The 288,358-nt window shown below is 42.5% G+C and overlaps 2 protein-coding genes across 2 annotated transcripts; both read right to left on the minus strand.

Moving 5' to 3' along the window:
- Positions 1-40,430: 40,430 nt before the first annotated feature.
- Positions 40,431-90,434, minus strand: LOC126484739 (monocarboxylate transporter 2-like). The gene is made up of 6 exons (XM_050108334.1): positions 90,308-90,434; positions 86,743-86,886; positions 77,442-77,918; positions 61,359-61,670; positions 49,460-49,651; positions 40,431-40,555 (listed from the first exon to the last, which is right to left on the minus strand). Exons 1-6 carry the CDS (start codon positions 90,432-90,434, stop codon positions 40,431-40,433), a joined length of 1,377 nt encoding a protein of 458 aa, XP_049964291.1.
- Positions 90,435-100,969: 10,535 nt separating this feature from the next.
- On the minus strand, positions 100,970-203,607 carry LOC126484740 (monocarboxylate transporter 1-like). Its single transcript, XM_050108335.1, has 6 exons — positions 203,481-203,607; positions 189,662-189,805; positions 179,310-179,768; positions 164,649-164,960; positions 160,562-160,753; positions 100,970-101,076 (listed from the first exon to the last, which is right to left on the minus strand). Exons 1-6 carry the CDS (start codon positions 203,605-203,607, stop codon positions 100,970-100,972), a joined length of 1,341 nt encoding a protein of 446 aa, XP_049964292.1.
- Positions 203,608-288,358: the final 84,751 nt, after the last annotated feature.

Consider the following 288,358-nt stretch of genomic DNA (forward strand, 5'->3'; position numbering starts at 1 on the left):
ACAGCGCGATAGTCGCACAGTTTCCACGATTGAACTGCACGGCTTACACGGCACGACAGAGTTACCGGTGTGAAAGCACTGTACATTGGTAGGTAATTTAGTTATAGTCACGCAGTCTTTCCTGTAGATCCATTTTGCAGTCCTTCCTTTTGAAGGTATCACGTAACTCGTGAATCTTAGTTCACAGTTGGATTATGACGAGGAAAAAGACAAGCTGCTGCTGTTACACAATACTTCAAAACAGAACAAATCAGAATAGAAAAGCTTATACGTGAACCACAGAAATACTCGCTTTGATGTCTAGCTTTCTGAGGCCAATTCATGAACTAGTTCTGTTTAGACCGCAGTCATTTCCGTGAGGTTCATCAGCTAGTGGGGAAATCTTTATTTTATGAATGGTGTAATGCCCAAAAACCAAATAGAAGTGAACAAAAACTCCCTGTGTTCTTGAGATAAGTTTTAGTCGAATTGCTTATAAAGTAAAGATGTAAACAAGAGCCACATGTTCCTTTTCAAAGTAAATTAGAGAAATTGTTGTTACCATTCGTAGCTTGAGCATATGACCCAGCAGCTGAACTTGAAGGCACGTCCATTGAGTCTGAAAAACTGTCAAAGACGCGTCGCTGGCCTCCGACGAGTACAATGGATATGAAGCGCTTGCTTTGTAATACCGATGACCTTCGAGTTTTCGAGCTGGAGGAATGTGAATTCCTAGGAAAGATGCCTCAGTTTGCGAACCCGCTTCAAATATTTTACCTCAGAGATAATTTGGACTTGGTGAGATATTTTTAGTTGCTTGGTACATCGACGTGAGGAAATAGTAGAGTGATTCACTTGCAGGTGTTTATGTTCAATCACTCTTTCCTTTGCCCATCGGTCAATCTGCACAATGCAATGTTGTACGGCCGGCCGAAGTGGCCGTGCGGTTAAAGGCGCTGCAGTCTGGAACCGCAAGACCGCTACGGTCGCAGGTTCGAATCCTGCCTCGGGCATGGATGTTTGTGATGTCCTTAGGTTAGTTAGGTTTAACTAGTTCTAAGTTCTAGGGGACTAATGACCTCAGCAGTTGAGTCCCATAGTGCTCAGAGCCATTTGAACCAATGTTGTACAAGCTTGGAAACATCAAGTTTCTTCATTTTGTGTGGTTGTCTTTTTACAACATCAGTGCTTGATTAAAGAGGACATGTCCAGTTCTTTAGGATGCGGCAACTAAAAGAGAGAGGTAGCAGGAGGGATTTATGTGTATATGGTAAATCCCTTTCTCTGTAAATATGTTTTGAATAAATTATGAGTAATGTTCACCGACCTGCAGTCTTCTAGATGGTGTTTCCATAAAAGTGTGCAAAAGTTTAACAGGACATAGAGGATGCTCCACTGAACAATTTGAAGTAGTGAACCTGTGGTTGGAGAAACCAGCTGAAGGAGATAATAGGAATAAAATCACATTAATGTGTACTTTTCAGTTTAGACTAGCTACAGTTAAATTCAAATATCATCAGTGACATGATGAACGTAACATTTGTACTGTGTCTTACAAAATGTACTGAAACTAATGGACATCAACCTCAATGAAAGCATGACATTGGTGAACAAGTTTCTGATTCACCCTGACAAACATTCCTGGTGTTTCAAATCACATCACAGGTGCCTACAACGCTTGCAACTTTTTCCAGCTATGCATCCACTCAGGACTCATACACAAGTGACTTTAGATATGCCCATAGGTATATCCTCGTAAGCCATGGAATAGGAGCTCCCCTTTCAATCCAGCAATTAGGAAGTGTGTTGCACCATCATGTTGTATCTACAACTTCTAATGAACAGCCAAGGATATGTTCTCCAACAACTCAGTAGAACTCTTTGCATGAACCTCAAGTGCAGATGGCCATCAGGTGGCCAGTTAGCAGATATGAGTAGTGGGACAACAAGGACACACCTCACTCTGCATCACTGCCAGATTTATCCAAGAAGGCGGATCCAAGATGGCGGCGATAGATGTGGCAACATCGCAATTGGTATCTCCACTAACCTAATCCCCTCCCCTCCTCAACCCCTCTCCAAGAAAATGGCGGGAAGTTCAAATTTTGGCGGGAAAAAGGTCACTTGCACTATCTCCACTAACCTACTAAGAAAGTGTCAGGAAAATATTGGTGGGAAAATAGTCACTTGGGATACCTCCACTAACCTAAGAAAAAAGCGGAAATATTTTGGCTGGAAAAAAGGTCAGTTGAGCTACCTACTCTAACCTAAGTCATCCGACCACCGCCTCTTCCTTGGAATTGGCAGGAAAATGACTATGTCTGTGCCCAGCTGCTGAAAAAAGGAAGTAGTGGACTTTTATTTATTTTTTTCAGTGAGAAGTTAGAACAATCGATTTTGGGATGGATTTCACATAGTATATTTATTACACTCATACAGGACACTCGCCCTAGCGTGCTTGGGGTCACAGTAAATAGCCTACAGACCTGAAAACTACTTGTAAATCGCCGAAATAATGCAGTACACTGACGAGCAGACACAAAAACAACTCGTAAATTGTCAAAATAATGCATTTATAGCGCTCTGCAAACATGCTCACTAATTGTAAACTATCAAAATAAAGCATTACACAGTCCACAGACATGCAAACTACTCGTAAATTACCGAAATAATGCAATACACTGATGCACAGACTCGTTCACTACACATAAAATTGGCAAAATAATGCATGTATGAAGCAATGCAAACACCGTCACAACGCTTAAACAGCTGAAAATAATGCAGTGCAGAAACACTCACCGCATGGAAATTCGTGTCCTAACAGGACCTGTTCACAAAAATAGCCGAAAATAACACCACCTGCATTCTCCCTGATGTTCCTAATGATGCACTCCACCCATCACGTATTACCCTTCCCAGAAATCTTAATGTCCTGCTATGAACATACATCTCAAGAATGGTAAACGTCGCGCGGTTAAAAGTCTTCTTCACATCTGTGCATGCTTGTGAAAACGTCGATAGTTATAAAAGCATTCTCATTATTTGGAAAGCGGGATGATGGTCGCTTCAAGCCCTTCCAGAAATAGTGACATTCCATAAAAGCTTCTCATTGGCTGTCCATTCAAATGAAGCTCTCTTATTGGTCGCCTGTATATATAAACCCACAACCAACCTCCATTGTCCTCAGTCTGCTACTGTCTGCCTTGTTGTGCGTACCTTCATCTCTGTGTGTGCGTGTTTTTTCCTCTCCAAGATGAAGAGATGTAGCAGCAGCAACGATTCAGAGTGTAGCAACAAGAGGTATAGAGTTCTGGAGACAGAATTACCAAGTAAGTAAATAATTTTCGTGTTTATGTTAAATTCGCTTTGTTAACTCGATCACTTCGTTATAGTACAACTCCATGATTTTATCTTGAGGGTGTGAGGAGAACCAAGAGGGGGCTGGACCGTGGTAGGCTCTCGAAGTCCAGCCTCCTCTGGTAAGTTCACGGTCAGGATTGCCATGAGAGTAAGAATTTTCACTGTAATTCGAGATTTAGGTACCATGTTTTAAATTGTAAGACATTTTCAGAGGCAGATGTGGACTCTGATCACAATCTACTGGTTATGAACTGTAGATTAAAACTTAAGAAACCGCAAAAAGCTGGGGAATTGAAGGAGAGGGGACCTGGATAAACTGAAAGAACCTGAGGTTGTAGACAGTTTCAGAGAGAGCATTAGGGAACGAATGACGAGAACTGGGGTAAGAAATGCGGTAGAAGAAGAATGGATCGATTTTAGAGATGAAATAGTGAAGGCAGCAGAAGACTAAATAGGTAAAAGGACGAGGGCTAGTAGAAATCCTTGGGTAACAGAAGAGATATTGAATTTAATTGATGAAGGGAGAAAATATAAAAATGTAGTAAAAAAAGCAGGCAAAAAGGAATACAAACGTCTCAAAAATGAGATCCACAGGAAGTGCACAACGGCTAAGCAGTATGACTAGAGGACAAAATTATGTAAGGATGTAGAGGTATATATCACTAGGGGTAAGATAGATACTGCCAACAGGAAAATTAGAGAGACCTTTGGAGAAAAGAGAGCCACTTGTGTGAATATCAAGAGCTCAGCTCTAAGCAAAAGAGGGAAGGCATAAAGGTGGAAGGGGTATATAGAGGGTCTGTTCAAGGGCGATGTACTTGAGAGCATTAATATAGAAATGGAAGAAGATGTAGAAGAAGATGAAATGGGAGATATGATGCTGCGTCAAGAGTCTGACAGAGCACTGAAAGACCTAAGTCAAAACAAGGCCTCAAGAGTAGAGATCATTCCATTAGTACTAGTGGTAGCCTTGGGAGAACCAGCAATGGCAGAACTCTACCATCTGGAGAGCAAGATGTATGAGACAGGAGAAATATCATCAAACTTCAAGCAGAATATAATGATTCCAACCCCAAAGAAAGCAAGTGTTGACAGGTGTGAAAATTACCAGTCTGTTAATTTAATAAGTCATGGCTACAAAATACTAACACGAATACTTTACAGAAGAGTGGAAAAACTGGTAGAAACCTACCTTGGGGAAGATAAGTTTGGATTCCGTAGATATGTTTGAACACGTGAATCAATTCTGACCCTACGACTTATCTTAAAAGATAGATTAAGGAAACGTAAACCTACTTTTCTACCATTTTTAGAGTTAGGGAAAGCTTTGACGATGTCGACTGGAATACTCCCATTCAAATTCTGAAGATGGCAGGGGTCAAATACTTGGAGCGAAACGCTATTTACAATTTTTACAGAAACCAGATGGCAGTTATAAGAGTTGAGGGGCTTGAAAGGGAAGCAATGGTTGGGAAGGGAGTGAGACAGGTTTGTAGCCTATCCCTGATGTTATTCGATCTATATATAGAGCAAGCAGTAAATGAAACAAAAGGAAAATTTCGTGTAGGAATTAAAATCCAGGGAGAAGAAATAAAAACTTTGAGGTTTGCCAATGATACTGTAATTCTGTCAGAGACAGCAAGGGACCTGGAAAAGCAGTTGAGTGGAAACGACAGCGTCTTCAAAGGAGGATATAAGATGAACGTCAACAAAAGCAAAACTAGGATAATGGAATGTAGTCTAAGTAAATCAAGTGATACAGAATTAATTAGGAAATGAGTCACTTAAAGTAGTAGATGAGCTGTGGTATTTGGGGAGCAAAATAACTGATGATGGTCGAAGTAGATGTGATATAAAACGTAGACTAGCAATAGCAAGGAAAGCGTTTCTGAAGAAAGAAGTTTGTTAACATCGAGTATAGATTTAAGTGTCAGGAATTCTTCTTTGAAAGTATTTGTATGTGGTGTAGCCATTTTGGTTTTATTGTGGCTTTTCCTGTCTTGTTTAAGAATATCATAGAATAAAAAAATAATAATGAGTAATGATAAAGGTATGTGATTAGTTTATACAAACTTTCAAACTTTGGGCGCTTGACAATGGCTTTTGGCGTAAGGTCTGTTCCTTGTGAGTGATTTTTCTGAGAATATCGGACTTCGTAGTTTGATGATTGCAATGTTTTGGTTCGTACTAGACCTTTGATATAATTTGTAACGTGGAACCTTTAGCCATGCCAAACGCCGTTTTATTGGAACAGTAGCTTGCAACACCAACTAAACACAAGATTAAATAATATGACTGTATTCACAAAATATTGTACTAAACTAAACCATATAGACACTTACTTTAATTCTGTCACTGTGTGGAACTATGAGTAACTCTAGTGAGATTGCGTCATAATGGCAGTGTGCCAAATAATTATCTGCAAAACAGAAAAGGTGCTGTCTTCTCAGCAAAAAAACAGAACTGCTTGATTATTCTAATGTTTCAACGGTTGCACTCCACAATCGATAAAACTGCATGTACTAGTTAATATCGTCTGTAATTCATTATTTATATTCTGAACTTATAACTATGTTTTTGCTATATTTCGACACCCATTCTGCAAATGTGCCTTTAAATTGCCCACTGAATTGGGAGGCGAAACGACGCATCTGCTGGGGAGCAATTCACCCTAAAGTACATTCAATGTAATATTTACATACATATTGAAATACATACATATTGAAATTAAAGATCACCAAACTCACGTTGAGTGAACAGTAGGGCTGAACAAAAATGACTGACAAAGCACAATGCATCTTGTAGAGGGTATAGTGAGGACGTATTGGAATAATTAATGTTAGATGATGGTTTTGAAGTAATTCACGCGACATGAAAACTTTGTGGAAACGCGTCGATTTACTGGAGGCTAGTTTATCCCAAGGAAGTATTCAGAGTTGACCATGCCGGGTTGGGGAGCGGCGAAGGGAAGCGACAATAGGCAGCTTAAGACGGCCCAAACTCTAAGAAAGTGGTAACGAGGCACGGCCTCCAGCTGCCTTAAGATGAGTGACAGTGAGAGGGGGTGGTTGACCCCATGCTGGTGTATCGGGAAGCATACAGAGAATTTGTACACCTGTTGATAAATGTCCGTCATCCCGTTTTCAGAGAAACATGGGAGAAAGCCGTGCAAAGCTATGGTGGAGCGTTCAACAGAGCCCAAAATATGCATGTTCGTGACTATAGCAACTTTACGCTGAATTCAAGGTCCACAGAGTCTGAAGTAAATCAGGCGAAGAGCGACAGAATGAAATACGCCGGCCTCCGATGGGAACATAGGACCAAGGAATTTAAAGTACTCCTGGGAGTCAGAATTCCGCAAAAATTGGTGTTTTGTGCAGGTGCTAACCTTGATGTTTGGTCTGGGAGGAGCTAAATAGCAGAAGTTGAGAGGAAGGGAAATTTTGTGGGAATTTGTTCACTTCCCAGAGCAGGCATTGGCCAGTGTTGAGAAGCAACGCATAATTAACACGACTTGCACTGCAATTGGTGTAAGTGATTTTGCTGGAGGGGAAACCGAGTAGAAGAGCGGACCTCTGTAGAGGTCTTCCGGTTCCCAGCTTGCCTAGAGTACGGATATGACGTTCTTTACTCTGCTTGCCTGAGTGAGCGTCTCTGAAGTTTAGGATTTAGCAAACGGAACGATTGAGCTTGAAGATAGAAAAGTTTTCGTTCAGCTATGTACTGAGCAAGATAGCTAGAAGAGAACAGACGAGCGCAGCCTTTCAGTACCACGAGGTCGGCCAACGTCCACACAACGACACCACTCCGCCACGCAGAATTCGGTGATATTGCGCCCGCTGCAGCTTGAGTTAGGCGCCACTGATGAATTTGTTGGATCACGTCGGTAGAGTTTCCACGAGGGTTTCATAGGCCGTGTATTGTAGAATTCTTCTCGCACTTCGTATTACGCCTGGGTCAGTCGATAGTTACTTTTGAGTTATCACTCTTTACTCCACGCAAACGCAATTTATTACCACTGAATGTTAGGAGAGTCGTGTAATGTGATGATTGAAGGTCGTGAGTTAAAATAAATTTGTGCTAATCGACTGAATCTGTTTTCAATCAAGTAGTGGAAATCCCAAGTCACTTTATTAATTAATTTTGTATTCAACATCGGCATCTGGTGTTCAATAGCTGAATATAACATCAATGTGCACCCCTTTTTAATTAAAAGGGATCAATTCTGAATCAATTAATGTCAACACTGCCACCGGAGTTCAATCAGGAGTCGCAGGGTCTTATTACTTTCTTTGCGTTATCCAACATTGCAGCATTTTTTGCACTCTGTGTTGATCTGTTAGTGAATTACCTGGGGTGAACACACGTCAAAACCAGATAAGTGACGAGTGGAGTGTTAGATATGGCTGACCCATGCCAGGATATGACACTTTGGGATTTGCTAGGAAGTAGTCTTGAAAAAGGAAATTATCCCACGTGATCCATTGCTTAGCCATTTTTAATTGAAAAACGGGTAGCATTAGTTACAATAAGTTACATTGTCTTCTTCATGTGCTGTCCTTTCAAATTGACATTCATAGGTGCCTGTGCATTGTATTTTTGATTTGTTGGAGTACTTATGATGTGCAGTGTCGTAATCAGCCCATGCTGAGCACACAGAACACAATCATTGGTACTAGCCTTTTTGGGGGAATTCTTCATGAACTGTTTGTCGAGTTACTGCTCACAACCAGTGTATCAATTTGTGTCCTGATATGTGTTTTGCGTTATCCAATTATTGAGTGTAAGGGGTACCTGGGTTTTGAGTAACATAAAAGTGCAAATAATAACGAGGGGAGAAGCGAAGACAATGGCAGAATATAATCAGACTGTTACTCAGGAGAACATGGGTGACAGTAGGGAAAGCTCTACCGATGAGCGTGACGAACGCGAGCTGCAACTTCGTGAAACTGGGTCTCACGACTGGTTTAGTCCGCTGAATAGCAAGGACGTTGATTCAGGCAGTGATAAATCCATAAGTATGGAAGATCCAGCCTAAGAAGCCAGAGTGTGTTGGAACAAAACGGTGTCCGACCATTATCAAACGATTCATTCACAAGTGATCCGACGGGGGCGCAGAGACGGTACTTGTCTAGATATCGATGGGTTCCTCAGAACAGAGGAGAAGAGTCGCATTTTCAATCACAAAAGAACGAGGATCAAAATGCGGCTACTCTCAAATATATTACGGACCTGTTGCAGCAGATGCAGACGGTGAACTTAGAGCAGAGCGCCAACCTTAATGCCGAAATGAAAAAGGCGAATTCGGAGCTGAAAGAGCAAGTAAAAGAGGAGGTAAAGAATCTCGGCATCAAAATAGAGAAAGAGATTGCCATCATCAAACGAACGGCAATTGAAGCCAAATTAATTGTGAAAGCTGCAAAGGAAAATAGCGAGAGAAACTCGGGACTCCACCCAAAGCACGGCTAAAGTAGGAAGGGTCATGTTATCAAGGCTACAAAGAAGGATAAAACGTTTCGAAGAAAAGCAACAAGAAGAACGGACATAGGGCCTAACGAGATGTTGAAAAAGGAGGTGGCGATATTAAAAAGAAATTTAAAGGACGAAGTAAAACGTCTCATTACAGAGACATCAGGAAAGGAAAAGGGTGTAATTACTCCATCGACTGAACCGTCAATTGCCGGAACACAGATAACCGCTTCACGGTGTGATAAAGTTGACACTATAAGCAACGGGAGCCACACCTTCATTTACAGCTCTGAGGCAACGACCGAGGTAAACACGGACAGCGCGCAGCAGTCCAGTGAGCACAACAGCTGTCGGCTGATTAGATGTACCGAACAACTGTCGAACATACAGAGGGGGAGAGATGACGATAGCGTGTCGAACGAATTTGTCCACGTCCCGAAACGTAAGAACGGGCGAAAAGATAACTGGAATGATGACCGGTTTGACTACAAGCATTTTGTATCAGTCCGAAAGTTCCATCACTACAAGGACGAAGGTAATAGCTTGCATCCAAAAACTTTTATGGGACAATTCGAGTCATCTTTGTCCCCACACTGGCCATTGATGTACCAGCTGGATTTTGTGTGCTCCCGTATGGAGGGCGCGACCGCTGAGTACATGAGAAATGTAGCGAAGACGAGCGTCTCGTTCGAAAAATTCAAAAATGCCTTCATGGGCAAGTATTGGTCTAAAGAAACCCAAGAAAGGATCAAACAAGAAATTATGATGTCCAAAGGGGGCAGGGTACCGGAGTCCGGTCTAATTTTTTGAAAATATGACAAAAAGGAACCAGTACCCAGACAACCCATGTAGCAGTGCGGAAATCATCAGATTATTCTACATGAAACTTCCCATCTCGTATCAACAATCACTTGCCGGTCGTTATGGTAGCGATACTGAGGTATTTAAGGGCATTTTGAGAAAATTGGAATTCGCATTTCAAGAGGAACAGGCGCGGGAGAAACCCCGACAGCGTGAACAAAAATACAACCGCCGCAATAATGGACCCCGGTGGGGTAGTAGGCCAGCACCGAACTACAACGGCCACAATCAAAATAAGAGTAATGGCAACTCGAAAAGAAGGTACGCGGAAGAAGAGCGGCACTCTCCGGTGCAACATAGTAAATCACAAAGAACCTGGGGCGGTAATCAGCATTCGGGAAGGAACAGGAGTAATGGTTACCAAAATAACAACCAGGAAGAGGTCGAAGTCCGCCCTCCGAAGCCTGGTCTATCCTACCTCAACGGGCAGGATTACGAATGACTAGACCAGAGCGCGGACAGGAGTTGGAAAACGTCCGTAACCTCGGAACTAGTCAGTAACATAAACGTTATCGAATACGAGGATGTCACCGAGTTACTCCTCGAAGGAAAGGAAGGGCAACAAAATAAAGAAATATACCCAGTAGTCAAAATCAAAATAGGTGACTTAACGGTGGCCGTTATAATTGATAGTGGAAGCTAGCTTTCAGTGATCTCAGAAGAGGAATTTAAGACATGTAAGAATGTACTGAACCCACCGACTCTTGCCACACAAAAGACAAAGGCCAGGGGTGCATTACTTGGAAAGAGTATAGAAATATCTCAACAGACACGTTTATAATTCAAATGTCAGGGACATCAGTTGACTGCTAATCTTTTTGTTATTCCGAAACTGTCCACTGATATTATCATTGGTATGGATTTCCTATCAACGAACGAAGCCATAATCGATTTGGGTCGAGGAGAAGTCACATTAGGAGAGGGTGACAGAATCCATCTTCGTTTCGATGAACAGGCAATCCCGGGGCAGGTACAAAAGAGCTGTCTCAGACTACAGGAGTCAACAGGTGAAACCGACGGCGGACAGGACAACCGAGATAGTACTTCGAAAGAAGCACAGTTAGTAGAAATACATAAGGAAATAAGCGAGAAATTGCAGGGCATAATGGTCAAAAGAGACGCAGACAAAGAAAGGTTAGACAATGTGCTAAAAAAGAATATTGAAGTTTTTCTCCCCAAGACGGGCTCCATAAAGGGCTATCAATATAAATTTGACGTAAAGAGCCACAAACCGATTAGAGTACCTCCGTACCCGATTCTGTGGTCGTACCGAGATCGTGTTTCTATCGAACTCCAGCGGGTGCAGAGGGAGGATGTGATAGAGCCAGCAAAGTCACAATATAACAGCCCGCTCAGGATCGTAGACAAAAGGAACGGGGAAATGCGACTTGTGTTAGATTCCCGGCAGATCAATCCGATCATAGTTCCGGAAACCGACAGACCGGAGAGGCTCGATGAGTTGCTGCAGAAATTCCATGGAGTTTCGGTGCTTTCCTCTCTGGATTTGAAATCCAGCTTCTGGCAAATCGAGTTGGAGCCAGAATGTAGAAGGTCAAGGCCTTCATCGCATTTGGTAGATGCTATCAATTTAAAAGACTCCCCTTTGGCCTGAATATTTCGTCTGCAGCATTTATAAGAGGATTAGGAACAATTTTGCATGAGGGGTTAAGGGATAGAATAACATGTTATGCTGATGATATTTTGTCATGTCATCTCAAAGGAAAGCATTATGCCAGACCCAGAGCAGATGAGGGCAATCGCAGAATTTTCAACGCCTACCACAAGGAAACAGCTGAGAGGCTTTCTCGGTGTCGTGAATTTTTATATAGAGGCATTGGCGACACCACGACTGTGTCAATTAACCGGAAAGAATGTGGCGTGGTCATGGGACAATGATGCAGAAAGCGAATTCAGTATGCTAAAGTCAGCCCTGGTAAAGGCTCCGATTCTGTCACATTCTGATCTGGCGCATGACTTATGTATGGGCACGAATAGCGCGAAAACCGGGCTAGGCGTAATGGTCTTCCAAGAATATGAAGAAGATTGAACAAAGATACACAAAACGATCGCTTTCGGGGGTCGGGTGCTGAGTAAAAGCGAAAGGAACTACTCAGTAACCGAACTGGAGGCCCTCGCGATAGTGTGGGGGTTCCAGAAGTTCAAGTACTTTTTATTCGGACGTAAGACACGTGTCTATACCGACCATCGACCTCTGGGGTTCTTACTTACGGCCAAATTAACGCATGGGAGGCTTGCGAGATGGGTTGCTGTCCTCCAGGAACTCAGTTTCACAATAGTCTACGTATCGCGACCCACAAATGTAATAGCAGATGCACTATACCGTTCCCCTCTGGGGACAAGCGATTATCAGGCTGAAGAACAGGAACAAGAACATTTTTCCTTGTTCTATCTACGAAAAGTGGCATTTGAAAGTTATATCACGGTGACAATGCGTGATATTGGGCGAGAGCAAGACAAAGATCCTGTGCTGAGAGGAATAATAAAAAAGTGGAAAGATAGAACGCAAGCCAGACTTAGGCAGCATTATCTGTTAAGAAAGGGGGTCCTGTTTTACAGAAGAAATCCGGGTGAGACGCTATGGGTCGTGTGTGTACCAGAGGAAGTAATAAACAAGCTCATCTGGTATACACATCTCAGTTATTCTCACTTCGGACCCAAGAAGTGCTTCTTGAAACTAATACGCGTCTGTCACTCCAAAAACATGGAGAGACGAATACGCAAGGTACTCGTGGTATGTAAGAAGTGTCAGAAGGCGAAAACAAGTACTGTAGCCATGCAGCCGCCTCTGTACCCCATTATTCCGGAGAAATTAACACTAACAGCGGCGACGGACTTAATGAGTCCTTTACCAACCACACAGAGGGATTATATATACATCATGGTGGTCTTAGAATTAACGTCTAAGTACGTCACCCTAATACCATAGAAAAGACCAACTGGGACAACGGTGAGCAGGGCGCTACGTAGAGATTTCCTGGCACAGGTAGGGCCAGTAGAGTATGTTTTGTCAGACAATGGGCCGCAGTACAGGTCGGAGGTATGGAAGAGAACACTTGAAAGTCATGGAATTAAACCAGTTTTCATATCCCGCTCCCACCCCAGTTCTAATCCCTCTGAAAGAACAATGAAGGATTTACGAAACCCTTGCAGATTGTACTGCAGTAAGAAGCACGCCACATGGGACATCTTCATCAAAGATTTCCAGGAAGTAATTAATGAGATACCCCACAGCAACACACTGTTAGCTCCAATTACTGTACTAAAGAACCGGGACCCGCCGGACAGGCTCCGTCAGTTAGTGGAGTTTCCTCCAAGAACGCGTCAGCGACATGCGACCGTCGTGGAGGAAGCCCTACAAAATATCCGACGTGCAGGCGAGAAGCGCAAAGCACGAGCGTATAAAGGGGCGCGAGTACAATTTGTGGTTGGGGAAAAGGTACTCATTAAGACACACCGGCTGTCGTACAAGCAAAGGAAGTTGTGCCACAAATTCTTCGCCGCGTATAGTGGGCCTGCGAAGTGCGAAGAATAGCGCATGAGAACGCATTGGAAGTAGAATCCGCCGGCCGCTGTGGCCGAGGGTTCTAGGCACTTCAGTCTGGAACCGCGCGACCGCTACGGTCGCAGGTTCGAATCCTGCCTCGGGCATGGATGTGTGTAATGTCCTTAGGTTAGTTAGGTTTAAGTAGTTCTAAGTTCTAGGGGACTGATGACCTAAGATGTTAAGTCCCATAGTGCTCAGAGCCATTTGAACCATTTGAAATAGAATCCATAAAAAAAAGCAAAATCACTGGGAGTGCATCCGATAGCACATGTAAAAGCATTTGTGGAGTGATGAACTGCACACTTTGTACATGGAATTGTAGTAAATATAGGCTTAGAATAAGGATTTTTGTTAAAGTGTCTTGTTTGTTTGTGTATGTACTGATCTTAGTGGTAGAATGTCTCGTTTATATGTGCCGATATTTTGTGTTTTTATTATTAATAATGGTATCTCGCCTCTCGATGTTGTGAAAGTGAAGTGCACTAGATTATTTTGTAAAAACACATGATTGTAAAAACACATGATTAAAGAATAGAAAACAAGTATTTCTGGGCGTACCCCTAGAAAAAGATAGATTAGGAACTCTGTAAATTACAGAAAGGTTCCCCGTAATTGTAACTCCGTCATTGGAGAACATATTTAAGGTGGCGAGTCCCGTAGATCGCTACGAGAACGCACCGACGTATCTCGTATGCCCCTGAATACGTAGGAGGTGGACAGCTATGCGCAGTTGCATGAATTAGCGCACCCAGAGCATGTTAAAATTAACCGGATGTAATCATCGACAGAGCGAACAACAGCATTTTTTTTTTTTTTTTTTTTTTTTTTTTTTTTTTTTTTTGATGGTCTTGTAGTCCGGGGTGATATGTTACAACACAGCGTCACCGGTCTATTGCGGTCTAACTGTGTTGGTGAGGCAGTAAATTTCCACAGGGCAGTGACTCCGTCACTGCAATTCGCTTTGGAGGTGTGGTGGTGGGACTTGTAGTCCCGTACCACCCTCTGACGGTGATAGTACTACATGAGTCAGGCAGAAAAATTTTGCCTAACATGGACAGGTGAAGGTGTGGCGATGGGACTTGTAGTGGGACTTGTAGTCCCGTACGCCGACAACAACAGCATTAATACGCCAGAAATACTTGCTGATACCAAGATAGTGTAACGACTGCGAGTGTGAGCAGTGAGCTATATTTGTGTTGTGCCACTGTGACATTGCTAATCCGAAACATGTTCACAGGCCTTATAAAACCATTCCTGACAAAAGGAGAAAACGGGAAGAAAATAGAGAAGAGGTGTCACAATAGAAGACGATAAAGGACGCTATCCAAACTTCCAACAAAAGCCTTGTTAGAGTGACACATGTCTAAGTTTGTTGTGTTTTATACATGTTCGCAGGCACAATAAGAGGGACGTCTGCCACATAGGGAATTCAGAAGGAAAAAATCAAGATTAGAGATAAAAAGTAATAAACAGTAGATATGTTGTCGGGTTGGCCAACACCGTGTTAGTCCTACGAATTGGTAGTTAGAAATGGTGATGGGATCCTGTCCAGATGATCTTGATTCCCTATCCTTTGATTGTGTGTGTGCGAATGTCTGTGAAGCAAGTTGTCTTGTACATTTTTTATGTTTATGTATAAAAAAGTTCGGTTACATTTCTATTTTAATTGATCCTGAAGTTGATTTACAAACAAGAAAATCATTCCTTTTGTAATGAGACAATTTAATTGTCTTGTATCAAATGTAAAAAAAAAAAAATGTATGGTACTGATGGTTAAACATGAGCACCTTCCATGTACTAAAATTAGTTTTCTTTGTGTTTTCAGGTGGAGTAACAGAGCAAGAGGGAGTTGAAGCTTCGACACCTGCCACACCACACACGAGCTGACAAGGAATGAGGGCGGCACCCATGAGGGGAGCACACAGCTGACGATGGTGATGGCATGCAGACCACGCCCTGAATCGAATGGGGCGGTGGTCAACTCAGCAACCAAGGAGAGGTGAGATCCAGCACCTCTGTGTACGACAAAGAGGTCGGTCCTGGTCTCTGAACACTCTGTACACGGTGTGGATCGGGGCAGCAATGAAAAGGACCAGGAAAGTTTCTATATTTGTTGCTCGCCATGTCAGATGGAGTGACAGCCCAGCTGACCTTTTGTGCCTAATGACACCAACTTTCAGGATCTGAGCTAAAAATAGGCTCTCGTCTGATCACGGTCCCTCCCTTGCCCTAAAGCGTCTATAGAAGGAGCAATGACCTGTGGCTGAGCTGTGAGAGGTCACCGATCATAGATGAACCGATGGGGTCTTGTGCCTGTCGGACAGGATGTCAACAACGAGCTCTTAGGTGAGAGCCATCCTGCCCCAAGAAGATGCAGGTGCATGTGGCGCCATCTCCGTAATCGACGTTGCTCTCTTCTCAGCCGTTAGCCATCCCTCAACTTGCTAGTCAGAACTAATGGCACTTCCGTTCCTGCAAGAAACATGTGCCATGTGTGTGATTGTGTCAGTGTGGATTCAAATGAATAACATGCGCCTCAACGAATGTAAAGTACTCATTTGTTCTGTTTATGAATTATGTTATTAGAAGGTTATGATTTTGTAAATGTGCCATTTGTTAAAACGTTATATATTTGTCATGCCACGTTTCTTTGTGTTAGAATAAGATTCCATACTTATACCTTGTTACAAATACACAACAGTGGTTGCTCAATACGCAATTATTCTTGTCATTTTAGTTGTGTTTTATAGATATGTATATATAAAAAAGGTACATGTGTGTACACAATCCAGACACTGGACTGGGCCAGACCTTGTTGAATTCTGTAAAGATGACACTTACACCATGCACAATATAAACGTCCAGAAACAGTGAGACAAAAAAAACCTTTATTTATAAAAAGTCAAAGGGGCGTTCATATATGACTGAATAAGAGCAACCACTATCAACTTCACAAAATGTTACACGAATATTGTCCATGTCTGCTTTTAGTAATTTAAGTCGAGTAGGGATGAATAACTGAGAGTGAATGGACCTTAAGCTGTAATTGTGGGTCTTGCCATTCAAATGAGAAGCACAGAGGTGCTTAAACATGTGTATTTGCCCTTTTCACGTGTGTCCTTGTAACATAATTGCAGTCTTCTTTTGAGTACTCTGACCAATAATTGTCTCAAGAATCGGCAGAGATTAAAGTAAAATTAAGACTAAATAATGACCACGTCTTTAACAGTAAATCCAGTCACTGAAGGCAGATACCCTAGGAATGACTGATAGTGTGCATCAGAGAGCAGGCAGTGCTAATCAATCGCCTGTAACTAATCTTGCAAACAGATTAAGATACCAGTTATGGAGATATTAATTTTTTACCACAGGTGGTAACACCATAGGAGTCATCACCTGTACCACAAAATTGATTTGAAGAGAGGGGCTATGTAAGATGCAAGAACTATGCCCCTTACATGAAGTAATTAAAGATCACCAAACTCATGTTGAGTGAACAGTAGAGATGAACAAATATCACTGACAAGGCACAATGCATCTTGTAGAGGATATAGTATGGACGTATTGGAATAATTAATGTTGGGTGATGGTTTTAAAGTAATTCACACAGCATGAAAATTTTGTGGAAGCACATCAATTTACTGGAGGCTAGTTCATCCCGTTCAGAGTTGACTGCGGCTGGGTTGGGGAGCAGTGAAGGGAAGCAACAATACGCAGGAAGGCTCAAACTCTACGAACGTGGTAATGGGGCGTGGCCTCCAGCTGCCTTAAGATGAGTGACAGTGAGGGGGAGGTGGTTGACCCCATGCTGGTGCACAGGGAAGCAGACGGAGATTTGTATGCTTGTTGATAAATGTCCGTCGTCCCATTTTCAGTGAAGCATGCGAGAAAGCTGCGCAAAGCTGCGGTGGAGCGGTCAACAGAGGCCAAAATGACTATGGTAACTTCACGCTGAATTCAAGGTCCACAGAGTCTGAAGTAAATCGGGGGAAGAGCGACAGAATGAAATACGCCGGCTGCCGATGGGAACATAGGACCAAGGAATTTAAAGTACTCTCCTGGGAGTCAGAATTCCGCAAAAATTGGTGTTTTGTGCAGACGCTAACCTTGATGTGTGGTCTGGGAGGAGCTAAATAGCAGAAATTGAGAGGAAGGGAAGTTTTGTGGGAATTTGTTCACTTCCCAGAGCAGGCATTGGTCGGCGCTGGGAAGCGACGCATAATTAACACAACTTGCACTGCAATTGGCGTAAGTGATTATGCTGGAGGGGAAACCGAGGCAAAGAGCAGACCTCTGTAGAGGTCATCCGTTTCCAGCTTGCCTAGAGTGCGGACGTGGCGTTCTTTACTCAGCTTGCCTGAGTGAGCATCTCTGCAGTTTAGGACTTAGAACGATTGAGCAAGATAGCTAGGAGTGAATAGACGAGCGCAGCCTTGCAGGCCAACGTCCCATAGTACTCAACGCCTCTCATAGAAATTATTGTATTTCAAATATCTTTCTGTTTCAGATTAGCTTTCCTTGTACGATGTGTCGTCCTTTGCAGTTCATTTACATAATATATACAATATTATCGCAAGGGTGAGTATTGTCTTGGTAGTATGTGTAACATACATGTTATTGTGTATCGATGTCACTGTTCCCCGATTTGACAACCGATATGTGGGTATGTTCACTCATGTTTTGTTTATTTTCGCTGTTAACACTGATCTTCCTAGGTCATGCATCGCGTGATTGAAAACCTGTGGATTTACATTCCACAACATGAGTTTCGTGGAGGCATGCATGCAAGACTTTGGACGACAAACTGCTGGCATCGATCCTTGATTTGTCCAGGTAAGGGTGGCCATCGTATTCCGAGAACATTACATTCCCTGGAGTCCCATCCAAAATTCCTCCACCTGTGGAGTTGTCTTCAATGCATTTGTGCGACGCGACCGTAGATCCAGTGGTTTTCCAGTTCCTTATTTTGCACAGTTGCATAGCAGTAAATGTCATTAGGCGATGCGCTACAAATATTATTGCACTTTACATGCAAAAGTTCCATCGCACTCACAGTTCATCTGGCGACGTACAAATAATGTTTGTTATCTAGTTTTTACATAAATATTTCATCGCGATCATTCTCATAGCGATATATGAAGAACAGTTTTAACTATTTTGCACACATACTTCATCGCCTTTACAGGCATTGCGATGTATGTAGAGCGTCTTTAAAGCAGTCTCTTTCACATAAATGTCATGGTTTTAAACATTTTGATACTTATTAATAATTCTGATCACATTTACATACCAATGCATTACATTTTGCTTTACATCAATATAGATAATTACACATAAAAAATTACATTTTGGCTTTATATGGAATAGAAGTACTTACATAATCTTACAGACATTACAGATTTTTGAACCAAATTTTGCAGTCGCACATTGATGTCTCCTGAAACTCGAAACATTAGACACATCTGGGCACATCAGCAAACAAGCCCAAGCGCACTTATACTAATGGACAAACGTCTAAAGCAACATACTAAAACAAAACCTACAGAATTCTCGCGTTACGAGTGTGTGTAGAGTGTGTGTATGGCCTTGGCTTCACATAAATATGTGTTACGCAGTATGAAGTGCATCTAATCAGTTCCTAGGTGATAAACTTTGGTTATCGTGTGATTTTGTGTATATGTCAATGAGTCATGACCGATGATACAGTTAGTCAATTATGTTGTCTCAAAAATAGTTTCATCGCACTAGTGTAAATGTCATAATTACATGTGCGTTACAATTTAGGCTGATGTTGTTCATGTACGTTCCACGAAGTCGAAATATTTTCTTTCTTCTTCTGCTGCTGGCTGGATCAGATGAAATAAAATTTCTTATGCTACCTAATTTCCTTGCAGTAGTACTGAGAGGTACGTGTGTTTTATAAATATACAGTTTACTCACTCATTACTAATAGATATAGGCTTACTGCTCTATGAGCAGAAAGCCCAATGATTCCATTTGTTTTTTTGTTCTGCAACAGGTATGCACCAGGATGAGGTATGTTGACAATTGGCCATGGACTATCGTACAGTGGACGCCACTTCGCGTTGCACCGTTTTAATGCACAAGATTTGTGATGAGTACACAATAACACTTGCTTGCCTACCTCGAATTCCTACTTTCGCTTAATAGTGCTAGAGTAGCGCTTGTTTTGTATTTCTTCCCTTCTTCTAACTACAGTTTCGATTATTCTTAGACTAGGCTCATCCAAGAATAGCGCCCGGAGGGCGTGCCCGCGCCCCGCGGGCGCTAGGCAGTGTAGTTTAGCGCCCCGTCCGCGACCGTGTGTCGCTGGTGTCGGCATAGGAGAGAGAGAGAGAGTGAGGGGGGGGGGGGAGAGAGCTGCGGAGCGATTGAGACCGCTCAGCACTGCTCTGGACTGTCCCGCGGTCAGATCAAACGTAAACAAAATAAGAGGAAGCGCACCTCTGTAAAAGAGGTCGATGAGCGGTAAAACAAGCAAACCATTTACTGTCTAGGCAGCAACTAATGTTCGCGTGGCAGAATTACTGCGCAAAGCTTTAGAAACAATATCCAAAACTAGAATCGAAGAATAACTTAGTAGTTTTCTGACCCACAGGTTGATTCAATTAGTACTGCACAAGCACACTCGTCATATGTACAATAGGCGTCTTCTGAAAAATATATCAGTTTCTTAAATGAACTATAGTCATAAATATTTTATTTTAGAAATAATTTTATGCAAGGGGTATAGAGTCTCATTCTTACTGTTAGTAGTTACAAGTAAATATTTGTTGTTGTACTTCGTGCTACAGCTTTTCAGAGTTTAGAAATCGGATGCTAAGTTTGCTGTTTTGTACGTAATAATTTTAACTGGCCAAGTTTGAAAACGTATTAAAAATAGAATTAAGGATATAAAGCTCTTTAATTCTTACAGTCATTTTGTTAAAGAAGACAGTTAACAATTACACGTTTTTCTTTTTCGAGGAAACGATTTTGTCTACTCTTGGTACGATATTCCGTGAGACTGCTGACCTCAAAGAATTAGTCAAATTTTTATCGCCAAGTAATGAACGGTTCGTAGTTTTAGCAAGGTTTAAAAGAGAGAAAAAGCGCTCTGAAATATACGTGGAGCCAAACATTGAGAGAACTTTAGCCGCGTGTTTGTGCAAAAGAGGATATTTCTCTCGGGGAAGATAGCTGTAGAAGTCATCCAAAGTTTTACACATAAGAAAGCGGTCGTTCAGGCGGATATCGCACTGCAGGTCAATCAGCTCTAGTTGAAGCGCTTGTGAGACGTCCTCTGCCCGAAGGGAAAACGAGCGAAAAAATATATCTAACGCCGGTTGAAGCTCATTTATCTCCAAAATTCTGTTTTAAAACTGTTCTTGTAATTCGCAAATGATTTGAACATAATCTGAAAAATCTACATCATCTTCAACGCTGTCTAGTGCAGGAGAGCGTCCACAATTCTTCACCCGTAACTGTTTTCCCCACGAAATTAGATTTTTTTGCCCGCCGGAGTGGCCGTGCGGTTGTAGGCGCTACAGTCTGGAGCCGAGCGTCCGCTCCGGTCGCAGGTTCGAATCCTGCCTCGGGCATGGATGTGTGTGATGTCCTTAGGTTAGTTAGGTTTAATTAGTTCTAAGTTCTAGGCGACTGATGACCTCAGAAGTTAAGTCGCATAGTGCTCAGAGCCATTTGAACCATTTATTTTTTTATTTTTTTTTCAAATGCTTGAATCGACTGCACTAAATCAACAACAGTGTGATTCTCGCCTTGGAGTGAAATGTTCAAAGTAATTAAATGGCCAGTAAGGTCACTCTAAAAAGCCAAATTTGCCACCCACTCAGGATCACAAAGTAGTTCTTCTGGGCGTCCTTTCATTTCCAAAAAGGTATTTATTTCGCCCCTCAAGGAGAAACACCGATGAAGCACCTTTCCTCTGCTCAGCCATCTTACTTCGGCGTGGTACGGGATGTCCGGGTATTACGCTTCGATATCAGCCAGAAATTCTTTAAATAGGCGATGTGTGAGTCCATGCGAGCGAAAATAATTAACCGTTCGAAGAACTGTGCCCATAACATTTTTTATGTTGACAATCTTCGCACAAATTGCCTGGTGGTGTATCAGACAATGGATTGCCGCGAATTAGGAACAGCCAACTTCAGGCATTTGTGACCTGACGAAACTCAGAAATCCAGTGCGTATCCCTTGTAGCGCAAGGATTCCATCCCTTGTTACACTGATCAGGCGTTCTCAGTTAAACCCATTGACTATAACACGTTTTCTACGGCTAGAAAAATATCCAAACCCGTGGTTGTGTCTTTTAATGGTATAAGGTCCAGAAATTCTTCTGTGACACGCAGATTGTCGTCGACACCTCGAATGAATATGACGAGATGATATGTGTCCGCAACTTCCGCGGACTCGTCAAGGGTGATAGAAAATTAAATGAAGTTTGCCGTTCTCTCCATTAATTGCTGCTCCAAATGGCTCAAATGGTTCAGAGCACTATGCAACTTAACTTCTGAGGTCATCAGTCACCTAGAACTTAGAACTAATTAAACCTAACTAACTTAAGGACATCACACACATCCATGCCCGAGGCCGGATTCGAACCTGCGACCGTAGCGCTCGCTCGGTTCCAGACTGTAGCGCCTAGTTGCTGCTCCGTATCTGAGGTCATATCTTTAACTCGGCGACCAACAGTTTGAGGCGAAAGAGCTATTTTTTTCAGATTTTTGCTGTTGGGTCTGCTGAACAAATACAAGCCGCCGAGTCGACCAGAGAATCTTTGATAACATTCCCAGCCGCAAAGGGTTTACCTGCTTTCGCAATTCTCAGCGAGCATTTGTAGCTTGCGCACAAACTTTGCCCACCTGTTTCCTGCTCCTACCACGGCAAAAAAGAACATGCAATTAATTCTGTACAATCTTCTTTTTTAAAACACTTTTATCATTTTAACAATTAATTGTTTCATTCATTGAAACTCAAAACAAAGAAAGATTGGTTTTAGGTGCGTTTTCCACCAGTTCCTCTGAAAAGCGGCCTTAGACGCTGGCGAGGACAGCGAAATGTGGTCGCAAAATAAATTTTTATCTATTGGAATATTTGCGTTTTAATTAATTGGAAACATAGATCAAACTACAACATATGTTTTCCCATCCATAAAAACACAAATATACAAAAACAAAGAATGACTCTTATTGACACTTTGCTGCCCGAGAGAGCGTTTGTGAAGGGTTTTCAGAAAGTGGCAAAAAATAACGCACCTGAAACTTCTTCTTATGTCTGTGCGACACGATTTAATGCAACCCAAATATAAAAATTAACCGAAAAGAAATGTTCCTTGTTGCTGACAATCTGATATTCGGTAACTGGCACATTGCTAAGTGACATATCGGATTATAAAATATAGTTTTATTTGTCATCTTCATAAATAATAAAGAGTCATACAATAGGAAACACTTAGTTCACAGTGATGCTGCTTGAAATTTTATTTCAGTTCTTCAAGCTTTCACTGGCGTTTCTCTTGCGACAAATTTGCGACCATACTTGTGACAGGTATTCAAGAATGGTTCAAATGGCTCTGAGCACTATGGGATTTAACATCTGTGGTCATCAGTCCCCTAGAACTTAGAACTACTTAAACCTAACCAACCTAAGGACATCACACACATCCATGCCCGAGGCAGGATTCGAACCTGCGACCGTAGCAGTCGCGCGGTTCCGGACTGAGCGCCTAGAACCGCGAGACCACCGCGGCCGGCGTGACAGGTATTAAAGTGGCGTTCAATCGAGTACTTTTTTAAATACATGAGGTTCCAATGACATACTAAACATTTGACACGATTTTCGTCAGCAGTACAAAGGAAATTAATTTCCCACTCAGTTTAAAATAGTGCGGACGCGCCGCTCCTCATTCTTTTTGTCTGCTGCTGTTGACCATCCATCTCGTTCCACTGTGGCCTTACGTCTGTTGACTAACGGCATTGTTTCGTACCAATGCTTTTAACCGCTGCTGGTGTGGCGTCTGTCATCCGTAAGAAGCGCGCGTACAGAGGCATAGTGAGGCGCGGCGGGCGTTCCGCACGGCCAGCTAAGCGACACGGCTCGGCCACTGCGACAACATACGAATTCGCCCGGGGCGCTGGCCGCGGGCGATCGCGGGCGCTAGCGCCCCATGGGCACAGTTTGGACGAGCCTGTCTTAGATACTTTAAGTTTATGACTGAACGCAGTTACTAATAACTGATTGCGTAGTCAAACGTCATACAGATTTTTTTCCTTTCCTTATTTGTAGGCATTACGTTATTCTGTATCGGCATGTTTTGTTTACTAGACAACGGTGCCTAACTGTACCGAAAGCTTTCTGGAAGTCAAGAAATGTATAGATCCAAAATTGACAATAACTGTGAGGAAATAGGAGTCTTGAATGAAAGAGATTAGAAGTAACACATGCATGTGAAAAGTTTTGCTGGTAAACTTTAAAAACCATGTATCCATAGATGTGTCACACATCATAATGAAGTGGGTGACGTCCGGCTGACCGTCAACAGAAAATGCTGGAAGGGAGAGTGGAAATCATAAGAAATGCACAATAAAAAGCAAACAGAATCGGACCTGTGACGACTTTACCAGACAACCAGTAGTTACAAGAAAGGATACTGCCCGAAGAAATTTGGGAACTTAGCAGCATTGGAGCTTAAGTTAAACCTTTAATGAAAACAAGGAGCAATAACAGGGGAGCAAACATAAAAGGCATGTATAGGACGGTCCCAGGCGGGAAATGTGGAGGGAACATCAATCACATATGAGTACCCAGATGCATGGGAAATGCCAGGGGCCCGTTGTCGTAGAGTAACTGTGATCGGAACTTTTTATGGAAGTGCACTATCCTGACAACTGCTGAATACATACACCAAAAAATTACTCGAATATCTTGTCAGAGCTCATATTAAATAAGTTTGTTCTTTGAATTTACTGTCTAGAAAAATGTGAAGCAGTAAATACTAACTTAATATATATATTAATAGCAGTATTCATGTTATAACTGTAATTATTATTAATTTGCATAAGACATTTTGAGTTTTACGAAATAATCATCAGAAAAATCCCAAAGAAATATTTATGTTTGTGTTTTTAACAACTTGGTAAGCAAACATGGCAAAAATCTCTAATCATACTACTTTAAAATTTCATGGTAGCAATTTATGAACTATGAAGTTACTGTTGATGTTAATTACATATGACAGAATACATTGTGAGGCATAAAAATATGCAACAACAGTGTGTACGTAGATTGCAAAGTGGTAGCTAATTTCAGTTTTTGTTACTCTTACGTTACTGTAAAGTAATAGATTAATTAAGTTTGAATTTCGTGCGGATGCACTGATGCAGCCAGAATTGGAAACTTTCTGCAGCTTCTCAATTAGGTTTACTAGATAATACTAGGAAGGCAATAGCCACTTTGATCATGAGTGGAGGGCAATAGCGACTTTGATCTCATTTGTCTATGACGTCTCCTCCTCCGTTCTACTCCCCCCAACCATGCCCTCCAGTCATCATTTCTCCCTTTGTCTCACGTCTCCCCTTCTCCTGCATCACTTCTCCAGTCCCTATTTTATTTCGTAGAAACAGGATTGCAGAATTTGCTATGGCATGGAAAGCTAATTATGTAAGTGTAGATCAGATACGGCTCAAATTCAAAGATACAGTATCGACAGCAATTGATAGATTCATACTGCATAAGTAAATAGGAGACGGGACTGATCCATCATGGTACACTACACACGTCAGAACACTGTTGCAGAAGCAACGAAAAAAGCATGCCAAATTCAGAAGAACGTAAAATCCCCAAGACTGGCTAAGTTTCACGGCAGCTTGAAATTTGGTGCGGAAGTCAATGCGAGATGCTTTTAATGGTTTCCACAATGAAATATTGTCTCAAAATATGGTAGAAAACCCAATGAGATTCTGGTCCTATGTGAAGTACACCAGTGGCAAAAAACAGTCAATACCGTCAGTGCGCGATAGCGATGGAAATGTTACCGATGATGGTGCCACTAAAGCGGAGTTACTAAATACAGTTTTCTGCAATTCGTTTACGAAAGAAGACGAAGAAAATATTCCAGAATTCGAAATCAGAACAGCTGTAGCATCAGTGCCATAAATGTAGATATCTTAGGTGTTGCGAAAAAACTCAAATCACTTACGAAAGACAAGTCTTCCGGTCCAGATGGTATACCAATCAGGTTCCTTTCAGAGCATGCAGACACTATAGCGCATTACTTAGCAATCATATACAATCGCTCACTTGACGAAAGGTCTGTTCCTAAGGACTGGAAAGTAGCACAGGTCACACCAATAATAAAGAAAGGAAATAGGAGTAACCCATCGAATTACAGACCCATATCACTGACCTCAATTTGCAGTAGGATTTTTGAGCATATACAATACTCAAACATTATGAATCACCTTATTGATACATAAGAAACACGGATTCAGAAAGTATCGTTCTTGTGCAACGCAGCTAGCTCTTTATTCCCATGAAGTAATGAGCGCTGTCGACAAGGGATCTCAGATCGATTCCATGTTCCTAGATTTCCAGAAGACTTTTGATACCGTTGCTCACAAGCGACTATTAATCAAATTGCATGCACATGGAGTGTTGTCTCAGTTGTGTGATGGGATTCGTGATTTCCTCTCAGAGAGGTTACAGTTCGTAGTGATAGACGGTAAACCATCAAGTAGAACAAAAGTGATATCTGGCATTCCGCAAGGTAGTGTCATAGGCCCTCTGGTGTTCCTGATTTACATAAATACTATAGGTGATAATTTGAGCAGCCCCCTTAGAGTGTTTACAGATGACGCTATAATTTACCGTCTAGCAAAATCATCTGACGATCAATTTCAATTACAAAATGATCTAGAGAGAATTTCTGTATGATGCGAAAAGTGGCAGTTGACACTAAACAAAGAAAAGTGCGAGATCATCCACATGGATACTAAAAGAATTCCGATACGTTTTGGGTATACGATAAATCGCACAAATCTAAGGGCTGTCAATTCGACTAAATACCTAGGAATTACAATTACGTGCAACTTAAATTGAAAAGACCTAATAGATAGTATTGTGGGGAAGGCAAAACAAAGACTTAAAAAATGGCTGTGAGCTCTATGGGACTTAACAACCTAGGTCATCAGTCCCCTAGAACTTAGAACTACTTAAAAGCGGTCGCGCGGTTCCAGACTGAAGCGCCTAGAACCGCTCGGCCAATTCGGCCGGCAAACAAAGACTGCGTATTGTTAGCAGAACACTTAGAAGATGCGACAAACCCACTAAAGAGACAGCCTACATTACACTTGTCCGTCCCCTGCTGGAATAATGCTACCCGGTGTGGAATCCTTACCAGGAGGACATCGAAAAAGTGCAAAGAAGGACAGCTCGTTTCGTGTTATCGCGCAATAAGGGTGAGAGTGTCACTGATATGATACGCGAGTTGGGGTGGCAGTCACTGAAACAAAGGCCGTCGAGATCTATTTACGAAATTTGAATCACCAACTTTCTCTTCCGAATGAGTAAATATTTTGTTGACACCCACCTACGTAGGGGGAAATGATCATCATAATAAAATAAGAGAAATCAGAGCTCGAACGGAAAGATTTAGGTGTTACTTTTTCCCAAGCGCCATTCGAGAGTGGAATGGTAGAGAAGTAGTATGAAAATGGTTCGATGAACCCTCTGCCAGGCACTTCAGTGTGAATTGCAGAGTAACCATGTAGATGTAGATGGTAAGTAACATCATTCTCGTCCAACGAGTCATCATCAAAGTTAGTTCGTTCTCAGTACTTGGGGGAGGGGAGATACAAATGTAAAACATACTACGAGCAATTCTGATTGAATATAATTGGCTGCTCTGCTAGATTTTCTGCATTCGATAAAGCTGTTGCGAACAGTGTGTACCTAAGCATATGTACACTCCTGGAAATTGAAATAAGAACATCGTGAATTCATTGTCCCAGGAAGGGGAAACTTTATTGACACATTCCTGGGGTCAGATACATCACATGATCACACTGACAGAACCACAGGCACATAGACACAGGCAACAGAGCATGCACAATGTCGGCACTAGTACAGTGTATATCCACCTTTCGCAGCAATGCAGGCTGCTATTCTCCCATGGAGACGATCGTAGAGATGCTGGATGTAGTCCTGTGGAACGGCTTGCCATGCCATTTCCACCTGGCGCCTCAGTTGGACCAGCGTTCGTGCTGGACGTGCAGACCGCGTGAGACGACGCTTCATCCAGTCCCAAACATGCTCAATGGGGGACAGATCCGGAGATCTTGCTGGCCAGGGTAGTTGACTTACACCTTCTAGAGCACGTTGGGTGGCACGGGATACATGCGGACGTGCATTGTCCTGTTGGAACAGCAAGTTCCCTTGCCGGTCTAGGAATGGTAGAACGATGGGTTCGATGACGGTTTGGATGTACCGTGCACTATTCAGTGTCACCTCGATGATCACCAGTGGTGTACGGCCAGTGTAGGAGATCGCTCCCCACACCATGATGCCGGGTGTTGGCCCTGTGTGCCTCGGTCGTATGCAGTCCTGATTGTGGCGCTCACCTGCACGGCGCCAAACACGCATACGACCATCATTGGCACCAAAGCAGAAGCGACTCTCATCGCTGAAGACGACACGTCTCCATTCGTCCCTCCATTCACGCCTGTCGCGACACCACTGGAGGTTTGCTGCACGATGTTGGGGCGTGAGCGGAAGACGGCCTAACGGTGTGCGGGACCGTAGCCCAGCTTCATGGAGACGGTTGCGAATGGTCCTTGCCGATTACCCAGGAGCAACAGTGTCCCTAATTTGCTGGGAAGTGGCGGTGCGGTCCCCTACGGTACTGCGTAGGATCCTACGGTCTTGGCGTGCATCCGTGCGTCGCTGCGGTCCGGTCCCAGGTCGACGGGCACGTGCACCTTCCGCCGACCACTGGCGACAACATAGATGTACTGTGGAGACCTCACGCCCCACGTGTTGAGCAATTCGGCGGTACGTCCACCCGGCCTCCCGCATGCCCACTATACGCCCTCGCTCAAAGTCCGTCAACTGCACATACGGTTCACGTCCACGCTGTCGCGGCATGCTACCAGTGTTAAAGACTGCGATGGAGCTCCGTATGCCACGGCAAACTGGCTGACACTGACGGCGGCGGTGCACAAATGCTGCGCAGCTAGCGCCATTCGACGGCCAACACCGCGGTTCCTGGTGTGGCCGCTGTGCCGTGCGTGTGATCATTGCTTGTACAGCCCTCTCGCAGTGTCCGGAGCAAGTATGGTGGGTCTGACACACCGGTGTCAATGTCTTCTTTTTTCCATTTCCAGGAGTGTATGTTGACAATTTAGGCGTCCCAAACACGTAGTAGGATTATTTCGTATTTTGACGTTCCGTGGAAAGAATGTTTAGTATTTAGTCGTGTCGACAGTTAAAATGATATTCTATTTTATTGCTTGAAACTGGTGCTATATCTGGGAGTGAATTCATATATTTGTGAGAACAAATGTAAAACTGTTTGTGTACTTGATATTTACTACAATTTCGTGATATTAACCCAATATATAACAAGTAGAACACGCTGACTTATGTTCATTGTGTTTTCTACGATGTGAGCAGCATATGTTGTTGCAAATACTGTAGGGATTTTCTCTGCCTCGTAATGACTGGGTGTTGTGTGATGTCCTTAGGTTAGTTAGGTTTAAGTAGTTCTAAGTAGTAGATGTTAAGTCCCATAGTGCTCAGAGCCATTTGACCCATTTTTTGCAAATACTGTTCAACACACTGTGAGTACAGAAATTGATGTAACATAGTATGACATTTTTAGAAACATGATAATTACTTGAAACCCTCACTGCCGACAGGTGTTGTTGATATAACTCGATGGGGACAGCTGAAAATGTGTGCCCCGCCCGGGACTCGAACCCGGGATCTCCTACTTACATGGCAGACGCTCTACCCATCTGAGCCACCGAGGACACTGATCAATAGCGCGACTGCAGGAACTTCTCCCTTGCACGCTTCCCGTGAGACCCATAGAATTATATCAACAACACCTGTCGGCAGCTGAGGGTTTCATGTAATTATGATTTATTCTAGAGAAAGCTGCACGGTCATCAGTAGTATCTGTTCTTTCGAGAACAGTTACTGTGTTCATATATATATATAGTTAAAAGGCTACCCAGCCATTGACCTTCGTCTGTACGAATGCGCACAGGTTGCCCGAGCTCTTACGAGAATCGCCAAAGTGTGCGCGAGTAATGAGTGAATAGGCAAATGTCTATTAGGTAAATTACGTATGTAGAATTGTGAACAGTTCGTACTGTGGATCTCACGGGAAGCGTGCAGGGGATATGTCCTTGCAGTCGCGCTATTCACCTGTGTCATCGGTGGCTCAACTAGATAGAGCGTTTGCCATGTAAGCGGAAGATCCCGGGTCCGAGTCCCGGTCGGGGCACACATTTTCAGCTCTCCCCATCGAGTTATATCAACAATACTGTCGGCAGCTCAGGATTTCAAGTAATTATCATTTATTCTAGAGAAAGCTGCACGCTCATCAATAGCATCTGTTCTTTCGAGAACAGTTACTGTCTTCATATACATTTTTGGAAACGTTTCAGGATTAATGCCACTACATCAACCAACGTTTCAGGGAGGAGATGGCAATGCATAATGTTCTACGTTAGTAACTGTATAGGTATTGTCGAGTGGCTAGAATAGCTTTTTATTTAGCAGGAGAACTTTTGTGAAGTTTAGAAGGTAGGAGATGAGCTACTGGTGGAATTAAAGCTGTGGGCACAGATCGTGAGTCGTACTTCTCCAGTTCCGGCACGCACTTTTAATCTGCTAGGAAGATACGTGTTAGCGCACACTCCACTGAAGAGCGAAAATTTCATTCTGGAAGTTTTTTGTTTGTTTCGACCGTAGGTCTAGTTGAGGTTTACATTTGTTCTTATATACCTGGTAAACATAATTAAAGTAGCGACAGAGGAGGGATAGTTGCTTATACTACCAATATTATTGCTCTCTGTGAACGGTCGCGCTTTTCTCATTCGTGATGTAAACAAATGCAAGAAAAAAATCATCCAGTTCCTTAACACAAGAAACATTTTAAAATTAAATAAACGATGTACTCAAGATCATGGCACTCGAATACACTTTTTCTAGTATAACTTTTGTAACATTTCTCCAGGAGCACATAAAAGTAGTTCAGAAGCACAGAGATCTTGGTTAAATAATAAAATTACGAAGAAATATGCAAAAAATTTGAACTACACAGAAAACCATAGAATTTGCACTTGCAGATAGCAAAAAGGTTACAATCCAATGGCACATGTTAAATAAAACACAACAGACAGCTAAGAAAACAATAGACAAAAAAACAAAACAAAAAACAAAAAAAAAACTAAATTCATTGTCCTCATAAGAAGAGTGCTGAAGGAGAACTATTTTATACACACATCCATATAGTCAAGACATATGACACACACATTTTATCCGAGAACAAACAATCTCACTCGCGCACTAATGTATGAAGTTAAAAAAATAGGGAAAGATAATAAATATTACATTAAGAAGAATAAATTAACAAATGCAGAGGAAGAGGAAAAGTACATAATGTAGCACAAGAATGAAAATATAATTGAGATTTAATCAGGAAACTGATAGAAAACAAGTAAAGGGCATCATCAAAAACAAGGAAACTCATAAAAACAAAGAGAGATAGTACGAAAGCATTAGCGCTTATGTCAACTAAGAAAGAAAACTAAATAATTGAGGAATGGCTACAAAAGAAAGTAATACGCTAATACTCATTAATATACAGGGGTATATGGATGAACCAAGAGAGCTATTAAAAAAATGTTGAAGTACATATTCTCAGAATCGCTCAGAGTATAATGTTTCACCTTTCTATCCAGCTCCCCCAGGGTACGGATAAGGAACTATCAGGAGTTAGGTTTGAGTAGTTCTAAGTTCTAGGTGACTGATGACCTGAGATGTTAAGTCCCATAGTGCTCAGAGCCATTTGAACCATTTTGAACTAGTTACTAAAATACCATCCTTCACAGAGCAATGGCCGCCGGTAGCTGAGTGGAAGCGTGACAGAATTTCAATCCTAAGGGCCTGGATTCGTTTCCCAGATGGGTCGGAGATTTTCTCCACTCAGGGACTGGGTGTTGTGCTGTCCTCATCATCATCATTTCATCCTCATCGACGCGCAAGCTACCGAAGCGGCTTCAAATCGAAAGACTTGCAGAGGAATAGGGTAGCAAAAACACCATCTCAGGCGCAGATAATTTCCTGCGGGAACTGAAACACCTCAGAACTGTGGGTACCGAGAATGGCAGATTAGGTGAGCTCTCCACTTCACCACAACAATACAATCTGTGGAGACGGAAGCAGTCACTGCCTTTAAACCGTGCACTGGCGCACTATCGGGAAAAAATTTGACGCGTACTGAAAAATCGCGGAGTAAAAACAGTCTTTTGTGCGCCCAACAACTCTGCTGTACAAAAAGTAACGTTCACCATTCCAGCAGCAGGGGATATGCGATTCTTCAGTTTCTTCTAGCACATTTGTTGATCGAACAGTCCACAGTTGTACTACCGGTTCATAATATACAATGAGCGTAGTACTTAGGCGATCAGACATGGCGCTTTCGTCAAATGCCCAGACGAACTGAGCTCCTGAGTCGTCCAGCAAAGTTTGGTAGAGTTCCAACAGTGAAGCTAGTCTGACTGAATTAGTGAGTTTGATGGTAATTTGATTGTGTATTTATATTATCACTTTTGGTTCAAGGTACGTTCGTGGGACTTACAATCCCTTACCGCCGTTCGACGGTGTTATTCCAGTCCTATGGGAGGCGCTGTTGGCTTCCTGTTACTGTTTCGTTTATTGTTGTTCATCTGGAGAGTCTGGGTACACGTGTCTGTATCCAGTAGAGGTATTCGTTCAGGTCTGATGGTAGATAACTTTCGTTTTTCTTAACCATGGTCACTGTCCGAGTTCTCTAATATTGTGAGGGGGCGGGATAGCGAAACCAGTCTCTTGGTTGAGTTGTTCGAACTGATTGTAGGCCTGCGACAGCATTGCGAAGTGTGACCAATCCCGTATAGAGCTGACGGGCTAGGTCTTTTTTAGTAATGACGTGTCAGTTTCCTTATTGAAAGTGGTGGTTCTAGTAAGAGGGGGAGCGTATAGGCGTCAGCGGACGACTTCGCTCTGTATACGTTGTAGGCTAGTCGTTCTGGTTTACTAATTGTTGCCAACGCCATGCAACCGTACATTACGCTGGCGTGGACTGCCGAGGGAACGGCCAGGGGGGAAAGGGATACAAGTCGGGTGTGCCCCCACAGGAGCTCATTTCGTCAATGCACATGACGATGGAGACATGTCTAACCGCCGAAATATTGTGCCCATTGGACACTATGAACCGGCTGTACACTGGTGGACTGTTCGATCAGAGAGGGATATGTTTATTTTTCTCTCATTCCTACTCTTCTTCCTTCCCCCTCGGTTATTCGTTGTTCTGATTCAAAGAAGTTTCCTTTAATTTCTGGAAGTGTGAACTGTGTTCTGGACGTAGTGTCTTTGACTAGTAATCAAAAAGTAGTGGGTCTTGGGTTCGAATCCTGCCACTGCTTAAATGTTGAATAAAAATCATCAGCAAGAGTAGCCGAAAACTTTACGGATAGTAAGTCATCCTCGTTCTGCCAACGGCCTTAACAAAGAGGCCGGAGGAGCGGATAGATTTTCAGTGCACTCTGTTACCCTTTGGGTGGCTCAAATGGCTCTGAGCACTATGGGACTCAACTGCTGTGGTCATAAGTCCCCTAGAACTTAGAACTACTTAAACCTAACTAACCTAAGGACAGCACACAACACCCAGCCATCACGAGGTAGAGAAAATCCCTGACCCCGCCGGGAATGGAACCCGGGAACCCGGGCGTGGGAAGCGAGAACGCTACCGCACGACCACGAGATGCGGGCTACCCTTTGGGTGGAAAAAGACTCTGACAGACGGAATACTCACCAATGATCCTCGGCATGAGCATGCACGAGGCAGTGGGAACCATTGCATTGAACAAACATAAAGTGTACCAGTATGACATATGGACTGTAACTGAGAAAGTATCGTAACGATCTCTCCGTTGACAAAAGATTCCGAACTCTGAGATGGGACTGCCAATGGGGAGGTGATTATGAGAAAAAGACAGAATGACCAACAAAAGGATATCGTCCTGCGAGTCGTCGCGTGGAATGTCGGAAGTTCTAACGTGGAAGGCAAGCTAGAAAATCTGAAAAGGGAAGTGTTGTGGCTCACTATACTCGTAGATATAGTGAGCATCGGTCAAGCCAAACGGAAAGAAGGCAACCATTTGTGGTCAGACGAATATAGAATACGAGGGTCGTTCGATAAGTAATTTATTTATTTTTATTTCATTGACAGTACAGAGTAACCCACCGCCTTGAAATGTAAGGCGGGCCGGATGCTTCTGAATCCAACCGCAAAACACTTCTCAATACTACAATGTTATTGGTATACAGCTGTTAATGCATTTTTTAAATAATATAAAGAACATAATATAAGAATAGTAATGCCCCACATTTTTTAAAGAAAAGGCCATTAATATAGGTCGACAAACGTCCATGTTAGTGCGTCATATTTGATGTTTGATCTGTGCGCCGGCAAAGTTTCGAACCATTCTGGCAGATGGCAGAGCTGTAGTACAGCGTGAGAATGGCGTATACATACGGCTCACATTATAAGCAGCGTGCGGTTATTGAATTTTTGTGGTGAACATCCATAAACGTTTGTGTGCAGTGTATGGCGATGCTGCAGTTGACAGGAGTACAGTTGGGCGACGGGTAAAGAAAGTTACAGCTTGAGGAAATGCAGAAACAGAGCTCTATGATCAGCCACTCTCGGGACGTCCTGTCACAGCCACTGCTCCAAACATGCTGAATCGTGAGGACGCCGACCGGCGCGTCACAACTCGACAATTGGCTCCACAGTCGTCGGTCGGTCAGCATTGGAAGAGCGTCTGCAACGATTGAGACTCTCGGATATTGAAAGAGGTGCTCATGATGGGTTCCACGAATGCTCACAGCGGACCACAAGATTCAAAGAAGTGCCATTTCATCTGAATTTTTGCAGCGTTTTGAGACCGATGGAGAGGCGTTCCTGTGACGGATGGTTGCTGGGACTGGGGAGGGGGGGGGGGGGGGGGAGCTGGGTGCACACCTTTGCGCTGGAAACAAAAAGGCAGTCCATGGGGTGGCACCATCCTTACTCACCACAAAAGAAGAAATTCAATACAGCCCCCTCTGCCGGAGAAGTCATGGTGGACACTCTTCTGGGATTGTGATTAATAATCATGGGATACTGGAATGCGGTAGTAGAGTAAGGAATATAAGAAAAGATTCGAGAGAATAAGTTCTTGGTAGAAGGAATGAGAGCGAAGAAACATTATTCAGTACTGCAGTACTCTGTTCAAGAATCACAAGAAGAGGAGGTATATTTGGAAAACGCCGGGAGATACAGGAAGATTTCAGTTAGATTACATCACGCTAAGGCAGAGAAACCGACAACAGATATTGAATTGTAAGGCGTATCCAGAAGCGGATGTAGACTCATATGACAATTTAGTAATGACGAACAGTAGGCTGAAGTTTAAAAGAGTAGCCAGGAAGAATGAATGCGCAGGGAAGTGGGATACGGAAGTATTAACGAGTGAAGAGATAAGCTTGAAGCCCTTTAACAATATATTTCCGTAAGCATTTCAGTTGAAGAGGAATGGATATCTTTAGAAAGGGCAATCATGAATGCTAGAAAGAAAAACGTAGGTACAAAAAAATGTAACTGCAAAGAAACGACGAGTAATAAAAGAAATATTTCAGATGATCGTCAAGAGAAGGAGGCAGAAATACATTTAGGCAAGTTCAGGAAATTGTAAATACGAGTCACGAATAGCCTAAATAGCAACTGCTGGGAAGCTAAGGTGAAATGACTAATTGGAAAATGTGAAGAAATCGAAAAAGAAATGATTGTCGAAAGGGCTGACTCAGCGTACAGAAAAATCAAAACAACCTTCGGTAAAATTAAAAGTAAGGGCAGGATCATTAAGAGTACAATGGGAATTCGACTGTTACACTCAGAGGAGAGAGCGGATGGGTGGAAAGAGTACGAGAGGCAGGGGGGGGGGGGCTCGTTTCTGATAACGTGGGACAGGAAGAGATAGGGAAATGAAGGGAAGAGATATGAGATCCATTATTAGAATCGGAATTAAAAAGACCTTCGGACGGCTTAACGCCAAATGAGACAGGAGAGATAGATAATTGTCCATGAGAATTTCTAAAATCGTTGGTGGAAGGTCAAAAGACACGACTCCTCACATTGGCATATAGAATGTACGAGACTAGAAATTTACCATCGCACTTTCGGAAAAATATCATCCACAAAATTCCGAAGATAGCAAGAGCCGACAAGTGCAAAAATTATCGTACATTCTGTGGTGTCACCGCCAGACACCACACTTGCTAGGTGGTAGCCTTTAAATCGGCCGCGGTCCGTTAGTATACGTCGGACCCCGTGTCGACACTATCAGTGATTGCTGACCGAGCGCCGCCATACGGCAGGTCTAGAGAGACTTCCTAGCATTCGCCCCAGTTGTACAACCGACTTTGCTAGCGATGGTTCACTGACAAAATACGCTCTCATTTGCCGAGACGATAGTTAGAATAGCCTTCAGCTGCGTCATTTGGTACGACCTAGCAAGGAGCCATTATCAGTTGCTATTGATCTTGTGATACGTGTACCGTCAGACCGACGTTCACCATTTATGGATTAAAGTTAAGTATTCCACCAGCTACGTCCGTTTTTTCTAAATTCTAATTTCCTTGTCCTGTTCCAGACCTCACGCCAGCCTGCGTGAGCTAAAACGCGTGCCTTTCGGCTTCCTCTATTATTAAGGTGTTGGCTCTCCTGCCAACCCACAACATAATCAATTTAACAGCTCATGCAATATAGCTGCTGCGCAAAATGATATACAGAAGAATGGAAAACAAAATTGAGGGGGTGCCATACGATGATTAGTTCCGCTGTAGGAAAGTTAAGGGACCAGAGAGGCAGTTATCATGTTGGGGTTGGTAATGGGAGCAAGACTGAAGAAAACTTAAGCACATTCATAGGACTAATGGACCTGTAAAAAGGGTTGGATAATGTTAAATGGTGCAAGATCTTCGAAATTCGGAGAAAAATATAGGTAACGGATAATATACAATGTGTACAACAGCAAAAAGGAAACACTAAGACTGAAAGGCCAAGAACGATGTTCTGTCATTAAATGGGTGTAAGACGGGTGTAGTCTTTCGCACTGTACATCGAAGTTTCAATGAAGGAAATGAAAGAAAATTTGAAGAAGCGGATTAAAATTAAAAGTTGGAAGAATATCCGTGATAAGATTCCCTGATGACATAGTGAAAGAGAATTACAGGTTCTGCTGAGTTGAATGAGCAGTCTAATGAGTACAGACTGTGGATTGAGGGAAATCAAAGAAAGATGGAAAGTAATGATAAGTGGCTGAAATGAGAACAGCGTGACACTTAACATTAGAATTGATGTTCACGATGTAGACGATGTTAAGTAATTCTGCTGTCTAGGGAGCAAATTAACCCGTCATGGAAAGAGTAAGGAGGACATAAAAAGCAAACTAGCACTGGCCAAAAGAGCAGTCCTGACCAAGTGAAGTCTACTAGTATCAAACATAGGCCTTAATCTGATGAAGGAATTTCTGCGAATCCACTACCACGCGCCAGAGTATCCGAACGACCTGAATTGTGTTCCGCCTGATTTGTCTGCAACCAACATAACGTAGCTGTCTAGCGGGTCCTCTAATCGCTTTGCAGTACAGTCGTTCGACTATACAAAATGCACTAGAGACCACTAGACAACACTGTTCTTTAAGGCAATCAGTGCGATGTAACATCACACTAGAAAACACGTAATTAGAGGTGAGTTAGTCCCTAACGCTTGTACGGATTACAATGATTTTCAAAAGCGTTACCATCACATTACAATCTGAAACAACTAACTGTGGCACATAAACTATGTAGCAACCCTTAAACAAAGTGAACGTTTGCATGAACAAGATATTCCGAGACAATGTCTGGACTAATAAACATCTATGACAGTTCGAAGTATTTTTCCTCTGTATAAGGATTTCCCGCACCTGCTAAATGTCCCAGTGACGACTGGTTTTTACTTAAACTGGTCGTTAAAGGAACTGGTTAAAGAAAACGCGATAAACAGTGGTAAACGCTCTATAGAAATCGCAGCATTAATGGAGTATAATCAGTAACGTCACTGTACTAATTATTCATGAAGAATTATTTGCCCACATGTTTCAACTATAAATGATATGACGAAATTTTATATTCTGGATCTGAACAGAAACCCAGCAGACGTAGTCACTACTAATTAAAATACACTTTCGCACCTGCCCGGGATTTGATCAAGCCAACGGTCATCAGTGCTCACTAGCCGTTCATCATGTTTCTCCATCTTTTTTCATGGTGGACTATTGTTCTTTTGTCACTCGATTTCGTCGCATACTGTTTTCACAACGTAAATTTTGCGACACCATTACGTGTTCATGAAACAGCTTCCAGATATGACTTCCAAAGGACGCTTAATTTATACATGAAACGCAGGCAGCTGTGGCTGAGCGGTTCTAGGCGCTTCAGTCCGGAACCACGCGGCTGCTACGGTCGCAGGTACGAATCCTGCCTCGGGCAAGGATGTGTGTGGTGTCCTTACGTAGCTCTAAGTCTAGGGTACTGATGACATCAGATGTTAAGTCCCATAGTGCTTAGAGTCATTTGAACCATTTTATACATGGAACGGTTAGAGACTCTTAATCAATCTCTCCAGATTTTTCCAGCTTCCAGATCTGACTTCCAAAGGACAAATAATATATATACTACACAAATTAGTCTTGTGATTATATTCAATAAGTTTTCTCATTATTTACAATGTATTTTAACTTAGCATCATATTTCGTGTTAGCAGAATGATACCAGGTTAGTGATAAAGGGGGACTTTAGGGAACTAATCTTACCTCTTCAGATACATGTGCACATAATTAAACAACGAAACATTGTGACAGTATGGAACTAGACATTCATCAAATTTAATATTCAAAGCAGAGGGTGTAATTCCTGATTCTTAGAAAAGCGTTCCAACACTACAATAAAAATACACCAAACCAAATGCAAATCCAACTGGCATCTTTCGTTTTCAAACTGCTGTCAAAAATAGCATGGAGAAGTACTGCGAGAAATAATTACCAAGATTGGGTATTTCTATCACATCCTGAAAGAAATAAAATACAAGCAAGCTTGAACATAGGATCAATAATCGAAGGAAGAGAAGGAACGAAGCAATATGCCATCAGAATATTGTGGAACGCAGAGAATTTTTTTTTTACTCAAGTCGTTTTGGATTATGTGCTCGGCGTCAAAATGGGTTCAAATGGCTCTGAGCACTATGGGACTTAACTGCTGAGGTCATCAGTCCCCTAGAACTTAGAACTACTTAAACCTAACTAACCTGAGGACATCACACACATCCATGCCCGAGGCAGTATTCGAACCTGCGACCTTAGCGGTCGTGCGGTTCCAGACTGTAGCGCCTAGAACCGCTCGGCCACTACGGCTGGCGTCAAAATGGGAATAATGATCAAGTACAGGGATTAGGAGCAGAATCTATTTAAATATCAGGTGATGGAATGAAAGTGGAAATAAAGAGTCTCACTCATGCTAAAATAATGTCCGTGATTATATTCAGAAGTTGCGAATGGAATAAAGGAACTAACATAAAGGTTTCGAACAGTGATAAATGTGTGGAAGTTATAAATCAATTGTCTAACATCACGCTGCTTTAAGGTATCAGTAATGGGGATTAGCAGGCAGAAAAAAATTTGTAACATTAGTGAAGAGAGAGGAAAGCAACATAAATGTTCTTCAAGGGAAAAGAAGTAAAAAAGGAAAGAATCTGCTAAAAATAAAATTTGGGCGCATGCATAAAACATAACTGAAGAAGTGAAATCACGCATGTAACTAGTAAGTCACCTAGTTCCAGTTAAGATATCATAAAAAATGAACTGCCTTTATTGAAAGGCTCTTCACTGACAACACGAATGTGCGTATTCCAATCATTTTATTAGAACTGTTGTAAAACACTGACATACGTACGTTTCGAGCGTAAACTTGAAGGGAAAACGTGAGAAAGATAATATGTAGAAAAGGATGGATGGGTGCTGCTAAATAGAAAGATAAATACGTCAGTCATGAGTAAGTAGGTAAATAAATGTTGAAAAAAACTGCGAACATAAAATTATAAAAAGATATTGAAATGAATGAGCAGCTTTTAACAATGAATCTGTGCCAAAAATGGAGGTAATTCACTGTTTCTAATGGTAGGAACTCTATTATAGACATCCCATAATATGTCGTCGTCTATTTCGTCCCCTTCAAAGAGAAATTCCTGTTGCACTTTCGTATTCTTATTGTACACACAGGACAGCAATGTAATTCTATTAGTCAATAGGTACTTCCACTTATGCAGCCCAAAAATCCAGATACATGACTTGGAAAGTCGTAGAAGTATTTGTTGATAAGGAATTTTTTTTTTTTTACTCCTTGAATTTCAATTTAAGATCCTATGAGCTCACTGATGAAAGAGACTGATCTGGATATGAGCTCCACTTACACGTTTTACGGGGTCACAAGACTTCGAAAACTAAACAAGGATTCGTTATGTACGTGTTCACTTTACCAGATAGTCTCATACTTTATGTTCCATCGTACATACTGCGAAACCGGTATTTTCAGTCTCGGTCAGTAGCTATACAGACATGGCGTTGGATAATACGATTAAATTTAGCACAAGTCAAATTAACATACGCCAAATTAACACACAATTTGTAAATTTGCTTCACTCCAAGATATCACAGAGATGCTGACAAATGTGCGATAATAGTTCATATATAACATTCCTCTTCAGATGTAAAGAGAGACACTATCGTTCTCCGTCTGGTTTTTCTTCATCGCTAACTGAAGTCTGGGATCATCTCTTTCGGCGGCACCATTGCACGATGCCCTCTACGAGCCAGAACGCCATGGCAACGAGCAACAACAACGTCAGGAGGTGAATACAGAGTGGGTAGTCCCCCGTCTCGTCACGGACGTAACCTGAAAAAGAAAGACAGGTGATGGTTATGATCACTATTCTAAGGTGCTTAAACTACTCACATCAACGAGATAAAAAGCTAGCCACACAGCCCAGGTAAATACGTTCTGTAATACTCACAGAGCGCATCGTGAGTCCCTGTAGTAATAGAGTGCTGCTTCTACCTTCATTTGAATGAGAATCCACGCGCTCTTCACAGAAAACCACCAGAAAATTAAAAAAACTTAATTAGTTACGTATCATTAAGTACGTCCAATAGGTGCAAAGGCGAGTCGGACGTAACAGGTATCACTAAAGGGTAATCCAGATATTGTTTACTGCCAATTCGATGTCGTCGTGAAGTTTATTTGCGAGCACCGGTTAGATCCCGACGCATACGTGGATAAAATTTCCTTTGGGTGGCTCTGTTTATGTAGTTTTCAGTTCCACCTTTCTACAGACAGTGTCCCAGACGACTTACACATGACTGACGTATTTATCTTTGAACTCTCCCCATATAAAAGCAAATTTCTTGGGTGTACATAACTGGAATTAGATTCGTGAAATCTTCTCGGGTGATCAGCCGAGTAAAGGCGTCGTCTTCTCGCAACGTTTCGAAGGGTTTCGTACCCATCATCTTCAAGCGAAGATGATGGGTACGAAACCCTTCGAAACGTTGCGAGAAGACGACGCCTTTACTCGGCTGATCACCCGAGAAGATTTCACGAATGGAATACGCCGAGAAAGTCTCAAATCACATGGAATTAGATTTCCATTACTCATTTACGCATTTATATTTCCTCAAAAATTTTCTCGACTTACGCCTTTCCCTCACACTAATGTCCAAAGACTAGATACGAGTACAGATTAGCTGCTTAGACTTGCACAGTTGCTGCTAATTTCTTACCGCGAAAACGAGGCCAAATTGTGCACGCCTTACTTCATTAGTCAGTATGTGGTTCTACACGGTAATTTTAGTGCCATATGTGTATCATTCATCAAGTGCACAGTGAGTTAGCATTCAGAAGTTACTTTGGATTAGATCTTCTGCTGGCTGCAAGGATCTTATTTCACAAACAGCTTACTGCTAAAGCTGGTCTGCTTCCTTGGAACATCACGCTTGTTTGTTTTACACTCAGCTTCACTTCACAGAACCTAGCAATTTCGAGCCTTACAGGAACGCGTTTCTAGAACTGCTGGAAGTTTTACGGTTTCATCTCACAATACATGTACTGCTTTTCATAGTTTGCTTCAACTATTTAGAAATCGGGCTTGGTTGTAGAATAGTGTAGGTTTCTGCATACGGTTCTGATTCAAGGTTAAATGTCACAAGTTATTTTAATAACTCTCTCGAACTCATAATTAATAAATATAGGTACACCACTTTGAGATGACGAAAGGCATGGGATGGGAATATAAACAGACACAAATGGCAGTTGCACCTCGTACACAAGGTATACAAGGGCAATGCATCCCGTTCCGGAAATTGATAGGGAATTCAATATTTCGCAATCCACAGTGTTAGGACAACGCCGAGAATACCAAATGTCAGGCATTACCACTCATCACGGACAACGTAGTGACCGACGGCCTTCACTAAACGACCGAGAGCAGCGGCGTTCACATAGAGTTGTCGGTGCTAGCAGACAAGGAACAATGCTCGAAATAAGCGCAGAAATTAGTGTGGGGCGTACGACAAATGTATCCGTTAGGACAGTGCGACGAAATTTGGCGTAAATAGGCTGCGGCAGCAGACTGCTGACACGAATGCCATTGTTAACAACACGACATCACATATAACGACTCTCCAGGACTCGTGACTACATCGGTGGGACCCCAGACGACTGGGAAACGGTGTCCTGGTCAGATGAGTTCCGGTTTCAGTTGGTAAGAGCTGATTTTAGGGTTGGTGTGTGGCGCAGATCCCACGAAACCATCGACTGAAGTTGCCAACAGGACACTGCAAGCTGTCTGTGGCTCCATAATGATGTAAGCTGTGGTTGTATGGAATGGTCTAGGTTTTCTAATCAAACGAAACCAATCATTGATTGGAAATAGTTGTGTTCAGCTGCTTGGAGACCATTTGCAGCCATTCATGAACATCATGTTCCGAAATAACGACTGAACTTTTGTTGATGATAATGCACCATGACACCGGGTCGAAAGTATTCGCGACTGGTTTGAATAACATTCTGGTCAGTTCGAGCGAATGTTTTGGTCACTCGGATAACCCGACATTAACCCCTTCGAAAGTTTGTGGAACATAGACGACAGGTCAGTTCGTACACAAAATCCTGCACCGGCAACGCTTTCACGGACGGCTATGCGGGCAGTCTTCTTCTTCTGTAGTGGTCAATCCAAGGATTGGTTGGCAACAGCTACAATGGCAGCTTGTCTCCATTCTGTGCGTCTTTCAGCTTTTCTCTTCATTTCTTTATAGGTGTTACATCCCACATCTTTCACAATTTGATCCATGTACCTCAGTCGTGGTCTTCCTCTTGGTCTTTTTCCCTCGACATATCCCTCTATGATTGTGTTCAGGAGTCCTTTATGTCTTAATAGATGGCCTGTAAATTGCACTCTTCTTTTAACAATGAAACTCCAGAAGCTTCTCTTCTCACCAGCTCTTTCCAGAACCACTTCGTTTGTGACCTTGTCGATCCATTTTATTTTGAGTATGCGTCTATAGCACCACATTTCACACCAAAACAAGCCACCTCTAACCTGTTTTCATTCTGTTACGTAACAAGTTACTTCATTTCTCGAAGACAGTACGGTTTCCGGCACATGCGGGCAGTATGGCTCTATATTTCTGCAGAGGACTTTCAATGACTTGTTGAGCACATGCTAGGTCGTATTGCTGCACTACGGCGGGCAGGAGGTCCGACGTAATATTAAGAGGTATCCCATGACTTCTCTCACCTCAGTGTATAACACATTCATCCATAATGATTGCTTCGTAGTATGAAAAATTATGTTGCAGCACCAGATTTACAGCTAACGAAAGAAGAAACACGTACGCCGGTCTAACACGGAAAGAATTAAGGTACCGTTACCCATGCTCAACAGCGGCAAAAACAGATGTCACAAAAAACCAACATTCGTGTCGCAGGTATCGACTGATTTGTTTTTCCAAAGATGTAGTGCTCTTTAGCCTCAGCTCCTGTCCCATATTAACAGGCTTACAATTTCAAATAATTAATATTTACAATTAAGAGTTTTACAATTCTAAATAACATTTACTAAAAATTAAAAGTAAAGCAGATACTGTCACCAAACGTTTCCCACAAGTCCTATAAAGTAATGCCGGAAACCGTACTGTCTTCGAGAAATGAAGTAACTTGTTACATAACAGAATGAAAACAGGTTAGAGGTGGCTTGTTTTGGTGTGAAATGACGTCTGATGAGAGCCTAGCAGGGGTGTTGTAGGTTTGAAAGACGTTAATAGTGAACCCCTCGGCCAGTGGCTAGACATGACGTCACGAGCTTCGTTAGCAGTTAGCATGATGACAGTTATGGTGATACATATTTTCGATTTGGAAAGTTTAATCACTAAGAACACAGCCGAGTACAATACACCAGAATAAAGAGCTCAACGAAGCGATTAGTTTCATATGTAGCATCACTGTGGAAGTGAAAGCCAAGGGAAATTACAACCGTTATTTTTCCCAAGGGCATACAGCTCTACCATATGGTTAAATGTTGATGCATTCCTTTGGGTAAAATATTCCAGAGGTAAAATAGTCCCCCATTCGGATCTCCGTGCGGGGACTACTGTGGAACATTTAAAAAGAGAAATCGATAGGTAGAAATTAAATGTAGTGGGGATTAGTGAAGTTCGGTGACAGGACGGACAGCAATTTTGGTCAGGTAAGAACAAAGTTATAAGTACGGAATCAAATAGGGATAATGCAGGAGTAGGTCTAATCACGAATAAGATAACAGGAATGTGGGTTAATGTGTTATGATCTGCATAGAAAATGCATTACCACTGCCAAGACATACACGAAGCCAACACCCATCACGGTAGTGTAAGTTTATATGCCAAAAGCTATGCAGATTATGAAGAGATTAAAGAATGTATGATGAGATACAAGATATTGTTCAGATAGTTGAGGGAGACGAGTATCTCCTTGTGACTGGGGACCGGAATTTGGTAATAGAAAGTGGAAGAGACTGGACAAGAAATCGACACCAGGAAAGGAAGGAAAGGAAAAATACTATGTGAGTATCGACTAAGAGAAAAGGAGAAAGAGAGAAAACAGCCTGGAAGAATTTTGCGTAGAGCATAATTTAATAATTGTTAACATTTGGTTTAAGAGTCATGAAAGAAGGTTGTTCACGTGAAACAGACCTACAGACGTCGCAAGGCTTCAGATTGCTTATGTAGAGGTACGAGGGAGATTCTAGAAACAGATTTTAAACCGCAAGACATTTCCAGAGGCAGAGGTGGAAACTGACAACAATTTTTTGGTTATGAATTGTAGATTAAAACCGAAGAAATTGTAAACTGATATGAAATTAAGGAAATGGGTCCAGGATAAGTTGAAGGAACCAGAGGCCTTTGAGAGTTTCAGAGTGAGCGTTAGGAAATATTGACTACAACGGATCAACGTTATAACCTAGAAGACGAAGGGGTAGCTTTGAGAGATAAAATAGTGAAGACAGTAGAGGATGAAGTAGGCAAAAAGAAACGACCTAGTAGGAATCCATGAACATCAAATGAGATATTGAATTTAACTGGTTAAACGAGAAAATATAAAAATACAGCAAGGGAAGCAGGGTAGAGAGAATACAAATGTCTAAAAATGAGATGAAGAGGAAGTTCAAAATGGCTGAGTAGAAATGACTAGAGGCCCAGTGGAAGGATACTCACCTATGGGAAATTAAAGAGACGTTTGGAGTAAGTCATCTGTATGAATATCAAACGCTCAGATGGAGAAGCAGCATTAAGCAAAGAAGGGAAAGCTGAAAGGTGGAAGGAATATTTAGAGGAGCTATGCAAGGGAAAATGAAGGCAATATTATGGACAGGGAAGCGGATGTAGATGAAGATGAGAAGGGATATATGATACTGCAAGAAGAATTTGATAGAGCACTCGAAGACCTAACTTGAAACAAGCCCTCTGGAGTAGACGATATTCCGTCTGAACCACTGATATCCTTGGGCGAACCAGCTGTTACAGAACTATTCCACCTGGTGTGCAAGGTGTATGAGATAAAATACTGTCAGACATCAGTAAGAATATAACAATTCCTATTCCAAAGAAAGCAGATGGTGGCATGTTCGCGTATTACCGAACTATCACATTAATAAGACTTGACTGCGAAATGTTAGCACTAACTGTTTAGAGAAGAATGGAAAAAATTTTAGAAGCGGTATGCTAGGGATACGTCGTAACACTCGAGGAAATATTGAATCTACAACTTAGAACGCTGTTACTGAAAGGCAGACTTTCGTTTATGGCTTTTGTAGTTTTAGAGAAAGCGTTTGATAATGACGACTAGATCACTCTCTTAGAAATTCTGAAGATAGCAGGGATAAAATACAGAGAGCGAAATGCTATATACGAGGGTTGGAACATAATAGTGGCAGCTATCTATTCACAACCGATAAAAAAGAGTAACGTGCTTGCATCTGTTACTGTGCTTCAAAGAAGTCACCAGCGTTGCGTAGAACACGTTGCCAGCGATGTGGAACGCATAGTATACCGTTAGCCGAGCCTGTTCTGTTGATGGTGCGAATGGAGCGGTCTACTGCCTGTAGAATCTCTGGAACAGTTCTGAAGCGAATGCCACGAAGTCGTTCCTTAATCTTCGGAATCAAATCAAAGTCACAAGCACTTAAGTCTGGGAAGTATGGTGGATGGTACAGTACTTCCTAGTCCCATCGACAGAACTGAACATCCACAGCTTGCGCTGTATGCGCCCGCGCATTGTCGTTCAAAATGATGGGTGGGTTGCGCAGAAAGTGTCGCCGCTTCTTTCGCAAAGCTGGTCGCAGGTGATGCTCCAAAAACGAACAATATTACTGGGCAGTGACGGTCTGCCGTGGGGGAACGTAATGCGTTAGGATTGTAAGTAGGCTGTTTAGGTTTTTACGTTGGTAACGCCATGTAGCGCTCTATATGAAAATCACTGACTGCACTGTGTGCAGTCTGTGGTTGGTTTACATTGTTGGAATTTGCTATTGTAGTGTTGAGCAGTTGGCTGTTAACAACGCGTAGCGTTGGGCAGTTGGAGGTGAGCCGCCAGCAGTGGTGGATGTGGGGAGATAGATAGAAGAATTTTAAGAGCGGACGATCTGGACATGTGTCCGCCAGAAAGAGTAAGTTTGTAGGACTGGATGTCATGAACTGTTATATATATATATTATGACTTTTGAACACTATTAAGGTAAATACATTGTTTGTTTTCTACCAGAATCTTTCATTTGCTAACTATGCCTACCAGTAGGTAGTGCCTTCAGCAGTCAGAATCCTTTACTTAGCTGGCAGTATTGGCGCTCGCTGTGTTGCAGTAGTTCGAGTAACGAAGATTTTTGTGAGGTAAGTGATTCATGAAAGGTATAGGTTATTGTTAGTCAGGACCATTCTTTTGTAGGGATTATTGAAAGTCAGATTGCGTTGCGCTAAAGATATTGTGTGTGAGTTTACGCACAGTCATTTATAATATTTCTAAGGCGACGTTTCAGGATAACACTATCACCTTCGTACACGAGAATCACCATAACTTTAGACCGCTCCATTGGCACCATCAACAGAACAGGCTCTGCTAACAGTGTACTACCCCTTCCACATGGCTGGCAGCGGATTCTATACAACGCTTGTGACTACTCTGAAGGAAAGTAACAGGCGCAAACATGTAACTCTCTTGTAAAGGTTGTGAATAAATAGTTGCCATAATTTAAGTTCCAACCCTCGTATAAATTGAAGAATGAGAAGTTGGTATACCTTTTAGAGGTTTCAGATCTACTCAAGATTTATTGTTGCAACAATACGAATCGAGAACAAGAAATGTTTGCATTTATAGATAAATAGCACAAGCTGATCTGAGGTACCAGGTATCGACCAATGCTAAAACACCCATATAAGTACATGGTATAACCTCCAGAGGCAGCAATACAGACGCAGGCTCTGGCATCCACTCGATAGTACAGATTGCGAATAATGTCCTGGAACATGTTATGCCACGCCATCTCGACCTGTTCACATAGTTCCGCAAGAGCTTTTGGTTGACGAGTCGTACTATTCATTTCTCATCCCATCATATACACACGTGTTCGTTTGGAGATAAGTCCAGAGATCGTGATGACCAGAGAAACTGCTGCACGTCTCGGAGAGCACATTGAGTGTGGGCAAGCATTATCTTGTCGGAAAAAAACGGCAAGTTTTTGTGGCAAGAACAACAGAAGAACGGATCTAACAATATTATGAACATACCTAGCGCTGGTTAACGTCCCCTCCAGAAATGCCAAAGATAAACTAGAGTTGTAGCTTTTCGCACCCCAGATCATTAGATCTGGAGCTGTGTGAGTGTGTCTTGGATCGAATGCTCTCTATGAGACAGCGTTCATCAGATCTACACTGTACGCGCAGGCGACCATCACTAGCGTGACAGCAGAATCTGCTTTCATCGCTAAAGACCACAGCACACCGTTCCATTTTCCAAGAGATCCTCCGACGGCATCAGCCTAGCCATGATACGTCTACGCTGTGGCGTGACTGGGAGATGGGATAGAGGTGTGTGTGCTCTTAGTCCCACTTTCAATTATCAGTTCACAACAGCTGGTGTTTACACTTCTGGGCTCAAGAGCCCTGTTATCTTTGCTATGGTTGCTGTTAGCTCTACCAATGGCCCCCTTACAATAAGACGATCTCGGCTGGTGTCTGTGCTGCATGGACATCTAGGACCTCGTGTACAGTTGTGAAAATATTCACATGAACACTGATATGTACAGGTACCATTTAGTCGGCTGTGCTGCTTGCTGTCATATCACAAGGAAAAGCCAGAATTTTGTCGATGATACCCCACGTATTCCATGATTCCTCATCTGTCGATTATCTTTTTGGTATCTTCTTAGGAACGTTGTGGATCTCTTTGTAATGGTTTGACTGAGCTTTCAGAAAGTTGAGAAATGATGGCCGTCTTAATGGTCACATATGTGGTCTACACTGCAAAGAAAGAAGAGCTTGTATGTTGCTTTGAATGACCGGAGAAAACATCAGTGAAACACTTCAATCAACGCTTTCTCGACAAAACCCATACCGATTTCAGTATTCCTCAGACACTGTTACATCAGCATTATGTAAAATGGCCATTGGTCAGAGATCCATAAACAACCCTGGTTCTAAAACATTCTCAAGAAATATTTATTGGAGAGACCTATTTCTGTGAATGTAAGTTTGGAGCACAGCATTGTATGGTAGTGAAACATGGGCTGTGAGAAAACCAAAAAAGAAGAGAATCGAAACATCTGAACTGGGATGCTGCAGAGGAAAATTTGGTGGAGTGATAAGATAAGGAATGGGGAGGTTTTCCGTAGTATTGGAGAGGAAAGGAATATATGGAAAACACTCACAAAAAGAACGGACAGGATGATAGGACATCTATTAAGATATCTGGGAATAACTTCCACGACACTAGAGGGAGCTGTAGAGGGTAAAAACTGTACAGGAAGACATAGATTGGAATGCATCCCGCAAATAATTGAGGATGTTGTTTACAAGTGCTACTCCGAGATAAAAAGTTAGCGCAGGAGAGGAACTCGTAGTGTATCGCATCAAACCAGTCATAAGACTGTTGGCTCAAAAAAAAAGGCCTGTATATGTTTGTGTGTACGTCTGCGTGTGTGTGTGTGTGTGTGTGTGTGTGTGTGTGTGTGTGTGTGTTCGTGAGTGCGTGTGTCCGTGATGACGGATTCCTTACCTATAGCAGGTCCGACAGTGAAGAGCAGGATACCGCAGGAGACCATGTTAAAGCCGACGGCGGCCGGCAGCTTGTGCTCTGGGCACACCTCGGCCACGCACAGGTTTATATTGGCGAAACCGATACCTCGACAGACTCCACACAGAGCGTTCCACACGCACAGAGCCACCATACTAGAGGACGTGGCGATCACTGCGCAGAGGAACAGTGGTCAATGCGAAAGCCAAGTCAGTGTCACTAGAGCATTTCAAACTAAGTTTCTATGACTAAATGAATATACTATGTGTAATAGGAATAGGAAACAAAGAACGACAGGAATGTGTTTCAGCGTAGTTTTGAAAATGTAAGTAAAAACAAACTTTAGATGGAAATTTAAGTAATTCAGTTCACTAATATTAGAAAACTACTTTTTCAGTACTGAAAACAAACCTCAAATACGCAATAATTAACGTAACCAAAGGAAAATGTAATACATCAAATATAATTATATCTTAGTGCGTAACAGAGAATGTAGTAACAAGGAAAATATTGCAGTCAGCAAACTCAAAGTGCACAAGCATGCATGAAGCGTCACTCTGTGCTGACGGAATATCATCATCTTAATCATAATCATTAACAGCATCATCAACATCACACAAAACACTTCACACACATCAAACATGTCTGTTTGAAACAGAAGCCTCTCTACCATCTTCTAACTTCTCATGTTTGCCTGTCCTCCAGCACACTGCAGTTTTTCCCTTTCCTTGGACCTTTTCCTGTGTTCTCTTCAGCAGTCTGACTCTGTCATCCTCCTACTGTTTTCAGAAATCTTACGTCTCTTATTTCCTTGGTATCGCTATCCATGTTCATGTGTGTATAACATTCTTTCGTCTGTCCATCTCAAAACATGTCATTTTGCTGCATTCTGCTATGTAACTTTCCTCCATTATCCATATTACGGAAGCATATTATAAAATAGGGACATTGTACTTTTCCACCTTCGGGGCTCTCCTGCGATCAAAATTTAGCTACTTATGCTGCTGAAAATTCAATTGTTCTTCTACCACTTTTATTGATCTTTTTTCTGCTGTCAGCTTCCTTAGTCATACCACATAAATCCTTGACAAAACTATCTACAGTCTTGCAAAGTTCCCGTATAAAACAAAATAACCGAGTCAGTCTGATGATTGATCTGCCCAGAACACCTAAGTGGGGCCGAGTTCAGCTTTCATAAGAAAACAAAACTGAACGCAACATACACAGAAAACTACTAACCAGTGGTTTCTTTCTGCTGTCATGTTTACCAGGAAATACACATCAAAACTGCCATGAAGAAAATCATAATCCAACACAGACACGCGAATCAAACATACATTTTCCAAATCAAGGAATGAAATTTCGAAAAACAAACACTCATCATTGCGCTAAGAATAGCCAAGGTGTTGTTTGCACCAGTGAATTAACACAAGCATCCCTTCCATGTACTGATCATAAAACACGCAACAAACATGGCTGCTAATGTAGTTCAATGCATACTGAGTAATAGTTCACATCACAGCCGCCCAAAGGACACCATGACTGCAGGCACAAGCTATATTTTTTGTGAACACTTGCCTGGCAAGCCCACAACTAAATCTATTCCAAGGAATGAGTAATAGCGGATATTGGCTTCCCTTGATCTCGCAGCCCCAAACAGTGCATCAGGTGGCGCCATCCCTTTGAAATATGATACCTGTGAAATTCATGTTTGTGTGTGGTCTCGGAACACATGCACTATCTCAAGCGGTTACTTCCTGTTGGCCAAAGCAGAGGATGGCGGCATCTCCTTAGATCAATATCTGGGACATTCCTGTCGAAACAAATGTACTCTCTCTCTCTTTCTCTCTCCCTGAGGTGGTTACTTCCTGTTGCAACATTTGGCTCAAACCCATAGACCAAGATGCTCTACTCTCTGCGGTTGAAAAAATTCGATAACCAATCTTAGAAGGGGATGCTGTTGTCCACACACCTCGAATTTCTCACGCAAAATGTGGATTTCTCCCTTTTATATAAGTAATTTTTGAAGACAGAAGAAATCGAAGCATAAACACGTTTTCACATCATAAAGTATCGTTACTTGTTGTGGAACTCGTGTGCAAGAGTATGTCATATGCTGTATTTCCTCTAAATATTCTCTCTTCACTTAAAAAAAAAAAAAAAAATCTGTTCACATCTGCTTACTGTCTGCTATGTCATGCACCACAAGACTAGAATATTGAACTTATTTCAGGCTCATGAGGGAATACCTGGAGCATGCTCTGCCTCCGTCACTTGATGTGACCTTACTTTCGAACGTTCTTAAGTTAGTAGCATAGAGGAGTCGTAGATATCAGGTTAATACTACATATCACTTTAAAAATCGGTTCTATTATGACGGCCATCTCTCCCTGTTTAGGTAGGATATGGAAATTTCGTTAAAATATATCGTCGCAATGAACAAATGCTTGATTACCACTTAAGACTTGTGAATTATACCTATGGTACTCTCACCCTCACCTCCACCTGCCCAGTGGTACGTCGTTGATAACAAATTGATTGACTAATTAAATTGATCATGAGAGTTCCTTTGCTTGGTGAGTAATTTCTTTCCTGCAGTCGTAATACATTCGCCAGGTAACCTTTACACACGCTTCTGCGATTTCTCTGGAGGGCTTCCCACATACTAAGTAGTCACTTTGTTCATTAACAAACAGGTTGGTAACCGTCGCCACATATCTGAAGATACCCATCACTAATTATGCTGGAAGTTAGTCACGTCAGTCCTGACAAAACTCTACCGTCTAGTGAGCAAGATGTATGAGACAGGAGAAATACCCTCAGACTTCAAGAAGAATATAATAATTCCAATCACAAAGAAAGCAGGTGTTGACTGATGTGAAAATTACCGAACTATCAGTTTAATAAGTCATAGATGCAAAATACTAACGCGAATTCTTTACAGACGAATGGAAAAACTGGCAGAAGATCAGTTTGGATTCCGCAGAAATGTTGGAACACGTGAGGCAATACTGACCCTACGACTTATCTCAGAAGAAGGATTAAGGAAAGGCAAACCTACGTTTCTAGCAGTAGAGAAAGCTTTTGAGAATGTTGATTGGAATACTCTCTTTCCAGTTCTGAAGGTGGCAGGGGTAAAATACAGGGAGCAAAAGGCTATTTACAATTTGTACAGAAACCAGATGGCAGTTATATGAGTCGAGGGACATGAAAGGAAAACAGTGGTTGGGAAGGGAGTGAGACAGGGTTGTAGCCTATCCCCGATGTTATTCAATCTGTATATTGAGCAAGCAGTAAAGGAAACAAAAGAAAAATTCGGAGTAGGTATTGAAATGTCGTGTGACGAGGGCCTCCCGTCGGGTAGACCGTTCGCCTGGTGTAAGTCTTTCGATTTGACGCCACTTCGGCGACTTGCACGTCAATGGGGATGAAATGATGATGATTAGGACAACACAACACCCAGTCCCTGAGCGGAGAAAAATCTTCGACCCAGGCGGGAATCGAACCCGCGCCCATTGGATTGACAGCCTGTCGCGCCGACCACTCAGCTACCGGGGGCGGACAGAGTAGGTATTAAAATCCATTGAGAAGAAATAAAAACTTTGAGGTTCGCCGATGACATTGTAATTCTGTCAGAGACAACAAAGGACTTGGAAGAGCAGTTGAACGGAATGGACAGTGTCTTGAAAGTAGGGTATAAGATGAATATCAACAAAAGCAAAACGAGGATAATGGAATGTAGTCGAATTAAATCGGGTGATGCTGAGGGAATTAGATTAGGAAATGAGACACTTAAAGTAGTAAAGGAGTTTTGCTATTTGGGGAGCAAACTAACTGACGATGGTCGAAGTAGAGAGGATATAAAATGTAGATTGGCAATGGCAAGGAAAGCGTTACTGAAGAAGAAAAATTTGCTAACATCGAATATAGAGTTAAATGTCAGGAAGTCGTTTCTGAAAGTATTTGTATGGAGTGTAGCCATGTAAGGAAGTGAAACGTGGACGATAAATAGCTTAGACCAGAAGAGAATAGAAGCTTTCGAAATGTGGTGCTACAGAAGAATGCTGAAGATTAGATGGGTAGATCACATAACTAATGAGGAGGTATTGAATGGAATTGGGGAGAAGAGGAGCTTGTGATACAACTGGACTAGAAGAAGGGATCGTTTGGTAGGACATGTTCTGAGGCATCGAGGGATCACCAATTTAGTATTGGAGGGCAGCGTGGAGGGTAAAAACCGAAGAGGGAGAACAAGAGATGAATACACAAAGCATATTCAGAAGGATGTAGGCTGCAGTAGGTACTGGGAGATGAAGAAGCTTGCATAGGATAGAGTAGCATGGAGAGCTGCATCAAACCAGTCTCAGGACTGAAGACCACAACAACAGTCACTTAGAATTCTGGTATTCTGCTCCCGAACTAATCCTGCTCGGACCCGTCGGTCTATGGAGGCAATAAAATGCCTCACTCCCGCCTCCACCCAGACGATGTCCCCGCCCCTACACCCACCACCGCCATCCGGCCGCATACGAACAGCAGCCACGACAGGGACAAGAGCCCCTGACGCATGTCAGGGCTCTACCGGTCCCAGCCAACAAGGTGTTGCTCGCTGTGCCAGACTGTTGTTAATGATTCCCGACTCACAAAGTTGACCTTCCCTTCTCAGAACAGGGCACTTAAATGCTGACAGGGTAAATACCTGAATGTTGAAAAACATGCTTCACCTCCTCTCACCTGCAAAATGAAACGTTCTGAGATGTGTTTTCGAAGTACGCCAGAAAGGCTGACCCAGTGAATGATAGCAAAATACCTGTGTGCTGGCCACCCTATCCCAAATGTGTATGAGGGTGCAGACTGGGTTTCCCTCAGAACATAGCCTTGTAAAAGCGATCTTATTGGCTTCCAAAAAGTAGTGGGTGAATGCTTCAAGAACTCAAATCCTGGAAGGAAGGCAATGTTCTTTTAGAGGAACTCTATCGAGAAGAGACATTTGAAGCGGACTGCAGAAGGATTCTACCGCTGCCAACATACATTATGCATACGGTCCATGAAGATAAGATACAAGAAATTAGCACCCATATGCAGGCATAAAGACAGTGTTTTTCTTTCACTCTATTTGCAAGTGGAACAGGAAAGGAGATGATTAATAGTGGTACAGGGTACCCTACGCCACACGCTGTATAATGACTTGTGAAGTATGTACACAGATGTACCCGAAAACTTAGTCTACCTATTAAGATGCCTGTCAGTCCACTAATAGACCCACAAAACTCACAGAAGAATGTTGTCTCGTATTTATCAAGAAAACTAAAGACGATACTTCTGCTGCTGATAGTCTCTCGGCAAAATCTTGCAATCACTATGTGAGACATATGTGAAAGGTAGCCGGCCGGGGTGGCCGAGCGGTTCTAGGCGCTACAGTTTGGAACCGCGCGACCGCTACGGTCGCAGGTTCGAATCCTGCCTCGGGCATGGATGTGTGATGTCCTTAGGTTAGTTAGGTTTAAGTAGTTCTAAGTTCTAGGGGACTGATGACCTTAGAAGTTAAGTCCCATAGTGCTCAGAGCCATCTGAACCATTTTTTTTTTTTTTTTGTGAAAGGTAACATGTTTGCCCCCAACACTCAGAAGAAGTGGTATAGAGCTCACCTCTCAACTCTCCTTTCGTCAGTGTATCGCTTACTCGCCATATTCTCACGAACTTCCAATCTTCGACACAATATTTTAATCTACCTGATTTCTACATCTACATCTACATCCATACTCCGCAAGCCACCTGACGGTGTGTGGCGGAGGGTACCCTGAGTACCTCTATCGGTTCTGGTTCAAATGGTTCAAATGGCTCTGAGCACTATGGGACTTAACATCTATGGTCATCAGTCCTCTAGAACTTAGAACTACTTAAACCTAACTAACCTAAGGACAGCACACAACACCCAGCCATCACGAGGCAGAGAAAATCCCTGACCCCGCCGGGAATCGAACCCGGGAACCCGGGCGTGGGAAGCGAGAACGCTACCGCACGACCACGAGATGCGGGCTCTATCGGTTCTCCCTTCTATTCCAGTCCCGTACTGTTCGTGAAAAGAAGGACTGTCTGTATGCTTCTGTGTGGACTCTAATCTCTCTGATTTTATCCTCATGGTCTCTTCGCGAAATATACGTAGAAGGGAGCAATATACTGCTGGACTCTTCGGTGAAGGTATGTTCTCGAAACTTTAACAAAAGCCCGTACCGAGCTACTGAGCGTCTCTCCTGTAGAGTCTTCCACTGGAGTTCATCTATCATCTCCGTAACGCTTTCGCGATTACTAAATTATCCTGTAACGAAGCGCGCCGCTCTCCGTTGGATCTTGTCTATCTCTTCTATCAACCCTATCTGGTACGGATCCCACACCGCTGAGCAGTATTCAAGCAGTGGGCGAACGAGTGTACTGTAACCTACTTCCTTTGTTTTCGGATTGCATTTCCTTAGGATTGTTCCAATGAATCTCAGTCTGGCATCTGCTTTACCGACGATCAACTTTATATGATCATTCCATTTTAAATCACTCCTAATGCGTACTCCCAGATAATTTATGGAATTAACTGCTTCCAGTTGCTGACCTGCTATTTTGTAGCTAAATGATAAGGGATCTATCTTTCTATGTATTCGCAGCACATTACACTTGTCTACATTGAGATTCAATTGCCATTCCCTGCACCATGCGTCAATTCGCTGCAGATCCTCCTGCATTTCAGTACAATTTTCCATTGTTACAACCTCTCGATACACCACAGCATCATCTGCAAAAAGCCTCAGTGAGCTTCCGATGTCATCCACCATGTCATTTATGTATATTGTGAACAGCAACGGCCCCATGACACTCCCCTGTGGCACACCTGAAATCACACTTACTTCGGAAGACTTCTCTCCATTGAGAATGACATGCTGCATTCTGTTATCTAGGAACTCCTCAATCCAATCACACAATTGGTCTGATAGTCCATTTGCTCTTACTTTGTTCAATAAACGACTGTAGGGAACTGTATCGAACGCCTTGCGGAAGTCAAGAAACACGGCATCTACCTGGGAACCCGTGTCTATGGCCCTCTGAGTCTCGTGGACGAATAGCGCGAGCTGGGTTTCACACGACCGTCTTTTTCGAAACCCATGCTGATTCCTACAGAGTAGATTTCTAGTCTCCAGAAAAGTCATTATACTCATTTCGATGAGTAGGAGGTGTCCCCACCAAGTGTCACACCCCAGTTACTTATCTCGGAATCCCATCATGTTCCTACAGCACTGTTACATTAATTATAAGGCTATCTGCTCCTCCACCTGTCACTGACTAGGTAAAGAGGTATTACAAGAAGAAATATAGCGCCCTAACAGACAGGAAGAAAGGCACTATCATGCAGAGTATACGAGAACGGTACAAAGAAATTCAGAAGCATAAAACCGACAATTCATCAACCTCGAATGACTGTCTAAAAATATCACCCTGTATGTGTTGTAATCTCCTTTATTGCATTCCTGTGATTGCTGTGTGAGAAATACAACAATGTAATGGTGTCAGAACCTTCGATGATAGCTTAGCATTTCGTGAGAAATAAAAGATAATGGCTCTGAGCACTATGGGACTTAACTTCTTAGGTTATCAGTCCCCTAGAACTACTTAAAGCTAACTAACCTAAGGGCATCACACACATCCATGCCCGAGACAGGATTCGAACCTGCGATTGTAGCGGTCGCGCGGCTCGAGACTGTAGCGCCTAGAACCGTGAGAAATACCTCACCTTTTTTTTTTTTTTCAAACGGAACATACATCTGTAATACGAACTGCATAGTATCACAGTGCTTCCAATACACCATCCAGTGATACACTTAAATTGCTGCTACAGCCTCACACCTCTACACATAAGCCAGAGCTACTGGAAGAGTAGGGAGAGATTTGGGACTTAATCACAGCATTGCTCATTTTTTTTACCCCCCTGTGCTGTTCGATAGTGGAGTAACCATGGTATTTATGATGCTGGGGTATATCCTCATGGGTAGTATACATATGTGTAGATTCAGTTTTTTATTTTGAAGCAAACCCAGTGGTTTCACGCTTATGCAAGAATTGTATGTCGAGAGCCAATTAACCAACAGGTACAGACCAAACCAAATCAATGTCAATGTTTCCTCTAGCAAAAGCAGTCATCTTAGTACCTCTCACATTTTAATCTGAATTCTAGTGCAACAGATTGTAGTGCAACAGTCTCTAGGTGGCTTTCTGACAGGATTTGTGATCACTCGCCTCCTACACCATCACAAGTGGGCAGATCACACTCCCCTTAGAAATGCATGCAGGTGAATTCGAGCCTTACGTATTCATCTTCTTTAACTCGACAAATTGTCAGTTCTTAGGGTATGGCTTGCTTCCCTTAAGATACCACCAAATGAATGTGTCTTGGAGTGCATTGTTAGCCTACAGGGTTCCATAGCAAACAGAGCTGTCTGTGCTCAGTGCTCCACCTGGAGCTGGCAGGGCCTGGCGTGGCCTGCAGACATGGTTGACAGTGTGTCCAGTGCTCTCTGGCTGACATATGTGCAGACAATCAAAACAGCAGCTAATGTATCACACTTCATTCCAATCCTCGATACTTACAGTTATCATAGAAACTGGGGGCAGGAAGAACAGACACGAGCTCCACCTAAGTGGGAGAGGGGAGGGGAGGAGCCCTGTCTCCTACAAACCGAGTAAATAAAGAATATGCAAATTGAATTTAACAGAATGTGTGCTGGAATGTAATTGACATCGATTTGAATTTCATGTTGTGAGATCTTTTACACAAACAGCTCTGCACAGAGTATTTTACAATCAATTTCTGGATGGGGGAGGTGAGGGGGAAGTGGGCAAGGTGAGGGGATAGCTGAGGGATGTCCCAATAGGGGGAAAAGTGGCTCAGAACTGAACTAGGGAGGGGGTGACAAAGAAGTGTCCCTTTTCCCAGAGGTAGGGAGGAGGAATAGAGAGGTGGGGGGTTTCTCAGAAGGAAGGATTATTCTCAGGGTCATAAAACAACTGCCATAGCGTCATAAATCAATTAGCACAGCAGTGCGTTAAGAGGACGAGGAGGGGCATAATTTACTACAGAATGTATGCTTTCCCTTAATGTATGCAACCCCTCACAAACCAAAGAGAACCAGAGCTGGATTTACTCCATTACTGTTGGGACAAAAAATGTTACACCTCAAGAGGAAAAGAAAACAAATTTTGTCCAAGGACAGAAAACGAGGTTAGCGAATGAACCATAAAATACAATGCTATAAGTTGTGTAATGTTAAAAGTATTATTGTCACTGAGTCCAATATCAGCTAAAGGGAAGTGAACCTGGGGACTATAAGGAAAGACAGTTTCAATCACTTTTATTTCTAGAACGAGATTTTCATTGTGCGGGGAAGTGTGTGCTGATACGAAACTTCCTGGCAGATTAGAACAATGTGCCAGGCTGAGACTCGAATGGGCTGGTGCTCTACCAATGGTGCTACCCAAACAAAGCTCATCACCTCCTCACAAAGTAGGTTCAAAAATGAATGGTTCAAATGGCTCTGAGCACTATGGGACTTAACATCTATGGTCATTAGTCCCCTAGAACTTAGAACTACTTAAACCTAACTAACCTAAGGACAGCACACAACACCCAGTCATCACGAGGCAGAGAAAACCCCTGACCCCGCCGGGAATCGAACCCGGGAACCCGGGCGTGGGAAGCGAGAGCGCTACCGCACGACCACGAGCTGCGGACCACAAAGTAGGAAATAAGATATTGGCGGTAGTAAAGTTGTGAGGCCAAGTTGTGAATCATGCTTGGAAGCAGAAGTGGTAGAGCACTTGCTCACAGAAGGAAATAGTCTGAGCTCGATTCTCGGTCTGGTACACAGTTTTGATTCACCAGGAAGTTTCACTTGTTTTATTCTTAGGATACTCTCATCAGTAGACACAGTGGGTGCCCAAAAGTAGGGAAACATCACGAGAAATGTATGGTTGATAATAAATGCTGTTGATAGCCAAGATTGCAGGTTTTACTGTTGTGTGTGACCACGAACGCCACTTGTACACTGTTCTCAATACGGTATAAGTATCAGTCGTGGTCAGAATAGTGTTCTGCGTAGTTGTGACTGCACTATTTTGGTGCTATTTGTATTTGAACATTGATAAACTGTTGGTGCTCATTCGGTAGCTGCTTCCATAACCATGGTAGCTGAAGGCGTGGTGTTTAAAGAGGAATTGTATTGACGATTTATATCGCATACAAGGATAGCAGGAAAACACTGTCCGCTAAGTCACAACGCAGACGAAAGTGTGTGTTGAGTGATTGTGACAAACGGTCGTTGAAAAGGATTGTGACGAAAGATAAGATGACGGCAGCTGCAAAAGTTACTGCAAAATTGAAGCTTGACTCGGAGATCCTGTCAGCACTGTAACAACGCGAAGGGAATTCCATAAAAGGGGTATTGCAGGGTGAGCTGAAATTCCAAAGCACTCATCAGTGATGCAAAGACCCATAACACGAAAATAAGGTAACGGAGCCCCAAAACGTGGACTGTGGAGCGACTGAAGAAAGTCATTTGGTCTGATGAGTATTGTTTCAAACCATTTGTGACTTCTGGCTAAGTTTGAAGGGTGTTCAGTGATGATTTGGACAGTCCTACAGTGGTATTTCATGAGTTCCTGGTTACCCTTCATGGTCACTTTACACCCAAGCATTATGTGACCATTTTGGCTAATCAGATGTATCCTGTGATGGAGTATTTGTTCCCTGATGGTGATGCTGTGTTCCATGACGCTACGGCTCCTGTTCACACAGCTCTCATTGTCCAGGACTAGTGTTGTGAGCACAAGGATGAATTTTATCATCTATATCTACATCTACATCTACATCCATACTCCGCAAGTCACCTGACGGCGTGTGGAGGAGGGTATTTGAGTACCTCTATCGGTTCTCCCTCCTATTCCAGTCTCCCCACACCGCCTCGAAAACCAGATCTCAAGACTTTTGCGCCTTGGTAATGTACTTTGGAGTTAAAGGCGCATGATTGCAATCCACCTCCATCATCATCATTACCTGAATTTGTCTCTATTATGTATAATTGTTTATGATTTCCTTGAAAACCTTACGGGACCTTTATTTATCCATTCAGAGACGACTGAAAGCTGTTTTGAGTTCTAACTGTTGCCATTCACTGTATTAGGCACGGTAATATGTTTCTGGTCAGTCCATATTTTTGTCCACTCACTGCTGCAACAAGCACCCTGTAGTGCAGTACCCTGCGGAGCCACCGAGGGCACAGAGGATAGTGCGACTGCAGGGATTTATCCCTTGCACGCTCCCCGTGAGACACGTTCGCAACTTAATGTCCACACACTACATTCGTATGCCCGTGCGCACTACACTCATTACTCGCGGCAGACAATCATGCCGAGTCCCGTAAGAGTTCGGGCAATGTGTGTGCATCCGCACAGAAGAAGGTCAATGACGGGTTACCCTTAACTATATGAAGATGGTATCTGTTCTTTCGGACATGTCCGAAAGAAAAGATACCATCTTCATACAAATTAAAATGGTTGAGAATGTATCCATATTTACGAATTAATTTGCAATGTGTACGTTAAGTGACTTATTCCACTTTAATAAAGTTTATCACTCAATATGATCCATGGAACATCAAACTAACTAACTAAGTAATTGCTATCAGCATCACCAGTGACAATTAGTTCTATGACAGGAGTCAGATCTCAGTAGATACAATGTTGGATTTAAAATCATTGAGCTGAAGAAACTTTCCTCATAGAAAGACAGACAAAATTAGCACTTTTCGTTAATGTTGTTTTAAACAGACTCTGGCTTGCTGACCTGAGCAAGTGATTCCACAGAGGACGGCAGCGACGAAGAAAGATAGGCGTGCGCTGACCTTGAGGCAGTCTGTGATGGAAGGCACCGTGAGCCTGGCCACGACGTCGCCGGCGGCCATCATGGTGAGGCAGAGCGCCGTATCGGACAGGGAGAGGTGTAAGCGGCGTTGCAAGTACATGGGCATCAGCAGCGAGAAGTTGACGCCCACCGTGAACATGCACCCCGTGCCGAACATCACGTTCAGGAACACCCAACTCCGGAGCAGGTCCAGGTCCATGAAGGTGATCACCCGACGCCACACAGGCTGCGGCTCTGTGAAGTCAAAGAAATAATTTAACACAACTGCAAATTTTTATGGCAAAAATATTATACTTTGTGGAGTGGATAAAAACTGTTTTCAGCCTTCACAACAGATAAATGTGGTATTTTGACTAAAGTTCAGTCTTGATCACACCATTTATGTTTCAATGACATAGGTAACCGGTTTCGGTTATTTTTACATAATCATCATCAGACCAATGGCTCCCTTAGGAGTCATTATTTAAAGCTGGTTTTTCAAACTTTCTAGGAAGGCTGTGCACGAGTAAGTACTTTTGGGTCCCACAGATTGCGCTAGTGCGGCTTATGTGCTCCTGCCACATCAGACGGCATGCATTTCTGGGAGTTTAGTTGAGCATAGCGACACCAGAGTCGAGAAATGGTGTGCAAGGTTAGTGAATAGGAGTCTGACGTATGGAACTGAAGCGGCAACTTCGACTCAGAGTCACTGACAATGCAAGGCTACAGGGGATGTGTTTTATTACATGTATGTTAAACACTTGTGATCTAACGGTAGCGTCTTTGACGAGTAATGAAAACGGTTTGGGTCCCGCGTTCGAACCCCACCACTCCTTAAATTTGGAATAAAAATAGTCATCAATGGTGGCCGAAGACTTCCGGTACATGAAGCCACCCTCATTCTGCCAGTGGCCTTGTTGAAGAGGCCGTAGAATTGGACAGAGGTTCTCGGCACTCACTTGCGAGTGGGGGGGACTGACCCTAAAGGCGGAATAATCGGCAATGATCAACGGCATGAGGATGCAGAAGGCAATGAATACGACTACTTTAAAGACACATAACACGTATCCACAGGACACGTGGCTTGTAAATGAAAAAGTGTCAAGATGATATCCCCATTGGCAAAACATTCTGGAATAGTCCCCCATTCGGATCTCCGGGAGGAGACTACCAAAATGGAGGTGACCATGAGAAAAAGACTGAATAACCAACAAAAGAATGAGGTTGTACCAGTCGGTGCATATAATGTCAGAAGTTTGAGCGTTGTAGGAAAGCTAGAAAATCTAAAAATGGAACTTCAAAGGCTCAATGTAGATATAATGGGGATCAGTGAAGTGAAATGGAAAGTAGACAAGCACTTCTGGTCAGATCTGTAATATTTACAGCAGTAGAAAATGGTATAAACGGAGAAGGATTAATTATAAAAAGTAAGGTAGATGAGAGAATAGTTACTGTGAACAGTTCAGTGATAGGGTTGTTCTCATCTGGATCGACAGCAAACCAGCACCGACAACGCTATTTCGGGTATGCGTGCCGAGTCGCAAGCGGAACATGAAAAGATAGAAAAAGTATATGAAGATATTGAACTGCTTCAACTAGTAATTCAATACGTAATGGAGTATGAAAATCTGATGGTCATGGGGCGCTGGAATGTGGTTATAGGAGAAGAAGTAGAAGAAAGCGTTGGTACTATATACGAAAAAGGAGAATGATTAATTGCGATCTGCAATAAACTTCAGTGATAGGAAATACTATGTCCAAGAATCACAAGAGGATGTGATATAGTTGGAAAAGGTAAGGAGATACGGGAAGATTTCATTTACGCAACTTCATGGTCAGGCTGAGATTCTGAAATCAGATATAGACTCATACCACAATTTAGTAATGATGAAGAGCAGGCTGATGTTTAAGAGACTAGTCAGGAAGAAATGAAATTGTATACGGACATAATAAGAAATGATAAGAAACGCTAGAAGCTCCGTGAGGCTCTAAATACTGGGACAATGAATAGCTGAGTAGGAAGTCCAGTTAAAAAGAAATGGAGGTCTCTAACAATGGCAGTCAAAGAAGCTTGAATGAAAAGTATAGGTACTAAAACTAAACTTCTCCCGCACAGGTCATGAAGGCCCAACGGTACTGACCGGCCGCCGTGTCATCCTCAGCCCACAGGCGTCACTGGATGCGGATATGGAGGTTCATGTGGTCAGCACAACACTCCCCGACCGTATGTCAGTTTCCGAGACCGGAGCCGCTGCTTCTCAATCAAATAGCTCCTCAGTTTGCCTCACCGGGCCTGAGTGCACCCCGCTTGCCAACAGGGCTCGGCAGACCGGATGGTCATCCATCCAAGTGTTAGCCCAGCACGACAGTGCTTAACTTCCGTGATCTAACGGCAACCGGTGTTACCAATGCAGCAAGGCCGTTGGCCAAAAGTATACCTATACAAGGATGAGAAATGCGAGGAAACCATGGATAACAGTAGAAATACTTCAGCAGACAGACGAAACAAGGAAGTTCAGAAACTTTCAGGGAACTTCAGGAATATGAAGATGCAAGTGGCTTAGGAACGAAATAAACAGGAAGTTCAGGGAAGCTAAGCTGAAATGGCTGCAAGGAAAAGTGAAGAAATCGAAAAAGAACTGATTGTCGGAATGCCTGACGCAGAATATAGGAAAGTCAAAACAGCCTTCGGTGAAACTAAAAGCAAGGGAGGTAACATTAAGAGTGCCGTAGCAAATCCCCTATTAATTTCAGAGGAGAGAGCAGATACGTGGAATGCCTCTATGAGGAGAGAACTTGTCTGATGACGTGATAGAAGAAGAAGGAATTGATAGGGGAGAGGTAGGAGATCCAGCATTAGAGTCAGATTTTAGAAAGGCTTTAAAGGACTTAATATCAGGTGAGGCAGGACGGATAGATAACATTTCATCGGAATCACCGGGTAAGTGTCAACAAGACGACAATTCACCTTGGTGTGCAGAATGTATGTGCCTGGTGATATGCCATTAGACTTTCGGAAAAACATCATTGACGCAATTCCGATGATAACACATCGTTGACGCAATGCCGAAGATAACAGTAGACAACAAAAGCGAGAATTATCGCACAGTCAGCTTAACATCGCATGCATCCAAAGACGAAAATAAGAGACAACAGAAATGAGGAAAGCGAAAAACTTAACATCAAATCAAAAAGTAGGTGTCGTCTTGGAACTTCGCTCTCTAGGCAGCAAAATAACCCATGACGGATGGAACAAGAAGGTCACAAAATGCTGACTAGCACTGGAAGAAAGAGCACTCTTGGTCAAGTGAAGTCAACTAGTATCAGACAGTGGCCTGAATTTGGGGAAGAAATTTCTGAAAATGTATGTGTGGAGCACAGCATTGTTTGGTACTGAAACACTGACTGCGGAAAAACCGGAACTCAATAGAGTGGAAGCATTTGTGATGTGGTGCTGCAGCAGAATGTTGAAAATTAGTTGGACTGATAATGTAAGGAATGTGGAGGTTATCGTTAGAATCGCTGAAGAAAGGAATATTTGGAAAACACTGTCAAGATGAAGAGACCGTATGATAGGACACCTGCTGAGACATCAGGGAATAACTTCCTTGTCAGTAAAGGGTGCTGTAGCGGGTGAAAAGTGTAGGTGAAGACAGATATTGTAACACATCCAGCAAATAATTGAGAGTGTTGGTTGCAAGTGCTAATCTCAGATGGAAAGGTTGGCAAAGGGGAATAAATCGTGGAGGGCTGCATCAAACTAGTCAAAAGGCTGATGACTCAAAAAAAAAGTAAGTCGTTAACTACGTGATTAAGTAAGAATACAATTAATTCAGTCTGTTACACTGAAGGTGGACGTTGAAACATCTGGGAGAGTTTGACAAATCGGAACTAATACGTTGGCAGGGCTTCTCAAAGGATCAGGAGTCTGAACAGTACAAAACATTTATAATGTCGAAGCAGTACACCAAAGTAGAGTATACGTTTGCATCAGTGGCTGAATTTGAATGCATATTCATCACTAACTCTGCAAGCAAGTCTTCAAAATGAGGCTCGAAGTTACTGAAACTCAGTGAAATGATTTGACTGTCCGTATGGCTAGATCTCATTGTGTTAATCTTCAGGTGGAAGCTGAAAAGGCAACGAAATCAGTCATTGGTCGTATCTGAGTGTGAATTCAACTCAGCAGCTCATCCGCTCAGAGGTGCCTGGATTCTCAGCTGTTGTGATGTGGAGAAAAAGTCTGGTGGTGGACCAATAATATGCTCCATAACACTTGGACTGAAAAACTGCATCATACTCTCTTTCCACCTCTATTGCCAGTGACGTGATAGCTCGACAGCAGAGTCGAGTTTATCTCTCTAACTTTTAAACTATCTATCTTAACCACTCCTGACTGTTCTTGTATGTATTAAACATTTCGTTTTTGAAGTGCCAGAGTTCGGTGGTATCCCACGCCATCAAAGGTAGCCTAGCTCCCAGGTTCTCCTTCCACCTGCTGATCTTCTTTGTTGGGGATGGTGTGTATCAAAGAATCTCTCCTTTCTATGTACTTTTAATAACAGCGTTCTTCTAGGACTCGATGAAAACGGTATTTGTCCTCTTACTACATTCAGGTAGTTAAAAACAAGACCCTGTAGTAGCCATACGCTTTGAGGGGATCGTATCTATATATTGACTTCCGATGAGTGGCACCCCATCGGTGGTTCTTGAAAGCAAAGCCAGATGACCAAATGACAGTGAGTTCGTTACTTCCGATGAGAGAGTTCGCAGCTCATGGTCTAGTGGTTAACGTTGCTGTCTATGGATCACAGGGTCCCGGGGTCGACTCCTGGCCGGGTTGGTGATTTTCTCTGCCCAGGGACCGGGTGTTTGTATTGTCCTCATCATTTCATCATCATCATCACTATTCTTGACGTTGGCTAGATTGGATTCTGTAACAAATTGGACTGTGTAAAAATTGGGACTTCGTACGGCCAGTGATGCCCGCGCAGTTGAGCGCCCCGAAAACCAAACATCATCATCACTGCCGATGAGCCCTTCTGTGAATTCTCCAAAGGGGCAGCATATTCTATTGGCCCACATGGTCAGCTGCATCTATGCACATGCAGTTCACTCTGCGTAACGTAACGTAAAAATTGGGGACCACCGAATAGATAAAGGTACGGAATTCTGCTCCCTAGGCAGCTAAATAACCTATGATGAACAGAGCAAGGAAGATATAAAATGCAGACCAGCACTGACAAAGAGGACACCCCTACCGAAGAGAGTTCTGCTAGTATCAAAGATAGCCTTAATTTAAGGACGAAATTTCTAAGAATTTACATCTGGTGCAACGCATTGTATGATAGCCAAACATGGACTGTGGTAAAACCAGATCAGAATTGAAGCATCTGGTGTCTGGTACTATAGAAGAATGCTAAAAACTGATAAGGTGAGAAATGAGAAGGATCTACACTGTATCGACAAGGAAAGGAATGTACGGAAAAAAAGAGAAGAAGAAGAGACAGGATGATAGGACATTTTTTAAGGCATTAGGGAATAGCCTCTATGGTACTACAGGGAGCTGTAGAGAGAAAAAAATTGCAGTGAAAGACAGAGATTGGACTACATCCCCCAAATAACTGAGGAGACAGTGCTCCGGCGTAACCACGAGCACCGGCACGAAGACGAAGAATGCAAGACCAGAGAGGGCGGTGAGACTACATCAACCAATAGCCCGCTGACTAGGACGTCACCACTATAGAAGCAGCCTCTACAAGGAGAGGATATAAGAGCCGCTCCTGCCAGCCTCGGCTGCACAGTACTAGAAGGCACAGTACTAGAACCGATCTAGAAGAGAGCGCTACGATAGGAGTTAATAGGGATCCATGTCTATTGCTTGTGTGGACACTGTCTATAGCGAAAGACACTGACTGTTTACATGTTGCCCACCGCTTGCGACGCCATTGTAAATTCAACGTTAAGTATTGTCAATATTACTTGATTGCAATAAAAACTATTAATGTGATTTGCTTGAACTACTGTATGGCTTTCCGAGAACGCAACGTCCTTTAGGCACCCTATAAGCGCCGGCCGCGGTGGTCTAGCGGTTCTAGGCGCTCAGTCCGGAACCGCGCGACTGCTACGGTCGCAGGTTCGAATCCTGCCTCGGGCATGGATGTGTGTGATGTCCTTAGGTTAGTTAGGTTTAAGTAGTTCTAAGTTCTAGGGGACTGATGACCATAGATGTTAAGTCCCATAGTGCTCAGAGCCAGAGCACCCTATAAGCGACAAGTGGGCTGGATCCCCCATTGGCGACGGATCCTGCACCTGACAGCCACGGAATTTTTTGTGTTTTCTTTTTGCTGGTGCATTAATTTCTCTTGTCTTTACTTTGCAGGGGCATTCACTTGTTTTAATAGTTTTTTGTCGTTTTTGCTAATCAGTGTTTTCAGGTGGGTATTTGCAGAATATTTCTTTGCTTTTATACTTACTTTGTTTGCTTGCTTGTCTTGTGTGATTGTTCCATTTGTCACTCCCAACATGTTCACCCCACCTATCCCGCGCCATGCTCAGGCGCCACAAGCGTTAAATGCCACTCATCTGATGCAGATGTTTCAGTTCCAGACGTAGCAGATATCTGCATTACTCAACACGGTGCAGCAGCTACTAGCCAACGCTGCGCACCCGACGGAACACTCACCACCTACAACGACACCTTTTCGTCAATTTTCTGAACAAGATCAGGAATGGTTCGTATGTTTTTCCAGTTTGAAGCACACTTACTTGCTCACAATGTACCAGCTACTGTGAAACTTCCACATCTATTATCTACAGTAGGAAGTGCAGTGTTTACGCTTCTACAAAAACTCTTTCCTAACGCCACTCCGAATGAACTTCCTTACGACACACTGGTAAAATCACTAACAAACTATTGTCACCAACAAGTGTTGGTGGTGGTTAGTGATTAACGTCCCGTCGACAACGAGGTCATTAGAGACGGAGCGCAAGCTCGGGTTAGGGAAGGATTGGGAAGGAAATCGGTCGTGCCCTTTAAAAGGAACCATCCCTGCATTTGCCTGAAACGATTTAGGGAAATCACGGAAAACCTAAATCAGGATGGCCGGAGAAGGGATTGAACCGTCGTCCTCCCGAGTGGGAGTCCAGTGTGCTAACCACTGCGCCACCTCGCTCGGTCACCAACAAGTAAATGTGGCATCAGTTGTGTATCAATTCTTCAATTGCAAAAAACGGTAAGAACAAACTTTTCGCGTGTGGGTGACAGATTTACAGGGTATGACAAGGAAATGCAAATTCATTTATATTTAGATGTTATGTTGCATGATGTGGTTGTGTATAATGTACCTGGTGTCAGACTCAGAGAACAGATTCTGAAACAGTCTGATGCATTATTTCAGCAGGTAGTGCTAATACTAGATCAGTACGATTCCGGTGCCTTGTCAGCTCATACAATGAGGCCGGCCGAAGTGGCCGAGCGGTTCTAGGCGCTTCAGTCTGGAACCGCGCGACCGCTACGGTCGCAGGTTCGAATCCTGCCTCGGGCATGGATGTGTGTCATGTCCTTAGGTTAGTTACGTTTAAGTAGTTCTAAGTTCTAGGGGACTGATGACCTTAGATGTTAAGTCCCATAGTGCTCAGAGCCATTTGAACCATTTTCCATACAATGACGAGCCAGCTATTTGTCGTGTTGAGTCCATTGTTTCCGATGGGCCCATTCGGTGGCGGCAGCAGCTCGCCATGCGGAATAAACACCTCTCCACTCCGCATAAGCAGTTCGCTAAACAGGCGGCTACACAGGCGAACAGAATTAAGTCTTGCCCTCAGTATTATTCAAGGCACAAACGCTAACACTGCCTATCCAGACAAGCTCAGCGTTACGCTTGTGGTATGAAAGGACATGCACAATCAGCATATTTGCAACGGAACAAACATAAGAATTCGGCCCACTGACAAAAATCTTGTCACTAGGCTGCTGTTATTAATGCAGTATATTGAAAGTCTGCAAGACATTTGCCAGTTCCTCCAATATCACAGAACTGCAGTCAGTTTTAGAAAAATGAACTATTATATTCGGTTCATACCGAATGCTGCACAAGTGGCAGCTCCATTGCATCCCTTGGATCGCAAGAATGTCCGCTTCGTTTGGACAGATGAGTGCCAAGTAGCTTTTCAAAAACTTAAAGATGTTTTTCTCAGTGATCGATGCTTATTAGTTCACTTTGATCCTGACAAACCAGTTGTACTGCAAGTTGATGCTTCCTCTTACGAAATCGGTAGAGTGCTTTAACACAAAATTGGTGATAAAGGCAGGCCTATTGCTTTCGCATCAAAAGTGTTGTCCAAAAGTCAGTGTAACTATTCACAAATTCAGAAAGATGCTTTGGTTATTGTGTACGGTGACACCAAATTTCACCGGTATTTGTATGGCAGATCACAAGACTTTGAAGTCCTTGTTTCATCCTGAGCCGTGGTAAAAATTTCTGTTTTGAAGAGCGCTATGGGACTCAACATGTGAGGTCATCAGTCCCCTAGACTTAGAACTACTTAAACCTAACTAAGGACATCACACACATCCATGCCCGAGGCAGGATTCGAACCTGCGACCGTAGCGGTCACGCGGTTCCAGACTGTAGCGCCCAGAATCGCTCGGCCACTCGGGCCGGCCGCTCCTACAGGGTGCATAATTTGTGTGCTTGTGTGAATTGTTAAAACTTTTACTTAAGTTAATCTGGTGTCTTTCAGAGGTTGTTGTGAGCGGTCGTAACTACGGTTGTGTCAAAAGGTAGCGGCAAGCTTCTCAGCCCGAAAGCTCATACACTCATAAATTTGTTTCGTTCTGCCTCTGAATAAATTGTAACTTGATATTTAGAGGGTGCTTTCTGCTTATAATTTTAAATCTGTTTTAAAAAATGTTTTTAGGAATAAAATTCCCATTTCTTAAAAGAAATTTCTTTTCGATTTCATCAGTTACTCCCTGGGAACTGCTTCCAGGCTCACATAGTGTGATTAAATTTGTTAATTTTCTTGATGAATCGCTAGTAAATAAAATAAATTTTTAAGAATATTGTTTGAAATTAAATCCACGGTTCACATCCGACGAAACCCGTTCCTGTACGAACTGGCCAAAAATTGCGTAGTTGGGTTTTGCTGTTGTCTCAATACTATTATGAGACTGTGTATCGTCCGACAGCTCAACATGGTAATGCGGACGCACTTTTCCGTCCTCCTATTGGTCCTGATACAGGCTTTGACGCTTCTGCTGCATCTTGTTGTCACATCGATGCTCAAGACTCTGAATTGCTTCAGTCTTTTACGCTGACCTATAGGAAAATTGCACAGGCCACGGAAGCTGATTCAGATTTGAACATTTTGCTAAAATATATTGGCACATGTTGGCCTCGTTCCTTGCACAGAATACAGAACTCCGTAGTGCGTCAATACCTTGAACGTCGACATAGCCTAGCTATACAGAAAGGAGTAATTCTTGTTCAAAATGACAGTGGACAGTCACGTGTGGTGATTCCTATGGCTTTGCAAAAGAAGTGTTGTAGTTACTTCACCAAGGACAATGGGGGATTGTTCGTACGAAGCAGTTAGCGCGTCGACACTGTACTTGGCAGGGTATGGACGCGCAAATACAGCAGATGACATCCCGGTGTTACACAAGTGCGGAAAATCAGTCTGCTCAGCCACAACAATTCTCTGCTTGGACTAAGTCGCAATCACCATGGCAATGTGCACACACAGACTTTGTGCTACTTTTTTTGGAACAATCGTTGGCTGATTGTGGCTGATTCGTATAGCAAGTTTCCTTTTGCTGTGCCAATTAAATCGACAACGTCATTTAGCACAGTTCAAGTGTTGTCATTTATTTCTTGCCTAGAAGGCTTACTTGAATTAATAGTATCACACAACTGCCCTCAGTTCACATCAAATGAATTTGAAACATTCTGTGAACGCAATGGCACACAGTATCTAACTCGGACACCGTTCCATCCACAAACAGCGTAGCAGAACGTTTTGTCAGAACCTTCAAGCAGCAGATGGCCAAACTTCGCACCGCACACACCACGGATCAAGCATTGCAACTGTTTCTCGTCTCGTATCGTTCGCACCCACGAAATGGACCATCGACGGCCGAATTGCTTCACGGCCTCCGCCATCGGACACTGCTCCACCTGCTCCACCCTCCTGAGCATCCGGCGTCGAAGGAAGGCCGCAAGTATCGCTTCGCGCCGCACGATATTGTCTTTTACAGGTGTTTAGTGACAGCAGACGGTGGACGCGAGGCGAGATCGTCCGTCGACCTGGCGCTTGCATGGCTCTTATTACAGGTCCAGATGGCTTGCAGCGCTGACATCAAAATCAACTTTGCCTCTGTCACGTGCACGATGATCTTTCAGTGTCTCTTCCCCCAGATTCACGGATCCAGAGGACAGCGCGGCCACAGCAGCCGCCAGAGGGTGTCACCACGACACCTCGGGACGACCCCATGGAGACGTAGGCTTCCCCTCCTCCGCCTGCTCTCGTCCTACGAATGGATCTGGACCCGCCCTCACCGCAGCATTCGCCGCCTTCTTCATCTGGTTCATGGCATCAGTAGGTGGACATGTACCCGTGTCGTCGTTTTCCAAGGGACGTTTCCACCAGAGTGAAGGCCGGATAGCGAAAGTTTGATGCGATGCGCCCACACTTCTGCCTCCCCGCCGTGGTCGCATGGTCGCACTCCCTACACGACGACGCTCCGCCGCTGGGGAGGAGGGGGGGGGGGAGGTTCTGCTGTAACCACAAGCACCGGCACGAAGACGAAGACGGCAAGAGCACAGAAGGCGGTGAGACTACGTCAGCCAATAGCACGCTGACTAGAACGTCACCACTATAGAAGCGGCCTCTACAAGGAGAGGATATAAGAGCCGCTCCTGCCAGCCTCGGCTGCACAGTACTAGAAGGCACAGTACTAGAACCGGCCTAGCAGAGAGCGCTGCGATAGCAGCTGTTAGTGATCCATACCCATTGCTTGTATGGACACTGTCTATAGCGAAAGACACTGACTGTTTGCATGTCGCCTATTGCTTACGACACCATTGTAAATTCAAAAGTTCAGATTGGTCAATCTCACTTTACGGTAATAAACTATTTATGTGATTTGTTTGAATTTTTTGCATAGTTTTCCGAGAACTCAGCGTCCTTTAAGGGATCCGTGATCCCACGAACATAGATATTAGTATCCGTCACCCAGGTCGATAGTGCACAGGAGTCGATTGTCGAGCGCTGCCAGAGGCAGTGAGGTGAGTGTAGAGTGAGCTGTAGTACTGGAGAGACGGGCAAGAATGGTGGTCGAGTGAGTAGTAAACGGCGAATTCACCAGAGTATGACAAATGAGCGCGTCCCCCTGATCGTTGTGGGGTGGACCCTCGCCGATACCGATTCGCGAGTGATATGAAACCAAAAGTGACAAGCGCCGAATTACGTGTTTAGCGTCAACCGCGTCGGCCAGCAACAACTATGGGTTGCAGTGAGGATTGTTGTGATTGTTGTGAATGTTAACCATCATCATTACGGATGACGAAGTACTTGAAATCAGCAACCAATAAAAAGATATAACCGTAACTAAACGTGTAAGGCGAAGGTAGCAACTGCCTCAGAATTTGTGTGTTAGTAGAAAATATATATCAGTTTGTAGATCGCAACCTTGATGATCTTTAATAATAGACAAACTTTCAATCATTAACTATTCCGTCTCAGAACAGCCACACTCGGTTGAAATACCCCCGAAACCACAGCAGAAAAACCGATAGTCTTTCATCCATTAAGCACACGGTTATATAACTATAATAATTAACTATTTGGCGGCTTCGGTAAATTACCCAAAACCCAATAAAGGACAAAACGGGGGTGTTTCAGTCATTTAGGCACTCTATAAACGATGAGTGTGCAGGACCCCACAGGCAGGTTGTCACTGCTGTTGTGAAATGGAAAGATTGGGGGGCCATATCAAACCAGTCATAAGTCTGGCGACTAAAAAAAGAAAAAAAAAATAGACAAGGAGCTGGTATGGGCAGCGACTGCAAACACTTCGAAGCGTCACCAAATCAGGATCATTAATGGTTTGATTGCCGGGATTGTTTGGACGCTGGTGAGGCTGGTCCAGGAACTGGAAATGGCTAATATCAGTATGGTTCTATATAGAAGGTGAATTGGAAGTTGCTGTCACCAACAGGACAGACAGATGATTTGTGAGTTGGAATTGGCCATCAAAAGTAGAAACAGTTGGAGCTGGAGAGCCTCCACTTGGAGACGGAGCTGGAAACGCGGAACAGCAGCAAGACGGTTCGGCTGACGGACAGTCTAGATAGAGTGTGCTTTCCAGCCGACCTGTGGCATCATTCTGGCAGAAGCAGGATATAGTGCTTGCCTTCGTATGTTCAAAGGACACAGTGTCGCTGGGAGTAGGGATGCGCTAGCTGAAGTATAGCTTGCATTACGGCATGTGGACAGCACTGTGTAGCGAAGGCTTCTGCTGCTTTTTGTCGTCCAAACCGTTTAGCCTATGCTGACATACTTAAGTAACCAGAGGTTTACGTTAATGAAATGCAGCGAGACTGCTGCTAGGCCTGGAATTTGTAAAGAAGTGCTGTATCTGATTGAGTTTTATCCTTATGGATATGTTTGCCTATTACCGTTGTTCCTTTCCTTTGTGTCATTGCTATGGGATTTACGTTTCGTTAATGTCATGCTGTGGATTGTACCTGTATCGGTCTATTGTCTGTCTGGTATGTGCTTAAGGAGTCTGTCATAGTTGGGTGCATTTTATGGTTAGATTCTGGAACAACATCTTTGATTAGATTCCTTTAGGTTCTTCTGTTGATATGCAAGTGGCTGTTGTTTCATGTGTTAACTGGTCCTGCCTTGATTGCAAGGTTTTGATCTCAGTTAGGTAATGCGTTGATCGTTGATTCTGTTTATTAGGTTAACGCTGTCACATTTTGTATTTTCGTTTTTCTCTTTTAAGAAAGCTGAGCGTTCCGTAGAGGCAAGAGGTTTATAGAGTATTATTTTACTAGGTATCAAGGTGATTTGATTTCTCATTTGTGCTTTCTCATGTATGCGCTCTGATTTATTGTATTGTTTAAAACTGATTCGCACTTTGTTAAGAGCTTTCTCGTTAGCAATGTCATTCATTGGTTGGCCAGAGTCATTTGTAAGCAATCTCCTTTGTAGACTGATAGGATTTACCTAGTAATTTTACTGAAAGACGTGGTGTTGGTGTTAGCACACAGTACTCTTATTCAGCAGGATGAGGGTTCGAAGCCGACCTCAGACATCCAGATTTGGGTTTTCGATTATTTCCCCCAACTAGTTAATGCAAATGCCACGATGGTTCCTTTGAAAAGGCCTGACCAGTCTCCTTTCCCGTCCTTCCCTAATCCAAGCTTATGTTCTGTCCTTAATGACCTCATTATCAGAGAGTATTAAACTCTAGAGTTCCTTCCTTTCTTTTTTCTTCTTCCTAATATCCTACAAGTGAACGAAAGTCCACCACCTGCTTTACTTGTGACTGAGCCTGTGTGATCGTCCCATTTCATTTTCCAAGAAATTGTTACACCCAGCTATTTAAACGAACTAACCAATTCCATGTGAGTCTGTGCATCACAGCAAGAGGATCTCCGTGAATCACCATCAGCAGCGACTACCCTTTACCTCCAGCCAGAGCAGAAAGCAGAAAAGGACTGTTAAATTTGAAAGTAAGTTCTTGATTATCAGTTATTTATAATAATGTTGTTATTATTCATTTATTAATATATTTGGCTACACTTTCATTTTGTTATCTATTTTTAGAACAGTACTAAAGATCTCTGACCCGCCCAGGGCACAAAGGTGTTCAACATACAGTTGTCTGCACCACCACAGCAGCAGCAGTCCACAGGCAGTCTTCCTGGTTCACCATTCCTGGTACTACCTTCACAGCAATCGCTGCCAGAACTTCATCAACTCCCAGAATACTGCTATTCACAAGTATATATAATCTGGTGTCTAGTGAGTCTAAGCATGTGACTGTTGGCTTAGCAACTGAGAGTGACTCGATTAGTAACTGAAGTAGAAAACGTTCAGTGTGTTGGGGCTAGAGTGCAGTGTCGGACTATCTGGGTAACGTGATGGGGTACACAGACAATAAGATGACGTCGAAATACAGGGTGATCAAAAAGTCAGCATAAATTTGAAAATTGAATAAATCACGGAATAATGTAGGTAGAGAGGCACAAATTGACACAGATGCTTGGAATGACATGGGGTTTTATTAGAACCAAAAAAATACAAAAGTTCAAAAAATGTCCAACACATGGCGCTTCATATGATCAGAATAGCAATAATTAGCATAACAAAGTAAGAGAAAGCAAAGATGATGTTCTATACAGGAAATGCTCAATATGTCCACCATCATTCCTCAACAATAGCTGTAGTCGAGGAATAATGTTGTGAACAGCAGTGTAAAGCATGTCCGGAGTTATGGTGAGGCACTGGCGTCGGATGTTGTCTTTCAGCATCCCTAGAGATGTCGGTCGATCACGATACACTTGCGACTTCAGGTAACCCCAAAGCCAATAATCGCACTGACTGAGGTCTGTGGACCTGGGAGGCCAAGCATGACGAAAGAGGCGGCTGAGCACACGATCATCACCAAACGACGCGCGCAAGAGGTATTTCACGCATCTAGCAATATGGGGTGGAGCGCTATCCTGCATAAACATAGTACGTTCCAGCAGGTGTTTATCAGCCAGGCTGGGGATGATGCGATTCTGTAACATATCGGCGTACCTCTCACCCGTCACGGTAGCAGTTAGCGCCGTCTGTCAGACATTTAGTGAACTTTTTTTTGGTTCTAACAAAACCCCATGTCATTCCAAGCATGTGTGTCAATTTCTACCTCTCTATCTACATTATTGAGTTTTCAAATTTATACTGACTTTTTGATCACCCGGTATGACCATACTACACACACATAAAAACTCATGTTTTGGCAGGAAGGATTCAGTAGTTGATATGTATTGGGAAGCTGTACTTGAATGAGCCGGCCGCGGTGGCCGTGCGGTTCTAGGCGCTTCAGTCCGGAACCGCGGGACTGCTACGGTCGCAGGTTCGAATCCTGCCTAGGGCATGGATGTGTGTGATGTCCTTAGGTTAGTTAGGTTTAAGTAGTTCTAAGTTCTAGGGGACTGATGACCTAAGATGTTAAGTCACATAGTGCTCAGAGCCATTTTGTACTTGAATGAACTTCATACGACGTGTGCATTTACATAAATGGTAGAAAGGCCGAGTAAAGTGGCCAAGTACCACTGATATCCCAACCCAACCAGATGTAGGATAGAGGGGAAACGAAGATGATGATGAATTGAGTAATGTGAATTTGAATGATTAATGCTGTTTGTTAACAATCGCTACAGGCAGATTGAGCATTGGTATCAACATGTCAGAAGTGTGTACCAAGACTTTGTGAACAGTTAGCATGACAGTGGTGTAAATATGAAGCAATTAAGAATATAAATGCTTGTATTCATCCAGTGCCCAAGTTTGCAAGTATAGAGTGGTCACTAGGATCTTAGGCAGACAGTACATAGTATAGACCAATACTGGATGGAACTTAAGAGGTTTTTCCACAGAGGTTATCCGAAGAAGTCAGTTGCGTCAGATCTTCCCTTCGAAAACGGTCAAAGAACTGCATTAAGTCGCATTTGCGTCATCACATTGGCACAACAAAAGCAGATACTGGAATCCTTTCTCAGTAATGACGACAAGTTTCAAATAAGCACAGCAGAGGCAGTGGAGGCATTGCTTAATTTGATGAAGGTCTGAGCACTACGATGAACAGCTGGTAGAATAGCTATATAACGGCGAGGTCACCTAAGGCAGCAGTTGACCAACTGTTCTCTGCAAAAGCTCATGGAACTGCAACAGCTGAGTGCAGCTTCCTAGTCAATAAGGTTTTAGTATTTCGTAGGTAGGAGTGTGTACGCCGATACTCACTGTGCTGGACTTGGCTTGAGTCCTCTTTGCTAGTTGGAGGCAGACGCTTGCTGTGGTCGACAGACATGGCTGTGCTCATGTCGCCCAGCTCTGAGGCAGCTAACGACGCCACGGACGTGTCACGCCACGGTCGCTCAACCTTGGCCGACTCTACATCTGCAGCAGCGCCACTCGTGGCCCCGCCTGGCTCCACTTTCAGCGGCTTCAGCTCGCTGGCAACTGGTCGGCGCTCGGCGTGCCACTCAAGCGGGTGGAAGAGGAGGCTGCCGGCAGGAAGGTGCATGGCTACGCCTCCCAGGACCAGCATGGCGCCGCTGAAGCCGTAGTTCTCCAGCAGGAAACGCACCAGGTGTGGCATCGCCATCTGGCCCAGGTTGATACCCGCTGTAGATATGCCGACGGCGCGCCCTCGTGCCTTCAGGAAGTACATTTTGACTGCTAAGAAGGCAGAGGGCGCGAACAGACCACTGCCAAGACCTGTGCAATGTGAAGCGAACGTAGGTAACTCTGAACCTGATGTGTTCCCAACATAAAATCTCTATCTACCAGCGGATTGAAACAACCAATAAACTGTTTTATTTTATTTATTACAAAACCTTTTAGAAAGCCTGTATCTGGAAAGACAGTAAAGCTGTTTGTAAAATTGAAAACAAATAATGAGAAAAATTAATCATCATACATTTTCAGTTGCTGCCAAGAAGCAAGGAGGGTATTAGAAACAGATTAGCATAGACAAAGATTTTGTTCCTAGATAAAATAATTCCACTATCAAATATAGGCCTTATTTTAATTTCTGAAAATTAACGCTTAGCGCGCAGCAGTGTATAGAAATGTATCGTTGACTGTTGGCAGTCCTGGAAGGAAGAGAAACAAGGTATTTGACATTTGGTGCTAAAGAAGGGCGTTGATAACTAAGTCGACTGATTAAATATTAAATTTCGAGGTCCTGACAAGAATCTGAGAAATTAAAAGCGTGTGGGGAACACTGCGAAGATGTCGACAGAATATGGATATCAGTATATCAGGGAAAATCTTTCATAGTAATAGTGGAAGCTGTAGAAGAGAAAAAGTGTACGGAAAGGCAGCCACTGGAATACAGCCAGCAACTAGCTCAGGACGTTGAATGCTACTCTGAGATGAAGAAGTGGACACATGAGAAGAAGTCGTGGTGGATAAGATGAAACTAGCGGGAAGACTGATAAAATACCCTGAGAATAAAAAAGGAACACCCAAATTACATACACCTGTCTAGAGGACATGTAACATCTCATTTCGTCCTGATAATAGCAGCTTTACATCGCTGTATCAACTCAAAGAAAGCGTTGGAAAAACCAACCTAATCCACGACTACTCAACCACCCTCAACAAGTCACACGGACCGTGCTAAATCTGGGTCCAAGAAAAGCACCTCTCCAACATGTCGAAAAAATGCGTGACACACTGAGATCACATGAGATGTCAAGTACTACAGTCACCGTCATGTCGATAGTGTGTCCTGCAATCCATTCTAAAATGTCTCAGGAACCATAGCGGATGCTAGAAAACGTTGGGCGCAACAACACAATGCATTGTCTTGTTGAAGCTGCAGGTGAACCAGCCGTAACACGTCGTTGGACAGTAGGTTCCTCTGTCGTTCGCTGTTGACACCAAACGTAAGAGTATCTCCAGTCGGTCCCATGTTAACAACCGTCAGACGAGATCTATCTGTGCACTGTTCGCAAGTCGGTTGCACTGTACTATGTGGTTCTCAGCCTAACTGCAGCTGTTGACCATGTACCAATGTTTACCTCGACGTATCAGTCCAAGGGAGCTTTCCCATTGAGCGAGCGTCTCATGACCGTTTTACTGAACCAATTACTGTATCCCTGCTATTTGACGTACAGTGGACAGAGATATATGTGTTGTGCAAGGACAACAAAAAATTACAGGGTGAGGAACCAAGGCCATCCAGATTATGTTCATAACTATAAAATATAACGAAGTGCTGTTTTCACGTGCTTATAACGCTCGGTTTGCTAATTTTTACTTTTTTTTCCTTGAAACTCTGAATTTTTTTCCATTTCCTTTTTCTTCCTCCATTAGTTATGTTTTCCCCAGGTCTGCTTTAACTTCCGTGATCCAAGTTATTGATTTTTTTGGGTCTCTGCCAAAAAGGTTGAAAATTCTGTTTGTTATTCTTTTCTCTTCAAGCTTTTTCAGGTGCCCATAACATAAAACACTTCTCTTTCACATTGTGCCTCATATTCTTTCTATTCTTTCATAAATTGTTTATTACCTCTTAATTTCCGTTTCCTACTGTCGGGGTTTGGTCCCAAGGCTTTCATGTTTTCCTTTCCTTCTCTTCTATTTTATCTAATTGTTACTCTGTATTTATCGAAAGGCATTCTGCAGCAAAACGGTATTCTAGTCTAATGACGGCGTTGCAGTAGCAGAGGTTTGCAATCAACGACAAAGATTTCATGTTTCACAAGACTTCTGTTAATGTAAAAGTCACTTCCACTTTCCTTGCCCTTACTAAGTCAGCTTCTTTGTTCAAAAACATTCTAGCATTATTTCAACTAGAAATTTAAATGCTGTAGCCTTTTCCATTCTTCCACTATCAACTTACATGTATTTCGGTGTCTCTCTTGTTTAGGAGATATAAATGTGCTGTTGCATCTTCTATACGTTCAGCTAAGAAGGCAAGATCTTCTGCAAAAGTCAAACAATCATTTCTCAGATTATCCCTTTTTCTGTTAATAATGATTTTTTTTTAAATTCCTTCTTCTTCTACTCTCTTCTTCAATTTTCTGAATACCATTTTTAGTACTCTCTTGAAGTGCAATGATTTTAATCCATATTCTTGTCTTACAACAGTTTTGATCTCAAAACTTCGTTAGTTTCACCTAAAAATTTAATTTTGCATTTCGCATTTGTGATTCTGTCTTTTGTGATTGCAATTGACTTATTTCCAGAATGAGATTTTCACTCTGCAGCGGAGTGTGCGTTGATAAACTTCCTGGCAGATTAAAACTGTGTGCTAGACTGAGACTCGAAATCGGGACTTTTGCATTTTGCGGGCAAGTGCTCTACCAACTGAGCTACCTAAGCACGACTCACGACCGGTTCTCACAGCTTCAATTCTGCCAGTACCTCATCTCCTACCTTCCATACTTAACAGAAGCGCTTCTGCTAACCTTGCAGAACTAGCACTGCAGAGTGAAAATCTCATTAGAAAAAAAAATAGCTAAGTTTGGGACAGTATATTCAGAAGACACTTGCTTCAGGAAGACAGATGAAGAGACTTGCCCCAGGTCGTTGCAGAGAGCCGCAGAGAGAAATAGGTTCTACAGAAGATCGTCCTATTCTGAACACTCCTTGGCTCTGTTCTAATCGCTGATCTAGTTGGCTTTCAAGCCTGTTTTGTAAATCTTTTGAAACAATTTTGTTAGTCACTGGTAGAAGAGGGATTCCTCTTTAGTTGTTGAGGGTCAGATTTATATCTTTTCTTGTGAATTGGATGAATTAATGCCGCTCTCCAAATTTCTGGTTTAGCTTCTGTTTCCAAGCATTTTGAAAGAATCCGTGTCCTTTCTTGACTCTGCTAGCATTTGAAGTGTTCTACATTGCACGAGTTACTGAATTCTCCCCATGGGCATTTTTTATTCTTCAGATCTTTAATGATATTTTTGGTTTCCAGTCATGCTAGGAGATTCTGAATTTCTGCAAGTGACTATGTCCCAGAAATTTTTCTTTAGGTTCTTCACGAGTTAACAAAGGCTTGAAATATCTTGCTAATATTTCACAGTTTCCTTGATTTTTTTACACTTAATGTACCATTTTCAATTTAGAAGCACAATTTGGTGCTTGGTAAGTTAGAAAACTTTATTTCAAAGGATTATAAAATTTATAGCGGTTCTTGGTACTATTCTTTTGTAGGTCTTTCTCAATTATTGATAGATGGCTCCTTTTAAACTACATTTTGAGTGGCCTTAAGCGTTTTGATTTTTGACACCTTTGTTATTTAGAGCTAGTAACACCGCTGTGCCCCTCCAGACATTGGATGCAGTTCCACATCGGGCAACTGTCACATCCAAATGCTCTTGTGTGTCTGAATATTGCACCATTCGACCAGCTGGAAAAATGGATACTCACAATACGGACCAGTTCAGATTTTGTCAGGTGCTAACAACACTGAATCACACGAGTGCACGGTATCCTCATGTGTTTCACAATGATTACTCGGCAGATGAGGCTGTTCACGTCCCTTGTACATGTTACCATGTCTGGTGACAATAGTATACGGGAACAACACTAATTTCTTGTGGTATCCATTCTACATGTCACAGAGGATTGCAACTCTTAATCATTAACGTACCATCAGTAGAGTGTACATGTGGGAAGTAACATTGACATGTAGTCAGGTATTGTGGTTGTTTTACTATTTTTGTTACACAGTATAATTACCTGATTTGAATACATTTCCAGTTGACTTACCTCCTTAGCTCTGTATTTTAACGATGTGGTTTTGGATGGTAGAGCTATTCAATATTTTTTTGTTGATTACCATAGGCTGGCGAGTAATTGCTGCATAGTCACTGACAGACATATAAGTGCTGATAACAAGTTTCCTTTCAGAGGCTGTGCAGTCCAGAATCGGTACCACAAACAGGCACAACCACGACGAGAACTGAGACAATCATCCCACCGACACACCAGCTTGAAGATACCTATTTGGTAAAATACTGTGTAGAGCTGTGCGAAGAAGTCTTCATCTGTTTGCTGCACACAATCGCTTGATAAGAATCTTTGACCTTTCAAGGTCTCTTTTAAAGGACTGAAGGCGTGATATTCGCATGTGGAGAGATCAGACCTGCAGGGTAGGTGCTCGAGTGTGTCACGTTTGAGTCACACTGAATTAAGACCAGCACAGAATTTGGCGTGCCATTCCACGATGGTTGTTTCGTACACACGTGCTGTCCCATGCACGTTTTTCATTTTATGATGGATGTCTGCCAGAGTATGTCCTTCAGCAGCCAAGAAAAGAATAGCAGCAAGTTAGTCCTGTTTGGACACATTTGGTGATAATGTTGCCATCGTTAATGTTTCCACATCTACCACACTGACATGAGAAAGACTTGAATGCCATATTAGCCTACATGTCAGCGCTTATGTAAGTGCATCAGAGTTGCGCTATGTTGCATATACGCTCCAGCAATCCAGTAAATGGAAACTTTTTGATCACCTCCTATGTATGTATGGGATGTTAGAGGTATAAGAGCAGGTATTTCTTTTGGGGACTAGTGAAGGACGTTGCATCATTATTTAGTTCATTTTCAGACAAATAATTATATTATGAGCGGTATGCTTTTAGGTTGCTTAGTACTTCTGAGTACGCGTTGCACAGGCAAGTCACTAATGTCTGTTTTCTGCGTGGCAGCAGGTCAGGTATTCTAGTGACAGGAATAGTGCTCTTTGTGGCACAGTTATGAACATTCAGAAAACATCAAGTAGTAAATTATGTTACGTGTTTGTAGGAAGACTGTTGATCACCAAGAAAAAGCAACTAAAACACAGAAGTGGGTACATATTAAGACATCAGTGATCAAAATATCTATACCTATACGCCCAACACCTTGTATGTAAAAGAGGACCTAGGAAAAAATTCCCTGATATAAGACAAACATGCTGGTACAAACTCTATATCGCAACCAGGCAATAACAGAGACATAAGGCAAAAATACAGTACTTGAGAAAACTCGAATTAAAGAATTAATTCCATAAAACTTATATTGAAATAATGTAAGCTTCCCTTAAATTTCAAGTAAGTATTGGTGGCAGTAAATGGCTTTATATTTTTCGTACATATTGGGGGAATTACCACAATTTTTTCAGTGACATAAACTAAAGATGCTGTTTTTCTACTTGTGTCACTTTTTTCCCAGGGTGCGATATGTTAAAGAAAGACACTCAAGAGAAGATCGATGAGTATCACTGAAACGTACAAAAGAACAGCATGCCACGAACAGTTTTAGGCATGTGAAATGAATGCATTGTCTTGCAGCAATAATTGGTTTCTTGGTTTTATGTTACTCTGTCGTGCTCAAGAGACCTGTAGGTAATCAAAGTAACATGAATAGAAAGTAAGAAGACGAGCACGCACGTTTGACATGGAGACCTAAAACTGACTTGCAGACCCAAAGTTACAACAACCTACGTGAATACCAAAAGCCAACATGTGACTAGAAATAACTTTATCGTGCAGATAAGGTTGATTTTAAGACGTCGACACATCACATAACGCTGGCGATAGATAACAAACAAAATAGCTAAATACTGCGAAACAACGTGAATGCTGCAAAATACAAATGAAGTGCTATTTTGTCGCGATCCGTCATTCTATTGTACGACTACATTGACGACCTCCTTTGGCATTAACTCAGCTTCTCCGACTGTTCAAATGGACTTCTGGCTCGGTACCAAATCATTAACACACTGAAACTTCCAGACAGATTAAAACTCTATTCCGGACGTGGATTCGAAGTTGGGATCTTTGCCTTTCGCGGGCAAGTGTTCACCGACTGAGCAATCCCAGCACAACTCACGACCAACTCTCACGGATTTACTTTTACCAGTATCTCTTACCTTCCAAACTCACTTTGACTGAACGCTATTTTTCAAACACTGTCTCTGAAAGTCATTCAGTGCGGGAAAAAAATTGTCGACATCGCTATCAATTTGGCAGCATGTAATTTCAACGATAGACTAACAGACATTACGGAATAATGGACATACTCAAATCTGAGATCCGACCAGTCTGTTACAACTTGTACGAGAAAGAGAACGAAAATGTATCGAGCGACCGGAGCAGCATATGACAGAAGCTGCCAAAGCGGCGCGTAGGACCACCATGGTCATGAAGAAGTTGGACGAGGACCTCCTTTGGGATCTGGAAGGATAACTCTATAGTCCAGGGATCGCTGACTGTTAACTCAGCTACCACAAATCTAGCCCAAAAGTTTAAATGCGTTTTTCTTGAGAACAGATTTTTCAAATTAGGGGGAAGCATTGATTCGGAACGGTGTATACAGTTTTGATCGGTATTTGATGCTGGAATTTTAAATTGAATTCTCTATCAGCGTACGTAGCCGTTTTGTGATGTCTTCGTAAGTCTGTTTTCGGTGCAAACTTTTGTCTCGATTTTGTGGATGAATAAACTGAGATTTGTTTCAACACGCCATAGTTTTGTTAGAATGTCATATTTTTCAATTATCCTATGTGTGCTCAAGCAAAATATATTGAAAATGGCCAACAAAAATTATTTTGTTACGGGTCCAAAGAGGGGAGGGGGGGGGGGGGAGGGCATCGGGAATTCCAGCCGAGGACCAATATCCCGGCTGCAAGGGGATCTTCCACCTTGTGGTGTCGTCACTGCGAGCATCGGATGTGGACACAAAAATGGTACAAGGAATAAAAATATATCCTCAGATTTGGCATTACCTTTTATTTTACTTGAAAAAGGTTAAGAAAGTCTGCTATTTTTGACGCGTTCAAAGAACGCTACGCTATTAGCCAACCAGGTTTCATCTGTGATGGAGGTAATCGATAAAAATAAAAAAGTGAATGTAACACTTACTGCTTGTTATTGTTATCATAATGCACATTGAGCTTCGAAAGTTGAAAATCGGAACACTGATGTCAGTCACAGAACCTCAAACCACTATCAGTAAGGCGTTAGCAAAAATTAAATAGTGCCGAAGACATGTAGCTTAGACCAGCAACGATAGGAAAACTGCAACTTGGCTTTGAGAGTTATCATTCACCTTGTGTATCAAAAGCAGGTCGGGTGTATGTATGCGGACGACCAAAATATGGGATGGCAATGTAATGATGAGGTCGAAATACAGCGAGAATTGTGTGGAGACATAGTTGCCCATGGATCTTATGGCACTCACGTAATGGCATCCACAGACACAATACGTCGGTATTTAACTTCAGTTTGATTGTACTGGCAGTCGGTAGCCCATTACTACATCCCATGTAGTCAGACGCCCAAGGAGCAAACGAAATCTAACCAAAATAATATTACTTCTGTTAAAGTCTACGTGTCTAATTGTATCATACGCTGCGTAAGGTGCTTCTCTGGATCAGTGTGGTCTTCCAAGCACATGGTATCAGGCCTCACACTACTAACATGCGGTCATAGTTAAACACCATCCATGGCCTGTCCGTCACAGAATGTATCATCACCGGTGACAAACAGTTTCTTTTTAGAGCATAGTGCCCACTGCACTTATTTACAGCCGTCTTTAAGCAAACAGAATACAAGATACAAAGGAATTGACGACATTAGCTACCAAGGGGCATTGGCTTATGTCAACGGGACAAGTTGAAAATTTGTACCAGACTGGGATTCAAGCCCGCTCTCAGTCGCCACAGTCACACGGGATACCCCAGCATGCCTCCCGTCACACCTAAATTCTCAACTTATCTACATACTAATGATGTAGTGCCACAATCCATCAGCTGTATTACTCAAAGCATCTCGGCAATTCCCATAAGTGTTCGAGCTTGTTTGCATCTACACTGAATGTATCATTTGCCATATTCGCCTGAATTATGTATGTGGCTTCTTTTCTTATGGCCATCTCTTAAATAACAGACACGATCATGGCCGACTGGCAGCTAATGTCGTTAATTGTTTGTGTCTTGATTCGTAGATGCTGAAGGATCAAAATGATGACCGTCATTTTGGAAATGACAGAAAGAATAGGCGCCACATGTATAATTAATGCGAAGATGGCCTATGATACCTTCAGTGCAGATGCACACCAAGCTCTAACTCTTATGGGAATTGATGGGATCCTATGAGTCTGAAAGAACAGACACCTCATGTAGAAACAGAATACTCCACTGACTCACGAATTACACAAAATTTCTCTTAATAATGTGTCCAGCGAATGAATTCGAAATGTAGTCGGTGGACTAAAATGAAAGACCAAAATACGTCCAACACGCTAAGTACTTTGTTCGTACTGGCTTTAGTCTGATACTCATGAAACTGCCTTAAGCAAAATGAAAACGATTTCAGCTCATTCCATTCCAAATGGAGCGCTAATAGTCACTTCAGGATGGACGACGGACACATTACGAAATTAGACGAGATTAACGAAAGAGTGACAGGACAAAAATACAATAAAGAAAAGAGGAAAATAATAAGGAAAGGTAAGATGGGCAAGGAAACATTAATGGACAGAGGTAACTGCGAGGAATGAAAATAATCGCACAAGTTTTGACAAAGTAAGTAAATTGGCTCACTAACCCAAGAGGATGCTGTAGGTGATAATGAACTGGATGAAAGAATTGGCGATGCTGGTGAGAACGAGCCCCGCCACTACAAGGCAGCCTCCGCTGAAAGCCACTTGGCGTATACTGAATGTCTTCAGCAGTGGCCCTGTGACAATGCCTGGAAAAGATGTACATAGTTGCATTTAGGAATTTATACGTAAGAAGCATACATTATTTGTCGTTAAGCGATCACAGGCATCAATTATGATGGAACCGTCAAGAATTGTAATTAATTTTCAAAGTAGTTTTGCTGACAATATTTGTTTCATTTATTTTCTGGGCTCAAACACAGAGATGGACAGGAGCGTCTTTATCATCATGGCATTAGACGGGATCAGCGGCCGGAGCGCGGACATAGGGTCGGGCCGCCTGTTTGCACTACAGGAAACTATGACGTCAAGCGCCTTTACTGTCAACCGAATACAACCTTGCTGTTACTTGGAGTTCGTGTGGCCTTGTATCCCGACTTTTGCAGTCGACATTCGTGATTTATGGTTTTGGTTTCGTTACGTCTCTCAAATTATTCCTTTTGTTTACTGGTCATCGACAAAAGCGGAATACTCGTGCGCGCTTGCCGTATAACTGCAATCTCCATTTGTTTTCTTTAATCATTGTTTTACTTTGCCTGATCGGCTTATGACCTTCAAATCCTCAGTCGCTTTTAGTCAAGAGCTATACAAGTCTAAAACTATTTAATTTTTTATTCCATCCATTATAAATCGTTGGTGAAAGTCGGCGCCTTTAAAAATAATTTTTTTTCTTATAAAATAATTTTTAATTCTGCTGTTACCGATTTTCTTTTACTTAATTCTACTACTTCGCGTTTCGGGAGGTTTTCCATTCTCTAATGCATGTTTTCATGTATTATAGTATTTATGAAGGAATTGTTGATTTGCATTGTTATTCCGTTACCTTTACTGTAACGTATAAACATGCTCAGTTTTGTAATTAATGGTGCAATAGTTAGTGGTAAAGTTGCGACTTTCATTTTTCCTCTAATCTTCTCATACAGAAAGTCACACATGTTAGAAATAACTCACACAATTTACAGAGCAGAGTGTGCGCTACGAAACATAAAAGCAGAATAAAAAATAGGCACAAAGACGTTGTCTTGTTCATTTTTAGGCCTCCATTTTTGTACAGGCGCAATTTTACAAGTAATATAGGTTATAAACTGATTTTTCGGTTGTAGTAAAATACTTATCATTTCGGTTGTAGTAAAATACTTATCATTTCGTTTTATTTCAAAGCATCTTCAGGGGTCATTGTAACAATCTGGTTTTCTTACAAACCTGTTTCTTAAGATCGTAAACAACTCTCATATTTAGTAATAGTGATGTAAAATCACAGAAAACTAAATAGTTGTAGAGACCGCTGAAGATTCTTCGAAATAAAACGAAATACCTGTGGTCAGAACAAGACTTCTATTACAGTCAAAAAAGAGAGTATATAAACTAATTACTTGCGATCACAAAAATATTTTATTTGTAGTCATCAGATGATGCCACAGATCAATCACAGAGTATGTATATTATTCTTTAGGTCAGACTTTATTTTTCGTATCTAAATTACTATTTTCATTTGTATTCGTTACAGATTACTTACCAAATACACCCTCTGTACTACAGAATGGTATACAAACTTGTGGACAATCTGTAGCATAATTTATGTTTGACTATGTGTGAAATATCTTTGTGGCATGTACGTTTCGGTTTTTCAACTTGTGCTGTACGCAGAAAACGCTCTCGTCTACTCATAAAGTAGTCACTCTGACTTTCTTTGGTGATGCTTGAGTTTCAAACTTCTTTCACCTTATAGGAAACATATCACGAGAACCCATAGAAAAGTCTTTGCTTCTGGACAACAAAGATACTCCTGCATGTTATCCCATGTCCACAAATCGGATAAAACAGGTCTTTATGTGCACAGAATGCCTTCGGCTGGTATCCACCTATCTCTATGTTCACTCGATCGCCCCATACAATCCTAATCCAAATTTGCCATCACCTCATACATGACAAAGCGAAAAATCTTGTGCATCGAGCTAATGGACTGTGACATCTGTAACATTATGTGATTGCCTTATCATTTTAAATCATTCACTAATCGAGCAGTCGCGCGGCAACAGCTATTGACAGCACATAATGTTGTGAGAATGTAAAAGGTGAACGACCTGTGACGTAGCTTGCTTATTGTCGCAGCGCCGTCAGAGATGCAGTGAGTTATTGACTTTGAAAACCGCGGCGCGAAAAACGGACAGAAGAAGAACACTTTTACACTTTTTTTTATGTACGAGATATTCTGGATGAACAGTTACTCATTTTTTCTCTTGTCTCTTGTAACTTGTGTCGGACGCGCATGTCTTGCCGCCGTATTATTGTTGTTAAAAATAATATTGTTTTAGTGTAAAGTAAAAGTGCAATGCTGAAAGTGCAATACTGCATAGCAGTAGGTTTATTGTGCGACGTGTTTGTGAAAACGTCAAAGGAACTATTTTCATTACGAGAAATGCCAGTCAAAACGGCATCCATGTTAAATCCTTCATTGCAGTGTAAGTACATCTATTAATTGCCATAAATTCAGAGTTAAATGGAACTGGCGTATGGACTATTTATTTATTATAGAATCTATGTCTCACTCCTTTATGAAGTTATTTAATTTTCTTTATGTTTCTGCCAAATAGAGAGTTCACAGTCACGAATTCTTTCGTCGAGATCGGACGGAAGTTGCATGCGGCGAAACATTTTCTCCGCGCCATATTCTACTGGTAAATGCATGATAAACTGCGGTCCCTTAGGAAATTCATGCTGAGCTATCATAAATAATTATATTTTGAGTAGGCATTTACTCTCCTCTGCAATGCAACTTCCGACTGATCAGACGATCCAACAAGAAACAGCCGCACACGGTCGGCGTTCGCAAAAATATTTCCACCGATGATTATAGCTATATGTTACAGCACAAAAGTAAACGTATTGTTATAATTAGCGACTACGAACGGGGACATTTATAACTGTATGTTTACGTATACACATTACGTAAATATATCGTTATACATCGCTGCCACCACAAATAAATTTACACACTTGCTGACTGTTTCTTGTTAGTGGGTCGCAGCTGACAGTCTTCCACTGCACTACACACCTTTAGTTCTAGAATACCCTATTAGAAACCATCTTCTGTGAACATTTCCTTTAAATTGCATCATTACAAATTTTATGATGTTCGACAGTCTCCAGACATTCTTCACCAACATCTCCGTGATAGCGCATTGATTCTATGTAATCCAAAAATTCACCAGCAAGGGTTAAAAATCGTTCTGAAAGACTTGTATGAAGAAATTCGCTTTAATTAAAGCTGAATTCTGAACAGCATAGATTTGTTAATATATATCTCATTGTAGCTTCTTGTATTTTGTAACCAAATATCGCTTGTTGTATGTATACTCTGCAGACTCAGTTTCCAAAGTGAAAGAGTTTTCCAAAATAATTTCAATTGGTAAGACTTGCAGCAGAGCTTGAAGCTTGTAAGACACTCACCAGAGAACTCCATGACAGCCATCATAGAGTTCAAGATGACGGCAGCACTGGTCGTGTTCAGGCCCAGGGACAGCAGCTTGTCTCCAAACAGCAGGCTGAATGTGGATACGTGGGACTGGCCCGTCATCTGGCGTGTGACACAGAAAACAAGGTGGTGCTCACAATGACGATGACCTCATGACAATGGTGAGACTGATAAGAGTAGCTAGGCAAGGAATAACAAAATGAAAACTGCACGTGTAACAACTTGACTGGGACACAATGACCACTTGTCGCGGTGTTTACAGTCGCTTGCCTAGTACTCATTTTTTGATTGTATCAGTGCTATGGCATTATGATAATCCAAACATAACTTACGACTTACTTTGCAGCAATATAAGTAAAATAAAAACTAATTACCACTTTCTAATAATTTTATTTATATCCCGTTCCTTCAAATTTTATACCTCACTACCTATTCTGTTTCATAATTGTTTAGTTGAAAGTATACAGATATACGGTTACAAACAGTGGTAACTACACGGTTCTCAAAATTACTGCCTTGAATAATCAAGAGTATTAACACACAAAAGAATTGCTGAACGCGTTACAGGCAATTTGCTTTTCGGTTATGGAATTATGGAAGATTAGGCGATGGACTCCACATCCGCCTTCAGCAAGCTACTGTACGGTGAGAGGCGAATGGCATGCACTGTGTAGCGTATCAGAGTGACCCTCCCAGCCCCCTCCTCTTTCCTGTTGTATTCGTGGATGATGCTTGGCAAAAAAGAAAAACGTTACGTATAAATCCGGATGGTATTGATTTAAACGGTAATGATCAAGAAGAAGTAACGTATTTCCTGTTTTCGAACATGGTTTGTCGGAATTTTGTAAACTTCTCTGCGATACATAAGACCATTCTTGTAGCACTTCTCGCTTACAGTATGCTAACTAGTATGAGAGAAACTCACAGCTCCTTTTCGAATATTTTCTGTCTCTTCCGTGCATACAATTTGGAAAGTGTTACAGAAAGTCGAACAACATTTAAGAATTGACTGAACGATGGTTATGAAAGCGATCTATTTCGTGTTTGAATTATTCTATATTATGATTCTTCCAATAAAAATGGATGCAGTACCGACAAACATTTAAGTGGACATTCCACCTTCAACTGTTACTAGATACTTGAAGATTATGAATGAGTCCAATAACTAATCAACGATCGCATAGTCAAACGACATACAGATTTTTTTTTTATCCTATGAAGATTATGACTGAGTCCAATAACTGATCAATGATCGCCTAGTCAAACGAGGTACAGATTTTTTTTTTTACCTATGTGCTTTGTGTAATTGCAGCGAAAACTTTCTGGAAGTCAAGAAGCTTACCAGCATTAGCTCTCCTATCTTCCAGTTCTCGTAAATGTATGTGGCTTCTGAGAACAGGGAATATATGACCACATGATTCTGAAGTATTTTAGATCCAAATTTAAGTATAGCAGTGAGAAAAAATGAGCACTGAATCAAAGAGATGAGAGCTAATGGATGTTGTTGTTGTTGTGGTCTTCAGTCTAGAGACTGGTTTGATGCAGCTTTCCATGCTACTCTATCTCGTGCAAGCTTCTTTATCTCCGAGTAACTACTGCAACCATTTCTTGGTCTCCCTCTACGATTTTTACCCTCCACGCCTGCCTCCAATACTAAATTGGTGATCCCTTGATGCCTCAGAACATGTCCTACCTACTGGTCACTTCTTCTAGTCAAATTGTCCGACAAATTCCGTTTCTTCCCAATTTATTCAGTACCTCTTCATTAGTTACGTGATCTACCCATCTAATCTTCAGTATGATACTGTAGCATCACATTTCGAAAGCTTCCACTCTCTTCTTCTCTAAACTACGAGGGTTGTAACTTTAGTAGTGGCAAGTATTTCTTTACAGCTCGTACAAAACAGATACTTGTTTCAAAGTTTTAGTGACCTCCAAAGTAGTCACCAGCATTGTGTATAACATGTTGCCAGCAATGTGGAAGTCGTAGGATACTCTTAGCAGTGTCAATTGTGCTGACAGTTCGATCGTCGATGTCTACTGCCCGATGAATTTGGGGCAGTTCTGAAGCGAATTCAGTGAAGTGTTTCCTTCAGTTTACAAATCAACTTGAACTCACAAGGGCTTAAGTCAGGGAAGTGCAGTAGGTGGTATAACACTTAGCAGCCACATCAGTCAAAGAAATCAGTAACAGCTTGCGCTGTACTTGTTTGAGGATTGTCCTGCAAAATGATGGTGAGGTCTTGCAGAAAGTATCATCACTTCTGTCTCTAAGCTGGGCGTAGGTTGTGGTCCAAAAAATAACCATCATAGAGACAGAAATGATAAAACTTTCTGCACTACCTGACCATCATTCTGCAGGACGATTGTCAAGCGCGTACAGTGCAAGCTATTACTGATTTGTTTGACTGATTGGGCTGCTAATTGCTATACCACCTACCGCACACCCCTGACTTAAGCCCTCGTGAGTTCAACTAAATTTCTAAACTGAAGGAACCACTTAACGGCATTCGCTTCAGAACTGCTACAAATTCGCCGGGCAATAGACCGCGCCGTTCGAACTGTAAACACAAGAGTATTCTACGACTTCCACATAGCTGGCAACGGGTTATACACAATGCTGGTGACTACTTTGAAGGTCAGTAAAACTTTGAAACACTTATCTGTTTTGTAAGAGCTGTAAACAAGTAGTTGCCGCTATTAAAGTTCCAACCCTCGTATTTATCGTCATTGTTTCACTTCCATACACGGCTACACTCCATATAAATACTTTCAGAAACTTCCTGACACTTAAATCCATACTCAGTGTTAACTGATTTCCCTTCTTCAGAAACGCTTTCCTCGACATTGTCAGTGTACATTTCATATCCTATCTACTTCGACCACCATCAGTTATTTTGCTTCTCAAATAACAAAACTCATCTAACACTTTAAGTGTCTCATTTTCTAACCTAAGTCCCTCAGCTTCACCTGATTTAATTCGACTACATTTCATTATCCTCGTTTTGCTTTTGTTGATGTTCATATTATATCCTCCTTTCAAGGCACTGTCCTTCCCATTAAACTGTTCTTCCAAGTCCTTTAGTGCCTATACCAGAATTACTATGATATCGGGAAATCTCAAAGTTTTTATTTCTTCTCCCTGGATTAGAATTCGTACTCCAAATTTTTCTTTTGTTTCCTTTACTGCTTGCTCAATATACAGATTGAATAACGCTGGGGATAGGCTACAATCCTGTTTCGCTCTCTTCCCAATCACTTTTTTCCTTTCATACCCCTCGGCTCTTATAACTGTCGTCTGTTATCTGTACAAATTGCCAAATGCCTTTCGCTCCCTGTATTGGATACCTGTCACCTTCAGAATTTGAAAGACAGTATTCCAGTCAACATTGTCAAAAGCTTTCTCTAAGTCTACAAATGCTAGAAACGTAGATTTGCCTTTCCTTAGTCTTTCTTCTAAGGTGAGTCGTAAGGTCAGTATTGCCTCACGTGTTACATTTCTACGAATTATAAACTGATAGTCCCCAAGGTCGGCTTCTACCAATTTTTCCATTAGTCTGTAAAGAATTCGTGTTAGTATTTTGCAGCCGTGACTTATTAAACTGATAATTCGGTAATTCTGACACCTTTTAACACCAGCTTAATTTGTTATCGGAATTACTACATTCTTCTTGAAGTCTGAGAGTATTTCGGTCTCACACATCTTGCTCACCAGATGGTAGAGTTTTGTCCTGGCTGGCTCTCCCCAGGCTAACGGTAGTTCTAATGGAACGTTGTCTGCTCCCGGGGTCTTGTTTCGACTCAGGTCTTTCAGAGCTCTATCAAATACTTCACGCAGTATCATATCTCGCATTTCATCTTCATCTACGTCCTCATTCATTTCCATAATATTGCCCTCAAGTACATCGCCCTTGTATCGCCCTCTACGTACTCCTTCCACCTTTCTGCTTTCCCTTCTTTGCTTGGAATTGGTTTTCCATGTGAGGTCTTGATATTCGTACAGGTGGTTCTCTTGTGTCCAAAGGTCTCTCTAATTTTTCGGTGGACAGTATCTATCTCACCCCTAGTGATATATGCTTCTACGTCCTGACATTTGTCCTCAAGCCATCCCTGCTTAGCCATTTTGCACTTCCTGTCGACCTCATTTTTGAAACGATTCTATTCCTTTTCGCCTGCTTCATTTACTGCATTTTTATATTTTCTCCTTCCATCAATTAAATTCAGTATCTCTTCTGTTACCCAAGCATTTCTTCTAGCCTTCGTATTTTTGCCTATTGATCCTCTGCTGCCTTCACTATTTCATCTCTCAAAGCTACCCATTCTTCCCCCGTTCTTGTCAATCGTTCCCTAATGCTCCCTCTGAACTCTCTGGTTCTTTCAGTTTATTCAGGTCCAATATCCTTAAATTCCCACCTTTTTGCACTTTATTCACTTTTAATCTACAGTTCATTACCAATAAATTGTGGTGACAGTCCACATCTGCCCCTGGAAATGTCTTACAACTTAAAAACTGGTTCCTAAATCTCTCTCTTACCATTATATAATCTATCTGAAACCTTCCAGTTTATCCAGGCCTCTTCCACGTATACAACCTTCTTTCATGATTCTGAAACCAAGCGTCAGCTACGATTAAGTTATGCTTTGGGCAAATTCTACCAGGCGGCTTATTCTTTCATTCCTTACCTCAATTCCTTATTCACCTACTACTTGTCCTTCTCTTCCTTTTCCTACTATCGAATTACTGTCCCGACGGCTTTTAAATTTTTGTCTCTTTTCATTATATGAATAATTTGTTTCATCGCATCATACATTTCTTCAATATCTTTATCATCTGCCGAGCTATTTGGCATATGCTGCTATCTGTATCGCTGAGGCACGCAAGCCCTCCCACCAACGGCAAAGTCCATGGTTCAAGGGGAGAAGATATGGATATATGTGAACAATTTTGCAGATCAACTTTCAAAGCGAAAGTGTGAGGTGTTTGGCTGACAGGCGACAGAAAATACTGGAAAGGAGAATGTAAAACATGAAGAACACACAGCAAGAAACAAACTTAACAGGGCCTAAGATCATTCATTGCACCAGACAACCCACAATTACAACGAATTGGTACTGCTAGAAGAAACACGGGGACATTGTGGCACTGCAGTGAAGTCGAACACTAAACGTGAACATGGGGCAGTAACAGTCGACGGAAGGTAGGCTTCTCTCATAGGGTGGTTACAGAAACGGATTACGAAGATGGTACCAACTCCAGATGAACACCTACTTCCGGGAACAGTAAGACTGAGGATCCATCATCCTATAGCTCTGGTCTACAATGTTAATAGAAGTTTATTACCTTGACAAATCCGCCCCCGGTAGCTGAATGGTCAGCGCGACAGAATGTCAGTTCTACGGGCCCGGGTTCGATTCCCGGCTGGGTCGGAGATTTTCTCCGCTCAGGGACTGGGTGTTGTGTTGTCCTGATCATCATCATTTCATCCCCATTGACGCGCAAGTCGCCGACGTGGCGTCAGCTCGAAAGACTTGCAAGCGGCAAACGGTCTACCCGACGGGAGGCACTAGTCACACGATAAAAAAATAAATAAATAAATTAAAAAAATCTGGACAAATGTTGAATATGTATATAAATAGTCTCGAACAGTTGTACAGCTGAGGATGCTCTGGCAACAGCGTGCATAGTTGCCAGATTGTCGTTCTTGTTGCATTCTTCTGATTTCGTCAGTGACATCATCGATGACTCAGAGAATAGTGCGAAATTCAAAATAGCTGAATTCTGCTACACGATTCCCTTCACTGCTACGGTGTCACTGTCGAAGTAGGTGGGTTGTCCTAAATATAGATTGATAAGAAATGAAAAAAATCAGAGATGGTTCATTATTCTGCTGCTGTGAATTTCAAGGATAGTTTGTATGACGTCATAATCCAAGACTGCGACCCGAGATGGCGGACCAGGGGATATTACCAGAGGCTCTGCGATGTCGTAATTCAAGAAAGCTATCCACGGTGATGACCTGAGAATATTAGCCCAGCCAGCATAGTTATCAGATTTCCCTGGTGGTATGTCATTAGTGTCCGATGGCGGGCAGGGTGGCTACTGGCCAGCCAGCATGGTTGTCAGATTTCATATGTTGAGGTAGAACCTTGTCGTGACAGGAAATCAAAAATGGAAAAATCGTTTTCTCCACTCCTATGACGTTAAATTGCATTGTCTTAAAGCACTGTTACCATTGCTGGTACAGCACAGGAAAGTTTATGTCTTTTGTTATAAATATTTTAGCATACAACAATTAATATTATGAAAATAATCTACAGCAACATGTTTTCGGAGTCAGGTTTCCATGATACGGCTTTCTAAGTTCATCCTACTTAAAATGCACTTCACAAAGCCCTCACGATCAAAATATAAAAACATTAAAAATTAGATTTTGTCCATACTGGATGAGAGGACGTGGTTGTCGATGTCAATGTTAAAAAATTTATCGGCTCAGCCACTTGTTTATAGTATAAAACACTAAGATTGACGCGTTTCGGAAGTCAAGCTTCTATCATCAGAACAATAAAAAGTAAAAGAACCTGTTAAAACTCGCTAAGATGGAACATGCACCAGGCACAATAAAATTGATAATAAAATTAAAACATCGTGGCTATTTCCCTTGTTGCAGCCGTGTCTTCCAAGGTGCATCTCCACATAGTCGTCAAAATATAAAAAACTCTAAAATGGTGTCGCCTATGGTGTTCAACAACTTGTTTATAGTGTAAAACACTAAGATTGACGCGTTTCGGAAGTCAAGCTTCCATCATCAGAATAATAAAAAGTAAAAGAACCTGTTAAAACTCAGTAAAATGGAACATGCACCAGGCACAATAAAACTGATATTAAAATTAAAACATCGTGGCTACTTCCTTTGTTGAACACCATAGGCGACACCATTTTACAGTTTTTTATATTTTGACGACTATGTGGAGATCCACCTTGGAAGACACGGATGCAACAAGGGAAGTAGCCACGGTGTTTTAATTTTATTATCAATTTTATTGTGCCTGGTGCATGTTCCATGTTAGCGAGTTTTAACAGGTCCTTTTATTTTTTATTATTCTGATGATGGAAGCTTGACTGCCAAAACGCATTAATTTTAGTGTTTTACACTATAAACAAGTGGTTGAGCCGATATATTTCTTAACATTAATAAAAATTAGGTTCCACTAGATTGTCTTAATCCTCTTTCGCATGTTGCCCCACGTCCTCCAAAGCGCTGCTTCCATAAGGCGGTACACACCGGTCTCATTAGCTAACTGTCCGTGTACCACTAGTTCATAAACATACGTACTTGTGAAAATTAGTGGAATTTGAGAAGCTGGTGCGAACATTTTTCTGCGTCCGGGAAATTAGGCTGAAGTAACTTTCAGATATGATACACTCCTGGAAATTGAAATAAGAACACCGTGAATTCATTGTCCCAGGAAGGGGAAACTTTATTGACACATTCCTGGGGTCAGATACATCACATGATCACACTGACAGAACCACAGGCACATAGACACAGGCAACAGAGCATGCACAATGTCGGCACTAGTACAGTGTATATCCACCTTTCGCAGCAATGCAGGCTGCTATTCTCCCATGGAGACGATCGTAGAGATGCTGGATGTAGTCCTGTGGAACGGCTTGCCATGCCATTTCCACCTGGCGCCTCAGTTGGACCAGCGTTCGTGCTGGACGTGCAGACCGCGTGAGACGACGCTTCATCCAGTCCCAAACATGCTCAATGGGGGACAGATCCGGAGATCTTGCTGGCCAGGGTAGTTGACTTACACCTTCTAGAGCACGTTGGGTAGCACGGGATACGTGCGGACGTGCATTGTCCTGTTGGAACAGCAAGTTCCCTTGCCGGTCTAGGAATGGTAGAACGATGGGTTCGATGACGGTTTGGATGTACCGTGCACTATTCAGTGTCCCCTCGACGATCACCAGTGGTGTACGGCCAGTGTAGGAGATCGCTCCCCACACCATGATGCCGGGTGTTGGCCCTGTGTGCCTCGGTCGTATGCAGTCCTGATTGTGGCGCTCACCTGCACGGCGCCAAACACGCATACGACCATCATTGGCACCAAGGCAGAAGCGACTCTCATCGCTGAAGACGACACGTCTCCATTCGTCCCTCCATTCACGCCTGTCGCGACACCACTGGAGGCGGGCTGCACGATGTTGGGGCGTGAGCGGAAGACGGCCTAACGGTGTGCGGGACCGTAGCCCAGCTTCATGGAGACGGTTGCGAATGGTCCTCGCCGATACCCCAGGAGCAACAGTGTCCCTAATTTGCTGGGAAGTGGCGGTGCGGTCCCCTACGGCACTGCGTAGGATCCTACGGTCTTGGCGTGCATCCGTGCGTCGCTGCGGTCCGGTCCCAGGTCGACGGGCACGTGCACCTTCCGCCGACCACTGGCGACAACATCGATGTACTGTGGAGACCTCACGCCCCACGTGTTGAGCAATTCGGCGGTACGTCCACCCGACCTCCCGCATGCCCACTATACGCCCTCGCTCAAAGTCCGTCAACTGCACATACGGTTCACGTCCACGCTGTCGCGGCATGCTACCAGTGTTAAAGACTGCGATGGAGCTCCGTATGCCACGGCAAACTGGCCGACACTGACGGCGGCGGTGCACAAATGCTGCGCAGCTAGCGCCATTCGACGGCCAACACCGCGATTCCTGGTGTGTCCGCTGTGCCGTGCGTGTGATCATTGCTTGTACAGCCCTCTCGCAGTGTCCGGAGCAAGTATGGTGGGTCTGACACACCGGTGTCAATGTGTTCTTTTTTCAATTTCCAGGAGTGTATATCAAGTGCAAATATCTTCCGTTCTAAGAAATTTCTGGACATTATTGACGAAAGTAAACTAAGGCCAGCTAACTGCATAAGTCCACAGCTTATGGGATGAGCTTAAGGCATAAGCAATGCTTTTTATTTCTTCCGATATGAAATCTGACCAGGTGACCACTGTTGTGTCGCATGTTAGTGCAACTGGTATATGGAATCAGCTTAAGGTATTGCACGAAAGGCGATGTGTAGTAAGTACAATTACATTGAAACAATAGTTGTTTATTTATAAAATGTTGCGCTATGACATTCTTGCCGAGTATACCAGCAAACCTGAAGGATTAGCACAGTGTTTTGCAGACGATGATGAGCTAATGGAGGTACATATAATGCACAATTTTTCAGTGGAATTCCGCCGGAATGTGGTTCGATTGTTACGGCTTGCGACTAGTACGTCGAAAGCAGATCAACGTGGAGAGTTTAACAGCATGGTGACTGGAAGAAGGGCATCGCTTGTCGTAGACTGAAGAAACGGCACGAGAATTCGCTGCCGAAAATGGTAAAAAGTCAGTATTCACAAAGTAATTTATTAAAATGTTCTGCGAACAAGGGAATACTGTTTGCTATTACTGTCAGAAAAAGGTCATTTTAAGACTAAGAGCGGCGATAGACTATTTAAATTCTCACGACAGAAATACGAAAATAAACATAAAGCTGCAAATGAAAAAATTTCAAACACTTTTGCTACTAACTTTAATCATGTTTACCCTGCTGATAGTGCTGCATCAAAATGAATGACCTCATACAAGGAACGTATTTTAGTCTTTAAATCATTATTGACTGTAACTACACTAACTTTAAACATTACTAACATACCTTGATGACAATTCTGTCACAGAGACCTGCAACTCTAATCATTTATATACCTGCCGATGGTATGTACGTGTACGAAGCTAATGGCATCCGACCATATCTTCTTCGTGAGTTTTTTTGTGAGATGTACTCGTTTCTTGGAAACGTATTCTCCTCGCCTCTTCTCAATACATGTGTGTATCTTGGTCTATATGGTTTTCAGCGTTTCTCTAAGTTGCTTGGGGATTCATCTTCTGACAGCGATATCTAATAGGTTGTTCCGTAGTGTTCTGTCAAACCATTTGACGTCTTTCGCTGATACAATGTATATGCTGATAAACTTAAAAGAAGCGCCGGTAATCGTACGAATACAATGGAAAATGAACGTAAGTGGCTCAAAATGACGCAATTAAGAATATTGGAACACATGAATGTTCCACTACACCACAACAGCACGGAATGAGGAAACAGATTTTGGCCCATATCCCAGTGGACTGCCTAACGGAATGATAAAGGCTGGGTCCCTATATCAGTGGACTGTCTAACGGAATGCTTGAGGCAGCATCGTAACAAGTTCTCCAAAAACAGTTACCTGATTATAATGGTTAACACATCCATGCTAATGTCTTCACCCATAGTAGGATACATCACCTAGCGATGTACACAGAACTTTCAGTGTGATATGTGTGGGATATTTGTATATATATATATATATATATATATATATATATATATATATATATATATATGTGTGTGTGTGTGTGTGTGTGTGTCTGAGTGTGTGTGTGTGTGTGTGTGTGTGTGTCTGTGTGTGTGTGTGTGTGTGCATAGCTTGGTATTATTTTGCTATCAGTGGACATAGAGATCTCTTACACAGTACTTTTTGCACTCCCCGTCATGCAGTCTTAAAGTAAATCTCGTTACCTTAAAAGATCTTCGACAGATGCGGCACACTGCCTTTCAACTTACGTTGCCGATCGCGGCCGCTAACACTATTATCCAGCCCCACCCTCCGTCGGGTGGGACTAGTTCGTAGTCCACAGTCCCTGCTCCCTTCATCACTGCATCTGAAAAATAGAACATAAATAATTACGTGAATTTAAAAGTTTCCCTGAGACATTTAAGTCTCTTTTTATTGTCTACGATAATGATCGAAACAGACTAAATGAATTAAAATTTGTGCTGCGACCGGGACTCGAACCCAGGTCTTCTTGCTTGCTAGGCAGAAATGCCAAACATAACACCACCATCCGTGCACCACTTGATCTTAAACACACGTAATAGTGAAAAATGAGTGAAATTTTAGGAGCTGACACGAACGAAGTCTTTTTTGCATTCTGAAATTCGGTTGAAGTAACTTTCAGTTATGATATATCAAGTGGAAATTTGAAGTTTGTGTTGGGGAGCGCTCTCAGCTTCAGTAGTTCGTGCGGTGGTGTAATGGTTAGCATTTATGCCAAACAAGCAAAAAGACCCAGGTTCGAGTCCATGCTGCAGCACAAATTTTAATTCGTTTCGTCTCCTTCGATCATTAATTACGTGAAAATTCCATCTGCTTATTACCAAGTTTGATGAACTTCCTAAAGAAGGCCACATGTACTTTAGCTCCAAGTCTGTGTTTTTGAAATATTTGTTGTATTTATCTTTATTTATAACCCGCTAATCATTACGAAATGTGCTCGGGTAGCCGAAGTGGTTAAGGCGTGCACTAGCGACAAGCTTGAAATTTGTTCTACAGCTGATGCGAAACCATAAACGTAGTTTTCGACTTTATCGTTGATATTACTTATACTCTGGAACCAACTGCAGGCAAGAACTATAAGAGCTGTCTAACTGTATGTTCTCTTGACGTCTCTTAGTTGTGTACGGAAGTGTTGCCGACCTCACGACGGAAATGATGGAAACCAACTGACTGTTCGCAATTGTACTGTCTCTCTCTCTCTCTCTCTCTCTCTCTCTCTCTCTCTCTCTCTCTCTCTCTATTTGGGATAGTAGCTAGTTAGGTAAGGGGCTGTAGAAGGATGAGGGTCTAATAGCTGCCAGAGAATTGGTAACACGCTCTAGGTGTTCCGATGATCAGATTTTTGATTTAAAGATTTTTTGGAAAGCGTCATGGAAGAGTATGGGGAAAGGCGTTGAGCGGTGTCATTACGATGTTCACTAGTTGGACTGTTCTTATTTCTTTTTCTGATAAAATCAGTTCTGTAGTGGTTTATTGTGTACGCTTAGTCATTCAAAAGGGTCTTCTTTTCTGCTTTGATTTTTCGTATACGATAATTTTCCTGCAAATTTAAATGTGTTTTTTCTTGTGTTTGTTGTGATGATTTCATGCCAACTTCTCTAGAAGTAGGCTTGTGACTATGTTCTCTGAGTTGCCGTGAAACTGTGGAGCGGTCAGTCATACACTAGTAGGCTCACTTGTGTTCTTTGTATCTGGTATAGAATGTATCAGTTTCTCCAACATAACTGCCATCACAACCGTTATATTTTAATTGATATATGCTATAACTACTTTCTGTTATAAGTTTAGCCGGCCAGAGTGGCCGTGCGGTTCTAGGCGCTACAGTCTGGAGCCGAGCGACCGCTCCGGTCGCAGGTTCGAATCCTGCCTCGGGCATGGATGTGTGTGATGTCGTTAGGTTTAATTAGTTCTAAGTTCTAGGCGACTGATGACCTCAGAAGTTAAGTCGCATAGGGCTCAGAGCCATTTTTTTTTTTTTTGTTATAAGTTTAGGTCCTTTGTTGGTTTTGATGTGTGGTTTTGGACAGAACTGTCTGTTGTGTATGCTGCATTTTTGCAGTGTCTTTTGAAAATGTTCACGACATTATTTGTGTTTGTGTGTCATTGCGTACCGCTTGTATCTACTTTTGTATTTCCTGAGTACTATGCAAATTCCAACCGGAAAAACGAATAACTGTAAATAATAATAAAGTTTTCTAATCTGCCAATATCGCTTGCAGAATCCGAACTATATTTCCCAGATTAAAAGATACCTTAATGTGAAAGAAGAAATTCACTTGGTGCAAATAAAATACATTGCAGCATTCATAAAATGAATGTTTATATGCTTGCTGCGGATGATGGCTACACAAAACAACTTATCAAATTTAAGTATTTATCTGGGCAATACAGGAAAGTGACCAGAAGAAATGATTTCAGAGTAGATTTAAAAGTGCTTAGCAGTTGAGGACAACCATTAGAGTGAGCTAAGAACGTAAACAAATAGTTTATTTGGTTCGAAAATTTTGTATAAACCAAAAAGAGCTTTTTAAACTGAATTTAGTATTGAATCTGAAACTAAATGTTTGTAATGAATATCTGTTGTCAGTTTTGAGTTATGGATGTGAGGCATGGAGTTTTCATACGTATTTCATAAAAAATTATTTATTGGGAGAGTTGCATGTTGATAAACACTAGGAGCGACAGGGAAACAAACAGTTGCTTCGGGGAACACACAGAGATGGACGATGTTATTTTGAACTCAGCAAAAATAATGTGGCTGTGCTTGGGATATGTAACCAAGAAAATTGATGGTACGTTGTGTACAAAACTTCTTTGCTGATTCCAAGACTGAGAAAAGGAGAAAAGAGTGTAGTGGAAGGTGGGTAACTGACATTCTAAAGTACGCAGGGAAAATATGAATGTGTAGAACACAGTAAATAATAGTGGTGATGTGTGTAGTGGACCCATTATCCAACGGCAAATGTGAAATGGCTGCTGATCGTAATCATAGAATTGAGAGTATACGGGAGGGAAAGCACAGGGCGGCTCCTTCATTTGCATGAAGCCAAGCGTTGCACTTGACGCCATATTAAAATGAAAGCTGCTTACAGCTATGCCTCGGAAAGGCCATTCTTACGAAACACAACTAATGTAACGGACTAAATGAAAACTTTTGCGAAAGAAAATGCTAGTGAAATGAACTGTGATAAATTTTTAGTCAATACTTATCGAATCAGATATCAGATTAATTACTGTTCACCTGTCCAAGTTGTGAACTGCCACTGCTTCAAGCTATAGATAACAATGAGACTACTTTGTTTTGTAAATAACTGTTCTTTCCTTGCACCAGTATTATTTTACTCCTTAATTTTTCTTTTCTGGGACAGTAAACTAATAAATCAGCTTCACTTCCAACGGAAACAGGTTTTATAGAACTAAGAGCTTCTGTGTTTGCATCAGTGGTGGAATTTTCACTCATATTTTCAACCCGAAAATAACGCGAGTGCATTGCTTTAAATGAAGCCAGTACACTGATTAAAATTTACAAAAAAATTCAATAGCCTAGATTGCATAAGATATTTCTTTATTTAATAAAACCGGTTTCGATAGACTTTGCTGTCGAAACCTGTTATAGGCAATAAAGAAATATTTTATGCGATGTAGGCTGTTGAATGTTTTTAGCAAGTGAAAGAGATCGCTCCTTCGTTACGCGCAAAATGAGAAAATTCAATGATTAAAATTTAATTTACAGAAATGTTTTCAATAAGGCTCACAAGGGAACCTCCCCATCGCACCCCCCTCAGATTTAGTTATAAGTTGGCACAGTGGATAGGCCTTGAAAAACTGAACACAGATCAATCGAGAAAACAGGAAGAAGTTGTGTGGAACTACGAAAAAATAAGCAAAATATACAAACTGAGTAGTCCATGTGCATGATAGGCAATATTAAGGACATCTGAACCCAGGAGCGCCGTGGTCCCGTTGTTAGCGTGAGCAGCTGCCAAACGAGAGGTCCTTGGTTCAAAACCACGTTCGAGTGAAATGTTTATTTTTTTTTTATTTTCAGACAATTATTATCTGTCCGTCCGATGTGAGGTAACTGCGCCGTAGTATGGGGACGTTACACCTAAACCGAAAAATTGGAAAACGATAAAAACATATGTTTTGACAGAGCACAGGGAAAACTGTGCGACTGTGAAACTGTTGAATTCAATTTTTGCTGTTTACGTGACAAACTCTTATGTTTTCATCACTTTTTTGGGAGTGATTATCACATCCACTAGAAAACCTAAATCGGGCAAGGTAGAAGAATCTTTTTACCCATTCGCCAAGTGTACAAGTTAGGTGGGTCGACAACATATTCCTGTCGTGTGACGCACGTGCCGTCACCAGTGTCGTATAGAATTTATAAGACCTGTTTTCCTATGGAGGAATCGGTTGACCTATGACCTTGCGATCAAATATTTTCGGTTCCCATTGGACAGGCAGGTCCTTTCGTCTACTAATCGCACGGTTTTGCGGTGCGGTCGCAAAACATAAACACTAAACTTTTACAGTGAACAGAGACGTCAATGAACGAACGGACAGATCATAACTTTGCGAAAATAAAAAAAATAAACTTTTCACTTGAGGGAAGACTTGAACCAAGGACCTCCCATACCACAGTTGCACACTCTAAGCACGGGACCACGGCGCTCTGGAGTTCGTATTATCCTTGTTGTTGCTTATCTTCACATGGGCTACTCAGTTTGTATATTTTGCTTATTTCTTCCATAGTTCCACACAACTTCTTCCTGTTTTCTCGATTGATCTGTGTTTAGTTTTTCAAGGCCTATCCATTGTACCAACTTATAACTAAATCTGAGGGGGGTGCGATGGGGAGGTTCCCTTGTCAGACCTGTAAGTTCATATTACATAATACGAATCATATTCGTTCAATAACTGACTTGCATTCGGAAGGACGACGGTTCAATCCCGCGTCCGGCCATCCTGATTTAGGTTCCGTGATTTCCCTAAATCGCTCCAGGCAAATGTCATGATGGTTCCTTTGAAAGGGCACTGCCGACTTCCTTCACAGTCCTTCCCTAAAATCCGATGAGACCGATGACCTAGCTGTCTGGTCTCCTCCCCCAAAGAAACCAACCCAACCCAATAACTGACGATTGATAAGTGTCGTATGGAAACTTTTGTCCAACTCTGTCCCGAAAATAAGATGTGTTCACCTTTTCCCTTATGTAACGGTTGGTGTAAAATGTCTTCTTCATTATCATTTTCTTCCAGCAATAAATCGCGATCACTAGTTTGAGAAACGTGTATTCTCTTCCACGACTTATTTACAACTGAGAAGGGGGCCGCGCCTACTCGTCCGTACTGTTTTCCGCCATATTTATGATATCCGCAGGTCTTGGCCAGAAATGAAAATTACAGAAACGGGAGCAGTAGATGACATAGCATTTAGAAACAATAGCATTTCTGTCGCTCACCGGGTGACGCATGACGCATTTATGCCAGAGTGTTTTCTGGGCAGCGGTTGGCTCAGCGGGAAGAGTGCGGAAAGGGAATCCTGGAGGCGTATGGTCGGGACGCTACGCAGAAACTGCTTACCTGTTTGGTCGGGACGCTACGCAGAAACAACTTACCTGTTTTATTTCCAGTTTTTATGTTACTTACATGGAAAATTAACAGAAATAATGCTCACTATATTATATTTATCAATATTTTCACGAAAGTCATGAAAAGGAAAGGCGAAGACACTTTGTCAAAATCTGAGAAACCTTATAATAGCTCTAAACAAAAAAATTTTGACTGATATGTTGAAGCCATACTTACAGGAGAACAAATCTCTTCTGCCGGGGTGGCCGAGCGGTTCTAGGCACTTTAGTCAGGAACCGCGTGACCGCTACGGTCGCAGGTTCGAATCCTGCCTCGGGCATGGATGTGTGTGATGTCCTTAGATTAGTTAGGTTTAAGTAGTTCTAAGTCTAGGGGACTGATGACCTCAGATGTTAAGTCCCATAGTGCTCAGAGCCATTTGAACCATTTGAATCTTCTGTTAGCTGACTCACAGGGCGGAAAAACAAATCCATAATTAGACGACAACATCTACAAAGATGAAGAAGGAATGCCATCGTGCAAAGTTCAAGTGATTCACCAAATGCACTACACTGGTGCAAACCTGCAATGTCTGGTTTTATCGCCAGACCAAGAATTTGATCAGAAATCTTCAAAACTACTCTTACCTCATCGAGAGGAAAAACGAAATCACATGCATCACGTGCAATGGACTGCATCAAATTTCTTTCTTCTGTACATAACTGGTTATCTTCGCCGTTTGGTAACATGATGCGTTACGTGTGGGGTTTGCTGCCAGATTGTGTGATGACACAGAACCTTTGAAGAATGTAAGCAATTTTTTTTCTGTAGAAACTTTAAGACAGCCATGTAACTGTAAAAATGTGATGTTTACAGTGTATTCAGCACCCTAAGAAAAATACTGCTCATTCTGTTTTTACGATAAATATCATCCCAGCAAGGTTCGCAGGAGAGCTTCAGTAAAGTTTGGAAGGTAGGAGACGAGATACTGCAAGAAGTAAAGCTGTGAGGACCGGCCGTGAGTCGTGCTTCGGTAGCTCAGACGGTAGAGCACTTGCCCGCGAAAGGCAAAGGTCCCGAGTTCGAGTCTCGGTCGGGTACACAGTTTTAATCTGCCGGGAAGTTTCATATCAGCGCACACTCCACTGCAGAGTGAAAATCTCATTCTGGAAGTAAGAAACTTGTTGAAACGTTACTGGAGAACAACACATTGACTCGGCTGTCAACCTAAAAAGATTTTATGAAGGGGAGAAACGCATTGAACTCAACAGTTTTCGTGCAAGATAGGGCCCCACTGCACATCGCTCGTGCAGTTCACCTGATTCTCCGAAACACATTTGGAAACGATCGAATTACCAGCCGAGCTTTTCCAAATGCCTGGCCAGCACGATCAGTTGATCTCACTCGTCTGTGACTTATGGTTGTGAGGCTACCTGAACGACAGGGTGTACCATGGGAACATTCACACATGCGCTGATCTGAAGCGCAGCGTAACAAGAGAGGTAGCCAGCATACCTATGGACGTACCTCGTTCTGCTGTGCGGAATGTAATCCCGCGCTTTGAGACTCTTCTGCACACTGACGGGCACCATATTGGGCTCCTTTTGTAGCAGCAATGGTACTGGAATGTAGTGGTATGGCGTACCGTAGCGGCACATTAAAAGTGTTTCAATAGCACTCATTCTGCATTATTTCTCTTCCCCATGTCCTTGACATTAATGCTACCAAGTTTGATACTGGTACGGTAGAAGCGTTAAATAGGGAATGTTTAATTATAACCCCCTGGAGTTAATAAATACAATTTCTTAAACATTATTTCTGTTTATTATACATTGTAAGTAACGTAAAAACAAAAAAATATAAAGATAAAGTAGTTTTCACGAACAGACTGGAACTCGGGATCGTCAGATTACCAGTCCGCATTCTTTCCACCATTCCAACCACTGAGTGAAAGTCGTACTACTATAAATGGCACATGCCCCGCCCGAGACGCGCCATAAATGTTATTTTATTATATAAGTCTGGGCACATGGAGTTCCCGTTTCCGTAACCTTAATTTCTGGCCATGCCCTTGATACATCATAAATTTGGACAAAGTAGGTGATGACCAATGGGCGCGGTCCCCTTGAGAACTGTAGGCGACTTAAACGTGAGGTGCTCAGGCAGCGCGTTGAAATAAAATAACTTCAATTTTCTTCATACTATGGTGAAATGTGGCTTTCCCTTCAACTTTAAAAGCAATTACGATATATTCAAATTCTGAAGGTGGCAGGTATAAAATACAGAGAGCGAAAGGCTATTTACAATTTGTACAGAAATCAGATGGCAGTTATAAGAGTCGAGGGGCATGAAAGGGAAGCACTGGTTGGGAAAGGAGTGAGACAGGGTTGTAGCCTCTCCCCGTTGTCACTCAATCTGTATATTGAGCAAGCAGTAAAGGAAACAAAAGAAAAATTCGGAGTAGGTATTAAAATTCATGGAGAAGAAGTAAAAACTTTGAGGTTCGCCGATGACATTGTAATTCTGTCAGAGACAGCAAAGGACTTGGAAGAGCAGTTGAACGGAATGGACAGTGTCTTGAAAGGAGGATATAAGATGAACATCAACAAAAGCAAAACGAGGATAATGGAATGTAGTCAAATTAAATCGGGTGATGCTGAGGGAATTAGATTAGGAAATGAGACACTTAAAGCAGTAAAGGAGTTTTGCTATTTGGGGAGTAAAATAACTGATGATGGTCGAAGTAGAGAGGATATAAAATGTAGACTGGCAATGGCAAGGAAATCGTTTCTGAAGAAGAGAAATTTTTTTAACATCGAGTATAGATTTAAGTGTCAGGAAGTCGTTTCTGAAAGTATTTGTATGGAGTGTAGCCATGTATGGAAGTGAAACATGGACGATAACTAGTTTGGACAAGAAAAGAATAGAAGCTTTCGAAATGTGGTGCTACAGAAGAATGCTGAAGATAAGGTGGGTAGATCACGTAACTAATGAGGAGGTATTGAATAGGATTGGGGAGAAGAGACGTTTGTGGCACAACTTGACTAGAAGAAGGGATCGGTTGGTAGGACATGTTCTGAGGCATCAAGGGATCACCAATTTAGTATTGGAGGGCAGCGTGGGGGGTAAAAACCGTAGAGGGAGACCGAGAGATGAATACACTAAACAGATTCAGAAGGATGTAGGTTGCAGTAGGTACTGGGAGATGAAGAAGCTTGCACAGGATAGAGTAGCATGGAGAGCTGCATCAAACCAGTCTCATGACTGAAGACCACAACAACAACGATATATTAAAAAATGGCTCTGAGCACTATGGGACTCCTGACGTCATTAGTCCCCTATAACTTAGAACTAGTTAAACCTAACTAACCTAAGGACATCACACGCATCCATGCCCGAGGAAGGATTCGAACCTGCGACCGTAGCGGTCTCGCGGTTCCAGACTGCAGCGCCTAGAACCGCACGGCCACTTCGACCGGTTACGATATGTTAGCTACATTTACTATACAGTAACGTATCACCTAAACTGACCCAAACGCAGTGTTGCCAGTGACCACATTTTTCACTGCAAATTCTTCAGATTTAATGCTATAGAGTATTTCAACATTATGCCAGTAACTATGACCCGTAATGAAAAAATAGACCCTCCATCACCAACCTGTGATATGAAACTATAGTACACGAAAGAAATCAGTTTTTCATGACAATTTGTTCCCTCAGATTCGAGTGAGAAATATTACACTGGTGTTCAAAGTTAAAGCAACAAACGCAAATTTTGCAAGATTGCTGTTATTTTGCCACAAAACGTTATAAACGGGGGTCAGTAAATTTGAAACAATGTAAAAAACGTAGGCAAACATGCAGAGCAACAGACAAAAATGTTTTTCGTTCTTTTCCAATTTAACGGATTTAAACACATTCGACAACTGGTTAATGCGCTCAGTATGGGGTGTGACCACCTCTGGCAGCAATAAAAGCCTGACAACTACGGGGCATGCTGTGGATGATGTCATCAGTCTTATGTCGAGGCAATAACGCCCATTCTTCCAGAAGAGCTCCTCGCAAGTCTTGGAGAGTGGTTGGAGGATGCTACCGCGCTGCAACCCGTCTCCTAGTCCATCCCAGACGTGGTCTATGGGATTCATATCGGGAGAGCGAGCCGGCCACGCCATGCGTGCAATATCTTCTCTCCCCAAAACAACGTCAGCCACCTGTACTCTATGAGGTCGAGCATTGTCGTCCATCACTACGATGTCTGGGCCCACAGCACCTCCCAACAACCGCACACGAGGTCCCAAGACTTCGTCACGACATCAGACAGTAGTTAAACCCCGCTGATTCACTCGCACAAGCTCACGAAGAGGCGTTCGAGCAGTCAGCACAATCCCTGCCCACATCATTACGAATCGTCCTCAATATCGCATTCTTTCCACAATGTTTGGGTCTCGAAGTCGTCTTCCACGTTCCTTCTAGATGCGAACCGGCCATGAATCAATCTCCAGACCAAATCGGGCTCATCTGTGAAAAGAAAATTGGCCCACTGTTTGAGTGTCCTGGTGGTACGTTGACAACCCTAGACGTTCCCACACATACAACAGATCTCCGGCAGTAAAGGCCACTCTGTCGAAGCCTTTTGTACACAGTTCGCCATGATACAGCACGTCCAGTGGATGTTGCGTGGTCAGATGCCAGTTGCCGTGAAGTAATAAGGCGGCACTGTCATACCCTTACAGCTGAATAATGGTCCTCTCTTTCTGCTGCAACACGTGGTCGGCCCTGCCATGGTCTTCGGGATACAGTTTGGATCTCTATACACTGTTACCATATCCGAGAAGCAACAGAACGATTCACATTAAGTCATTGGGTCACACCCAATACTGCACCGTCTGTGAATCTTTACACAGCGATTATGGATGTGGCACTACCCGCAACCACTAACCCGTTTGATAAGTGCCCTGACGGCATTATTGGTGTAGTTTTCTCTTGACCGGTATGCGATAGGAAGGACTTCTGTTGACATTTTATATGACTATGTCGAGAACTAGACATGGGATGGGGAAATAGCGGTTTGTTGCTTTAATTTTAGACAGCAGTGTATATACAGCAGTGAAGAAGACTCGCAAACACGAAACGAGATGTTTTTAATTTTTTTAAGTGAAAGGAGAAATTCTAGGCAACGACCTTGCCGCAGTGGATACACCGGTTCCCGTGAGACCACCGAAGTTAAGTTCTGTCGGGCGTGGTCGGCGCTTGGACGGGTGACCATACAGGCCGCCATGCACTGTTGTCATTTTTCGGGGTGCACTCAGTCTCGTCCGCGGCTCGTGGTTGTGCGGTAGCGTTCTAGCTTCCCGCGCCCTGGTTCGCGGGTTCGATTCCCGGCGGGGCCAGGGATTTTTTCTGCCTCGTGATGACTCGGTGTTGTGTGATGTCCTTAGGTTAGTTAGATTTAAGTAATTCTAAGTTCTAGGGGACTGATGACCATATATGTTAAGTCCCATGGTGCTCAGAGCCGTTTGAACCACTCAGCCTCGTGATGCCAATTGAGTAGCTACTGGACCGAATAGTAGCGGCTTCGGTCAAGAATACCATCATAACGACAGGGAGAGTGGTGTGCTGACCCCACGCCCCTCCTATCCGTATCCTCCACTGAGGATGACACGGCGGTCGGATGGACCCGGTAGGCCACTCGTGGCCTGAAGACGGAGTGCTAAAGGGAGAACTTCCATCGGAAAACTACCACAACAGTAAATGTAGCTTTGCTTCATTTACACACAATATTTTTCAGTTTAATGAGCTTTTATTGTTCACAGCAAAAAAATCGGAAAATCATTTTTTCCTGTATTGCTATCAGCGGGACCTGCTAGTTACTTTCGCGTGTGATGTTTTTTCTTGTTACCGCTCACTATACGTTTCTAACTTTTACAGTATATCAACCAACTATGTACTTGTAGATAAGCCCAGAAGCTAAAATGCACAATTAATGACATAAAGAACAAGTATCCACTGATAACATTGCAGTTTAGTCTAATCTACAAACCAACCAATCAAAACGAGTCCGTTAGCCTTTGGCTCAAAACACAGATGTTTACTCGATTTCAGTAGGGCAGAGTTCGCGCATGCGCACTAAATTTTGGCGCATGTATTCTGTATACTGTCTATTCTGTGTCGTGGTGATGGTGCAGAAAACAGCCAGTTTGTAGACTGACTCAGTCTAGTTGCAAACTATTGAGACAGACCACATGCTACCGCACACTCAGGTTTATCGCTCAGATGCTATCCAAGGTCATTGACGACTCTTGTAGCAATCAAAAACCAGTAGCAACTTATCTGTACAACTGAGATTACGGACAATGATAATTTCGTAATACCATCCAACTTCAGATAATGGGACTGCAGATGAGATTTATACACAAGTGTTCTCCATCACTTGTCGAATAAACGTTACACCATCACTCTCATTTATTACTCATATTCATTTCTGAAAACATTTCTGTTATATAATATATGCTTGCTGCTTGGATTCCTACCACAGTATCATGTATTCAATGTCACATCTACGATGTCGCAGCTCCAGCAGTAAATGATGACCTAAACCACAAGGTGGCTTTCGATGTGCTGCTGAGAGTATTTCCTTAGCTGCTGTCGTTTCCCCACACTCTTGTCCCCTTCGGGAATGGGACGGAGGCGTTTGAAGTTAGGCGTCGAATCCGCTCGAATTCTGTGATTGTTCCGTCATGTTCATTTCGCAGTGTAGGGTTTAAAGAAAGCAATTTGGTGCTTCTCTTATTGGAAGCTACACTCTCAGAATCTTAACAATCATACACACCATTTTGCTACTGCAACACTTTTAACGTCTGAAACGTGAATTGGAGGACCATTCCGCGGTGCTCTCGCGCTGACGTATCATACTTTCATCATTTGTCTGTTTCTTTTTCTTACCCAATTATTCAGGAGAAAGTGGTTGGGGAATGTGTGCGTACCTTTCATCAATATTAATTATTATGTGTTGGAGACGAGCTTTTCCATCCAGTAGGTTTTCTTTCATTTCCACCGTTCGTTTTAGGTACTGCTATTTTGACAACGCTAGTCTACATCACATGTCTCATAACTCACTGAAGCGCCAGAGAAACTGGTATAGGCACGTATATTCAAATATAGAGACATGTAAACGGGCAGAATACGGAGCTGCGGTCGGCAACGCCTATGTAAGACAACAAGAATCTGGCGCAGTTGTTAGATCGGTTACTGCTGCTACACCTGCAGGTTATCAAGATTTAAGTGAGTTTCAAGGCGGTGTTACAGTAGGTGGACGAAAGAAGGGATACAGCACCTCCAACGTAGCGACGAAGTGAGGATTCTCCCATACGACCATTTACGAGTATACCGTTAGTATTAGAAATCCGGTAACACATCAGATCTCCACATCGCAGCGGGTGGAAAGAGATCCTGCAAGAACGGGACCAAGGACGACTGAAGAGAATCTTTCAACGAGACAGCAGTTCAAATGGTTCAAATGGCTCTGAGCACTATGGGACTTAACAGCTGTGGTCATCAGTCCCCTAGAACTTAGAACTACTTAAACCTAACCAACGCCCGCATCTCGTGCTCGTGCGGTAGCGTTCTCGCTTCCCACGCCCGGGTTCCCGGGTTCGATTCCCGGCGGGGTCAGGGATTTTCTCTGCCTCGTGATGGCTGGGTGTTGTGTGCTGTCCTTAGGTTAGTTAGGTTTAAGTAGTTCTAAGTTCTAGGGGACTTATGACCACAGCAGTTGAGTCCCATAGTGCTCAGAGCCATTTGAACCATTTTTTGAACCTAACCAACCTAAGGACATCACACACATCCATGCCCGAGGCAGGATTCGAACCTGCGACCGTAGCAGTCGCGCGGTTCCGGACTGCGCGCCTAGAACCGCGAGACCACCGCGGCCGGCGAGACAGCAGTGCAACCCTTTCGCAAATTACTTCAGATTTGAATGTTGGGCCAGCAACAAGTGTCAGCTTACGAACCATTCAACGAAACATCATCGATATTAGATTTCGAATCCGAAGGCTCACTCGTGTTCCCTTGACGACCGAACGACAAAAATCTTTACGTCTGGCCTGAGCCCTACACCGACGATGCACTGTTGATGACGGAAACATGTTGTCTGGTCGGACGAGTCTCGTGTCAAATTATATCGAGCGGATGGACGTGTACGGGTGTGGAGACAACCTCACGAATCCATGCACGCAGTTGGAGTGATATGGGACCCCTGATACGATTCTGACAGCAGACACGTACGTATGTGTCCTGTATGACTAACTGCATCCATTCATGTCCACTGTTCATTCCGATGGACCTGGGCAATTCCATCAGGATAATGCGACAGCCCATACGTCCGAATTGCTACAGAGTGGCTCCAGGAAAACTCTTCTGACTTTAAATACTTCCGCTGGCCACAAAACTCCCCAGACATGAACATTACTGAGCGTATCTGGGATGCCTTGCAACGTGCTGTTCAGACGAAATCTCCACCCCCTCGCATTCTTACGGATTTATGGACAGCCCTGCATGATTCGTGGTGTCACTTCCCTCCATTACTACTTCAGACATTAGGCGAGTCCATGCGACGTCGTGTTGCGACACTTCCGCGCGCTTTCGAGGACCCTACGCGGTATTAAGAATGTGTACCACTTGCTTTGGCTCTTCCCTGTGTACAGGAAATTTCTGTTGTTAGCTCTTAATATGGTCAAAACATGTCAGTATTTTGATCCCTTCGACAGTTTACTCTTTTGCTTGAGCCAGTTTTTCTAGACTACTCGGCGTAGGTAGAACACAGTTTATGATCACTCGCACTGGCAATGATGCAGAGACCAGAGGGTGCAGTGTCTGTTCTTCGAGAGGGGAGTATAATTATTTATTTATTTATTCGGTATCTTTAAAAATACGGGTAAATGTAATTGTGTGTTCCAGTATGCAAAAATTGTTAACTTATTTTTTTACTTGAGAATGAAAATATGACAGTATTATAATTAGCGGCGGCGTATTTGTACTTTGAGAGCATGGACTCAAATATAGAAGTTATTGTGGACCCGCACAACACTCGAAGAATACTCCTATTACCATCATAGTCAGGCTATGGTAGTCGAATCCTGGCTCTCGGCGTAAAATGAAAAGTAAAATCTTAAAACTGATGTTGCTGTCGTCTGCGGTTCGTTGCTATGAAAAAATGTTTGTTTCAAATGTTAAAGCGAGCGATGTTTGCGCTTCCGCTATGATTTCGTTTTTTAGATCGACACGTAATGGCATCCGTTGAAGCAGTGGCGAGCCGGCCGAAGTGGCCGTGCGGTTAAAGGCGCTGCAGTCTGGAACCGCAAGACCGCTACGGTCGCAGGTTCGAATCCTGCCTCGGGCATGGATGTTTGTGATGTCCTTAGGTTAGTTAGGTTTAACTAGTTCAAAGTTCTGGGGGACTAATGACCTCAGCAGTTGAGTCCCATAGTGCTCAGAGCCATTTGAACCATTTGATGCAGTGGCCGCTATTATTGTGGCGCCGTAAACGTCTTAAGAAAAAATAATCCAACGCAAGGAACATGACAGAGGGCTCACCGTACATCGAAATAACTCAAATATAAACTGTAACTTTCTATATTATAAAGTTAGCAGCATTTGCTTACAGTACTTGTGTACTACAAGATGTCTGCTTCTTAAGCCCAGAAACTAGCGAAGAAAGAGGAAGAGAAGAACAATCTAGGAGCGTTCTTCTGCCTTATTAACATCATAGAAGTTATTACATAAATAGTTTACTCCTTGATACAAAGGTTAATATTTGCTATAAAACATGGATATTTTGCGCCGCCTATGAGATCGATGAAACACATAAGATTCGTGTGCATTTTTCCCGTCGTCTGTCACACTTCTCGTTCTAAGTTTTTTGTCTTAAATGTCTTTACGACGCAATTGTCGCTGGGACGGCACAAGGAACAAACAGGAGTTTCCTCAAATCGATGATGTCGTTAGCGCGTCGACAACCCATTGAACGATCCGAATTGAAAAACATAAAAGTTGGCAAGTCAGTGACTGTACTACCAGTGACGTATATTTAACGCTTTACAGAACTGTCGGACGAGTGCGGGGCTGCAGTATTTCAAGTCAGTGGTCCGGCCACGTGGCATGCCCGCAACAGCAGTAGCAGCAGCAACTTGCATCTACATCTACATCATACTGCGCCAGCTACCTAATGGTGTGTGGCGGAGCGTACTTTCGGTACCACTATCTGATCCCTCCAACCCTTTTCCACTCGAGAATAGTTCTTGGAAAGAATGATTGACGGTAAGCCTCTGTATTGGTTCTAATTTCTCGAATTTTCTCATCGTGGCTAATACGCGAGATGTATGTGGGGGAATACAATATGTTGTCCGACTCATCCTGAAAAGTGGTGTCCTGAAATTTCAATAGTAAACCTCTACGTGATGCACAACGCCTCTCTTTTAATATATTGAAACATCCGCGTCAGTTGCGAAAATTTGCCGCTGCCAAGCGACCGCGTGGTGAAGTGATGCCGGGGCTGGACTTCAGTTAAGTAGTTTTAATTCGACATGGTACCACGGTACTATAGGTTTTAATTTTTAATGTTGACTGTGCCTTACTCTGGCTTGTTATAGTAATTTTATGCTTCTGAAGAAGGCTAAATTATTCTAGCCGAAACCTGGGTACAAACCAGAAAATTTTCGCAACTGAGGCGGATTTTTCAATATATTAGTCTACCACAGTTGCTGACGGGACTGCAATATGCAAAAATTCTTATACCTCTCTTGTAACGTCTGCCAGTGGAGTTTGCTTAGCATCTTCGTAACGCTCTCTCGCCAGCTAAACGATACCGTGACGAAACGTGCCGCTCTTGGATCTTCCCTACCTCCTCTATCAGTCCTACCTGATAGGGATTGATGAACAATACTCAAGAATCGGGCGAGCAAGAGCCTTATAAGACACTTCTTTCATGTATGAGTTACATTTCCTTAAGATTCTTCCGAAGAATCGGAATCTGTTTTATATGGTCATTCCCGTTAAGGTCGCTCTGGATAGTTACGCCTAGATATTTTACGGTGGACGCTGTCTCCAGCTGTTTGCCATCCAAAATGTCCAAATGTGTGTGAAATCTTATGGAACTTAACTGCTAATGTCATCAGTCCCTAAGCTTACACACTACTTAACTTAAATTATCCTAAGGACAAACACACACACTCATGCCCGCGGAGGACTCGAACCTCCACCGGGACCAGTCGCGAAGTCCATGACTGCAGCGCCTTAGACCGCTCGGCTATATTTGTCATCAATATTGTAACTGTACAGTAGTGCATTTCTTCTCTTATGTATGCGCAATATATTACATACTTCTGACGTTTCCTCGATATCGATACTCGGGATGGCCAAGGAAGCGAAATCAAAATCGGATACTAAATCCATCATCTGTCTGTGACAGCAGGTGTAGTCTGTCCAGTGCTTTCTTCACTGTGTCTCTTTCGTCTTACTGCAGCAGAGAACACACTTCAGCAGGGAAGGAAACCATCATTCTCTGCTGTCAAGGTAATTTCGCAAGATTTATGGGGAAGGATGTAATATGGCGCTTTACTCTTCTTGGGATGAAAACTGCCTGAGCCACACTGTAACACACACACAGCAACACTCGTAGCGTCTGCCACTGTGGGGTGACGACCGTTTTTGTGAAGTTTTCCCACTTGCTAAATAAACCGTTGACCTTGGATCTTATCTATCTCTTCCATTAATCCAAACTGCTAAGCGTCCCAGCCTGCAGACCTGTGCTCGAGTGTAGATAGAACAAAGCTACTTCCTTCGTCGCTGATTTACATTTACTTTGCATTCTTGCTCAGTCTGTCGCTCCACATGCATACTGCAACATATATTACGGTTTGTTTCTAGTAATTATAAAGGCATAATAGTAATAATAATTACAATAATAACAATGTGTGTTTCAGGAATTTTATGCTCAAAATGTTTCATTCGTCTAGACTGACTGGCAACGGCATGTTCCCTGCACCACCACGCGTTGAATCTCTTGAGGGCTTTCTATATTTCATTACAGTTTTTCAGCTTTTACACTTCCCTCTGTACATCGTCGGCAAACAGTGTCAAGCAGGTTCTGACGATATCCCTCATGTCGATCATACATATAGTGTAACGTAGCGTATCTATAACACTATAAAAACTCCTTTTCGACAGTCCAGTGAGAACTTGTTTTGTGAGAAAACGATAGCGAGTAATATAAACAGGATTTGCTAGGCATTTCACACTAAACTCCTCTAAATTATAATAATACTGCCAGGCTCTTAATCAGCAGTTCAAAAACAGCAAGAACAACTTAGACAGGAAAAAAATCATTGGTTGCCATCGAAGTCGTTACATATGCTGCACCAGGCTCTTTGAACCAGGAAAGAACTGGTAAAACAGGTCAGATCACTTAAGAAACGATGCCAGCATTCGATTCCACTGTCTGCCAGAAACTAAGTAATATTTTAGTGACTATGATCCAGTAGGTATTTGAACAACGCTTCTTAAAACAGGTACATCGGATGCAGCGTGTGCCTGCGATAACGATACTGACTTTCAGGACTGGCGGAGAAGGGTAAATATGACAATCATGTAGAGACAGCGACCTGCTTAACAAATGATTGAAAATTTCTTCGCATCCAGTATCGTTTCTTCGTTCAAAGTTGAAATATAGGTCTCAAAGGATATGTACGAAGTGCCACGTGAAGTGAACAGCAAAACAATAATAATTACTACGATCACTCTTTGCAACCTTACCTAGAAGTAAATGTTCAGCTGCATTACATCAATGTAGTCTCCCGATGTGCCATTCCACATTGACGAATCTGCTCGTTCTGTTGCCTGGAGCAAATCTGCCCGTGTGTTATCAACACGGATCCCACTTGAAACGCTTCGTTTGATAACTACGTTTGATTATTGGGACAATCGACAGTACGGCGAAATGTGGTTGTCCTGTGCACAAACAGCTATCACAGATTAAGTTCACAGTTACGAGAGAATGATTTCAGTCAGCAGGTCGTGTAATTGTTCCACACATTCACTAATGACAGAATATAGCTGTATCCTTCCTTTTTCTGGATCTGTACCATGCTATCCTACAAATTTATTGAAATGTTTCTTGATTATCTCGTTTGTAGGTGGCGTTAGGATGCTTTACCAGCCCATGTATGACAGTTGCCGACGTTGGACGAACCTTCTCTCCTCAAAGATGTCTCGTTCGTTAACGACATAAACAAAGGTATAATTTATTGTTCTGGCTTAGCTGCTCAATTTTTGAAGTCTATTAAATGTGTCGATCAATCTGGATCATCTTCAGACCTAGAACAAAGTAAAACTAAATATGAACCATCTAATATTTTACAATAGTACTGAAGAAAAGAATTGTACGTAAATGTAGAATTTACCTAAGTAGTTGCATTTGCAACCCATCTTGTCTATTCAGAACAACATGTCAGAGTACTGTATTTTGCCCTCACTGCTTCCTTCCCCTCCCCCAATTAGCCTCACTCCATTTCCCCTGCACCATCCTACCACCTACCTCCAACAACTACCTGCTTAAAACATCGACCACAGTTGAAAACTACAGTACTATGATACATTGTTCTGAATAGACGTGACGGTTTGGTAATGCAGTTATTAAGTAAATTCTACTTTTATGTCCATTTTCTTCTTTTCTACTGTTGTAAAATATTAGATGGTACATTCCTAGTTTTACTTTGTTTTAGATCTGAAGACGGTCCACAATGATCGAAACATCTAATGGAACTAAAAAACGACAGAACAATAAATGGGAATAGTTTAAATATCTACTCGTAATTGCTGAATTCGCTCAAGGCCGTTATGTCGACGTGTTGCAATGCTGATGAAACGGCTGATTCCACAGGCGGAGAAAACTAAAAAAAACCGAAAGCGCCTGTCCCTTCGGAAAAGGAAATGGATAGCTTTCCACGTCAAGCACCACTCTCCAGGACGTGATATAGTTTGCTTTCCAATTCATGCACTATAGGGTGAAGAGTTCTGGACAGGATTGTGTCACCGCTTTCCAAACAGTCCTCTTCAAATCATGGCATGCGTGATCCTTGCAACGACCTATGCTCTGTTATGAAGACACCCATTTCAATCAGAACCTGACGAGTAACAACCGAAGTGCACGAGTATGGCTAAACCCGTAGATGCGCAAATTCTGCGTGCCCATTTCGTCTAAAGTCACTATAAAACTGAAGTTCACCAGCCATAATATTAATCATTGTTCACTTTGGAATGTTGATGGACGACTGGTACCAGCCGACATGAGAGGTTAGGTGACGTGTTCCGTATTTGCCAGGTGATTATGTGCAACCAACGCCGTAAGTTGGGTCTACGTACAAACGTCAGAGAATGGCAGAAAGGACCTATCGTGTCTCCGTGAATGAAGTTAGCTAATTGTCCAACGGGTCTGCACGGAAATGTCACGTGGCGTATGAACAGTGGTGGTAAACACATGCCAACTGACGGGAACCGGAGGCCAGTATCACGTCTTGTCAATGAAAATCTCATTCAAATCTGAAAGGAATTGCTGCTGCCGATAATTGCAGGCCCATTTCTACCAATTCCAGGGTGAAAGTTTCCAAAGGAACTGTAATCAGTAAAGGTCCCTAGTTGGGTGTCTCTTTACTCTGTATCGTCGTAAGGAGTGTTCTGCGAACACTCCCACCTTACGCGATGACGACGACCGTGTTCAAAGTGCTGCACGCACACCCACCAGGACTGACGAACATTCATGATCCCTATTGCACTTCCAGTGGCACACGAAGTCACTTGATCAGAAACTCGTAGAAAATGTCTGACACTAACTATAAATGCGGGCAAAACGAAGCAGTCAACATTCCCTTAATGTGATAACGCTAGGGGATGTAAACTTACGTGGCTTCAGATGGGTGTGTCATGCCAGGAGAAACATGTGGACTCTCTCTCTCTCTCTCTCTATCTCTCTCTCTCTCTCTTTCTCTCTTTCTCTCTCTCACTGTCTCACCGAGCTAAGGCAGTTATCAAGGGCAGGGATGCTCTTACACGGTATTAACATGATGTTTTCTGTGAGTAATTGATTTCAGAATCGGTTTCCTTATATCGTGCCCCTCGAATCAAATTAAATACACCACTATGTGACAGAAAAGCACGATCCAACGTACGAGAGCACTAGATTCTGTCCACGTGTATTTTCCCACAGTCTGCCACCGCACCTAACGATATGTGCAGTGTTATTGTCGCAGGAATTAACACATATGATGCCGTGTAATGTCCCGAATACTGTTACGTCCTTTGCGACAAACTAAATTTTCTTCCCGGGCATGGCTTCTAACACTCATACGTCTCGAAGTTTGTCGTTATTTTTCTGTTACATAGTCTGTATTGTTGGAAAATCTTTAAACGCGTTCGACACAGGATGGGACAAATAATCGACCGTGGCCTTGTACTAGGAACGGTAGGAATGTGCTTGTCTCATTTTTGCGAAACTAGAGATGTATATATGCAATGTGTATGGGAGAAACATTGTTACCAAAAAATATCGAATCGATCTTGACAGATTTACTTGAACTGTACAAAATGCTCAAATGAACATTAAGATAGACAGCAGCTTATATATATTTTAATATCTATAATATTCTAATGTATGTGTAATATGCAAAGGGCAAACATTGTTACCAAAAATCTCGTAAAGTACTTGACCAATTTACTTCAAATTTTAGGAGCCGTAAACGTGTGCCGTAAGGATGCGTTGAACACCCGGTCTATTTTGTAAATACTGTTGTGTTAAGAACAAATACACGTAGTGCAGGTGGATGTGTGCTGTATGTTTTACTGGACAACGTGTCATTTTTTATGACTGCGGGATGTTCTGCACTCTTGCCAGTAGCCTTCGAGTGTTTTTGCCCAGTGGATGTGTCCCGTAAATTTTACTGCATGACATGCCACATTCGATGTCTGATGATGCTCCTGTGAGAATGAAATGCGTCACATATTAAATAAATAAAAAAAAACATTTTGAAACCGAGCTATTCTTTCTTGAACATCTCAGGAGGTTGTTGCTGTACCACGAGCTGGAAGACGGGGTGATGTGATTTTCAATTTTTAAACAATACTCTACTAAACATTCCACTGGATATAGACTACATATTTTTCACAGAACAATGTACAGGTTTTCAGTTAAAATCGACTGCAAGAAACCAAATGCTCTGCTGTAAAAGTTTGCCATTTTGTTTCCTTTCTTGCAGAGACTTTTATCTACGATTGTGGGACATTTAACCAATTAGACAAATTGTTTCTCCCATACATATTCTTTCCCATCATATACCTTATTCAACATAATGTCTATAAACAACGACGTGCTGTTTTGTTTTCTTTCGCACATACAGTTTTTAAAGAGAACAGGAAATTAGTGTTTCTGACTTAGTGGGTTATGACTAGAATACTACTAGAGAATCAGAATTCTCAGTAACAACAAACAAATCTCAAGGCAGAGTACTATGGGTAGGTTGGTGTGCATGTGAGTGTGCGTGTGTGTGCGTATTTGTACATATATTTGAATGTATATGAGGGTGAATCGCCTAAAACTTGCACCGCAGGTTTAGCGGAAACTGAAGGTGCTATTTATGTGCGGTTTTCCCATAATGGATTGGTAGGGTCTCGTATTTTATCCAACAAAAAAAAAAGTTTAAATGGCTCTGAGCACTATGGGACTTAACATCTGAGGTTATCAGTGGATTATGACTAGAATACTACTAGAGAATCAGAATTCTCAGTAACAACAAACAAATCTCAAGGCAGAGTACTATGGGTAGGTTGGTGTGCATGTGAGTGTGCGTGTGTGTGCGTATGTGTACATATATTTGAATGTCTATGAGGGTGAATCGCCTAAATATTGCAGCGCAGGTTTAGCGGAAACTGAAGGTGCTATTGATGTGAGGTTTTCACATAATGGATTGGTAGGGTCTCGTATTTTATCCAACAAAAAAAAAGTTCAAATGGCTCTGAGCACTATGGGACATCTGAGGTTATCAGTCCCCTAGAGTTAGAACTACGTAAACCTAACTAACCTAAGGATATCACACATATCCATGCCCGAGGCAGGATTCGAACCTGCGACCGTAGCAGCCGCACGTTTCCAGACTGAAGCGCCTAGAACCACTCGGCCACAGAGGCCGGCTTTTATCCCACAAACAGACTGTAATCACACTTACAAAATGTATCTTGTATGCAAGCATACACTTTTAGATGGAACAATGCCTTATGCCACTAACAAACTAAAAGTGGAGTGTCAATAGTTTTCCCCTTCAGGATTCTAGTGCAATTCTTTCACTAGATACGTATTTTGAAAAATCTCCACACCGACACTTGTTTCTGCCATTCAACCTGAGTAGTTGCTTGGTACTTTGTTTTTCATATTTGCTTACAGTGTTCTTGTGTTTTCCTTGAGTTCATTGTGACTTGTTAGTTAGTTAGTGTGTGACAGGTCAAGCAGTAGGTCGTAAGTGGAGGACTAGGTTTATCAATGCAGACCACACCGACATGCACATGGTGTATGGAGAGTTTAGGAAGAATGCAGTTCGTACTTGTACGGTGTTTGCTAGAAGATATCCTAACAGACATCAACCATCTCGTCAATTATTTATTAACTTCTTCAACCAGTTACGTGATAGTGATAGTGTAACACATAGACAACGTAACAGAAAGAAAAAAGTGACGGCAGAAAAGTGAGAAATCAATGTTCTTGCTGCTGCTCAAGAGGATCCGCGCGGGAACTTCAGCGCAGCCGCACGTAGAAGTGGCATGCGTCAGACAGCTGACCTACGCATTCTCCATCCCTATGTTCCATCCCTGTTAATCTCTCTCCATCAAGAGCTGCATGAAACAATTATGAGAATCGAGTTAACTTTTTTACATGGGCATTACGACAGGATGCTCCAGATGTATCATTTATCTTGTTTTAGAGATGAAGCCACATTTACCAGTCATGGCCAGGTAAACTACCGACACAAGCAGTATTGGTCTGTTGGCTTCGTTAGGTGGAACGTCAGCGTCCATAGAGTGCAAACATATGGTGTGGCATACTGAATCATCAGCTCATAGGTCTGTTTTTCATAGACGGAACACTGAACGCACCCAAGTATCGCAGCCTCTTAACAGACCGTCTTCCATGGATGTTAGAAGACGTTACCCTGCTGACCAGGAGGAACACGATGGCTGTCCAGCCCATAGTGCGCCAAGTACTAGAGCATGTTTTCATATGTTTTCCTGAATTATTTCCTAATCGTTGCACTGCATGCAGAGGACCTGTACCTTGACCAGTCCATTCTCAGGGTTTCACATCTGTAGACTTTTCTCTGTGGGGATAGCTGGAAGACGGTGTCCACGTACCAGCTACACCCAGTGATATGCATCGACGTATTTCCGCAGCCTGTTCCGACATCTCCGCTGAGATTATACCACGTGTACAACAGTCGTTCCATATCAGAATGGGAGCGTGTATTGCCGCTGCCGGTGTTCATTTTGAACACAACCTGTGATGGTCAATTGCCTCGTTACTGAGCAGAATCCAAGTAACTAGTGCATGCACTTTTGTTGTTGTTCAGAGTGTTCTACCACAGATATTGTCAAGCTTTGGTGCGGGACCTTTTCAAAATAGGATATCTAGTAAACGATTCGCATTAGAATCCTGCAACAAACACCACTACACTCTAAATTACCCTACTTTTAGTTTGTTAGTGTTAGTAGACATTGTTCCGTTTAAAAAGGGCATGTTTCTACAAAAAATACACTTTAAAAGTATTATTAGAGTCTTTTTATTCGCTAACAATACGGGTAACTGACTACCAATCAACTATGTGAAAACTACACATCAGTAGTACTTTCCATTTTTGCAATATTTGTGGCGCAAGTTTTAGGTAATTCAGCTGCCCCTATCACTGGATGTTACGTTACCTGCAACGTCTGCAAAAACCACGCACGGTATTTTCATATTCTCTCACTCACTATGCGCAACCTATTAGTCCAACAGAAAAAATGAACAACCTTTTGGTAGGAAATTTATGTAGTTCAGTTTTTACTAGTATAGGCTGTCACTGGAGACCACGGTCGTAGAGTTATTCAAGAAACACGCGTTTGTAACTCACTTTCGTACGTTTTTCGTGAATAATTCGAAAACTACGACCTCTGTCGAAAACGTATGCAAGTACAGAATTTAATAAAATAAATTACTAAACAAAAAGGTCCTGGTTACGTTTCTGTGAGTGTTCATGTACGTATGTGCTATTATATGTTTGTATATGTACACCGAATAGAACTTGTGTCACTATTTGCACATACAGGGTGTTTTCGTAACATCGTACACAAATTTAGCAGAATATAGAGGACTCTCCACTGAACAATTTAAGGTAGAGAACCAGTGATCGGAGAAGCCAGCTTAATGAGATAAAAGGAATGAAATCACGTTACTGTGTACTTTTTTAATTATATTAGTTTCTGTGAACTGCAAATACCATCACTGTCACAATGAACGTACCATTTGTATTGTATCTTACAAAATGTGCTGAAACTGAAAGCCGTCAATCTCAATGCAAGCATGACAACAGCGAATAAGATTCCGACACACTCTGACAAATATTCCTGGTGTGTTTCGAATCACATCACAGGCAGCTACAATTCTGGCAACTAATTCAAACTCTGTATCCATTGCGGTGTCATACACAAGTGGTTTTAGGTATTCCCATAGGAAATAATCAAGGCCATTCAGGTCAGGTGACCTCGCAGACCATGAAATGGGCCATTCAGACGTCCAGGTAGAAGGTACTGTCCAATGAGACTGTCGTCTACAAAAATGGCTCTCAACACTATGGGACTTAACATCTGGGGTCATCAGTCCTCTATAACTTAGAACTACTTAAACGTAACTAACCTAAGGACTTCAAACACATCAATGCCTGAGGCAGGATTCGAACCAGCGACCGTAGCAGCCGCGCAGTCTGGACTGAAGCGCCTAGAACCGCTCGTCCACAGCGGCCAGCTGTCGTCTACAATGCCAGTCCAGATATTTGCAGCAAAACGTGCTTGATGGTGTAATCTTACTGCAGCGTGTGGGTTTTCCTCATCCAACACATGGCTATTCTTGCTGTTCGAAATACCATCACGACCAAATGAGGTTTTGTCAGTAAACAGCACGATTTGGAGGAAATACAGTCGATCAATCCATTGTTCGAGGAACCACTGACACAATGCGACCCTTGGTGCAAGGTGAGCCACAAACATTGCAGGAACTCGTTGGGAGTGATATTGGTGGAATTGTTGTTGGTGGAGTACTCGCCACACCCTAGTACGTGCAGCGCCCATTTCACATACAATACGAGTACTTGTAGCTGGGTCCGCTGCAACACGTACCAGCATCTGCTCTTCACCGTCGAGAGTGCGAGTGGCCCTCATGCTGCCAGGTCCCGCATTCCTCAATCGACAGAAATAAACACTCGTTGTGACGGTTGACGCCCGTTAGAAAATCGTTTCTTGTACTGCTTTTCAGCAGCGAAAGCATTGCAGCGTACTTCCCCATACACAAGCTACATGTCAGTTAGTCCTCCGAAACTGTATCGGTACTGCTCCACCGTACTGTACTGTACGTCTCCGAGTAGCATTAAGTAATGAATGGATGTGACGTTGATTGGTTCAAATGGTTCAAATGGCTCTGAGCGCTATGGGGCTTAACATCCATGGTCATCAGTCCCCTAGAACTTAGAACTACTTAAACCTAACTAACCTAAGGACATCACACAACGCCCAGTCATCACGAGGCAGAGAAAATCCCTGACCCCGCCGGGAATCGAATCCGGAAACCCAGGCGCGGGAAGCGAGAACGCTACCGCACGACCACGAGCTGCGGACTGTGTTGTTGATTCATAGCACGTTCTGTCATCAGACAAAGTAAATATAACAGAACAGAGCCATCCTATCGACAAGTAAAGGAAACAAAATCTGCTTCATTACTTCCTAGTAATCAGGTTCGTCCTCCTTATTTCCTTGCAGGAAATAAAGAATGTAAGTGTAAACAAACAGCACACGTGTACGCATGTTAGTTGCACATAATCTGAAAGTAGTAATGCTAGACAAATATCCCCTTAAGCGGGCTTGTCCGACCACAGGTTCCCTACTTCAAATTTTTGGTGGAACGTTCTCTATGCCCTGTTACATTTTGGGACGCTCTTACAGAAACAACCTGTGTAAACCTTTATTCTCAACCGGTTTCAGTTTTAGTAATCATCTTGATGAAAGGCTACACAGTAAAGAAAGAGAAAAACATATGGGATAAACACAGAGAAGCTTTTAAGTCACACACGTGACGAAAAATTATCTGAAAAATACAAAGTTGTACATCGATGGATCAGAATTAAATTCAATTCAAGCAGGATATAGCTGCATGCTTAATACAAACTTCTTCCATAATAACATGCATAAAGTCAATAACATTCAAAACACAATCTAGCATAAAAACACAATAGCATATACTATGATTCGTAGCTGTTGATAACTAGCAAGTTCAGACTTACAGAGGCATATATTACACACTAACTGTCAAAAACAATACTGTCAAAGATTACAAAAAACATATGAAGGCCTACAACCAAAGAATATAGGATCTGTGCTTTAGATAAGGCCAGCAATAGTCATCAATACTGTCCATGAATGGCCATGGATATATTGCAGAATTACATAGCGATATTTCCTTTACTCATAATAAAACATTTAATACAATCTAGATTATGGAAACGTGCTGTAGATTTCCTTTAATATTTAATCTCCGTTCACAGCAAAGCTAACAAATACATTCGCATACGCATACTTACCGAGTTCGTGTCGACAATACAGAGAGAACTGAACACAAGGATGAAGTGTATTGTCTAAATGGTGACTAATTTCTAAAATAAATTTAGGTAGTTTTCGAAAAGGTTACAGAAATGAATGACAAGTAACAAAGCTTTGTATTAGTCAATAAACGCAAGTTGCCATGACCAAAATACTACACAAACAGTGCGTCTTTTGGCCGCTGGGACTCAACAATGACGTTGCTCTGTACCATGTATTTGTTTGACGGAGCACATGTTTTCTCATGGTACAGCTGGAATAAACAAGAATACAAGCATACTATTTGGAGTTTTCGCTCTGATGGGTGGACTAGTGCATCGAACTTCTTCCAGACATCACTCTCCCAGTAATGGAGCACATGTGCAATTGTATACACCAATTTTCGTTTTGCACCCTCTACTGCCTGAAACACACACTTTCGTTAGAGTCCAGCTGAAGCAAAAATGGGATAATTAGCCCTGTCCCTGCTACTTTCCAACAACAAGATCGTTCATCGTTCAGCCAGCTTCTGTGCTAACTTAAGATTCACATTACACCCATGCACACGTTAATAAGACGGAACGAGACGACGAGTATAAAGTGACTGACCACGAGAGGCCTAGGTACAGGTCGCCTCCTCATACACTCCTCCTCCCCTCACCCCCCCCCCCACCATTTCATATTTATTTCTTTTTTGCTAAGAAAACAAGGTACCAATTTTCTAAAAATATTAACCATATGAATAAAACTTGTCTCTTCCTTTAGATTCCTCGGCAGTGGACGTTCCTTATTGTCTAAGTTCAAATGTTCAAATTGGATGAATAGTAAACTCTACCTGAGGATACCTTATGTCCCAAAAACGGCATCTCCCGAAACTTCAGTTTAGCTGTGTGAATTTTCACTGTTAAATTCGTTCTCTCAGACGATATAAGTGCTTCTCCCAATTGCAGCTATAAATATCTAAATCGGGTAGGTAGCTATAGTTACACTTAAATCTGACGTCTGGAAGTATTAAGTGACGCAGATTAGAACATATTCAATGACAGCTGCCTTTAAACAGAAATAAACCGAAGATGTTGATTATAACGAGTAATTAAAGAACCCAGTAATATACACTGCCGGAAAAAGAAATGCAACACCCTCAAGGATTGTGTCAGAGGCACCCGGGTATAATATTTGCATACAGAAGGGCTTTAGTGTTAGTGATTCATTTCTCAACGTCATTGGAGATCAAATGGCGCTCAGGATTTCTGTCTGTGTGCCCTCTGTTTTGATTCTGCACGCAGTAACTGTGCTGAGTTGAGAGGTGAGTAATGTTAGTAACATTCATTCTAGGGTGCTAAAATGTGCTGCTAACGAGTACGTACTAGCACTGAACAACATCAACCACTTAATAGTCTTCGCATTGTGGGTATGCGAGAACCTGGATTGACATACCGACGGATTTCTTCACGTGTTAGACATACTGCATCGGTTGTGAGTCGTTTTGTTTCAACAGTGGTCTGTGGAACCTTCCCACAACTGGAGGTCAGGTTCTGCATGTCCACGTAGTACTGACGTACGTTAAAAGCGACACGTTTTGCGAGTAGTGGTGGCTGACGGGGTAGTGGGACACGAAATTGAAGCGTCACCCATCCACCAGTGTCAGCCCAGTTTCCAGGTGAATATAAGTTTAATTTAGTTTTCTGTTTATGTATTTTTGCAATATTTGTAATGGTTGTGAATTGTCTAAAGTTTTGTATTTATTTTTTATGTTTCATGTACCGAGAGGGCGGCGCAACGAACGGAGACAGCATCTTCACTGCCGGGACCAGAGAGAAAATTGCTGGCCACTATACGTCGCGGGCCGACAGCCAAAGAGCAACAGAAGATCCTGAAACCGAGTTGTTGCGGCGTGCTTCTAAAAATTGAAAAATAATAAGAGTTTGTAATGTTTGTACAACAATTAAGTCATAGAAAGTTAATTATGTTGTAAATGTTCAGTCTTATCTTGTCAAGGCTCAGGTTCACGTCTATATGTAGGAAGATAATACGAGTAAACTAGTGTATACTACAAAAGTTTAAATACGTGTTCCGAGGATTTATTTATGAAGAATTATGTCAAGTAATTTATTTGACAAGAATATTAATTTTTGACAGCGTTCATCGCGAGTGTGATTCTTGAAAGTTTATTCAATGTGGTTCTAATATTTATTAAAGCAGATCACTTGCATTAATATAATTTCTGAGGAGAAACAAACGACATCCAAATTGAAAAGGTTTACGCAAACCAATTGGACTGAGTGATGTAATTCTGCGCATACGACTCAAATGACGATGTCTTACAGTTTCGTTCAAGAATCATTCAGAGACAATTTAAAAAGAGTTTAAATAATTTTGAAGTGTGTTGTAACTGACGTAGGTGACTAAGTCTGCACATAGTCATATATCCAAAGAAAATCATTTATACAAAACTTACGTCGTTACACTACACCGGGGCATTATCCAGGGACGAAATCATTGGACATATTGCACGTGCTGTGTAATCAGGGACCGTTGGTAACAGTCTGCTTGCAGCAGTTTTAAGAGCCCGCGTGTCTCCAGCCAGGCTTCCACTAATACCACAACATCACCAACCACGGATACTCTGGTGTCGTGAATAAGTTGACTGGAGAGTGTAATGGTGCTCTATTGCCTTCATTGAGGAGTGTAGGTACCGTCAACGAACGAGTGATGAACGTATGCGTGTATGGCGCGGACCCGGTTGAGCTGCCTAGTGGGAGAGCATTTGCTCACGACGCACTGGTGTGGGTCCCCCACCTGTTACAGCTTGTGATCACATTTGGTAAAGCAACATGTGCTCGCTACGTTGCATAGACTGATTCTCCGTACTGCTGCCACTTCTTCGACAAGAAGGGGATATGCTTTTTCTGCAGGGCATTGCTGTGATGCAACGTGCTCTTCGTGGTGCACAGATGCCCTGGCCAACGAGACTATCTGATCTTTCACCAACTGAACACGTATAGAACACGATGAAATGGGAACCCATACTAGTCCTTCAGGCCAGGCAAACATTTTGGCCGAATTGCAACAAAAGGTGCCATTTGCTTGGTATAGTCTATCGCAGGATGCCATTCGGCACCTTTCTAATCGTTTGCATACGGGAATACACATCTAAGTTGTCGCCAGAGGAGAAAGCACTGTGTGGCAATACGACTCTTTCAGTGCTCTCTACTATGACGTGTGTGAATCATTTGATCTCATTTTTTAAGGCTCCGTGCCTCGGTCTGTAAAAACGAAACCCTTAAGGGATTGCTTTGTTGTCCGCCTGTCTGTCGGTCTGTGTCTCTGTCTGTCCGAAGGTTATGAACCTCTTTTGGCAGGAACAGATAGACTTATGAAGTAAAAAGTACGTCATATATTAAGATCTATAGACGCTTGATGATGTGAACGTTTTAAGCTTCTACGTGACTTAAGCCAAAAGATACGGACGTTTATGTCACATATTTCGATACTTGCTAAGTCACTCGTGGAAACCAATAGGTTATGTATTGTGTATTGAACCGGGAACCTAGAAACGACGGAGTGGCTTCGCCCCTCCGTAGCCCTCAGTGGTTCACAACCCCACAACAGGCCACAGCAGTCCACCCACCCCACCGCCGCCCCACACAGAAACCAGGGCCATTTTCCGTTTTGCGGTTCAGCCCCCAGCGGAACCCGCCCTCCCCCCTCTCCCCAGGAACGTCTCATACCAGAGGAGTGCACCCCAAATGTTTGTGTGGTAGAGTAAGTATGGTATATGCGTACATGCAGACAGTGTTTGCGCAGCAATCGCCGACATACAGTAACTTAGGCAGAATAAGGGGAACCAGCCCGCATTCGCCAAGGAAGATGGAAAACCGCCTTAAAAACCATCCACAGACTGGCCGGCACACCGGACCTCGACACTGATCTGCCGGGCGGATTTGTGACGGGGACCGGCACGCCTTTCCACTCGGGAAGCAGCGCGTTAGACCGCGCGGCTAGCCGAACCCGCCTGAAACCTATAGGGTACTTCTCTTTGATCTAGAATCATAAAATTCGGCAAGAAGCAAGGCTTCATAGTACAAGTAAAATAAGAAATCTGATATTTGTTAAACTATAATTATATTGCATACAAACATCTTTCGCCATTTGAACATACATTGTTTTTACCGCCTGTCAAACGCATAACAGACGAACATTAATGCATGCGAACATAAAATGTAAGATGTAGTCTTGTTTTAGTAATTAAATAATAATATTTTATTAAATCTTGTCTCATTAAATATATAAACTGAGGTTCCCTGCTACCTTCTTTTTTCTGTCCGGGCTAGACCGAGGAACTGCTGTAGAGATTTTGATACGGTCTTGAAATTCCTGGGACCAATATCTTTCCATTATCGATGTTGATAACAGGCAACAATCGTTCACATTATCAATTCATTGCATAGATAAACCGTTTACATACATATAACTAATTTTGTATTAAACCATCTGTGCGCGAGTTCCACTCGTACTTTGCCAATTGTTCAATCGCATACCCCTACCATGATGAGATATCTATCACCTAACGTGTCAATAAAACGACCTTGTCCTTGAGGATGTCGTATTTCTTTTCAGACGGTATATGATTACCAAATCAGTGGTAACTTAGGTAATATACCGCTTCACCAAGTGCGGTTCTAGGCGCTACAGTCTGGAACCGAGCGACCGCTACGGTCGCAGGTTCGAATCCTGCCTCGGTCATGGATGTGTGTGATGTCCTTAGTTAGGTTTAATTAGTTCTAGGCGACGGATGACGTCAGAAGTTAAGTCGCATAGCGCTCAGAGCCATTTGAACCGTATCACCAACACATTTACAATTAGTATTAACAGCCTGTATGAAAATTGGGTTGTTTTGAAAATCCACCTTATGCAAACACAATTAGTTCATTTTTATATTTACCCCAACATGTTTCGACACCTATGTATCATCTTCTGGGGGTCAGATTTTTATTTCTGTAAAATACAATACCAGATTTATAATGATTTACCTGTCCTACTCGTTAGCGTAGTTTTGCGGCAGTGCGAGCGAGAATTTGTTTCATATTGGCTGAGAACAAATTGTCCGAAAGCGGTGACGCACTGCATCTATTGACTGAGAGCATGACGACGTTGACATTTCGCATGGGGGGGTGGAGGGTGGTGGGATAGCCAATGACCTTGAATATAACAAGCACAATTGCCTCAGGGCCGCAAATGCAGTTGCCGTAACGGTGACGCTGGAATGTGTCGACATCAGTGATTTTCAGACGTGAACCGCCGATTCTTTTCTACGTTCGACTCACAAAACAGAATCGGTCGACTCTTTCAAATTATCAGTTGCAACAACAGTTGCAAAATGGAATCATCACATAGGTTAGTCGTAGCTAAAGCAGGTTACAGACTCCTATTCACTAGGAGAACGCTAGGAAGAAGAAGGAAGAAAAGAAGAAAAATCAGAGTTTCATACCTCAGTGATAACGAGGTCATTAACTGTTGTAGGCCTAAGAATTACAATATATGCAATTTCCTTTGATTTGATTAGATGCTCAGTTCAAAATTACATCGCCAAATGAATTGCATCATTATACACTCCTGGAAATTGAAATAAGAACACCGTGAATTCATTGTCCCAGGAAGGGGAAACTTTATTGACACATTCCTGGGGTCAGATACATCACATGATCACACTGACAGAACCACAGGCACATAGACACAGGCAACAGAGCATGCACAATGTCGGCACTAGTACAGTGTATATCCACCTTTCGCAGCAATGCAGGCTGCTATTCTCCCATGGAGACGATCGTAGAGATGATGGATGTAGTCCTGTGGAACGGCTTGCCATGCCATTTCCACCTGGCGCCTCAGTTGGACCAGCGTTCGTGCTGGACGTGCAGACCGCGTGAGACGACGCTTCATCCAGTCCCAAACATGCTCAATGGGGGACAGATCCGGAGATCTTGCTGGCCAGGGTAGTTGACTTACACCTTCTAGAGCACGTTGGGTGGCACGGGATACATGCGGACGTGCTCTGTCCTGTTGGAACAGCAAGTTCCCTTGCTGGTCTAGGAATGGTAGAACGATGGGTTCGATGACGGTTTGGATGTACCGTGCACTATTCAGTGTCCCCTCGACGATCACCCAGTGGTGTACGGCCAGTGTAGGAGATCGCTCCCCACACCATGATGCCGGGTGTTGGCCCTGTGTGCCTCGGTCGTATGCAGTCCTGATTGTGGCGCTCACCTGCACGGCGCCAAACACGCATACGACCATCATTGGCACCAAGGCAGAAGCGACTCTCATCGCTGAAGACGACACGTCTCCATTCGTCCCTCCATTCACGCCTGTCGCGACACCACAGGAGGCGGGCTGCACGATGTTGGGGCGTGAGCGGAAGACGGCCTAATGGTGTGCGGGACCATAGCCCAGCTTCAGGGAGACGGTTGCGAATGGTCCTCGCCGATACCCCAGGAGCAACAGTGTCCCTAATTTGCTGGGATGTGGCGGTGCGGTCCCCTACGGCACTGCGTAGGATCCTACGGTCTTGGCGTGCATCCGTGCGTCGCTGCGGTCCGGTCCCAGGTCGACGGGCACGTGCACCTTCCGCCGACCACTGGCGACAACATCGATGTACTGTGGAGACCTCACGCCCCACGTGTTGAGCAATTCGGCGGTACGTCCACCCGGCCTCCCGCATGCCCACTATACGCCCTCGCTCAAAGTCCGTCAACTGCACATACGGTTCACGTCCACGCTGTCGCGGCATGCTACCAGTGTTAAAGACTGCGATGGAGCTCCGTATGCCACGGCAAACTGGCTGACACTGACGGCGGCGGTGCACAAATGCTGTGCAGCTAGCGCCATTCGACGGCCAACACCGCGGTTCCTGGTGTGTCCGCTGTGCCGTGCGTGTGATCATTGCTTGTACAGCCCTCTCGCAGTGTCCCGAGCAAGTATGGTGAGTCTGACACACCGGTGTCAATGTGTTCTTTTTTCCATTTCCAGGAGTGTATATCTGTTTTTATGCTCTTTTTCGTCGTTTCTTTGACAGCATGTCATCTGCAAACTAGCCACCAAGAAAATTATTCGTATTTGTGAGGAACTGTTTCACGGGTAGAGGTTATGTGCGCTTCTGTACTTACAGTGTACTCCCCACACATGAACATATTGAGCATATATGGGATGCCTTGAACGTGCTGTTCAGAAGAAACCTCCACCCCCTCTTACTGTTACGGATTTATGGACAGATTTGCAGGATTCATGGTATCAGTTCCCCCAGCACTATTTCAGACATTAATCAAGTCCATGCCACGTCGTGTTGCGGCACTTATGCGTGGTCATGGGGGCCCTGTAGGATATTAGGCAGGTGTACAAGTTTCTTTGGCACTACAGTGTAGATACCAAGAATTGTCATCCATTGCTCTTCTGTCATTATTATTCATTTTAAAGGTTCGTGATAACAGAAGACTAGATTGCCTCTTTTTGCGCAAACGGTCACTGAACCTGTGAACATCCTTCATAGCACAAACTTATCGTAAACGGAGAACGGCCCTGACACTACGATTCTGCAGTATTGAAGAGAGTAGTTCCGACCAAAAAAGCCATACAGCAAAACCAAATGAAACGGCACGTTGCATCAGATACTTCCAATAACGACAGAGCAAAGCCGAGACAGACGGGGCTTCGGGCTGCAACATCCGGCTTCCGTGCAGTTCGGAACGTCACGGCTGGCCCTGACCTAGGCATTCTGACACTAAAGACCTTGCTGTCTCGTACCTGCAAAAAATTTTGATGTTCATCACCCACAGACCTAGATAGTACCCAACTGTCTTTACATGACCTGTTTCACACCTACGCATCCAACACAAAATTACAGGACTCAGTTCCGGCACCATCCCGTATAAAAAATGTGGGCAAGGACACGCCTTGACTGTAACATACATCAGTGGTGTCCAGTTCTTATCACCGATGAATGCTGGATGTATCTCATATGTCTCAAGCCTGATAATCGTCGTAGAAGAGCTTTCTGGTGAACACGGAGCGATGCACGTGATATGGCTTCAGCGGGGAATCAGGTCAGTCATCTTTTGCACCAGTATCATGTACTGAAGTGGGACATCTTGGATCACCCTCAAGATTAATTTGAGGGCTGCACAATACCGAAACTACTACGTATTGATTTCGGAAGTCATGGAACACCATTAGGATTATTTTGAGGGCTGTATCGAGAGACGATCCTCCAACCGACCGTTCAGCACTACAGCTAACGTAATGGCAAACGGCTTATCTATCAAAACGAAAAATCTACGAAGGCTCGGCGTCCAACTTGGAAACACATGGCTCCAGGAGAATAGAATCGCCGAGTAGAACGGGCTGCAGTGTTTCTTTTGATGATCACCACTGAATATGCTTGGCTTCAGCTGAAACTTGTAGTGCGTCGTAGGAAACCCCATAACACAATGAATGACCCTCAGAGGGCCGCTGTCCAGGACTGGAACAGGTTTGAGAATTAACGTCTCAGCCAAACTGTGCACTGCATCCCAATGAGGATCCAAGCATGTCGCTTGCACATATCATGAGGAGTAGCAACTAAAACTAGAAACTAAACTCCGCCCGAACAGGCCATGAAGGCCCAACGGTACCGACCGGCCGCCGTATCATCCTGAGCCGACAGGCGTCATTGGATGCGGATATGAAGGGGCATGTGGTCAGCACACCGCTCTCCCAGCCGTATGTCAGTTCACTAGACCGAGGAGTAGCAACATGTCATTGAATTTTACCCAGCAGATTATGACTTCACGTATGTACACTTTTGAGCAAACTCTGTTGTTTTATTTTAAATTCACACACACCTTTCCACCTTTTATATTTCACCTTCACATGTTATCAAACGTTTTCATATACAGAACAAGGCGAAAACCTGTTGTAAAAGGTGGGCATGAAGTGTAAAACGTTTCAAAAAACTGTATACACTCCTGGAAATTGAAATAAGAACACCGTGAATTCATTGTCCCAGGAAAGGGAAACTTTATTGACACATTCCTGGGGTCAGATACATCACATGATCACACTGACAGAACCACAGGCACATAGACACAGGCAACAGAGCATGCACAATGTCGGCACTAGTACAGTGTATATCCACCTTTCGCAGCAATGCAGGCTGCTATTCTCCCATGGAGACGATCGTAGAGATGCTGGATGTAGTCCTGTGGAACGGCTTGCCATGCCATTTCCACCTGGCGCCTCAGTTGGACCAGCGTTCGTGCTGGACGTGCAGACCGCGTGAGACGACGCTTCATCCAGTCCCAAACATGCTCAATGGGGGACAGATCCGGAGATCTTGATGGCCAGGGTAGTTGACTTACACCTTCTAGAGCACGTTGGGTGGCACGGGATACATGCGGACGTGCATTGTCCTGTTGGAACAGCAAGTTCCCTTGCCGGTCTAGGAATGGTAGAACGATGGGTTCGATGACGGTTTGGATGTACCGTGCACTATTCAGTGTCCCCTCGACGATCACCAGTGGTGTACGGCCAGTGTAGGAGATCGCTCCCCACACCATGATGCCGGGTGTTGGCCCTGTGTGCCTCGGTCGTATGCAGTCCTGATTGTGGCGCTCACCTGGGTGGCGCCAAACACGCATACGACCATCATTGGCACCAAGGCAGAAGCGACTCTCATCGCTGAAGACGACACGTCTCCATTCGTCCCTCCATTCACGCCTGTCGCGACACCACTGGAGGCGGGCTGCACGATGTTGGGGCGTGAGCGGAAGACGGCCTAACGGTGTGCGGGACCGTAACCCAGCTTCATGGAGACGGTTGCGAATGGTCCTCGCCGATACCCCAGGAGCAACAGTGTCCCTAATTTGCTGGGAAGTGGCGGTGCGTTCCCCTACGGCACTGCGTAGGATCCTACGGTCTTGGCGTGCATCCGTGCGTCGCTGCGGTCCGGTCCCAGGTCGACGGGCACGTGCACCTTCCGCCGACCACTGGCGACAACATCGATGTACTGTGGAGACCTCACGCCCCACGTGTTGAGCAATTCGGCGGTACGTCCACCCGGCCTCCCGCATGCCCACTATACGCCCTCGCTCAAAGTCCGTCAACTGCACATACGGTTCACGTCCACGCTGTCGCGGCATGCTACCAGTGTTAAAGACTGCGATGGAGCTCCGTATGCCACGGCAAACTGGCTGACACTGACGGCGGCGGTGCGCAAATGCTGCGCAGCTAGCGCCATTCGACGGCCAACACCGCGGTTCCTGGTGTGTCCGCTGTGCCGTGCGTGTGATCATTGCTTGTACAGCCCTCTCGCAGTGTCCGGAGCAAGTATGGTGGGTCTGACACACCGGTGTCAATATGTTCTTTTTTCCATTTCCAGGAGTGTATATTGACACAGGATCATCAAGGCGCACTTATGCTGCATAGCAGTATAGAGAAGATGTCATGCCGTGAAACCGTAAAAATGTTTAGATGCAAGCCGACCGGTACAAATCCATTTTCAGAATCACTGTAAGTTTTGGAACAAATTGAAGCCTTCAGAAGAAGGTTGATAGATGTTGCAACACGCTGGGGTAAATGGAAGAAACAAATGCACTGTGTTTTGCGGAAGGCGGCGCTTAGATATCCAAGCTTAAATATTCGTTTTATAAATTTACACACCTTTTTCTTGCTGCAATGTATTTTATTTGCTCCAGACGCGATTTGTCTCTTACATTAAGCCATATTCAGGGGATTTAATTCGGAATAATACAGTTTTCTTTTTTATATGCGGTAATTGCCGAGTAGGAAACTGTTCACGTCCTAAGTTTTACAGAATCTGCGTTTCCTCTCATTTGGTCCTGGTTTAGGGGTCGCTCTGTCACTTCACTTAAGAAACATAGGTTCATATTAGAGTTACAATCTTTTTGTGCTGTAATTTTCGTGTTTCGTAAGCTACCTGCTGCGAAACACGACTAATAGTCTGGCACTAACTGAAGATTACCTCTGGAGAAATATGATAGCTGTTGTGACTGTGTGTTCAGTTGATGCCTCTGTTCTGTCTTGTGTACGTAAATGTTGGCAATCTAACGAAGTATTTGATGGGAACCTAAAAACGCGTTACTTCTGTACTCTTTTTATCTCTCTCTCTCTCTCTCTCTCTCTCTCTGCGTGTGCCAGCTCTTCTGTGTGCACATGAAATTGTTTTCTTTCCATCTTACTATTGTGTTAAGCTATTTGGGAGGGAGGCTTTGCGAATAGTTGTGGTGGGGATTAGAGACAGTTGAATAAGGACCTAACAGCCACCAGGGTGTACGTTCCACACACTCTTTATGTGTGGATCATTGGATTTCTGGTTTGACGTTATTTAGAGTGGGTCATGGAAGAGTGAAGGAAAGGAGGTGTGTGGTATCATCTGATGATCATTTGTTGGAGTGTTATTCTAATATTTTTTCTATTAATGGAAACTGTGAGTTGTTTTCCACGAGACTTGGCTATTCAACAGGGCTTCCTTTCCTGCTTTGATTTATCGTTTACGATCATTTTCTTGTAAGATTAAAATGTGTCTTGTATTGTTTATTTCGATCATTTTCATGTCTTGTTCTCTAGAAGTACGCTTGTGGTTATGTTTTCTGAGATGCTCTCGAAGTGTGTGGTTTGTCCCATATTTCTCTCATATTTTCAGGCTCTCATGTGTTGTTTGTGTCTGACATACAATGTTCTACATGTTTGCCCCACATGACTGCCATCACAAGTGTTACATTGTATTTAATAGAAGTTATAGCTGTTTCCTGCTGTAAGTCTAGGTGTCTTGAGTTTTGGAATGTATTTTCCGATAGTATTGTCTGTTGTGCATGCTATGTTTTCGTCCCGTTCTTTGAAAATGTTCTTGATTTTATTTGTGAGTTTGTATCTGTGCTTCATATGTACCATATTCTGTTTACTCTTATATTTTCCTTTAATGTAACAGACAAAGTTCGTCTGGAGGAAATAAAATAGGTTGGAACAAGAGAGGCGTTTAAATTTACAAAACGAATGTTTACATGCGTACTACATATGAAGACCACGCAACAAACGTGTCAAATTTAAATAATTAATTGTGGAATGGAAGGACGAGTCCAGAGGAAATGATTTCAGAGAAGATTTAAAATATGCTTTTAAGGGAGGATAACGACGGGACTTATGTAGGAGACATAAATGTAAGACTAAATTAGGTCACGAAGGTTCCGGTAAACCAAATAGATTTTATAAATAGAAGTTTGAGATGTATCTGAAACGGAAATTTTGTGATAAATGTGGGTTATCAGTCTTGAAATATGGGACTGAAGCATGGAGTTTGTATAAGCAAACTATTAAATACTGTGCAGTGGAGAGTCGCATGTTGACAAATAGTAGGAGCGACGTGGAAACAGATAAATGCATCAGGGAACACACTGTGGTTTGCCAGAGATGAGGAAAGATGGATTGATGATATTGTAAAGCATGCAGGAAATACATGAATGCGTAGAGGACAGTAAATCGTGGTGAAATCTGAAGAAGTCCATTATGCAACAGTAGATGTGAAATGTCTGCCGATCGTGGTGTTTGTGCGCCAGAATGTTGCTTCATAGCCTGACTTGGCACATTGCAAACATCTGCGGCAGGGTAGTTATCTCAGCACTCAGTTCTATCGGTTGGTTGCTATCGAAGGCCAGTGATGAGGTTCTGTTGCTGTGATGAGAACCAGCAACAACTTATGTACACAACTTCGATTACGGATGATGATAAATTCGTAATATTTCCAGATTCAGATAATTTGATTGCAGTTGAGATCTGTGCTCATCATTTGTCCTACAACGGTGCACCATTCGCATTTATTACCCATGAGTCATTCTGCAGACATTTTTGCTAGACTTATATCAATAAATTACCTCAGGGAGTCACACCTAGTTGCTAGGCGACCACGTGGCTGGCGACCACGGGGCCCCGAGCTGAGTCCTGGCATTGCTTCCACTTACTTTTGCCAGGCTCCTCACTCTTATCTTTCCTATCTGGCCACCCTCGGCCAGCTCTTGTTCTTTTCCGACCCTGACGCTATTAGGTTTCGAGGGCTAGGGGTCTTTCATTTTCCAACCTATACTTCTCATGCAGCGTCTGCCCCGGAGCGGGTGGCTGCAAAAGGCTTCTGTATCCCATGTTAGGGGCGGCCTCCAGAACTGCGGAAGGCAACGGAATACCACCGCAGATTATCTTCCCTGCATAATGCAGTCTCCATTTTATGCACAAAAAATGGCTTCCTCTCATGTTAAATCAGTGTCCGGAGGTAAAATAGTCCCCCATTCGGATCTCCGGGGGGGACAACTTGAAAGGAGGCAAAAAATCAAAACGAGAATTGGTACCTGGAATGTCAGAACTCTGCTACAAGCAGGAAAACTAGAAAACCTTAAAAGAGAGATGGAAAAGAATCATATGAACCTCGTAGGAGTTGCTGAAGTAAGATGGAATGGACATGGAGAGTTGCAGTCAGATGAATATGTATTCTACTACTCAGGAGGAGAAGTAAAAGGAATTAATGGAGTAAGAATGATTATGACAAAGGAATTGGCTAAATGTGTGGAATATGTAGACTATGCAAATGACCGGGTTACTGGTGTAAGGCTGAAAGGAGCACAAAAAGATTTACTGATTGTCCAGGTGTATATGCCAACTTCAGAACATGATGACCAAATTGTAGAGGAAACGTACAATGTAATAGAGAGAATAATGGACGAAAATAAAAAATGCTGCAAAATAGGAATGAGAGACTGGAACGCCATTGTGGGAGAAGGGAAAGAGGGAAACATAGTAGGCAGTCATGGTCTTGGAAAGAGAAATGACAGAGGTGAATGGTTAATTGACTTCTGCAGGGAAAGGCAGCTGATAGGGGCAAACAAATGGTTCAAGAACCATAAGAGGAGGCTCTACGCTTGGAAATCACCAGGGGATAAATATAGAAACCAAATCGATTTTATACTGGTAGAAGAAAGATACAGGAATGGAATCAAGAAGGTGCACACATTACCAGGTGCAGATATTAATAGTGACCACAACTTACTTATGGCAGAAATAGAAATAAGAATGAAAAAACTGAAAAAGGCGACAATGGTGAAGAAATGGGATCTAGAGAAGATAAGGTCCAACAAAGAACAAATTACAGAAATGCTGTCTCGGGACTTTCTAAACACATTACGAGACAAAGAAGCACCTGATGATGCCAACGAGTACTGGAATATGCTGAAAGAAGGAATCATTAACGCAGGACAGCAAAATACAGGATATGTAAAAGGGAAAAGGTCAAAAAAACCATGGGTCACACAAGAAATGATTTCCAAGATGGAGGAGAGAAGAAAATTGAAAAACAAGAACACTGAAGATGCAAGAAAGATATACCGAAGGTTAAATAACGAACTGCGAAGAGAAACAGAGCAGGCTAGGAAAAAATGGCTAAAAGAGGAATGTGATGAAATTGAAGAACTGGACAGGAAAGGAAGATACGACTTACTATACAACAGAGTAAAGACTATGACATGGGAACAAAACAGAGCAGGAAGTGCTACTATGGAAATTTTGAGTAAAGACGAAGAGGTAGTGTATAAAGATCGTGACGATGTCCTCCAGAGATGGGAAGAATATATAAAAGAGCTATATGACACAAATAGCAAACCAGTAACTCTGGAACTTGAATCACACAACAGTGTAAGTGATGAAGAGAAAGGACCGACCATCATAATGGAAGAAGTAAAGTCTGCTATTGCTGCAATGAAAAATGGCGAAGTAGTAGGTACAGATACAATACCGGGAGAAATACTAAAATGCTTGAACCACAATGGAATAAGAGAAATATTGAGGTTATGTAATTAAATATATGACAGTGGTGAATGGCCTGAGGACTTTTTGACAACAGTAATGATTCCATTGCCGAAAAACAAAGGAACCAAGAAATGCAGCGAGCACAGGACAATCAGCCTCATTTCACATGCAGCCAAAGTGATGTTAAGAATAATTAATAAAAGACTTGAAAAAGTAATAGAGGAGAATCTCGGCGAGGAGCAGTTTGGCTTTAGACGGAATACGGGCACCAGAGGTGCAATAGGGCTCCTACGAATCTTGGGAGAAAGGTTTATTGAAAAAGGAAGAGACCTATATATGTGCTTCATCGATTTAGAAAAGGCATTTGATAATGTGGTTTGGTACAAGCTGGCGACTATTATGAGGGAAAAGAGAGTGGACTGGAAAACCAGAAGACTTATAAACTCATTGTACCTTAATCAAAAAGTTTCAGTTAAAGTGAGAGGAGGAAGTACAAACTGGATCAGACTAGGGAAAGGAGTTAGACAAGGATGCTGTTTATCACCTACTCTTTTCAACCTGTACTTGGAAAATATAATTGACCAATGCTCATTAGATGACAAAGGAGTAGAAATTGGAGGAAGAAGAGTAGGGTGCTTGAGATTTGCTGATGACATGGTCCTTCTAGCCACAGGGGAAAAAGAATTACAGTATTTGGTGGACACCATTGCAACTAACGGAAAAAAATATGGAATGAAAATTAACACAAATAAAACAAAAGTATTGGCAATAGGAGGAAGTAAGGAACTAAAAATTGTGCTGAATGGAGAAAAACTAGAACAGGTGGAAAATTTTAAGTATCTTGGAAGCAGGATAGACACCGACTGGAAGTGCACCACAGAAATTAAAACAAGGATAGCAATGGCAAAAGAGGCGTTTTATAAGAAAAGGAGAATCTTCTGCAGCGGTATGGACAGAGAACTCAGAAAGAGACTCATAAAATGTCTTGTATGGAGTGTTCTTCTATATGGCGCTGAAACATGGACTATGAGGAAAAAAGACAGAGAAAGGCTGGAGGCTTTTGAGATCTGGACATGGCGGAAGATGGAAGGAATAAGTTGGATGGACAGAGTAAAAAATGAAGAGGTACTGAGAAGAGGGAGAGAAAAGGCAGTTACTAGATGTAATAAAGAGAAGAAAAAGAAATTGGATTGGGCATATATTAAGAAAGAATGACGGACTGATAAAAACAGTTTTAGAAGGTTATGTAGAAGGGAAAAGGAAGCGAGGAAGGAAGAGATTCCAGATACTGGATGACATGATGGACGGTACAACATACAGCAGCCTTAAGAAGGAAGCAATGGATCGCAGAAAATGGAGAGGCAAAGGACCTGCTAATATAGCAGATAACATGATGATGATATCAATAAATACGACCTAGATTCCTGTCACAAAATAATCTCTGCAATGTCATGTCTACAGTATCGCAGAGTCAATCAGTAAATAATGATCTAAACCACAAGCCGCCTAAGGGTAGGTTACTGAGGGTACTACGTCTACTACCGTTATAAGCCCAGTTCCATCCAGTTCTCAAATGGGACAGAAGTGTTCCGGTTAAGTCTCCGAATATGGCCGAATTCTCTGACCTTCCTGTCGTGGTCATTTCGTAGTTTAGGTGTCGAGGGAAGTAATATGTTGTTTGTCTTGTTGGAATGTACTCAGGATTTTAACAATAACCCACACCGTTTACCACACTGAAACTCTTACAGAGTCGGAAAGGTTAATTGGATGACAGTTTCCTTGGTTCTTCACAGCGTTCGCACTGACAAAATACACTGCTGTTATTTCGATCTTCCTATTTCATATGTTCAAATGGTTCTAAGCACTGTGGGACTTAACATATGAGGTCATCAGCCCCTAGACTTAGAACTACTGAGACCAAACGAACCAAAGGACTTCACACACATCTATGCCCGAGGCAGGATTCGAATCTGTGACCGTAGCAGAAGCGCTGTTCTGGACTGAAGCGCCTAGAACCACTCGGTCACAGCGGCCGGCCCTGTTTCCTATGTGATGAGCCAACGTAAGATGGAGCCGGGAATGTGTACTTACCTTCTATCAATAATATTAATCACCATTTTGTTACTAAGTTTTCTTTCATTTCAATTGTTCGTGTTAAGTAACGTAATTTTTACAATGCTAGTCTACATCAGATTTCTCGAGATGTATAGAAAACAACTTCTAGTTCTAATGTCATCGAGTACCGTAAATTTTTGGCTTTGCGACTTCTCTGAACTTCCGCGATCAGTGTTAACGAGCTTCCGATGATGTCCTCCATAATGTTAATATACACCCAGTAAAATTTAAATTTATGCACCAAGAGGGAAGAAAGGTACAAATGCGAAACTTTGCAAAGACGTACTGTGAGAACCCATACGCAAATGATCCAAGTTTAGTGTCAGTGCGCATGACCACTGCCCCTGAAGTGGCGCTCCAATCGGGCAGTGGAACATTTTTAAATGACGCGTAGTGGACCAGTCATACATGTGACCATCACATCCCGATTGGAGGAAGACGTTATTAGGCACAGAATACCAGGTAGACGCTTTAGACGACATTTCCCAGAGTTAAGTCGGTTTGGGAGGGGCCTTAACACAGGCATGAGAACTGCAGGCTGGTCCACACGCCGTGTGGCTCGCCACGTCGATCGTTCTGAGTGATCCGTTGGATGATGTTGGGACCAGTGGGCACGAAACGGTACCCACGCGCGACGTGTCGGGTCTAGAGCGACCGGGAAGACGATGAGGCGACGGGATCGAATGAACGTGCGGCAAGCGATGAAGGATGCGACAGTGACTCGCTGCACAAAACAAGCAGACCATACAACCTGACGTACCGGAGCCAGTTGTTCCACAAACCATTTCCAGACACCCTGCGGAATGAAATTTGCGGTACAGGCGGCCTTGTTGTGTACTGCCGTCAGTAACGCGACATTGGCGGCTCCGTCTGCAGTGAAGACAAACCAGAACGACGTGCTTCGCCACAGACTGACAAATCGTGGCGTTTAGTGATGAAACTCGATTCGTTTTGCAGACGGATGTTAACCGCATACGGGAGTGGAGACTGACTTGTGAACGGAAGCCCCCACCCCCCACGCACACACACACTGTCGCGCATCACACAGCCCGCACAGCCCCGCTTAATGGTGAGGGAGGCCATAGCCTACGACAGCCGGTCCCCTCTAATTGTACGTGGAACCTTAGCGGGTTGGGGGTTGGGTTGTGTTGGGGGAGGAGACCAAACTGCGAGGTCATCGGTCTCATCGGATTAGGGAAGGAAGTCGGCCGTGCCCTTTTCAAAGGAACCATCCCGGCATTTGCCTGAAGAGATTTAGGGAAATCACGGAAAACCTAAATCAGGATGGCCGGACGCGGGATTGAACCGTCGTCCTTCCGAATGCGAGTCCAGTGTGCTAACCACTGCGCCACCTCGCTCGGTGAACCTTAGCGGGCCAGCTTCATGTTGACGAGATTCTTCAGTCCTTAGCAACACCTTTCCTACATGATCACACAAAGAAATGTACAACATTTAGCTGCGTAATGGGCTTGATTTACATCGATGAGGGAAGTTGAAAATTGGTGCTGGACTGAGATAAGAATCCGGGTCTCCTGCTTAGTAGGAGGATGATCTGACCACTAAGGGTCACGGCGATCATCGCAACTGCACGGAATACCCTAGCACGCCTCCCGTAAGACCCCAGTTCTCAACTCATCCACGCACTACTAATGTAGTGCCTCTTGCTAATTATCCTCATTACTCGCAGGATTTTGCCGATTCCCGTAATAGTTCGAGCCAGGTGTGCAACTGCACTGAAGAGATCATTGGCCAGTCACGCCTTAATTATATATGTGGCGTCTGTCCTTTTGGACATGCCTCAGAAAACAGACACCTCATACATAATTAAGGGCCGCGCGGTCTAGGGCGCCATGTCACGGATTGCGCGGCCCCTCCCGCCGGAGATTCGAGTCCCGCATCGGCTATCGGTGTGTGTGTTGTTCTTAGCATATGTTAGTTTAGGTAGTGTGTAACTCTAAGGACCGATGATCTCAGCAGTTTGGTTCCTTAGCAATTCACACACATAATTAAGGCGAGACTGGCCAATGATCCTTATAGTGCAGATGTACACAACGCTCGAACTCTTACGGGACTCAGCGAAATACAGCAGGTAATGGGGATAACGGGCAAGGGCAAGGGCACTACATAAGTGCCGGCCGGGGTGGCCGAGCGGTTCTAGGCGCTACAGTCTGGAACCGCGTGACCGCTACGGACGCAGGTTCGAATCCTGCCTAGGGCATGGACGTGTGTGATGTCCTTAGGTTAGTTAGGTTTAAGTAGTTCTAAGTTCTAGGGGACTGATGACCTCAGAAGTTAAGTCCCACAGTGCTCACAGCCATTTGAATCATCAGCCACTACATAAGTAGCATGTGGATGAGTTGAGAATTGGGGTCTGGCGGGAGGCGTGCTAGGGAAGTCCGTGCAGTTGCTGCGCTGGTGCCTTTCTGGCACCAGTTTCCATCGATCGTCATTTTGATCCTTGAGTCGACGTCGATGCGTATTTGCCCTCTGCTCGTCTTTGGTGGTGCAGATTCAACGGCAGCGCGTGCTCTCTGCTGGGGAAGTGTGTCGCGATCGGTGGTGAGCGAGAGTGACGTGGGACTGTGTACGTAGGCAGGACGGCAAGAGGACGAGTCGGACAACGAAGGAGCGAGGCTAGCGGCTACGGTGTGTTGAGTCTTGAGGGAAGACCCACCGCCCATGGTGATTTGGTTTTTCGGTGGGTTGTGTGTGGCTTAATTGAATATGGCATTGTACTAAAAATCCTTTGGAATTGTTTTAGTTGTTTATTACTTACCTCGGTGTCGTGACTAACTATCTTGACGGCGGTTGAGGAAGTGTGGCTACGCCCAACCAACCGACATGAACTGTGGTTAAAGACGTAGCTAGAAGTGCAGCGAGTAGCAAGTCCGGCTCTGGCGTTTCAAGACACGCCGAGATACGTCCTCTATTCTACCTTGTAGTTCATTTGATAGTGTGGCGTGTAGATGTACGCCGAGCAAATTCTTGCCATCTTAACTTTAGGGCATGATTTTTTTGCGAACTTATTAATCAAAGTTTAAGGGCTGGCACTCGCCAAGTAACTCACGGAGGCTAATTTGTTTCTGTTCAGTTGTATCGATCACCTGTTCTCTAGATAAGATTGTGTAATTTATGTCTCAGAATATTGTCTGCTGTTGATGTGGTACAGATAACTGGCAGCGGTCGACCCGAGCATACTGCGAGCAGAGCACCACGGGGGCAGAAGGATAATTAAGGTCCAGTCCTCTCCTTTACATCTTGTGTTATGTTGTCACTGTTGCGTGATTCCATCTTTCCGGTGGAGAATTATAGCATGTGAAGTTCAATTGCAGAGCAAAGTTGAGTACATTTCTATGTCATTTCCTGTCTCGTGAATCGCTCGTATTGATTTGTATCCTTGGCCTGCTCGCGTCTATCGATAATTCACACGCAATATTGAAACAACCTCATTTTAGGGGTATTGTCACATGGTTATGTTCTAGTTGTAATCATTCTAAGAATATCGTTGATTAATCAACTAGGTAAGTAAATTTGAAGATTTCTTTGGTGAAAATAAAAGCACCTCCTTAATTGTTTTAGTCATTTGTATATAGTTTTGTTTAGGAAAGTTGGCTAGCCAAACCTTAAAATATCTGTGTTCTTTCTCTTAATCTCCTCAGCTGATTGGAAGTAATGAGAGTTCTGATGGGAATTGTATGGACATTTGTTTTAAGTAAATCTTTACCTGAGTATATTTACCTAGTCATATGATATGCCCTCCAGTATTGCAGGTGATTCTGTAATATTTCTGTTTGCTGATAACACTAGTTTGGTAGAAAAGATGTTTGTGCAACATTGGCACTGTTTCAAATAGTGCAGTTCATGACGTAAGTTCATGGCTTGTAGAAAATAAACTAAGGCGAAATCACAGTAAGAGTTAGTTTTTACAGTTTGTGAAACACAATTCAACAAAAGCCGACGTTTTAACTTCACAGAATGGACATATGATTAGTGAAACTGAACAGTTCAAATTTCTAGGTGTTCAGATAGATAGTAAACTGTCGTGGAATGTCCATGTTGAGGATCTTGTTCAAAGACTTAATGTTGCCATTCTACTATTCGAATGGTATCGTTGGAGATTTGCTCTTCAATTTATGTTTTTTGTTGTGTCTAGACAAGACAGCCTAGACACAATGAGAGGTAGCCGAAAGGCGCGCGCTAAGTTAAAGCAGGAGGGCGTGAGGTCTGAAACAGGATACGTAATGAATGCTATAAAGAAAAGTACGTAGCTTCTGGAACACTTATCTTTAATCCATCCTTTTGGTACATCTGGAGATTGTGGCGATACAAGTGAGACTCTTTAGATACATGCAATGTTACTAATGGCCCCTTGCTAGGTCGTAGCCATTGACTTAGCTGAAGGCTATTCTAACTATCTGCTCGGCAAAGGAGTGAGGCTTCGTCAGTGTAGTCGCTAGCTACGTCGTCCGTACAACTGGGGCGAGTCCTAGTCCGTATCTCGAGACCTGCCTTGTGGTGGCGCTCGGTCTGCGATCACACAGTGGCGACACGCGGGTCCGACATGTACTAATGGACTGCAGCAGATTTAAAGCTACCACCTAGCAAGTGTGGTGTCTGGCGGTGACACCACATTCCTCCCCCGCAAATCGGCGAACGGTCGTGTTACAAGGCTTCCGCCCGCTGTGGGGAGGACCCCATGTTGACGTATGCGATGAGGTGGGAAGCCTAACAACAGGCGAGGCTGTGCCACCTGCACCCGGCCTGAAAACCTAGTCCACGGTGCACGTCAACATGCGGTGTATGCGCCCGTAAAGAGACAGGAGGGGCCGAAGGGTCGACCTCCATTGCGTCGGGGTATCCGACGCGCGAAGACGCCATGTGGTCCGGAGTGGGCAAGAGTTCCATGGCGGAGGACGGCTGGTCACGGGAAGCGATCGGCGGCGCGTGACCCAGGGAGGCGCTTGGCGGCTGCAGCGAAGCGTCCACTGCGGGCGGCGCCGGCTGGAGGACAGGCGGCGGCGGCGGAGGCGGCGGCGGCGCGTCGCCATGGAGCAAAATGGAAGGCATCGTCGGTAACACCTGGGGATGAGGCGAGCCAGTAGATGGGTCCCCAGGGCGCTGACCAGACGGCACCGTCGCTGAAAGCAGACGGGGAGCGGCAGAACCCGTGCGACGACAGAGGCGCAGCTGATTGAGATGCCGACGCACCTCACCAGAGGCCCCCAAAACCAAATACATCGCGCGGTCGAGGCAGCGAAGAATGCGCCCTGCGAGCCAACGCCGTGAACCTCGATAGTTGCGATAGAATACAACGTCGCCTGGAGCAAAAGCAGAAGTCTGCCGCTGCACAGGAACCTGATGCGGCGGGTGCAGCAAAGACATCAAGGTTCAATGAGGACGACCGTGGAGCAACTCAGCCGGCGAGCGACCATCTCGGGGCTGAGAGCGGTACGATGACAAAAAGAGCAATAACGCGTCCTCCCGAGAATGCGACTCTGTCAACTTCAACATCTGTGACTTGAAAGTCCGGACCAATCGTTCAGCGGCACCGTTTGACTGAGGCGAAAACGGCGCGGATGTCAGATGTTGAATACCATTGGCCTGGCAGAATGACTGAAATTCTGCGGACATAAATTGTGGGCCATTGTCGGAAACAATAGTCTGCGGAAGACCTTCAATGCAAAAGATAGCAGACAACGCTTGGATGGTGGCAGATGACGTCGTGGAAGACATCCGGACAACAAAAGGAAAATTACTGAAGGCATCTACCAGAACCAACCATCGAGCATTCCAGAATGGACCAGCAAAATCGATGTGCAAGCGTTGCCAAGGGGAAGTGGCTTTTGGCCATGCAAAGACTTTCCGCAGCGGTGCGGATTGTTGTTCGGCACACGCCATGCAAGAAGAACACAGTTTCGTAATCGCAGCATCGATTCCGAACCAAGTACAGTGCTGACGAGCAAGTTATTTCGTTCGCACTATACCCCAATGTCCTTGGTGAAGAAGCCGTAAAACAGAGGACTGTAACGAACGTGGGACCACGACTCTGGACTGATCATTATCAGAACGCAACAACAAAACACCACGTCGAACAAAAAGTCTCTCCTTGTGAGCAAAAAATCGGCGAACCAACGGATCCTCGATCCGAGACTTTGACAAAGGCCATTGCGTAGCAACAAAACGCAAAACGGTAGCAAGGACCGGGTCAGCAGCTGTGGCTGTAGCTACACGATCAAAATCAATCGGAAACGATTCGACCACTTCATCGGTTTCCGAATCAATGAACATGCAAGCAAGTTCGGAAGAATAGAATGCTCTATCCTCACCAACAGGCAAACGGGACAACGCATCGGGGTTTCCGTGCTTAGCAGTGGACCGATACAAGATATCGTAGCGGTACTGCTAGAGGAAAATAGACCAGCGAATGAATTTCTGCGCTGTACGCGGAGGTACAGGCTTGTTCGGATGAAAAAGCGACGTCAAAGGTTTGTGGTCTGTGATGATGGTAAAGTGACGACCATACAAGAAATCATGGAACTTAGTAACACCAAAGACGAGAGCCAAAGCTTCTTTCTCTATCTGTGAATAATTTCTTTGCGCAGACGAGAGCAATTTGGACGCAAAGGCAATAGGGCGATCATGCGACCCATCTTTGTGCGCAAGCACAGCACCGATGCCGAAATCCGATGCATCTACCATCAACAAAAGGGGTTTCTGGGGATCGAATGGCGTAAGGCAAGTATTAGAAAGCAACGCCGATTTCAACTGGCGAAAGGCGCGTTCGCATTCCGTCGTCCAGACGAACGGAACACCCTTACGGCGTAAGCTATGAAGCGGAGCTGAAATGGAAGAGGCATTGCGCAGAAAGCGATGATAATAGTTAATTTTACCCAACACACTCTGTAGCTGCTTCAAATTCTGCGGCGAAGGCAAGTCTTGTATGGTACGGATGTGCTCTGGACTCGGACGTATGCCTTGGGCATTGATTACATGTCCCAGGTATGGTAAGTCACGAGCAAAAAACACACATTTGTCCTTCCGCAAGCGAAGACCATTTTGTCGCAATGCTCGTCTGCTGTCTTTCCGGAGATCACAATATCGTCCAGATAGTTCGCAGCAGTAGGGACAGACGCACAAACAGTTTGTAAATATTGCTGAAACAATGCAGGGGCGGATGCACACCCGAAGGGCAGTCTTTTGAATTGGTACAAACCAAGATGCGTGTTAACCACCAAGACGCGCTGGGATTCGGCGTCCACTGGGATTTGCAAGTACGCATCTGCTAGGTCCAACTTCGAAAAGTATTTACCCAGGCACAGTTTGATTCACTGATAGGACCTGATTTACAATAGACATGTTAAACAACTGAAATAAATCTAAACCAAACAAGTTCACTGCAGTAGAAGAACGAAGAACGTAAAATGACACAAGTTTTGTTTGTCCCTTGTATGTTGCAAGAAGGCTGCACTGTCCTAACACAGGGATATTCTGACCTGAATAACTATTTAACTTAACATTTGCGGCACGCAACGGAGGTTTGCCCAGTTGTTTGTACGTGTCGTGATTGATCAATGAAACTGCAGCTCCCGTATCGAGCTGGAATGGGATCACTTTGCCTTCAAAGTCCAAGTCTACAAAAAATTTATTGTCCGGCTGATGACAAGAGCGACTGTCTCGTGCAATTTGAACTGATACAGGTACAGCATCACTTGCTAATTGACGTGATTTCCGGCGACGTCGACGCACACTTTTTGTGGGACGAACACAGTCACTGCTAGAGACAGAGGCACTGGACGAAGTGGAATTAACTACATGAATGTCCATGGGCGAAGGTTCACGAGCCTGAGTATTCTTGGTTCGATTCCGGCGCGAAGCAAAGGGCCTGGAATGGTTGTGATTGTCTGATCTGAGCTTTTTCTGGCAAACACTTTGAACATGTCCTTTCTTATGACAGAAAAAGCAAATAGCTTGGCGTGACGGGCAATTTTCACGCGAATGTCTAGTAGCACACCGCGGGCATGATTTCACTGCATTTGTATGCTTGCGCGGCACACGTGGAGAGCTAGGTGGCAGCTGCGCGGACGAGCGCGAGGGCTGTTAATCGGTCCGTGCAGCGCGCCCGGCGGGCCGGTTAATGTTACACACGGCCGGCGAAGTTGCAAATGATTCCTGAGCAAAGTCAAGCGTGTCTTGTCTATCCAATATGTCTGTCACTTGTTGAAGGGAGGGATTAACTAGTCTCAAAATCTGTTCCCGTATGCGAACATCAGAAACGTTCTGTGCTATTGCATCACGTACCATAGTATCTGAATAAGGGAGTCCACATTCACACTCAAAAGCACAATCCCGAGTAAGGCCTTGCAATGTTGCAACCCACTCCCTATTAGTCTGACCGGCCGTACGTTTTGTACAAAAGAAAGTATACTTTTTTTGCAACTACATTAACTGTTTCCTTGAAATAGGCATCTAAAGCAGACAAAATTTCGTCGTAGGACAGAGTTGCTACGTCGCGTCGGGGAAATAATTTCACTATCACACGGTACGTTTGCACCCCTACACACGCCAATAAATGAGGCTGCCGCTCGTTACCTTGAATTCGGTAGGCGGCGATATGAAATCCAAACTGGCGTGACCACTCCGTCCATGTTTCCTCAGCTGGGTCAAAGTGCCGGAACGTGGGTGCAACAGCATGTTGTGGCTGCGGTAGCGATGAAGCGACGGCAGCCGCATCGTTTTGCAGTGCACGTCGACCCTGGACGAGCTGTCCAAGGGCATCCAATAACGCCTGCGTCTGCTGATTCTGCAAGCGATCAAATTCGGACAGTACATCTGGCGAAGCCATGACACAAGTAAATGTAAGCAATTAGAAAGAACAAGACCCTTTTTGGACTCGTCGCCAAAAATGTTGTGTCTAGACAAGACAGCCTAGACACAATGAGAGGAAGCCGAAAGGCACGCGCTAAGTTAAAGCAGGAGGGCATGAGGTCTGAAACAGGATACGTAATGAATGCTATAAAGAAAAGTACATAGCTTCTGGAATACTTAACTTTAATCCATCCTTTTGGTATATCTGGAGATTGTGGCGATACAAGTGAGACTCTTTAGATACATGCAATGTTACTAATGGCGCCTTGCTAGGTCGTAGCCATTGACTTAGCTGAAGGCTATTCTAACTATCTGCTCGGCAAAGGAGCGAGGCTTCGTCAGTGTAGTCGCTAGCTACGTCGTCCGTACAACTGGGGCGAGTCCTAGTCCGTATCTCGAGACCTGCCTTGTGGTGGCGCTCGGTCTGCGATCACACAGTGGCGACACGCGGGTCCGACATGTACTAATGGACCGCGGCCGATTTAAAGCTACCACCTAGCAAGTGTGGTGTCTGGCGGTGACACCACATTTTTCTTGTATGTATGTTTTTCTTGTTATCTCGTTCTTAGATTGCGTGGCGGATTTCGTCAACCCACACATGACGGTTGCGAGCACTGGACAAACCTTCACCGTTGAAGGGCGTCTCCTGTGCGAACGACACAAATGCAGCGTAAATGGTTTGCAAGGTGCAACGCTCATACAACAACTGCCCAATAATCATACCCGGAGAAAAACCGAATGTGCTTGCACTTTCTTAAACGGAAATGATTTCCTTCCCTCCTCAAGCACAACTCTCCAGGACGAAATACTGCAGCTTTGCAATTCTTGTATCGTAGGGTGAACGCTTCTGGATGGAATGGCGTCTGAATTCTCCTATCTGTCCTCTTCAAATCGGGTCGTTTTACGATCGTTGAAAACATCTATTTAACTCAGACGCTGACGAAGTAAGGCTACAGTGTACTTGCACAACTTTACACGTAGAAGCAGGAATCTTTGTGCACACATCATCTGCTTTCACTACAGTAACTAAGTTCAACGGAGAAAATATTGCTTAGAAATAACAGTGCCTGTTCTATTAAGATGTACGATGTAAAGTTTTCTGCTTCTCAGCGACAAAGACACCACTGTTTCGTATTTATTTGTCAGCACCAGGCCCTCGACTATCAATGAATACCTACTTTCTGGACGAGAACAATGAGCGGTGCAGGTTGTGACACATGGACGACATATGAAAGCTTGCGTCTGGCTGTGATTCGCGCACTGGTAGTCAAGGCGGTTAAGGCTACCGCACACGTAAGGCGGATAATACAGGTTTTCGTTGGCATAAAATGTTTAGTGAAGGCAGAATGAATGTTGAAGGGTGAAGACCGCTGGAGCGACCGCTACGGTCGCAGGTTCGAATCCTGCCTCGTGCATGGATGTGTGTGATGTCCTTAGCTAGGTTTAATTAGTCCTAAGTTCTAGGCGACTGATGACCTCAGAAGTTAAGTCGCATAGTGCTCAGAGCCATTTGAACCATTTTTGAAGACCGCAGTGGACGACCATCAACCTCACGGACAGATGTAAAACTTGGCCTGGGTGCGTAAACTCGTACGATCTGATCAAAGATTATCCGTGAAAATGATTGCAGAAGAACTGAACATCAATCGAGAAACGGTTCATCTAATAATAACTGAAGATCTTGGTATGAGAAAGATTTGTACAAAAATGGTCCTCAAAAATCTCACACCACAACAGCGAGAAACACGGAAAATGTGGCAGCCGATCTATTAGAGCAAATGGATATCAAACCAGAATTGTTGAGCAGTGTTATCACTGGTGATGAAAGTTGGTTTTTTCAGTACGATCCATGGACAAAAGGCAAAGTTCGCAATGGTGCTGAAAGGGATCACCCAGACCAAAAGAAGCTCGCATATAAAAGTCAAAAGTGAAAAGCATTCTTGTGTGCTTCTTTGATGCCAAGGGAATTGTTCATAAAAAGGTGGTGCCTCTTGGACAAACAGTTAGCCAATAGTACTGCAAAGAAATTTTAGAAAGACTTCGTAAAAGAGTTCTTCATGTCCGTTCCAACATTGCTGATAATTGGATTCTGCATCACGATAACGCGCCATCCTATATTGCTCTGTCAGTACAGCAATTTTTAACCTAAAAACAAATTTCAGTACTACCACAGCTACCTTATTCACCAGATAACGCCCCGTGCTACTCTTTTCTATTTCCAAGAGTCAAAACGGCAGTCAAGGGACACCATTTTCAAATAACTCAGGATGTCCAAAAAGCTGTGACAAGGATCTTGGAGGGTATTACAGCAGATTAGTTCCAGAAATGTTCCCGTCAATGGCAGAAGCGCTGGAAAAAGTGTATGCAATCAGAAGGGAACTACTTTGAAGGGGACAACACTAAACTTGACTAAAATGGTAAGCAAATTTATTTTTTTCACATCAGTCTCATTGCTTTATTATCGCACCTCGTATATAATGACAGCGAGACTCATCACAGCAGAATGTATATCTACAACAACCTTCTACAACCAGCAACATGAAACGTGGGGGAGACTAGGATGCAATTCCTGAGACCATGACAGCCATCTCCCACTTTCTACGCCTTGAAGCGACGCAGCGGCACAACGTCTGTGAATCCGAAGTCATGCCCAGCGCGCCAGGGGCTAACTATTCAGACAAATGAGAAAAATCTAGCTTAGTTCTGATACTGAGTACAACAGTGTATTGCAGCGTAGGTTTGTACAGTGGTGTACTCCAGAATTATAAATCACTACGTCTATGGTGTAACAGCGCAGCATGGTACAATAGATCAGTAGCATGTGCCTTCTGGATTCCGGATGAACATATTTCTGTCGCGCCAGATGACCGAAGGGTAGTGTGTAGCATTTTTAAAAATTGTTATGTATGAAGATATCTTGTGTAGATTTTTGTCCCTTAAACACCTCAATGCTTCGTTATACTATCACATTTGAAATTATGTTAAAATATTACGTGCTGTATTCACGCCAACTCATATGCAACATTTTGTCTGTTCTCGTGTCTAGATAGCAGACTAAAAGAAAATAGCGAATAAATGTAGACACGCGACAGCAATGTAACTCTATCGTTCAATAGATTCTTTATATTATGGAGCGTGAAAATCCAGATACATGGATTACAAAGTTGTAAAAGAAGTATTTATTAGTAAGGAAACACTTTTTTTCTGCTGGCATTAGCTCCATTTCCATTTTATATAGTATCATCTCACTGACGAAAGAGACTCATTTTACTAAGAGCTCCGTTTCCATATTATACAGTTTCACAGGTCTTCGAGAACTCAACAAGTATTTATTATATACGTGGTCACATTACCACATTGTCCCACAACTCATATTCCGTCGTAGATACTGAGAAATCACTATTTTTAGTACAACTTAACAATAGTCAAAACGACACCCTGTTTATAGCTTCACTGCAGTATGAGATTTCACATAGATATCGACGTGCAAGAAAGCTTCTTATATAAGATTCCTCTTCGGATGCTGAGAGAAACACCATCCTTCTTCGTATGGCCCTCTTCATTGCTGACTTAAGTGTTGAGTCATCTCTTTCGGCGGCACCAATGCACCGCGCCCTCTATGAGCCAAGATACCATGGCGACGAGCAACAACACAGTCAGTAGGTGAATACACAGAGGGTAGTCTCCTGTCACGTCACGGACGTAACCTGAAAATGGAAGACAAGTAAAGAATGTGATAACGACTCCATTTTACTTCTGAGGAAACAGAACTAACCACATAGTTCACATAAACAATTTCTATAACACTTGAGCGCAACGAAGTCATCTGAGTCCCTTTAAAAATAGAGTGTTGCTTCAGTCTTCATTTGCATCGGGACCGACCCGCTTCTTACAGAAAACTAGGAAAATAGAAAAATTAAATTAGTTACGTAAAATTAGCTATTTCAAATAAGAATGAAGGTGGACTGGACGTCGCAGGCGTCATGAATATGTAAGGCAGAAATTGCTTACAGGGTCTTCGCTGTCGTTATGAAGTTTATTGGCGAGTACCGACTGGATCGCGTCGAATACGCAGATACCATCTTCTTCGAGGGGCCGGTTTCTATAGCATCCAATCCACCTTTCGACCGCCAGAATGTCCCAGAGAGCATCAAATGGAATTCCTTTTAATTTTGCCCATATAAATGCAAATCTCTTCGCAGCCCAACAGTGATATCTGACTTCTTCTACTCATACCATTCATGCATTGTCACATGCTTAACAGATTTCTTCATTTACGCCATTTCCAGCTATTAATGCCCAAAGAGTGGATGCGCCTAGACTATTATTGCTTAAGAATATATGGAAAACAAAAAAATGTGAAATCGCAAATTTATTTCATTCAGTGAGAGGTTCCGATCATTATGACCATCATCAGATTTATCTGTCTCCTTAAACTCAATAAAAGAAACAAATCAAATTTGTAGCTAAGACTACTGTCGTCGCATAATATAAGAATATGATAACATCGAAATAAACACTCGTGGTTTGTGAAGTAGAGCCGTTGTTAACACACTGTCAGCCACGCGTCTTTCGCTACGTTTTTCTTGTATACAGTTCTGATCATTTTTTCTGTAAATGTGTCCATTCATCGCATAGTTTGAATAGCTTATCATCACCATTGTCAGTTCTCCTAGCAGGAAAACATGCGTTTACCAAAAACTGGAAACTTTTTGAATCAACAACGCTGTGTTCACCTTTGTTCTAAACTCCAAGGCTCATAAATTGTCCAAAAAACTACTACATCTCGACGATTCGACAACGGAATGACATCTACTGAAAATTCATGCCTGAAAGAAAACTTCATTTTTGTTAATAGAATACGTGAACCATGAAAATGAAGTTGTAAAAATACAGACATTATAAAATAAATGTATGAAATAATAATAGTACAGCACCAATTCTAATGATAACATTATAACTTTATTACTATAGTATTAATATTACTCCTAGCTTTACAATGTATTTACATTTTCCAGTAACACAAGATCGTACATTGTCTTAGATATTTCTTCTTGTACTTAATGTCTGAATCTCTGGTAGCCATGTGGTCGGTGGGCACGCTCTTTTCTTCCTTCCTGTTCGTACCCCTTCCACAATCCGTCGTGGTGGATACGTTTCTCATATGTACATTGCATATGACCAAATAGACAATCGAACTTGTGAAGCCCATTTTGTTACTGATGACTTCATTTGTGGCCATTTCCCGCCTGGGTATCTCTGTACACAGACCCCGTACATCTATGGTTCAAATGGCTCTGAGCACTATGGGACTCAACTGCTGAGGTCATTAGTCCCCTAGAACTTAGAACTAGTTAAACCTAACTAACCTAAGGACGTCACACACATCCATGCCCGAGGCAGGATTCGAACCTGCGACCGTCGCGGTCTCGCGGGTCCAGACGGCAGCGCCAGAACCGCGCGGCCACTTCGGCCGGCCCCGTACATCTATCTCAGCTGCCATCAGGTTTTTAATGAATTGGCATTTAACTGTCCATAGACCTCATCCATAAGTTATAAAGCTTATAACAATTGTTTTGAAGGTTTTTGTTTCCTTTCTAATATGTTGCTTCCGTAAAATACCATTTAATAGCCCAATATTGAACTTTCCAGAATTTATTCTTTAATTAATTTCCTTACCTTGTTTGCCATCCTGTCTGATTTTTTACTCAAGGTATTTGCCAAGTCTTTGTTTGTTCCCCCTGATACCACATATTTTTATAAATTAATGCTGACATGAAAGCCCATTTCTTAAACTTGTCTATTAATATCCTTCTTCATTTTGCGCCATGAGCAGCTGGTCATCACCGAGTTGTATTAAAAAGATATTTGTTGTTCCAGCTGTCCACTAGTTTCTCTGTATGTGCGGTTTAAGCAAAGATATATTTTGAAAGTTTCTGAGTTTATCTAATAGTATTTGTGTAAAATCGTATAATATAACCATATAGAAAGATTAACTTTTATTCATAATTTAGCAATAATAAATCACATGACACTGGAACTGAAGGTTTAATGTCTGTTACTGAATACTGGCAATAATTAACCGGTCTAGTCCTTAAAAGAGAGTATAAGTGAAATAATTAAAGAGATTTATCTGGAAGACAACTTAAGGGTGAAAATTTCCAAATTTCGTGGTCGTTCGGTATGCCTTGTAACTTGTTTCGTTGAACCTGAGACGTAAGAGTCAACCTAATGGCCACTTAACGAAGTGGTGGATATCGCGAAGAATGATTAACGCGTATGCGGTCATATAAGACTGGAGAAAAGCATACGTAAAGTACTTAAATCAGCATTCATAACATAACCCATACCAATTTCACTATTCCTTAGCTAATAGGAATGGCCATTGTATACCGTACAGTTTCAGAAGTAATGTCGGTTCACAAATATTTGAAAAAGAATATTGATCAGGCCTATTTCCAATGTGTTTGGTCCTGTTTTCGTGTGTGTGATCATGATTTCCTTACCTATAGCTGGTCCGATAGTGAGTAGCATGATGCCGCAGGAGACCATATTGAAGCCTATGGCGGCCGGCAGCTTGTGCTCGGGGCACACCTCGGTGACACACAGGTTTACGTTGACGACGGCGGCGCCTCGAGAGAATCCAGACACAGCGTTCCACACGCACAGCGCCACCATGCCAGAAGACATCGCTATCGCTGCACAGAAGAATAGTGGCCAGTAGCAAAGCTAAGTCAGTGGCAGTGGCGCATTCTGATATAGAACTAGTGACTAAGTGCTAATATTACGTTTAACAGGAAAATAAATATAACGTGGAAGGGAATGTGATACAGTGAAAATTTCCAATGGTAAGTAAAAACAAAATAACTCTTGGATCTAAAACAGAAGTAATTGAGATCATTTATATTAGAAAATCACTTTTTCATTTTTGCTACGAGGTTAAAAACACCCCATAATGAACATAATAAACATAAAACTTTAAGCACTTAGCATACTTTTGCCCTTGATATAGAATGAAGTAAGGAAAACTAGCGCAGTCGAAAAACTGTAAGTACACAACTAAGCATGGACTGCAAGTCGGTGCTGAAGAAATCATCGCTCTCATCGTCATCACTGCCATAACCACAACGATCTGCAGTACGGTTTACAGACATGGAACGAGTCAACGTGAAACAAAAACTTCTCAACCATCTTTTCACTCTCATTTTCTTTCTCTTCCTCTATCGTATTCCGGTTGTTTCCCACTCCTGGTAACTTTCCTCTATTCCCTACAGCCTCAGCTTTTGTCTCCTTCCCAGAAACATTAATTTGGAATCCTCAAAGATGTCACATGTGTCTAAAGCACACTCTCGTCCTTTCAATTCTACTCGTCCTTCATTATCCGTATTCATGTAGTATAAGATAAAATTTGTCTACAGCAGTGCTCCATGTTACATTTTTCTGTCTTTGGGGCACATCTGTGTTTGGCCTCTAATAACTTTTAAAGTTCTGCCGTTATTCTACAGATTTCATTTATCTTTTTGTCGCTGTCATCTTCCACAGTCACACTACCTATCTACTTGAACTACTCTACATTCTTGAAGTGTCTCTTTTACTCAAAGTTCCGTCACCAAACAAATTAAAGCGTTTATTTTGATCTCTTACGTTATCACAATATCCAAGTGGGATAGCGTTCGGTTATCACTAAAGAACTATACAGAACGCGAAATACATACGAAACTATAAGCCACTGTTTTTTCTTCTAGGGAACAGCTGAGTGATAAGAGACAAAGTAATAATAAATAAAAATGACCTTCTCAACGTTACCCAGTTTGGTTTAGAAAGTGGTAGCATTACTGCATAAGCCACATTAGAGAAGAAAGAAATGGGAGTTGATGCACTTGAAAAGGGTGGAAAAGTCATACGTATATTTTTGAACCTCTCAAAAGTATTTAACATTCTTGACGAAGCACAACAGTGCATTGACGTTTCTTACTGTTGTAAGTATTGCTCTTTTTTATATAAATGATTTCATAGAATTTCACAACTGAGTGCACATTATCTTCCTTGATAACAGCAACTTTGTAATAATTGACACACCATCAGAGCTTGTAGTTGAAAAAGCATACAAATTTGGCCCAAGGACTGAAAATGTGATTGTTGGATAAAATGGAAAGTCCAAAAAACTACTGTCAAAACTACTGTCGCTCAATCAAACTCAAAGCTAAAGCGAAGGAAAAACATTAAAAATTGTTTATCATACAGTTCTAAATTCAATCACGAAACATAAACCGTAGGCCTACATAATACCTATTTAAAAACACAGAATAGCGTTTTCTAGCAAGGAAATGAATTTCACAATAAGCTGTATTTAAATGATGCAGAATATAGTCCTACAGTAATATAATGTGAGACTTGGCAGCTATTGATAACTCATCATGTGGTATTGCCACTCCCAATGGACTGTCCTCAATAAGCGTTATATTACTGTACTTCTGTTTGCAAGAGCTTTTAAATGCTGTTAAGAAAGGCTCTGTAAAGTAAACATGTTTCTACATTACAGTTGATACAGAGTCAAAACAATCGCCAAGCGAAAAATTACATGCCCCTCTAATTACTGATATTTGCTGAAAGCCTCGTTTCTGTATCTCGAATCATACACAAAATAGAAGGAATAGTACACTCATGCTCATAAATTAGGGATAATGCTGATACATGGTGAAACAACGCTCTGGTTGGCGGTTTGCGGGTTTAAATCACCTCAGGTTATGACCATGCGGTTCATCTGACATTCAGTCGTCGCACAGTGGCGCTAGCAGAAGTCCACATACGCAGAGATGGTGCATGTCAGAGTACGGTGCAGCGAGTGAGTGTGCAGACGTGCTAATGGTGACTGTGTGTTGAAAATGGCTCGAAGAACCCGTATTTATGACGTTATGAGGGGTAGAATACTAGGGTGACTGGAGGCTGGTCAAACACAGTAGGTCCTAGCACGGGCCCTCCGTGTGCCGCAAAGTATGATTTCAAGATTATGGCAACGATTCCAGCAGACAGGAAAGGCGTCCAGGCGCTACAGTATGGGACTTCCACAGTGTACAACACCACAAGAAGACTGATATCTCACCATCAATGCCCGTATACGACCACGGGAGTACTGCACACAGCCTTGCACGGGACCTGGAACAATTGCCTCCAGACACACAGTCTACAGACGACTGAACAGACATGATTTATTCGCCCGGCGACCTACAAGGTGCATTCCACTGACCCCTGGTCTCAGGAGAGCCCGTAAAGCCTGGTGCCGAGAACACAGTACATGGTCATTGGAACAGTGGGGCCGGCCGCTGTGGTCTCGCGGTTCTAGGCGCGCAGTCCGGAACCGCGCGACTGCTACGGTCGCAGGTTCGAATCCTGCCTCGGGCATGGATGTGTGTGATGTCCTTAGGTTAGTTAGGTTTAAGTAGTTCTAAGTCCTAGGGGACTGATGACCACAGCTGTTAAGTCCCATAGTGCTCAGAGCCATTTTTTTGGAACAGTGGTCCCAGTTATGTTCACTGACGAGTTCAGGTACAGTCTGAACAGTGATTCTCGTCGGGTTTTCATCTGGCGTGAACCAGGAACCAGATACTAACCCCTTGATGTCCTTGAAAGGGACCTGTATGGAGGTCATGGTTTGACGGTGTGGGGTAGGATTATGATTGGTGCACGTACACCCCTGCATGTCTTTGACAGAGGAACTGTAACAGGTCAGGTGTATCGGGACGTCATTTTGCACCAGTATGTCCAACTTTTCCGGGGTGCAGTGCGTCCCACCTTCCTCCTGGTGGATGATAATGCAGGCCCCCACCGGGCTGCTATCGTGGAGGAGTACCTTGAAGCAGAAGATATCAGGCGAACAGAGTGGCCTGCCTGTTCTCCAGACCTGAACCCCATCGAGCACGTCTGGTATGCCCTCGGTCGACGTATCACTGCACGTCTTCAAACCCCTACGACACTTCAAGAGCTCCGATAGGCAATGGTGCAAGAATGGAAGGCTATACCCTAGCAGCTGCTCGACCACCTGATCCCAAGTATGCCAACCCGTTGTGCGTCCTGTGTACGCGTGCATGGTGAACGTATCCCATATTGATGTCGGGGTACATGCGCAGGAAACAGTGGCGTTTTGTAGCACATGTGTTTTGGGATGGTTTTCTCAACTTATCAGCACTACCGTGGACTTACAGATCTGTGTCGTGTGTGTTCCCTATGTGCCTGTGCTATTAGCGGCAGTTTTGTGTAGTGCCACGTTGTGTGGCACCACATTCTGCAATTATCCTTAATTAATGAGAATGAGTGTAGGTATACATGTATCGCCTTATAAACGTGCACACTAGCGTAGCCTACAGTGAAATGGCTGAGTTGCAGAAATTTCGATGTTTGGATTCAGCAATGTTCTGCTCGATACTGCTTTGAGCATCAGTAGTGACTGTTGGTTCCATGATAATATTTCGGTCACATCAGATAAAATGCAGGGTTTCGCCAGACCTTTCTGTTGATCGAAACTCTCGTAGTAGAAATACGAAAAAATTAATGTTCGTTGCTAGTGTTGTTTTTAAAAAAGTCTGGGTTGCTGACCTGAGCGGGTGAGGCCAGTGACGATCGCGCCGACGAAGAAGGTGAGTCGCGGCTTGATCTTGAAGCGGTCTGTGAAGGAAGGCACGGTGAGTCTGCCCACGAAGTCGCCGCCGGCTATCATGGTGAGGCAGAGCGCCGTGTCGGACAGGGAGAGGTGGAGGTGGCGCTGCAGGTACAAGGGCAGCAGGAGCGAGAAGTTGATGGCCGCCGCGACCATGCACGCTGTGCCAAACATCACGTTCAGGTACACCCAGTTCTGTAGCAGGTCCAGGTCCATGAAGGCGATCACACGACGCCACGCTGATTGGTGCTCTGTGAAGTCCAAGATTTAGTCTACATTTAAATGGGGATTATTCCACCAAAAAAATTACAGACGTCATTTCGGGTGGACAAAAATCTTCTCCAGTCTTCACACGCGTTGAAAATGAAGTTAGTGTTGTCTAGGATTACAAGGAAAAGAAGGATAATGTCTACAATTGATGAAATGAAAACTGAGATAATGACAAGGCATTTAGCCCCTGGAGTAAAAGGTCCTTTGAAGTTACAGCAAATACAAATGTAAGCACTCTGAACAAAAATTTTGGCACCCTCACGAGAAATCAGTCTAATAATTAACACCACCTTTAGCCTTGTTAAAGGCCTCAGTTAGGCAGTGAACATTCACTAGTTTCTTCACCTGAATCGATGCACTGCTGATTAGGTCCCACAGAGCTACCAAAGTGTGGGGATATTGATTGCTACATTTCATCCGATATTCCAGACTGCTTTAACCACTTTCTTTGGGACTGAGATGTGGTTTATTTAGTGGGTCAACCATGGTGCTGTGTTAGCCACAGTGCCAGAAGACCTGTGTTCAAGACCCAGCCTTAGTCCAAATTTTAATTCATTACTTCAACTTTTATCCTTATCGAAGATACAGTTGAGACTCCCATGTATTCAAAAAAATGTAATTCCATCACATCAGTATATCACCTACTCCTGAGGAACAGTCAGGATTTCCCCATTACATACAAATCTGGGGAGCCGTTCCAGTATGAGACAACCTCGGTAATACTGACAATTTAAAATGGGGAAAATCAAGATAGTCTGAGATGAGAACTGAAGTTTGGTTCGTAGAGGGCACTGGACTAGGGTATTCCGTGCAGCTGGATATTCCATAGTGCCAGAGTGGTATTGTGGATAGCACATCTGCCCCCTACTTTGGGTTGAAATCCCATCCTTGGACAAAGTTTTAATTCATTACTTCAGCTTATCAGAGATAAGGTTGAGGCTCAATACGTCCTCAGGAAAATGTAATGACATCAGTTTAGTAAAATTACTTATCATTTTCCAAAAAAGGAAAGTATACATGCAACTCTGTGAGAGCGACTAGTGTCATCTTTAAAGATGGGAAATCCCACAGCATGCTCGTCACCAAGATATAGACAAGAGGCCAACACTTGGATGTCGAAAATGTTGAAATACGCATCATGGTATGAAGAAGTCCACAAAAACATCAAAAAAACACTACCGGCCAGAAATACATCATCTACAAACTAAAGGTTCAACGTCTGGTAGAGGTTTCAGTGCACCTGATGAGTTGAATCACTTGGAAGGTCAGTAAACTGCCACTACACTATGCGTTCCCAGACAACGGTCTACCTTCCAAGTTTGACCCACTGAGGAACCGCAGCACTATGTGCCAATTTCAGCAAAGGCCTTTTGTTAAGTATGTGACGCTATATGCCCGTTGCATGCAGTTCCTGTGATACACTGAGATGACAAAAGCAGTGCGATAATGATATGCACATACACAGATGGCGGTGGCATCGCGTACAAAAAGTATAAAAGGATAGTGCATTGACGGAACTGGCACTTGAACTTAGGTGATTCATATGAAAGGTTTCCAAATGGGAATCAATAGAGTTTGTACGTGGAATGGTAGTTCGAGATATAGGCATGGGGAATTGCATTTGGGAAATCGTTGGGGAATTCAATATCCCGAGACCCTCAGTGTCAAGTATTTGCCAAGAATATCGTATTTCAGGTATTACCTCTCAACACGGATAATGCAGTGGCCGACGAACTTCGCTCAACGACCAACAGCAGCGGCGTTTGTGTAGAGCTGTCAGTGACAACAGACAAGCAACACTATGTGAGAAACCGCAGAAATCAATGTGGGACGTGCAACGAACGTATCTGTTAGCACAGTGAAGCGAAATTTGTCATTAATGAGCTATGGCAGCAAACGACCGACGCGAGAGTCTTTGCTAACAGCGTGACACCGCCTGCCGCTCCTCTCATGGGCTTTTTGCTAGGTCGGTTGGACCCTAGACTATTCGTCAGATGAGTTCCGATTTCAGTTGGTAAGAGTTGCTGGTAGAGTTCGAGTGTGGAGCAGACGTCGTGAAGCCATGAATCTAAGTTGTCAACAACGCAGTTTACAAGCTGGTGGTGACTCCATAATGGTGTTGGCCGTGTTTACATGGAATCTACTGCACCCTCTGGTCCAATTGAACCGATTATGGACTATAAATGGTTATGTGCACCTCCTTGGAGACCATTTGCGCTGGTTATGTACTTAATGTTCCCAATGAACGATGGAATTTTTATGAATAACACTGCACCATGTCAATGACCCGCAGTTGTTCGTGATTGGTTTGAGGAACAATCTGGACAATTCGGGCGAGTGATTTGGCCACCCAAATCCCCTAGCGTGAATCCCATCAACCATTTATGAGATATAACCGAGAGGTCATTTCGTGCTTAAAATCCTGCACAGACAACACTTTCTTAATTAGGGACGGCTACAGAGGCAACATGGTTCAGTACTTTTGCATGGGACTTTCAACAGCTTATTGAGTCCATGCCACGTCGAGTTTCTGCACTAGGCCGGGCAAAAGGAGGTCCGACACGATGTTAGGGTGTATCCAATGACTTTTCTCACCTCTGTGTGCTGCACATCATGAAACTGAACGAAGTAGACCTGTATTCAGTGAAATTCTTGTCGCATTTGAAACCAATTGTCGTTGACAAGACTGGATATCCATTTATGGTTACTGTCACGATCTCTTTACTACCAGTGTTCTTATACTGCATTACATGGCTGTCAGTCGTACACCATTCCCTGCAGACAAATTGGACAGTCCACATTTACATCCATACTGTGGCAGCACCTATGAAGTGCATGGCAGAGGGTAGTATCAATTACTATGACGTATTCCCATTCCATTCACAAATGGATTGTGGAATGAACGATCGTTTAAATGACTCGGTACATGCTGTAAATAGCCTGATCTTGTCGTCATTAGCAGTGTGGGTGCGATATCTATGGGTTTGCAGTATTTTTATAGAGTTTCATTTAATGCCATTTCTTACAACTTTCTAAGTAGGCTTTGATGGGATCGTTTGCAACTATCTTCAGATGTTGTTTCTTTACCATTTCTGTGACGCTCTCCTAAGGGTAAAACAAACATATGACTTTTCGTGCTTCCCCTCTCTGTGTACGTTCAGTGTTCCCCTGTTAGTCCTATTTGATACAGGTTCCACACTCCTAAGCAGTACCCTAAGGTGGTTCACGTGAGCTGTTTGTAAGCAGTCTCCTTTGTAGACTGGCCGTATTTCCCTAGTATTCTACTAACGTACCAGTGTCTACCATCTGCTTTATCTACGACTGAGCCTATTTGACCACTCCATTTCATATCCCTACTAATAGTTGTGACCAGGTATTTGTTTGAGTTTACTCCGTAATATTGTAGTCATAGGATACTGCGTGTTTCTCGTTTTTTTGAAGTGAAGAATTTTACATTTCTAGCCCTTAAAAGCAAACTGCCGATTATTGCACCACTTCTAAATCCTATGATGGTCCTACTGAATATTTGTGCAGATTTTTTCGAAGAGTACTTCTTTAGAGATAACCACATCAGCTGCAAAAAATCTGAGTTTGCTGTTAATATTTACTGTAAGATCACTAATATAAAATATGTATCTATCGAAGATTCTCCGTCCAAGATAACATGCTGCATCCTAACTGACAAATAATCCTCCAACCTGTTACAAATTACGCTTGGTATACCATATGACTGTACTTTAGATAATAAGTGTACGTGTGCTACTGAACAAATACTTTTGAAAATAAAGAAATACTGCATCTATGCGCCTCGATCCATGGCCTTTCGAATGTATTGTGAGAAAGTGCTAGCTGCTTGCAAATGATGTGTTTCCGGAATCCATGCTGGTTGGCAAAGAGGAGGCCATTTTGTTCGAGTGCCGGATTACTTTTTAGTTTAGTATATGTTGCAAGACTTCACAATAATTTTAAGAAGATTTTACGGTAGTTACTCGGATTACGTTTATACTGGTGTACCTGTGCTTTCTTGCAACTACAGGGCACGGTTTTTGATCGAGTGGTCTCCAGTAGATTACGGTTAACAGAGGGACTATCTCACCAACAAATTGAATATAGACTCTGTTAGGGATTTCATTACGTCCCTGAACTTTGTTTGATTTTAGCGATTTCAGTTGTTACTCAGCGCGCCTTACGCTTTATCTATATTCCTAAACTGGAGCAGTATTCGAAGATTTTCCTTTGTGAAGGATAATTTGAAAATGGAGTTCGTCATTTTCGCTTTTGTTTTGCTACCTTCAATTTCTACCTTCAATTTCACTTCCTGTCTTGCCCATGAGTTCTGAACACTACCTTTAATAACCATTACATCTAACCAAAACTTCTTTATCTTCTGTAAGAGATATTTCGATAATATTCACCTACGGTAGTCGTTGAAGGCTTAAGAGTTTGCCCTCTTCACAGCTAAATGCGTTTCATTCAGAATCTCCCTGTCTAAAGGCATATGACTTGCTTTGCACTTATTTTGCAGAGTCTCTGTCTTCTTTTAAAAAATAACTGTATAACATGGAATGTCCCATTATGAACGGATCTGCTAAGTACATATCTATCAAGTGCATGATCAACTATTTCCTTGAACCCAAGCCATAGTTCTTCAATGTTTCGAGTGCTTTACTGAGATCTATCCATATTACTTCTTTACCTACTCTCTTAACATATAAATCTCTCTCAATGTTTCAGTTGCATTTTGTGCTTTGGTAATCGTTGTTACTACGACTTCCTCATGTTCACTGATACCAGTTTCAATGTGGACATCTTCAAAGAGGTCACTTCTAACTGTTGCACTGCGTATAAGGGCCTATTAGCCCAGGTTTCATTGTTGGCAGATTTCCAATCACATAGTGTTGTCTGATTCCCTCCTCTATTCTTCTCCCCACCATCACTGTGATGTCAGACTCCAAGATGACGGAACTATGACTATTATCCTGATTTTAAAATAGTGGGTTACTCAATAATTCAAGATGGCAGAACTACCCTAGTTATACTGAGTTGAAAATGGTAAGATGTACAAAAATTCCACTTGTACTAGCAGAAAACCATGGCTCTCATGTATATAATGATGGATATAAATCATTTGTATGCAAGCATTCTACTATAAACTAATTCAGCCATGTGTGTGTGTGTGTGTGTGTGTGTGTGTGTGTGTGTGTGTGTGTGTGTGTGTGTATGTATGTGTGTTAGTAGTAGTAGTAATAGTTGTTTTTGTTGTTGCTGCTGCAGAACAATGTTTTATTTTGGCAGCTGCTGGCTGAAGAACCTCACATGTTAGCCATCACACTGACATGGGCAACACACATGAGAGGTTCTGTGCCACTGTTGTGTGTGTGTGTGTGTGTGTGTGTGTGTGTGTGTGTGTGTGTGCAGGACAATAGGAACGCTTTTATTTTTTTATGTAATCAATTGTGGACATCCACAGGCCTCAAAGCTATTGAAATGAGGTGGGCAGCATATGGATAGCTGCAGACTGGCAGCAAATCCCTCCACACTGTTGGCCACTATGTTGACATGAACCAGCACGCACTGTGATGATAGCCCCAACTGCCACAGTTTATTTACCAGCCACCATAGCTGGCAATAGCAGAGCTCGAATGTAATGTGTCACCTAGACGTTCTTGCACAGGGTGATTGCCAGACGCACCTGACCCATTGTAGAGCATATGCCATAAGTCCATCCCGCTGTATGAAATGCCTGCAGCGAATGTGTGACCATTAAGTGACGCTAGGATCATATAGATCATACTGATAAGAAGTTATTTTCTATTGTCAGGAATGCGATGGAATCTCTCTGCAACACAAGAAATCAATAAAGGAATGCAGTTTCTGGCACGCAGTCAGTTCGATATATGCTGCCACAGACTGCTATTCAACATCCTATTGATGCATGTGAATGCACTAAAGTGATGTTATTCCTAGCACACAAACATTTAGAGCTGTCTCTGATGAGACCCACCGCCAAGCTAAGACCAGTACAGAGAAACGGTCGGAAAAGAAGTATTATAGAACTTGACGTCACTCATTACAACACACAAGTCAGTCACTACCACACACATTGTATAAATTCGGCAGAGTGCTAAGAAATCAACTCAATACAAATCACCTATCTTCCAAATAAACGAATCTGTTAAAAAAAATTACCTATGCACATCGCAAACTCACAAAATGTACCGTTGCAGTAGCAAAAGAATATGTTACTTCAAAACTTTGATGTAAACTGAAGAACCGTTTGTTAAATTCTGTAGTTCAAAGTAGTGAAGTGATTGAACTAATAACGAAACTCGAAGATGATAATCGCCTTCCTCTTAAACCACCACCCAGCCAGTAAAAAGCATGTGTCTTCGTAAATGCCCATAAAGATGTGAGTGATATGTGATACTATCTGAAAGGGAGCAGTAGATTCTTGCCTACCTTAAAGCTACTACAACCATAAAAATCAGGTTAATACTTTATATAAAAATATATTGTAGGTTTTCCTTTTCTCCTGTTACAGATATCTAACAATGAATTTTTGTTCATTGCTGTTGACTCAGTCGCTGATAGATCTAGGGGTTTCCTGACTCAAATGTGACATGTCACATTCTCCATCATTCCAAAACGTTTGTATCACCATCAGAGTAAAACTCTGTAGACCTTTAATTGCTCTGGGATATTCTACATATGGCATTGTCAATAGTGTGTGGTTTTCCGGAGATTTGTGTGTACATAATTATGAGAAATGCAATCACTCTAAGAAAATTATGACAAATGCAATCACCGTAAAAAGCTTCAAAGTTTATACAGTCTCTATAGAACACACCATTTTCTAACATTTTGACAGTCAGGTGCAATGTAGCTGTGGTATTTAGTGCATTCAGATCGTAGTTTAAATAGTCCTCTTTTTATATGGTTAAGACTATCATAAGAGCAGAGGAGACACTATAGATGTAATTTTAATTCCTAATGTGTATTGTTTTTATGCTGAAATTACTTTAATCCTTACTGAGAAGATTATTGCTAATATTACAGCACATATAGTCAATTTCTTGAAAAATATATTCCATTTTATATTTTAAACCTTAAAAATTGATATAATTGCAGCTATTTCTTTTGGTGACTAAGGACATACGCTGAACAACATTACATCAGTATTTCCATCATTTTCAGAATAATAATTACAGGTGCTTTAAGTCATATCTTTTTAGTTTAGTTAGTACTTCCAAGAACAAGTGGTAAGAACAAGCTCTTCTTCCCTGAGCAGCAGATCAGATGCTGAAGTCCGATGCATGGATGCAAAACAGTTAGTCTGTACTGACAGTTGTAGTCCACTTAGAGGAGAAAATGTCAGGTCATAAAGTTTCTGACCTGTTATGGTGAACACTGTTCCAAGCAGAGAAAAAAAGCCACCCCACTAATGTGTGTACAAATTAAGGCACCACACATAAAAATATCTGCACTGATACCCATTACACCCCGAATATTACAGTGGATACTGAGAGTTTTTGTGTTTTTGTATAAATATGTCAGCAGGAAATATTTTGAAGCTCATTTTCATTGCTAGTCTTCCTTTATACTGTAATCTATATAGCTGAAGAAGCATTAGAATAGATTTAATTAAATTTATTGGCTTAGGTGACCCCCATGAGCCATAGACCTTGCCGGTATCTGGTGATTTGTGTGCCACTATGATGCATCCTACTAATTTTATGAAATGTGTGCCATAGTATTGCATTAATATTCTTTTATTGTTACCACCAGTGTTGGTGCATACCATCTTCTCTTTGTTGCTTATCAACCAAAAGAGAGCAAAATCAACTAGAGAAATGTGTGAATATACATCATTTTGTTAATGGCTGTATACAAAGTAATATTTATGAAATGGTTATTGTTGTTCACATGTCACTACAATTCCTGACATGAAAAACAACATACTACATAGAAACTCCTCACAGCAATGCATATATAGCAACGTAATGAATGCTTTAGTACAGAATAGGGTATGAGCTGTTACAATAGAAAGTGATAACTGATCATCATATAGTAAACACATGGACAAAGAAGATACCAAAGATAATTATGTGGGGAGGGTGATGGCTTCTCCTGAATTTGCTGACTTCACGGTCATTGTCGCTTCTGCTCTGCCCGCTGTTTGCCAGTATGTCACTCTCTAAACTAAACTAAGTTTTTCATTTATTTTCTAATTTCTACTTCACTTCACATTGATTTCACTAATTTATTTACTTATCTTAAGTACCACTCAACATTATGTATGGATTGATGGTAAGTGGCCTTCGATTTGTCATTTATGGTAGAAATTTACATTACATCATATAGTGGTTAAAAGGAAGATTTACCATAGACTTATCCTTAACAATAGTGCCACACATGCTATAGATGCAAATTTGTTACATTGGAGTAATGTAATAGCATATTAAGTGCCTTCAGTCTCTGGCGAACAAACACTGCATTTTTCACACAGAGCTGTTGTTTGAGAATTATTTTCACAGATGAAATCATTAGAAGAATTACATCTTACTGCTGTGGAGCTGTGCCATATCTACCTTTGTTCTTCATTGGTTGCTCTTGTATGTGCTCCTTTTGCACTTTGCAACAACGCAGATACATGCTAAGATTAGATGGTATACTTGGTATCAAAAATATTTTGATAAGATGTTGTTTCATTAGTTGAAACGAAAGATCCTTTAGAAAAACTCGATGAGGATGTTTCTAGTTCTTTATATTCACTTGAAATAGCACCTGTATATTTATGTCAGCAACTGTCTACACTATGTACCAAATAGCCATTGTTTATCTCCTTGTCATTTGCATTACTTAATATTTATTGCAATTTTGGTTAACAGTTTCAATCACACTCTTTGTGTTATCATAATGTAGTATAAAGTGAAGTATCTTAGTGGTCTCATCTACTGTTACCTCGTTGTGCATCATGGGAATGAGTGCAACAGATTTGTTAAGTTTAGGTACATGTGATACCATATTAATATCCTCCTGGTACCCAAAACTTCCAGACTGATTTCTCTATTTTTATTGGACAAATACCCAGATCAGATTTCCTTTTATCCTATCTTGGGTTGCTATTCAAATGACTTTGTTCTGCAGCTGAGAGAGAGAACCAGCAGATAGCTAATATACCAGCTACCTTTTGTTACATTTCCATTTGTCCCTTTTGTCACCTCAGTTAGTTTACACACAATATCTAATGGCTTACTAGAAACACAAAACCGTCCTTATGACTGCATGCCACAATATACTTCCAAAAACCCACTGCAGAATGATTGATCATCACACAGAGCAGATATACTGATGACAAATTTAGCTGGTTTGTTATGAATGTATTGCACGAATCTGTAACAACAACTGACTGCTTCTAGTTTCTTGTCAGTACTAACAAATTCTTCAAGACTGTCAGTATTCATGCTGGTTTTCACAAATGCATCAAGGTAGCTCCTAACCTAGCTGCTAACCGATCTGTTTCACTTCTCATAGACGTAGTTTCCTTATTACCATATCTAATACACCTGAAAAATAATAAATATCTCCTGCAACTCCGCAGGATCACAAAATCATCATTCCCATTCCATCACTTGACAAAAGTTCCACCTTTGAGGCTAGCCAAATTAAGATTGCCTAATAAATTTCATTACAAACTCTTAATTTAGCATCCCTATCCCTAGAATAATTATTTTCCTGCGGTTTACTGGAAATGTATATGTTTGTAAAATGTACAGTTTCACCTATCATACCAATACACTTGGTTTTATAGAACGATTCAGTTTCCTCCACAATGCCTTGTGCTGCAGTTTTAGGGACTCTAAAGATCTTGATAATATACTTTGTCGGTACACATGATGTCTTTTCATGCATATCAGTTTCCATCCATTTTTGTTTATTTGGCCCTAGCAATAAATGTCTTCTTCAGTATCAAAGGAAGATCTTTCATCACATTCACTTACAGAGCCACTATCATGATCATTCAGTAATGTTACTTCCCTTCTCTATCTCTATACAAGAGATAGTGTTGACGTTTTGCAATAGTACTTATTTGAGCAGGCAAGTCAGATATGCAGCAAACCACTGCTGCAGTTTCGGGAATAACTTGTCGTTGCCCTTGACGAGTTAATGCTGTTGACACTCTGACATAACTAAGCAAAAGCTGAACAATGACTAGAACGGTATCAGTAGTTATATGGATATAAGGCTCGGCATTTTCCTAGCAGGATCGATGAATAGATAATTCCTTGCCAAACCACCTATTTTATATAACAGCGAATACAGAATAGGTACATCCTTACTGTGTAACATGTGCACAATGTCATTCCTAATATAACAAACTTTTGTTGCCTTGACATTGCGGTCTTTAGGTCATGCAACTGTTGCTTTGGTCATTATTAGTTTCTTTGATCGAGGCCTGTTTTGTATCCCATAGATGGTTATTGAAAACAATTCTATAGATTTTACTATGTGTTATAATTTTCACGTTTTCAGAAAGAAATCTGTGATATGTTAGGTGTTTTTTGTAACTGTGCTAATTGAGTCATAAAATATGATAAGACACTAGTACTAACATATTAGCTGGTACATAAGACAGGCAGTTTCATATAGAATTACCTATTTCTCATTGTTTGGAAATTACATAATATAATTAGTTTTCCTTAAGATAAATTTATTTCTCCAACATTTGAACAACTTGCTCATGGTTTTATGTTTCTTAGCTCATACGTCCACGATGTTGCTTATTACCTTTTGACATATTTTGGCAGTTGTTTCTGGTGATTCATATGTGGTTAATTTTTTTGAGTTGATATGTAAATAAATAGTATATGTCCACAATGTTTCAGCCTGCCATAATATGATTGTATTGTTATACTTTACTTGTGATGTACATATCTCTATTTAGGGGAAAAATTATCTTCCACTTAACTTGAATATGTTCTGTTTTGTTTCCTTTGATTTACAGCTGACTTGGTTTGTATGTTCCACAATTGACTTTGAAGTATCATAGTAACAATTGATATTCTGTAATTATGTAATCAAAGAATATTGAGTAAATCGATAATGTGAAGTAACTGACTCACAGATCTGTTTCATTGACTACCTTGATCAGGCATCTGTGGTATCCAATTTATTCAACTGTTTATTATGTGATGGCAGTTATCACCTGCTGCTGTAATGGTTCACGCCCTCTTCTGTGATAAAGCACTTATTGACTTTCTATATATGCACAGTTGTCAATAGTTTATATATAATATGTGGTTCTTCAAGTCAGAAAGTGGAGTGACATATAAGCAATATAAATCTTTTTCATGAGAATCACTTTATGTACAGCCATTAACCAAACATTTTATGTCTGTATTTATCTACTCGTACAGCTGGTTTAGCTCTCTTTTGGTTGATACACATACCAATAAGAGGCTATACCACAGAAATTCATGGCAATAATATGGACATATTAATACAGTTCTGTGTCATACATATCGTAAAAGAGATAACTGCTGTTGGATATTGGCTACAAATAAAATCTGCATTATGAAACAGATAGCCATACTGTATGGACAGCAGGTGTATTGTATGACCTGGAGAGCTGTATCAGACCAATCTTCAGACTAAAGACCACAACAGCTGCAACAACAACAACGGATGACTGTGGAAACACAAGTGATCTGATACTAGGGTAAACTGAATTATTTAGGTAAATTATATCACTTATTATGAACTGCTTTCACAGAATCAAAAAGCATAATGTTTCAGTTTTTCAAGGATAGTGAGTCGACCCATTTTGAAAAGTACTGCCTACTTAATATTGAAAATTAAAGCATGTCCACCAATTTTTGAAACATTATTTACAACATAGAGATTTATGGAATATTATTCCTTCCAGTTCCTGTGTGTATGAAGTTTTATTGTTTCAAAGAAAACCAATGCTACTCCATTGACAATTTCTAACAAGTAAATGTTTAATGTTAGTCATTATATATAACTATTAGTGACAGAAATATTATTGGAATGTGATGACTTAAATTATGCCATTGTTCTCTTACTGATTTCATATAATAAACTTATTGTAGTTTTTATAGTAGGACTTAACAGGCTTTCAGGGTTATGAATTTTAGGCTCTACCTTTGATCGCAATTTAAATGTTTCATTCAATTGTTCTGTTAAAATACATCTTTAATGAGGTTTCTACTTCATTAACCATCTATGTGCAAAAGACTGTTCTGCGAGTAATATTTTCAGTTAGAGAAGTTCCTTGACTTCATAGTGTCTTGTTACTGAATATAGTCCTTATATAGAAACTTACATGCAAGGATGATACTCCTCCAAATTTTAATTTATTGTCTCACAGTTAACACACCTTTATTACACGACCTAAGAGACTTGCAACTTGCAACATACGTTGTTATATGTTGGCTTTATAAACCAATAACTCAGATTTTCAATGTGTGAACCTGCAAGAAGTCAGTTGTGTCACTGGGGCACACGAATTTCGCCAGACTCGCACAGGAAGTGCTAATGAGCTAATCTAATTATTTATATTATTTACAGATGCATATTCAGTTATGATTAACTTGCAATTATATCAGTTAAAGCAGTCAGTAATATTAAGTTAGCAATTTTCGCAATTTAAAAATGTGTATAAAATTTGTGCCAAAAAGTAAAACTAAACCATATGTAAATACTTAACAAGATATACATGTAAAATTAAACATTATGTACCTGTCAATGTTTGCTGTTGTTGATGTACAATAAATAAGTAAATAAATAATTTGCAGATGCAAGAAATTGTGATGAATGTTACCACTTCATACTCTAGGCACCACTATTAGATTTATAAAAGATACAGAAGAAGCACGTTTTACGAGAAATATTGAATGTTAGAGGCTTATGAAGTTATATTTTTATAAGTTAGTTTCATTATAAGTCACATACAAGATTCTTCACAACGTACAGTTCCTTTATCATTAGGTTTCCGGAGGTGAAGTTTTCTCAAAATGAAGTATGTTTCGCACCTATAGCCCCATTGCAAATTGGCTCATTGGGAAATGACTCCCAAGATGATGATCTAGTTGATGAAAGTAATGAAACGATCAAGGAATTCGGTAGAAACACGATATTTTCAGAGTAGCTAAAATGGATTAAATACGAGATATAATTTTATACAAAAATATTAGTAGTTTAAGATTAAAACGTACATGACGTTCACACGAAATAAAAAATAATAATTCTACGATCTTTCATTGTTAAGAAAGCCCGACTATAAAGAGTTATTCATAATGAATAAAAGCAGGTCCACAAGATAAACTAAAATAGCAATTCCATATAAGAAATGTCATCATCAATTGCCGAAACCTAGCAGATATACAAAAATTTTTGTTCTCTATGTCTTTTGGTTATTGTTTGGCAGATACACGTAGTCATTCTAACCAGTGCTTACGCAACCAATTCCATGGTTACAAATATATAATTACAAATCTGGATTCCATCACATCGTAAGAAATGAATCTTAATAGTGATGGTAACCAAATATTTGATTATGTATTTGTCGGTATGGATTATCCTATACAATAGTTTTTCTAATTAGAAAATATGTGTTATAGTAGGTAATACCTAAACTGCTACTTTTTGTAGTTCACTGTGTATATGCTTGTCCTACTGTCTGAAAGGGCCGCATAGCTGGCTGCAGAAGGGAGACAAAGTTAATCGTCAGGGAGACATGTAAAATGCAGTAACTGATGAGGTCTGTGAAAGATGATATAGGACTCAGATTGTCCTACATGCATTACACTACTTGTGAGAGTTGTTACTATTACCTAAGATAAACAGTGCACGTTGTAGAACAACACTGGAAAGAATACGAACAGGATTTGGACCTAGAATATACAGAGAAATCAGTCATGGCGGATCACACTTTCGAAAATGGATAAATAATTGCATTACATCACAATTCTGTCATCACATGGATGGAGGGGTCACGTAAAGAACGCGGCAGCTGGAATCCATTCTCTGTAAGAACGACAACATTCAGTTCACTACAGTACCTGGCCCTCGCGGCAGTGAAGCAAGCATGATGAAGAAATGACGTATATATTGCTTAATTTGGTAATGGACTGGGGACCTGCGATATTATAGCTGGCAGAATGACTATATAAGTACGACGTCGCCTAAAGCAATAGCTGACAAGCAGTTCTATGCGATATCTGACAGGATTGCAGCCACCATATGTGGCTGGATGCTCGTAAGGGTTTTAGTAATTCACAGATTGGAACATGTTCGCCAATACTCACTCTGTTGGACGGGGCTTGGGTCCTCCTCGCTAGTGGGCGGCAGACGCTTGCTGTGATCGACAGGTATGGCTTCGCTCATGTCGCCCAACTCGGAGGTGGCTAGTGACGTCACAGACGCGAAGCGCCTCGGCTTTAGAACCTTGGTCGGCTGCTCATTCGCCACAGCGCCATCGTCCTTGAGCGGCTTCAGCTCACTGGCGACGGGTCGGCGCTCGGCGTGCCATTCCAGAGGGTGGAAGAGGAGGCTGCCCATTGGACCGTGCATGGCCACACCTCCTAGAACGAGCATGGCGCCGCTGAAGCCGTAGTTCTCCAGAAGGAAACGCACCAGGTGCGGCATCGCCATCTGACCCAGGTTGCCGCCCGCCATGGACATGCCAACTGCGCGCCCTCGTGCCTTCACGAAGTACGATTTGACTGCAATGAAGCCAGAGGGCGAGACTAGCCCACTGCCCAGACCTGTCCAAAGTGAGATGAGGATAAGTCACGCTGAACTAGACGTGTCTTCAACATACAATTTCCACGCATCCGGAGATGGGAGCAATCATTATCGTTTCGTATTAGTTTCCACGAAACTTTTATTGAAAACCCGCAACTAGAAAGACAGTTATGTAGTTCTTAAGATTAAACGCTAACAGTTAGGTTAATTAATCATGGTACATTTTCAGTTGCTCGCAAGGAGGTGTGTGAAATCATATGGGACTTAACTGCCATAGTCATCAGTCCCTAAGCTTACACACTACATAACCTAAATTATCCTATGGACAAACACACACACCCATGCCCGAGGGAGGACTCGAACCTCCGCCGGGACCAGCCGCACAGTCCATGACTGCAGCGCCCTAGACCGCTCGGCTAATCCCGCGCGGTCCTCGCAAGGAGAGAAGTGGACAAATGGAGCAGACTAGCGTAGGGAATGGGGGACTTTATCGCTAAAAATGTCTACTGCTGTCAGTCACAGGCTTTAATTTAATGAATAAGATTCTGAGAATGTACGCCTGGAGCACAGCATTATACAGAAGTGAACCAGTGACTGTCAGAAAACAGAAACGAAGAAATTTGAAACATTTAAGATGTGGTGTCTCAGAAGGACATAAATATTTAGGTGAATTGATTGGTCGTGGAATGAGGAAGCCCAATGCAAAATTTACGAGGTAAAAATCAGGTGGGAAACTTGACTAATGAAAGGGATGTGATGGGTGGACGTCTGTTTGGATGTCAAGAATAACGTCCATTGTATTAGTGGGAGCTGCAGATACAAAAAGTTACGGAAAAGCCAGTGACTGTAATATATTCAACACATAACTAAGGACATTGTGTGCTATTCTGAGTGACTGATATAAGGCAATGAGTCGTATCAGGCCATATCAGCCTATTCAGAGGACTGATGAAATCCTCAACCGATGGAAAGAAAAGAGCAATAAAATTGCAGACATCCGTCTGTAGAAATATAGCACCTAATGTCTTCTGTACACTGACAGATGTTGGAGAACGATTGTGATCCATGACCACTCAACCACCCATAGTAACTCGAATAGATCAGTCGAGTCGGGGTCCAAGGCATGAACATCGCGTCTATGACATAAACAATATCTGTCAATGCGACTCAAATCATTTGATAGTGATAGCACAATTACTGTCAGACGATGGAACCTTTCATAAAGTATTCTGAAACGTCTCAGGAGCAATGGCGTGTTCTAAAATACTATTGTGGGGGGGGGGGGGCAGTAGCATGACGCTGTGTCTTGTTGAAGCAACAGGACGCCTATGGTGTGCCATAGATGAAGCAACAGATAATACAGATAATCATTATTGGACAATAGTTTCCTGTATCGTTAGTTCGTGACAGCAGATTGCAGGCATTCCAGGAACTCCATTTCATCACATGTTAACAACTCTTACACACAACAATCTTTCTCTGTCTGAATGATGGTGTATTGGTAAGTCAGTTACCTCTTCGAGTTTGGGCCTTGACGTCTGTACCAATTTACCACCTGTTCAAGGACGCTTTTCCCACGTTGCGAAAGACTCGTGCCTGTGTTACTGCGCCCACGACAATATTGCTGCCCTCGGCAATTGCTAGGCGGCTACTCGTGTACTCCGTAAGCTGTGGAGCTAAAACAAGTTACCAAAAATATTACCAGAACGAGTAAATATATCTAAGTGCTGTTTTCACCAACTCATATCGCTCTGTGTATCGAATTTTACGACATACACAAACAGATAAGAAATTAGGTCCATATACTCGCTTTCATCTCGCCAGAGGTTCCTATGACGTAATTTCCTAGCTCACAATCGCCGTATGCTAGGTGACTCAAGTCGCTAGTCTCCATCACTGCCTCTGTAACAGTTATCTCGCCACTTTAGTCTTGCTGGGCACAAGTGAGCTCCACCAGCGTAGAAGGGAGAGAGAGTACACGAATTCGCTAACATAACAAAGGATTCTCATCATTGATGCCACATTAGCAACCGCTTGAAACAATGTTATATATCAGCACAATTACTTATTGAACACACACAGAAGATAGGACTGAACACTAACGATTCATGCAAAACTATTATGTCATGGGATAGTGATATGGACAAATACAGATGGCGGTACGCAAGGTAAAAGAGGACAGTGCATTAGTGGAACTGTCATTTGTACTCGGGTGATTCACGTGAAAAGGTTTCCTACGCGATTGTGGCCACACGACGGGAATTAACAGAGTTGGAATGGTAGTTGGAGCTAACACATGGGACATTCCATTTTGGAAATTGTTAGGCAATTCAGTATTCAGAGGTCCACAGTGTCAAGAGTGTGCCGAGATTAGCAAATTTTCAGGCATTACTTCTCACCATGGACAATTCAGCGGCTGACGGCCTTCACTCAACGGTGTTTGCGCACAGTTGTCAGTGCTAACATTCAAGCAACACTGTGAAATAATGGCAGAAATCAATGTGGAACGTACCACGAACGTATCCTTTCGGACAATGGAGCGAAATTTGGCGGTGATCCCCTATGGCAGCAGACCACAAACCCGAGTATTTGATAACAGCGTGACATCAGCTGCTGGGCCTCTCCTAGGCTCGTGATCATATCTGTTGGACCCTAGACAACTGGGAAACCGTGGCTCGAACAGATGAGTCCAGATTTCAGTTGGTAAGAGCCATGGACCTGTCAACGTGGCTGTGCAATGGTTCAGGCTGTGTTTACATGGAATGAATTTGGTCCTATGGTCCAAGTGGAAATGGTTATGTTCCGCTGCTTGCAGACCTTATGTATCCATTCGTGGATGTCACGTTCAGAAACCACGATGTAATTTTTGTGGGTGTCAATGCCCCATGTCCCCAGTCCAAAACTGCTCGTGAAAGGTTTCAATAACATTCTGGAGAATTCGAGCGAATGATTTTGTTACCCAAGCCGTCCGACATGAACCCCATCGAACATATATCAGACATAATCCAAAGGTAGTTCGTGAACAAAATCCTGCACCGGCAACACTTCCGCAATTAAGGACGGCTATAGAGGCAACATGGCTCCGTATTTCTGCAGGGGACTTCCAACGACTTGTTGAGCACATACCACGTCGAGTTTATGCACTACGCCCAGCGAAAGGAGGGCCGACACGGTATTAGGAGGTATAGCAAGCATTTTGTCACCTAAGTGTACAATATCTGATAATAGTATTAGGACTCCGCTACGTAATGGGGGATTGACCACTAGATGTCACGAGAGGAAGACCTGCCAGTGTAAGAGTGGCGGGAGTAGTATGTTGTCAACGTAGATGCAGTAAGGGCAGCGTGAGATGGCAGATAAGAGCAGTGAATTCGAATGTGGGCTTGTTATTGGATATCATCTAAGTAACAAATCCATCATGGACATTTCTACACTTGGAACGGTCCACAAGTGAAGTTCTCCAAGTCGACTGTTCATGACGTGATTGTCAAGTGGGCACGCGATGGATAAACTATAGTTAAGCGAAGATCAGGAAGACCTCATTTACTGACGTACAGGAAGCATCAAGCACTGCGAAAGACGGTTGTAAAAAAGGGCATGAATTAGTCGCAGGAATCACTCGTGAGTTCCGAAGCGCTACCAGTAGTATAGCTAGCACAATGACTGTTTGTAGGGAGTTTAAAAAATAGGTAAGAATGGTCGAGCAGCACCTCATAAGTCAACATTTCTGCACTCAGTACTAAGACAAGCTGAGGTGTTCTAAGAACGGTGCGTTTCGACAGTGAATGACTTGAAACTAGTGATTTTAAGTAATGAATCACGCTATACCCTGTCGCATTCCAATGGAATGGTTTGGCTTTGAAGAATGCCTGGAGAGCGTTAGTCACTGTCATGTACTAACAATGGTGAATATAGGAGGGGGCGTTACGCATTGGGGATGATTTTAGTGGTAAATATGTAGTCCCTTAATGCTCTTAAGAAAATGCTGATTGAAGAATGGTATGTGTACATTTAACAGCACTGTGTATTGATTGCAGCGGAGGAACAGTTCAGAGACGATGATGGTCTTTGTCAGCATGACAGTGCACCCTGTCATAAAGCATCTGTGAGGAAATGGTATGTGGAAACAACATTCCTGAAACTGACTGGCCTTCCAATAATCCTAATTTGCACCCAATGATAATCCCCCGAAACAGTGATAACGTCAACTTCGCTCCAGCATACCCTAGCGTCCAACATCGCTATCTTCTCTCGTTTCGGCTCTTGAAAAATATTTGGTTGCGGTTAACATTGAGAAATCTCACTGAAAGTGTCCCAAACAGATTTCAGTCCGCTATAAAGGTGATGGTTGCACACATTCAATATTGTTTTGCTGAAACCTGGTAAAGAAGGAAACAATGCAAAGAATTTCAGTTTCGTTACTCTGCCATCTGTACAAACTGCTGGAAAGAATGATATTGAATTACTTCTTGCCTGTATTTCACCCCCTGCTAATACCTCAATAAGATGGTTCTCGTCCTTGTATAATCTGCACTAGACAACTGCTGAATCTTACGCAGTTCACTGAAGATGGGTTTGAAGCTCTTAAGATGACATGGATGATATTTGTCGAGTTATTAGCGGCCTATGACACTGTCAACCACCAGCTACTGCTACTCAAGGTATACAATATGACCAAGGGCTTTAGCCCAACTAGGCTAGTGGCAGCAATTGTGCAAAACAGTAGGTTCTTCGTTGACTTTCAAGGGCAGTGCCGTCGATGGAAACTACAGAAAAACGGTCTTCCTCAACGAAGCGTGTTAGCTCCAATTGATACAGTATGGTCAGTAGATAAGTTACAACACAGCTACAATACCACATACCTAGGAGTGACGCTAGGCAGATCGCTTACTTTCAAGAGACACTGCAGGAATAACAAGTTGAAAGTTTTCACCAGAAAGAATTTGCTAAGAAAATTGGTTAGATCACAGTGGGGCAATCAACCTTTCCCTTACATTAGCCTATTCTGCAGCAGAGTAGGCTCGTCCTGTTTAGTATAATTCATCACATGCCAAACAGTTAGACGTAGGTCTCAACGACACCTGCAGAAAAATAGCAGGTTGTTTGAGTTCTACTCCCGTCGAATGGATTTACAGCCTTTCAAGAATATTCTCAAAAAGAGAAACTCCTGTGAATAAGAAACGAAAGAAAGTGGAAGAAGAACAAACCCATCGCCTTTATGGGCATAAACCGCATTCGCAGCGACTAAAGTCAAGGAAGAGGTTCCTTAGAATATCAAAGGTACTTACTACCAGTGATGAAAATCTCAGGCTGGAAGTTTGGAGTGGTAAAACTCCCCTTCCCTCTGATTGGGAAAAAGTTTCTGGAATTCTGCCTCCAGGACATGAGGAGGAATGAATGACCTGAAAATCTTTGAATACGCTGAGGTCAGGCGTGGGTATTAATTTGGCAAGATGGAGCAACAGTACACAAAACAGTATTAAGTGTGATTCTGGAGAAGTCCAGGCTGTCCAAGCACATGCTTCAGAGTCGACTGTGTCCAGCCTCATGTATTGCAGAAAGTCTCCCTCAAGTGACACAAAATAGACTGTAAATTGCCCAGTTTCGTTCAAAGACTAAATTACATGGTAACTGAGCCTCTATGTATGTTTCTGTCACGAGAATAATAATAATTCCATATTAATGTGCATTCATTTGTGCCTGTGTACTTTTTCATCATCATCCTGTCTTAGCTCCTTGGCTCTGTATAGTTATGAGATTTTTCTGGATAATAAGGCATTCCTTCCCCGACTTTTAGTTGAACAGCACTGGTTGGCGAGTAGTTCTGCAGAGTGACCCTTTTATCATCTGTTGCAAACCCATGGTAGTTAAGGGTGGCCTAGGGGTCTTACCGAGAACGAGGTACAACTCTAGTCCTACGTAAAATCACTAAGCGGATCGAAGGCTTCTGTTCAGTCACTCATAGACCAGTGTATTTTGGCCATAGAAGGCAGCAAAGAGAAAGCTGGAGTTTTAAATATCACATTTAAAAAATCAGTCATGAAGGAGGGTCCTGCAGAATACCATTGTTTTGCCGTCGCTTGGTCTCCCGTATAGAGGTCATACGAATAGACTTCCCAGGCGTTGGGAACTTGCTTACATAGTTGTAAAGAAAGAAGTCGCCAGCTTCGATGTAATCCTAAATCGTTTTCACAGAGAGACCTTTAAGGCATTGTCCCCTTAGTCGGCTTATATTTATTGTGAATCTGTCTCACAGTGCGAAGTGCAAAGAGACTGGATAAAAGTGCAGGTGACTTCTGTGTGGAGGGAAAAAGAGCGGACCCGCAAATTACAGACTAAGACGCTGGTTTGGTGCAGTTCCTGAGCAGGTTTCCTTGAGAAAGGGAGAAAAGCTTCTTGCCACAAATCAACACGGATTTAGAGAGCATCAGTTGTGTGAAAGTCAGCTTGTGCTTTGCTCATGCGATAACCTGCTAACAAATTATGAAGGGCAACAGGTAGAATGCAAATTCCTAGATCTCCAGAAAGCGTTTGACATGGCACTACACTGCTGACTCACGGAATAGGCTCTCAAATACGTGAGTGGCTCCAAAATGCCTTACATAACAGACGGCGAGTCTTGATTAGAAGCAAAGGTCTCGTCATGTATGACTCAGGGAAATAAGACAGGACCGCTCTTTTTCTATCTGACGGATAGGGTGAGCATAAAATTGCGATTGTTTGCTTATGATGCTGCAGTGTACAGGGAAGTGTCGTCATGAACTATAGGTGGATACCCTGTGACATAGACAGAATATGTATTTGGTGTGATGAATGGAAGCTTGCTCTAAAAGTAAGAAAAATATGCGGTAATGCTGGTAGGCAGGAAAAACAGTTCTGTTGGAATATAGTGTCCCTTGTTTGCTGACTGATACAGCCACATCGATTAAATGTCTAGGAATAACGTTGCAAAGTGATATAGAGTGGTGAAGGCGAATGGTCCACTTACATTTATTGGGAGAATTCTAGGAAAGTCCATCAAAGAAACCGCCGATAGGACACTAGTGTGACGCACTCTTGAGTACTTCTCGAGTGATTCGCAGACAGACAGATCGGATTAAAGGAGGACATCGAAGCAGTTTAAAAGCGTGATGCTAAAGTTGACAGCGGTAGGTTCGATCAACACGCGAGTACAGCGGAAATGCTCCCTGAACTCAAATGAGAATCCTTGGAGAATAGACAACGTTCTTTTCGAGAAACACTGTTAAGAAAATTTGGAGATCTGGTATTTGTGGCCGAGCGGTTCTAGGCACTTCAGTCTGAAACCGCGCTGCAGCAACGGTCGCAGGTTCGAATCCTGCCTCGGGCATGGATGTGTGGGATGTCCATAGGTTAGTTAGGTTTAAGTAGTTCTAAGTCAAGGGGACTGATGGCCTCAGATGTTAAGTCCCATAGTGCTCAGAGCCATATGAACCATTTGGTATCTGTGGCTGACTACATAACGATTGTACTGCTGTCAATGAACACAAGAAAAATTAGGCTCATTCCGAGGCATACAGACAGGCGGTTTTTCCTCGTTGCTTTTGCCGAATGGAACAGGAACGAGAATAGTTAGTAGTGCTCACGCAGTGTATGGTGGCTCTCGGAGTGTGCGTGTAGACGATGGAGATGAAGAACGTGTTCCTCAAGGCAGTTGACGCTATGGGCGATGGTTTCCTCCTTATTAACGTACTCATCATACAGACATAACTTTGATACGGAGACACGTGAAAATCCATGAAGCTACAAGAGATGTAGTACCCCGCACGCCAAGCATCCCGATGTGGCCTCATTCAGATTTACTCTTAACGCGCAACTCGCCCTTCCTGCAGTCAATTGTAACCTTAACGTACAATACGTCGTGTCGAAATCACAGTCACCTGAAAAAACGAACTAATCGATTCGCCTTTGGATTAAAAATGCTCACTATTGAAGGGAGAGACAAGAGGTTTGTGTTTCACGTGCCGTCGACAACGTGGTCATTAGAGACGGAACACAAGCTCGGATTACGGAAGGATGGGGAAGGCAATATGCCGCGCCCTTTCAGAGGAACTATCCTGGCTCACTCTTGAACACACTCTCACATTGTTCATGAGTGTAAAATACCGGAAAAGTATCGTACACACTGGACAAACACGCCAGTACTAAGAACAAAGATTTACGTACCATTTTTTTATGTAAGTAAAGGACTTGCAAGATCGATGGAAATCACGCACACGTGCAAAAGAACAGTATACCAAGACCAGCGTTAGATATGCGAAATGGAGGGTACAGTCTTGTAGCAAGAATGGGTTTGAAGGTTTTCCGTTGCTCTGTTGAGCTCACGCGACTTGGAGGTGAACAAAGTACATTTTCAAAAAATGATAACGACACACAAGAAAGGAATTACCCGAATGGGTCAGAAATTGGTAGATGTGACTTACATGTACAGACAAACATAGTATTATAATTTCATAAAAATCAGATTATTTCTTAAAGAGAAAGAGCTTTACAAATTGAGAAAGTCAGTATGCTTTGGTCCACCTCCGGTCCCTGTACAAGGCGCTATTCGGGTTGACATTTATTGACAAGAGTTGGCGGATATCCTCGTGATGGATATCATGCCAGAATATATCCCATTGGAGAGTTATATCGTCAAAATCTTCAGCTGGATGGACGGCCTTCGAAAAGCCCTCAGTTATGGAGAGATACGGCGAGCTTGCTGGCCAAGGTAGAGTTTGGAAAGCACGAAGATATGCAGTCAAAGTTCTCGCCGTGTGCGAGGGAGCATTATCTTGGTGAAATGTAAGCTCACGATGGGTTTCGGTGAAAGGTAACTAAACGGCGAGTAGAATATCGTCGCCGTACAGTTATGCTCTAAGGATGTCGCTCATCCTTTAGATACTATTTGTAGCGAGACTCGTCCGACCAGGCAACATGTGTCCAGACATCAACCATCCAATGCCGGTGTTGGCGGGCCGAGGCGAGGCGTGAAGCTTTATGGCGTGCAGTCATCAAGGGTACATGAATGTGCCTTCGGTTCCGAAAGCTCATACTGATAATGTTTCGTTGAATGGCTCGCACGATGACAGTTGTCGATGGCCCTGCATTGAAACACGCAGCATTTTGCGAAAGGGTTGTATTTCTGTTACGTTGAACGATTTTCTTCTGCCGTCGTTAGTCACGTTCTTGCAGGATCGTTTTAGGGCCACAGCTACGTCGGAGATTTGATGTATTATCGGATTCCTAATATTCACGGTAAACTAGTGAAATTGTCGTACGGGAAAATCTCCACTTCATCTCTACCTTGGAGGTGCTGTGTCCCATCACTTGTGCGTCAACCATAACACAACCTTCAAACTCACTTAAGTGTTGATAACCTGGCATTCTAATAGCAGTAACCTATCGAACAACTGCGTCAGACACATGTTGTCATATATGGGCGTTGCAGACCGCAGCGCCGTATTCTGCCTGTTTACGTATCTCTGCACTTGAATAAGGTTGCCAATACCAGTTTCTTTGGCACTTCTGTGTATCTGTTGCCAAATCCCTCCGGTAAGTGAATCTGAAACAGTCGACAGACTAAAGATGGGTTCACATATGCAAGATTAAAAGTGATCCAACACACTTACTATTTTGTTCTTCTGGTTTTGTTTTGCTAGTCATACGAAATCGCAGCACGTACAATGACACTCATTACAGCGTATTCTATTTCAAATGGCGTGGTTAACAGTGACTTCAGGATAGTACAGGCAAACACTGAGAAATTAGACTGACAGAAAAGACAGGAAATAAGAAATTAAACAGACAAAGACAAAGGGAGACAAGCAAAGATGAACGGACAGAAATGACTGCAAAGAATGAGGATAACAGTACAGGAGGAGTTTTAACAAAGTACACAGAAGGAGTCACTGACCTATGAAGATGCTGTAGGTGATAATGATGTGGATGAAAGAGTTGGCAAAACTGGTGAGAAGGACTCCAGCCACTATAAGGCAGCCCCCGCTGAAAGCTACTCGACGCGTGCTGAATTTCTTCAGTAATGGCCCCATCATAAGACCTGAAAAAGATAAAGATACATTTAAAAATTTCTACGTAAGAAGTGTACATACTACTCAGTTTGTGGCGGTATTCATCAACAAGTATGTTGAAACAGTGAAGAATTCTGATTAAACTCCACAAGCAATTTTGTTGACAATGCTTATTTAGTATCGTCCCTGGGCTCGAAGTAAGAGATGCACAGAAGCGTCGCTATCCAATAGACGTTGTCAGCGGTCGAGCCGCGGCCGTACAGCTGGCGTCTGTTCACTTTACAGGAAGCTGTGTCGCCAAGCACCGTGTAACCATTAACGGATTACGACCTTACTGGTATTTGGGCTTTTTATGAACTGCTATTTGGACTGTGTTATTTTGGCAATCGACAGTTGTGACTTATCACTTCAGTTTTGTTCCGGTGCTCAAGTTAATCCCTTTACAGCGACAACACAGGGGGCCGTTGTGCGTGATCAAGGTGTCACTTTTAGTTATTGTTTTATGTAGCCTGACCAGTTTGGGGCTTTCAGGCGATCGAACGCCTCTGGCCGAAAACTATATACGAGGTGCATTCAAGTTCTAAGGCCTCCAATTTTTTTTCTGATTAACTACTCTCCCGAAATCGATAAAACTGGCGTTACTTCTCGACGTAATCGCCCTGCAGACGTACACATTTTTCACAACGCTGACGCCTTGATTCCATGGCAGCGGAGAAGGCTTCTTTAGCAGTCTGTTTTGACCACTGGAAAATCGCTGAGGCAATAGCAGCACGGTTGGTGAATGTGAGGCCACGGAGAGTGTCTTTCATTGTTGGAAAAAGCCAAAAGTCACTAGGAGCCAGGTCAGGTGAGTAGGGAGCATGAGGAATCACTTCAAAGTTGTTATCACGAAGAAACTGTTGCGTAACGTTAGCTCGATATGCGGGTGCGTTGTCTTGGTGAAACAGCACACGCTCAGCCCTTCCCGGACGTTTTTGTTGCAGTGCAGGAAGGAATTTGTTCTTCAAAACATTTTCGTAGGATGCACCTGTTACCGTAGTGCCCTTTGGAACGCAATGGGTAAGGATTACGCCCTCGCTGTCCCAGAACATGGACACCATCATTTTTTCAGCACTGGCGGCTACCCGAAAATTTTTTGGTGGTGATGAATCTGTGTGCTTCCATTGAGCTGACTGGCGCTTTGTTTCTGGGTTGAAAAATGGCATCCACGTCTCATCCATTGTCACAACCGACGAAAGAAAGTCCCATTCATGCTGTGTTGCGCGTCAACATTGCTTGGCAACATGCCACACGGGCAGCCATGTGGTTGTCCGTCAGCATTCGTGGCACCCACCTGGATGACACTTTTCGCGCTTTCAGGTCGTCATGCAGGATTGTGTGCACAGAACCCACAGAAATGCCAACTCTGGAGGCGATCTGTTCAACAGTAATTCGGTGATCCCCCAAAACAATTCTCTCCACTTTCTCGATCATGTCGTCAGACCGGCTTGTGCGAGCCCAAGGTTGTTTCGGTTTGTTGTAACACGACGTTCTGCCTTCATTAAACTGTCGCACCCACGAACGCACTTTCGACACATCCATAACTCCATCACCACATGTCTCCTTCAACTTTCGATGAATTTCAATTGGTTTCACACCACGCAAATTCAGAAAACGAATGATTGCACGCTGTTCAAGTAAGGAAAACGTCGCCTTTTTAAGTATTTAAAACAGTTCTCATTCTCGCCGCTGGCGGTAAAATTCCATCTGCTGTACGGTGCTGCCATCTCTGGGACGCATTGAGAATGAACGCAGCCTCATTTTAAAACAATGCGCATGTTTCTATCTCTTTCCAGGCCAGAGAAAAAAAATCAGAGGCCTTAGAACTTGAATGCACCTCGTATGTGTATAACATTTCTAGAGTGATGTCGCCGCTGCAGTCATCACCGTCACTATCGTCGGATGCCGTCAGCAGGCAGCCACCTGCAATAGGAGTCATCGTCTGGGGTGTGTTGTGGTAACACTCTGTCGCCATCATCCTGGAACGGTGCCTCCACAACTGGGGCTAGAGCCGCTGGGGCTAGGGTCGCTGACACATGGCATATAACTCCCCCACTGCCGCCGCCGCCCAGCCCCCCAACCGCGATCACAGCAGAAGCTCTTGGCGCGTGGTTCCAGCCGCCGCAGTACGACCCACGAAAGCCGTAGCTGGGGAGGCAGCAGATTACAGCTACGGCAGCGCAGCTACAGTCTCATCAACGAGTCCACAAGTGAGTGCCCGCTGGCCATCTTCTTCACTGCCGAGATTATTACGAACAGAAGCGTACCTCTCCCAGTGGGCAAACAACCAATGTACTGCAGCTGGTCAATAAATGCTGTTATCTTGTCATCAAGGGCCATCCGTAGACGCACCCCCGCTATCCCCTTCCTCACGCCCAGCAGAGAACCTACGTTAGAATCTGGCGACTGGCACTGGAATCCTGTGCCAGTTTACATAGGTGTCAGGAAGGCTGCTGAGGCATCGTGGAGGACCGACCTACTCTCTAGTCCTGTTAGGAGTCAGCAGGGTGGAACACTTACAGCGACCGTGTGCCACGCAACAGAGAAAGTAACTGCCCATTTCAATTATTTTGATTTCGAGCCACTTGGGTTGTCCGTTTTCTGTCTTTCGCCTCGATCATTTTTGTATTCCTTGGGTACTCTTTTCCCTTGATTAAATTGTAGTCGTGGCAAAGGAACTTCTAGCCGCCGACGATACTGATCAACTTAGGGTTCAGGCAGGTAAATTACAGATAGACGTAAATGAACTCAGATTAGCAGAGAGGGAATAGTCACTCATTCTGGATGGTACTGCTGTGGAATTGGTTATCCCATTCTCGGGGAAACAGGGACAAGATGATTTAACGTTTTTTGACAATTTGGCGCTGGCCGCGGTGGCCGTGCGGTTCTAGGCACTTCAGTCCGGAGCCGCGTGACTGCTACGGTCGCAGCTTCGAATCCTGCCTGGGGCATGGATGTGTGTGATGTCTTTAGGTTAGTTAGGTTTAAGTAGTCCTAAGTTCTAGGGGACTGATGACCTCAGATGTTGAGTCCCATAGTGCTCAGAGCCATTTTAACCATTTGACAATATGGCTACAGCGGCCAAATTGGGGGGATGGAGTAAGGAGCAATTATTACGTGTTGCTAGATTGAAGTTAACGCGAGATGTTACAGCAAATGTTATGTGTAGTGAGGATCTGAGGGAGGCAAAATCATTTGAGGATTTTCGGGAAGGGGTAACAGAGAGATATCGGAACAAGAACTTGGCAAGATATTGTCGAGATCAACTTACTAGAGTTTTTCGCAAGCAGGATGTTGCGATCGAATGTTCTGCTCACCATATACGTAAAATCAGTGTAGGTACCAATGAGCTCGTGGATGATGATAGAGTTAGCTAGGTAATTTTGTGAAATGCAGAGCAGAGCAGAGGAGGTTACAACCAGAAATGCCAAGAAAGGTTCGGTTGGAATTTCTTAAGTACTGAAGCAATGGATACTACATTATCATTAGAGAAAACTGAGTCATTGGCTAGATCACATGAACATTGGACAGTGTTTAGTATGGACATAAATTGTTTTCGGTGTGGACTAAGGGGTGGTGTACAAAGAAATTACAGACAGCAACGTTGCAGGTGTTGTAAGAAATTTGGTCACTCGGACTGGCAACAATGGAGCAACAATGGAAGTTTCAGTCACAGGGTAAATCTTATGGGTAGTAGTTAAACGGCGCAGGGAGCAGGATGTTCACTGCGTCACGCCCCCACTGAGAGTTAGCGCATGAAAGAAAGCTGTGTCCGACATTTTTTCTGACCGGCTATGTGGGGGATAAATTAAGTAAAATGATGTTGGATACCAGTTGTCAGGTATTGGTTGCAAGTAAGCAAGCATTTTCGGCAAACAGGTTAAGTGAACCACGCTGGGCGTTAAGAGCCGTAGGTGGAGGGCGCGTAATTTCAGTCAGTTCTGTAGTGATGAAGTTCCGAGTGGGGGAGGTTAACTTCCAAATGGATGCAGAAGTTCGCAGTGGTTCGCAGTAGGTATGACGTTATTCTTGGACTCGATTTCCTGGCTGCACATCGCGTCATAATTGATATGTAGCGGCATACGGTAGAACTGGATGGAACTTTGTTTCAGCTAGGCTCTGCATTCGGAATACCTTCACTGTCGCAAAGTACGCCCTATGGCCAAGAGAAACCAATTAAACTGCGTACAGGTTCCCTTAAGGTCAGCTCGTGGAGTAGCATGCCGAAAGGTACAGGAAAGGTAGTCCGGGTTGATTTTGGTATTGACCTGCCAGTGAACTCGGTGTGTACCGTTGAACCTTTGGTGGACAACGAAGTACTAGATGCAATCAGTTGTTTTCTGTGATGTAGCACATCCTACGTTCGGAAGGTAGATGGTATGAGGGCTGTGCCTGGCAGTATTGACGATATTGGCCCTGAGGAAATAAAGTTGCCACAGGGTAACCTGGCTGTGAATTTAGGAGTTTTACATGAGAACAAATCTTACAGCAAGTTACACAGTGCCGGGAGGGTCTGTCGACTAGTCAATGCTAAGGAGCAAGATAGCGCATGTTGAAGCCCAGGATAGAGCATTAGAGGAAAAACTATTGAGTGAGTATGTGGTATTATTTAATCCGTCGCGTCCATTACCCACAACACCGCTTGTTCAGCATGAAATTCCTTCTGGAAGTGAAGCACCTGACTGCAAACGACCGTACTGAGTTCCAAGGTATTTACAGCTGATTATGAAAGAGTTCATAGGTCAGCTGTTGAGAATGGCATCATACAATCTAGCTGTAGTCCCTAGCCTGTTCCCATGGTAATAGTAAGAAAAAGTCACCAGATGGTGGAAAAGCATATCGTTTCTGTTGTGACTACAGGTTTCAGAACCAGAAAGTGTTGTCAGAAATGTATCCCATGCCTAATATAAGAGACAGATTGGACAACTTGAGTCAGCATTGATACTTCGCAAGACTGGATTCCAGTAGTGGTTACCACCAGTTAGAAGAAATACCGGAGGGCCGATCGAAAACTGCATTCTCAGTGCCGACTGGACACTTTTAGTTTTGCTGCAAGCCTCTTGGACTTAACAAGCTCTGGTAAACTTTCAGCGTATTTTAGATAATATTTTGCACGGATTAAAACCAAAACAGTCCATTTTGTACCTGTACCACTTAATTGTGTATTCAAAGGATATTCCAGAAGTTGTGGAGCTGTTGCATGAAGTGTTTGATCGTCTGCACACAGTAAGATTACGGTAGAGTTTAGATGAATGTCATTCTGCAATGAAAGAAATTTGGTATTTGGGTTACGATATAGGGCAGGACGGAATTCGTACAGATACAAAGCTACTTGAGGCCATTCAAATTTTTCCAACACCCATCAAGGTAAACGAATTGCAATCTTATTTGGTACTCGCAAATTTTTGCTGTAGTTATGTTCCACAATTTGCAGATATTATAAGACCTCTCACTCAGTTGCTACGGAAACGTGTGAGGTTTCATTGGACAGCAGAGTGTGAGGCGGAGTTCCAGAAGTGGAAAGATCTATTAACATGTCGTCCCGTTTTGTTCTATCTCGATTTTGTAAAAATTATTCTTTCTCGTGATTCGAGCGATTTTGCGCTATGAGTTCTTTTGAGTCAGGACGTAGATGGATAGGAACAAACTACTGGCTACACTTCATGGCAGCTCAGTAATGCTGAACGAAATTACACCATTACAGAGAAAGAAATGCTCACAGTGATTTTTGGAATTGGGTACTTTCGTTCTTATCTGTATAGCAGAGGATTTAACATGATAACTGATCACGCAGTCTTAAGCGGCTTTTAGAACTTAAAGATCCAACGAGTAGATTGTCGAGATGGGCTGTGTGGTTAAGAAAGTTTGATTACGAGGTAGTACATCAAATGGGAATGTCGCACAGTAATGCAGATGGACTCAGCCATAAGATATATGGTTTAGAATGCACAGTTTAAGTGAATGGAGGGCAACACAAAGTGTTGAGTGGACTGTCAGCGGAATGCTAAACAACAGCAGTTCTCTACAGAGGATGGAGTATTGTATCGAACGACAAGAATTGTACCACAGTTAGTGGTACTGCAGAGCTTGAGTAATGAAATGTTGTTGGAAGCATATGATTCGATTTTAGTGGGACATTTGAATCAAAGGGAATGGATAGAAGCATAGCACAGAATTATTGGTGATGACGCATAGACAGGAAGTGGACCGTTACACAAAAAAACTGTTCTGTGAGCAGATCTTAACCACCAGAAAGTTAAACTACAGAGGTTACCAGAAGCTGATAAACCCTCCCAAATGGTAGGGTTGCACATCCTAGAACCCTGACACAAACATCAGCAGGGAATCGTTACGTATTACCCTTTATTGACCAAGGATTATCCTTGGATGAAGTAATTCTTGACCTCAAGATGCAGTCGCCCTTTGAGTTTTGCAAATCCCCACCACAAGTAGGCATCTCATCATTAAAGGAGTTCGCTAGGTGAGTGAAACTTACCTCGAGGCAAGTACAAAAAATGAATATGAAGGCTTTAGAGAAAAAGGAAAGGATCTAAGTACCTTGTTGGTTAATGGGCTATGTTAGCGACTCCTTATGTGCCGAAGGGGAAAACGAAGAAGTTTTTGTCGCGGTATAATGGCTCTTATCAGGTAATAGAGATGAAATCGCCAGTTTATGTTAAATTGCAGCACCCCACCCACCCATCGATAACCCACATAAGCCAAATTCGGACATTTAAGGGGGACGTGAACAAGTCGCCTCATGTGAACGAACCTTTCCGTGGAAGGGGCATGAGCTTGGGGGGCGGGGGAGGGCGGGGGGAGGAATTATGAATCAACAGGAGGGTAGGAAAAAGCAAAGAGAAAGAAACAGGATAATATGGCGAATCATTGGTATCTGTTAATACCTATTGTAGGGTTCTGTAGACGATATGTAGCATCATCTCTGTTGACTCTTGTTCTTCCTCTCCGTTACCCATTGTTGTATGTCGTCAGCATTTTTATATGAGTTGTGGCATTGCCATATGTAGGTGGTGGCCGTATGCCTTGCTGACTCCATTATCTGCATTGACTATGTATAAAATATCTTTGTGATGGTTATCGCACTGTACTGTTTTGCAACGTGTACAGTGCACCGCATCTGCTTAACACAACTGCAAGAAAACAGTAAGTAAGAACTGTTTGTTTTCCAAATTCGTCATTAGTTATTAGTAAAGATCTATAATTGTTTATGAACAGATTAATGCAGCAGCTCACACATCATCATGCATAACTGCATAAAAGACGAGGAACGCACTTGAAATGAGAATCACTTCCCAAAACGCGTCTTCTAGGAAATAAATAAAAGATAATCGTTACAGGTGACAAGCAGCAACAAAATTTATTTTGTAACAGGCAAACACAATGTCTAAAACTATCACAAACATTGTTGGTCGTCTTCTCGGGTTGCTGCATGATCCTAAGTTCAACACGATTCGGAATTTTCGCGATCTATTCCCGGAGGTGCATGGGGAGGGGCTTACAGATGGTGGACAAAAAATTGCAAATTCGGCGAGAAATACATAAATATAAATGCTAGCCGAGCCTGCAGGTCACGCTGTAGTATTTGATCACGGACTGCTCCTGTCAAAAGTCCTCAATACGTTCCAAGTGTCAGTCGTCAGTGTTAGAAGAGCGTTCTGTGTAGTTTTCAGTGCATTATACCAGAGCTACTTGAATTCGAACGTGACCAAATAGTTGGTGCTCGAATGATGGGTGCTTCCATTACCAAGGTAGCCGAAGTATCTGATATTTCAAGAGGCACCATACCGAAGATTTACACCACGTAGAAGGAAAGCAGAGAAACGTCATATGCTGAGCCACAACGCAAACAAAACTGTGTGAAATGGTTGTGACTGACGGTCATTGAAGAGGATTGTGACGACAGCTGCAAAAGTCACTACAGAACTGAATGTATCTGTGAAAGATAGCTTGGAACTTGGGAAGCCTGACATTTACGACATTCAGTGTCATTGTGGGAATATTTACATAACCGTCACATTCGCAAAGTTTGGGACAGGGACGTGAAACATCGCCGTCATACGAGGCTGAAAAATTATTTAAACAAGAGAGACAGGATAAAATTTGATGTCCCTCTAATAGTTGCTGTAATTCCAGTTTTTACAACAATGATTATGAAGAAGCAATTAAAATTAGGTTATGAGGAACTCTGGTTAATAAAGGCAAGGGTTTTCCTTCTAGTATGGCGTGGAAACCTGTAGTATCGCGCATCAAAACACAACGTTGGGGCCGGTGTTCTGGTAGGGGTGGCGCCAGCAGCCCAGTTTTGTGGCGTAATTGTGATGGGCGATGCATGTGCCGTGTACGGTATGGGCGACAATATATGGAACGTCGATTTTCAGCCTTAACATCAGTTTCCAGCGTGACTCAGCAGCAGCTTTCTCCTGAAAATGGTGAACAGGTGGACCGCTGAAATATCGACTCGTTTTGCTTCTTGGACCTGGCTCTCGTGACTGTTGGCAGGAAAATTTCCTTGAACAAATGAGACGATTAACTCTCCTCCCATAAAACAATCAAAATTGTGTTACGCAGTGCTTTCATGATGTCCTCATTTGTCATTCTGCTAAAAATTAGATCTGAATTTTTAGATTATATCACAGTCTCCGTTTTTTTACTTATTATCAGTAAGTGACACACGAGACGCAGAGGACAACACTTCGGAGGGCTATATTTAAAGAAGCCTGAAATATGATAATCCAAAACGAAACACCAGCCTTAATTTTGGGTTTCATGAGGGATGCGGGAATACCACAAATAAGAAACGAATTTCTAAGCAACTGGAACAATTCAACGCTCATAAACGTATGTGGTGATACAATTTCATGAATCCATGACTTTAAGCGTCAGTTAAGTTTCTTGGCGCTAAATAGAGTCCAACGCTTCAACTATTATTTCGCTTTCGAAATGTCTTCTGTGTTGCCAGGAATATGAAATGTTTAGGATTAGGTTTGCCATACCTGCAGAATAAACAGTTTTAAGAAAAGGCAACTATATTCCACTACCAGTCAATTTCAAAAATGTTCATACAGCTTATTTCGAAATTCATACCTCATCTTCAGATACACAGTGCCGGAAAAAAATTAGTACACCTGGAAAGATGACGTCGATTTTGATCCAATGACAGCATGCGCCACCTGGGAGATAGCAGATGTACTGATAATGGTTTCAATGCAGTCCACCAACAGATAGCGTAGTGGAAAAGCTACCAGAGTACAGCCCGTGTGTATCCTATAATAAGGAATGCTCATAGCCACAAGAATCAGCGTGCTGCAAATGTGAAGCAAGCGGGCAACCATGTCACAGAGACGCTCTCGTGCCTCCTACAGACAACTGAGAGAGTTTGAAAGGTGTCAAATTGTGGCTGTCCGAGTGGCAGGATGGTCCATTCGGAGAACTTCCACACAAGGTGGACGTGCTGCGTCAGTTGTGCGACGATGCAATGATCAGTGGTCACGTGAACATTCTGACACCCATAGACAAGGTTCTGGACGTCCACGTACCACAGACGCCGCCAGGATCGTCGTATTGTAAAGTCAGCGGTGGCAGATGGTACAGCTGCCACAGCACAGATAAGAGGGCTTGTGAGCCCAGACGTGTCAACACGAGCTGTTAGAAACCGGTTATTAGCAGTGGGACCATGGGCACAGACACCTCTAGCCAGTCTTCCACTCACGCCACAGCATCGACGTGCAAGGCTGTATTGGCGTGCCATGGTGTTCACCGATGAAAGCAGACTGTTACGCGCAACTGATGATCCCTTGCATGTACCACAAGAAGCATAGTGAGCGATATCTCTTAAAGTGCGCTTTTCCAAGACACACTGGTCCCAACCCAGGTCTTATGGTCTGGGGTGTGATAAGTTACAGCTCTCGTTCACCTTTGACGTTTCTGGATGGGACATTAATCAGCTTTCGGTAAGTGCAGAATGTTATTAGACCAGTTCTTTAGCCGTTCTTGCAACAAGAAGGTAATATGTTGTTCCACCAGGATAATGCTTACCCACACACTGTTCATGAAACTAAACGTGCTTTTCATGATGTGCGGCAACTTCTCTGGCCAGCAACGTCTCCGGACTTGTCTCCAACCAGCAAATGTGGGATATGATGGGACGAGAAGTTACTCGTGCGACTCGTCAACCAACAACTCTAACTGAACTATGTGAGCAGGTCGATCAGGTGTGGAATAAAGTAACCCAGGACAGTATTCACAGTCTGCACGATCTACTCTACTGGCCATTACAATTGCTACACCAAGAAGAAATGCAGATGATATACGGGTTTCCTTGGACAAATATATCATACTAGAACTGACATGTGATTACGTTTTCACGCAGTTTGGGTACATAGGTCCTGAGAAATCAGTACTCAGAACAACATCCTCTGGCCGTAGTAACGGCCTTGATACGCCTGGGCATTGAGTCAAACAGAGCTTGGATGGCATGTACAGGTACAGCTGCCCATGCAGCTTCAACATGATACCACAGTTCATCAAGAGTAATGATTGGAGTATTGTGACGAGCCAGTTGCTCGGCCACCATTGACCAGACGTTTTCAATTGGTGAGAGATCTGGAGAATGTGCTGGCCAGGGCAGCAGTCGAACATTTTCAGTACCCAGAAAGGCCCGTACAGGACCTGCAACATGCGGTCGTGCATTATCCTGCTGAAATGTAGGGTTTCACACAGATCGAATGAAGGGTAGAGCCACGGGTCGTAACACATCTGAACTGTAACGTCCACTGTTCAAAGTATCGTTAATGCGAACAAGAGGTGACCGAGACGTGTAACCAATGGCACCCCATATCATCACGCCGGGTGATACGCCAGTATGGCGATGACGAATACACGCCTCCAATGTGAGTTCACCGCGATTTCGCCAGACATGGATGCGACCATCATGACGCTGGAAACAGAACCTGAATTCATCCGAAAAAATAACGTTTTGCCATTCGTGCACCCAGGTTCGACGCTGAGTACACCATCGCAGGCATCTGTGATGCAGCGTCAAGGGTAACCGCAGCCATGGCCTCTGAGCTGATGGTCCATGCTGCTATAAACGTCGTCGAAATGTTCGTGCAGATGGTTGTCCTCTTGCAAACGTCCCCATCTGTTGACTCAGGGATGGAGACGTGGCTGCACGATCCGTTACAGCCATGCCGATAAGATGCCTGTCATCTCGACTGCCAGTGATACGAGGCCGTTGGGATCCAGCACGGCGTTCCGTACTACCCTCCTGAGCCCAGCGATTCCATATTCTGCTAACAGTCATTGGATCTCGACCAACGCGAGCAGCAATGTCGCGATACGATAAACCGCAATCGCGATAGGCTACAATCCCACCTTTATCAAAGTCGGAAACGTGATGGTACGCATTTCTCCTCCTTACACGAGGCATCACAACAACGTTTCACCAGGCAACGCCGGTCAAGTGCTGTTTGTGTATGAGAAATCGGTTGGAAACTTTCCTCATGTCAGCACGTTGCAGGTGTCGCCACCGGCGCGAACCTTGTGTGAATGCTCTGAAAAGCTAATCACAGCGTCTTCTTCCTGTCGGTTAAATTTCGCGTCTGTAGCGCGTCATCTTCGTGATGTAGCGATTTTAATGGCCAGTAGTGCACTTCATACCAGAGTCTGCACATGCATTGCTACCTGTGGAAGCTGCACCGCATACTAAAATGGGTGTTTCGGCATGGATCGATACCTGGTACTTCCGAACCCCTTGTGCTTTTGTTCTGTAAATGTAATCATTTCATGTACTCCATACGCTCTCTTAAGCAGAACATACTTAAAATAGCTGAAGTACATGACATGGTAATTTTTTCCTAGCTTGCGCAACGTACCCTTACAGCCATCCCATCAATGGAAATGTTACACATCAGCTGATTTTGACTGTTCACAATATACGTAAGTTAAGTTGTGCGCTGGTACGAATTTACATAAGCTTAAGAAAGGACAGATTCCGATTTTTGCCTCCGCAGTACAATGAAACGAGTAAAAATGGTATTATTTAAGTATTGAATAACGTCTCTGTACTTACGGCCGAAAAGGTATTATACAAAAATGTTTCACCAAGTTGTTTCTGGTTGTGATAAATTAATTGTTTAAGAGAAAAATATTTAATATATGTAACATTAGGATCCGTTCTTGCTTGAAACGTACATGTTCCTCGCTTTTGCCATTACATACTTATGATAATCGTCAGCCGTATATGATTCACTTGTTGTCTGTCCATTATTTGTGGTTATACAGAAACAGTTTATTAACAACGAGTTTCATTTGAACGTTTGATGAGGTCAGCAGGACTTAAAGTGTTGCATAGGATGCTGTCGCGAGAAAGGGCCGTAGAAGTATGACTGCCATTATTTATCTGAAACCATCAGAAAATAGTGTAACTGGAGATGTTATGGTGTAACTAAGAAGTACAGCGGCCCTCCACTAATGTATGTACTCTGAATGGTGACTGCCCTGTATGTTTTCGTTGTTAATTATATGTGTTGGGATTAGGAAGCGATGACAATAAGTATGCAGAGACAACACTGATTATGTTGCTTGATGGTCACAAGTACAAACTGGTAGTAGCTGAGTGAGATCATAGTATCCTGCTGGATCACACAAAAGTGTCCATCATGTAACTTATTAACTATATTGGTTTCTTAACGTCTGCAATTACTACTATTGTTATCAATCACTGTACATGTTGGTAAGTATCCTCATAATATTTCAGATATGAACTGCAAGAACGCATAGAAATAGTGCTGCATCTTTCCCCTGATAGCTTCTCTGGGTTCTGCAATGCTTCAGTGAATCGCTCTCTATTGACGGTATGGTAGAGTTCCAGAAAACCGCACAGAATAGCCTCTTCGTCATCCTGAAAAGTATTTGTCACGGTTTTCAGTGGTGATAAGCCTCGTAGAAAACAAGCAACGCCATTCTACGGATCGATTCTTTGTTTCCAGACGTCAAAGATACCATGCATGTTATCTCCGGTCACGATATCCGATGCAGACGAGTCTTTAAGGGCTTTGAAAACCTTAGGCAGGTTTTCACATGTCTTTCTGTCCGTCCCATTGTCCCATTCAGGCTACGTCTCAAACGCTGACCTAATTCCAATGTTTCATTATTTTCTACATGACAGAGAGAAAAGTCATGGTTGTGCATCAAGCTCACGGTATGTGACATGGCTGCAGCCGCAAATAAACTTGCTGGCTGTTCCTGTCAGTGGTCGCAGCCGAAGGTGTTCCACTGCGCTACACTTCTTCATTTCTGGAATACCCTACCAGTAAATATCTTCAGTGTACATTCCTCTTTTAATGGCTACATCACAAAACACGTGATGTTGGGCAGCTTGCTATGCTTATTCAGCAAGAATCCAATGACAAAGCATTAATTGTTCAAAAAAGCCAAATATTCACCAGTAAGGGGTGAGAATTATTCTGAACGAACTGTGTAAAGAAATTCACACCTATAACAGCTGAATTTTGAAGATTATAGATTTGATGATTTGTAATTTCAAGAATTCTGTATTTAGGTATCGCCTTTGGGATGGATAGTCTGCAGACGTAGTCGGTAAGTAAGATCTGCAGCAGTGTTTGAAGCAAGTAAAACACTCACCAGAGAACTGCATGACTGCCATCATGGTGTTCATGACGACGGCAGCGCTGGTCGTGTTAAGGCCCAGGGACAGCATCTTGTCACCAAAGAGCAGGCTGAATATGGAGACGAGGCACTGGCCGGTCATCTGGTGTGTGAAACAGAAAACACGGTGATGCTGAGAGTGCCAGTGATGTACAATACAAAAGGTGAGATAGGTAAGGGTAGCCAGGCAGGGACGATAAAAATGAAAACTGCAAGTGTAACACCCTGACTGGGACAATTGACAACTAGCAGCAGAGTTTAGTCTCTTGCGTAATGCTCATTGTTGGTTACCTATGCATTGGCATTATGAAAACTCAAACATAACTTATGTATTACTTTACAACAACTTGAATAAGATAAAACATTAATTCGAAATTAATTAGCTGAACACGATGTTCTTGACACTAGCTGTGTTACGTATATACTGTATCTACTACCCAACAGAAACATACGAAATTTTTGAGCCGGAGCTTGACCCGGTCCTGGATTTCCCACTTATTACAAGCAGTCACCTTAACAGCTTCGGCTATCTGTGCACGCACTCTGGACCGTACGTCACAGTGTCTACATCCTTGCATTGTAGTCCACTGAATTTCATATGTCACTAGTAGGTAGTAGATCTATACCAAATACTGCTAATGTCTATAAAATTCGCATTCAGAGAATCAATTTGGAAGTGTTTCGTACGGCTGTGGATCTTAAAAAAATGGCTCTATCACTATGGAAGTTAACATCAGGGGTCATCAGTCCCCTAGACTTAGAACTACTTAAACCTAACTAACCTAAAGACATCACACACATCCATGCCCGAGGCAGGATTCGAACCTGCGACAGTAGCAGCAGCGCGGTTCCGGACTGATGCGCCTAGAACCGCTCGGCCACAGCGGCCGGCTGTGGATCTTCACCACTATATCTCCTTTCAGACGTGCATGTAACTAGAAATTAATTAACATATGCTAATAGCTCTCTCTATGCTCTGTTCCTGCGCATTTTATAACTCACGATGTATTCTGTTTTATACCACCGAAAGTACTTTGGTATAGTATCACAAGCAGTGATAATTCCTTGGTTCCCGAAATACCAATCCGTCAACAGAACTGTTGAACGGGTTGTGGGCAACTTCATACGAGTTTCTTATTGAATATAAGGTGATGAGCGATATTTAAATCTACTTCCGTTCTTGGGAAGCCACTGTACATGTGGTGAGTGTAGAATGGTATGTACTGTAACAGTGTATCCGAATCATCCCTTCCATTAGCTCTTTCCTGCTTTTTTGCGGCTGGTGCTTGGAAAGGGAACATCGCTATGTTTAAATCGAAATGCAGTTAATTTTAGTTGCCTGGCATTAACTTTAAAACTAATAGATGTATATGAACAATTGTCTGATTTAATTTCAAAGCGAGATATGCACAAACATGTAACATATCCTGATGAAATAGGTGAAGTACGAATGTTAGAAGTAACCAGTTTCCCGTGTTAGAACATAAGATCTTTCGTATCCCTTCCTTCTTACGGTATACTAAGCGAACGCGCAATTGAATTCCAGCTCTTCTTAGAATATTCTCTGTCACTTATATTGATACAATTTAGAAAGTTATCACAGGCCGTCGAACAACATTTAACAACTGATCGATCCATAGTAATGTGAGTAATCTCTTTCGCGCAGGAATTACTCTTCATTAGGATTCTTCCAATTAATCTGGGTTCAGTATTGATAGATTTAGGCTGTCACTCTGCCTTAATTTGCTCTTTTTCGAATGTTATGACTGAGCCCCATGACTGGTCACTGTTTGAGTCGTCAAACGACATACGGCTCTTTCTATTAGCATTACGTTATTCTGTAAGAACGTGTTGTGTTTTTCTAGACGATGTACCGAAAGCTTTCTAAAACTCAAGAAACGTATCAACCTGACCTCTGTGGTATTACAGCTTTCACAAATGTGTGTGGTTGAGATTAGAAGACTAAAAAAGAATGCATGAACATATGGTTCTGAAGTATTTTAAATCCAAATTTCGGTATAGCAATGAGAAAATATCAACGTTAAATAAAAGAGTTTAAAACGAATAGATGTATATGAAGAATTGTCTGATTAAATTTCAAAGCGAGATATGCACAAACATGTAACAGATCCTGATGAAATGGGTGAAGCATAGCTGACAAGAAACATAAAATATATGTAGGGCAGTAAAGAAACATGAAAAAAATCACAAGACGGGAAGCAACAAGACGGGAACCAAAGCGAACCTAAGATGATCGCACCATACAGCCTACAGTTACAAGGCAGTGCAACTGCTAGAAGATGGACGGGAATAGTGCCACACTGATACCGAAGTCAACCGTTCAAGTTGAACAAGGACCAATAACAGGCAACAAAAAACGAAATGTGTAGTTTTTTTCATATTTAAGTCCTAGAAAGGAGCTGTGGAAACGTCATCCACCCGAAATGGATACCAAGGTCCTTGAGATATGTCGCCTTATGCAAAACATCGTTTTATTATTATGGAAATAGGTTTCAGCATTTTATGTGCCATCTTCAGTGAAATGTTTATTTTCCTTCTAAAAAAATTATTTTGCGTTAATATCTTGTGTAGGTTATATGAATCATGGGTAAAATGAGCAATTTTTAGGTGTCAAATATTTTACACTAGTTCACATAAGATGTACAGTTAACATATATGTCACTGAGCTGAGCTGTTGTTCACTGATTCTACATTAAAAAATATTAAGCATATGAAACTAAATATCGAAATAGTATGATTTTATATTTGTTTACATACCTCATATTTTTCTTTGACTCATCAATCTCTTGGCTAGTTTGTTGCGGTTCGCCACGAATTCCTCTCCTCTACCAACCTTTTCATCTCAGAGTAGCGCTAGTAACCTAAGTCTCCAATTAACTGCCGAATGTATCCCAATTTCTGTCTTCCACTACAATTGTCATCCTCTAGAGACCTCTCTAGTGCCATGGTAGTTATTCGCCGATGTCCTAACAGATGTCCTATTACCGGTCCCTTCTTCTTGTCAGAGTTTTCCGTATACACTCCTGGAAATTGAAATAAGAACACCGTGAATTCATTGTCCCAGGAAGGGGAAACTTTATTGACACATTCCTGGGGTCAGATAAATCACATGATCACACTGACAGAACCACAGGCACATAGACACAGGCAACAGAGCATGCACAATGTCGGCACTAGTACAGTGTATATCCACCTTTCGCAGCAATGCAGGCAGCTATTCTACCATGGAGACGATCGTAGAGATGCTGGATGTAGTCCTGTGGAACGGCTTGCCATGCCATTTCCACCTGGCGCCTCAGTTGGACCAGCGTTCGTGCTGGACGTGCAGACCGCGTGAGACGACGCTTCATCCAGTCCCAAACATGCTCAATGGGGGACAGATCCGGAGATCTTGCTGGCCAGGGTAGTTGACTTACACCTTCTAGAGCACGTTGGGTGGCACGGGATACATGTGGACGTGCATTGTCCTGTTGGAACAGCAAGTTCCCTTGCCGGTCTAGGAATGGTAGAACGATGGGTTCGATGACGGTTTGGATGTACCGTGCACTATTCAGTGTCCCCTCGACGATCACCAGTGGTGTACGGCCAGTGTAGGAGATCGCTCCCCACACCATGATGCCGGGTGTTGGCCCTGTGTGCCTCGGTCGTATGCAGTCCTGATTGTGGCGCTCACCTGCACGGCGCCAAACACGCATACGACCATCATTGGCACCAAGGCAGAAGCGACTCTCATCGCTGAAGACGACACGTCTCCATTCGTCCCTCCATTCACGCCTGTCGCGACACCACTGGAGGCGGGCTGCACGATGTTGGGGCGTGAGCGGAAGACGGCCTAACGGTGTGCGGGACCGTAGCCCAGCTTCATGGAGACGGTTGCGACTGGTCCTCGCCGATACCCCAGGAGCAACAGTGTCCCTAATTTGCTGGGAAGTGGCGGTGCGGTCCCCTACGGCACTGCGTAGGATCCTATGGTCTTGGCGTGCATCCGTGCGTCGCTGCGGTCCGGTCCCAGGTCGACGGGCACGTGCACCTTCCGCCGACCACTGGCGACAACATCGATGTACTGTGGAGACCTCACGCCCCACGTGTTGAGCAATTCGGCGGTACGTCCACCCGGCCTCCCGCATGCCCACTATACGCCCTCGCTCAAAGTCCGTCAACTGCACATACGGTTCACGTCCACGCTGTCGCGGCATGCTACCAGTGTTAAAGACTGCGATGGAGCTCCGTATGCCACGGCAAACTGGCTTACACTGACGGCGGCGGTGCACAAATGCTGCGCAGCTAGCGCCATTCGACGGCCAACACCGCGGTTCCTGGTGTGTCCGCTGTGCCGTGCGTGTGATCATTGCTTGTACAGCCCTCTCGCACTGTCCGGAGCAAGTATGGTGGGTCTGACACACCGGTGTCAGTGTGTTCTTTTTTCCATTTCCAGGAGTGTATTCCTTTCTTCTTTGATTCTGCGGTGAACCTCCTCATTATTTGCATTATCAGTTCACCAAATTTGCAAAACTATTGTGTGGCACCGCATCTCAAATGCTTCTGTTCTCTTCTGGTCTGATTTTCCCACAGTCCATATGTCACTACTATACAATGCTATGCTCCAGACGTACGTTCTCAGAAATTTGCGACTGGTAGTCTGCGTTGTATATAACAGTGAAATTCACATTGCACTTTTAATGGTTCCGTCCTTGCTTCTAATTTCACGGTTGGTTCTTTTGACTTTTCTATTTTCTGGCTCAATTGTTTGAGAATCATTTATTTTTCGATTTCTTCACGTTACTCATATTACTCATGAAGCCATTTCGCCTTAGCTTCCCTGCATTCACTATTTATTTAATTCCCAAGTCAGTTGTTTTTCTATGTTCCTGAATTTCTCTGAATGTTTTTGTACTTCCTTCCTTCGTCGATCAGTTAAAGTATTCTTCTGTTACCTATGATTTCTTCGCATCTATCTTCCTTGTACCTACGTTTTTCTTTGCGACTTCTGTGGCTGCAATTTTTAGAGATGTCCATTCCTCTTCAAATGAACTGTGTACTTACAAGGGAACCTCCCCATCGCACCCCCCTCAGATTTAGTTATAAGTTGGCACAGTGGATATGCCTTGAAAAACTGAACACAGATCAATCGAGAAAACAGGAAGAAGTTCTGTGGAACTACGAAAAAAATTATTAAAATATGCAAATTGAGTAGTCCATGTGAAGATATGCAAGATCAAGGTGAACGAACGCTTCGGAGCGCCGTGGTCCCGTGGTTAGCGAGAGCAGCTACAGAACAAGAGATCCTAGGTTCAAGTCTTAACTCGAGTGAAAAATTTAGTTTTTTATTTTCAGTTTATGTGTCAAACTCTTATGTTTTCATCACTTTTTTGGGAGTGATTATCACATCCACAAGAAAACCTAAATCGGGCAAGGTAGAAGAATCTTTTTACCCATTCGCTAAGTGTACAAGTTAGGTGGGTCGACAACATATTCCTGTCATGTGACGCACATGCCGTCACCAGTGTCGTATAGAATATATCAGACTTGTTTTCCTGTGGAGGAATCGGTTGACCTATGACCTTGCGATCAAATGTTTTCGGTTCCCACTGGAGAGGCACATCCTTTCGTCTACTAATCGCACGGTTTTGCGGTGCGGTCGCAAAACACAGGCACTAAACTTATCACAGTGAACAGAGACGTCAATGAACGAACGGACAGATCATAACTTTGCGAAAATAAAGACAGTAAGATTTTCAGTGGAGGGAAGACTTGAACCAAGAACCTCTCGTTCCGCAGTTACTCACGCTAACCACGGTACCACGGCGCTCCTGAACTTACGTACTCCTTGTTGTTGCTTATCTTGCAAATGGACTACTCAGTTTGTATATTTTACTAATTTTTTTCATAGTTCCATACAACTTCTTCCTGTTTTCTCGATTGATCTGTGTTCAGTTTTTCAAGGCCTATCTACTGTGCCAACTTATAACTAAATCTGACGGGGGTGCGATGGGGAGGTTCCCTTGTTAGGTACTTATTATCACAGTATATATAGCCTCTGAGAACTTCAAATATATCTCTTTACTGCTTAGTACTTACGTACCCAACATCTTCGCGCACTGACTCTTCTGACTAGTATCTTAAACTTCATCATTACTAAATAGTGATCTGAGTCTATATCTACATGGCCATGACGTAATCTAAATGAAATCCTCCTCTGTCTCCCAGTCTTAGGATACCTCCTCCTCTTGCAGTTCTTGAATAGAATATTCGCTGTTAGCAACGATGTTTGCAGAACTCAGTTAGCCTTTCTCCTCTCTCAATCCTTTAACCAGCCCCATACTCTCCGTAGCCCTTTCTTCTAACCCTTGCCCTACAACCGTAATCCAAGCCACCATGGCTGTTAGATTTTCAAATCCCTTTACGTACTGAATTACATGTTCAATATCCTTGTATACTTTTTCTAACTCTTCATCTTTTGCTTGTAATGTTGGTTTGTATACCTGAATTGCTGTTGTCAGTGTCGGTTTGCTGTTGATTGTGATGAGAACAAGTCTGTCACTGAACTGTTGACAGTAAATCACTCTCTGTCCAACTATGCTATTCATAACGAATCCTACTCTTACTATACAATTTTCTGCTGCTGTTGGTATTAGCCTATATTTTTCTCATCAAAAATCCCTTACTTCTTTCCATTTCGCTTCACTGAGTCTCATTGTATCTAGATTGAGCCTTAGCATTTTCCTTTTCTGATATTCTAGCTTCCCTACCATGTTAAAACTATCTGTCACTACTACTAGTAGCGTATACTACTACTAGCAGAAATAAGGAACACATAGTGAAACGTAATTAAACTGTGAGTTTGTATTAACAGATAAGTAATAAACAGAGACAGCATAGTATTAACCATATCAGTTCAATGAACTGAATATAGAAAATAAAGGTGCACAATTAGGCAACAAAATTAGAAACCTGTGGTTCAGCTCTCATGAGCATGCAAAACATAAAACATGTACTATGCACAACTGTCGATGTAAAGTTGAGCCTTTTTGCAGCGGTGTACCGTAGGTCTCTAGAAGAGCGTTGTGTTCCAAAGGATTGGAAAAAAGCACAGATCATCCCCGTTTTCAAGAAGGGACGTCGAACAGATGTGCAGAACTATAGACCTATATCTCTAACGTCGATCAGTGGTAGAATTTTAGAACACGTATTATATTCGAGTATAATGACTTTAGTGGACACTAGAAATCTACTCTGAAGGAATCAGCATTGGTTTCGAAAAAGACGATCGTGTGAAATATAGCTCGCGCTATTCGTCCACGAGACTCAGAGGGCCATAGACACGGGTTCCCAGGTAGATGCCGTGTTTCTTGACTTCCGCAAGGCGTTCGATACAGTTCCTCACAGTCGTTTAATGAACACAGTAAGAGCATATGGACTATCAGACCAATTGTGTGATTGGATTGAAGAGTTCCTAGATAACAGAACGCAGCATGTCATTCTCAATGGAGAGAAGTCCTCCGAAGTAAGAGTGATTTCAGGCGTGCCGCAGGGGAGTGTCATAGGACCGTTGCTATTCACAATATACTTAAATGACCTTGTGGTGGACATCGGAAGTATACTGAGGCTTTTTGCAAATGATGCTGTGGTGTATCGAGAGGTTGTAACAATGGAAAATTGTACTGAAATGCAGGAGGATCTGCAGCGAATTGACGCATGGTACAGGGAATGGCAATTGAATCTCAATGTAGACAAGTGTAATGTGCTGTGAATACATAGAAAGATAGATCCCTTATCATTTAGCTACAAATTAGCAGGTCAGCAACTGGAAGCAGTTAATTCCATAAATTATCTGGGAGTACGCATTAGGAGTGATTTAAAATGGAATGATCATAAAAAGTTGATCGTTGGTAAAGCAGATGCCAGACTGAGATTCATTGGAAGAATCCTAAGGAAATGCAATCCGAAAACAAAGGAAGTATGTTACAGTACGCTTGTTCGCCCACTGCTTGAATACTGGTCAGCAGTGTGGGATCCGCACCAGATAGGGTTGATGGAAGAGATAGAGAAGATCCAACGGAGAGCAGCGCGCTTCGTTACAGGATCATTTAGTAATCACGAATGCGTTACGGAGATGATAGATAAACTCCAGTGGAAGACTCTGCAGGAGAGACGCTCAGTAGCTCGGTAAGGGCTTTTGTTGAAGTTTCGAGAACATACCTTCACCGAAGAGTCGAGCAGTATATTACTCCCTCCTACGTATATCTCGCGAAGAGACCATGAGGATAAAATCAGAGAGATTAGAGCCCACACAGAAGCATACCGACTATCCTTCTTTCCACGAACAATACGAGACTGGAATAGAAGGGAGAACCGATAGAGGTACTCAAGGTACCCTCCGCCACACACCGTCAGGTGGCTTGCGGAGTATGGATGTAGATGTAGATGTAGCCTAAGAAAAATTCGGGGCGAATTTTCTAAAAGAAAAAAGGTAGCATTGCGAAGCAGAAAAGTTTTGAAGTCCCTCCCTGCTAACGCCAAGCCGAACCAAGGCAGGCTCACGCACTGAGTCTGCTTCAGAATATCAAATGGGCAGGTGAGCTGACACTGAGAACAGCATGTGACCCAACCGAGACCACTGCTACATATCAGTCGAGAAATGTATCTGAGTCACCAGTATAGCAATATCTGTACAGCAATCTCTGTGAGGAGAGCATAACGTCATTCTGCTGCCAATAACGCAGAGTCGAATAACAACAGGTAGATCATACGTCAGAACGACTTCCACCTCATTGTAGAAAATAACGAGCTGGGACACGATGGCTTGATGGAGAGTGTTATTGGAGCCAGAAAACCAGGCGACATTCGTTCATCATCTGGAGGGGATAATATCACCGCCTCCAAAAGACAGCTACAAAATTCTTGGGTTCCCAAGGCCTTCCAGTAGCACTGAGCCAGTTCCAAGGCAGGACCTGTGATGCACTGACTACCATTTGGCAGTAGGCAGTAGGCAGCAGGCAGCTCGCCAAGCTGGACTTAGCCATTGTGAGCGGCTGCACTCTCCTCTGCCGATGTGAAAACGTGAATGACGATGATGATGATGTTTGGTTTGTGGGGTGCTCAGCTGCGCGGTTATCAGCGCCACTACAAGGTCCCAAACTTCGCTCAGTCCAATCCCGCCACTGTCATGAATGATGATGAAATGATGAGGACAACACAAACACCCAGTCATCTCGAGGCGGGTGAAAATCCCTTACGCCGCCGGGAATCGAACCCGGGACCCCGTGCTCGGGAAGCGAGAACGCGACCGCGAGACCACGAGCTGCGGGTTGAAAACGTGGAGCCTTCTAGCACATGGGGGCCAAATGATGGTGTTTTACACACTGTCGAACTGTCAATGTTCTGGGGAGGTACAATAGCTGTTGCTGTCTCCTGACATGCATCCGTGAGCGGATGCGGACACTGTCTGGTTAAGAGGTCATAACGTAAATTTGCACCACCACTGCCGTTCCATGCCCAACTGCTCAGAGCTTACTACGGTGCTATATTCAATATCCACTAGTGCGCCATCGTAAACCGTGTCATCGCAATGTTGGGTGTCAGTGCCAAGAAGGCACCGCCTGCCAACAGCTCAGCTGGCTGTCACAGCTCTGCTTCTGCTGTGCTGTCAGCTGTGGTTATGTCGACACCCTCGAGAGTGCTGAGTTGGACAGATCGGCACATTTCAAGCTCGCGTGCTGTTTCTGCTGCCGTCGACGCTAATGGGGAGAAGATGATTCAGATCAAGGCCAAAAAAGTGTAAACTGCTGATGCTGTCTCACCGCACTCCATACTTCATCATCTAGGTTCCATAGCCGTGACATCTCACTGCATCCTACAGTATGTCGCCCATGACGTATGTGGCTTTATTACTGTGCATCATTATCTACCACTTGCTGCTTACTGTAAGCTGATTTGTTTTGTTTGTGTCAAATCTGTCTGTATCTATCTTTGGTAATTGTGTGTTGGATGTTTCCGTATTTTACTTTTCATTTTATCTACAGTCTCTGTGTCATAGCTATTCTCCTGTGCAGTTTAATTTATTGTGTTAGTTCTCCTATTAGGTCTTCATACATTTTCTGTTCAATCCATGCGGTAAGTTTCTGAAACTGCCTGGGAATGTGATATAAGGTTGATAATTGTTACGTTGATTGTGGTCTTCCTATATATTATGAAATCATACCCGTCGTTTCTTTTGTGTACAGTGACGATAAGAAATGAATTATATCATTTGTTTGTGTCTCAATGGTGAATTATGTTTGTGGATGTATATTGATCATGTTACCATTAAGTTCGTTTATATGAGTGTGCTTAATGAACACTGTTTGCTACAGTTGAAATGAACATGAAATGAAACGTATGAATGACAAACAGCTACAACAACACGTGAAATGGCGGCAGAAAGCTCGTACTTTGATCTTAAGTTTTATCCAGTGCGTGTGTAATAGCAAGAAATGACAACAGCAAAGACATACGAGCTTTAAAATGCCATAAAGAAGGAAAGAAAGTAGATAACATAAAAAGCCGTAAGTAACGTGCTAAATAAACAAATAGAAAACATTTCGTTGTTTGGAGATGACAGGCTATGGAATGTCAGGGAGATGTAAAGCTACTAGCATACACAGCTACTAACGTCGTGTGAGATATCTGAACAGAAACATAACTATATTATTTCAAAATTTAGTGTATTATATACAACAGGTTTAAGCATGGCTTGAATGAACAACATAAAATGCTTTAGCTCAATGACATACGTCAGAACTGTCACCATATGTAATCTGGTGTAAAATATTTGACACACAATCATCGTTCCTTTGTATATCTAAATTCATTTGAACCAAAATTATATCAGCTACGCAAGAGATTAACATGCAATAATAATTCTTCAGAAAGAAAGAAAAAATTATACTGCAGATAGCACACAAAGTACTGAAACATATTTGGACAATAACAGAAGTATAAAACAATGTCTTTAAAGTTGAATTCTTCTGAAGTTATTCGTAGCAAGCAAGGAAAGTAAGAGAAACTACAATATCCAAAATGGACTGGAAGTACAGAGTCGAGTTTTCATAATAATTTGATGTTTGATTTTACAGTTTCGAGATGGATTAATTAAGTTTGGTGACTGTGCAGGCAGTTTTTGTGTATTCCGAGAGACCGATCCACCAATGCAAAAACGTTCAGCTGACAACGAAATACGTTGGAATATTAGTATTTTCAGAACACTTATTAACCCATCACATTCAAGCTTCCTCGGACTGACATGTGGATTGTGGATGTGTGGATTGTGTGTTACTTCTACAAAAAGCTAGCTTCCTTTATCTAAGCAGTTTCTGTTCTTTTTCGCTGATTAATTTACTCTCACTTCCAGTTTCATGGAATGTTTTTGTGTTTATAAAGACATTCCGTAAACAGTCAAGGTATGTTTCAGAGTACAGAAACAGCACTGCTCTCAAAGTTTAGCGATATTCGCCATGAAGTCCAACTCTCCCTTTTTGTCTAAATGTTGTGAAAGTCTGAATAGCTACACAAGCAGGTCATATGATTGTCACAACAGCGCACAGACAGATGGGATTCTAGCTCACAGGCACACACATGGACCACATCTGAGTTAGAAATCGCGCAAAATTAGTTGGCCGGTGCACAGAAATACGTTCTCCCTTTCAGCGCGGGGTGTCTAGCCATCTGTTCACAAGGGGTGGCAACATCAGTTACCTGTCATCTACTGAGCTGTGAGATTCGTCAGTTGCAAAAGAAACATTCTTCGCCCACTTCAACCACATAATGGAAACGGAGGTATGCGCACGCTGGTTGTCCTGCACATTTTCTCTAATGATTTTACAGAAACTGTTTGGTAAAATAAATTGAGTCTCATTGATCTCTTAGCCCCATTTGTCAGCTTCATGATTAACTGTATATCATTTCGTTAGCGGTCATAATTACTCTGATGTTCCTAATTTCAGTGAGGTACTGAACGAAATTCAAATAGTTTGCAATGAGAAATGGGGATCGTTATGAATTTGCGTTTCTTGGATGTTAGATCACATATTGGTGCATGCGAAATGTGGCTAACGCATTGTTTTTTGTTTTTTTTTCAACTTCAGACGAGAAGTACATCTACCGCCAGTCTCGAGAAAAGGGCTTGTATCTAGTGTACTGACTTTTTATAGTGTGCACAAACTATAGAGTGTAAGCCAAATATCCTAACATCCCTCCTGTCGACACATGCTTTGAGACACAAAAAGAAATTTTTGGTAAATAATAGCACGCAAAGCTCAAAGTATTTACCTTTTTGGGTAACACGCGAAATTTTCTTGTCTACTGTGTGGTACAACACACTAAACTCTTTTTTTTTTTCAATGAAATAATGTAATCCTTTGAAGGGCCATGGATAGTTGGTGAAACGAGGAATGGTATGGCTTTGTAGCAACATAAATGAAGGAATCATACTTCTATTTTTGTACTGAGCATGAGCTTCTATTAACCAACTGACGTTACTTGTCTTCAGTTGTTTGATTAATAGAAGATTATTTTAGGATCCTGTCACAACGGCAACAGCATCAGCATGATAGTGAGGTGAAACTGTGTGAAGTTCATTGTGTTTTGTGAAGAGAAGCTAATATTGATATAGCAACAACAGAACCAAAGATGTACAAGCGGCGGTCTCATTCTGTTGCAATTTCAGCGTAATTCTGTACCGATTGTGTCTTGGCCTTTCGAACTATTCGTCGTAATGGCATAAACTGTTAATACGAGCTTTTGCAGACTCACAGGCTATGACTTACAAGCTCTGGGCATCGTGTGATATAGAACTACACCTCCCCTCTCCGCGCTCTCCCCTGTCCCATCCGTAAGGGAGCCATTCCCCCCACCCCCTTATAGTTATCCCCTCCTCTACCATGCTGCCTGTGCAGCTAGGTGCCATCTATTGGTGCACGCAGTCTATGCGTTTCCTTACTTTTCGTATAGTAGGGTGGGCTTGTCGTTGTGACGATGCGACAGTGGTTCACGCCACTTTTATGTTGTTACTGTTTGTTCATATTCCTCAACTTTAAGTCGAAATACGTGGAGTGTTTGTAAGTACAGCTGTAAGTTTTTAAGTTCTGTTTCAGTAATTGTACATAATGGATAGAAGAAAATTGAACTTTATAGTGTAAATATTAGGTTAGTATATGGCTTGCGAGCAATTGGTAAGGGCAAAGCAGCTGGTGATATGCTATGTGGTGTTCCAAATCTTCCAAGTGTATCTTCAAAGTTTGATGCTTACAACTATGTACTAGGATCTGCAGTTGAAGCTGTAGCACAGAAGTCAATGCAGGTAGCTGTGGAAGAAGCAGTGAAAGAAAATGATGGCAGTCGTGACCTCACAGTAGCTTTTGATGGCACATAGCAGAAAAGGGGTCACACCTCCAACAATTGTGTTGTAACAGTAACTAGTGTTGACACTGGCAAGGTTATTGATGTTGCAATAATGTTTAAATATTGTCGATGCATAGACAGGATGAAAAATGAACATAGTGATGACTGTGTTGCTAATCATTATGGTAATAGTGGTGTCATGGAGCTTGCTGGAGTGAAAAAAAATTTTTCATCGCTCTTCAGAGTGGTATAATGTTCGCTATGTCAAATATCTGGGAGATGGTGACTCTAAAGCACTCATAGAAGTTTTGGAAAGCAAAACATATGGGAACAGTGTAAATATAAGCAAACTTGAATGTATGGGACATGTGCAGAAGAGAATGGGTGGCAGGCTGAGAAGGTTAAAATCAGAAATATAGGTGATGGGAAAACCTTGCATTGCAAAGGAAGATTGACTGATTCCATAACAGACCACATTCAGAACAGCTGTGGCCTTGCAGTCAGGCAAAATACAGGCATTCTTGAAGAAATCAGGAAAGCTATATGGGCTTTGTATTTCCACATCGCATCCACAGATGAGCATCCACGACATGGTTTGTGCCCCAAAGGTGAAAAGAGCTTGTGTAAATACAATAGGGGACTAACAATTGAAGAGAAATACATTCACCACCATTAGCCATCATGGAAGAAATAAAGCCCATTTTCAGGGATCTGGCTGACAAAATTCTTCTGATGAAATGTCTTCATGGAAAAAAGCAGAACCCCAACTAGTGCATGAATAGTGTGACATGGCATCGTCTCCCAAAAACAGTGTTTGTCGGAATTAATACACGACATTTTGGTGTGTATGATCCTGTGGCAACCTTCAATCTTGGGAGTATAACTAAATGCCAGGTCCTTCAAAAGTTGGGTTTGCGTGTTAGTTCCGGCACAGTACGTGCTATGTTGACTTTAGATCAACACAGTCTAAGGCCCGCTGACAATATAATCAAGACTTTAGTGAAGAAAGCATGACAGGTGAAGAGGGGTGCCAAAAGAAGACTCGAAGATGATTATGAAGACTGTTAAGGGGGTATTAACTACGGATCAGAAATGTTTTAATCTTCTTTCTCTGTTTCCCGTAAGTTTGTTTTTTACTTCTTCTAGGAACATTATCTCAGGTACTGGTGAACCAAGACGTCTGAAATTTTTGTGACTTAGTCACATTGGTTTCTTTTAAACACTGAAACAACGATTTTTTAATTACTTGATTTATAAAAGACTTAGGGGTGATAATGTAGTAAAAAGTGATGGAAGAAGTTTATTTAAAAATAAATGTAAAACATCTCTGTAAGAAAACACTTTGATAATAAACTGCTGTTACACTATTGTTATAACATATCAATGCACATACAGTAAAAATTTTATCTCTGTCTCGAGCAGTTTGTGAGAAAATGTTCCCTATAGTAGGCATATTTTAACATTGCGAGGATAGGCGATTCCGCATCCCCTTATAAGACATAATTTATTTTCCATAAATTCGAAAAATAAAAGGTCCAAAACTATCTTCGACATGTGTCCCACGAATCTAATGAGATTCATGTTTCCACATTAACTTAGGATTTTCAGAGTTAAATGTATTATGATTTTATAAATACGGCAATTACGGAAAAAGTATAGCAAGTCATTGCCTCGTGACAGTGAAAATCATGAAATGTCGCACAAAAGTTTTTAACATAACATTCGAATATGGCTTTGATATGCCACACCAATGTTTTCTACATGATATGCAGTTTCCTGGGAGATATACGTCCCACTACATACAAATGATATACAAACTAGCAGAATTACTGAGGTGTGTAGTGATGTTTGAAAATAATGTCTATAACATTTACGAAAACAAGATTAGCTACTTGATCCATTCTTGGAATGGAGAATATGCTCATTTGATCGTATTTTTGTGAAAGAGGTACACTGTGCTACCTATAAAACACGTCACTACATTTGATCGCTCACAGCCTTGTATATTAACTCCATAGCTCGTAGAATTTTCTTCAAGTTCAGAAACCATCATGCTACATGCTAGCACTAGACAGATATGATGTACAGATGTCCCAATGCTCGAAACTGCATATTACATAAGTGGAACATAGGTATCCTACAAACCATGAAAGGTTTAACTGAGTGTATCTTGAGTTTGAGTAACTTTTCATTCAAGAACGATAATTCGTACAGTGTAATCCGTTATAACTTGATTACAGTTTCTTCAATAGATTAAGGACCCAGAAAGACGTGTTTTGTTACTGAGTTAATTTCTCATTTCCTTTGCGCCAAGCAAGTCTCTGAAGTGACTTCATTGTCATCGAGGGACTTCCGAATTGAAATGGGAAATGATGAATTTAACGAAGTTTTTTTTCTCTATCCAGAAATCTTACGGTGGCGACTTTCAATCTCATGTATCTAAAATGCAAGTTAGGTTTCGTTCTGAGGAATTTTTGGACATTTCGACGGAAGTAAAGTGTGGCCATTTGGCAGTAGACACGCAGAGAATTTCTGAGACGAGCTTAACGCAAAATCAACGGTTTTTATTTCGTCTGACAAGAAATTTGACGAACTGCAAACTCTAATGTCATGTACTACTGCAGATGGTACGTGGAATAGGCTTAAGTTAATTCATTGACGGCGATATGCAATAAATAAAATTATGTGGATGCAACAGTCTTTCAAATACAAAATGGCGCGTTGTGATAGTGTTGCGTAAGGTATTTGTAAAACTGAAGCATTTTCACGTTGCCTTGAATATATCGGTGAACCAACGGAGGTACAGAAACGAGTAAGACGTCAGTGTTCACGAAGTAATTTAAGCAAAAGTTCTAGAAACTAGAAGAATGTTGAATGCTACCAGTGCCGCAAGAAGGCACATGATAAGGTGGAGTGCAGCAAAAGCCACTGAATTATCAAGAGAAAGTTACGAACCTAAGCATCAACCTCTAAGTGCAGAAATTAGAAAGGTTATGGTTACTAAATGTTACAATGTTTGGCTTGCTGAAAGAACTACGTCAAAACGCACCACTCCACATAAAAAAAGGATTTCAGTATTTAAGCCCACAGAGAATTTCGTAATTTCTATCATGATAGAATTTAGCTGTCTATGCCGAAGGTATTTGGTTAGTCGATTTTAATACGTTACTAAATGGTAAACAGGAATGTTGTACGCTGGAGGAGATATTATATCCATGTGGTTTGAAGAAAAACTGTTTTCATTGGGGGCTGTAGCGAATAATCAATTAACAACTGCTTTTAACAAAAAAATTGAGGAACGTAATGAGAAGCCTGTGGCAATTGCTGTAAAATGTGAAAATTTATGCAAAAAATAGTTGTTCTGTATGGAAAATACTGAACAAGAAAATCGTGCTTCTCCGACTTTGTTATTACACAAGAGGTCGGGACATGTAAACTTTGAGAATTTGAAGAAAATAGATGACTCTGGTTTGATACCGTAATGAAAATCAAATGCTGTAAGCAAATTCTTTATGAATCGTCGCAGTATGGTAATCTTCATATCAAGCAAGTCAGCTTTATTCGCAGATTCGTTCCTGTGCGCCAGGAGAATTAATCCATGCTGATGTATGTGGAAAGATGCTACGCATATGACTAGGTGGAGTCAACTGTTTTATTATTTTTAAACGCGATTGTAATTCATACAGGACTGTATATATTTCTAGGAGCAAAAGCGACGTGGCGTCTATGAATTTGGCTTCCTGACAGAACTACGTCAAAACACACCACTTCACATAAAAAAGGGACTTCAGTATTTAAGCAAATAGAGAATTTCGTATTTTCTATCATGATGGAATTTAGCTGTCTATGCTGAAGGTATTTGGTTAGTCGATTTTAATACGTTACTAAATCGTAAACAGGAATGTTGTACACTGGAGGAGATATTATATTTCTTTTCATTGGGGGCTGACTTGCTTGGTGTGAAGTTTGCCATACTGCCATGATTCATAAAGAATTTGCTTACAGCATTTGATTTTCATTACGTTATCAAACTAGAGTCATCTATTTTCTTCAAATTCTCAAAGTTTACATGTCCCAACCTCTTGTGTCATAACAAAGTCGGAGAAGCACGATTTTCTTGTTCAGTATTTTCCATACAGAACAACTATTTGTTTGCGGAAAAGCGGATATGGAATGACAATAGGACAATGGGCCATAGTTCTCCAGACACAAACCCGGTCCGATATTGGAAATAACTTTGTCTCGTCGGACCATATGACACGTTACCATTGATCATCCGTCTAGGATTTATGCTTCTGACACCATGTTTTACGCTTCTTTGCGGTGGTGGCCGTTACTAATGGTTTCGGTATAGCAACCTGTCCATGAATATTCGCTTTATGGAATTCTCGCAGAACAGTGGTGATAGATACGGCATGGCTATTGAGCTCTGCACACACTTTAGCTGCTGTAGTTTTACGTTGTTTTGACACAATTCGTGTTAGCGTACGACGATCTCTGTCATTTTTGATTTGCGCCCACTATTACGTTTACACGATGAAGTCTTTCCATGTTTTGTGTAGGCTGTCATGACTGTTTAAACAGTTGCTCTTGAAACATTCAATATGTTGGCTGTCTTGGTTACTAATGCTCCAGGTAATCAGGCCCCCACAATCTGGGCCCTTTGGAACTCCATTAGGTCTTTCACTGCACGTCGACCTGAATGCAAATACGAAGTGTGCACTACTCGTAAACAGCCTACACTGATGCCTAGTCCGTACGTAACACGCACAGTCCAGCGCGACACGTGCCTTACCTGCGTTGTTGACCGTCAAACATAACCATGCCGTTACTACCACTGTTCACATTATTTTGCCTATCCCATATATTCTTAAACGAATTCTCCTGGCCTTATGTCACCATTCGCCTGTGTCTCATTGTGGACGGTTTTCAATGATACTGTAACTCGGTTGGGGGATGCCCCATCCGGCCAATGATATAACTTGTACCATAGTGCTCCAAGCAGATTTTGACACAGGCTGTAGATGCAATGTAAGTCCTGGTATACTCTGAAGTAGATTCGCAAATCGTACAGATATAGAGAAAACAAACGAAAACGGCTTAAGGTAAAACCATTTGTAGTGTCGGAATAGTTGAATATTGTACTGCAATATAACATCACTAACTGTGGATACCGATCTGGGCACACATTTCTATGAAGACATAATGCTAGAGATAACAATGCCTTAACGTTTCTTCAAAATCAGTTCTCTAATTGTAACTGTTAACACCTCTAAGTCAGTGTCTTGTGCCTGAACTCTCATAATCGAATGTATCTCATAGCAAAATACACATCGCTTTCGGTGTTGTATACAGAGGCATAGATTACGCAGTGTGCGTTTGTGTGTGTGTGTGTGTGTGTGTGTGTGTGTGTGTGTTTGTGTGCGTGTGTCTAAGTAAAGTTTCAAAATGACATAAAGTTGTCTGCGAATGAAAGGCTTCTGATAGGGGCACAATGAAAGTGGAGTGTATTTACGTGAGAGATCACTCACAAGATACTAGTGACTTTTTCTTGTGTACTGTTGCAGCGAAAGGGACTAAAGCAAACTCAGAACTCAACAATAACCAAGGTACTCAGGAAACTTAAAGTGGAATTAATGGCTGATTATTGGTCAATGCGCCATGTTGGAAATCTAGACGATGAAGTGTTTGCCTTCCTTCGGTAGAGTGGTCGTCTTACGAGTATGTGTTGGGAATCATTCTCAGCTCTTTTTATAGACCTTCTCATACAGCTTAAAAGTAAATCTGATTACTCTGAAAGACGTTCGACAGATGCAGTACATTGTCTTCCGACTTACATTGCCAAGCGCGACCCCTAACACAATCATCCAGCCCCACCCTCCATCAGGTGGAACTAGTTTATACTCCACAGTCTCTGCTCCCGCCATCTCTGCATCTGGAAATGAGAACAGAAACAGTTAGGTGAAAAGTCCGTCAGTATATTACCAAGTTAAATGGACTCCATAAGGTTCTCCAATACCCTTCAGCTCTAAGTACGAATTGCAGAAATATTTGTTGTATAAACCCACATCCACAATCTGTTGATTATTACGAAGTAAGGGATAGAAGGTGTATTTCATAGCCGGCCGCGATGGTCGTGCGGTTTTAGGCGCTCCAGTCCGGAGCCGCGCTGCTGCTACGGTCGCAGGTTCGAATCCTGCCTGGGGCATGGATGTGTGTAATGTCCTTAGGTTAGTTAGGTTTGAGTAGTTCTAAGTTCTAGGGGACTGATGACCTCAGAAGTTTAAGTCCCATAGTGCTCAGAGCCATTTTTGTAATAATGGATGAAGGCCCTACAATGACATTGAAATTTACAGACAATGCTTTCATCTTACTGTTCCAGGAACAGGACACCCGCATCTACATGTACATCTACATTCTACATTTATACTCCGCAAGCCACCCAACGGTGTGTCGCGGAGGGCACTTTACGTGCCACTGTCATTACCTCCCTTTTCTGTTCCAGTCGCGTATGGTTCGCGGAAAGAACGACTGTCTGAAAGCCTCCGTGGGCGCTCGAATCTCTCTAATTTTACATTCGTGATCTCCTCAGGAGGTATAAGTAGGGGGATGCAATATATTCGATACCTCATCCAGAAACGCACCCTCTCGAAACCTGGCGAGCAAGCTACACCGCGATGCAGAGCGTCTCTCTTGCAGAGCATGTCACTTGAGTTTGCTAAACATCTCTGTAATACTATCACGGTTACCAAATAACCCTGTGACGGAACGCGCCGCTCTTCTTTGGATCTTCTCTATCTTCTCCGTCAACCCGATATGGTACGGATCCCACACTGATGAGCAATACTCAAGTATAGGTCGAACGAGTGTTTTGTAAGCCACCTCCTTTGTTGATGGACTACATTTTCTAAGGACTCTCCCAATGAATCTCAACCTGGTACCCGCCATACCAACAATTAATTTTATATGATCATTCAACTTCCAGTCGTTCCGCACGCATACTCCCAGATATTTTACAGAAGTAACTGCTACCAGTGTTTGTTCCGCTATCATATAATCATACAATTAAGGATCCTTCTTTCTATGTATTCGCAATACATTACCTTTGTCTATGTTAAGGGTCAGTTACCACTCCCTGCACCAAGTGCCCATCCGCTGCAGATCTTCCTGCATTTCGCTACAATTTTCTAATGCTGCAGCTTCTCTGTATACTACAGCATCATCCGCGAAAAACCGCATGGAACTTCCGACGCTATCTACTAGGTCACTTATATATATTGTGAAGAGCGATGGCCCCATAACACTCCCCTCTGGCACGTCAGAGGTTACCTTAACGTCTGTAGACGTCTCTCCATTGATAACAACAAGCTGTGTTCTGTTTGCTAAAAACTCTTCAATCCAGCCACACAGCTGGTCTGATATTCCGTAGGCTCTTACTTTGTTTATCAGGCGACAGTGCGGAACTGTATCGAACGCCTTCCGGAAGTCAAGGAAAATAGCATCTACCTGGGAGCCTGTATCTAATATTTCCTGGGTCTCATGAACAAATAAAGCGAGTTGGGTCTCACACGATCGCTGTTTTCGGAATCCATCTTGATTTCTACAGAGTAGATTCTGGGTTTCCAAGAACGACATGATACGCGAGCAAAAAACATGTTCCAATATTCTACAACAGATCGACGTCAGAGATATAGGTCTATAGTTTTGCGCATCTGCTCGATGACCCTTTTTGAAGACTGGGACTATCTGTGCTCTTTTCCAATCATTTGGAACCCTATGTTCCTCTAGAGACTTGAGGTACACGGCTGTTAGAAGGGGGGCAAGTTCTTTCGCGTACTCTGTGTAGAATCGAATTGGTATCCCGTCAGGACCAGTGGACTTTCCTCTGTTGAGTGATTTCAGTTGCTTTTCTATTCCTTGGACACTTATTTCGGTGTCAGCCATTTTTTCGTTTGTGCGAGGATTTAGAGAAGGAACTGCAGTGCGGTCTTCCTCTGTGAAACAGCTTTGGAAAAAGGTGTTTAGTATTTCAGCTTTACGCGTGTCATCCTCTGTTTCAATGCCATCATCATCCCGGTGTGTCTGGATATGCTGTTTCGAGCCACTTACTGATTAACGTAAGACCAGAACTTCCCAGGATTTTCTGCCAAGTCGGTACATAGAATTTTACTTTCGAATTCACTGAACGCTTCACGCATAGCCCTCCTCGCGCTAACTTTGACATCGTTTAGCTTCTGTTTGTCTGAGAGGTTTTGGCTGAGTTTGAACTTGGAGTGGAGCTCTCTTTGCTTTCGCAGTAGTTTCCTAACTTTGTTGTTGTACCACAGTGGGTTTTTTCCCGTCCCTCACAGTTTTACTCGGCACGTACCTGTCTAAAACGCATTTTACGATTGCCTTGAACTTTCTCCATAAGCACTCAACATTGTCAGTGTCGGAACAGAAATTTTCGTTTTGATATGTTAGGTAGTCTGAAATCTGCCTTCTATTACTCTTGCTAAACAGATAAACTTTCCTCCCTTTTTTTTATATTCCTATTAACTTCCATATTCAGGGATGCTGCAACGGCCTTATGATCACTGATTCCCTGTTCTGCACTTACAGAGTCGAAAAGTTCGGGTCTGTTTGTTATCAGTAGGTCCAAGATGTTATCTCCACGAGTCGGTTCTCTGTTTAATTGCTCGAGGTAATTTTCGGATAGTGCACTCAGTATAATGTCACTCGATGCTCTGTCCCTACCACCCGTCCTAAACATCTGAGCGTCCCAGTCTATATCTGGTAAATTGAAATCTCCACCTAAGACTATAACATGCTGCGAAAATTTATGTGAAATGTATTCCAAATTTTCTCTCAGTTGTTCTGCCACTAATGCTGCTGAGTCGGGAGGTCGGTAAAAGGAGCCTATTATTAACCTACCTCGGTTGTTGAGTGTAACCTCCACCCATAATAATTCACAGGAACTATCCACTTCTACTTCACTACAGGATAAACTACTACTAACAGCGACAAACACGCCACCACCAGTTGCATGCACTCTATCCTTTCTAAACGTCTGTGCCCTTGTAAAAATTTCAGCTGAATTTATCTCAGGCTTCAGCCAGCTTTCTGTTCCGTTAACGATTTCGGCTTCGGTGCTTTCTACCAGCACTTGAAGTTCCGGTACTTTACCAATGCAGCTTCGACAGTTTACAATTACAATACCGATTGCTGCTTGGTCCCCGCATGTCCTGACTTTGCCCCGCACCCTCTGAGGCTGTTGCTCTTTCTGTACTTGCCCGAGACCATCTAACCTAAAAAACCGCCCAGTCCACGCCACACAATCCCTGCTACCCGTGTAGCCGCTTGCTGCGTGTAGTGGACTCCTGACCTATCCAGCGGAACCCGAAACCCCACCACCCTATGGCGCAAGTCGAGGACTTTGTAGTAACCAGATAATCCTGCAATGAAACTGAACACAAGAAGAAGAAGAAGAAGAATGAATCACTCCTTCCCAATAATATATGAGCGATAAGTGTTGGTCAATCAGACTGCTACAAGATGCCTATTATTTTGTCATTGCTAACACATTGTGATGGATCACTTTCTAAACATGGGCATGTAGTATCAAAAACTTTACTTCAACCGAAATACCAGATGTTACAGAAGATACTTTCTGGCACTGATAGTGTGTTGTACATGAAATTCAGCAAAAGCATTCATATACTGTAACTAGAGAGAGTAAAGCTCAACACTTTGTTTATATTAGACGATATTGCTATGGAAAACCAGCATCAAATAAGGACATATTTCTCTTTCATGTAGCATATGGAGGTTGATCTCCTTTACCCAAGCTGAACACAATCTAGGTTTCTGAAGCAGTTGGTAAAGGCTAATGCAAACTTTCATTAGCGTTCAAGTTAGACAATATAAATTTAAACAATATTTATCAATCACAGGAACTGACATGACATTCAGTGAACTTATAACCATATGCAGAGACTGCTGGAATAGCATTAAGTGCAGGTTTCTGGCAATTGAGTAAAACAAGAAAACAGAATGATGGGCATTATACATACAATTTCCATGAGTTCCTTTTTAAAACATAGTGTACCGATACATAACTGTCTGAATGTTTTAAATGGTTTATACAGACACTTGATGTGATGGGTGGAGGCGGAAGAGGAGAAAAAGAAGGTGCTACTACTGACTTTATTAACTATCACAGAGATAGTGACATAGATGAAAAACATGGGGTCAGCAGGAAACAACTGAGTATATGCTGGCTACACGACATATAAGTTTAATACATAATGCAGTACAGTCTTGGAATAAAGAATCTAGAAGACTACGTGGTTTAGTGGATCCAGTAACCTTAAAACCTTCAAAACTCCACAAGTATTCTGTGAAAGAAAAACTAATATGTTGGAAAGTCATAGGAAAGACAACACTTGAGATAGGAAAATAAAAAAACTTGAACAGCAGCAATACCAAAAATATTATTAACCCCATGTTAGCCAGTATAGATAGTTCTCCAAAAGGTATCGACATTCAGCACAAAAGAATGGACAGTCTATTTCTGCTATATATACCTTACGATGATCAGAATGAAATAGAACTGTTAAACTGTTTATGGCATCAGCCACTGCTGGGAGTATGGTTTCACGAATTAAATCAAATCATTCATATCGGCACTTTGAAAAAGACGCATTACTGAACAGTAATAACGGAGATAGTAGTTCAAGAGCTCTACAAACATGCATCCAAAACAGTTTCCTGCAGACGCATTATAATTCAAGGTTTGGATGACTTGTGGCAGCCAGATCTCGTAGACATGAGACAACATTCAAGAGCAGATAAATGTTTGTCTATGTTTTAATGGTCACTGGTACATACTCAAAATTTCTTTGGGTCCTGCATGTGAAAGCAAAGACTAGGAAGAGAGTTACACAGGTGTTTGAACAATTTTTGTAAACAGGGATGAACCGCTATCCTGTAAATCTTCAGAGTGAGAATTTTGGTGAAGTTGATAATAGATCTTTCAGGACACAAATGGATTGGTATGGTGTATGCTTCTACTTAACCTTCTCCTAATCGGAAGCAACTATTGTGGAACACAACCATAAAAACGTATCATACATTAAACAATAATAATGGAAGCAACTTATGTTCATTATAATGAAGCTCCAAATATGGTATACAATCATATTAGAATGGTGGATCCATGCAAGCAGGAATTTAACGTAGATTATTTAGTATGTATTTCAAAATACAAGACTACTTTTGAAATCATACCTACCAAACGGGTCACTGGAGTCATTTACAGTTTCCAAACTGCAATGAACAAACACTGGAACTCACGTCTTGAAGGACGATAATGGTAGTGAAACAGCATGTGCAAGGGCTGTTGGGAAAGTAAGGAACAGTCGGTAGTTAAATGAAAATCACAGTGAAAATCCGTTGAAACTTTGCACAGATGTGTTCAGCAGTGTCTCTAGTACACCCATAGGTAGCGTCACATCACTTTTGTAAGTTCTGACTGCACAGTGAGCGTGTAAAGATGTCTAGAAAACAGTATCTCCCGGCAAGTGTGGGTGTCTGCCGAGAGATTTCACCTGATTTCATACAGGGTCCCCAATAATACAACTGTCGTGCATTTCCTTGTCCGTGACACTTCTGTGCCACACATTGCAGGGGCAGAGGACACTCTTTCAGCGCTTTTTTCGATGGAAGTGCTCGTTTGCCCGCTGTACTGCCTGCGCTTGTCTCCCTCTGATATTCTTCTCTGCTACAGTGAACCGATGGCTATAAAGACAACATTTTGGTACAGACAACAAGCTGCAGTCCAGCGTACACAATTCTCAGAAATCACAGGAGGTTGCCTTCTATGATGAGGCTACGGCAGATGTCTAAGTCAGAGCGGTGACTATATAGAGAAGTAGCTGGGAGAAGGATCTAACAGTTGCAAATGAAACAGTTTTGATTTTCACTGTGGGTTCAATTTCGCGACCAATAGTTCCTTGCTTTCCAAATAGCCTTCACAGTTTTTACACAGAAGAATTACAGAGAAAGGGAGAACCATCAGACATGTTATTCTTAGAGCATGTCATAAGATGGGGCAGGAATAAGATTTTGGTAAAATTGCTTGGCTTCACTTCATAGCGAAATAGCTGGGTGTGTGTTAAAGATGTGGGGTATAATAAGGTGAGCAAACCTTACAACTATGCTGTAGCATGACATGCATGGTAGGGTGTACATTGCACTTGGTAATGGCAGCATTCTCGATAAGCTACCAGTACAATTAGGCATTCCCACATACAACTATTGTGGGCATCAACAAAACAGGAAAACTGGCTAGTGCGCGGTGATAAGATAGTCAATCCGCTGGATGCGGCTTCCCAAGATCCTGATATCACATATGCCGTATATAAGGGTTTGGCTGAATGTCACCTTGCACATCGAATTTTAGCTGATAAAGCCAAACAACTATGTACAAGAAGGGACGCTGGTATGTGGCAACATATTGCAGCATTTGCAGTTCATAAAGCAACGTATTCCAAATTTTAATGGGTGCTGGGATAAATTTCCGGCAAGTTATGAGTACCTCTTGTCACCCAATGAAGAACAAGAAATCTGTATGATGTTCAAAAAATTGCATCCAATCATTGCTGTAAGCAGCTAAAAGTGTCCTGAACCTCAAAGGAGAAAGCAAAAGAAGGAGAGAACTGGTGAAAACACCTACCATTACCTAAGACAATGGGTAAAATTACATGATTCCAAAATCCTCCGCTGGAGGGACTTCCAGCTATTAGACTGTCAGATACATTACTGGGACAGCGAAAAATTAAAAAAATGCTGAAGAACAGCTTGATCAGCCGGAAACACAATTGAATGATGGAATCTGTCACCTAATTATCGTATCACTTATCTATAAGGGGAAGTGGGGCCAGTGCTCACCGCCACTTCTTCCCCCCCCCCCCCCCCCCCTCGCCCAAATTTCGTGGTGTGTTTATGTGGAATATGACGAAAAAGACAAAGCAGTCATCTAATGAGTGTGGGACTGTAACTTTACATGCTGCAGAAGTGTAATAACAGCATATTTTCCAGTTTTTGACCTTAGCATGACTTTGACACATATCTGGGTAGACATTTTTGCCTCACATTCCTCATGGCGCCGACGTTAAAAATAACCAGTATGCATGTTGTTGTATCAGTTTCAGTTTAGACGTGATGTCAAACTCTCTCTCTTTAAAAGGATGGATGTCAGCTGTACATGTGAATTACTGTCCGCCAAGTGACTTAAGCAGAGGTCGAATTGAGCATTGTATTGAGTGGTTTGGAACAACAATATTCCATGTGTCACTAAACTTCACAGTAAACTACATCTGGGAAATTGTAAAAAATTGTGGAAACACCTCCTGCCTCATATGATACTGACAATTTAAATACAGTTATTAGAATGAAAATGAAAATGGCAGGACAGACTATACCTTTTAGCCAAATAGGTTCCATGGATCAAACACTAACTTGCTCAAGGAGTCAACTTTTGGAGAAGAATTCTGATAGATTTTACAGGTCAGCACAACCAGTGGCGCTACTAATAGTTAGTCCAATTTGTGATGAGTGCACTATTGCAATGAAATAATATTTCAAAGATCCACCCTACAGTGGATCCAGCATATAAAATCGTTGATGTGTCTTCCAAAGCAATATTCATTCCCGTGACTGTCCAGAAATTATACCAACTCGGCTTACATATATTATAACAAGACAGATATCTAGTTAATTTTCAAGAAGAAACAATTGTAATAGGTTTACACTTGAAACAAGAACAACAGCAGCAGCGTGGTTGTAAGGAATGAAAGCAGTGCATGCAGCCATCGGTACTCCACTTTGCAGTGGAAGGAGAATGTGATAACATGGGAAATTAACAAGGTATAAATGAATAGGCTTGAAACTGTTCAACGATGTCACCTGATAAATAGCCCCAGATCAATATGAAGAGTGAATCATGTGTCGGGCATATTCCTCCCTCAGACCTTTTGCTTTGGTGACATTTGATTTTAATAATGACAAAAGGATTCTCGTTCAACACCAAAATGCTTTAACAATTCCTAGCAACAGTGTCCTATACTTAATGGAAAATTTGTAATAACGGAGTCGGCCAGAGTGGCCGAGCGGTTCTAGGCGCTACAGTCTGGAACCGCGCGACCTTTACGGTCGCAGGTTCGAATGCTGCCTCGGGCATGGATGTGTGTGACGTCCTTAGGTTAGTTAGGTTTGAGTAGTTCTACGTTCTAGGGGACTGATGACCTCAGAAGTTAAGTCCCATAGTGCTCAGAGCCATTTTTGTAATAATGGATGAATGCTCTACAATGACATTGAAATTTACAGAGAATGCTTTCATCTTACTGTTCCAGGAAATAAGATACGAAATGAATGTGATTGGAAAAAATGTTTAAAAGTATGTGAAATCTTATGGGACTTAACTGCTAAGGTCATCAGTCCCTAAGCTTACACACTACTTAACCTACATTATCGTAAGGACAAACACACACGCCCATGCCCGAGGGAGGATTCGAACTTCCGCCGGTTCCAGCCGCACAGTCCATGACTGCAGCGCCTGAGACCGCTCGGCTAATCCCGCGCGCCAATGTGATAGAGATTAGCCATACTAGAAATGTTGAAAACACTTAAACCCTTTAAACATATGTTGCTGCATCAACTTCAGACGTGACTGGTTTACTAAGTGAAGATCGATTAGTAGATGCATCAATAAGTGACTAAGATCATTTTAGTGTTTGTATATTGCTCAAGATGCTGATGGGACAATTAAAAGACATGAAACACATAATTATGAACGCAAAGCAAGAACTAATTCTGATACCAAGTGCAGTGGATAATGACACATACATCTACGTAAAGGAGGTGCATCCGAAGAGAATAAAACTGTGATTGAGAAATTAGTAGCGACTATTCCTCATATTTCTGTACTGATGAGGAGTATTTAAAACTTTTTAAGGTACTGAATCCTAGTATTCAACTGCCATTAACTCTCTGTTCATGGGAACTGTCTGAATGTCCTATGCTACCAACTACATAACGTACTAGTAGACATGGTCTATTAAAACAGCTGGCCAATCAGAAATGCTTTGATCCATTATAATGGCACAGTAAACTGACGGGAAGGGGAATCTGAAAAAGAATTTGAGCATATTTTGACAGTTATTAACAATCCATTAGTCAGTGCTAAAGTTTATGTTAATTCAGAGTTTTAGTCATACGATAGTTTACAGGTGGACTGGGAAATAACGTGTGGAATCAGTTGTATGTCATGTGTACCAGTTTTGACTACTTTTACTATAAGTTTATGTTAATTCAGAGTTTTAGTCATACGATAGTTTACAGGTGGACTGGGAAATAACGTGTGGAATCAGTTGTATGTCATGTGTACCAGTTTTGACTACTTTTACTATAAGTTTATGTTAATTCAGAGTTTTAGTCATACGATAGTTTACAGGTGGACTGGGAAATAACGTGTGGAATCAGTTGTATGTCATGTGTACCAGTTTTGACTACTTTTACTATAAGGATGATGCACATTTAACCCACCCAAAATACAAGGAATTAGCGTCCATTATCGTGCTAGACAGCGCAAAAGAAAATGGAACTGTGAAATTGAGGTCGGTAGGCGTCTGAATAGATTTTGCATCGTGAGAAAATTCACCAAGGAAACCGCAGCATATGCATTATTACTACATTACCATGTGATTAATTATTCAGCAGTCACAGGAACAGTGCAAGAAAGTATATAAAATAACAGGTGCTGCATCACATATAGAGCATTTCTCGATGACACTTCTAAGTGTTTTTTATGTTGCTGGGCAACACTCGTAGAATAATTTTTAAATGAACATACCGCCATTTGACTGTATCGTTACATTCAAATGGCGTGCGTTCATTTAAAAACTTCTAAGTATGAGCGTCATTATAAACACTCAAGGCTTCTACAATGAATGCGGACAGTTTGTATTTATAGATATTGCCACCATCACCACTCACTGATGCTGGATGTGCAGTCACAACGTTCCACACAAGTGTTGTATCAGTGAAACTATTCAGAGACATGAAGCCTGGTAAGGCACGAAAATCTGTATTGTAGCTTATATTTAACTATCATGGAATATGCTGGTATTACCCTGGGATGACTTCCAAAGATATAACGACATCGTTTCGAATTATTAAACATATACATTGATGGTGTATGTCAAAGACAGTGTGTAGGTTTCATGGATGCATAATCTTTACAAGTAGTCTCAATTTGAAACTTGGAATCGTACATTTACCCATCTGTCTGGAAGCTTAAGCAGGTGCATGGAGAAGACTTAGTGTTCCATGTTCTTCATACAATGCATACAATGTAAAATTGCTTTTTGGTTGGCTGAGAAGTAAACATTGCTTTTTTAACATCGTATTATTATTCTCATCCTCTGCCAATTGGTTTGAGCAAGCTTATCCTCCCGGTTTTAACTAGCCAGACGCTCACTATTAAGTTCTATGTAAGAAAAGCAAAATGAGTTGAAAATGAGTTGACATGTCTATTCCTCATAAATATTCTTTTTGAACCTTCCAAAACATAGGATCTATTTAGAAACATGTGCCACTCTTCTATAAAGTAAATTAAACGAATCTGCCCAGCACCCCAGGCTTTATTACAAAGAAACATCAGTAGTCTTCCTTTTATGGAACACAGTTACTTACTTTAAGTTTCGATTAAGAAAAAGAAAAACAGATGACACGTAAATTTCGATCGAGTCCTTATTTTCTGATACAGGTATTCTACTAGGTGAGGCAGGGGATGTTATTTTATTAAGTCTGTCGGATGAGCCTACCATGTGCCCAGGCTAAAGTAAATTTTGATTGAAATCATCTTTTCCTGGAACATACTTTGCCAGTTTATGGCGATAACTTTATTTGGTGACATGATAACTATGAGGCACCTTCAATAAGTAATGCAACACATTTTTTTCTGAAAAGTGGTTGGTTTTATTCACGATTCCAGTACAACATATTATTCCCCACTCTTCTGCCTGCGAATCCCTCCGTTTGAACATAATCCCCGTCCGATGCAACGGCCTTATGCCACCTAACTCGGAGGGCCCATATACTCGCACACATCCACTCTACTTGCCGCCGTCAGAGCCAACATCCTGCTGCAACGATAACCTCCCCATCATTCGCTTACTGCTTCCTGGTGTAATGAAAAACGTGATTCTGCCCAACTGCAGAGCGAGATCCAGGCTGCAGGGTGGACGAGGAAGAACAGTCCAATGACGTATCTTGAGCTCCTCACAGTTGCGCAGACTTGTGTGAGGCCTTGTGTTTCATGGAGAAGGGGAAATTTGCTTGCATTTACGAAGACACGAGCAACCTGGAGTCGTTTCCTCAATTTCCTGAGATCAGCACAACACACTTCATAGCTGATCGTGGCGCCATGATGGAGGACATAGAACAGAATAAACCCTTCACAGTTCCAGAAGATCGTTGCCAGGGCTTTACCAACTGAGGGTGCAGCTTTGGAGGAGGAGAGGTTTTGTGACGCCATTCCATGCACTGTCATTTTGTTTCCAGTTCCAAGTGATAAGCCCATGTTTCATCGCCTGTGACGATGTTTTACAAAAAATGTCGTCATCAGCCTCATAACGCGCATGCAGTTCTGCTTATATGATCCTCCGTTGTTCTTTATGGTCTTCCATTCGGAGGCCGTGGACCAAGTGGGCACACACCTTCACATCTGGAGTTCCTCAACTGAGGGACGAGTCTGGCAGCACTACCAACAGAGACGTCCAGCTGAGCAGCGTAGTGTTTTATTGTAATCTGTCGATCACCTAGAAAGATCATGAATGCAGCCAGTCGGCACACGGGAGATTGGGCGGGTTTGCGTGACCTTGATACGGCACCTTTCCCAACAACTCACTATGCTTTTGGTCACAGCCAGGTCTCCACTGACATTCTGCCGGCGCCTATGAATATCTGCAATGCTCTCGTTTTCCGCCAAAAGAAACTGAAAGACAGATCTGTGCTTGGAATGCATCTCCAGTTAAAAACATCATAATGATGTTCTTCTTCTACGCATAACTCCGCCAACTATCAGAACTCCATGAAATTGTCGGGGCTGAAGCGGGAATATTCCACAATGTTCCACAAAAAACTCCGCGTTTTTTCAACGTAAACTGGCCGAAGAAACAAGTGTTGCATTACTTATTGAACGTCTCTTGTGCATTCAACACATCTTCATATCATGTCTAGCAATTATGTACCAATCAGACAGGGACGGAAGCCAGTCAGATATCTGCCACAGAAAAATTGCCAAACAGCCACATGTTTTCAGAACTTATTTTATTTAGACAATAAGTTTCGGCATCTCATTACTGCCGTCTTCAGGCCCTTATACATTCCATGTATAGACAATCAGGTATATCGTTACTTGCATGAATAGACCATCAGTATCAGGAATGCGTGAATTCGTTTTTGGAATGTTTACTTTGAAGTCTTGACCACAGTCTTATCAAGTCTTCAAAGTAAACACTCCACATACGAATATAGGGAATCCAGATACTGATGGCTTCCCCCTGGTGCGTTGTCGGAGCCCCGTGGTTGGGACTGCCGTTCCATTCTGATGAATGGCGATTCGCCCTCCGCCACAGGGCTTCGTCCCCACACCAAGGGGAATGGGGAGGGAGACACTGTGGCCGTTTTGGTATATACGTGGGATGCCCGCGTACTGTCGACGGTCCACAAAATGATAATGAGAGTGACACTCATTGGAAGGTCAAGAAATTCCAATAAAGCCATTCGGATTGAAGATTTCATCTGCTGGAAAGTTTTGCACCTACCCCGTGACTTGGAAAATATGTGTTTTTAATATCGTAAATATCTTTCCCAACATGTGGGAACGGGTCAACATTTCTTGTGTACACTGTTGAGTCCCTTAACATGCCTTCAAGGGTCATTTGAAGCTTATATCATGCATGCATTGTCACTTTACAAGAATGCTTGTCAGCACGGAAAATTATAGCGACTGGTACCGTGAGACTCAGCACAATGAAGAGCTAGTTTGTGGTGAGACAACTTGAGTTGTGTTGAACTAGATAACACACAATAGTTTCTACGCGATCAGTTGTAAACTTAGGCGCCTATTACGAACTATGGGATTAATCTGTTACTCTCCTCCGCACGAAAAATGTTGGCAAGGAAGAGTCTTGAATGGAAAATCTGGATCACTGACGAATGCAGGGTGTATCTTGCGTTTTATGATCGTCGTAAAATAGTGTGATGATGGCCACATACCAATGCATATTTCAAGCATCCAGTCTCATGGGTTGAGCAGTATTATTTATTTATGATCAGTTTCTCACATCGTCTGTCGAGATTAAATTGAGTGCTACACGATCCTCCAACTGACTGTTCAGGTCTACACTCAACGTTTTGGAGAAAGTTTCGTCTTTCAAAACGAAATCCACAAACGCTAGGTGTCCAACTCGCAAACACATTCATCCAGGAGGCTGGAATAAGATGACTGGAATAGCCTGCAATTACTGTTGCTGTGCACCCGACTTACCATATCTAACTTTGGTTGACACTTTATGTGCACAATGGGATTCCTTTATACACACTGAATGACCTACGGACAGCCATCGTCAAATAGTGGGACAAGTTTGAGTGTCAACGTCTCGACCACCATGTGTACAACACTCCATTGAGGATCCAAGCACGTTACTTCAACAAATCATTAAGTGTATCATCTCGTTCTGTGTATGGGGACGTTTGATTACAGGTGAGTGTGGATCCCTGAAGGTGTGAATCTGTGTGTGTTCTTATATCAGTCAACAAAAGGCATCAATGATCACAACAGGACAGGAAACACGACATGCCGTAAAACCATAAAAAGGCATAAATGCAAGCTGACGTTTACAAGTGGGCTTTCAGATGCACTGTAATTTCGCTGCCACAGAAAATGACACAGAAGTCTCGAAACACGTTTGTGTAAACAAAAACAGGAATCCATTGTGTTTTGCAGGAGGCAGAGTTTAAAAGCACAAAATGGAATATTTATATGTAGATTGGAAGGTGTCCAGAAGAAATTATTTCAGAGTAGACGTAAAATTTGCTTTGGAGCTGAAGACAACCACTAGACCGATAGGCAAGAGTCATAAACATAAAGTGGAATTGGTGTTAAATGTTTCGGTCAACAAAACAGAGTTTATGAATGGAAGTTTACGATCTATCCGAAACGAAAAATTTATAAACAGTGTGTATTACCAATTTTGAGTCAAGGGACTGGAGCATGAACTTTTTATATAAAATCATTAAAATTGTGCAATGGAATGTGGCATGTTGGTAGATACTAACAGCAATGGGAAAACAAATAAGTGCCTCAGGGAACACACCATGGTGGATGACATCGTTATGAATGTAATGAAAATAATACGGAGGCGCGAGGGGTATGTAAACAAGAGAATTGATGGTACGTACAAACGTTCCTTGATGGGTTCCAAGAGCTGAGAAAAGGGTATGGTGAAATGACGTCATGAAAATAATTTGAGGTCTGAGGGATATGTAACCAAAAGAATTGATGGTTCATGACGTACAAAGGTTCTTTGATAGGTTCCAATAGATGAGAAAAAGCGTGGTGGAAGGTGAGTGGATGACACTGAAAAGCATGCTGGAAAGTCTTGAGCAGTCCATTATTCAACAGTAGATTTGAAATGGCTGCTGTTGAAGGCTACTCTGCTGCAAATAGTAGCATAAGAATGATTTATCCCTTACCTAAGGGCCACAGTCACTTAGGACTTTTTGAATGAAATTTCCGCTATTTGACTGTAAATTACTATTCATGTACTTCACACAATCGCGATTCCGTCTTTGTAGCCCTTTTGAAGTGCAAGGTGAAACATTAAAAATATCTGATACGCGTGCATGACACAGAGTCGTCTAAACAACATATCTGGTACTACAAACCAACAGTCCTGTTACATATGAGTATTGTAAAAAAAATACATAATACGGCTGTGCACAATGTCAGCTTTGTTATCCTGTAATACGACCACTGGTTTATAAGACCGTATATATGTGATTTCCACGATGGTATGTCACGCCGGCATGGCAGACATTTTGCGTTATTTCATCTTGCACTTGAAAATGGCTAGAAAGTAGAAATCGCGATTTTATGGAAAGAATAGTTATTTATAGTCAAATGGCGGAAATTTCAATCAAAAAGTCGCATTATATGATACCTAGATCTCAGTGCGTACTGTTACGTCAGGCTTCCTGTTACGTGTGCTCTCAGAAATATCGCTGATGCGCTGTCGAAGGCCGTCGAAGATCCTATCTTAAGGTGATCAGAAACAAGTAGCAGTTTACTTTACACACTATTACGGACGATGATAAATTCGTAATACCTTCCAGTTTCAGATAATTTGTCTGCAGCGAGGTCTACACACTGGTGGTCTCCGTCATTTGTCGAATAAACATTACACCGCTGGCATTTTTACTAACTATATGTGACTTTTCTGTTGTATTTATCTGGTATGAGTAAATGCGTGCTTGCCTCCTAGATTTCTGCCGCAGTATTATGTCAGCAAAATTACATGTATAATGTCACAGAGCCCAGCAATGAATGCTGACCTAGACCACAAGCTGGCATAGTATATGTTACTGAGAGTGCTCCGTCTGCTGCTATGACCGGGCCACTGTCCTGTCCCATTTACTAATGAGACGAAAGTGTTATAAGGCTCCGAATAAGCTCGCACTGTCCGATTTTCCTGTCGTGGTCATTTCACAAGCTGTGTGTAAGGGTGTAACATGTTGCTTTTCTTATTGGAACGTACTGTCTCAGAATCGTAACAATAAACAACTCCGTTTCGAGCAATACAACTCTTCAGTGTCGGAAAAGTGAATTGGATGACAATTGCGCCTCCTCTCTTACTAAACCAAACACTGTCAAAATATGCTGTTGTTATTTGGATCTTATTATTACCTATGCGATCATCCAAGAGAAGCTGCTGCAAGGAATGTATGTATGCCTTCTATCAATAATTTTAATGAACTATTGCAGGCAAATGTTCTACACGCTAAGTTTTCATTCATTTGAATTGTTCTTCTAAGGTGTGGTATTTATACAGTGTTGGTCTACACCAGATGTATCATAATACACAGCAAAGAACATGTATTAATGCCTGTTAATATGTTCAAGAAATATTAACTGTTGGTCAGTACCTTGATCCCGTCACAGTTTAATCTTTTGATTGTGTCCATTTGTCTTCCCTAAACGGCATAGAGACCGCTGGAACAAATAGGTGATTCATGTGTAAATGTAAATGTCGTGTGACTAGGCTTCCCGTCAGGTAGACCGTTCACAAGGGTGCAAGTCTTCCAATTTGACGCCTGATGGTAGAGTTCACAAAGTGGGTGGCTGGCCAGAAGCAATGTTCAAATTGAAGTGAAAGTCGTAAGCACGAGAAAACTCGCCTGTGATCTTTTGTGAATTCTGCGTTAATCCAGTTTGGTAAGAATCCCAAATAGCAGACCAGGTTCGGTAGAAGGAAGTTACCTGCTTCATCGGTGGATTACAATTCCTTCTGTTTGCTGATGACACTAGCTAGGTAGTAAACTATGTTCTGTGCAACATTGGGTCTGTTTCAAATAGTGCAGTTTGTGACATAAAAATAAACTAACGCTAAATCACAGTAAGACTCAGTTTTGTCAGCTTCTAACACACAACGGTAAATGATCGTTCGACACGAAAATTATTTTACTTTCCTTATTTTCATTTGCTTATGTCGTTTGGTATTATATTTTGCGGTAACTCTTCCCACTCTCAAAGGATATTTTAGGCCCAGAAACGGAAAGTTGGGGCAATAAGTGGTGTAATTTAGCGGCCCTCGTGTTGACTCCTGTTCACTAGTCTGGATATTCTGACATTGGCCTCTCAATATATGTGAGGGTCGTTCAATAAGTAATGCCCCGCATTTTTTTTTTTAAGAAGCTGTTAATATACATAGACAAACGTCCTTGTTGGTGCCCCACATTTGATGTTTCTTGTGTGCGCTGGTGAAGTTTCGAACTTTTCTGGCTGATCGCAGAGCCGTAATACAGCGTCAAAATGGCGTCTACATACGACTCACGTTACAATCAGCGTGCTGTTATCGAGTTCTTGTGTGCAGAAAAAGAAACCGGTGTGAACATCCACAAACGTTTGTGTGTAGTGTATGGCGATGCTGCAGTTGAAGAGAGCACAGTTCGGCGATCGATAAAGTAAGTTAGAGCCTCAGGAAATGCAGGAACAGAGCTCCATGATCAGCCACGCTCGGGACGTCCTGTCACAGCCACTGCTCCAGACACACTGAATCGTGCAGATGCCATTGTTCGTGCCGACCGGCGCATCACAACTGGACAATCGGCTCTTCAGTTGTCAGTCAGCATTGGAAGTGTGTCTGCAATGATCGAGACTCTCGGATAATCAAAAAGGTGCTCACGATGGGTTCGATGAATGCTCACAGCTGGCCCAAGACTCAAAGAAAGGCCATTTCATCTGAATTGTTGGAGCGTTTTGAGACCGACGGAGAGGCCTTTCTGTCATGGAACGTACAGGAGGATGAAAGCTGAGTGCACTACTTTGCCCCGGAAACAAATAGGCAATCCATAGAGTGGCATCTTCCTCATTCACCACAAAAAAAGAAATTCAAGACAACCGCCTCTGTTTGAAAAGTCATGGAGACAATCTTCTGGGATTGTGATGGCGTCAAGTCTCGCGGATGTGATGCCAAGAGAACCAACTGTCAATTCAGAGGCATACGTGAAAACTCTATAACTGTTTCCGACGTGTTCGTTCGGACAAGTAGCCAGCAGAAATCTTGCTCCAACATGGTAATGCACACCCACACACAAGTCTGAGGGCCCGGGAACACATCGCCAAATTGGGTTTGACATCATTGCCTCATCCACCCTACAGTCCAGACTTGGTGTCTACGTACTTCCATCTCTCTGAGCCGCTTAAACATTCTCAACGGGGAACTCACTTTGAAGATGAGAAGAGTATCAACCATGCAATGAAAACATGGCTACCCCTACAGGACAAGAGCTTTTACCAGCAGCGAATATTTGCTCTTCCACAACGTTGGCGTACGGCCATAGAACGTGATGGATACTACGTACAAAAATAGACCATGAACATAAATGTTGATATATATTGCCACCAAATTCTGACTTTTAACAATAAATATGTTCTGAGAAACAAATGTGGGACATTAATTATTGAACGAGCATGGTATATTCTTTACTGTCGTTTCTTGATGACAATATCAGTTTATTCCCAAGAATTAGCAGCTTTCACTCAGTTACACCAGGCAGCAATCCAAAATGCATTTGGATCGCACTTCCTTAACTCTTGTGCAGAAAGGTGTGCGGTATACTGCTGCATCCATTTTCAATAAGCTACCACAAGAATTCAAAAATCTTAACGTTAATCTACGCGTTTTCAATTCGAAAATGAAGAATTTCCTCATGGGTCACTCCTTCTTTGAAACATTAAGCTGATTCCTATCTTATGTCGTTCATAGCGTTTACTTAAACTTATGGCTTGAAATCTTTTAGGTTCACAAACAATTTATTTTACCCATTATTACTTTCATGTTGTAATCTCATGTACTGACACGTTCCATGACCTTAGAGATTTGCACCTTTATTTGGTCCTACGGGACTAGACGCGTAAATACATAAATAAATAGAGATATTAGCTCAGTCAGGCATCTGCCTTTCCCATAACTATATGTTGTCGTACCACTCATTTCCTATGCGTACTTCTACGCAGCTTATGGTATCTGGAAACGAACAGTAGTAATATAATTACTATAATAATAATGAGCTTTCTAGCGTTTTATGCACAATGTGTCACATATGTCTAGACCGATGGTCGATTCCCCTGAATTAAGCGCCGATCCTGTTAGGATTTCCTATAATTCAACACGATTATATAGGGACAAAAAGGAACTAAAGACATTATCAGTCAGTGGGCACTGATTTACACCGAGGTAACAAAAGTCATGGACTCGCGATACGCAGTTGGCGGTAGTATCTTGTATACAATGGGATGTGTAAAAGTGCAGCGCATTGGCGGAGCTGTCATTTCTACTCAGATCACTCATGTCGAAAGGTTTCCGAAATGATTATGGCCACATGACGGGACTATGAAAGCGGAATGGAAGTTGGAGCTACATGTACGGGACAGTCCATTTCGGAAATCATTATGGAACTCTATTTCCGAGATCCACAATGTCAACAGTGTGCCAAGAATACCGAATTTCATACATTATCTCTCACAGACAAGGCAGTGTGGCAAATCTATTTAACAAGTACTTTATATCCGTTACTGATAGAATGGGATTGTCAGGATCAGTAAACAATGCCCTTGAATATCTGAAACTAGCCTTTACAAATAGCTTCATGTACATGAATATGTCACTCACTTCACCTAAAGAAATAACTTCCATAATAAAATCTTTAAAAACAAAGCATTCTAGTGGTTATGATGAAATATCAACAAAGTTAATTAAGGCATGTTCTTGTGAGTTTTCTAAGTTACTTGTGTAACCAGTCAATTATAACTGGGACATTTCCTGACTGGTTAAAATATATAGATGTTAAGCCCCTATTCAAGAAAGGAGGATAAAGAGATGCCATCAAACTGCAGACCGATTTCACTTTTCCCAGCATTCTCAAAAATTTTAGAAAAATTAATGTACAGGCAGCTTCTCAACCATCTGACCACAAATTAGATATTATCAATAACACAGTTTGGATTTCTGAAGGGTTCTCATATTGAGAAGGCTATTTACACCTACAGTGAAAATGTACTTAATTCATTAAATAACAAGTTACAAGCAGCAGGTATTTTCTGTGATTTGTCAAAGGCATTCGATTGTGTGAACCACAACATCCTTTTAAATAAATTAGAATTCTATGGTGCCATGGGCAGTGCTGCAAAATGGTTCAAGTCATACCTCAGTAACAGGAAACAAAGGGTGTCAGTGCAAGGGACTAGTGAATTAAGTCATCAGTCATTATCAGAATGGGAAGAAATTACATTTTGGTGTCCCACAAGGATCCATCTTAGGACCATTGCTTTTTCTTGTGTACATTAATGATCTCTCATCAGTTACACTGCCAGAAGCAGAGTTCGTTTTGTTTGCGGAATGAAACAAGTATTGCAATAAATAGTACATCGAGTGTAGTTCTAGAAAGCTTTCCTAATGATATTTTCATGGATATTAAGACATGGTTTAAAGCCAACTCACTGACATTAAACTTTGAAAAGACTCACTATATGCAATTCAGAACCTGTAAGAGGTTTCCAGCCAGCATATGCATAAAGTATGAAGAAGAGCAGATAGAAGAGGCTGACAGTCTTAAACTCCTGGGATTACAACTTGATAATAAATTCAGTTGGGAGGAGCACACCACAGAACTGCCGAAATGCCTTAACAAATCTGTATTTGCAATTCGAGTGTTAGCAGACGTAGGCGACATGAAAATGAAGAAGTTTGCACACTTTGCCTACTTTCATTCCATGTCATATGGTATAATATTTTGGGGTAACTATTCAAGTCAAACAAAAGTTTTCAGAGTCCAAAAGCGTGTAATATGTATTATTTGTGGAGTAAATTCACAGACGCCCTGTAGAAATCTCTTCAAGGAACTGGGTATACTAAATACTGCCTCTCAGTATATTTACTCCTTAATGAAATTTGTCCTAAATAATATATCTCTTTTTCCAACAAACAGCCCAGTTCATACATACAATACCAGGAACATAAATTATCCGCAAAAGGACTTAAAAGCACTTACTTTAGTTCAAAAAGGGGTCCACTACTGAGGAACACTCATCTTCAATCATTTGCCAGCAAACATAAAAAATTTAGTTACAAATAAAGATCAGTTTAAAAGGAGCCTGAAAGACTTACTAGTGGCCAACTCCTTCTACTCCATTGACGAATTTTTTAATAGAATCAAATGATGTATTGTATATATTCATACTATTAGTACTGTTATTTCAGCTTTAAAAAAATTGACATGTTCCAAATACATGAGGATCTCCACAGAACGGATCTATGGTTAAAATGGCTCTGAGCACTATGCGACTTAACTTCTGAGGTCATCAGTCGCCTAGAACTTAGAACTAATTAAACCTAACTAACCTAAGGACATCACACACATCCATGCCCGAGGCAGGATTCGAACCTGCGACCGGAGCTGTCACTCGGCTCCAGACTGTAGCGCCCAGAACCGCACGGCCACTCCGGCCGGCTACGGATCTATGGAACGAAAAACTAATCTACTTATAAGTGAAGTTCGTTGAAATTTGACGTTTTCTGTTTTCTACTCCATAATGTACTTTGGACTTTCCTGAACATTTTGGTATATAATACATTAAAAACAGACAATTGTGAGACCTTCAAATAATATTTTGAGTGATGATGTGTGACTCAAATTTCGCGGCTACGCATATACTGCCACAGATGAGCAGTCATATCTTGCAACTACACAGTCTAGAAGGCTGTGAATTGCTTTGTTTTGAGCCGACTGCTACGTCTCAGAAGTTGGCATTACGAATAAACAAATCAGTCCTTTCTTTCTGAAACTAGTTGTGGTTGAAAGTAGAGTGATTATTGGCTACTTTTGTAGTAAGCTAACTTCTAATGCTTTTTATACATAAATAAAATGACTAAGTGAAAAGTAGCTTCAAGAATCGTAAATTTGCGGGTAACAGATATGTGAGACCTGCAGTTTCTTCTAAAGTACTTGAAATACGTGTGCTATAACATGCCTCACAATACAATTTTAGTAATAATTCTAGTTCAATGTATCTAGAAAGGTGCATTCAATAATTATGGAAAATGGAAGTTCCTGTCTTGAAAAGTAATGCGTCACAAAATTCGATAATTTAACATTGGCGGCTTAGGACATAAAATGTCCCCTTATCGACCAAGACCAGCAGCTTTGGTGTGGAGTTGTCAGCAACACTGCGTGAAATAACGACAGCAATCAATGTGGGACTTACTACGAACGTATCCGTTAGGACAGAGCGGCGAAATCTGACGTTAGTGGGCTAAGGCACCAGACGACCAACACGACTGCCTTTGTAGGCTCGTGACCGTATCGGTTGGGCTCTAGAGAACTGGAAATCCGTTGCCTGGCAAATTTCAATTGGTAAGAGGTGATGGTAGGTTTCGAGTGTGGCGCTGACACCACGAAGCTATGGACCCAGGTTATCAACAAGGCGCTGTGGAAGATGATGGTGGTTCTGTTGTGGTGGTGTTTACATGGAATGGACTGGTTCCTCTGGTCCAGCTGAACTTATCATTGACTGGAAATAGTTATGTTTGGCTACTTGGAGACCATTTGCCGCGATTCATCGACTTCATGTTCCCCAGTGTCATGTCACTGGACCACAATTGCAGAACATCCTGGACAATTCTGACGAATGATTTGGCGACCCATATCGCTGACATGAATCCCATAGAACATTCATGAGACATAATTTAGATGTCAGTTCGTGCGCAACATCCTGCGCCGGCAATACGTTTCCATTTATGGACGGCTATAGAGGCAGCATAACTCATTATTTTTTTTACAGTGGACTCTCACAGTCTTTTCGAGTCCACGCCACGTCGAGTTTCTGCACTACTACCGCCCAAAGAAGGTATCCGATGACTTTCGTTACCTCAGTGTATATCAGGGGGGGCAAGTTCAAAATTTATGCAAGATGGTGATTCGAAGTCAGGTCCCCTGCTTACTAGGCAGATGCGCTGATCATTACCCCAACCGTCCACACTGGTCACCACAACCGCGCAGAGTAGCCTAGCACACCCCAGGCAGACCAACATTCTCAACTTCCGGCACACATTACTGATGTAGTGTCCCTCCTCATTACTCTCACTACTCGCTGCTTCTCGGCGATTCCCTTAAGAGCTGGAACTTGGTGTGCATCTCCGGCGAAGGGATCATTGATAGTCATCGCCTTAATTATGTAAGTGCAGTTTGTTCTTTCGGATATGTTTGAAAAAACAGACAGCATTAGAACCCAGTAGTCACGGTGAACCTTTATTCATGGTGACTGCAGGATCAAAATTATGCCTGGTCTTTCAGATACGTCCGAAAGAGCACACCCTATGTACGCCTCGCGACTTCCCTGCGTACATCACCGATGAACAGAGGCAATGAACTTCCGACAATGTGCTTCATGTTGATAGTATATTTAGTCTCGCTTTCTTAGAACACTGCAATAGCTCTAGTTTCATAGCACAAAGGGAACCTTTCTTCGTGACGATTCGATAGCGAGTAATAAAAAACAGATTGAAATTGATAAACATTAGACGCTAAATTTGGCTATACCGTTCTAAAGCATGCGTACTCTGAATTAGCAAAAACTATTTAGACGTGAAGAAAAAAATTGAATTCAATCCAAATCCTTACACAAGGTGCCACAGGTCTTTTGGACATAGAAGAAGGCAACAAAACTGGTCATGTCGTTGAAGAAACCATTCCAGCATTCGGTTGTAGTGGCTGCGAGAAATTAAGCGATATTTTAATCATAATGTTACAGCAGGTATTTGAACAGAACCCCTCAAAAGCAGTACGAGGGATGCGTCATATGCTGCATGGTAGAAACATTTCGGGATGCTGAGAAAATGTAAAAATTTTATGTAGGTAACCGCGGTCTGGTTAACGACTGACTCAAAGTTTCTTAGAGAAGACTAGAAAATTTCTTGCCTACCAATATCATTTCTTACCTCTAATCCGTGACCCACATACCTCAAGAGAAGACCGTATAGTGCCACATGAACGGAACAGCAAGAACATGATAGTTACCACGATTAATTCTTACTGACTTACCTAGAAGTAAATGTTCAGGTGGACTAAACCAGCCTGGACCCTCGAGACGCCACTCCACTCCGACGACTCTGCTCACTTTGTCGCCAGAAGCAAAATTTGTTGTTATCACACGGGATGTGCTTTGAAATGCCTCATTTGGTAATTATCTTTGATCAATGAGACAACCGATAACGCGACGGAATGCGGTTGTCCTCTTACATAAAGCTAATGTAGGTTAGGTTCACATGAACTACAGAGTGGTTTTAGGCAGCAGGTCCTTTAATACTTCTTTACTTTCACTGACGCTGGCGTGTCCTTTCTCTTCATGAAGCGCACCATGATATTCTATAAATTTGCTGTCCATATATCCTTATCACATTGTTCGTAGGTGGCGTGGCGTTTTGCGTCAACTTACGTACGGTAGTTGCGAGAGTTGGACAAACCTTCACGGATCGAGAATGTCTGGTCCGTCAGAGGTACAAAGAAATAGTAACACGTTTCCGTGGTATAACACTAATGCAACACCTACAAAAATTCCACATGCTGGAAAAGTCCAACTCCGAATGTGCCTGTACCTTCTGAAAAGGAAATGGATACCTTTACTCGCAGACAATTACTCTACAGGAAGTGATGTGGATGCTTTGCAATTCGTGTACCATAGGGTGAATCTCTCTGGATAGGACTCCGTCGAAACTTGGCAACCATTCTGCATCAGTTCTTTCCAAGAGATGAAAGGGAAAAAACATTAGCAAGCTACGACAGTTTAAACAATTCCTTTTCTGCTAGTGTTCGAGTAGTGTAAACAGTGATAGTTCGAACCTATATTTGGTATACTTCCATAAGCACTACCATATCGTTAAAACTGCGGTCATCATCATGGACGGTGGGGATTGCAGCTCCCAGCCCCCTTGCTCCATAAACTTCGTCAATCCAGCTGCACATTGTCGCAGTGGATACTGATGCACATCATGTATCAATCAGCGAAGCGATTAGTGACGCAAATGTCGTTCTCCACAACGCAGACACACACTGTTATGTTCCTCCTGTCAAAGCAGCTGTAGCCCATGCACGAACGCCCACAGGACCGCACGGAGTAGGAAGGACACGACGACCAACGAAACAAAATGAAGAAAGTGTTACGCATGGACGCCACCCGAGAAGGCATCATTGCCTACGAACATGTAAGCTGCAATGCTTTCAAGTTATCTGTTTAAATTTGAGCCAGAAACATAGGCGGGCTTCGTCCTATGGCGCTAGACAAACTGATTAGACGGGAATGTGAGTCATCATTCAAACATAAGATCAATGTTACTGCGGCAGGGTAAAACTGTGTGAAAATTAAGACTGTGCCATTATTAATGGCCAATGCCTTGAATTAGAGAATTCAAATTTGGAGGCCTATGTTCCGAAGTTATTCAGTACTAAACAAAGCGTCACCAACAAAGCTGCAATATCCTTCACAGAAGATGAATTGCTAACAGAATTGGCGTGTTGCTGCGACTTTATTACCATCAGGAGATTTAACAAAATTATAGTTCTGAACGGACAAATGGTAACAACGCCGTGTGCTGTTAGTGTTGTGACATTTAGATCTCATCGGCTCCCACAGTTTGTTTATATTCACGGAGTTTGCCGTCCAGTGGACGTATATGTAAAAATGCATGTGTGTACGAATTGTACCAACCAGAACTCTGCCTTCTTCTTGCTCCAATAGGTTGCAACGTTCATCCACCACAATTTCACAGACTGAAATAACAATATTGGGAACTACCTCATGAATTACATTTCAAGTATTATAATAGCTGTGGTGAATTAAATATCGTACCAGCGGGATAAAAATGCGCCCACTTCAGTACTACAAACCGATTCGATTTGGATGTAAATCCAAAATATGTTTAGCCTACTCCTTACAGCCCAAAATGGTGTATAAAATCGTCGAATGGAATGCGAGATCGTTCGCGGTCAACAAAGAAAGCCTGCGGCACTTGCTGCTGGAAACTAATCTGTGCCATCACCGAAACATAGTTAAAACGGGACGAACTGTTCACATTCCTGGTATACTCTGTCATTAGAGAAGACAGAGATGATGGCTTCGGAGGTGCAGCTCTGGTGGTAAAAGAAGATATCCACTCTTCAGCTGTTAACGGACACCTTACATTGTCGGGCTGCAGAAATGTCAACACAATGGGAAAAATACTAGTTGATATACTAGATCCGAAAAAACATCTAGTACTAAATGATGGGTCACCAATACGAATAGTCCCACCAAGTGAAGTCCCAACGACAGTAGATTTGAGCATAACATCCTCAGCACTGTCTACCGGAACTACATGGGAAGTGATACTGGATACTTTAGATCTGGATGATTTTCCATTGCAAATTATAATAAACGAATAACCTAGGGAGACTGTGAAAAATGCAGTCAACCGGAAATGGAACATAAACAAAGTCAGTTGGAACCTACACGGAAAGGCTACTGGAAGACAAACTGAAATCGATTCTCTCTATCGATACAGACTTTATTGCACTTAAGAAAGCATTAGCTACAGCGAGGAAAATTTTTAAAAATGTGTGACAAAGTTTCTGTGCTGTGGTCTGCAAAGAAACACAATAACCAGAATTTAATTTGAAATGTAATTGATTTCACATGTGCCTTATTCCCGCGGTGAAGCAGCATATTGGCGAGTCATTCGTCTTCATGGACGACAATTCGCGCCCCCATCGTGCACATATTGTGAATGACTTCCTTCAGGATAATGACATCTCTCGACTAGAGTGGCCAGCATGTTCTCCAGACATGAACCCTATCGAATATGCCTGGGCTAGAACTAAAAGGGATGTTTGTGGACAGCGTGACCCACCAATCACTCTGAGGGATCTACGCCGAATCGCCGTTGAGTAGTGGGACAACCTGGACCAACAGTGCCTTGATGAACTTGTGGATAGTATGCCACGATGAATACAGGCATGCATCAGTCCAAGAGGACGTGCTACTGGGTATTAGAAGCACCGGTGTGTACAGCAATCTGGACCACCACATCTGAAGGTCTCGCTGTATGTGTGGTTTTCATGAATAATAAAAAGGGAAGAAATTACGTTTATGTTGAACTCTGTTCCAATTTTCTGTACAGGATTCGGAACTCTCAGAACCGAGGTGATGCAAACCTTTTTTTGATGTGTGTATAAGTAGGTACGTGCCTTTATATCTAAATTTTATCTTTTGTTGTTGTAATACAAGGGTTACAGGGTGTGACTGAAGTAAGTGTCAGTAAGAAGAGGAACTGTGCTGAGGAAGAACGCTTTGTAATCAGTATCTACCGTAGCTACCATCAATGTGGATAATAAGGGTTCTTTCTGCGACAAGTTATAACACTTGCGATACACTGAGAGTTACGTCATCTTCCAAGAAATAGAAATAAAGTTTTACAATGAACAATAATGTGTTGAGGTTAAGCAAAAAGCTCGTTCATGCAAAATCAGTGGTTAAAGAAAACTGCGTCCGCGAAGTCCCCAGCGGCGAGCTCCGCGTGTCTTACCTTGGGGTGTGTAAGGTTGGCAGAACACTCATGTCACTGTATAAGATATGCAGATAATCAATTACCGGTCTCTTCAGCTGATCTATTGTCTTTGGGTTATTTTGATACATAAATGTATTGTAGCCGCACTCGAAAGGAAATAGTCGGGCGCAGACAGATCCGGTGGGTGTGCGGGCCAGAGACCTTATGTAATTAGACTGTCTCCAAAGATTTCATTTAAAAACCGTAGGTGCTGGTACGTCGTATGAATAGAAGGATTATCTTTCTGCAAAAATGAATGACTGATCTCATTTTGATTCAGTTTGGCAATAAATGGATAAATTACTTGGTGGGAACAATAGACATTGGAAGTGACAGTAGTATCGAAAAAGATTGGTCCTATAACTCGCACTCGCATTATTGCAATCCACACTCCGATTTTTCTCTATGTACAATGGCGTTTCTTTTACGGCGCGTGGATTTTCTGATGACCAAATTCGTGAATTTTGGGAATTAATGTAGCCAGACAGGTGAAACCAATCCTTATCGCTGAAAAAGATTCTCTCTAAAACACCAACTCCATGTCGGTTAACAAACTGCTGAAACCATTCACAATACGTTATTCATTTCGCAAGGTCAGTGTAGAATGTAACTGTGGCACAGCAGTGATTTTATACGGATACATCCCCAGTTATTTGATCACGGCATTATGTGCTGGCGTACGAGGGACTTCAGCCTCTTTTGATAATCTCCTCACTGGTTTTATTAGACTCTGCAATATGATGTCAGAAACGTAGCCAAGCTTCTGTTCTGTTGAAATTGTGATCCTACCAGTTCGAAGTGCATCATGAACTGAACCTGTTATCTGGAATTTGCTAATTAAATCACATACAGTATCACGGTGTGGACAACTGTAAGCAGGAAAACTCGATCTAAATTCCCACCTCACAGCCTCCGTAAGGTTTCCACCTGCACGTAAAACCTCTTCCGCTAAAGACGCTCTCTCTGCAACAATAAGCAGTCTCAATATACCCAGCGTACACAAGAACTAGACCATAACACAAGTAACAGCTGCAACGCACAAGCATCACAACTACCCCCGCCCTACGACTGCAGGTCCACGGAACACGTACTGGCGAGACTTGAATGTGCTGCCAAACTTACGCGTCCTACAAGGCGAGACAGGCGAAGCCCGCCGCTGCGTAGACACTTGGGGGGTGCGCAGTATCTTCTGTTTGATTTTCATGGTCACTTACTGAAACGCTAAATTTTGAACTAGCAATAGCTGCGGAATGTAAGTGGCTATTGGCTATAGCGGAGCAAGAACTCTAAATATAAAAACACAACTGATCGGTAGCTCAAGAAATGCTGCTGGAAGACAATAAAAGAACAATGAAATAATATACAGCTATACAAATAAATAACGAACAACAAAAAATTGACAAGGTATGCCGACAGGCAAAGAAACCCTCAAACAAAAATGATAGAAGCAGTAACTTGAACAGGAACCTGCACTGAACTACAAATGCACTGCAATACACTACATATGGTTCACAGCATTGTACATACAATTCCGGGTGAAACATTCACGCAATTCAATGTCAACGCAATAAAGCAGAGGACTGTCAAATCTGAGAATTTCACTTGGCGAGTCTTTGAGTCCGGCGTGCACAACACAAGGCAGCGACACTGCCCGTGCATTCCAGTCACATTCGCGAAGCAACTGGACAACCCGACCGGTCCGTCTTTCGTGCAGTCGGCACCGTTACCTCCGTGTCGTTCTCCCGCTAAGCTTCTAGCCGGCAAGCGCCTCTCTCTGTCATTGCTCCAACTATAGCACTTGTTCCGCCCCACCTGCCCACATTTGTCTCGGTTACTAGCTCGTCGACACCGGTGGCGCTAGCAGCGGGCTCCTTTGATGATTCCCGCGCCCTCAGCGAGACACCTCCTAAAGCTTTGCCAACACCTGCTTAAGCCAGGTTTTCCTATCATAGTTTTCGTTGGTCATCAGGGCTCATTTCGAAGAGGCATTGATCGCTGAAGGCTATTGTACTCCAGTGAATGAGAATTCAGGCCGAAGATCTGTCTGGCGACGCCCCAGTCAGTGGTAGGATACCAACGTGGCTGTCGCCCACCATATGGTGCGACAACCAGGAGTGACTGACTTGAGTCCCACTTCTTTTCGTAGCAGAAACCCTTTGGTTGTCATCCGCGGCACCTTTACAGCACAGAGGGACCTCGACGATAAGACGCCCAGTTTTGTTGCCCTTCCTGGCAAACAATCCTGGGCTTGCATCTCAGCAAGATAATGCCCGCCCGCACATGTAAGGGTTTCTATGGCTTGTCTTTGTGTGTATCAAACACTATGTTGGTCAGCAAGGTCGCCGGACCTCTCCCCAATTGAGAACGTTTGGAGCATTATGACCATAGCCCTAAAACTAGCTCGAGATTTTGACGATGTAACGCGCCAGTTGCACACAATGTGGCCCGATATCCCTCGCGAGAACCTCCAGAATCTCTATCAGTCAATGCCAACACAAGTAACTGTTTGAACAAAGGTCAGAGATGTACCAATGAATCGTTGCTAAGTTTGTGAAGCTCTTTCACTTGAATATATCTTCAAAATTTTCTGTAATTGTAATCATTTGTTTGAACATGTACATCACATCTAGCGATTTCCGTTCCATTCGTATTATTCCCTCGTGAAGCGTCGTTATTTTCTTTCACAGTGTGCATTTAAGTATTAGTCTGTTCTGAAACTACTTTGTAGACTTACATGAAAGTGATACTTAGAACATAAACAGCTTAGAAACGAGAAAATGGAAACTTTTGAAATATGGTGACAGTGAAGTATGCAAAACATCAGAGGGAAGATGCAACTATTGAAGAGGCATTGCCGGCAAGTATGGCCGAGCGGTTCTAGGCGCTTCAGTCTGGAACCGCGCGACCGCTACGGTTGCAGGTTCGAATCCACCCTTGGGCATGGATGTGTGTGATGTCCTTAGGTTAGTTAAGTTTTAAGTGGTTCTACGTTCTAGGGGACTAATGACAGATGTTAAGTCCAATAGTGCTCAGAGCCATTTGAACCGTTTGAAGAGGCATTGAATCAGATCCGGAAGATAAGTCTTCTTGTCTCAATTTGACTGAAAGAAGGGATACGTTGGTTATATACGTCCTGAGGCCTCATTAAAAAGGTAAATAAGTAAAGGAGAGAAGTGTGGGGAGAAACGAAATGATCGTGTGGCATTGATGGCCGTGAGGCCCCATCCAGGGAAGTTCGGCCGCCAGGTTGCAAGTCTTCATCCAGGTGACGCCACATTGGGAGACCTGTGAGTCGCTGACGATGAGATGATGGTGAGGGCGACACAAGATCTAGTCCACGAGTGGATAAATCTCCAACCCCTTCACCGAGCGAGGTGGCGCAGTGGTTAGCACACTGGACTCGCATTCGGGAGGACGACGGTTCAATCCCGTCTCCGGCCATCCTGATTTAGGTTTTCCGTGATTTCCCTAAATCGCTTCAGGCAAATGCCGGGATGGTTCCTTTGAAAGGGCACGGCCGATTTCCTTCCCCATCCTTCCCTCACCCGAGCTTGCGCTCCGTCTCTAATGACCTCGTTGTCGTCAGGACGTTAAACACTAATCTCCTCCTCTCCTCCTCCTCCAACCCCTTCGTGAGTCAAACCCAGGCCCGGTGCATGGTATGCAAATACGTCACCACTTAGCTAACCATGTGGACGTACAGGAAGAGCGAGACTTGAATGCAGTAAAATAATTTAGCTAGCAGAATGAGCAGCTTCAAACGCTCTTCAGAATGGAGACTAAAATGTCAGAATAATGAATAATTCCCTTACCTGAAGAAATTTCATTAAATTAAAATGTAAAACTCAAGTCTTCGATGATATAACGGACTGTTGTGAAACAGGAAGCAGCCAACTTCCAGGAATGGAATTCCTCCCAATAACGGGTCGAGCCTAAACACCAGTCTCATGCAGTCGGATAGAAAATGAAACGTACTTTGAAGAACTAAAATGATCACATTATCTGCCGGCCGAAGTGGCCGTGCGGTTAAAGGTGCTGCAGTCTGGAACCTCAAGACCGCTACGGTCGCAGGTTCGAATCCCGCCTCGGGCATGGATGTTTGTGATGTCCTTAGGTTAGTTAGGTTTAACTAGTTCTAAGTTGTAGGGGACTAATAACCTCAGCAGTTGAGTCCCATAGTGCTCAGAGCCATTTGATCACATTATCTGGTGAGTATGCTTCGATACATATTGAATAAGTGATCGACTTAGGATTTAGTACAACTATGCGAACACAGAAAAGGCTTACGTATTTTGGACTGAGGCAATACTACCATAGAAATAAAATAGTTGCAATCTGCTGGTTAAAACAAGTGTTAAAGTGTGTTTCCTTTGTACTAAGGCAAACAGTGAAACTATAAATCTTTTCCATCTTAGGAATCCCACTGCCCCAGTCGTAGTGTACTGGAATGTGGTTGGAAAAATTCGATCTCTGCAGTTGACCGAGATCTCAAACAAACCGTCCTGTTTACTAGTGCGGTGAATGAAAAGTTCGTAAAAATAGCAAACAAAAGTTGAATAAATGGAAATGAACTTACACGTAACTGACTGGCTTAGTGCAAACGTAGTCGGAAGAATAACTGAACAGCCAATCCAATTTATCGAATATTGCCTTAACGTTCCTCAACCAGTCAGAGAATTATACATCACGGATGTGCACTATGATTTGTTACTTATCTGCACTATGTCTAACCCTCTGATTTGCAGATGTGTGTCTGTTAAAGATTGTGCTTTTGTTTGGAATAAATGACAGAGTTTTATATGCAAACTGATTGCCGTTATTATCCTTGCCACATGGCAGTCCTCACACGGTGTGTGAAAGCGCAGGTAATGTGTACTTATACCACCATATGTATGTGAATTAAGACTGCTGTGAACTATGTTCTAGCAGTTCACGACGTTAAGTAGTAGCTTTACGTTGTCCCACATAGGTAGCCTTATGTTTTCAGTGTTAGACTTCTCTTACCTTGTTTTTAACTGAAGCATACATAATTTGGTGGCAGTGCTTCCTTTCAGTATGTTTCAAGATGAAAAAATGTCGAAACCGTAAATGAAATGTGGAATATTGGTTCAAATGGCTCTAAGCACTATGGGACTTAACATCTGAGGTCTTCTACCCCATAGACTTAGAACTACTTAAACCTAACTAACCTAAGGATATCACCCAGATCCATGCCCGAGGCAGGATTCGAATCTGCGACCGTAGCAGCAGCGCGGTTCCGGACTGAAGCGCCTAGAGCCGCTCGGCCACTGCAGCCGGCCGCAGAATATTGCAGCATTAAAATGTTATGTAGTTTCTAACAACTGTGAAAAACAATGTTTTCCAATACAATGCCGTATCAGACGTACAGGTAAAGTCACTTATCGTGCAGTATAGAGAGCGGTAAGCTGCGGCCATCCACAATCTACACGAGCATTTGACATGTTCATCCTGCATTATCAGGCCATGACTCGTTAATACCCGCTTTTTAAACAAGTACAAAAGTCATTAGCAGTCGGTGACTAAGTATTTAAGGCTTTGGTTGATACACCACCTGAGGAAGTACAGGGTTATTACAAATGATTGAAGCGATTTCACAGCTCTACAATAACTTTATTATTTGAGATATTTTCACAATGCTTTGCACACACACGTACAAAAACTCAAAAAGTTTTTTTAGGCATTCACAAATGTTCGATATGTGCCGCTTTAGTGATTCGGCAGACATCAAGCCGATAATCAAGTTCCTCCCACACTCGGCGCAGCATGTCCCCATCAATGAGTTCGAAAGCATCGTTGATGCGAGCTCGCAGTTCTGGCACGTTTCTTGGTAGAGGAGGTTTCAACACTGAATCTTTCACATAACCCCACAGAAAGAAATCGCATGGGGTTAAGTCGGGAGAGCGTGGAGGCCATGACATGAATTGCTGATCAGGATCTCCACCACGACCGATCCATCGGTTTTCCAATCTCCTGTTTAAGAAATGCCGAACATCATGATGGAAGTGCGGTGGAGCACCATCCTGTTGAAAGATGAAGTCGGCGCTGTCGGTCTCCAGTTGTGGCATGAGCCAATTTTCCAGCGTGTCCAGATGCACGTGTCCTGTAATGTTTTTTTTTTCGCAGAAGGAAAAGGCGCCTGTAAACTTTAAACCGTGAGATTGCACAAAACACGGTAACTTTTGGTGAAATGCGAATTTGCTGCACGAATGCGTGAGGATTCTCCACCGGCCAGATTCCAACATTGTGTCTGTTCACTTCACCATTAAGAAAAAATGTTGCTTCATCACTGAAAACAAGTTTCGCACTGAACGTATCCTCTTCCATGAGCTGTTGCAACCGCGCTGAAAATTCAAAGCGTTTGACTTTGTCATCGGGTGTCAGGGCTTGTAGCAATTGTAAACGGTAAGGCTTCTGCTTTAGCATTTTCCGTAAGATTTTCCAAGCCGTCGGCTGTGGTACGTTTAGCTCCCTGCTTGCTTTATTCGTCGACTTCCGCGGGCTACGCGTGAAACTTGCCCGCACGCGTTCAACCGTTTCTTCACTCACTGCAGGCCGGCCCGTTGATTTCCCCTTACAGAGGCATTCAGAAGCTTAAAAATGCGCATACCATCGCCGAATGGAGTTAGCAGTTGGTGGATCTTTGTCGAACTTCGTCCTGAAGTGTCGTTGCACTGTTATGACTGACGGATGTGAGTGCATTTCAAGCACGACATACGCCTTCTCGGCTCCTGTCGCCATTTTGTCTCACTGCGCTCTCGAGCGCTCTGGCGGCAGAAATCTGAAGCGCGGCTTCAGCCGAACAAAACTTTATGAGTTTTTCTACGTATCTGTAGTGTGTCGTGACCATATGTCAATGAATGGAGCTACAGTGAAATTATTAAATCGCTTCAATCATTTGTAATAGCCCTGTATATGCAGCAGACAACTGTATCAACTAAACCAGCACACACAACGTACCATAAGCTGTAAAAATTAAAGTTTAATTTGATTACTATTGTTGAGACACACTCTGTGGTCAAAGAGAAGCGAAAATAACGCTACCTCTGGCCTGTGCTCATTGTCAAAAATGGTTTAAATGTCTCTGAGCGCTATGGGACTTAACTTCTGAGGTTAGAACTTACAACTACTTAAAACTAACTATCATCACACACGTCCATGCCCGAGGGAGGATTCGAACCTGCGACCGTAGCGGTCGCGCGGTTCCACACTGTAGCGCCTAGAACCGTTCAGCCACCCCGGCCAGCTGCTCATTATCAGTCAACATATCATCTACGCGAGTTACCATATAGTATACTTGTTAATGGCTCTGCAGCTTCCCCCGACGTTGATGATGAAGGAAAATGGTCATGTCCCTCTGACCAACGGTAACAGTATTTTAGCAAGGCCCACTATATTGCCATCATCAGGTATGCTGATGCACTCACTGGAAACAGGTGAGATCGGAGTTTTTGTTTCGTCGTGCCCTCCTGCTCCCCCGCTACCTCCCTTCACCCATCGTTCCACCTGTCAGTCACAGGTGCTCAGTGGCGGGTCCGCTCAGAGTCCGTCTGGGGTTGGTAGTCTGTTCCTGTTTCGGTCATCAATCTGAAGACTGGTTTGCTGCTGAACGCCACGCTTCTCGATCCTGTGTAACTCTCTTCACCTCTGCATAGCCACTGCAACATACATCCATTAGAATCTCCTTATCGTATTCACCCCTCAGTTCCTTCTACATTTTTAACCTCCCCTACCCTGTTCACTGCCCACCATTACTAAAGTGCCGATTCCTTAATGCCTCAGGATGTGTTCTATCAGTCGACCCCTTCTGTGCCACAAATTTTATTTTCTCTCAATTTGATGCAGTATCTCCCCATTAGTTACACAATCAAACACTCAAACATTGGTGTTCTTCAGCAGTACAACTTCTTTACTCTTCCTGTCGTTCATGTTTTACTTCTGTACAAGGCTACACTCGGAAAACAATTTCCTAACATTTAAATTTGTATTACATTAGCGACCATCCGGCTTCACACGGATATCACCATGTGTCTACGGCCGGACAACTTTTTTTTAAACAAGTGCTCTCAGCTCTTAAGGTATGCACTTTAGAGCCCACGTCTATTTCACATTTTTTTCTTCTTTTTCGTCCATACTATCTCTTCTCAAGATACGGAAAGCAAAGAGCTTGGTGTCACAGTATCAAATATGAAGAGCTGCTTATAGCTCCTAAAGTATTCACGTTAGAGACCATGTTTACTGCACCTTTTTCTTTTCAAATATGATTCCTGTCCTACTGCTGATATTCACCGTTCTTCCTGGGACACACTGTAAACACAAGTATTCCCCATGAATCAATCTGTTAGAGAAAACTGTATCAAAATCCCTACAATATTCCTGAGATTAGCCGTCACAAACGGACAGAAGCACGCAGCTGGGCACTTCAGTTTATAACACCTATGATTACATATATACAGTTTCTGGTCAAGATTCGCTGCTCTCTCGAGTTGTGGTCAAAGTTTGCTGCTTTCTCCCGCCAGATAGCGCCTCCTCTGTAGCTTACAAGTTCGTAGCTCCCGTCATTGTCACGAGATGACACTCCAAACGCTAATCAAGCATGGAACTTCCATTTGAAGTACGTGACACACAGCTGTTTTCCTAAACTTTTATTTACAACTACCTGTTTCGGTATACACCGAGATGACAAAAGTCATGTGACAAGGTATACAGAAGTCTGCAGTATCGCGTAAGAAAATCAGTGCATTGGCGGAGCTGTCATATGTCATCAGGATGGGTTGATTTGGGGAGGAGACCAAACTGCGAGGTCATCGGTCTCATCGGAGGGGGTTGCACCCCTCTACCATCCTCCACACCTACAAATCCTTAATCTGTCCCATCCTCTGTTATGCCAGTCCTGCCTGGATATCTGCCCCACCCCCCTCCCAAATTCTGTAAGTCCCTCCAGATCCTTGAGCGTCATGCACTCCGCCTCGCCTTCCGTATACGCCTCCCGTCCCCCACGCGGATCCTCTATGATCTCATTCCTTTCCCCCATCTGCTCCTATTCCTTGAACATATCCCCATCCTCTACACCTCCCGCCGTCTTGAACCCCCTCACCCCCTAGTTGCTCCTCACCTCTCCCATCCCCGCCCGCTGCCACGTCTTCACCGTTGTATCCCCCCTACCCTCCATCTCTACACCCTACATTTCCTTTCCCAAGGTGGCTCCCATCAACTCCCGCTCCCGGATGATGGCCTCTCTCCCTCCATTTATCCTTCCCATAAAATCTGATCCTCATCCCCCTCCTTTCCTCTGTCCTTTCCCTGGGCTCCCTCTTCCTCCCCCCTTCCATCCCGTGTTTTCTCCCCTCCTATCCTCTCCCTCTTTCTCCCCCCCCCCCCCCGAGTCCTTTTGTACTCCCCTCCTCTGTCTTCCCCACTCCCTGGCACGTCTGCTCAGCACCCCCCACCCCTCTTATGGATCCTCCTCTTCCATTGGATCCTTTCCCCCCTCCCCCTTCACTTCTCCTCTCCTTTCCCCCCCCCCCCCTTTTTCCCGTCATCTGACCAGTTTCCACCCACCTGCTCTCGGGTGTAGTATGTCATATTTGTGCCAACTTTTTGCGCAGTGTTTAAGTGAGTGTTCAGTGTTGTGCGTCCTTCCAGTGTTGCGAACAGATATCATGCTGTCGCTGGGTGTGCTTTTTATATCTCTTGCGAACAGAACCCAGACTGTCGCCGTGTTTTTTAATTGTCTGTCTATTATTTTTCTGCTTCCTGTGTATTTTATTAGCATCATCCACCCTGTGTTTTATGTTTTACGCTCCAGAATTTTCTGCCATTTTACCTTTAAGTCACCGATTTTATCGCCAACTGTTATTATTTTTTTATTATCTTCATCTTTTTAAAACAAATTCTGTAGGCTGAAGAGCGGCGTAATAAGCTGCCGCCAGCCCGCTCCCTTCAGGGGGAATCGAAACTCAATAAAAGAAAAAAAAAGGTCTCATCGGATTAGTGAAGGGTGGGGAAGGAAGTCGGCCGTGCCCTTTCAAAGGAACCATCCCAGCATTTGCCTGAAGCGATTTAGGAAAATCACTACAGGTGAGCCCCTGTTAATCAGACGCCATTACTGGATATCCAGCTGGAATACACTGCCGAATAACTGGCACCACGCAGGGAAACCGTACCGTACACTGCATGCAGACAAGCTCCACACATCCCCACACAGTGAGATGATCTATGGCCGATCTCCCACTATTATATAACGATCTTGATTGTTACAGGAATGCAGCGGCTGCAGTAACTGGGATACATCGCCATCGCTTGCCACGGTAATGATGCATGATACCCATACTAACAAATCCAACCTTGCATAAACTATCGGAGCTAGTAAGCCACTACCGCTCTTACTACCCATCCGACTGTCGCAGAGGTTTTTTTCCCACGGCACGAGCCTTGGCATTTTCCTTCTGCTCTTCAAATCGCTACCCTCACTCGCGTTTCGTCCACTTTCTATCACCTGATGGACCGTGTTAATGCGTATTCTTACCCAGACGCATGAATAACATCACAGCCCAGCATCCTGTGATCCACTTACTAGATAACTAACAGGTTGACGGAGGTGACAGTAGAACTTTTGGTTTGGTCACCACGTTGGTGCGGGCGTGGAGGGGCCCTATCTCTCTTTAACTGAAAGCCTAACTCAGGATGGCCGGGCGCGGGATTGAACCGTTGCCCTCTCGAATGCGAGTCCTGTGTGCTAACCACTGCGCCACCTCTCTCGGGCTGTTCACAGGTGATTCATGTGAAAAGGTTACCTACGTGATCATGGCTGTACTGCGGAAATTAACAGACTTAAGACGTGTAATGGTAGTTGAAGCTAAACACATGGAACATTCCATTTCGCGAATCGTTACGGAATTCAATATTCCGATATCCACAATGTGAATAGCGTGCCGAGAATACCAAATTGCAGGCGTTACCTCTCACCACCGGCAACGCAGTGGCCGACGGCCTTCACTTAATGACCCAGACCAGCAGGGTTCGTGTAGAGTAGACAAGAAGCAGAGCAATCAATGTGGGACGTACGACGAGCGTATCCGTTGGGATAGTGCGACGAAATTTGGCGCAGACGGCGAACGCTAGTGCCTTTGCTAACAGCACGTCGAGTTGCTGCAGTACGCCGGGCAAAGAGAGATCCGACACGATGTTAGGAAGTATCTCACGACTTTTGTAACTTCAGTATAAAAGATCAGTTGTTGAGTAGTAACAGTGATTTCTAGTGGGTCACGTAACCTTTTACGCACAGATACCTGTTGAACTACTGTGTGTGTTCAGCAATGCAGAAGAGACAGAGGTTCCCATATTGACAGATGCAGTGATATGCTACTGCTAATTCATCTTTTATATCATGATGATAGTTTCATACGGTAATCGATAGTTCTAAATATAAGACAATTAAAACTATTGCTTGCCACTCATTTCTAAGAATGTTACAGCAGTTGGAAATCGTGTTCAAAAAATGTCCAAATATATAAAACGTACCACTACATATATTACTCTCGTTATTCCTATAATTACTAATTGTATGCACTAACCTAACTTGTGTATTCCTCTATTCATTAGTAAAAACCGTATCGTAATTTCTACAGAAGATCTTTCGATTAGCTACACATACAGACAGAGAAACATGGTGGGGACTTTATAATGTGTACTGATGTTTAAAAATGCCTCTTTTTCAGCTTTTCTTTCTTGTTGTTGTCTACCTGCTGTTTATATCCTCTCTACTTCGCACATCATCAGTTACCATGCTCCATAATGTACTGAAGTTAAGAAATTTCTGTTTTTCAGAAATTCATTTCTTGCTGTTGCCTGTCTCCATTTTATATCCTCTGTACTTCTCTCATCACCAAATAGCAAACTCACCTGTTACTTTTAGTGACTCGTTTCCTAATCTAAGTCCCTCAGCATCGCCTGTTTTAATTCCTCTACGTTCTATTGCTCTTCTTTGTCTTATATTCTCCTTTCAAGATACTGTCTGTTCCATTCAGATACTCTTCCAAGTCCTTTGCTGCCTCTGTCATAATTATAATATAGTTGGCAAATCTCGAAAATTTTTTATTTGTCCTCCATGAGCCTTAATTCAATATCCAAATTTCTCCTTGCTTTGCCTTATTGCTTAATCGATGCACAGATCGAATAACGCTGAGGACAGTCTGTAACGGTGTCTCACTTCCTTTGTAGCTGCGGCTTCCCTTTCATGTCATTCAACTCTGTAATTTCAGTCTGCTCACTGTATAAATTTTAAATAAACTTTTTCCGCATGTATTTTATTCCTGCCAGCTTTATAATTTCGAAGAGAGTATTCTAGCCAACACTCTTAAATCTTCTGGTAAATCCACTTGTGCTGTAAACGTAGATTTGCCTTTCTTTAAGCTCTCTTCAAAGGTAAGTCGTAGGGTCAGTACCCGTATTCCGACATTTCTGAATAACCGAGACTAACCTTCCACATGGCCAACTTCTACCAGTTTTAACATTCTCCTGTACATAATTCGTGCCAGCCTTTTGGAACCATTGCTTATTTAGCAGTTCGGTAATATTCACACCTGTCAACACCTGCCTTCTTTGGAATATTAATTATTAAGTTAGTCACAAAGTCTGTGGGCATTTCGCCCGTCTCATACATTCTGAATATACACTTTCTCGGGACTTTCCATAATATTGTCTTCATTTCTTTTGTAGGGCTATAGCCCTTCTGTATATTACTATCATCTTTCTTCTTTCTTTTCTTTGTTTAGAACTGGCTTGCCTTGTGAGCTCTTGATATTCATACAACTGCTTCCATTTTTTTCAGTGGGCTCTTTAATTTCCTTATAGACACCATCTATCTTTCTCCTACTTATGCATGCTTCTACAGCCTAGTATTTTTTGCCTCTAACTATTCCTGCTTAGACATTTGGCACTTTCTGGCAATCTCATTTTCTAAGGGTCTGTATTTGCTTTCGTTTGTTTCATTCGCTGAATTTTTATATTATCTTCCTCCGTTAGGTAAATTCATTGTCTACTGTCTTGTCCAAGGATTTCTACAGAACGTCTTCTGTTGCCTTCATCATTTTATGTCTCAAAGCTACGTCTTCTATTTTATTACTTCCCCCTCTTACAGTCAATCTTCGCCTAATGCTCCGCGTGAAACTCTCAGCTGACTGTTTCTTTCACTGTATCCAGGTCCTATGTCTTTAATTTCCTATATTTTATAATTTCTTCAGTTTTAATCTTCAGTTCACAAAGGACAAATTATTGCAAACTAGGTATTGGAGTCTACCTTAGTAGATTAAATATCCCCTTGCGCATTCAGAGAACGATTCTTCGTTCACACATTTGCGACAGTTTGAAGTCTGCACCAAATCCTTTCTGCGGTTGTAATGCATGGTATCGCCACGCTATGGACGCATCCCTCGAGGAGAACTTCAGGCGCGACGGCAGAGAATTCACCATAGACCACTGGAGGTAGGTGGATGGGGAAAGGAATCCCAGACGAAGTCCCCGAAATCACCTGCCGGCAGTCAGTTCATCGGCGATCCATTTGACAGCAATATGAATCCTTGCCGAATTATATGGTGTTACAAAAATGACTGAAACCTGTGGTAAGTTTCTGACTTACACATCGAAACTTAAGGTTCACCCTGCGCCAATTGTAATTTCCGAGTCTTCTTGCTGCCTGTAGGGGTCTCCATGGCGTAGCTTACAAGTTGCATATGATGGCAACATTGATCGGTGTGGAAGTACAAGTTGTTTCAAAACGGTCTGAAAGTAGATGTAAGTTTATAACTTACACATCGAAGCTAAAAGTTCACGCTGGCGTATTAATGAGTTGATGAGTCTTCCTGGTGCCCGTACGCGTGTCCATGGTGCAGCTAACTCGCTCACTCGCTCGGCTCAGTCATTACCAAATGTGCGAAGAGTCGAGATGGCGATAACACAGCAGCAAACGACGTTTTGTGTTCTGCTTTTCAACAGGTACACTCTTGTTACAACTGCGCAGCGTGATTTTCGTTGTGAGTTCTGAGCTTCACGCCACTATTCCATGACAGCGTCAGCAGCTTCAAGGCACTATTTGTTTGTGTAAGGGAGAATCCATATATCAGCTGCTGAGAATTTTTCCTGGTTGTATGGCCGTGGTCCATGGAACTCTTCAATCCCTGACGTTTCGTCCAAGGCTACATTTGACATCTTCGCTGGTGCTCCTGGTTGTGCTGAGTCCGAAGATGTACAACGTAGCCTCGGACGAAACGTCAGGGATTGAAGAGTTCCATGGACCACGCCCATACAACCCGGAACAATTCTCAGCAACTAAAACATCCGGTCGTGAAAGCCATCATTATATAACCCATAAATCGTCCCTGAGAACTCGTTAAAGGCGTAGAGTGTGTTCGACTGAGCTTCTTCACGTTGTTCATAAACTGGACGTGCTAGCCGATTATTAGTCATTTCACATGTGTCTGTCTAACGTGTTCTGCTGCGAAATTCGTATTTCCAACCATACACGTTTCAGTAGTTACCAACTATTGACGGAAAACCTACAACGTGTAGAGTTTTGTGCATCCTTTTTCGGGAATGGACACTGAAGAGAACATTTTCCTTTCGCTTTTAGTATTCAGTGATGAGGCTACGTTCCATTTATGTGAGAAAACGAAACGCCACAACGCCAGGGTATTGGGCACATACTGCAGTATAACACGACAAACACTCTACAATGACTGTTATGCTTTAAGCCCGTTTCCCGACAAAAGATTTTGAGCCAATTCAGTCTTACGGAAAAAGCGGTTATAGGTATTACGTACCTACGTATGTTGGAGATGTGGGAGTATGTGATTCGATGAGGTATTCCAACGACGGGTCGGCCGGAAGGAGCGTACGGGTGTTGGCACCAATTAGCCTGCTAGTCGCCTGTTCTCTTTCCAACAACTTTTCGTTAACTGCAGTGCATGGCAGTGCGGTAACTCCAGAAATGCTCGCAGAATTATGGGAAGAGTTTGAGTATCGTTTGCACGGTTGTCGTTCGACGGAACATCTGTGAAAGTCAAATAAAAATTTTGAACCTTAACTTATTTTAAAACGTATCCTGTGGCTGTATATACACACATGTAAAAGACGCACCCATTAAAGTCGGATAGTTCTTTTGAAAATAACAATTTTTTATTCTTATATCGTTGAAGATATAATGTGAAGCCGGAGAAATCTTCTTTCTTTCTTTAATCACTCTGTTGTTCGCCTTCGGACTTAGAGGTCCAGGCGTACGCCAGTGGATCACTCTCTCAGCGGTTACGTTGGCTTTCCGACTGTAATCTCTTCGACCCTTTTGCAAGTGCTCCACGTATTGTCAGACTTCCATTCAAGCAGTTCTACACCTTGGGTTTTCCCACTAAAGCCTCCTCCACCGCTGACTTACGCCATTCGCTCACCGGCAGCTGATGTGTTGTCGCCATCGGTCAGTCAGTGACCTCGCTGACAGCCTCAGTTTCCATGTTGTAGTTTCATTGATATAAGCTACTTGACTTCTATACACTGTGAGCAACGAAAATAATTACACCGAAAGGGAAGCCTTGTCTCCTCAAGAATGGTCATCGCTACCGTGTGCAAGGGAAATGTAATGAGTGTTTGAACTTGTTGTGTGTGAACTCGTAACGAAGTAAGTGTAGAGGCAATTTAAAAATTACAAATGACAGAATTTTGTCTGAACAGCAACATTCTTGCCCACCTGATGAAGCAGATGTGCATGTTAAGAAAATAATGCATAACTGTAGTATAAGAGTCCACGAAGAAAAGGAAGTGTCTGTTTTACAAATTTTTAAAGATGAATTTCAAGATCTGAAAGCTAAAGGTTTATATTTGTTCCCAAATATTCCTAATTATGAGAACTCCAAGGCTGCTTCACCGTGTAAAGCAAGAAGGAAAGGCAGATGGATGACCCAGAATCTTGGCAGATCAGAGATTCTGCTTGGCGAAGACTTTTGAAATTAAGTGAACATAATAGTTCTTTTAAAACTGACGATGGGCCTTTTTCTAGCAAAAGGATCCTGGGGTTCAGTTGTGAAGAGACGGAGAAAATTCTGTGTGTAAATGGAACTGTTCTTGTGGATGGGACACTTCACAGTTATTATAAACAATTAAAGCAACAGTAGACCATACGCGTTGACAGTGGAAGCACAGGAGAACAGACGAGAGTATTTTCTGTTTTACTTGCTTTGTTCCCAGACTAAAGTCAAAATATGTATGAAAGGCTTTCTTATGGATTGAAAAAGAAGAGTCCTGTGTGGTCACCGAAAATTGCAGTGCTAGTATTTGAAACAGCTGTAATTAAAGTTATGAAAACAGTGTTTCCGAAAATATACCTTTCCGGTTGCAATTTTCACGCCGACCTATGCCTGTCGAAGTAAATACAATCGGTGGTATTAACGGAGGAACACAGGAATGCAGAGGAAGTACGACTGTTGTGCCACATGTGCGCAGCAGTACCTTAGCTTCAGCCAAACAGTGTTAAAGCGTCGCTGGCAATAATAGACGGAATGCTGAATGGAGATGTAAGGTCATGAAATTCGCTGACTATATGATCAAGCAGTGAACGGAAAATCCCAGTACACCAGTTGCAGTGTTCAATTTTTTTTAACCAATGGCGCAGGATCACGAGTGCTGTCGAAAGGTCGGCAAAGGAAGCTAAACTCCCCAATAAATAAAAAATTTCCGAACGCATACTTTTTGATGAATGAGCTGAACGAGAAAGCAGAAAGTACTATATTTGAAATCATAAAAGATTCAATTCGCACGGCTCTTCAAAAATGAGGAAAAGATACACAGATCTTGCCAAAGATTAAAAGACATTATAAGCACGTACAACGACTCGGAAGGTTGAAGAAGATATTAAACATGTCTGGCTTTCTTACAAAAGACTGAGTGAGAAATTAAAATTCATAAAATGAGACTAAAAGATTAACCACTTGCTGAATTAATGTCGTAGGAAGACAACAAGGTAAAAATAAAAACCACTTGAAAGTGCAAATGTTGTACAAATGTGCATAGCCAGTCCGCAGTCCAGATAAAATATAAAGGTACGTTCTTATTATAAAACGGTCGGCAGAGCCTGCCCCACTGAGTAGGCTGCCCATGGCGGCTGGAAAACCCATGGCTAAAATATTTGTTGTAGGAAACACTAAGTTTAAGTTATGGGTGCCGTGGCCCACGGTAGGAAACGCACGACATTATCTTATTAAAATTTTACTAATGACACCAGCGGATTTATGGGAGTTGAAGGGGAATTTGGCAGTTAAATGTATCAAAATTCCGTCGACCATTACGGATATCAGCCTGATTTGGTGCTCGGCTGTTTAATGAGATCCAAGGAAGGGGAGTGACTTAAGAAAAGAGGAATGACTCAAGAACTCCAGGTTCTATAATTTCAGCAAGTATGGATACGGTGAAAACCACCTAGCATGCGATGTAAGAGGATGTGACTAACAGCCAAGTTTTGTATTCCGAATAATTTTAAACATCGTACCACTTTGACTTCATCTGGGAGGGCAACTGGACAAATTTAAAGAATGACATTGCATCCACCTGGTTGATATTTTGCATTAGTAGTTTACTCAGCATAACTAGTCAATTTCCTACGAGTGGTCATTTTTAAGTGCAAGGTGTATACGGGTACGTCATCCTTGTGAGCATTAGAAAACAGCTATCATATGTCATACACAGATAAGAATGGTAACGTCATCAATGTATACGACTTCGGAATAGGTATTACATACCTGACACTTGTACCCAAGTGGCGGAACAGCAACCAGATGCGTATATGGTTTGTGAATACCTGTACTGATCAGCCCGTGACAATGCACACTTCACGCAATTCCCTTTAATTCCTGGCCGGTGGTTTATAGGCGTGGAGCTGGTGCTAAATGTGTTTCACTGGGTTCAGATTACGTGAACCATACGGTCAAGATATTACTGTCAGTTCATCGTTATGCTTCTCAAATCACTATTACACATTTCTAGCCTTGTGACACGGAAAATGGAAGATGCCATCGGCAGTGAGGAAGGCATCAAGCATGAAGGGATGCAGATGGTTCACAATAACGTTCACATTGTCCACAGTTGTGACGGTACCCTCGATAAGTGCAACAGGTCCCACGGGAACCTCGTTTAATGTCTCGCATAACACAAAACTAGCCTGCGTCCGTGTCACGGTGAACGTTTTCGGGGTGACGGCACTCACGACTCCAGAGAGTACCTCACCACAGTCGACAAGCCGCGCTCGAAACGCTCGTAGCGCAGTAGGTGTATAGGTTGGCAGTACGAAGTGTACCGACGTCCTCCAGGAGCCATAGTTGCCAATCCATGGGCATCATGTGTGTGGATAGCGACTAGTTGATGCCTCGTTATATACCAGAGCGCTGACCTACGGTGGACAGTTCTCTTCAGGGAGCTGAGTCGTGTACAGTCTCCAGTTACCGTCGAGTCTACAGGGTGCAGTGTTCGTTCATCGTCTCCGAGACAGCCTCCGTAGGCATCGTAGGCCAGCTCTGGACTCTACGTAGGCATCACTCAGAGGCGCAGTGAACTGACTTTAATATCTTAGAGGACTAGTAATAATTTAAAACATATAATTTTGCTGGATGTTTCGCAAAAAGAAGCATCATTTAACTTGACTATTTATTCATATTTCATAAATATAATTTAATTCTTGATTGTTGGCAATCATTCTGATTGATGATAACCTGCGCCATCCTCCTGCATTACTAACAGTTTTGAGCAACGATTCACCTGGATGACGGAACATTTGGGCCCAACCATCTGCCTGATGTAACAAGAAACGTGATTCATTCAACCAAGCGACACGTTTCCATTCCTCTCACGTTCAGTCTCCTGTGCCCACTGCATGGAAACACTAAGGGGTCGTCTGCTGCGGACTCTCATACTTGACAATATTCGCTGAATGGTGTATTTCAAAATACTTGACCCGCACTGTACTCGTATGATCTGCCACAGAGCGAGCAAGCAAGCCTCCGACTTCAGATTCAACACCTTACCACCCATTCGTGGTTTCGCAGGGCTTCCAACCACTTTCAAAATTGGTTCAAATGGCTCTGAGCACTATGGGACTTAATATCTTAGGTCATCAGTCCCCTAGAACTTAGAACTACTTAAACCTAACTAACCTAAGGACATCACACACATCCGTACCCGAGGCAGGATACGAACCTGCGACCGTAGCAGTCCCGCGGTTCCGGACAGCAGCGCCTAGAACCGCACGGCCACCGCGGCCGGAAAACCACTTTCCATAGTCGAGGAAGTGCACATACAGACATGAATGATACGCAGCCCGAATGTGAGCATGAGAGGTATATTTGGCACAATAAAATTCACGTCCACCAAATTGCTACCAGTTCTGCCTAATATCGAACCACTGAAGATGCAACGTCAAGCTGAGATGAGAAGGGAGTAGCAAAAACTTTCCAGAAATTCCGACCTGCCGCTATTCCAGAACTGAGATGCCACTCAAAGGCAATTACTTAAGTCTGAGAAACCGACATGGAGACTTGGCAGAAATCTCGCTTCTGAAGGATTCCAGCCAGGAAGAGCACGGAGGGATGAGTGGTTCGCAGCCACCCTGACACTGAAGGTCTCATTGTCGATCCTAAACAAGCCCCTCCTGGATTCCACTTTCCTAGGAGGTTGCGGACCACCCTAATCCGCATACGCACCTAGTACGCAAGATGCCAGGACTTTAAACACAAGTAGGGAATCACTGTGCAAAAATCAACACACCACATAGCCACCGAATGTCCTCCGCAGAAATATGCTGGAACTCTGTCCAACATACACGAGGTATCAGAGGATGTAGTCTCCTTGATGGAAACTTTATGTATCCACCAATAACCAATAGCTTACAAGTATTTAAACAACTTTCCTATTAATTGCAATCTTAAACTTGGGATATCTAGTCTGATTATAAAAATTTCCTTTGTTTCTGTCATATGACATTAATCCAAGTGATTTTTAATTTTTTGTGTTCGCATGGATAATATTTTCTTATCGATTAATTTAAAACTTTCCTAATCAAGATGAATGTAATTTATTCTGTCTGTACTTTATTAATATTGTATTACCACTAACATCATTGCTCCTCAATCTGAGTAATGTATCCTTGATGCCATAAGAAATAAAAAGAAGAACGGTGAATCAACGAGTAGGCGACAATATGTTGGCGGTCCATGCCTCATCAGAGAACGTGGAGATCGGAGGCTTGGGCGTTTTGTATAGTATGAGGGCAGTTCAATAAGTAACGCAACACATTTTTTTTCTTGGCCAATTTTGGTTGAAAAAACCGGAAATTTCTTGTGGAATATTTTCAAACATTCCCGCTTCGTCTCGTATAGTTTCATTGACTTCCGACAGGTGGCAGCGCTGTACGGAGCTGTTAAAATGGCGTCTGTAACGGATGTGCGTTGCAAACAATGGGCAGTGATCGAGTTTCTTTTGGCGGAAAACCAGGGCGTCTCAGATATTCATAGGCGCTTGCAGAATGTCTACGGTGATCTGGCAGTGGACAAAAGCACGGTGAGTCGTTGGGCAAAGCATGTGTCATCATCGCCGCAAGGTCAAGCAAGACTGTCTGATCTCCCGCGTGCGGGCCGGCTGTGACTCCTGCAATGGCGGAGCGTGCGAACACACTCGTTCGAGATGATCGACGGATCACCATCAAACAACTCAGTGCTCAACTTGACATCTCTGTTGGTAGTGCTGTCACAATTGTTCACCAGTTGGGATATTCAAAGGTTTGTTCCCGCTGGGTCCCTAGTTGTCTAACCGAACACCATAAAGAGCAAAGGAGAACCATCTGTGCGGAATTGCTTGCTCGTCATGTGGCTGAGGGTGACAATTTCTTGTCAAAGATTGTTACAGGCGATGAATCATGGGTTCATCACTTCGAACCTGAAACAAAACGGCAATCAATGGAATGGCGCCACACCCACTCCCCTACCAAGAAAAAGTTTAAAGCCATACCCTCAGCCGGTAAAGTCATGGTTACAGTCTTCTGGCACGCTGAAGTGGTTATTCTGTTCGATGTCCTTCCCCATGGTCAAACGATCAACTCTGAAGTGTATTGTGCTACTCTTCAGAAATTGAAGAAACGACTTCAGCGTGTTCGTAGGCACAAAAATCTGAACGAACTTCTCCTTCTTCATGACAACGCAAGACCTCACACAAGTCTTCGCACCCGAGAGGAGCTCACAAAACTTCAGTGGACTGTTCTTCCTCATGCACCCTACAGCCCCGATCTCGCACCGTCGGATTTCCATATGTTTGGCCCAATGAAGGACGCAATCCGTGGGAGGCACTACGCGGATGATGAAGAAGTTATTGATGCAATACGACGTTGGCTCCGACATCGACCAGTGGAATGGTACCGTGCAGGCATACAGGCCCTCATTTCAAGGTGGCGTAAGGCCGTAGTATTGAATGGAGATGAGGTTGAAAAATAGTGTTGTGTAGCTGAAAGATTGGGGAATAACCTGGTGTATTTCAATGCTGAATAAAACAACCCCTGTTTCAGAAAAAAAATGTGTTGCATTACTTATTGAACTGCCCTCGTAGCTTAGGCCGAGATCTGTGTCACAACTGACGTCAGAGTACAGGGCAGGAGCAGGCACAACTGTTTTGGAGCACAGCGTTCAGCGCAAATTGTTGAACTTGGACCTCCGTTGCAGACGACCGCTACTTCATATGTCGACCCAACTACATCGTCAGTTGTGATTGCAGAGGGCACAGGATCATCTAGATTGGACAGAGAATCAATGGAAAAGTATCGCCTGATCGGATGTCACTAATCTTGCAACTCGTCGCAGTTACAAGTTGGTGGGAGCAGGAATATGCTGTGATGGACACTGCCCTGAGCTTCCAAGAAGCTTGTGGCAGTAATCGAAGGCAAAGTGACTGCTATGAACTACCTGAGGTTTACTGAAGACCATCTGCTTCATGCTTAATGTCTTCCCCGATGGCGATGACATACTCCAGCTGATGAATTCTTCTCGGGTTATCAGCCGAATGATGGCGTCGTCTTGTCGCAACGTTTCGACGAGTTTCGTACCCATCATCTTCTGGCGAACTTACGGGAATTGCGTGACCTGTGAATTGGTCTTTGGTGACACTACTTACTGAAACGTACCAAGGACATAACAGATCCAACCTTCGTAGAACTACGCTAATGGCCATTAAAATTGTTACACCAGCAAGAAATGCAGACGAAAAACGGGTATTCAGTGGAGAAATATATTATACTCTAACTGACATGTGATTACATTTTCACGCAATTTGGGTGCATAGATCCCGAGAAACCAGTACCCAGAACAACAATCTGTGGCCGTAATGACGGCCTTGATACGCCTGGCATTGAGTCAGACAGAGCTTGGATGGCGTGTACAGGTACAGCGGCCTATGCAGATTCAACACGATACCACAGCTCATCAAGAATAGTGACTGGCGTATTGTGACGAGCCAGTTGCTCGGCCACCATTGACCAGACGTTTTCAGTTGGTGAGAGATGTGGAGAATGTGCTGGCCAGGGCAGCAGTCGAACATTTTCTGTATCCAGAAAGGCCAGTACAGGACCTGCAACATACGGTAGTGCATTATCCTGCTAAAATGTAGGGTTTCCCAGGGATCGAATGAAGGATAGAGCTATGGGTCTTAACACATCTGAAATGTAACGTTCGCTGTTCAAAGCGCAGTCAATGCGAACAAGAGGTGACCGAGACGTGTAACCAATGGCACCCCATACCATCACGCCGGGTGATACGCCAGAATGGCGATGACGAATACACGCTTCCAATGTGCGTTCACCGCGATGTCGCCAAACACGGATGCGACCATCATGAAGCTGTAAACAGAGCCCGGATTCATGTGAAAAAATGACGTTTTGCGATTCGTGCACCCAGGTTCGTCGTTGAGTACACCATCGCAGGCACTCTTGTCTGTGATGCAGCGTCAAGGGTAACGGCTGCCATGGTCTCCGGGCTGACAGTCCATGCTGCTGCAAACGGCGTCGACTGTGCGTGCAGATGGTTGTTGTCTTGCAAACGTCCCCATCTGTTGACTCAGGGATCGAGACGTGGCTGCACGATCCGTTACAGCCATGCGGGTAAGATGCCTGTCATCTCGACTGCGACGAAGCCGTTGGGATCCAGCACGACGTTCCGTATTATCCTCCTGAACCCACCGATTCCATATTCTGCTAACAGTCATTGGATCTCGACCAACACGAGCATAAATGTCGCGATACGATAAATCGCAATCGCGATAGGGTACAATCCGACCTTCATCAAAGTCGGGAACGTGATGGTACCCATTTCTCATCCTTACACGAGGCATCACAACAACGTTTCACCAGGCAACGCCGGTCAACTGCTGTTTGTGTATGAGAAATCGGATGGAGACTATCCTCATGTCAGCACGTTGTATGTGTCGCCACCGACGCCAGCCTTGTGAGAATGCTCTGAAAAGCTAGTCATTTGCATATCGTAGCATCTTCTTCCTGTCGGTTAAATTTCGCGTCCGTAGCACGTCATCTTCGTGTTGTAGCAATTTTAATGGCCATTAGTGTAATATTAAACAGGTGGTCATGATGTTTTGGCTCATCATTGCACTTCATCTACATTTTTGCTGTACCATGCCCTAGATAAAAAACCATAATTCACTTTAAGTCTGCAGGCGTTCGTGAACCGCTGTCACTGAAGGTAAAATCTTCCGGGTTGATAGACCACGTCATATTTTTTTCAATTTTTGCGACACGTCTGTTGGGATTTTCCTCCGGATCCTGTGAAGTCCAAGGGAAGTTTTCCCGCTGGAGAAGTGTGGTTATTGGATTAAAAATACCTAGGGCCACAATTTTTGGGCCATCGTCATTGGATAGTGAGAGAAATTTTTCCGCGCTAATGAAGAAGAGGGGGGTTGTTGGCTAAAACATCTGTGGCTTTATTTGGTGGGCCTACGTCATCGGTTAGAAAGGAATTTTCCCGTTCTTATCCAGAAGAAGAGGTATTGGTTAAACTTGTTCCTGTGGTTGCTGGAGGGCCTTCATCATTGGCTACTAGCGAAACGGGCAGAGCATAAGAGGATGAATGTTTAACAGATATACACACATCAAAAAAAGTTTTGCATCACATCGGTTCCATGAGTTCCGAAACCTGTACAGAAAATTGGAATAGAGATCAATATAAACATCATTTCCGCGCTTTTTATTGCTCATGAAAACCACACATTGCATGCTGTACCATCATACAGCGAGACCTTCAGAGGTGGTGGTCCAGACTGCTGTGCACACCGGTACCTCTAATACCCAGTAGCACGTCCTCTTACATTGTCTCGTTGTCACTTTGTGCCAGGAAGTGCTCTCAACAGGGGAAGTGTCCAGGCATCTCGGAGTGAACCATGGTTGAACTACAGACAACATGAGCCGTGGAACTTGTTCCTGGTGGAATGACTGCAACTGATCGGCTGTCTTACCCCATCCGTCTAATATGCCTGTATTCGTCGTGGCATACTATCCATACGTTCATCAAAGCACTGTCGGTCTGGTTATCCCACTCCTCAACTGCGATTCGGCGTAGATCACTGAGAGTGGTATGTGGGTCACGTCGTCCATAAACAGCCCTTTTCATTCTCTTCCAGGCATACTCGATAGGGTTTATGTCTGGAGAACATGCTGGTTACTCTAGTCGAGCGATGTCGTTATCCTGAAGGAAGTCAGTCACAAGATGTGCACGATGGGGGCGCGAATTGTCGTCCATGAAGGCGAATGCCTCGCCAGTATGCTGCCGATATGGTTGCACAATCGGTCGGAGGATGGCATTCACTTATCGTACAGCCATGACCACCAGTGGCGTATGTAGGCCCCACATATTGCCACCCCAAAACAGCGAGGAACCTCCACCTTGCTGTACTCGCTGGACAGTGTGTTAAAGACGTTCAGCCTGCACTCCGACTCCGATGATTATCTGGTTGAAGGCATATGCGACACTCAACGGTGAAGAGAACGTGATGCCAAGCCTGTGCGGTACGTTCGGCATGTTGTTGGTCCCATCTGTACCGCGCTGCATTGTGTAGTGGTTGCACAGATGGACCTCGCCTTGGGCGTCGAGAGTGAAATTGCGCATCATGGAGCATACTGCGCAAGGTTTTAGTCGTAACACGACTTCCTGTGGCTGCACGAAAAGCATTATTCAATATGGTGGCGTTGCTATCAGGATTCCTCCGAGCCATAATGCGTAGGTAGCGGTCATACACTGTGGTAGTAGCCCTTGGGCGGCCTGAGCGAGGCATTTCATCGACAGTTCCTGTCGCTCCGTATCTCCTCCACGTCGGAACAACATCGCTTTGGTTCACTCCGAGACGACTGCACACCTCCCTTGTTGAGAGCCCTTCCTGGCACAAAGTAACAATGCGCACTCGACGCGAACCGCAGTATTGACCGTATAGGCTTGGTTGAACTAGAGACAACACGAGCCGTGTATCTCGTTCATGGTGGAATGACTGCAAGTGATCGGCTGTCGGACCCCTCCCTCTCTAATAGGCACTGATCATGCATGGTTTTGTTACATGTTTGGGCGGGTTTAGTGACATCTCTGAAGAGTCAAAGGGACGGTGTCTGTGATACAATATCCACAGTCAACCTCTATCTTCAGGAGTTCGGAAACCGGGGTGGTTCAAAACTTTTTTTATTTGTGTGTTATTGTCCGCAGAGGTGGCTTCCAGGGAATTGTTTTTATTGCTCGCACGCCGCGGCCGCGTTTTCACTTGATGGCGGAAAGCCACGATGCCGAGAGCTACAGTCGTCCTCTCTGTTAAAGTTACATGTATTCTTAGAAATTTCTATCGTTTCTCGGACTTTTCCTCGATTAATGTTGGTTTCCTTAGCCAGCACATGTACTTTATTGTAACTGACGACACAGCCAAAGTTCTAGCGACGTTCCACTACTGTAGATCTCGTACTTCGTTTCAGCCGCATGTGGATTTCGTGTTCCTTAATACGTTCTTTAATAGTCATTCCTATTTCGTCCTGCATCAGTTTTCCGTCGCAATAAGTCTTTCACTTTGTTGTCATTAAATAAAATGCTCTGAATACCACTTTTCCTTAGAATGTTGCCCATGTGGTCAGTTACCCCAGAAACAAATGGTAACTTAAGAGACTGAAAAGGCGGTTCCTTGTCGTTCCTATTATCATAATTTGTATTTCGATTAATAGCCCTGTCTATAGCGCAGCTATCAGAGTCATTGGCCTTCAATTGCCTCTTAAAAAAATCTAACTCTAATTACGAACATTTGTCATCGCTGATACAGAAGGCACGTGAAAACAGTGTTGAGCATAGTTCGCTTCCAGGTTGAGTGATGGTGCGAAGAGGCATCCAAAGAGCTATTTATGTTAGTAGGCTTTCTACACACCCTGTGTTCTAGAGTGTTGTCAGATTTTCTATGTATTAACACATTTGGGAAGGGAGACCGACCCTACTCCCAACCTCCAAGGTAAAGTTGATTTTGGGGTGAATACCATTTACGAAACTGACTCTATGGCCAAATAACAAATGTGTCATCCACATAGCAGAGCCAACAGGAAGGATTCAAAGGAGCGCTACTAAATAATTACACGTTCCTCCCACATGGATCTTATTGTCACACACTGAGAGAATGACCGTTGGACCCCAGTCAGTAGTCGGCTCCTCTAGCCTGTTATGTTTTTTCTGCGTAGCGTCCTGTAGAAACAGGTTCCTGACACGCCACGTTCCAATCGACGACGATCACAGTAGATCATCTATCGCTCCGGCAAGCTCTACAGAGACGATGTGACGTTCAATAGTCAAAACCTTTGGGAATATTGGCTCTGAGATGTTGGAGATCCATCCTTGGCACTGTTGCCCTCGGAACTCTTAAGCAGTCTCCGATATTATGCAATGTATCCTATGGTCCATAGCTCCCAACGTGTTGTTATATTGACTAAAAGACTGTTTGGATACAATGTCTACACTCTGCGCCACTCTAGCCGCAAGATTCGAGCTTCGTAAATGGCGCATCCTCAACGGGAACAATTGATCCCTTGACTTTCAGTCATTCGGTTTATCCCGGTATCGGTGGAGATTATTTCCTACTTTCGGCTTTTTTTATATTTATACTATATTATATTTCTTACTACAAGAAATTCATCACCGCTTAGCTCAGCAGAGAGGTTAGCAAAGACTGAACTTATAAGTTTAGTCCTTCTGTTGGATGATTAAATATGAAGGCTGACGAGTTAGCACCCTTATATCACTAACGACTGTGCCTAAGTTCAGTTCTCTCCCTTCATGTTGCGAGAATACACTAAAGACAAAAAATAATACATGGGAACAAACGGTGTAAGAGGTCCGAGCAGATGTAATTTTATGTAAGAGGTCCGAGCAGATGTAATACAGATGTATTGCTCGTGCGCTGCCTGCGATATGCAACGTATAAGAGAATCGCTGACCAGAGAGCAGTGTTGACTGTACGAACTGTGTAGCAGTAGCAGTAAGTTGTTGCCAGTGTGTGTGTCTGCTCTGGTGTATCATGTTGTCTGGGCCGGTCGCGGTGCAGCGATGCCGGAGCCTGAGTATTATCGTATAAGTTTAAAAAAAGCAGCCTCGAACATATCTAGTAATATTATGTAAACTCCCATGTATATCTTTTAAAAATGTCCTAATAATAACAAGCATTCATTTCAATTTAAAGAATTTAATATTTTTTTTCAATGCATGATCATTCCGATTGTTGCAAAAGAAAAACCATTTGCTTCCTTTCATAAATAATAAATGTATAGGCCAGGATTGCACAGAGCTGTGCCAAAAAAAATTTAGGTAAGAGCAGATATATTCGCCGTTTGTATTGAGGTAAGAATTTTTGCTTTTTTATTCAGAATGATCTTACAGGGCCATGACGCAGCACTGCTGTCGTCCAAATTTTACCAGGTTACTAAATTTATTTTTTATTACGAGGTTTAGGAATTTTTCTGTTTCGAGCTTATTTTAAATGAGAAAAGAATTTTGTGGGTACATGAAATGGGAACCAGTTTTGTTCTGAGGTTACATTAAAATTAGTATCATTAACCGAATAATATTTAATTATATTTTTTGTTGGGAGGTTACACTTGGCGACAACCGGCCAGGATCGTATTTTCTTTATGAATCTCTGAGAACTAGTCATATATCTGCTCTTATTTACTTAAATGTAGTTTGCATCTGGCGCAACGCATTTACTAATTAGTCACTCTTTCTTTCACAGATCATCGGCAATTTATTGCTCTTTGTTGTAATTGTAATTGTTCCATTTTCGCTTTGACTTTGTTTCATTTTGTGCTTAATTTTGATTAGTGAAAATGCCGCGAAAAACTGTTAACAGTACATCGCGATGTACAATGAGTGAAATAGCCGACTCGAATAGTTTGACCGATAATAGTTGCGACGCTCAGTGTAATAGTGATAATCCCCTAATTACAAATAATCAGTGCCTACCGATCACTAGTAATGATTTTGATCCTAATGATGAGCAAACAAATTCAATTATGTCCAGAGTAAATGTAACAACTGATGACGAGGCACGTTCCGTTACAATGAACGCTGTCCAGTTTGACACGCCTAATTTGCAAAATTTACGTAACGAACAGATAATTGTTTCTAACGAAGGTGAACAATGTACTCAAAATACGTCAAATTTATTTGATTCCGATTTAGCGACCAACAGTGCACATCCAATTGGCGAACCTTTTCAAGAATCTGAGAATGACCAAATGGTTACACAAAACGTGACAATTGCAGGTACGCCATTAAACAGCACAGAGAATAGAGTAGGTAATATTGGCATGGATCAAGTTATGGAATTACTGCTACAACTTAATGAAAATTCCAAACAACAGAATGAAAGACAAGACAACAACTTCAAACAACTTAATGAAATTTTAAACAGTTGAATGAAAAACACGACAATCTAAACAAATCGAACAAACAACTTAATGAAAAACAAGACAACAATTTTAAACAGCTTAGTGAACAGATTACAGCCATTGCAGTGCAATGTCATGATACTAAAGAACAACTACGCGAAGAAATTAAGGCTTGTGCTAGGAACAATAGTGAAGAAATTAGATCTGTGGCTCAAGAATTAAGTAATACACATGCAGCCACTAACGAAATTAGTGCATCGCTAAACAATGCTCTGAAAACGCAACACAGTTACGCGACGAGTTTAAATTAATGTCAGCAGAACTTTCACGCACAATGGATGCGAAAGTAGACGCGAAATTTGACCAACAGAACAGCCAAATTGACGAACGTTTTAATCACCACCTACAAAACAGTGAAACGCGTTACCGTAAATTTATACAGGAACAGAATGAAGTAAAGCGACAAGTCATGGAAACAATTACTGCACAGAGACAGGAAGACAAGCGTAAATTGTTTACGAAAGCAAAAACATACGTAGACAACCATATTGCTACAGTATCAGGCGAAATTAATACTATTAAACAGTTGAACACCGAATTACATGATGAAATCTCTGATCTTAAAACAAAAACAGACCCACACATAGTAGACTTTCAGACAGTGATCGACAGACTTGAACAATTAGAACTAATACAGGATCTTGATGCCATCAAAGCGGACGTTAAGAAGTTAAACAAAACCACACGTAAAATACAAGAACAAATTAATGTTTGCGATACCAAAAACGATGGTCAGGTAAAAATACTGACTGAAAAATATGATGAATTGGCCAGTCGTATTGATGTTATCGAAAGTAATAACGACACCAAATCAGACGATACGTCACCAGTTTCGTTTTATCAAACACCCGAATTCCAAAATTTACAGCAGACAATCAGTGAGATAGGTTCGTCCAATAATACATTAACGTAGAAAATTGTCAACTTTACAACAAGAAGTAACAGAGATGAAAAATGTTTCAGCCTTTAACACATCACAGCATACCCCACTTTGTGAACATTTGTCAGACTCACATTGCCAGTATCATTTAGGTAATTTACAGAGACCACGTGACTTAGAATCCGAAGAGACACAGTCAAACAGATTCTCATGCAATCCTGAACCTGCTAAGACATACAGAGACGATAATTCTGATTACAAGCACTTTCTATCAGTGAGAAAATTTGAAGTATTTAAAAATGGCAGAACACAGATTCACCCCTTGGATTGGATACAACAATTTAGCTTTGCTTTTCCACCGACTTGGCCTGTAACACACAAACTTGAATTTATTTGTAGTTTTTTGGAAGGCGAATCGGCAACTCGTATGAGACCGATCGCGAGACAATGCTATTCGGTGGAAGAATTTCAGAATGCTTTTCTGTCAGCGTATTGGTCGGAGAGGACACAGCGCGGAATCAAGGATCAATTAATTAGTTTACCGAATTATGAGAACTCAAATTTCTCCACTGTCACGCAATTTTTTGAACACATGGTCCTACAAAACCAGTACTTAAGTGAGCCATACAGTGAATCTGCACTTATCCAATTGTGTTTCTAAATTACCACGATCATTAAGAGTATCACTTTTAACAGGTCAGCAGAAAGAAAATATTTCGGCATTCAGAGGTCTGTTACAGCTTTTGGAAGTTCAGCAATCAGATTATTCCTTTATAAACAAAAATTTTTCACATAATAACCAAGGTCAACAAGGATACAGCAATTACGATCAGCCACGCTATTTCAATAGCAAAGCTAATAGACGCTTCAGGAACGACAACCACCAGAACTTTAATAACAGACAAAATTTTAATTATCAGTATCGTCAAAATTATCAGCAACAGGAACCACATTTTGGTAACAATAGGCGCTTTTCACCGCAACTGCATCAAACCCAGCCGGTTAGCATACCTAACCAACAATGTAATGTACAAGGTCAACCAAGCTTTAATGTTTCGCCACCTACACGTATAGCGTCGGCTCCACCAAATAGCAACACACAGCAACAAGGAAATCAGTACGTACAGAAAACACACCATTTCAACTCATATCGGAATGCACCGTATAGGAATGACTATCATGACAGACGTAAAAGTAATGAACACAATTTTCAGCGTACGTTTAATAACAGTCGGTCTTACCCGCAGCAAAATCATCCGCAGCAACAGATTATCATGAATGAACCAGACAGTAGATATCATCCCGAACGTAATACGTCAGGACGAAATATCAGAACAGTTCAAATAGTGGAAATACCACAGCATCCTCCCGAAAATAATAGCACGTCAAATAGAATTTGCTTGATACAGTACAGGTTGCATCTTCCAGCAACGCAAGCAATACTTGTGACACGCAGAATCTTGTTCACGAAAATGTTATTACTTTTGACGACATCCGAGACACTCTTTTGCAGGAAAGACCAGTTATTCAAAAAACTATTTCACACCCTGTCATTGAAGTAAAGATTGAATCATCCAAATTTTCACCAGTAATCGATTCTGCATCACCTATGTCAGTTATAAATGAGGAAACTTTCAACGAATGTAACAAGAGAATACCTATCCTACGTTACCATTAGTCAAAACTAAAGTAAAAGGAGCAGTATCTGGTAAAGGAGTAAATGTAAAATTACAGACACATTTATCATTTTGTATTGCAGGTCATACATTTCACTCAAATTTTTGGATTGTTCTCTTATTAACAACAGACGTTATTTTAGGTACGAATGTTCTGGTACAACACGACGCATTTATTGACTTTCAAAATTCCTGTTTAATGTTAAAGGATGAAAATGTACAACTGGCATTAGAATTTCAGCACTCTTTATCTGCAGAAGAACAAACAATTAATTGTACAGAGGTCATTTCCGCATCACGTAACATAGACTGTCATTCCACATTGTTCACAGATACGTACGTACACAACTATAATACTCCAGACGAATCCGGCTATGACGTTATGCAAATGATTTCAGATAAAGTTAAACAGAGCAGTGCAAATACAGACGACGAACGCACGCAACTGCGCAAAATTCTTTTACAGCAAGCTCCAGTTTTTGACAACGTCCCTGGAACTATGTCCGGTTTTATGTATGAATTTCAGGTTAAACAGCACGACACATTTAAAGCCAAACATTATCCCATTCCGTATATTCAAAGAGAACAAGTTAAGAAAGAATTGCAGGCTATGCGTGACCAAGGAATTATTGAACCGGCAGTTAGTCCGTACATAAACCCACTCCATATTGTTAAGAAAAAGGATGGTTCACTTCGTCCCGTACTTGATTCGCGTCACATCAACGACATTATTATTAATGAAACAGATCGCCCACAGACACTAGAAGAACTTCTACAGAAATTTCATGGTACTGCTATTTATTCCACATTAGATTTGAAATCGGGATTTTGGCAAATTCAGCTCCATCCGAACTGCAGAAAGTACACGGCTTTTCTCTGTTTTGGTGACTGTTATCAATTTTGTAAATTACCGTTCGGTTTAACTATTTCTTCACCAGCATTTATTCGCAGTTTGAATACTATACTTCCGACAGAACTTAAAGACAGAATCACAACGTATGTAGACAACATTCTTATTGCAGAAGCTAACTAGTCCGAACACAGTCTGATTCTTGAACAACTGTTACGAACTTTTCGTGCACAAGGACTCACAGTTAATCTTAGAAAATCGCACTTTGGCAAAACTTCTATAAAATTTCTTGGACATGTAATTTCAGCAGAAGGCATTGCGCCTGACCCGGAAAAACTTCAAGCTTTACGTGACATTACTGTTCCTACGACGAAGAAACAACTACGAAGTTTTTTGGGTTTAATTAACTTTTTTCGTAAATTTATTCATTACTCTGCTTTAGACACCCCTAGATTAGTCAATTGACGGGTAAAAACACTATTTGGTCCTGGGATAGCCAAGCACATTCTGAATTTGTGAATCTGAAAGAAGCTTTGTTGAACGCACCACTTTTATCACATCCAGATCTTACTAGAAATTTTTCCATTGCTACCAACAGTTCTAACACCGCTTTAGGCGTACACATTTTTCAGGAAATTGAAGAAGATGGTACTACAGTAATTAAAAACATCGCCTTTGCGAGTCGCATTCTGTCACCTGCTGAACGCAATTATTCTGTTACAGAACTTGAAACATTATGTGTTGTATGGGCATTTACGAGATTTAGGCATTTTCTTTATGGAAGACACACTACCGTTTACACAGATCATAGAGCTATACAGTTTTTACTTTCCGCTAAATTTACACACGACAGATTAAGCAGATGGAAACTTTATTTACAGGAATTTAATTTTACAATTTTTCGCATTCCCGGTACACAAAATATTGTAGCAGACGCACTATCCCGTTCTCTCAGCAACAATCAGCAAGACATCGCAACCAACTTCTGCAAAGCAAATTTCAGCGTCATGCATATTCAACAAGTTGCATTTGAAAATTTCACTTCGTCGTCATTACGAGACATAGCGCAAGAGCAGAGTAAAGACAAGGTATGGAAAGAAATTAAACATCTTTGGCAAGATAGGAATAATGTTACCATTAGAAACCATTACACTATACGCAATAATATTCTGCTTCGCCGCTCTCACCCTGACAGCAACAACTGGTTACTATGCATTCCTGACGAGCTTGTTAACAAATTAATTTGGTATACTCATTTAAGTTACGCACATTATGGAGCCAGAAAATGTTTTCTAATACTGAGACAGAACTGTTATTTTACCAACATGGAGAAACGTATTCGACGAGTTTTAGCGTCATGTAAAATCTGCCGGAAAGCTAAGTCAGACACGACTTCACATATTCCTCCGTTACATCCCATTGTACCTGTTAAATTGAGACACATGGCCGCTGTAGACATTTTTGGTCCGATTCCCAGAACTAATAGAGGTTTTTGCTACATCTTTGTCGCTGCTGAACTCACTTCAAAATTTGTTACCTTCACTCCGTTACGCAAAGCTACTGCTAAATCTGTTCCGAAAACGTTTGTAAAACATTTTTTATTTCATGTAGGGCATGTATTGAAAGTAATTTCCGACAATGGACCACAGTTTCGATCTGCTATATGGACACATATGTTACGAGCTAGAAACATTTCTCCGATCTATATATCCAAGTATCACGCTTCTTCGAACCCTTGTGAACGACTAATGAAAGAAATTGGTAAACTGTGTAGAATATATTGCCATAAAAGACATATTGATTGGGACACACAAATACTCTCATTCCAGGATGTCATTAATTCCATACCAAATGAATCTACTATGCTATCTCCGACTGTTATACTGAAAAATGTTGAACCACCTAACAAAATTAAAGAATTAGTATCCTTTCCTACATCTCGTCGACTACGACACCATGAAATAATTGACATTGCGCTGAACAACATCAAACGTGCCGCAGAGCGCCGGAGAAGACAGCAAAAACAGGTTTGTACACGCCGTGACTTTCACATTGGACAGAAGATATTAGTACGTACACGCTATTTATCTAACAGAGGAAAGAATAGATGTAGTAAATTTGAGCTTCTATATGCAGGTCCATACAGAATTCGCAGCATTCGTCACCCCAATGTAGTACACGTCGAAACTCTGAGAACCAGAAAAAGTAAAGGCAATCACCATGTCTCCAGTATTAAACCCTTTATTGAATGAACATACTTTATGATTTATCACACTGTAATGCCTTTTCCTGATTTTTATATGACCAATGATGCAATTATTTATATGATGCTTACTGATGATTATTATATTTTTTCTTGGCAAGTGCCCGGCAAGGTAAGGTTAGCAGGTCGCTTTTCTTGTCGTTACACATCAGACCATGCACATTTTCCAGATAAACTTACATATTTTATGAACAATTATGCATTTCTATGTAGTGGCATATTAATTTTATCAAATTCTTTCTCCATTAAAGTCTTCAACTCTCGTCTCTGTCAAATACACAACATACAAGCTGAACACAAAAAAAGTCATTTCTTGTCGTTATATATCAGACCGTGATTATTTTCCATTTTTCATGTATGTATGATTGTTTTCCTGTTTGTTTGTATGCACTATGAAATCTTTAAGAATAACAAACACCAGTTGACTTTGACATTTTTGCCTTATGATATCTCAACATCGTGACTATTTTACATTTTTTTCTGCTACTACATTATGATACTCTGTGTACATTTTTGCGCCTGGACACTGTCTATATTTTTGACATATTACGTTTTCCGTCATGCTATGCTGTATGCTTAATTATATCACTAGAAACCAGTTTTTATTTAATGGGTATATGATTTAAATGCAAGACATTGTTCATCATTTTCAGAAAGCAATAAAGTGTAAATGAAATAAATGAAACAAACCACAGTGGATTACTATGAAATGGGAATTTCACCTTCGGAATGAACGAAAGAAGATGCAATACCTCGTCACGAAGAGTAAATGGATCAGAATTAACGAACATTAACATAAATATACTATACACATCGTATGATAGCAGTCTTAACTAATTATTTTTCTTTCCGAATATGAGGCGATTGATGCAGGCTGTCAAACAGAACTACACATCTTAGTTTTAGTGATGAAATATGCTAGAAATAAGGAACTCTATACTATGAATAGTTGTATGAAGTAAATGGTAATATGAATAATGAATAATGAAGTGTCTTTTTGCAGATGATAACGAATGATGATGAATAGTGATGAAGAGTATGGTAATATGAATAATGAAGTTTTTCTTTGCAGGTGATGATAATAATGAAGTTATGGTGACATGAATAATGAAGTTTTTGTTTACAGGTGATGATATTGATAAATTTTATATGGCCACTAAACGCACCACTTTTAAGTTTTTCTTTGGAGATGAAGTTTATATATTTACTGTTAGTTAAGAAATGCTATGTAGTTATTTAGGTATTTGTTGGAGTTTGTTTTGACAGTATGTCTTATGTTGCATGGTGTAATGACTGAAGGTTTTGGAAAGGACAGCTAGAATACATATATATTGAGTACATATTTCATTACCTGTTAATTCGAAGTTCACTACTTTTCAGCATAATATGCGTTTCTTCTTTCAGCTTAATAATCCATTTTGTATTTTTTTCTAGGAGAAGCTATTCATGAAATTAATGTGCTATAAGCAGTTAGTCGTACTTGCATTTTTTTTACCTATTTGTGTGTGTCATTCATGAATGTGATCACATATACTCTACTTGTTTCATAACCTTGCTACAGCTGACTCATGACGAATGATGTTACCTATCCTCATTTGCAGCAATAAGTCAAAAGCAAATATTTTCATGCCCCAGCAATTAATTACCGATTTCAACGCAATGCATTGCTAGCTCAAAAAAAAAATAGACATTCAATAATAGTTACAGTGTGTTACATTTTAAATATGTCTTATGTCACTGGAATGATCAGTTCTGAGTAATATTGAATGATGTTTTCTAATCCCAGACCTTGAATAATAGTTACAGTGTGTTACATTTTAAATATGTCTTATGTCACTGGAATGATCAGTTCTGAGTAATGCTGAATGATGTTTTCTAATCACAGACCTTGAGTAATAGTTACAGTGTGTTACATTTTCAATATGTCCTATGTCACTTGAATGATGAGTTCTAAGTAATACTGGATGATGTTTTGTAATAATGCATAAATACTACGCCAATAATTTCTGTAAATAATATTTTTGTTATACTCTGTAAATGCTATGCCAATAATTAACTCTCATTTTGAATGATAACTTCTGAATAATACTGAATAAGGTTTTATAAAAATATAAGAATACTTTGTAACTGGCCAATGAGTGCCAATAATTATTTTAAATATGTCGTATGTCACTTGATTGATGAAAAATGTTTTGTAATATTCAGTACTTGCTATATGTTTAGTAACTGGCCAATGAATGCCACTGTTTCTTATTTTAATTTTGTATTATGTCACCTACATGCTATTATATATGAATACCAGTAGTTTGATGCTACACTCATTAGCTCCTGTTTTGAAGGACGACTTCTGATGGTTTGTAACTGGCCAAAGAGTGTCAATGATTACTATAACTAGATGAATTATGTAAATGGTATGCCATTAATTAACTCTTGCTTTGAATGATCACTTTTAAATGGTTTGTAACTGGCCAATGAGTGCTAATATTTACTGTCATCAAATGACTTATGAATAATATTCTGTAATACTCCATACATAGTACAGAAATATTTAGTAACTAGGCAATGAGTGCCACCAATTACTCAAATCAGTTGATAGACTAGTGTAATTCTCAATGATGACTAGCATAAGACTTAATGTCCTTCATCTTCTGACCTAATTACCAGAAATTACTGCAATATACATTTGTCCTGTCTATCCTTATGATCATGGAGCACTATATTTGGTTTCTGTACTAATTCTACGTTGGTGAAAGAGTATGGTGTTGACACATCATGGTGTCCACAACCTTGAACAATGGAGATGTTATTATGGTTCCACTGTTTGGTGTACCTAATGTACTACCAAAATGATGACACTGAATATTCATACGGCATTTCAGTGTCTTGGCTACACTGATTAATACATCAGGGAAGAGAACTTCAGATTGTCTCACTTGGTGTTGTGCTTCTGTAGAAAGATATGGACTTTCAGTGCAGCTATGTGCAACCTACTGTGCTACAACCATGATGCAATCCTTCCCTTTCCTATCCTAGTTCTTGTAAAACGGTAAAAAGTACTACAGTGCTTATGCACTTTATGTCATTTGTTAATATGTTTTGTACTCAAAGCGTATACATTTTGTCATTGCTAGGTATGTTCTGTACTACAGTGCATACGCACTTTATGTCATTTGTTAATATGATTTGTACTCATTGCGTATACATTTTGTGATTTCTTGATATGTTCTGTACTGAGTGCATGTGCACTCTATTTCATTTCATGTTCTGCACTTA

This window comes from Schistocerca serialis, chromosome 6, assembly GCF_023864345.2.
Source record: "Schistocerca serialis cubense isolate TAMUIC-IGC-003099 chromosome 6, iqSchSeri2.2, whole genome shotgun sequence".
Taxonomy (NCBI): Eukaryota; Metazoa; Arthropoda; class Insecta; order Orthoptera; family Acrididae; genus Schistocerca; species Schistocerca serialis.

Coding starts and splice junctions, on each gene's coding strand:
- LOC126484739 (XM_050108334.1), bottom strand. CDS start 90,434: ATGACGGGCCAGTCCCACGTATCCACATTCAGCCTGCTGTTTGGAGAC. Junction 86,887..90,307: donor GGCTGTCATGGAGTTCTCTG/GTGAGTGTCTTA, acceptor CATCTTTTCCAG/GCATTGTCACAGGGCCACTG. Junction 77,919..86,742: donor CACCTACAGCATCCTCTTGG/GTTAGTGAGCCA, acceptor CACATTGCACAG/GTCTTGGCAGTGGTCTGTTC.
- LOC126484740 (XM_050108335.1), bottom strand. CDS start 203,607: ATGACCGGCCAGTGCCTCGTCTCCATATTCAGCCTGCTCTTTGGTGAC. Junction 164,961..179,309: donor CCCAAGCCCCGTCCAACAGA/GTGAGTATTGGC, acceptor TGGACTTCACAG/AGCACCAATCAGCGTGGCGT. Junction 160,754..164,648: donor CACTGGCCTCACCCGCTCAG/GTCAGCAACCCA, acceptor TCTTCTGTGCAG/CGATAGCGATGTCTTCTGGC.